Source organism: Ovis aries, chromosome 12, assembly GCF_016772045.2.
Source record: "Ovis aries strain OAR_USU_Benz2616 breed Rambouillet chromosome 12, ARS-UI_Ramb_v3.0, whole genome shotgun sequence".
In the NCBI taxonomy this organism is placed as follows: domain Eukaryota; kingdom Metazoa; phylum Chordata; class Mammalia; order Artiodactyla; family Bovidae; genus Ovis; species Ovis aries.
Window position 1 is genome coordinate 1,128,521 of NC_056065.1, and position 276,435 is coordinate 1,404,955.

Here is a 276,435-nt window from a genome sequence, read left to right on the forward strand (position 1 = left end):
ATACTACAGTGTTAATCATATCTATCATGTTGTACATTGTATCACTATTATGTATTTATCTCTCTTTTTTAATTAATTTATTTTTTAATTGAAGGATAATTGCTTTACAAAATTTTGTTGTTTTCTGTCAAACCTCAACATGAATCAGCCATAGGTATTCATATGTCCCCTCCCTTTTGAAACTCCCTCCCATCTCCTTCCCATTCCACCCCTCTAGGTTGATACAGAGCCCCTGTTTGAGTTTCCTGAGACAAACAGCAAATTCTGATTGGCTATCTATCTTTTATCTATATGGTAAGTGAAAGAGGAGAGTGAAAAAGTTGGCTTAAAAAAAAACTAAGTTCATAGCATCCAGTCCCATCACTTCAAGACAAATAGATGGAGAAACAGTGGAAACAGTGGCAGACTTTATTCTTTTGGGCTCCAAAATCACTGCAGATGGTCACTATAGCCCGGAAATTAAAAGACACTTACTCCTTAGAAGGAAAGTTATGACCAACCTAGACAGCATATTAAAAAGCAGAGACATTACTTTGCCAACAAAGGTCCATCTAGTCAAGGCTATGGTTTTCCAGTAGTCATCTATGGATGTGAGAGTTGGGCTATAAAGCAAGCTGAGTGCCAAAGAATTGATTCTTTTGAACTGTTGTGTTGGCGTCCCTTGGACTGCAAGGAGATCCAACCAGTCCATCCTAAAGGAAATCAGTTCTGAATTTTCATTGGAAGGGCTGATGTTGAAGCTGAAACTCCAATACTTTGGCCACCTGATGCAAAGAACTGACTCACTGGAAAAGACCCTGATGCTGGGAAAGATTGAAAGCGGGAGGAGAAGAGAACAACAGAGGATGAGATGGTTGAATGGCATCACCTACTCAGTGGACATGAGTTTGAGCAGACTCCAGGAGCTGGTGATGGACAGGGAGGCAGGGTGTGCTGCGGTCCATGAGGTCACAGAGTCAGATACGACTGAGCTACTAAACTAAACTAAACTGAATATATGTTTCCCTGTTACTCCCTCCATGCATCTCACCCTCTCCTCCCCTCTCCCCCTGTCCATAAGTCTATTCTCTATGTCTGCTTCTCCACTGCTGCCCTGCAAATGAATTCTTCAGCTCCATTTTTCCAGATTCCGTACATATGCGTTAGTATACCATATTTGTCTTTCTCTTTCTGACTCACTTCACTCTGTATAATAGGCTCTAGATTCATCCACCTTGTTATAACTGACTCAAATGGGCTCCTTTTGAGTCACTAGCTGAGTGATACCCCATTGTGAGTATGTACCACAGCTTCTTTATCCATTCATCTGTCGATGGACATCCGGGTTGCTTCCATGTTCTGGCTATTGTAAATAGTGCTGCAGTGAACAGTGGGATACATGTGTCTTTTTCAATTTTGGTTTCCTCAGGGCATATGCCTAGGAGTGGGATTGCTGGGTCACATGGTGGTTTTATTCCTAGTTTTTTAAGGAATCTCCATACCATCTTCCAGAGTGGCTGTATCAGTTTACACCCCACCAACGGTGCAAGAGTGTTCCCTTTTCTCCACAGCCTCTCCAGCATTTATTGTTTGTAGACTTTTGGTGAGGGCCAGTCTGACCGGTGTGAGGTGATATCTCATTGTGGTTTTGATTTGCATTTCTCTAATAATGAGCGATGTTTAGCATCTTTTCATGTGTTTGTTAGCCATCTGTATGTCTTCTTTGGAGAAATGTCTGTTTGGGTCTTTGGCCCACTTTTTGATTGGGTTGTTTGTTTTTCTGGTATTGAGTTTTATGAGCTGCTTGTATATTTTGGAAATTAGTCCTTTGTCAGTCGTTTCATTTGCTGTTATTTTCCTCCATTCTGAGGGCTGCCTTTTCACCTTGCTTATAGTTTCCTTTGTTGCGCAAAATCTTTTAAGTTTACTTTTGTTTTTATTTCCATTACTCTAGGAGGTGGGTCACAGAGGATCTTGCTTTGATTTAGTTCATCGAGTATTCTGCATATATTTTCCTCTAAGAGTTTTAAAGTTTCTGGTCTTACCTTTAGGTCTTTAATAATCCATTTTGAGTTTATCTTTGTGTATGGTGTTAGTAAGTGTTCTAATTTCATTCTTTTACGGGTAGCTGTCCAGTTTTCCCAGCACCATTCACTGAAGAGGCTGTTTTTGCCCCATTGTATATTCCTGCCTCCTTTGTCAAAAATAAGGTACCCATAAGTGCATGGGTTTCTTTCTGGGTTTTCTATCTTGTTCCATCTATATTTCTGTTTCTGTGCCAGTATCATACTGTCTTGATGACTGTTGCTTTGTAGTATAACCTGAAGTCAGGAAGGTTGATTCCTCCAGCTTGATTCTTCTTTCTCAAGATTACTTTGGCTATTCGGGGTCTTTTGTGTTTCCATATGAATTATGAAACTTTTTGTTCTAGTTCTGTGAAAAATGCCACTGGTAATTTGATAGGGATCGCATTGAATCTGTAGATAGCATTTAGTAGCATAGTCATTTTCACAATATTGATTCTTCCTACCCCGGAACATGGAATAACTCTTCATCTGTTAATGTCATCTTTGATTTCTTTCATCAGTGTCTTATAATTTTCTGTGCACAGTTCTTTTGTCTCCTCAGGTAAATTTATTTCTAGATATTTTATTCTTTTTGTTGCTATGGTGAAAGGGATTGATTCCTTAATTTCTCTTTCTGACTTTTCATTGTTAGTATATAGGAATGCAAGTGATTTCTGTGTATCAATTTTGTATCCTGTGACTTTGCTAAATTCACTGATTAGCTCTAGTGATTTTCTGATACTATCTTTAGGGTTTTCTATATATGATATCATGTCATCTGCAAACAGTGAAAGCTTTGCTTCTTTTCTGATCTGGATTCCTTTTATTTCTTTTTCTTCTCTGATTGCTGTAGCAAGGACTTCGAAAGCTACATTGAGTAATAGCGGTGAAAATGGACACCCTTGTCTTGTTCCTGATCTTAAGGGGAATGCTTTCAGTTTTTCCCCATTGAAAATAATGTTTGCTGTTAGTCTTATCATATATGGCCTTTACTGTGTTGAGGTAAGTTCCTTCTATGCCCATTTTTTGAGGAGTTTTAATCATAAATGGGTGTCAATCTTTGTCAAAGGCTTTTTCTACATCTGTTGAGATTATCATGTCATTTATATCCTTCAATTTTTTTAATATGGTGTATCACATTGATTGATTTGTGTACAGTGAAGAATCCTTGCATCCCTGGAATAAACCCAACTTGATCATGGTGTATGAGCTTTTTAGCTGTTTGCTAAAATTTTGTGAAGGATTTTTGTACCCACGTTCAATAGTGATATTGGACTATAGCTTTCTTTTTGTATGTTGTCTTTGTCTGGTTTTGGTATCAGGGTGATGGTGACCTCATAGAATGAGTTCAGAAGTGTTCCTTCCTCTGCAATTTTTTGGAAAGCATTTTAGAAGGATGGGCATTAGATCTTCTCTACATGTTTGATAGAATTCTCCTGTGAAGCCATGTAGTTCTGGGCTTTTGTTTTTGGGGAAATTTTTTTTATCACAGCTTCAATTTCAGTGCTTGTAATTGGATTGTTCAAATTTCTACTTCTTGCTTCAGTCTTGGAATATTGAACTTTTCTAAGAATCTGTCCATTTCTTCCAGGTTATCCATTTTCTTGTCATATAGTTGTTCATAATAGTCTCATAATCTTTTGTATTTCTGCGTTGTCTGTTGTAACCCCTCCTTTTTCATTTCTAATTTTGTTGATTTGATTCTTCTCTCTTTTTTTTCTAGATGAGTCTGGCTAAAGGCTTGTCAATTTTGTTTATCTTCCCAAGGAACCAGCTTTTTTTTTTTTTATTAATCTTTGCTATTGTTTCTTTCATTTCTTTTTCATTTGTTTCTGCTCAGATGTTTATCATTTCTTTCCTTCTGCTAATTTTTGCGGGGTTTTTGGTTCTTCTTTTTCCAGTTGTTTCAGGTGTAAAGTTAGGTTGTCTATTCTATATTTTTCTGAATTCTTGAGGTAGGGTTGTATTGCTATAAACTTCCATCTTAGAATTGCTTTTGCTGCATCCCATAGGTTTTGAGTTGTCATATTTTCATTGTCATTTGTTTCTAGAAGTTTTTTGATTTCCCTTTTGATTTCTTCAGTGACCTGTTGGTTATTTAGAAATGTACTGTTTAATCTCCATGTTTTTGTGTTTTTTACAGTTTATTTTCTTGTAATTGATATTTAGTCTCATAGCATTGTGGTTGGGAAACATGCTTGATATGATTTCAGTTCTCTTAAATTTACGGAGGTTTGATTTGTGACCCAAGATGTCATCTTTCCTGAAGAATGTTCCTCGTGCACTTGAGAAGAAGGTGGATTCTTCTGCATTTGGATAGAATGTCCTGAAGATATCAGGGAGATCCATCTCATCTAACATATCATTTAAGATTATGTTTCCTTATCAATTTTCTGGGTTGATGATCTGTCCGTTGGTGTGAGTGGGGAGTTAAAGTCTCCTACTCTTACTGTGTTACTGTCAATTTCTCCTTTTATGTCTGTTAGTGTTTGCCTTGTGTATTGAGGTGCTCTCATGTTGGGTGCATAGATATTTACAATTGTTATTTCTTCCTCTTGGATTGATCCCTTGGTCGTTATGCAGTGTCCTCCCTTACCTCCTGTAATCTTCTTTATTTTAAGGTCTATTTTGTCTGATATGAGGATTGCTACTCCAGCTTTCTTTTGCTTCCCATTTGCATGGAATATATTTTTCCATCCTCTCACTTTCAGTCTATCTGTGTCTTGAGGTCTGACAGCATACATACGGGTCTTGTTTTTGTATCCACTCAGCCAGTCTGTGTCTTTTGGTTGGAGCATTTAATCCATTTACATTTAAAGTAATTATTGATGTATATGTTCCTATTGCCACTTTCTTAATTGTTTGGGGTTTGATTTTGTAGATCTTTTTCTTCTCTTGTACTTCTTGACTATGTAAGTCCCTTCAACATCTGTCATAAAGCTGGTTTGGTGGTACTGAATTCTCTGAACTTCTTTTGTCTGAAAAGCTTTTGATTTCTCCATCAATTTTGAATGAGATCCTTGCCAGGTACAGTAATCTTGGTTGTAGATTTTTCCCTTTCAGTACTTTAAATATATCCTGCCATTCCCTTCTGGCCTGCAGAGTTTCTGCTGGAAGATCAGCTGTATGGTGTTTCCCTTGTATGTTACTTTTGCTTTTCCCTTGCTGCTTTTAATATTCTTCTTTGTGTTTAGTCTTTGTTAGTTTGATTACTGTGTGTCCTGGCATGTTTCTCCTCGGGATAAACCCAAGGGTTTATCCTGTATGGGACTCTCTGCATCTCTTGGACTTGACTGACTATTTCCTTTCCCATGTTGGAGAAATTTTCAACTATAATCTCTTCAAATTTTTTCTCATTCCCTTTCTTTTTCTCTTCTTCTTCTGGGATCCCTATAATTCAAATGGTGGTGCATTTGATATTGTCCCCGAGGTCTCTGAGGCTATCCTCAGTTCTTGGCATTCTTTTTACTTTATTCTGCTCTTCAGAAGTTATTTCCACCATTTCGTCTTCCAGCTCACTGATTCATTCTTCTGCTTCAGATATTCTGCTGTTGATTCCTTCTAGAGTATTTTTCATTTCAGTAGTTATTTTGTTTGTCTCTGTATGTTTATTCTTTAATTCTTCTAGGTCTCTGTTAATTGACTCTTGCATTTTCTCCATTCTGTTTTCAAGGATTTTTTTTTATCATCTTTATTATCCTTATTCTGAATTCATTTTCAGGTAGTTTGTCTATTTCTTCTTCATTTATTTCGACTTCTGTATTTCTAGCTTATTCCTTCATTTGTGCAGTATTTCTCTGCCTTTTCATTGTGGGGTTTTTTTTTTCCCAACTTACTGTGTTTGAGGTATCCTTTTCCCAGGCTTCAAGGTTGAATTTTTTCTTTCTTTTGGTTTCTGCCCTCATAAAGTTGGTGCAGTGGATTGTGTAAGCTTTATATAAGGTGAGATTTGTGCTGAGTTATTTTTTTGTTTTTTGTTTTTTTTTCCTCTAATGGGCAAGGCTGCGTGAGGTGGTGCTCCTGTCTGCTGATGACCGGGTTTGTATTTTTGTCTTGTTTGTTGTTTAGATGGGGCGTGCTGCACAGGGTGCTACTGGTGGTTGGGTGATGCTGGGTCTTATATTCCAGTGGTTTCCTTTGTGTGAGTTCTCATATCTGATCCTCCCAAGGGTTAGTTCTCTGGTATCTAAGGTCTTGGAGTCAGTGCTCCCACTCCAAAGGCTCAGGGTTTGATCTCTGGTCAGGAACAAAGATTCCACAAGTGGTTATGGCATTAAGTGAGATTAAAACAAATACCCAAAGACAAGAAACCAAAGATGAACCCCAGACAAATGGCAGTTACAAAATCAGGCAAATAATAATTAAAATAATGGAATATACACACATACATATACACACTAAAATCAAAACAGTCCAACAAAATAAAGTACAATAGATTGACCAGGTGAACAAAGGAAACCAAAGATTACATCTACCAGTTAAGAACGAAACTAACTAAAGCACAAAGTTGGAAACAAAACTAAAGCAAGGTGCCAAGTGGGGAATAAAGCATGAAAACAAAACTAATAAATATGTTGAGAGAAAAGAAAAGAAAGAATAGATATGCAAAGTTAAGTAGAGTTAGATGAAGAAGACTTACATACGTTAAAGATTAACTGCAAGGACACAAGAACAGTAGGAAAAACAAAGGAATAAATGCAGAAAAAATAATCATAGGTCTTTTAGAAAATAAAATTTAAAAAAGAGAAAAGAAAAAAAGGAAAGAGAGAGAGAGAGGGAAAAAAAAGGAAAACTCCATAGAACTGCAAAAGCCCAATGGAGAGGTTTATAACAACACTAAAAAGTGTGATTGGAAAAAGAAAAAACAACAACAACTCCAAACCTGAATTAGATTTCATGGCGCCAATAAAATCGACAACTACAGCAGAGAGGGATAAAAAGAAAAGAAAAATCCAAAAGAAACTACAGGACAAGTCAAAACATAAGAATAATAAATGTTTCTCGGAGTCACTGCTATTAGGGTCCTTTCCCTCACTGGAAGTCACAGTCCACTTCACCTCCCTAGGATACCCTCCAACACTGTGCTGGTCTCTGGACCTGCTGTGGGGGGCAGCAAAGATTTTAAGCTGGCCTAATCCTGTGTATTCTTGCCTCCAGTGCCCACAACTATCAGAACTAGTGCGTCTTCTTTTGTGAGAGCTCTCAATGGCCTTTTATATATTCCATAGATACAGAGTCTGCCTAGTTGATTGTGTGGATTTAATGTGCAGCTTGTACAGCTGGTGGGAAGGTGTTGGATCTTCTTCCTCAACCACACCATCCCTGGGTTTCAACTGTGGGTTTATTTCCACCTCTGTTTTGTGGGTCCTCCACTGGGGTTTGCTCCTGAGGCTGCCCTGGAGCACTTGGGTCTGCCCCAGTGAAGGCCAGGTGTGGAGGTGGTGCAGCTGCTTGGGTCGCAGGGGCTCTAGCAGCACCAGGTACTCAGGGGAGTTGGCGGCTAGGACAGCAGGAAATATAGTGCTCTAGGAGGGCATGGCAACCAGTAGGGGCCAATACACTCAAGTGTTCTTGCCTGGAGAACCCCCCTCCCTGACAGAGATGCCTGGCAGGGCACAGTCTACAGGGTCATAAAGGGTCGGACACAACCGAAGCGATCCTGTGCACATAGACGCAAGACTTTTTGCCTGCGGCAGCTCTGCCCCAGTGAGAGGTGAGCGTGAAGGTGGTGCAGCTGCTTGGCTTGTGGGGACCCTGGCAGTGCCAAGTGTGCAGGGACACAGACTGCCTCAGCTGCAGGAGTTATGCCTTATCAGAGTCTTTTTTCAAGCCTCTTGTAGCTGGAGGTCAGAAGGCCTCTTTGGCCAGTCTTTCTCCATAGCTCCACCCATTCAGACACTTAGAGGGCTCCCTTGCCTGGGGTCCTTCTCTGTTGTTGGTGCATCAGGCACATAGAGGGGCCCCCTTGGCTGAGGTCCTTCTCTGTAGATCAGCACATCAGGCACTTAAAGGAGCACCCTGGGTGGGGTCCTGCTCTGTAGTTCAGTGTGTCAGCGTCTGATGGGCCAGCCTCTCTACGGTTCAGCTGCTCGTGCTGGTGTGTGGAGAGAGAGAGAGGCTATGGGGATGGCTCCACACCCCTGGGTGACTCAGCAGTATCACCTTGCTTCCGTGGCTGCCTGACTTTCCTTCACAGGCATTTCCCACCACGATCTCCTCCCTCACATCCCTTCAGTCCACCTCTCTACAGACAACAGTAGCCCTCGCCCTGGGATTGCTCAACAATCCCCAGTCTCCAGCTCCCAGCCCCTGGACTTTCCAGGGGACCAGCATTCCTGTCCAGCGTACGTCAAGGGCTGTCTGATTCTCGTTCCATGTAGGCTGCCACAGATCAGCTGTTTCACTCTCAGCCTTAAATGTTTCTCCTCTGACCCAAACAATTGCCCCACGCGGGGATGGGACCCCTGCCTCAGTTCCCCCACCCGCCGAGGGCAGGTCCAGTCTTACTAACACTCCTGCTTTTCCCCCTGGTTCCTTCATCCTCCCGAGTTTTGTGTGGGTCTATGTATTCTTTTCTGCTGGTCAGGTCCTCCTGTCTACTTTCAGCCGGTGTTCTGCGTGCACGTCTGTGTCTGAAGGTGTATTCCTGATGTATCTGTGGAGAGAGATGTACTCCATGTCCACCTACTCCTCCACCGTCTTGTTCTCCTCCCTCTCTCTTTTTTTTTTTTTAACCACACTGCAAAGTTTGTGGGATCTTAGGTCCCAACCAGGGATTGAAGCTGGGCCCTGACTGTAAAAGTGTGGAGTCCTAACCACGGGGAATTCCCTGAATTTATCTTATATCTGGGAGTTTATACCTTTTGACTGCCTTCAATCAATTTTCCTCTCCCTACCCCTGGCAACCACAAATCTGATCTCTTTTTCTATAAGTTTGCTCATTTTTGAAATGTAATTGACCTACAGTTACACTTTGTTCCTGGTACATGACATAATAAGTCAGTATTTCTATACATTTCAAAATGATTACCATGTAAATCTCCTCTTTCTTTTCCCACACTGGGTGTGCCCAGTCCCACCATACTGCTAGAGAATCCAGGAGTCCGAAATGGCAACCCAGATACTCCAAAGGTAATACTGCAATCGCCCCTTGGGAAGAGACCGTTTCCTCAGTTAATGAGACATGAAAACTGGAATCCCCAGCAGCTAGCCCCAGAGGATCCCCCAGAGACACAGCGCCCTCCTCATCACGGTCACACACACTTCCTTCCTCTTACCCGGAATGAAGGAAGACAGAAGGAGGGAGCATTGAGCTGGGCCCCCACACGTTTTGAGAGACAGCTGGCCTTACATAGAGCAAGTCACTCCCTTTTAGCCTTCCCTCCTGGCCCAGGACAGCGACCACTTTATCATACACATTTCCCTTCCACAGTCACCCCCTCCCGATACCTCGGCACCAGCTAATAAAGTCTTCCTTGCCCCTAGCAAGCCTTCTCCCTGCTGAAGTATACCCCACCTTCCTGGCTGGAGCCAGCCAGGGCTGAGTGACCCTTCTTCCCAAGCCATGCCTTCTTAATATCCCTCTGAAAGAAGAAAGCTAACACCCCTTGTTCTGCTTTGGTGAGCTGGCCCTGCTTTTTCCAGTCACAAGGGCAGTCTGAGACTACATTTTCCATCCAGGGAGAAAGGCGGGAGTCACGGCGAGCTAGGGAGAAGGGAGGGAGCAAGGGGTGGCCACAAGGCTAGTCCCACCTCCTGCTTTCTTTGGTTTGAATTAGTAGGTGCCTTAAGCAACGAAAGATGCAGCCTAGTTCTGAGAGGCCAGGCACAGCCTGGGGAGAAAGGCAGAAAGAGAACACATTTCTATTTAATGGAAAACAGGTTTGAGAGGTGGGAAATGAGAATTACAGAGGAATGAAACCCCAGAAATCCCAGCAGAGCACCTGGCAGCCTGCCCAGCAGGACCTCCCACGACGGCCTGCCCGCCATCCCACCCAGTTCCTCGGCCGCAGGGTTGCATCTTTGGATGCACAGCCCTCTCACTGTGCATTTTCCATCCAGTTCTCTCCAGGGCCCTGTGAGGCAGGCTGATGGGAATCACCAGCCTGCTAGGTCAAGGAGAATCCTATGATTCTGACAAATTATATGGTTGTTCAAGGTCACAGCGAAAGGGAGAAAGAGCATTGGGGGGTTGACATGTATCTACAATAATGGCATTATCCGGTCCCTCCAGCCTGCAAGGGATTTGCAGTATTTTCTTAAGTTATAAATCAGTACAAAGTCTTTGCCTATATTTCAGTTCAGTTACTCAGTTGTGTACAACTCTGCAACCCCATGGACTGCAGCACGCCAGGCTTCCCTGTCCATCACCAGCTCCCGGAGCTTGCTCAAACTCATCTCCATTGAGTCGGTGATGCCTTCGAACCATCTCATCCTCTGTCATCCCATCTCCTCCTGCCTTCAATCTTTCCAGCATCAGGGTCTTTTCCAGTGAGTCAGCTCTTCACATCAGGTAGCAAAAGTATTGGAGTTTCAGCTTCAGCATCAGTTCTTCCAATGAATATTCAGGACTGATTTCCTTTAGGATTGACTGGTTGGATGTCTTTGCTGTCCAAGGGACTCTCAAGAGTCTTCTCCAACACCACAGTTCAAAGGCATCAATTCTTCAGTGCTCAGCTTTCCTTATAGTCCAACTGTCACATCCATACATGACCACGGGAAAAACCATAGCTTTGACTAGAGGGACCTTTGTTGGTAAAGTAATGTCTCTGCTTTTTAATATGCTGTCCAGGTTGGTCACAGCTTTTCTTCCAAGGAGCAAGCATCTTTTAATTTCATGGCTGCAGTCACCCTCTGCTGTGATTTTGGAACCCCCCAAAATAAAGTCTGTCGCTGTTTCCATTGTTTCCCCATCTATTTGCCATGAAGTGATGGGACCAGATGCCATGATCTTAGTTTTCTGAATGTTGAATTTTAAGCCAACTTTTTCACTCTCCTCTTTCACTTTCATCAAGAAGCTCTTTAGTTCTTCTTTGCTTTCTGCCATAAGGGTGGTGTCATCTGCATATCTGAAGTTATTGATATTTCTCCCAGCAATTTCGCATAATGTACTCTGCATGTAAGTTAAATAAGCAGGGTGACAATGTACCGCCTTGATGTATTCCTTTCCCCATTTGGAACCAGTATGTTGTTCCATGTCCAGTTCTAACTGTTGCTTCTTGACCTGCATAAAGATTTCTCAGGAGGAAGGTCAGGTGCAAACACCCTCTTCCAACAACACAAGAGAAGACTCTACACATGGACATCACCAGGTGGTCAATACCGAAATCAGATTGATTACATTCTTTGAAGCCAAAGATGGAGAAGCTCTATACAGTCAGCAAAAACAAGACTGGGAGCTGACTGTGGCTCAGATCATGAACACCTTATTGCTAAATTCAGACTTAAATTGAAGAAAGTAGGGGAAACCACTAGATCATTCAGATATGACCTAAATCAAATCCCTTATGATTATACAATGTAAGTGAGAAATAGATTCAAGGGATTATATCTGATAGATAGAGTGCCTGAAGAACTATGGATGGAGGTTCGAGACACTGTACAGGAGGCAGTGATCAAGACCATCCCCAAGAAAAACAAATACAAAAAGGCAAAATGGTTGTCTGAGGAGGTCTTACAAATAGCTGAGAAAAGAAGAGAAGCTAAAGGCAAAGGAGAAAAGGAAAGATATACCCATCTGAATGCAGAGTTCCAAAGAATAGCAAAGAGAGTTAAGAAAGCCTTCCTCAGTGATTAATTCAAAGAAATAGAGGAAAACAATAGAATGGGAAAGATTAGAGATCTCTTCAAGAAAATTAAAGATAACAGGGAACATTTCATGCAAAGATGAGCACAATAAAGGACAGAAATGGTATGGACCTAAGAGAAGCAGAAGATATTAAGAAGAGGTGGCAAGAATATACAGAAGAATTGTACAAAAAAGATCTTTATGACCCAGATAACCATGATGGTGTGATCAGTCACCTAGAGCCAGACATCCTGGAATGCAAAGTCAAGTGGGCCTTAAGAGGCATCACTACAAAGAAAGGTCATGGAGGTGATGGAATTCCAGTTAAGCTATTTCAAATCCTGAAAGATGATGCTGTGAAAGTGCTGCACTCAATATACCAGCAAATTCGGAAAACTCAGCAGTGGCCACAGGACTGGAAAAGGTCAGTTTTCAATCCAATCCCAAAGAAGGCGATTTCAAAGGATTTTCAAACTACTGCACAATTGCACTCATCTCACATGCTAGCAAAGTAATGCTCAAAATTCTCCAAGCCAGGATTCAACAGTACATGAACCATGAACTTCCAGATGTTCAAACTGGGTTTAGAAAAGGCAGAGGAATCAGAGATCAAATTGCCAACCTCTTTTGGATCATTGAAAAAGCAAGAGAGTTCCAGAAAAACATCTACTTTTGCTTTGTTGCCTATATTTAGATGTAATGAAATAACTTTGTCTTTTTTAAAACTGAGATGGGCTGTTTTTTTTTTAAGGTAGCTGAAGGTCACCTATTCATGCATCATGCATTTAAAGCTGGATGGAGAATTACACAATTACACAAACTATCCCGCAACTACACAGGAGCCCAGAGAAAATTCATCTTTCTCTTTTTAACCACTAGTGGAGAGAGTGTCCCTTCCTCAGTTTAGAAGACGAGCAAACCTCTCCCTCTTCCCCGATTATACTCTGTGCGTGGTATTTGCTATTAGGAGAAGCATTGGTGGGCTTCCCTGATGGTACAGTGGATACGTACCCACCTGCCAGTGCAGGGGACATCGGTTCAATCTGTGGCCCAGGAAAATTCCACAAACCATGGAGCAACTAAGCCACTGAGCTTCTGTGCTGCAACTCCTGAAGCCCGCAGACCTAGAGGCTGTGCGCCCTGATGAGAGAAGCCACACAGGAGAAGCCTGCACCGAAGAGCAGCCCTGCGCACCACAACTAGAGAAGGCCTGTGCGCAGCAGCAAAGACCTGGTGCTGCCAAAAATAAACACATAAACATTTCCTTAAAAAAAGAGAGAAGCACTGGTCCTAATATAGCAGTCAAAGAAATCAACCAGACATATTAAGAAAATGCAAACCAGGATTTTCATCTGCAAGACATGTAAGAGCTCCTGTTCTTTTTAGCCCCTTTGCATTTGCTTTCAGTGTCTGCATGTGGGGGCCAACTAGGAGGCAGGCACTGTGCTGGGTGCAAGGGCTGAAAACTTTAATAAGACCTTTCTCCTGACCACAAAGAGATGAGATGGAGAACGTGATCATATCTGTATAAAATAGCAGAATTATGTACCAATGATGTGGGAACCCAGAGGAGAGGCACTTGGCCCAGGAGCTGGACTGGGAGTTCATGGAAGATTTCCAGGAGAAAACAACAACAACAACTGAGCAGGGTCCTAAAGGATGAGTGAGAACTTGGGGAGGGGATTGCAGGAGGTGGGGTGCAGAGTCCGCCAGAATCAGGAACAGCATGAAGATGGCATGGAGGCGTGACCTAGCAGGCAGGAGATGAGCCTGGAGATTTGGGTAGGGATGAAGTTGAGGAGGGACTGCTAAGAGTTTGCCTGTTATCCTGCAGGCAATGGTGTTTTTAAGATGAAGAGTGGTTTGGTCACCTTGAACATGGCTGTTCCTGGTTGCACCCAGGGCCTGGCAGGCTGGAGGGAGGGAGGCTGTGAGGAGCTTGAGGGAAAGAGATGGAGGGCGCTGTCAATTGGAGTAAAAGTGAGAGAGCAGGTCTGAGAAACATCTGCGTGCGTGTGTGTGTGTGCGTGTGTATGCGTGTATGTGTGTGTGCATGCGTGTGCGTGTGTATGTGTGTATGCATGTGTGTGTGTGCGTGTGTGTGTGTTCACACGCGCACGCACTCAGTCACTCAGTCATGTCCATCTCTGCAACCTCATGGACTGTAGCCTGCCAGGCTCCTCTGTCCTCGAGGTTAATCAATCAATATCATATGGATTGGAGGGCAACTGTAAGGAGAAGGAAAAGTGTCGCCTGCAAACAGGGTTCAACGGACTTCCCTGGTGGTCCAGTGGCTTAGACTCCAGTCTCACAATGCGGGGGACCCAGGTTTGACCCCTGGTCAAGGAACAGCTCCCACATGCTTCGACTTAGAATTCGAGTGCTGAAACTAAAATATTCTGCGCGCTGCAACTAAAGATCCTACGTGCCACAGCTCCAGACTCCTCATGCCTCACATGACTAGACCTGCTACAGCCAGACAAATGGCGAAAAAACTAAAGCCGGGTTGGCCTCTTGGTTGAACCAAAAAATACAACCGAGCCAAAGACTGGGAGAAGGAAGGATGTATCACTTGCAGCAAGTAAGGGGAACACTGGGGATCTTTCCCAGAGTAATGTCTCCCAGAACTGCAAAACGAGGGAAGTTTTAAGCAAAGAGTACTTGCGTATTCATGAAGGGGCTTCAGCAGAGAACTGAATATGTTGACAGAAACCAAGCTTTAGCTGACTGAAGTCAGAAAAGGTCAACATCATCATTCCTCCCCTCACCTGGGTGGGGCATTAGTCCCTGCCGAGCTCAAACTTGCATACCTGCTTGTTAGGTACTTCCCTTGAGGAGGAAGTAAGACTAGGTTTATCCCTGAACTATTGTTTCTTTTTTTAAAACTTTTTAAGTCAGATGATCTACTTATATATTCTGTTTCTTTCGTTCTTAATTGAAGAGGAAAAGTTAAAATTTTACATCACCTCCTTCTCCTTCTGCCTCTAACTCAGCTTGCCCCTTGCAAAGTCTAGATCACGTAGGTCACGTAGTCTCAGAAAATGGGGACTTGCAATACTAGGAACTGGAGTTTATCTCACTCACCCTTGTCCTGCTCTTTGCAGTCTCCCAGCCCCTGCAAGCCTGCTTAATCATGCCTGTCCAGGCCAGGCATCCCCCTCACCATCTTGACTGCTGTTCCCGCGCGCGTGAAACCCCTTAGTTTAAAGCAGCCTATTAACAGCTAGTGTTGCCCACGACAGTCTGTCTATATAAACTCTGTGATCCCTTTGTACGGGGCTCAGAACTTGGAGCATTAACTCCGCTGGTCCCGCTGGCGTAATAAACCTGAGTTCTCCGACTCTCCAGAGTGTGGTGCTCGGTTTCTCCAGGACTGGTTTCTGCGGCAGAAGTACAGCTGATTTATAATCCTCTGCTAGTTTCTCGTGTGCAGCAAAGTGATTCGGTTATATGTGTATGCGTGTATGTATTCTTTTTCATATTCTTTTTAAAGTTATTACACGATATTAAATATAGTTCCTATGCTACGTGGTAGGAACTTGCTGTTTATCTGAACTATTGTTTCTTGCCTGCTTTTCCTTTGTTTCTGCACCCCCTTACTTCCCTTAGCAGTAGTGCTATCCTGAGGGACCCCATGGACTAGCCCTCCAGGCTCCCCTATCCATGGAATTCTCCAGGCAAGAACACCGGAGTGGGTAGCCATGCCCTTCTCCAGAGGATCTTCCTGGCCCAGGCGTCGAAGCCGGGTCTCCTGCATTGCAGGCAGATTCTTTACCATCTGAGCCACCAGGGAAACCTATTAAGATCATTAATTACTAAGACCTGTTCAAAGACAAGCATTGTGGCCAGGCTTAGATTACAGAATGGCTTAGGCCAAAAATGGCTTCTGTTTCGTTAAGAAAGCCATGTCTGGTTCCCTTTCTCAAAGGACCACCCCCCTATCTGCTTACAAAAGAGGACACAGAGGGGCCAGGGCACCTCTGAAGTTACTGTAGATGTTCTCTGTGGGCTGGAATGATCTGCAAGCAGAGAGGATAAGACTGAGATGGAGACCAAAGAGGGCAGAATCCTGCTCCTCGTCCTCCTCCTCCCCCTGCTCCTCATTTCCCACTCCCTCCTCCTCCTTCCCACCTCCTCCTCCTCCTTCTTTTGAATGGCTAAATAGAGTTGTTAGGGGGCCCCTCAGGCTGAGGAGCTTCCTCTGATTAGAAACTCTGGAACTCCAGCTGCATTCAAGCTCAGGAAACATCCTGCAGTCTCTTAAGGATTTAATTCAATTCAACAAAGGCTTATTGAACTCCTCATAAGGGAAAGGGGAAGAAAGGAGATCTAACAATTATCGAGTACTTATATTGTGTTAGGAGAGTGTTAAGTGTATTTACAAGTAATCAAATCTTCAGTCACAGTCCCCTCAGCCCTGAGAGTCTGGGTCATTTAGCTCGAGGGCCCTGAGAGGTCAAGCAATTTGTCCAAGTGTTGAGGGGTAGTGCCTGGATGCAAACCCGGAAGTACTGCTCTAAGATATTTTCCCCTGTGAACCCGGGAGATTGCAAGTGACTGATACATAAACTATTTTAAGCAGAAAGGGAATGCACTGGCTTATTTAACTAAAAAGCACATGAGTCAGCTGGCTCCAGGCACAAACGATGCTGTCAGCTCTCCTTTGCACTTGCTCATAAATGAATAAATCTGTCTCCCATTTCTGTTTGTCCTGGCTCATATGTAATGGCATAGCATGATAGTTTAGGGGTCCCACAGACTGGTTCAAATCCTGGCCCCACTATCTAACTAGCTGGTAGACTGAAAACAAGTTGCTTAACTTCTCACTACCCTCGTTTCCTCGTCTGTAAAATGGATGTAATAATAGTATCTGCCTCATGGTTCTTGTGAAAAGCAAATGAGATCATCCACACAAATGTGCTTGGAATAGTGTCTGGTGTAAATTCAGCTCCAAACACGCCAGCTATTATCGTTTCTGTCTCTGCTTCTTTTGAGGCAGGCATCATTTGCTCCTGTAGTTTCCTCCATGTAGGCCAGAGAGATGGCCACAGAAGAACCAATCTACAGCTTCCCCACAGCTTCTGGTCTTAGAAGAAAGGCCTTTCTCCACACATGCTGCTGCTAAGTCGCTTCAGTCGTGTCCGACTCTGCGTGACCCCATAGACGGCAGCCCACCAGGCTCCCCGTCCCTGGGATTCTCCAGGCAAGAACACTGGAGTGGGTTGCCATTGCCTTCTCCAATGCATGAAAGTGAAAAGTGAAAGTGAAGTCGCTCAGTCGTGTCCTACTCTGTGCGACCCCATGGACTGCAGCCTACCAGGCTCCTCCGTCCACGGGATTCTCCAGGCAAGAGTACTGGAGTGGGGTGCCATCGCCTTCTCCACACATCCATGTAGCAAATCTCAAGGCAGGCTCTTCGGTTCTTAGGTCACCTGCCATCTCTAATGCTGGAAATGTAGTTTTTTCATTGGTTAGCCTGTATCTTCTGCCCAACTTTGTGGAGCACCATAATTAACAGTCCCGCTTTGATCATATAGACACAGAGGGAGGATTCCTTAAAAGATGACTGTGAAGACCAAATAACATCTGTCTCCTGTTCTTTGCTGGGTGCTGTTATGAAGGGGCGTGACAAGAAGATGGGTGAGGCACAGCCTCCTCTCCATGAAAACTTACATCAAACTAGGGAAGATGAGGCAAAGACATGCATAACAATACTAGAAGGCCAGAGGTTATGGACCAGATGAGATTAGTGCCCTCATAGAAGAGACCCAAGAAAGCTCCCACGCCGCCTTCTGTTATGTGAGGTTTACAGCTAAATAGCTCCACCTGTGAATCAGGAAGTAGACTCAGCACACGCAAAATATACCAACACCGTGATTTTGGACTTCCCAGTCTCCAGACCTGGGAGAAATAAATTTAGTTATTTAAGTCATCCACACTATGGAATTTCTGTTGTAGCAACCTGAATGGACTAAAATAGCAGGCTGCGAGAAACTCCACAAGAGAAGGGCAACCGAGACTCTCTGCAAGTTTCAGGGAAGAGGAGATCACATCTGGCTGGGTGAATCAGCACAAGTCCTATCAAGGAGACAGTGTTTAAGCTTGCCTGTGAAGAATGGGTGGAATGCTGCTACATGGGAATGGTGCCCATTCAACATGGCCAGTCTTTTGTGGGGGCATGGCCGCCTAGGCTGATAGTATAAGGTGTAAAAAGTAATCTTGAAAGGTAAGGCTGGAAAGCTGAGCTGGCAACCGAAACAAAAAAGTGGACCGATGTCAAGAATTATTAGACCAGAGGGCTAGAAAAGAAACAGCTCTATACAGACATGAATTGCTGAGATTGAGAGCAGAGGGCGTGTAGTGTGGAAGAGGACTGTGAGTCAGATACTAAGGTCATTTGGAAAGTCCTGGAGCCACGATCATCATCAGTCAAGATGGGGAGAAGCCAGGATAAGCAGATGGCCAGATGGCAAAAAATTTTAAGGAAGAGTCTTAATTCTTGATCCTCCAGAGACTTCTACACGACTCATGTGAGTTCCAGTTAATCCAAGAGAGACTGGCTTTCTAGAGGTAATGTTATATCCATAAGCATGAAATGATTCACTTGCTAATTCACGTATTCATGAATGCACTTGTATTTGGTGGGCACTGAGTTGGGATCCAAGGCATGAATAAACGAGACTGGATCCCTGACCTCAAGGAGCTTACCTCCCCTTTGTTTATACCCACTGGTCACACACTGTAAGCTGATTATCCACTAAATTGTTGGTTCCCCACTGGACTGGGCATTCCAGTCTGTAAATGTTTTGGACTGATTAATGGTATCTGTATCCTCAGCCTCCACTTGGACTGAGAGACTTCAACGAGATAATTTCATTTCCATTATGCACTGTCTTGTGCAGAGTCTGGAAGTCATGATAGGAGGCAAGGGACCTGAGCCCTCTTCATGAGAGAAACAGCAGCTGTCATTGAAAACTGCCTGTCAAGATTTGGTTCTGTCTGAGGAAAAGTTCAATCTCATGTGGGAAGAGGAAGGGAAAGGATTACCCAAGGTGAAGTTCCCAGCAGAAGAGGATCCAGATGGCCCTGTGAAAGAGTTAGCAGCGAAGCTGAGACGGGAGACGGGGAAAGGGGAGTGGCCCTGGAGGGTGGTAACTACCCTGAAGAGACAGAGGCCGGAGGGAACGGTCTGCGCTTAACGCAGGTGAGAGGAATTCAGGAGGCAACAGGTTAGGAGCAGGCAGGAGAGGAGAGGGAGAGAGAGGGGCTGAGCGGGAGGAACATGCAGGAGAGCAAAAACGACCAAGAGCGTTTTGGACTTTCCACCCAGGAGGAAGCGGATTTACTTCTATTCCAGTTCCATCTGGGCTGGCCTGGGAATGTGTTGCACGTCTGAGCTGCAGAAGTGATGCCATGCCACTGCCAGGCTTAGATCTTAAGGAGGCTGGGATCTTCCTCCATGGTCTCCTAGAGCCCTGAAAAGATCTCCCTTTAACCCTGATCGTCCATGGTCCTAACCAGCCTGTCACCATGGAGATCTCACCATCTGTCAGTGCTGAGCCAAATAGGCGATCATAGGCCCCCAAACTGGTATACTCTTCTCCCACTTTCCCCTCGCCCCCAGTTACCCAGAACTGTTGACCTTTCCTGAGAGTAATTTTTAAATACTTTGGAAACACCTCGCAGAAGTTTTTCTTGCGTCCTAGTTGGAAACCCATTCACTTCTGCACTTGCTCCTAGTGTCCCACTGAATTTTCTCAGTGTAGCCTGAATCCACTTGGCTTTCCTCCCTTAGACCTTCAGTTCAGTTCAGTCGCTCAGTCGTGTCCGACTCTTTGTGACCCCATGAATCGCAGCATGCCAGGCCTCCCTGTCCATCACCAACTCCCAGAGTTCACTCAGACTCACGTCCATCGAGTCAGTGATGCCATCCAGCCATCTCATCCTCTGTCGTCCCCTTCTCCTCCTGCCCCCAATCCCTCCCAGCATCAGAGTCTTTTCCAATGAGTCAAATCTTCGCATGAGGTGGCCAAAGTACTGGCATTTCAGCCTTAGCATCATTCCTTCCAAAGAAATCCCAGGGCTGATCTCCTTCAGAATGGACTGGTTGGATCTCCTGGCAGTCCAAGGGACTCTCAAGAGTCTTCTCCAACACCACAGTTCAAAAGCATCAATTTTTCGGCGCTCAGCCTTCTTCACAGTCCAACTCTCACATCCATACATGACCACAGAAAAAACCATAGCCTTGACTAGACGGACCTTAGTCAGCAAAGTAATGTCTCTGCTTTTCAATATACTATCTAGGTTGGTCATAATTTTTCTTCCAAGGAGTGAGCGTCTTTTAATTTCATGGCTGCAGTCACCATCTGCAGTGATTTTGGAGCCCCAAAAAATAAAGTCTGACACTGTTTCTACTGTTTCCCCATCTATTTCCCATGAAGTGATGGGACCGGATGCCATGATCTTCGTTTTCTGAATGTTGAGCTTTAAGCCAACTTTTTCAATCTCCTCTTTCACTTTCATCAAGAGGCTTTTGAGTTCCTCTTCACTTTCTGCCATAAGGGTGGTGTCACCTGCATATCTGAGGTTATTGATATTTCTCCCGGCAATCTTGATTCCAGCTTGTGTTTCTTCCAGTCCAGCATTTCTCATGATGTACTCTGCATATAAGTTAAATAAGCAGAGTGACAATATACAGCCTTGACGTACTCCTTTTCCTATTTGCAACCAGTCTGTTGTTCCATGTCCAGTTCTAACTGTTGCTTCCTGACCTGCATACAGATTTCTCAAGAGGCAGGTTAGGTGGTCTGGTATTCCCATCTCTTTCAGAATTTTCCACAGTTTATTGTGATCCACACAGTCAAAGGCTTTGGCATAGTCAATAAAGCAGAAATAGATGTTTTTCTGGAACTCTCTTGCTTTTCCATGATCCAGCAGATGTTGGCAATTTGATCTCTGGTTTCTCTGCCTTTTCTAAAACCAGCCTGAACATCTGGAAGTTCACAGTTCACGTATTGCTGAAGCCTGGCTTGGAGAATTTTGAGCATTACTTTACTAGCATGTGAGATGAGTGCAATTGTGTGGTAGTTTGAGCATTCTTTGGCATTGCCTTTCTTTGGGATTGGAATGAAAACTGACCTTCCCAGTCCTGTGGCCACTGCTGAGTTTTCCAAATGTGTAGGCATATTGAGTGCAGCACTTTCACAGCATCATCTTTCAGGATTTGAAACAGCTCAACTGGAATTCCATCACCTCCACTAGCTTTGTTCATAGTGATGCTTTCTAAGGCCCACTTGACTTCACATTCCAAGATGTCTGGCTCTAGATGAGTGATCACACCATCGTGATTATCCGGGTCGTGAAGATCTTTTTTGTACAGTTCTTCTGTGTATTCTTGCCACCTCTTCTTAGTATCTTCTGCTTCTGTTAGGTCCATACCATTTCTGTCCTTTATCAAGCCCATCTTTGCATGAAATGTTCCCTTGGTATCTCTAATTTTCTTGAAGAGATCTCTAGTCTTTCCCATCCTGTTCTTTTCCTCTATTTCTTTGCATTGATCACTGAAGAAGGCTTTCTTATCTCTTCTTGCTATTCTCTGGAACTCTGCATTCAGATGCTTATATCTTTCCTTTTCTCCTTTGCTTTGCGCCTCTCTTCTTTTCACAGCTATTTGTAAGGCCTCCCCAGACAGCCATTTTGCTTTTTTGCATTTCTTTTCCATGGGGATGGCCTTGATCCCTGTCTCCTGTACAATGTCATGAACCTCATTCCATAGTTCATCAGGCACTCTATCTATCAGATCTAGGCCCTTAAATCTATTTCTCGCTTCCCCCGTGTAATCATAAAGGATTTGATTTAGGTCATACCTGAGTGGTCTAGCGGTTTTCCCTTAGACCTTAACCCATCCTTAAACAGGTATCTGCATGGTAGGATCCCCCGATCAGTCCTGGTGCCCACATTTCAGAGGTGACTGACCATGGGCTACACTTTTCTCCTATTTATTCTGTGCTCCAGCCTGGTTGCCATGAATGCTGCCTCCCGTAAATTCCAGTTGGTGCCCAATCACCATTGTAGGCCTTTAGTCTTCGTTTATCTCTTCTCTTCTCTTTCTCGGTTCATTCGCGGTCTGGATCTTCCCAAGGGAGCCCTAATCCCTCTCGGGGACCCTATGTCTTCAGTGACAAGTATTCTAGAAATGGGTAAATTGAAATTGCATGGGGGGACGGGGAATAGAGGAGGGACCAAAGGGGACAGGTATGCCCCAGCCTCGCCTTCCCCGTCTCTCCTCCGCGCTAGCAGCTTCCTCAAATGGGAGGTGGAGAGGTAACATCACCAGCAACACGGCTCATCATCGCAGACCCACGACTGAGAGAACGACGCCACTAAGCCCCTCCCAATATGCAGGGGAACAGAGGCTCAGAGGAGAAATGTATCTATTCAAGGTCAAAAAACTCATCAAATGGCACTCAAGTCTCCTAATTCCTAACTCAATTCACTCCTAACTGTGTGATTTCTTCCACATTCAAAATGTCATGCATCAGATCTAAGACAGCTTACAAAGAGACAGATACTGACCTTGGTTGAGATGAGTGGAACACTGTTAACCTTGCTCTCAAGAAAGCGAGGCCCCAGTGGGAAAGATGTTGTTCATTCAGTCTATTTTAATGTTTTTAACTTAATGTTTTAAATGTTTTATTAAGTACCAGCTATACATAAAATGTATCTTGCTATGCTTAGTTGCTCAGTTGTGGCTGACTTTTTGCAAACCCATGGGCTGTAACCTGCCAGGCTCCTCTGTCCATGGGGATTCTCCAGGCCAGAATACTGGAGTGGGTAGCCTATCCCTTCTCCAGGGGCTCTTCCCAACCCAGAAATCAAACCAGGGTCCCCTGCATTGTAGGCAGCTTCTTTACCAGCTGAACCACCAAGGGAGAATACAAAAATGAAAATGAAATGCAAAATGAAAAGAATACAAAAATGAAACGTGATCTCTAACCTCAAGAAACGATTTCGCTAAAGAAACAAGACATGTACAAGTGAGGATGCAACTAGCAATTGACAAACAGAACATAATGAAGAATATGGGTTACAGGGAGGTGGTGCAGGAAGAGATTGTGGGGGCTGCGGATCTATTCACCCTGTGGCCCAGCCTCCCCATTGCCACTGTGGGGAGAAACACCGCCCCAAACTGACAGAGATGCGCAGAGATCGCAGCCCTGCTGCTAGAGCTTGGGAGCTGGATAGCAACCGTGGTATGTACATGCGACGGACTGTTACGCCATACAAAGTACACACGACAACATGCATAGCTTTTAAATCACTACCATTGAGTGAACAAAGCAATGCGAGATTATAGCACAAAATAACGGTGCAAATTAAGAACACACACAGTAATATCATGAATCTTTTTTGCAAGAACACATATATCTCTATCAGCATATGAAAGGCAGACTGGAAAGAGACATACACACTGAGGTGAATGTCTATGGTAAAGAAGTTAACGGCAGCGAGGGTGGAAAATAATAAAATAGAATAAAGTGCAGGCTTAGAACAGGCCAGTGACTTAAGGGACATAATTAACTGTGCTTCTCAAGGGTAAAAATAAAGTGATTTAAGAAAAGTAAAAAGTCCTGTCTGGGGAGTTTGGGCAGAGAGTTCCATGAATGAGACAGACCCCGAGCCAGTCCATCACCACCTGTTATTTTCTTGATAAAAGCTACATTTCTCGTATCTGCCAGCTTCTAATTCTGGTGACTTCGCCAGCCTCTCACACTTGGCACCCAGGACCAGTCGCTGGGAGCTGCCTCTTCTGCATCAGCAGATGGAACCACTGCCCTATTGCAGTGACTCTTGTGTGTCACTTGGACAGTCTCCTCTCTTTCTCCCTCACAGCTCCAGGGTTCCTCAGCTTGCTCCTTAAACAGAGAAAAAGAGGCTAGACTGCAAGGCGCTGGTGAGGACTTTAGAGGTGAGACAAACATGAGCTCAAATTCAGACTCTAGGAGCTTCATTTCTCCAATCAGTAAAATATTCATCCCTACAGTTACCTCTCGGTGGGGTTTAGGGATTGACTCAGATAGTGTATGAAGCATAAAACAATGGTAGTTTCTTTGCTTATTTATAGGTAAAATTCGTAGTTCTGGAAAGGGCAGCAGGGTGCTAGGTCCTCGCTCGGCCTGCACACTGGTCTGTCCGTGGCCCCTCACCCTCCCTTTTCCCAGGCCCTGCTCCCATCTCTCTGTTTTCACCCTCCCTGGGCTCTGCCTGAGCAGGGTCTGCTCTTATCACCAGACTCCCAAACTCTCTGGAGTTTGTAAGATTAATAAGAAGACTGCAGTGAGAGCTGCTCAGTGCCCGGGCTACAGTTTACCCTTCCCCTGACCTCAATAGAAGGCGCCCTCGTGCCATAGAAGAAAGCCTAACACTCTGATGCTGGCCTTTTTCGCTCCTTAAAATGCTGAACGGAGATGAACGCATCGGGGCCTCATGTCTAGATATGGATTTCCCTTTGTGCAGCACTAGCCGTGATGGGAATTCCAAAGCAATTTATCACAGTCATGACTGCAGATTCCAGAGCATCAGGGTGACTGATGGCCGTTCTACCTCACACTTGTCTTCCCAGCTTCCTCGTTCACTAGAGAGCAGTTGTGTGGAGTGGTGGTGGGTGGGGGTGGCTAATTGGTTTGAAGCAAATAGATAGTCACAGCTCAGCTTGTTGCCAAGGTTTGGTTACCAACCCTGGGATGGGAGGGACAAAAGGAAGCATGCAAAAATAACAGTCAGCTGAGATGGCTCACAGAGAAAACTCAAAATCTGTGAGTTTAGGTGGGTTGTTTCATCTGAATGCCTCTGATGTATCCTCTCCAGGTGAAAATATCCTCCACCAAAACAGGGAAAGACGTGATACATGGTACCTGAGCGTGAGCAGAGTTGTGTTCTCCACCAACCTCAAGGACAAACCAAGGGGAAACATGGCTAAGCTCCTGCAAGACAGATTGAGGAAGGCTTGAGAAAGATGCTAGTCTAGTTAACAAGAGGCAGTTCAAGGCACAATTTTATTTTCCAAGGAAATATTCTGGACATTTGTCTTTCTTTTGGATGTAGGAAGAATATTCCTGCCCAAGATGGGGATGGGGTTCAACTGCTTTTACTTTGCAACTTTCTGGGAGGCTCAGGATGGCAAGGAGGTGGGGAAGGTGTGTCTCAGCTTCAGGCCCCAGGGTCCTCTGACCAGCCTGACCTGGGACACCCCGACAAGCAGGTGGTGAACAAACCTGTGGACGTCCTCTCGGGTCCTCCCGGGCTCCGGTGTAAGGGTGCAAATAAGGCATGCTGCGGGTTGAAGAGTGTCTCCCCAACATTCATGACCACTCGGAAATCTTAGACTGTGACTTTATTTGGAAATAAGGTCTCTGCAGGTATAATTAGGTAAGAATCTCAAGGTGAAGTCATCTTGGATTCAGGGTAGGCTCTGCATCCAGTGATAGATATCTTTATGAGATGGAGAGAAGACACTCCGAGAGCACCACACGGAGATGGAGACAGAGACTCGGCTGGAGCATCTACAAGCCCCGAAATGCCAGAGGTTGCCAGCAGCAACTAGAAGGCAGGAGAGAGGCACAGAGCAGGGCTCCTTCAGCCTCCAGAAGGAGCCCACCCTGCAGACACCCTGATGTCTGACTTTTGTCCCCCAGAACTGGGGAAGAGTAAGCCTGTTCTTTTAAGCTTCAAGTGTGCGGTCAGCCAGCCCTGGGAAACCGATACAGGGGAGCTGGGCGGGAGGGCTCCAAGGTGCCCCAAGAGAGACAAAGTACCCTGGAGAATCACCTGGAACGGCCTAAACTTTAGTGTCTGCAGTATCTCTCAGTAGGGCGTCTTCAGAAATTAGAGATTCTGTTAACAGTCCCCCAGTTCCTCCTCCCCCAGCCACTCTGGGCACACACATGAAGCCCGCCTTGAACTGCCTCTGCGCCACTTGGTATGGGCTTCAGGCCGAGCCTGAGGACTCCATCTGCTCACAGCTTCTGACCTCAGTTTGCTCAGCCTTCCCCCAGACAGACTCTGCAGAGGCTCCGAACGGAAGAGGAGGCTAGACTGTCCACCATGCTCTTCTACCTGCCTGGTCTCTGAGCAGCTCACTTCCTGCTCTCAGTCAAGACTGTCAGTCACAAAGGCCTCTCTGGCCTGAGGGAAGCAGGGAATTCACGTGTATAAAATAAGGGAGGTCAAATCCAGCAGAAACCAAGATCCCAGCATCCAAAGCAGAAACTTCAAAGAGCCCCTAAAAGAAGGCACGCTTTTATCCATTGTTCCCAGGTCCTGCCATAGAGACCCCTGAGAATGAGCCTTTCCTCTACGGATGTGGAGGGGCATATATGATGTTTGGGAAGAACATACAGCAACCTGCCTGATCACACTACTGCTTAGGATTGAGCCTGGTCTCCTGAGTCATCTCCCCCTCTCATGCTGTGCTTCTTCTTGTGAGACACTGCCCTCCTCATAAGCAGCTCTCAGCCTCCTACTGGAGTGTCCTAAAATTATCCCAGTTGCAAAGCTGCCTTGCTAAGCTATGGGGGGTGGCACCTCCCAAGACAGTCTTCTCTGTTTTCCTGGGTGGGCTTCCAGCTCTGCTGTCGCCTAAGAGCCAGAAGGAAGAGGTGGGCGCTGTCTTCTCTTCCCGGGGGCCTAGCCCGGGGTGGGGAGGTGGAGGGCCTGGGCCCTGATGCCTCGCTGAGGGCCAAGACACCGAGAGGGAAGGGGCTGCCGACAGGAAGGGGGCGGAGGGGTCGAGCCCTGGAACCCTGGACTCCCTGGAGGCAGAAAGCCAGGCAGATCTTGACAAACACGTCCTGGGAGTGATGGGCCCTGCAAGCATGGAGAGACACCAAAAGTCCAGACTCAGAGGGTGGAGGGATCATGGTTGTGGCAACCATCTGTTCATTGCCAGCCTTATGTTTCATTGCCCTTACCCACCTCCATGTGTGTCAGCCTCTGTCCCAGGGTGTTGTTCGGAATTGTGACCCCCAGGAGTGTGGCTGCCTTCCTCTCACCAGAGCTGATGGGCCTGGGCCAGTCTGGAGCTCTGACCCCATCACCCCCACCCAGCGCCCCTGCCCCACTCACGCCCCAGCCCCGCCCAGCAGGGGAGGCCGTGAGTGGATAGCCCAGGGGCTGGCTGTGGGGCACTCTTCTGCTGCCTTCTGCCTGCTTGCTCAGTATCAATACACTGACATCTCCACAGGGCAGGGCTACTTTGAGTACCCAGAGGAGTCCCTGTGCCTGAAATCTGGGCCACGGGGGGCGGCCAGCACTAAAGCTTAACTGCAGGATGAGGGTGCCGTCAGGCTTGCTGGATTTTAACATTTTATGCAAAAATGCCTTCAGAGCCTCCACAATTCTCAAGGAACTACAGTGCCTAAGACAAGGGACCAGGGGTCAAGAACAGGGCTAGCTCCTCCAGAAGCCCCCATGTTGGGGAGACAGGAGGGCTGTCAAGAATTGCCAGGCGCAGGGCTTCCTGGTGAACCCCAGAGGACCACCTCTGCAGAGATGCCACGACCACGTTCACTTGGGAGGGGCCAGAGCAGGAGGGGAGGCGGCTTCAGTAGCCCCTAATAAATGCCTTCTGTTCCTAGTGAGCAATCTCAGCTCTCCACCTCCTGCTTCCTAAACGCAGTGGCCCTGGGTTTCGGTGGGTGGGGTCCTCCGTGCCTCCCTCACCGCCCACCCCTTTCCTCTCAGGTAGAGGGAGTCTGGGGTTCTGGTGTCCCTGGGTCAGCCTGTGGAGGCAGGGGGCTCTTAGAGCTGCCAGGATACCAGGGGGAGGGACGTGGATGGAGGAGGGAGAGCAGGCACCCCTGTGAGACAGGAGAGCCTCAGGTGCCAGGTTCCTGGTGAAGGTGGTCCTGGAGCCCGGCGCTGCTGCCCGTCTCTGGGGGGCACCTCTGCTCCCTCTCTGCTGTCTGTCTCCCCTCCCAGTTTCCCAGGAGAACATGGGACCAGCTTAACATCTTATCCTGAGCTATTTTGAGGGGGGCGGGTGTTGAAGCCGGTGATGGAGCCAACTCACTCTCTTCCCTCGGGCTCCCACCGTCCCCTCTCCCATCCGTGTTTTGGGGTTGCTAAGGAAACCGCACAGCCTATCTGCAGCTCCTGTTCCTGTCAAAACCAGGAAAGTTTCTAAGGCCAATTCAGTGGGAACACTGTCAGAGCCTGAGTCGGTTGGCAAGGAGAGGCCTCTCCCTCTTGAAGCCTCCTGCATGGATGTCCTCCCACACAACTGTGTGTGTGTGTGTGTGTGTGCACACACACACAGGCTTGTGCTGCCCACACACACACCCGCAGCTCCAATCACCCAGCCGAAGCTAATGGGAGGAGAGAAAATGAAAAACAAACAGGAAAAATATCGCCCTGCCCGGCTCCTGGTGGAGCTGCATGCCCCAGCTGCCTCCACCCCTCCCCTCTGAGACTGAGGAGCTGGCAAGGTCTGGGGGCTCCAGGCAGCCCACCCACCCCAACATCCCCCTGACCTCAGGCTGATCAGTCCAGAGAAAGCTCCCAAGTTTGGATCGCTGAGGGGCTGAGTCCTTAGGAATAAGAAGAGGCACCAAGCAGGAAAGGGGTGTGTAGGAATGGCCCAGAAGCTCCGCAGTGGGAGTCGGAGTGGAGTGAGACCTTGAGAAGGTCACCCAAATACATTACTGACAGCCTCTCTGGATGCTCCGAAAGTGAACTGAGATTCTGCAAGGCTAGGAGATTGGCTGAAAAGCATGGTAAAAGGCAACTGGTTGTAAAGCAGACCATGTTTAGCATCTTTCTGCTGCTGCAGCTGCTAAGTCGCTTCAGTTGTGTCCAACTCTGTGTGACCCCATAGACAGCAGCCCACCAGGCTCCCCCGTCCCTGGGATTCTCAAGCAAGAACACTGGAGTGGGTTGCCATTTCCTTCTCCAATGCATGAAAGTAAGAAGTGAAAGTGAAGTCGCTCAGTCGTGTCCGACTCTCAGCAACCCCATGGACTGCAGACCACTAGGCTCCTCTGTCCGTGGGACTCTCCAGGCAAGAGGACTGGATGGGGTGCCATTGCCTTCTCTGTTAGCATCTTTCTACAGCTCCTGAATTCCAGAACTCAGAGCAAGGTCACTATCAAAGAAGAATCTTTCCTCCAGAGATGTAAGCTGTCCAGACAGGATATAAGCTTCCACACTGAACACTGAGCTTTTCATCACAGGAGCTATGCAAGCAGAAGGTGGGTTCCCATTGGCGAGGCTGCTATAAAGAAGACTCCGACTCTGCGTGGCAGTTCTGTGGCAGGAAGAGTCCAGCGCCCACGGTTCAGAGTCTCTGCAGGCAGCAAGCCCTCTCAGTGCATGGGGGCTGAGGGCAGCAGCCAACCCTTGCTTCCAAGCCCTGGCATTCACAGTGCAGCTGACCTTCCCCCTGATCAGCCAAGTGGCCCGTTCACTGTTGTTTCTCTGGACTTGAGAGAGACGGAAGGAAAGATGCCTAAGGAAGCACCTAGGAAAGATTTCTGGCTGTAGGAGTTAGAGTGCCACAACCGCACGGAGCAGAAGCCTTGACTATGAAGGCCTTTTCTGCTTGAAATGAAGGGTTGTGCCTTCACAGCCAGCTAGGAAGGTGGCTTAGCTTTGGGGGGATTTTGTTGGTTGTTTGTTTTTTTAATTTTCTTTTCTTTTCTTCTTTTTAAATCTTGGCCATGCCAATGGCTGGCAGGATCTCCGTTCCCTGACCAGAGACTGAACCTGGGCCGTGGCAGTGAAAGCATGAAATCCTAACTGCTAGCCAACTAGGGAATATTTGCACAATGGAATACTGGCCGTTAAAAATGAAGTCGTTTGCGACTGTGTGAATAGACCTAGAGACTGTCAAAGTGAGTGAAGTAAGTCAGACAGAGAAAGACCACTATCATATGGTATCGCTTACATATGAAGTTTCAGAAAATGGTACAAATGAACCTATTTACAAAATAGAAATAGACTCACATGTAGAACACAATCTTATAGTCAGCGGGGAAGGGATAAATTGAGAGACTGGGGTTGACATGCACACGGAGCTTGGTGGGCTACAGTCCACGGGTCGCAGAGTGGGACACGACTGAGCGACGTCACTTCCCTTCCCTTCCCTTCCCTTCACTACTATATGTAAAAGATGACTGATAAGGATCTACTGTTCAGCACACAGGACTCTAAATGCTCTGTAAGGATCGATTCGGGAAAAGAATCTAGAAAAGAGTGAATGTGCATATAAGTGATTCACTTTACTGTACGGCAGAAATAATACAATATTGTAAATCAACTATACTCCAATAAAAAAAATTAAGTGGCTTTGTTTCCTCAAAAATCAGGGACAGAAAGGAAGTCCCTCTGGTGAAAATGGAAGGAGGTTTGTGTCAGAAGAAAGCAAAGTCGAGGTGATACTGTAAGCTCCTCAGGGTCAGGGATGGTGTCAGGGCCGCAATTCCAGGCTGTTGAGAACTACTGTACCACCTGGGCTCTGCACAACAGAGAAGTGAGCTGGGGTTGAAGTCCAGCCCCATTTTGCTAGCCAAGCAATACAACACACAGGATGGAGACTCTCCCCCGGAGGCAGCAGCTGGGGAGAGCAGAGCGGGCAGCAGCTCCAGGCCAGCCCTGGCTGATCTCCTGGGGTCCTCCCAAAGTCCAGTTTTCACCACGGCGCCCCTCATCACCCTCTTCGTGGCTGCTCCCCCGCTATGCGGAGAAAGGCAGACATTAGGCTGGTGGGGAAGGCCCTTCCCCGTGAGCCTCGGCCCCTCCTCCCAGCCTTGTGAGCCATTTTTCTTTCCAGTCCCCGGCACTCCAGCGATGTCGCCCTGCCTGTCTGTCTCTGAACACTGCGCTCTGTACTTCTTAGCCTTCTCAAGGCTCTTCCCAGCCCGAACCAGACAGGAAACTTGGCTGCAAATGATGAAAGCCAACTCTCATTAGATTAAGCAGACAAGAAATATTCTGAAGAGAGACAGTCTAGTACCTCAGGAGCTGATGGGTGGGCTGGAGCTGCAGCTCCCACCAAGCAAGGACAAAGAAAGGCTCGGTGGCCGAGAACACCCCAAGGTCAAGGACAAGGGCGTCTGACCAGGGCGTCTGACAAGGGCATGCTGGTTCTGCCCCTCTCCCATCTACCTTCAGCTGATAAACCCCTCCCCCAGGCTTATGTGTGCGTTAGTCGCTCCGTCGTGCCCAACTCTTTGAGACCCCACAGACTATAGCCCACCAGGCTCCTCTGTCCATGGGATTCTCCAGGCAAGAGTACTGCAGTAGATAGCCATTCCCTTCTCCAGAAGATCTTCCTGACCCAGAGATCAAACCCCTGGTCTCCTGCATTGCAGGGAGATTCTTTACTGTTGAGCTACAGGGACGTCATCTGCTGCTAAGACTCTTTGCTGGGATGATTCCCAACTGTTCCTGCTCTTCCTGTCAAAGTCACAAAGACTCTGTAGGGGCAGCAGATTGGCTGAGCTCAGGTTCTAGGGCTCACCCTCCCTCTCCGCTGACTCTGCCCACATCCATGCTGTGAGGGAAGCAGGGAGGGGAAAAATCTGCACACTCCCCCTGCCCCTACCACCATGTGGAACAGAAGGTGAAATCCTGCCTGCAATGAAACTCGTGTGATAGCGAATTCCCTCTGAAATAGGAAGGGTGCTCAGACACCGGGCAGCCCCATGACAAATGTCCGCTTCACTGACTCCCATTCACTCCTCAAACGTCATTTCTCTAAAACCTTCCTCCAGCCCAGCTGTGCTCAAGTGTTCCTTCCACGTTCCCATAGCACCTGGTGCCTTCACATCCTTCTTGTTTTATTAAAGCTGTTCGCAGATTTGTCTTTTTCTCTAGACCATGAGTTCCTTTGATTTTTGAGCAGGGCATCTTCATCCATGACCCCTTGTCTGGATCCAGTGGGTGGCATAAAAGTTTACAAGTAGGTGATGGACTGAACGTGTGCCCCCGAGACAACTCACACGGTAGCAGATCAGCTCGCAACACTTTAAATGCCTGGGTGCTTGTGATGAACCCTTACTACAGAGACGGGGTGCCGAGGAGAGCTCAGGAGCAAAGCTAGGTTCTTAAGCTTACGAATATTAGCAAGAAAAGCCTGTAAGTTACCCTCTTCCCTAAAGGGCTGTGAAGGTATCTTTTCCAAAATATGCTCCAGAGGGGGGCCTAGTAGGATGTGTGTTCCACTGTAAGCATGAAATCTTGGTTGCTGTAAATCTGAAATTGTGTGGGTTGAGATAAAAATGCTTTACAGTCATTAAGCAACACTGTGAAGGTAATTATATAAAGTCCTACACCAGACACCTGGGCCAGGAGTGGGATGAAACTGCCCTGAGTGGCCCCCACAGGGGAGAACAGTGGGAGAGAAGCATCTGGAAAGATATGAGAGGTTAGCAAGAGCCACTGAAAATACAGGGAAGAAACAGAAGAGAAGATGAGGGAGGAGAGCAGCAGGTGAAGGAACGCAGGAGCAAAGCCCAGCCACGGGGCAGAGGGGAGGGCGGGGCAGGGCTGAGCCAAGGACCAGAAGACACACTGACGCAGAAAGAGGTGGCCCGTGGTCAAGCGTGCGCAGCCAGGAGAAGCAGTGAGGGACACGGGAAAGACCAAAGCTAACGCCCACCTCCGGAGAAGGCGATGGCACCCCACTGCAGTACTCTAGCCTGGAAAATCCCATGGATGGAGGAGCCTGGTAGGCTGCAGTCCATGGAGTAGCTAGGAGTCGGACACGACTGAGCGACTTCACTTTCACTTTTCACTTTCATGCACTGGAGAAGGAAATGGCAACCCACTCCAGTGTTCTTGCCTGGAGAATCCCAGGGATGGGGGAGCCTGGTGGGCTGCCGTCTATGGGGTCACACAGAGTCAGACACGACTGGAGTGACTTAGCAGCAGCAGCAACACCCACCCCAGTTGAACAAATACTTATTAGTGCCTACTACCCACCAGGCACTGTGCTAAGGCACTAAGGAATACAAAGGTATATAGCTATATATAAAGATACACAAACCCCTTACCTTCCAGGGTTTTCAGAGCAGTGGGGAAAGACAAACAGAAAAATTGAGCTTCTTTACCTTGTCCAGGGGACTATGAAAAAAGGAAAGGCTCTGGAGGCACATTTTAGAAGAATTAAATGTCTTATCAGTAACACTATCACTTCTGTGATAATAAGGGTTAGGTTACTGGGGAAGGTGATGCTTCTCAGGTGGCTTGGTGGTAAAGAATCTGTCTGTCAAGGACAGACTCTACAGGAGATGCGGGAGACATGGGTTCGATCCCTGGGTCAGAAGGATCCCCTAGAGAAGTAAGTGGCAACCCACTCCAGTGTTCTTGCCTGGAAAATTGCATGGGCAGAGGAGCCTGGCAGGCTACAGTTCATGGGGTCGCAAAGAGTTGGACACGACTGAACACAAACACTGAGGAAGGCGACAGAGGTAAAAAAAAATGACTGAATCTCACCGAGCGGACGTGGGATCCTTTCTCCCGTGTTGGGCGCCACGCACAGATTCCCTCTGGTTATGCCGCTGTCAGCAGCCAGCCCTGACTGGGCGGGGAAGGTGCTGCACCCGGGCCTGGGGTGGCCAGGGTCTTCTCTTCCAGTTCTAATTCTGTTACCTTCAATGTCTGAACCTCAAACAAATATTTAGATATTAATCGCGTGTGTCATTTGCCCAGAGCAAAGAGATCATTTGGTAGATGGATAGATGCAAGAAGGAAAAGGATTGCAATCACAGAGTAAAGAGACACTTTTCCTAGCCTATAGGAGACGCCTTTGAGCTCAGTGTTGAAGGATGGGTTAGCCAAGGAAAGAAAGGGGGGAGGAGGCCCCTGCCAGGAAAACAAAGTGAGCAGAGCAGACGCACGGAGGCTCACGGTGCAGGCAGGAATATAAGATGTGCTGGAGACGCTGGGCGGAGTCACGCGGGCTAGGGTTAAGGGGCTTGAACCTACCAGCGGTGAAAACCATTGACAAGCTTTCTCAGGGCAAGACACAGAAAGATTTGTATTTAAGGATCGTCACTTTGACAAGGGGGGTTATCTGGAGGAAGACTGTAGTCTGGGAGACCAATTAGGAGTTGATTACACTTGTCAAAGTGAAAGATGGTGGTGCTATTACCTGAGACAGAGGACACACAGAGGAGAATGTTGCGTTTGGAGTCTTGTGTTCAGAATGTTTGCAGACCATCTAAGGGTATATATGTGTAACAGGTATTTGAATATGGGCCTCTGAACCTAAACGGAGAGATGACAGTTGCAGATATGGGGTGGGCTTCATCAGATTAGAGACCATCATTTCAGTAAATAAATGTGGGTGAGTTCTCCCAAAGAGAAAATACACTCAGCACGTTGTGGGTCTAGGTTGGAACTTGGAGAAACTCGAGTGTTTAAGGGGTGTTGGAAAGGAGGGCCCTAAGAAGGAAAACACAAGAGGAAAAGCGGAGAACGAGGAGGAGCAGAGGAGATTAGGCCGAGGGGCCGCAGGCCTGGCAGAAAGGGATGGGGACACAGCCTCAGAAGCAGGAGAGAGGGCTAGACGGTTAGGGCCGAAAAGGAGCCGTCGGGAAAAAATGTAGCCGTTGGAGTTTGCAAAATGGAAGCAATCTTTCCACAGATATGTGTTGTGTGCGGCAAGATGGAAGCCAGCAACGAGTCTGGGCAAGAAGTAGAATGAATTCCTCACCATTCTTTTTTTTTTAACTGAAGTGTAGTTGAATTCCTTTACTATTCTGTGTGTGTGTGTGTGTGTGTGTGTGTGTGTGTGTGTGTGTGTATGTGTGCGCGCACGCACGCAGCAGAGTTTTATGAAACTGTGAAAAGGGACAGAGAACTCTTCTCACACAGATGTCAGAAGGGGCCCAGAGAGGGCCCCCCTCGCTAGTCTAAGCAAGGGAGTTATATACTTTTTTAATTGGTTATCACAATAAATCAAAAGAATGTCTGAAGGTTGTAAAATTTTCCAGGCCCACTCCCACAATTTACAATTTAAGATAACAGGATGAGTCAGAAGGTTTTCAAGAAGGAGAAACTGTTCTCAAGCAGGATACATTGTTGTCATATAATCTCTAGTAAAGAGTTTAAACTGAGTTGTCTGTTGTGTAATCATCAGTTCCAGGCTTAAAGAAAAAATACGTTCTATGTGACTAAGACTAAGGAATGCAGAGGGGAAAAAAAAGGCGTCTGTCCTTTCCTCCTCCTCGATCCTTCGCTATTCTTGCCACTTGTCTCTGGGTTTGAAATTGCATCAAAATAAAAAGGTAGCAATTTGAAAAGGAGGTTTTTGTTTGAAAATAATGCAGTCTCACAGTAAAGAGCAAGCGACGCTAAAAGGCATAAAACAGGAAACGAAAATCCTGTATCCAAATCCCACTCCTCACAGGTGACATCACCACTGTTTAGAGTTTGATCGCTTCCTTCTGGATCCACTTTGTTTATTCATTTATTTCTTGCTGTAGTTCTTACAAAAATAGAGTCAGGGAATTCCCTGGTGGTCTAGCGGTTAAGACTCCAGCTCTCATTCCTGTAAGCGTGGGTTTGCTCCCTGGTCATGGAACTAAGATCCCACAGGCCATGTGGCGAAAAAAAAAGAAAAGAAAAAAGTGTTTACATTAACTAAAACAACTTCATTTTTAAAAAATGAGATCACACTATTCGCATCCTGATTTGCAGCTTAAAAGCATCTCATATTCCGTCATGACGGCACGCGTACTTCCCTTTCCCTCTTCAGTGCTGCACAGCGTTCCGTCGCGTGCTGTGCGGTGCTTGCTCACCTAGTCCTGTCTGTCTCTTTGGGACCCCGTGGACTGTATGTAGCCCCCTAGGCTCCTCTGTCCCTGGGAATGCTCCAAGCAAGAACACTGGAGCGGGTTGCCATGCTCTCCTCCAGGGGGTCTTTCCCAACCATGGGATGGAACCCATGTCTCCCGCATTGCAGGCCAGTGCTATAGCAGGGAAGCCCAAGAATACTGGAGTGGGTGGCCTATCCCTTCTCCAGGGGATCTTCCTGACCCAGGAATCAAACCAGGGTCTCCTTCACTGTAGGTGGATTCTTCACCAGCTGAGCTACCAGGGAAGCCCATCCTGTCATAAGAATACACAAAAATTCATGATTAATTTTGAAAATGTTAAATTCAAAGAAGGGACTTCCTTGGTGGTCCAGTTACGAATCCATCTTCCAATGCAGGGGATTTGGGTTCGATCCCTGGTTGGAGAACAAGATCCCACATCCCACATGCCACAGAGCAGCTAAACGTAACTAGAGATGCCCACACAGCAACGGAGACCCCATCTGGTCAGAAAAACCCTCAAAGAAAAGTACAGAAAACAAAATACCATACACTCACGCACCCACTGCCCTTTCCAATCAGTGCTCACACATGTTTGACACGTGTGTTAGTCTGACATATGTGTTTCAGAGTCTTTCTTTAGAACATAACAGGCTTGGATGAGAAAAGATTGAAAAAACCCAGGGTGGCTGGCAGTCACCTAAAAGTGCAAACCTGACCTCAGCACATACCTGATTGAACCCGTTCCGTGACTCAGGCCAGCCCAGGCTCCACGGTGCGGCCTTCCCAGACTCAAGCCCAGGCTCCCCACCTCCCCACACCGTGCCCTGGTTAGAACGTTCACATTCCAGCACTTTTCAAACAGGCTTTTAGACATGGACCTTCCTGAAGCTCATCTCTCTAGCTAGATTAATTCCTCACTCCATCTTGCTGTCTACACCACACACCCCCACGTGGCAGTCCACCTGGAGAACACTCAGCCATCTTCAGGATACAGCTAGAGTCACCTGGTGCCTCTCCTGACTTTACCCACCCCACCAGATAAGACTGGCATCTCCCTGCTTCGGGCCCCATGACGTCTTCCATTTGTCTCCGTCACAGTGCTTTTCTCTGTCGACCTGCTGAACGCCTGCCCGCCCCTGGACTATAAATTCCTTGAGGACAAGATCCATGCCTTATTAATCTCCAGCTCTTCAAAGCCTGGCACACTCAACAAAGGCTCTTTAAATAGCCTTGTGGGTTCCTGAAGCACTGATGATGAAGCAGAGGGTTAGGTGGCCCCAGCCTGACCGTTTCCAGAGGTCTCCAATAATCACGCTGCCCAGGACCTCTAGACCCTCCCAGGCCCCCACAGAGGCACTGCCCACTCTGCCCTGTGCCCTGGCTTAGCTGTGCAACCTCAGGCCGGCCCTGCTCAGTCTTGGGCTCCCCGCCTGCCCTGCCAGCCAGACCCCCTCTGCACCGAATCCTCAGGGAACACTCAGTGGAGCGCATTACTTAACGGTCAATGGCTCAGACTCCCATCTCTCCTCAGGGCCCTCAGAGTCTGTTTGGAGCCCAGCCCCAATTCCAGTAAATGGAACGCGAATGGCACTTATTCCCAAGATGAATCATTTTGTTTTAATCACTCGGCCTTTTGCGGCATGGCCGCCTGCTCTGCCTGTCACCGTCTGCTGGCAGGATGGCCTTCCAGGCCCTGCTGATCACCGAGAAGAGGAGGAGTGGGGAGGGAGCCCCAAAAAGGAGCAGTGTGCAGCAATGAGCCAAAACTAATAAAAATGACACCATCGTCCTTCTGGAACCCAAGGAAAGATTCCAAAGAGGCAGAGAGCGGCTCCCAACGTGCAGCACCCTTGGGGGCTACTCCAACGGCTAACATGGTGGAAGCACCCAGCCCTCACCTCCAGCTTCTAAGAAGAGCCTCCAGACCTGGAATTCCTCTGAGCTGGATGAGCTGGGGGACCTGGGAGATCACGGGCGGAGGAGGCTAACAGGGAAATTGTAAGACCCAGAATTAGTTCCCCAAACTCTGGTGTGAAATGGGTAACATGTTGGGAGAAGCAAATCTACACTTATTTTCCTTCCTAGGCGACAATGCCAACAGATCGTGTAGAATGGCAGCCACGTTTTTCTTCCCACCTACGGGAGGGCTCGATCTAGATCTGTCGGGGAAGAGGAGAGCTTGCCATCATTGAGAAGCTGCCAGGGTTCCAGCCTCTGCCATGGTGTGGGCCCTGGGCAACAAGGGCTGTTGGCGCTGCCGCCTGGGGGCCAGACCGCAGGTCCTCCCCTCGGAGTGAGGAGCCTGTGGCCGCCTGGAGCTGTAGGGCATGCTCACCCCTCCACGGTGGGATGGGCCTGCAAGCTTGCTCAAGTGCTGAGCTGGCTGGAAAGGGGCGATGTGGGGAGAGGAAGTGTTTGCAAGGGGAGCAGAAAGATTCAATGACCCAGGGGACACTGATCTCCCTTTCTGACCACCTGGCCAGTCAGGAGGCACCCATGGTGTCTGCAGCAGACGGATGACTTAGATGACCTCTGGAGGACTCTTCCTGCCCACGGTGCTCACAAAGCACTTCGCAAAGATGACCTGGGCAGGAAACAATGGTCGCTCTCCAACTGGTAACTGAGCCTCTGGGAGAGGTTTCCTCCACCCCAGCCCAGCCGTCTCTGAAGTGTTGGTGGGGTTAGGGGCAGCACCTGTTGGTCACAACTTGAAACTCCCACTCAGTGTGCCAGGCCTCCTTCGGTCCCTTTCAGCCTTCTCTCTCACCTCCCTGCTTCCTCAGCCAGGCCGCCTGCTGCCCCCTCCCCACACCTTAGCCTCCTGTGACTATGGTGTACTCTGCAGGGCAAAGCCACGAGTGGCCACGAGCAGAGTTTGCCAAGAGGCACCCGCTCCTTCCCTGCGCTCTTCGCTAGGCACCAGCTGCTGTTTCCCCGGCAGGTTACTGAGCCCGGGAGGCCCGCACGCCAGGATGCTGTGCAAGACCAGCCGGACCCCCACCTCTGCGTGTGCTCCCCCAGGACCAGCCCAAGGGCCTCCTGGGAAAGGAAGGATAGGAGGCTTAGGCGCAACCATTTTTTGAGTGTCTGCTATGCAGTAGCTCTGAGACAACTGTTTACGAGGCCAGTAGAGTCCCTGCCTCGTGGATCTCACATTCTACTGCAAAGTCAACTCTGGAAGCGTTGTTAGAGACCTTGAGAAATAGCTCCTGAGCGCCCACCAAGGAGGAACTGAAGCCTGAAGAGGGAAGGCGGGTGAGGACTCAGCCCGAACCAGCCCCGGGCCCCCGACTCCGATCAGCAGCGGGAGAGGAGAGAGTGCGCACCAGCTGTGCCTCTAGCCCGGGCCCGCCCCAGAGGGCCTGCCAGGGGCAAAGGTCACCGTGCTGCTGGGAGAAGGTGAAGAGGAGCAGCCGGTTCCCCGCCCTCCCCTCTCCCCTTCCAAGCCTGTTCCACGAGTCTCCAGGGGACAGCGGGCTCCCCTGGCCTGCAGTGCTGAGGTGATGATGGTCCACTGTTCCCTTGATACAGCAGCTCCAAGACAGCCCCTGGGGACGGGGATGGAAGCTCAGAGGGAACGTGGACCTGAGACAGGAGAAAGCTGTGGACGGCGAGGAGTTAACTTTACACTGCAGCCGTGTGTGTGTGTGTGTGTGTGTGTGTGTGTGTGTGTGTGTGTCTGTGTGTGTGTGTGAGTCTTTGTGACCCCATGAACTGTAGCCCACCAGGCTCCTCTGTCCATGGGACTCTCCAGGCAAGAATACTGGAGTGGGTTGCCGTTTATCCCTTCTCCAGGGGCTCTTCCCCACCCAGGGATTGAACCCACGTCTCCTGCATTGCAGGCAGATTCCTTACCGTCTGAACTACCAGGGACTGCAGCTGCCTAGGTTAAACTACAGAGATAAGGTGTGAGGAAGCTCCAAGCAGAGCGCCTGGCACACCAGCACTCAATAAACATTCATCTTTTCCCTCCCTCCCTTCCTCATCTCCACTGAACAATGCCTCCAATTCAAATGCCTTATTAATCATTCACAATATCACTGATAGTAATAAGATTCATAAAAACTCAAACTGTAGGCGCTTTGCCCCTCCCTTCTAGCTTCAGAGCATGAAACTGCGCATCCCACTCCGTAGGGAGACAAGGAGCACTACCCCTTGGAATTCTCCCATCCGCACTGAGGCTTTCCATGCAGATTGTCTCACTCTGCTGGGAGACGTCTTCAGGAAACACACGTGTCTCGTCCGCCCAGATGTGGCTGAGATGCGAATGAGCAAGGGGACCACACCAGCCCCCCGACGCTCTCCCTCTGGCTGCACGTCCAAAGCCCCACTTGGCAGGCGTCAGACAAGACACCTCTCTCTGGGCCCATCTGAGTCCCAGCACTGATCTCGGGCCCTGACCTCCTCTCTGCCCTTATCTGCTCTCCAGGCCCTGCTAATGGGCCTCTCTCACATGAATTCTTAGCACCCAAAGACATATCTGCTAATTTGGATGAAGCTTTTATGTACTACCATCAATTTTAAAGATATCAATAGCAGCAAGCTTAAACTCTTTTTTTTTTAATGTGATATAACAATAAGTTCAGCTCACAAAACACACCAGCCTCCCAGAGGAATTATGAGCACTTAACAAGTTCTCTGTCGCCTCCAGTCCCAGGAAAGTAAAACAAAGTGAAGCCAACTTTTGTTGTAGGAAGTGGGGTGACAAGGGGATGGGGTGCCCTGTGCTTATCTGAGAGGGTTGGAGAGAGGAGGTAACAGCTGGAGGTGATCAGCTGGCGCATCTTTTCCCCTTTTCCTCCTGGGCAGGCAGGCACACCGCGAGGAGAGGAAAGCAGGGCTGCCCCCCCACCCCAGGGGAGCCTTGGCTGCATCAGACCTGGGGGGTGCCCAGGAGAGGGGGGCGTACACCTCTTGCAGCTGCCCTGCACCGCCAGGCATCCCGGCTCTCCTCCCTGCCTCTGTCTCTCCCCACCACCTGGGCCCATTCTCCTCAGTAACAATTTACTTCTCCCCTTCTCAGCGACACTCATAAAAGCTTCCCTCTCAGAAGCTGGAGGCAGGGTGACCAAGGACAACTTGGCCCCTTCCCTCCCAGCCCTCCGTGCCCTCCTCAGCCAGCCCTGGCTTCCACCCTAGGTTGGCCCCTCTGTCTCGCCACCCTGGGCCCCCCCTGTCAGCCTGCTGCTCTGGCTGGCCAGCCTGCCGCATGATCCGACACTTGGGCTCAGCAGACGTGATCTGTCCCTGCTTTGGCCCAGGAGCCTTCCCCCTGCAGCCCACCCTTCGCCCTTGCAGACAGGCCCTTGCACAGCATTTCTTGACTGCCACTCACCCCCCTCTGCTTTCACCCTATTTCTTTATTTCCCTTTGCAGTGTTTGGTAACTTGCTTTCAGTCAGACCAGAGGCCTCTTCTGTATGCATGAAGCCCCGTGTCTGGCGTGTCTCCCTATACAGCCAGACAGAATGATCCATTAGCAACAGCAAGCGAGTGAACTGACTGCAGAAAACCACCAAGGGCTGGTAAGCTGTTTCAGTAGCTCTTACTGATGCCAACGAGCTACTTTTTTGACCTGTTAAAATCCCACCTAATAGGAGCAACGAGGTCAAGCTGAGGATTGGAGACAAAAGGGTTCTGCATTTGAACTCTGATTTTGTTACTTCCAGATGTACGTGTCTGGCTAACATGCTTGGTTTCTTTAAGGGTTTCCTACTCTGATAGAGGAAAAGAGTGATTTTGCCCTCTGGTTTCCCAGACATCACAGGAGGACAGAGAGATCTTCTTCATAACATGTTTTGGAGGTTTCCTTGGAGGTTTTTGGAGGAAGAAGCTGATGAATTGGCTCCAGGCTCTCTCCATCTTCCTGTCAGCCCAGGATTCCCAGCAGGAGGCAAATTTCCTAATCAGTCAAAGCCACGCTCAACCCCCATCCCCACCCGCACCCTCCATGCCCATTAGGCGGGATACAGGGGAAAAGTAAGGAGCCCTCAGCGGGCTCCAAACTGAGGACAAGTGGCCCATGCCCCGGGACTCCCCAGTCTGAGAAGGCGGGAGAGCACAAAGGAGGCCACATTCTCCAAGCACTAACGACACGAAGACCCAGAAGCAAAAAGTAAACTATAGCAACACGTCTTCTTCCAGGGAGAAGGCACAGGGCGGTGATGGAGACAAACGCGAGGTGGGGCGGCTGGGAGTGCCCAGCCCCGCCTCCTCGCACGGCTCCGGGCGCCAGCCCCAGCCTGTCTGGTTTAGATAAGAGCCCACAGATAGCATTGCCCTGGGCCACACCGTCACCTCTCCCAAGGGGACACTGAAAAATCCAGGACAACAGCCTCAGATCTCTGATCCCTGCTTTCTGAGACTGCAACCTAAAGAAAACCAAGGGCTGCCTGAGGGCAAAGGGCCAGAAGCTTGTCCAGACTACTCTGCTCATCGGGCAACCAAGGCTTCTGATGTCAGTGGCGAAGACCTGGATGGATGCTGCTGGTTGCTGGCCCAGCTTGCTGCAGGCTGGCCCCTCTGCGCCCACTCCCAAGGGCTTCAAGGGGCCGAGGACCACTCCGCCTGCCCTGCCCTGCGGGGTGCCACAGGAGGAGCGGGGAGAGAAGCATAGAGAAGAACGGCAAGACAGGGGGCAGGTGCCAACTGGTGGGGCCAGTCTCCCTGGAAGAGGAGAAATTCAGGAGGAAACCAGGGAAAGTCTGGTTGTAAGGAACCCTCTGCTCTGTAATAAGTCTCCCCACAGCACACAGCATCTCTAATGAGAACCTTATTAAAATGCAGGCCAGGCGAGCTTCGGTGAGTCGGTTCCTAAACATCCTTCTGTCCCGCCTGCAGACGGTAAGGCAGGGTTCCCCTCCCCTCTACCCCCCCTGCCCCCCACCCCGCCCCGATTCCACTGGGGCCGGGGCCTCTCCGCAGCCCAATCTGAGGCATCAGGGGGCAAAACGATGCAACTGGGCTTGGCCAGTGCCGAGGCCCCAGATCTTGGAGGGGTGGATGGGGCCTCAGGTCTCAAAAGAGAAAATGTCAGTAGGACCAAAAGGGGCCATCAGTAAGAACAGCAGGAGTATGGCCCTGGGTCTCATGTAGACACATACACAGATGCTCCCATTTACACAGATTTTTTTTTAATGTCTTTTTCCGATATACACATAGACTCACAAAGCAGAGATGTTCACTTATCCTGAGGTACCTTTCCTCCTTCCCTCACCCACATACTAGAAAGTCAAATGAACTCACTGACCTTCTAACCCCCGGCCCCCCCACTCCCCCCTCCTACAGGGTGGGCTTCTCCCAAACAGCAGTCTTGGGGGCCTGGGGCTAGGGGAGGAGCTGGACCGTCCGAAGTTTTTTGCAGAGGGGGTGGCACCAGCCGTCCGAGCACCTGCGCGTCCCGCAGACTGACAGCCTGATTTGGCCCAGCTGGACCTGACCCAGCTGCTCTGGGAAGCCCTGTCTTCCCACTGTTCCCTCCCTGCCAATCTAATTTCATTATGACGGCTCTTGGCTCCAACCTGTAAAACTGAACGCGCAGCCCTGGAACACAACTCAACCTGGGCACCCTCACCTACCCTCAGGAGCACCCCTTCTGGGTGAGAGGACCCAGGCCACTATTCTCTATCTGGGTGTCCCCCCAGCCCAGTACCTATTTTCAGTCCCTGCACTCATACTCACCTCCTCCAAGAAGTCTTCTCTGATTACATTTGTTTTGTTCTAAACGGCACAGCTTCTCAGCGCTCAGGAAGAAAATTGCTTTCTATTTATCGCTTGTTGTCTGAGCTTGCATCAGGCCTGACTCATGAGAGTGCTGACTCTTCCATTAGATGAGAGCTTCTGATCCTGCAAACAATCCTTGTCCACTCCCTCCAGAGCCCTGCAGAATCCTCACCTGGGAGGAGTCCATTGCCTGGACAACGCAATTTTCAAGGCCTGGCTGTTGGTTTGCCGAAGACCCTACTGGATAGCGAGGCCCTTGGAAAGCAGGGGCGATAACAAGGGGTTGGAGCCATTCGGGTTCCAAGAGTTAAGAGGTTTCCCCAGGAGTGACTAAGTATCCGGTGCGGCCTTTGTGGAGAGCGGCTCCCTGTTTGCTTTGTGAACCGAGAGATGTGTCTCACCCACTTACTGAATGCCCTGAGGAGAGTCATCCTATTCCTTGAATAGAGGAACGTGGAGCAGCAAGGCAAGAAGTACAGCCCTGGAGGGTCGGAATCAGAAAGGGGAAAGGAGGAGGTAAAGGAGGATGGGAGGGGGTGGACTGGAAGATAGTAAGAATAAAGTGGTTTGGGGGGAAGGAAAGGAGCAGAGACACAGAAAGGGGAGAAAGAAAACCTGACCCAAAAGGTGGAAAAGGGAGTCATGAAGGAAGCAAAAGCAAGGCAACACAGAAACACAGGCTAAGACACAGATACAGAAATCTCTCCACCAGGAGCTTCAGGAAGGTTCTCAAGCACTGAAACATTCCAAGTCAACTGTACTTCAATGAAATATATATATTAAAAAGAGAGAGAGAAGGTTCTCAGGAACTGAAGTGTTCAAGGTGGGGGCTGGGGATTTTAGGATTTTAGCCTCTATTATGGACCAGCTACATTCTGTGCATTAGACTGTGTAACACCCCATGAGGTGAGCACTCTCACTGCCTGTTTACAGCTCAGGGGACCCCGGAGTAAAGAAGTGAAGCAACACCCCTGGTCACACAGCTGATACACAGCACGGTTCAGGTTCAAGTCCAGGTCTGACTCCAAAGCTTGTGACTTTTGTGCCATCCTTCCCCGGCTCTGAAAGCACTCTCCCTGGGCTGACTTTCTCCCAGCATTTCAGCAAGCCCTAATGAAGTGCCTTCTGAGTGCCCGGCACCATCATAGGAGGGGTCTCTGCCCCCACAGAGTCTACAGTCTGACGGGATTCCTCTGATGTTTGATGGCTTGTTCCTGTATATCCAGGTTGACAGGACCCCCCACTAAAGTGCAAATGACTGTCCCACTGCTCCAAGGTCATGCCCGTGACTGACAGGACAGGAAGGAGTTTCAACCTCTTTCTTAGTCACCAAATTTGGATCCATCAACTCTAGATAGGGGGATTTTCTTACAAAAACTCTGAGACTTCTCCAAGTCCCTGGTCCTTCATAAGGGCATTTGTCTTGGGAAGGTGGGAATAAAAGGAAAAGAGGGCAGTTGAACAACTGTCTGGTCTCTGCTTCTTTGCCAGATCCACTTTCCCCCAAAGTCTCTTCCCCCTGACTGCTCAGAGAGTGGGGCCCCTGGGGGCAGGGGCACCGGGGATGATGCCAGCAGAGAGGAAGGATCGGGGAGGGACTTACAAAGCACTGCAGCGCTGCTGCCCGGGGCCCAGAGGCAGGCTCTCCCACCCCACAGAGGCAGGGCTTTCAGAGAAGAAGCAGCTTCGTCTGACCAACTGGAGGAAGGGCAGGAAGCAGGATGCACCTGGGTTATGCTGGGGGCTTGCGAATTCCTTCTCTAGAGCTGTAAACTTAGACAGAAACACCACCAGTGTCCAGCGCATTGCTGAAGTTTCGCCTGGAGGCTGGAGGAAGAGTTCCGTGCACTCTCGAGGTCACTAAACAAAACTGTGTTCCAAGCTATTCAGACACAGAGAAAGACACAAAGAGCAAGATCCGGAATGGCACTAAGAATGCCCCAACAGGTCCCCTTGCTCTCTCTGCTGACATGCTCCTCGCTCACCCGGGGTGAGCACTCCTCTGAGTTCCGTGTGTACCACCCTGCAAGGTGTCCCCCTATGAGTCCTGCCTCTCCTACAGGGAGAAGGCCAAGAGGGCCTCGGCCAGCCTTCAGCCCGGGCGCCCTGTCCTCCAGGGCTGACTGATGGGGCTCCCCCGCCTGGCCTCACTTTCCCCTTCCCAGATGGCTGAGCAGACAATCAATATTGATGTGAATCTCCCAGGCAGGCCTGCCGGACAGAGGCCCAGCAGACAGAGGCAGAGCTGCCCTCCCCAGCCCGGGCGGGCTTTAACTCAGACACAAAGCAGGTGACCCAGGTGCCTGGTGGCTCTGGCTGGACTGAGGTCATCGTGAGCCAGGAGCCAACCAGGCCCCGCTGCTCCACTGGCCAGATCTGACGTGTGCCTCTGCCAGACGTTTACCGCTCCCGCTCACTCTGCTGCTTGGCAGCGTGAGGTGCCCGGGTGAGGCTGAGGGGAGAATAATAAGCAGTTTACTCCTCCCTGCAGAGCGAGGAGGCAGCACAGCTGCAGGGCTGACAGTTTGGGAGAGGGACCCGTGTTGCCCCAGGGCCCCAGTCCACCCCCAGCAGCCTGCTCCTCTCCAGCTCACTGCACATCACTCTCCTGAAGGGACACGCCGCGCCACAGGGTCCTGCACGGCTCACCCTGCCTCCTCTCGCCATGGCCTCCTGGTGCTGGTCCAGCTGACCAGGCTCCCGCCTGCTCAGGAAGCCCTTTCTTAGCTGACGCCCCCTGGCCTTGAGCACTTTTGCCCCATGTCCATCCAGTTCTTGCACAATCAGTTGGCACAATGGTAAAAATTTCTCTTATGAAAATGCAGCCTTATGTGCCTTGAATGATCTTCCCTGCCATACTATAAGCATCTAGAAAACAGGGGCCAGGGCTGACCCATCCTGGGCACCCTTCATAGCCATTTTCATAAGTGGCTCGGTAAGTGTTTGTTGAATGACCGAATGATCTCTGCCCCACATCTGCCTGAGTGTTTCTCAAGGATGGGACTACCTGGGTCTCAGAACCTCCCAGGAGAACCAGTAAAGGGATACCCACTCCTGATTGTTGAGTGAGTGGAGAAAAGCCCCAGAACAGTCTCTTCAGCCAGTCCACTCACCCCCTCTTCTCTACCCAGCGCTCACCTGCCCACACACAAGCCCCTCCCCAGCAGCAGGAGCAGAACTGGCACGGCCTCATCGTGCTCCTTTGAAACCCTTGCTGATACTGTTTAGGTCTGACCTGACTTGAGGCCCATTCCCCAGCCTCCGCAGCTGTCTATATCACAACCATCCTGAGAAAAAGCCAGCACGCTTCAGGCAGCTTTCCTGCTTCTACACTAACACAGTGCTCTCACCACGTATTTGACAGGACGCAGTGGTTTTGCCACATATTTGATCATCACAGGACACATCCCCATTCTACAGAGAAGGAAACTGAGGCTTAGGGAGTTGCACTGAAGGACCTGTAGCTCAGTTTAGACTGAGACCCTCTGACTCCAGCCTGCCACATCTCCTGACAGCCTTCGGCCTCGCCTCGCCTCATATGGACTCAACAAAGTACAGCCTCCCGAGAAGCGTAGCCTTTGGGCTGGAGAGGAAATCTTTGAGGACAACTGAACGCTCCTTGCAAAAAAGAAGACAGAGAGAACCTTCAGGTCAGAGCAGCAGGGCTGGGATTGCCCTCAGGGTTTCTGGCCAAGCAGAGTTTCTTTGTGGGGCCCAGCAGTTTCAGGCAAGAGGGCACATGGATTTGCCAGGGATGCCCTGAGTCAGAAAGGCATCAAGAATCAGTGAGTGTTCCTGACCAGCCGTGAGCAGCGCCCGGGTGCCCCTTCTCTTGGCTTCCCCAGGGCCCACGGTGGGCACGGCTGCAGCTGTCTGAGCACTCAGCACAGACGAGGACCGTCCTCCACGTGCGGAGGGAGAGTCCCTGGTTACACACGTGTCCACTGGGGTTCAACAAGGTGGCGTGACTTGTCTGACGACTTGGACCTTAAAAGTGTCAGCATGCAGATTTAAAATCCAGGTTTTTCTAAAGCCAGTATCAACGACCTCTCCAAAAGTACTATCATTTCTTCCAGAAACTGTCATCTCCACTTTCCTGTTCAGTAAGACGCGCATCACCTAGACCAGGACATTTATTTTTATTTCTTTATTTGTAGCAGGGAATACATTGAAAAAGTCCAAAACACACATGTTACAAAAGAATATACCGTGAAAAATATACCATCCACTGTTGATCCCCAAACATGTTACTCTTCCTAGAAGCAACCAGTTACTGTTTTCTATATCTCCTTCCATGTACATATTGTGCAAAACATTAATTTTGTATAAATATTCTCCCCCCATCCTTTTTAAACAATGGCAGTATATTAAATACATTGCTCTGTGCTTGTATTTTTTTTCCACTAAACAGTGTGTCCTTGAAATTATTCCATATCTATACATAAAGTGTTCTCCACTTCTCTTGATGGTTGCAGAATATTCCATTGTCTGCAAATCCGTTTAACCAGTCCCCTGTGATGGACACTAGGTCATTTCTAATCCTTTGCTATGAAAAAGGGTGCTACCGTGAACAACTCTGTATACAAGGTCACTGTGCTCACGCGCAAGGACATCTGTAAGAAAAATTCCTAGACATGAAATTGCTGAGTAAGCAAGCTCTGAAATTAAACATTACCGATGGGAAGCAAAACAGAAAGAGCAGGAGGAGACTGAGATCTTTCAACCTGGCTCCGTGGCTTACCAGCTGTGCGTCCTCCAGCAAGCTATGAGACCTTACTAATCCTTGGTTTCCAAGTCTGTTAAAACATTTGCCTCCTTATGGTGTACCCTGTGAGGTGCCAAGTAGAAGGCAATGGACGTGAAGTGCCTGGCACAAAGCCTGACTCACAGAGGTGAGGAGGCGATGGAGCAATGACCGTCCCCGCTCCACAGCGGGAATGGCCCCAGGCCCCTTCCTGGGAAAGAGCTTCTTCCAGTGCCCTGCCCTGTCGCCTTCTCTTTCCCTCCCCCCTCCGGATTCCTGGTGCTCCCATTGCCTCTGGGCACCACCTGCCTGGCATGGCAACTCTTCGTTTCGTTCACTGTGCCTCTTGCCCACCAGATGATCAGCTCCTAGAGAACAGGGAGCCTCTTGCTCTTTCTCAAACACCCCCTCCACCTGTCAGAAGTCCTGGCACACAACAGAAGCTCAGTGAAGGTCCACTGAACTGAAATCAGCTCTAGAAAACACTCCTCACGGTGTTCTAAGCTCCTAGGTTCTTGGTACTTTAGCAAAGAGAGGGAGGTGTCACCCTCGGCCACCAGGCTGAAGAGGCAGCCAGCCTCCCTCTACCATCCGCTGAGGACTGGTCATCAGGAAAGGTTTTACCGAATGTGCCATCTTTAAAACCCCCTGCTTCTACACCTCCCATCTCCCACAACACCCCCCCACCCAGACCCTGGTATAAAGCATTCAGACAGCCCCCCTCTGGGGAGGAGTGGAGGATCCTCCCTGGCCCCTGTCCGTCCCTTCCCAGGCATGTCCTGGGTTGGACCGTATGCCACTGGGGATCTCAGCGCTAGGGCCCGTTGCCCAGGGAGCACAGGGAGGCGGGAGGAAATGATTTCAGCTTCTCTCTGGAGCATAAAGGCTTTGTTAATTGCTGTCAGGGCAGCTCCTTGGGAATGGATTATTGATAGCAATTGAAATGAAAGAGTGGGGAAGAAAAAAAAAAAACAGCAGGCCCTCCTTTGCTGGCTCCTGCCCTCCCGAGTGGGTCATCCCCCTGCCCCTTCCCTGAGGCGGACACCCCGCTCCACAGCCCTCCGGCCCCTTCTCCAGCCGCCCCCCACCTGCCCCCTGCCCGCCTTTCCCTCCTGCTGCTCCTGACTTTCCGCCTGTCTCCCTGCCTCACAGCAGCCGGGGGCCCTGTCTCTTCCCTCAGCCTGTCTCCAGGCCCTGCACCCGCACCTCTTGCTGCTTTCCACGCTGTGGACCCCTGGCCCGCGCTTTTTCCTAAGTGCCTGCCGCTCGGTTGCTGCTTTCGTCTCGTCTCTCCCTCCCTTCCCCTCTCCAGCCCTCCAACCTCCGCATCCACGCCTCCGTTAGCTCCCCAGCCTCCTCCTTAGCTGCTCGGGCTCCCTTTGTTGGAGTCTTGCACCCCCAGTCATTCTCTCCAACAAGGAGAAAGACGGAGTAATAGCGCGGTGTCTCCTGGCCCCCAAACCTTAGAAAAACGTGACTTCCATCCTCCTGTTGTGCCGAGGCCTCTACCCGCTGCCCAGACTCCCAACCTTTAGCCTTTGGTTTGCGCCCGCTGGTCCAGTGAACGTCCGTCCATCCCGCAGGCTGTGTTTGGGCCAACACTAGCAGAGCCCGATGAGCTCTTCGCCTCGGGGTGCCGAGGTGGAAACCCCAGTGCCCCTTCCGTTACTCACTTGAGTGTTTTTTACCCTCTGCCCATGGCGGGGTCTCCGTGCACCAGGGCTCAATAGCAGCTCTCTGCTTTAACTGGAAGCTGCCCCACTTCCGGTCTGGGCTGGACCCTGGCTTCCAGCGAGGGTCTCCTGTGCCTTTAAGAAGGCAGATGCCGGTGGGCCCCCCAGCTCCTCCCCCCACCCAGCTTGGAGCAAGGATGGATATTCCCATGGTGCCCCCTTCAAAGGGGCTCATAAATAATGGCTGATCTTCCCACAGGGGACGGGAACTGTTCTGCTCTTGTAGAGCCTGGGGAAAGCGTGACAAGGCTAATTTATCTCTCTCCTCCTGTGCTCACACAGCAGTGGGGGACAGGCCACTTTTCCTCTCTCTCCTTGCCCAGTCTCTCCTCCCAGGATCTGTACAGGAAAGGGCAGGGATGAGAAAGGAGAGCTCTGGGCTTCTGGGTCCCTGAGGTGGATGCCCGCCCTCCACCATCGCCCCAAACAAACCACAGAGCAGCTTCAGAGCCAACAGCCGCCCTTCCCAGACCCCACCCATGTCTCACCCCACAGAGCCCCGGCCCACCCCACAGCCCACGGGCGGGAGCACTCGTGAAAGCAGCATGGTTGCACGTGACGTTCACACGGTGCAGCTTTTACAGCCAAGAGCAGTGGATTCGCCAGACCTCTGAGACCATCCCCTCTCCGTGCTTCAGCAGCCCCTCTAGCCCTGCAGGACTCCCCAGGCGGGGCCGTCCTCATCCCACCAGCCTAGCCGCTCACAGGCAGCCTCAGCCCAGCTGGCCTGCCCCCGACTCACTCCGCATCGGGCCTTCCAGGCTGCTGCTTCGACCCACATCTTACGTCCATGGCCTTGGCCGGTGAGGGGCCTGAAGCTATGGAAGCAGATTTCTCCTCTGTGTCTTTGAAACTGCTCTCTTTCACTGTGTTATACCACAGTCCCACCCGTTTAGAAGGGCACACACTGCCACCATCACCAAGAAGCACTGCCCTACCCCCAGCCAAGGCCGAAGGCAGGCTGGCTGGGACGCTAGTGCTGCCTTGGGGTTAGGGTAACACCAGGCCTGGCTCCCAGTGAAGATGTGGGGAGGGAGTCTGTGGTCTGGAGTGGTTGCTCGCTGTGTTGGTCATCACTGCAGCAGGTAATCAATTAGCAAGGGCTTTTAGGAGGTGGCCAGACCCCACACTGGGCCTCATCCCAGCCTATCTGCACTCCAGGCAACCTCTGTCGTCCCCCAGCGCTGCCTCCACCAAGCCGGCACACTTTCCCAGCATCGGAACGCTGCTGAGGTTTCTTCCATTCCCAGAGACTGAGGGATCTGTCTCTCCAGCTCTCCCCTTCTCACCTCTCTCCCTGCAGCTCTTTTCTGCGTCTCTTCATATTACCCGCATCTCTCCATTTCCTTTCTGCCCCTCCCTCTCTGTCTCTCAGACTCTGCTGCCTCTTTTCTTCCTCCTCCCTTCCTTCCCTCCTCCCATTCTCCTCCAGGCTTCATCCCTCCCGCTCCTTAGCTCCCCCCACCCCAAATCTCTGCCGCCTTCCCTCTAGCGACTATGTTCAGCTCAAAGGTCGGGATCTCCTAAAGGCGCCTTCAGCGCTGGTGGTTAGTCTTGAAGTCTCTGCCAGTGTCTCCGAAAGAGGCTCGGCTGGGGTGAGTTTATAAGTGAGCTGTTTCCTCTCCTTCCCACACTAGGTCCTGTACCAAGAGGGCAGCGAAAAGGCCTCCCAGCACACTGAAGCATCTTCCCAGAGGCAGAACCTCTAAAGGTAAGCTCTTTAGGGGAGAAGGAAACTGCAGGTTAATTCAGAGAGACTCTGCCGTGGGTCAGGTCTTCCAGGAGCCTGAGGATAGAGCTGCTTCCAACCACCAAGCCAGCAGTAACATGACCTGAGGTGGGGAGGCTCACACATCAATCACGGATGCGCAGCCAGACCCTACTGGGCATGAACATCATCCGCCCGTCCGCTTCCCGAGCTTCAGGGGATGACTTGGAGTGAGAGGCAGTGACAGCATTATCATGCCCCCTCTGCAGATGTGGAAATCAAGGTCACAGCTAATTGCTTCGTTCGTTCCTCGCTCCATCAGTTCTTTACTGAGTGCCTACTACCTACAGATGCTGTGTTAAATACTAGGCATCATCAACGATAGCTAGAACTGGAACCCAGGGTCAGGAGACACAGGCCCGGGACTTCTCTGTGACCACAGGGCAGCCTTCAGGCCAGAGTTACTGGTTCAGCTTGGGAAGTGGCGGTTGAGCCTGAGCAGTGAGCAAAGGCCCAGCCCTCTATGGACCATCTGCAGCCCTTTGGCCTTTCCCCTGGCTGGCCTGAGAGGGGCCCACTGCAGTGTTTCTCTGACAGAAACACAGAGAACAAGATCCTGCACCAGCGGAGCTCTTGGCTTCTCGGACCCTTGCAGGCTCCTCACCTCTCTGAGCCCAACCACAAACGCCAGATGGATCACCTCACGGGAAACCGGGCAGGAAGCAATCGTAATTTAGTCCAGAGCAGGGCGTCAGCAAATGAGAGGAGGTGGGGAGATTCCATTCCATCTATTCTTCCACTCTTCTGGACAAAGCACATCACTTCTCAGCTTCTCCCTTAATGCTGCCCCTATTTTTCCTCCTTGGCTGGAAGAGTTGCTGTCATTTATAGCATGATATTACGTAGATGGGTGAAAGGACAGAGGAGCAGGGAGAGCTGTTCAGAACTTGTGAGGAGGACCGCGTGGTGTGTGGCTCAGTAGATGTACCGTTTTCCGAAGTCTCATCCGCCCATCCATCCACTCAGCCTAATTCACTGGGAACCTAACAGAAAAATGCTGACTTGTCCATTTTTGCTCTTTCTCTGGCTTCTTTCTCTTCACAAGATCTGTGGATAGGAAGGGGGAGACTTTTCAGAGGTCATTTCTTCCAATCATCAGCCTCTAGGAAGAGTCAGGCTCACTCCCCAAGCGGATAGACTGATTTCCCCTGGTACTCACACCTACAATGAACAGTCTTTTCTGCCCAGAAGCATTTTATTATGTTGAACCTGAAGGCCTCCAGAACCATCTACACTGTGTTCACTGCCCTGCCTCCTCTGAGTCTTCTGTTTGTCCTCTTTGATGCCCTGTTTTTCTTTCTTTTCTTCCCCCCCCCCCTTATTCTCATGGCTCTGGGACAGAGCTGCGGACTTCAAGTCAGAAAACCTCATTTTGAACTCCAGCTCTGTCATTCACAGTGGAATGAGCAAAGCCCTCGATTCTCTGAGCTTCGGTTTCTTCCTCTGTGAAATGAGTATAATAATACCTTGTTGCTGTGAGGATCAAATGAGATAATGAATGGCAAGCAGGTTTGCAAACCATAAACCGCCATACCGGAAGGCTTACCATTAATTTCACCCGTTTGTTCAACACCACGGAGAGAGGAGGTGGGGAGCCAGCAAGACTTCAGGTCAAAGCTGAGTACCACACACCTGAATCATAACTCTGCCTCTGGCTCCACAGGTGACCGTGGGAAAGTCACATAAGCTCTGAGCCTTGGCTTCCCCGACAGTAAAGGAGCAGTCACTGGACCCATTCGCCTCCTCCAGCTGAGGAGGTGAGTTGCTCATAAACAGTGTTGTTCATTGTCTATGTCAGAGACACTTCTGAGCTCACCACTCCAATTGTGATTTACTGAGCATACATGGTGCCGTCTCCTGGGCTAGATAATAGAAGTTGCAAAGGTCTAGGCCTTGCCCAGGAAGAGCAGCCAGCCCGGCCCAGCCCTGCCAAGGAGCAGACCAAGGCGCCTTCTCAGCTCACACATGCCTCTGCCCCTGGATGAACCGACCTGAGCAGAAGTGACCACCGAGTCTCACCCCTGGCACCGGCCACCAAGAGCCAGCGAGACCCTAGCTGATCAGAAAGAAGGAAAGGTTTCCCCATCATGTCGGGGTCCTCAGCTCTTCAGAGCTGCTCCTCTCCTTCTCAGTATCCCGTCTGCTTCTGCTGTCCCTCTGGAGGTATCTCACAGCGACTCCGTGGCAGAAGCCTCCTAACCTGTCCTCACAGCTTTGGCCTCACTTCTCTCCCACCCATCCCACTCACTGCTGTCGGATTAACCTTCCTAAAATGCTCCTGTAGCCTCTTGGTTTCCTGCTGGGCACCCTCAGTGATTCCCCATTGCCTACAGGATAAAACTCAAGCTGGACGAGGTCTGACACGAAGGATAAATAGCTTCAGAATCAAGAGAAACCTGGTTCGACCTTTGGTGGACTTCTCTGCAGCTTCCTTGAACGTCAGTTTTCTCAACTGCAAAATGAAGCCAATAGTGCCAATAATCTACCACTATAATTCAGCTTTAAAATACATGGAAGGCACAGCGCCTAGCCAGCGGAATTCACTTAGCTTGCATTAGCCCCCTCTGACTGCCTCCCTATTACTTCCCTCCACATCCCGCTACAAGAAGCACCTTCCCTGGGGGCTCAGATGGTAAAGAATCCGCCTGCAGTGCAGGAGACCTGGGCTCCATCCCTAGGTTGGGAAGATCTCCCGGAGGAGGGCATGGCAACCCACTCCAGTGTTCTTGCCTGGAAAACCCCCATGGACAGAGGAGCCTGGCGGGCTACAGTCTGTGGGGTCACAAAGAGTCGGACACAACTGAGCGACTAAGCACAGAACACCCTGGGCGTCCTGCGAGATAGACACTGACAACCAATATATCACGTTTACAAGGGCCAGGAGGGGAGCCCTGGGAACGTAAAGGCTTTGGCGTGATGAGCAGGCTTCTGGCGCATCGGGCTCAAGTCTTCAAGTGAAAAGAAGGACAGAGTCTGCTCCAAGGGCTCTCAGCCTGGGGAGCTCACCTGAGATGAGAACGCCTGTGCTTGATTAAAAAAAAAAAGCTTCTTTACGTAACTGAGCGTATTACTTAAATGGCTTTGGCTCAGCCCTTGGGAAACCTGGTCCTCGTTCTTTCAAAGAAGAAACTTATACCAAAAACCAAAACAAACAAACAAACAAACAAAAAAAAAAACCAGGCAGCGTTAGCTGCAGAGTTCCTGCTCCAGCGACCAGGAGGCCTGAGGAGCGCACTGAAGTGGGGCCACGAGGTGTGGCCCCATCAGGATGACTTCACTCACTGAGTTATCAAAAACCACAGGGTCTGCCAAGAAAGAGGGTGAGTCACCAGGACCCACAGGAAGGAGGACCAGGGGTGGGGTGGGCAGCAGGATATGGTGAGACAAGTTAAGAATTCTGAGGACACACAGCTTCATTTCCTGACATAGCTTTGGGGTCTTCAACTCTCTGAGCATCAGCTTCCTCATCTTTAAAACTCAGGGGTAATCTAGATGCTGATTGCACAGCATTGTTTTAGGGATTAAATGAGTTGATGCATATAAGAGACTTTATCAATAAATGTTACTTACTTTGACAAATGAGTTCTTAATTTTCCCCAAAGTTAGAGAAAGTGTCACATTCTCTCATCTTCCACTGCCCCTGATAAGAACCTCTGGCTTCAATTAGGCCGACCTCAACTTAGTATCGGAGAAAGTGATGGCACTCCACTCCAGTACTCTTGCCTGGAAAAATCCCATGGACGGAGGAGCCTGGTGGGCTGCAGTCCAGGGGGTCACACAGAGTCAGACACGACTGAGTGACTTCACTTTCACTTTTCACTTTCATGCATTGGAGAAGGACATTGCAACCCACTCCAGTGTTCTTGCCTGGAGAATCCCAGGGACGGGGGAGCCTGGTGGGCTGCCGTCTGTGGGGTCGTGCAGAGTCGGACACGACTGAAGTGACTTAGCAGCAGCAACTTCAATATTCTTCAGGAGGATGATTTCCCCAAAGTTCAGGCCTCCCTGAGTTCCAGCTACTTGCTGTAATTTCAGACCCACTGGGTTCATATCCTCCAAAGCTTCAAGACCTGCATCAACCCAGACAGATGTCCTCTAACAGTCAGAGCGTCAGGCATCGCACCATCCTCGGAATACCCTCAGCACTTCCCTTCTGATTCAAGCAACAACAAATCACAGACCATTCCAGACACTCTGTGTCATTCACATCTCATTTTATTATGTGTGCGTGCATGCTCAGTAACTCAGTCATGTTCTGTTCTGTGTGACCCCGTGGATTGCAGCCCACCAGGCTCCTCTGTCCATGGAATCTTATTATGCTGTTGGGTAACTTTCATAGGTTTTTCCAGTAGTCATGTATGGATGTGAGAGTTGGACTATAAAGAAAGCTGAGTGCCGAAGAACTGATGCTTTTGAACTGTGGTGTTGGAGAAGACTCTTGAGAGTCCCTTGGACTACAGGGAGATCCAACCAGTGCATTCTGAAGGAAATCAGTCCTGAATATTCATTGGAAGGACTAATGCTGAAGCTGAAACTCCAACACTTTGGCCACCTGATGCAAAGAACTGACTCATTTGAAAAGACCCTGATGCTGGGAAAGATTGAAGGCAGGAAGAGAAGGGGGTGACAGAGGATGAGATGGTTGGATGGCATCACCAACTTGATGGACATGAGTTTGGGTGGACTCTGGGAGTTGGTGATGGACAGGGAAGCCTGGCATGCTGCAGTCGCAAAGAGTCAGACATGTCTGAGCAACTGAACTGAACTGAACTGACTGAATTTTCATAGGCATAAGTTTTTATAGTCAACTACACCATAGACTTTCTGTAACTCCTCATGCAGCTATAACAAAATTAGGCACAGACTTTATGCTAAAGCTGCTTTGAATGAGCAAATGAGCTGAGCTTAGCTGGAGCATTAGGCTAATGAGATCAGGGCTTAGGGTCCAGGCTATAGATGGCTGAGTCCAGGCCACCCCGGCTGACCGTGCTGCTGGTCAAGCAAAGATGGGACAAATGAGTGTGGGCGCAGCAGCCACTAGCACAAGCAGAACAAAGGTGCCTGCCCTGCAGAGGGGCTCAGAGCCCGCTTCTCCTTACTGCTTTCCGTCTTGCTGATCTAGTTCAAGGTGACTGGGACCGTGAGAGAGAGGAAATAACCAGATGGAACCAGGCTGAGATGGAAATGCAGATGCTGCTGCACAAACTGGGCCTGGAGAAAACCTCAGGCAGCCTGGGACCAAAAGAACAGGGGCCCGTGTGAAAACAGATGGCGCTGGGTGTCCAGTCAGCCTAATAGGGAACAGCAGTGGGCAGTGAGGGGGGACCTTTACCTGGAGTGCTGGCCAGTGAGGGTGCTGGCCATTGGGAGATCAGCTCAAATACAGAAAGAACCCGGCCAAGGTAGCACCCAAGCTTGGGGCAGTACCTGTGGACTAAGCCACAGCCAAGCTGGAGACAGAAAGACACTGGTTCCCTGTCGGATTGGAAAGAGCTCCCGGGAGCCTGTTGGGCATGGCTCCCTCATTAGTCCTTGGCTGGAAGTTTCTTCAGCTTCCCTCCCTCAGGCATTTCTAGCTAGGATGCTCTTCCTTTTATCTCAGCACAAGCCAGAGGGGACGAATATTGTGCAGATAATTAATACAAGCCCTACTTCTCTCAATGGTAATTCAGAAACTGAATCTAGCCGGGAACAGGAGCCAGGGGGACAGAGGAGGGGAGCAGACAGAGGCGCGCCTGACAAGTCCATCTGCAGCACCCCAAGGAGAGCTGTTGGTCTGATGTGCTAGAGCAGTATTTTGTACATAGAGAAATCCCCTAATAGGCTGATGTGTCCAAAATGTGAGCTTTAGATTTGATACCCGATGCTTACTCCTTGGAAGAAAAGTTATGAGCAACCTAGATAGTATATTCAAAAGCAGAGACATTACTTTGCCAACTAAGGTCCATCTAGTCAAGGCTATGATTTTTCCTGTGGTCATGCATGGATGTGAGAGTTGGAATGTGAAGAAGGCTGAGCGCCGAAGAATTGATGCTTTTGAACTGTGGTGTTGGAGAAGACTCTTGAGGGTCCCTTGGACTGCAAGGAGATCCAACCAGTCCATTCTGAAGGAGGTCAACCCTGGGATTTCTTTGGAAGGAATGATGCTAAAGCTGAAGCTCCAGTACTTTGGGCACCTCATGTGAAGAGATGACTCATTGGAAAAGACTCTGATGCTGGGAGGGATTGGGGACAGGAGGAGAAGGGGACGACAGAGGATGAGATGGCTGGATGGCATCACTGACTCGATGGACGTGAGTCTGAGTGAACTCCGGGAGATGGTGATGGACAGGGAGGCCTGGCATGCTGCGATTCATGGGGTCGCAGAGTCGGACATGACTGAGCGACTGAACTGAACCACAAATTTTCAGGTCCCTTTGCTCTGGTGGGTAAAATCACCCCCAGCTGACTCTCTCAACAGCAGGGTCTTGGACAGAAAAGGATAGAAACAAGACCTCTGGGTATTGTGGAGTTTTGAAGCGAAGAGGACAGTGATCTCAGTATCAGGAGTTAGAAGGTGCAGGGTGGACATCTCAGGAGGCTGTGTAATTGCCCACCAAGGGCCCTCTGCTCCTCGCCCGAGCTTAGTGGCCTGCCATCCTGAGGGCTGTTTCTGCAACTCCGCGCAGCAGGAGCCAGCCTGAACTGAGGGCTCTCCTTCTGTGTCCCCCATGGCCTCACCTGCCCCACCAGGACAATGCTGTCTGGAAATTTGCTCGTTCCTCCATCATCTACACACACTAACATGCTTATCCTGATGAAATCCGGTTAGACCAAACTCTGTGGTAACCCAAAAGGGGAAAGGAAGTAAGAAAAGGCCAATGTATAGCAGGAGATGTTGGAGGGAGAAGAATTTGCTCCTGTTCCCTCAGGCCAGGAGAAAAAGGCAACTTTTTTTTTTTTTGTAAATGATATGGGCCTCAATCCAACATTAGTCTGGATTGTGTCCACTGCAATGAAAAGAAACCTAACTAAACCTGGCCTGAGCAAAATCCATGAGTATATCAGGCTTGGCTGCCTACAGAAATCTCACGGTCAGGACTGGTTCCTCTGCCACTTGCAGCTGGACTTTCAACGCTGGCTTTCCAGGAGGCATTGCCAAGATGGCCCCACATATCAAGGTGTTAACACTACTTGCGTGAATTCTACTGGAAGGGATTTTGACCAAAGTTCCAGAATTGAGTTTCATCCCCTGGTTTGAAGTCAGGAGTAGGGCCAATTCTTCCCAAACTGCAAGATTTTAGCAAGAGGAAGCAGTAACTTTTTTTTAAATTCTATTTTATTTTTAATTGGAGGATAATTGCACTACAGTATTGTGACGGTTCCTTCCGCAGTGAGTTTTCAAAGAAAAAATAAAAAAATCCAAGTGCCACCACTCAGGGAATCAGCTGGGGGTTGATTTTACCCACCAGAGCAAAGGGACCTGAAATTTTGCAGGTGTACGTATCAAATCTGAAGCTCACATTTTGGACACATCACCCTATTAGGGGATTTCTCTACACACAAGGGCCCTAGATCCTGGAGTAAACAGCTGCTGTTAACAGAAGCAGACAAAGATGCAAATGACCACTACAGACCCTATCTTCAATCAGTGGGTCAAGTTTCTTAATATGAAGACATCCAATGTAACTACTAAAGCGTTTGTCAGGGCTGTGGGGGTGCTCCGCAGAAAGAGAGAGGCAGCGGAACTTCCCTCAGCAAAGCCGAGGGGTCCCGAGGAGAGGTGAGCCTGCTGTCCGCCAACCCAGCCCCTCAGAGAGCAAGAAACAATCACAGACAACAGGAGTTCCGTCTAAGCAGTTCCACTTTATTGCCGCAAACTCTTGGTTTATATAGGCAAGCAAGGGGGTTTTTGCGAGGGTTGCACCAATCACCTTAAAGGTCAAATTGTAATATGCCACAGTTGCACCAATCACATTAAAGGTCAAATCTTAATATACCATAGTTGCACCAATCACATTAAAGGTCAAGTCATCATGCGCTTCATTGTAACAGGAGTCTATGGCGATCACGCGCTGTCCACCTGCACGGAAATCAAGAGAGCCAATCAAAAGTTTTAACAACTTAGGCCGCGCCCTCATCTCTTCCACCAGGCGCCATCTTAGTTTCCATTTCACAAAGCTAACCCATCTCTAAGGTTTCCCATTTAGGGCCCCACAAGGGCTAGGTGGAGCGTTGACACAAGTAGGTGCCATGAGGAACTGTTGACAAACTCCTGGCCCCTCAAGAGCCAGAGTCAGTCTTATCCACCTTTGTTTCTTCAATCTGAAACCAGAACATTTGACTGCCTCCAGGGCATTTTAAAAGACTGTGAGTTTAAGAAAAGTGAATATTTAGCAAAACTTTCATTGCTCATAGGCATCCAGAAGAGGCAGAAACCTCTGGCAAAATTCCAGTTTTCACAATGCAGGGGATGCGATGACTTTGAATTGAGAGAGCTGTTATGAAAATCAGGGTACCTTTTTTGCCCAGACAGAGGAGGTTTTGTTCCTGTGTGACAGGAGAAGTTAAGAGAAATATCCCTGGCCATGGTCTGGGATGGAAGGAATGGGAATCCAGGAGAGGGAGCTGGAAACGTGGCTGTGCTAGCTAGTGTGTGGCAGTGTGTGATGGCTAGCCCTTGCCAGCCCACCCTGGACGGCAGAGACTGCATCAGTTACCTCATTCAGATTGTGTTTATCCACCAAGATGCCAGACCCAGAAATAAACTGTTTTGAGAGCTCTATACTTAGAGAGAGCACGTAGAGGCAGAGGGATGGGGGTGGGACAGTCACAAGTCCAAGAGCCACGGGCCCCAGGCTTTGGAAGAGAAAATATGGGCATTGCTTCCTAGTAAGGAAACTAGGTTTGAAACTGAGTGCTGCTTCTTCCCAGCTATGTGCCACTGGATAAGTTAACAACCCTCTCTGACCTTCACTTTCCTTTTCAATAAAATGAGGATAATGATACTAGCCCGTCAAGGTTTCATAGACCCAAATACAGTAGCCTAACTAAAACCTTTATCACAGCGGGAACTCAGAAGTGTATGATCAATGGTGGGTGTAGACCCCACCCAAGACTCCCTATGTCAAAGGATTTTGAGCATTTCAACTTTATTCTGCAACAAGCAGCCTCAGAAACAGATGAGGGAGCAGAGGGTGAGTTCCCAAAGGAAGAACTTTGACCCTACTCTACCTCCCTTGTTTCACATCTGTGGTTTGCAAGGTCAGAGACTTACATCCCTGGCCTGGCAAAACCAAAATTAGCCCAGACCAGGCAGATGGCAGGGCTTCCCTGATGGCTCAGTGGGGAAAGAATCCACCTGCAATGCAGGATACACAGGAGACATCGGTTTGATTCCTGGGTTGGGAAGATCCCCTGGAGAAAGGCATGGCAACGCGCTCCAGTATTCTTGCCTGGAGAATCCCATGGACAAAGGAGACTGGCAGGCTAGAGTTCAAAGGATCGCAAAGAGTTGGACACGACTGAGTGACCACCCACGCACGCACGCACGCACGCACGCATGCACGCACGCAGACAGCATTGTGCTCCTTCTTAAAGACCTCCAGGTGGCAGACTTCTTGGCCTGCCTGCCTCTGGAATCTGATGGGATGCTCTTGTGACTAACTCCAAACCTTTAGCACCAACCACAGTTTATACTCATTCATATATTTAGTCAGCTGTGTTGATTCATTTTTGCCATAATAAATTGTCAGGCACCTATTGTGCCAGGCACTGTATCAACTACTGGATATATAAAATTGAGTAGGAGCTGGAGTCTAATGCGAAGGAGACCCAGCAATAGGCCATCATTGTGGTACACAATAAGTGCCTTAATAAAAGTCACCTCTGAACACTTTTGGGAGAAGGCAATGGCACCCGACTCCAGTACTCTCGCCTGGAAAATCCCATGGATGGAGGAGCCTGGTGGGCTGCAGTCCAGGGGGTCGCGGAGAGTCAGACACGACTGAGTGACTTCACTTTCCCTTTTCACTTTCCTGCATTGGAGAAGGAAATGGCAGCCCACTCCAGTGTTCTTGCCTGGAGAATCCCAGGGATGGGGGAGCCTGGTGGGCTGCCGTCTCTGGGGTCGCACAGAGTCGGACACAACTGAAGCGACGCAGCAGCAGCAGCAGCAGCAGCAGCAGCAGCAGCAGCAGCAGCTGAACACTTTTGAAGCCTTGAGGGGCACCTACCTTGTGTTTGGGAGAGGGGACTCAGGGAAGGCATCTCAGAGGAGGGGACACATGAGCTGAGTTTTAAGGGATGGCTGAGCAAGCAGATCTGAGCAACAGTTATTTTTAGAACTGTTTCTCAGCCTTTATCATACAAGAAGCCTAACAAGTTGGTTATTGCCAGGCTGGTTATCTCATGGAGATGATATCAAGCTGATGGCACTGGGGTAATTAGCAAGCAGAAGTTATACCCCAATGCCTATGATTCTAGGGTGATGACAACGTGGGCACCAAGGACTCCTATGGTGAATGAAGCCCTAAGGCCCCAGAAGCAGGCGGTCCCATTGGAATGCACCCATAGGTTGCTGCATCCACCATGGTCGACGAAAAGTGCAGGAAGAGAGGCCAGTCCTCACAGAGACTGGGAGTGGTGGGGAAGGGTATGGAACAACTTTCTCTTCATATAGAGCCAGCTACATTGGATGGTGACAAGAAACTTCCAGCCTGGAATGTGGAAGGGAAGAACCAGATGACCTCTGGAGGCTCCTCTGATAAGAAGAGTTTCAGAATTTGACTCTATTTCTAACTGATCCCAAGGATCTTGGCTCAGAGTGCTGCCATTGTCTCTGCTTCAAACCAGTTAACCAGGTTTCACAACCAAGAGGGACATGCACGAATCCCACTTCCAGGGTCCCAAGCCACAGGTGTGGGGAGCCCACCGAGGCCTATAGAAGCGGAACACTTTGCAAAAGGTCACTCGAGGAACCAAAAATAGAACATTGTCTGCATCGGCTTGAGTTGGTCAGATAAGCCACACCCCTCCACACGACGCAAAGAAAAATAGCTTTTCCTACCGACATACTTTCTCTCCACTCCACAACCACTGAATCCCAGAAGAAACTAAGATTAAGGGAGCCAGCCTGGGGCCACCAGCTGCGGCAGCCCCTCTTTGTCTGTCCTCGACCCTGGTGGATGCACTCTTTCTGGTACCCTCATTTCCAGCTCCAGCAGACGAGAGTGCCTTTAAGGCAGAGCTCCAGACTCCAAATACCAGTGTGGAGTCGGGTGTCAGGGAAGACAGCTGAGCAAAAGTCTTAAAATGTGCTCTATCTCACTTATCCTCCTCTTTCTCTTTCTGGTGAGTGCCGACCAGGATCTGAATAAGAAGGATTCAGGTTAGCCCTTCTGAAGAATTTACTTATTTCTAATGGATCAAAAAAGGAATGTGTAATGTAAGCAGGCAGCAGAATCTCCTTCTTCAGGGCGATTTTCAGAAAGAGGGCTCTCTACCTGGTGAGCCTTAGCAGGACTGCCTGGAGGCAGGGGTGTGGACTGAGTGACTTCTTAGAAGCACAGGGTGCAACACATCCAGAGGTCAGGCTGAGACCCCAAGAGCTCTGCAGTAGGTGGTCACTGGGGAGAGAGAGCACCCCAACCCTCAGAACCCTCCCTTCACCTTGGGGTCTGCCCTGCATCTGCTTACTCCCCCCAGCCCCACACACACACCCAGGTTAAATACACAGAGTTCTTGTCCCTCTTCCTTCTCTCTTGACTGAAAGCCTGTACACCAGTCACAGAGATGTTCACCATCCTCAGTCCTTGCTTTCTGGAGGCTGTTAAACTGAGATGGACACACAGACAAGCCAAACACTTAAAATCTCTTTTTCCTCCCTGAACTGGCCACTCTGGCTTTGTTGCAGGAAGGGGGACCCCTTCCAGGGCCTGAAAGGGGGCTCTTGTCTAACACTGAGAAATGAATTGCCCAAGGAAACACAGCTGACAAAGCAAGGGACTTTATTGGTAGGACTTTATTGGGCGGAGAGCAGGAGGGTGAGGGAACCTAGGAGGACCGCTCAGCCATGTGGCTCACAGTTTTATGGCGATGGGATTCATTTCCGGGTTGTTTCTGGCCAATCATTCTGACTCAGGGTCCTTCCTGGTGGTGCACGCATTGCTCAGTCAAGATGGCTGCCAGCAAGGAGGATTCTGGGAGGTGGCAGGACACGTTGCATCTCCTTATGACCTTTCCTGAACTCTTCCCGTTGGTGGTGGCTTGTTAGTACTGTGTTCCTTACCAGGACCTCCTATCACAAAATAATTCACACAAATGGTTACTATGGTGCCTGTCCAGAGTGGGTGGTTTCAGTTAGTGTGGACACCACACTCACATGTCCATCGTTTCAAGTAAAACAGAAGTACGTGGGCACAAGAGGCTTGGTCAGAATGTCTAGCGGGGGAACCAGCTCTATGACTTACTGGTTACAAGCCCTCTCTGAGCTTCATTTCCTATGAAATTAGTGTAACGACACTTACTTCATAGGACCACCAGAGTGAAAGGAGATAAGGCAAGTGAGTTGGCTTGCCCATTGTAAATATTCGTTGGAGAAATGACTGGAAGGTAAGTGCTCAGCCTAAGCATTTACCCAGGTTCCTGTGGGAACCCTTCAGCTTACTCTGTGTTTGGAAGGAAATGAAGATGGGAGCTAAGGAGCTGCCTAAATAACAGAAGGGACTGAAGGGCCCTAGGTCCTGGAGTACACAGCCTAAGCCTTCCCTGCTGAGCAAATTCGACTCTGGGGTTCTGCGAGGGCCCACCTCCTGTGGTCTTCCCCAGACGAAAACATGAAGGAAGGAGGATTTCTGGAATCTAGGACCCAGTGTCAGTTTGAGAACAAACGGGAGGGGCTAGAATTCAGTTCCTGGGATGGAGGCAGAACCATTGCTGCTTCCTCTTTCCTGCAGCCCTTCCCAGCCAGGGCTGTTCTCCCCAGCTCTCCACAGCACCCCCTGAGCCTAGAGGGTCTGAAGTCTGAAGAACTGACCCAAGGTATGCAGGGTGAGAAAGCCTGTCAACTCAAGACAGGGGACAAGCACGTTGGCTGAGCAGGCAGAGGACCTGCCACACAAACTATGTGATATCATGCAATCCTGTTCCAAGCGACAGTTCCCCACCTGGAAAACGGGAATAGTAGCTCATACCCTCTTCTCCCTACCATATACAGCTACTGCAAGGATCCAATTATTCTATGCAGAAAAAGCATGTAAACTGCAAGTACTGGGCAAACATGGAAGAGCTACTAAAGACTCTGGAACAGAGGGCCTGTGAGATGGGACAGATTATAAACTCTTCCTGTCTGGCGTGGAGGACAGAAAGGATCCTTCCAGTTGGCTTTTCTTTGATCTTCGTTTGAAACTTAATGAGCACTTAAGGTACTGCTGACCCTCTAATTAGGTTTAAAAATTAAATTTAAAAGTCATCACTTGTTCCCTTCTTTCTACATTTACTTTCTCAGCTCTACTGAACACAGACATTAACCAAAAATTATTTTTAAATGACCCTGATTTGATGTAGACTGAAACAAATGCAAGACAAATATTTTGTTAGAAAAACAAATCACAAACCAAACTTGAGTTTAAAAAAAAAAACCAAAAACTAGTTAATGAGTTCAAAGTGAAATTAAAACCAAACCACTGAAGTTTCCAAAACAACTGAACAAGAGTAAAATTGAAACAGTAAAACATGCTCCCAAGTAAACCAAACCAATTTTACACATCATCAGAAGCGCTGGATCCTGAAAGTGCTGCGGGCCCTCGCCTCTGCTGGTCCAGGCTTTCCCACGGTAGACCCTGCACTCCATTCACAGGATGCCCCGGACACCTCAGGTGTGCTTAGTCACCAGGGAGGCAGAGACGAGGAAGAGAGAATCCCTTCACTCCAGGAGGGGCTCAACACACACGTTTTTCCCATCAAACACTCTCCCACTGCCCATCTCAACTCTTTCCCCACTATACACCCTCTTCTGCCTGCGATCACAGAAGGAGGTGGAGTTCTCGGCACCCCTACTAAGCCTCACTGTTGCCAGAATCAGAGCATTGAAGCAGCAACACAACAAAACACCCAAAATCCAGCGAATAAAAGTTGAGTCCCAAAGGCCTCTGTGGTGCCAGAGACTGGTGATCCTGAGACCAGCTCCTTCCAGTTAGCAGAGAAAGCATCCTTTGATTTAATCCTGCATCACACCCTTTACAGCTGACATGCTTTCTAATGATCTCAGTAAAGGTTGTCCCACCCAGTCCTGTCCACAAAAATCCCAGGAAGTGGAAAAAATGAAATTGTTGCTTGTCTAGGGTAGATGACCACCCACACTCAGCAAGGGGTGAGCTGGAAGCCTGACCTCCTGTGGAGGGCCCAGCAAGTTTCCTGCAGTGGAAAAATAGCCCCAGCTTGTTGCTGCTATTGCTGCTGAGACAGCTGCTGTGATTTGCGTCTCTCTCATATTACCACCCTCCCAGCTGAAATCACTATTGCCTTCCTGGATAGAGTGCTCCCTTTCTGGTTCCTGGAACAAAGCTCACCACAGAGTCGAGAGTTCTTGTTCGAGCAGATGAGCTTGTCTTGGCTATCCATGTTCTTATCTACCTGCAGTCTTCTTTTATTACCTGTCATCTTGACCCAGGCTCATTCTGTAGGCTTCTGTTTTGATATCTCTGCCTAGCACACTGACTCCCAGTTGCTAGCAGGCATTCTTGTCCCCCAGTTTTGGGGACCAATCTGCAACCAAATTGCTTTCCTAAGCTCTGTCTTCCAGTTTCCTTTCCATCAGCAGCCTTGTCTTGGGTTATGTATAAGGACACACGAAGGGCATGGGGGCAGATGTTGCTTGGATAAGTGTCTGTCTATCCTACCTTCAGCCATCACCAGAACTGCTCTGCAGGGGAATGAGAAGAGAGACCTTGGATAGAATTTTGAAGTCCAGCAGGAGTCCCACCAACTCTAAAGAGCCTTCCCCAAAGGCTCCAGCCCATCAGCAGCTTTCCTTTCACTAGACCTTCATTGGGTTTTTCATCTGGATCCAAGCTTTGGACTTAATCACACACTTTGTTTTGTGATCTGTTTTATGGGTCTCTACAACTAGATCAGAGGCTTCCAGAGGACAGGACTACGTTATATATAACTACACTACATAAAATTGCCCAGTGTTGCACTGGGTGTGGGTTATCCCTGCCTGACACCTAGATTTCCAAGCTATCTACACGCTGCTGCCACAGCCAGCTTGCTAAACATAGACTTGAAGAGGCCACTCAGGGCTCTGGAGAGTCCATACCAAGCCTGCCTCCCAGCCTCCACTCTCTGCTCTTCCTACCTCTGGACTTTTCCTCACTGCTCCAGCCTGTCCCGCGCCCCTCCCCACTCCCCCAGTCCAAAACAGGCTAAAGCGTACTCTTCAAGATTTTTCAGGAACCTCCAAATACCATCTATTTTCTAGTGCCTTCTAATGTTTTTGTCAAAAGTTATCACTCCCTGGAATTTCCAGAGAAGTATTTTCATACTTCAAATTTCACCATATACTATCCAGCGCATAGTAAGCCCTAAATAAACATTTAAAAGAAGAATAACTTCTTAAAAAGAATAACTATAACACCTTCTATTGTGGTTTTTATGCTGTGAACATCTTTATTCCTCCACTAAATGATAAGCTGTATTATCTCTCTATGCCTCATCTAGGCCCAGTGGATGTTAAAACGGTAGCCATTCAATAAATGTATACTGAATTGAATAGTAGGTATTCAGTAATGAATAAAATGAATGAATAAAATTCACTGAAATGAGTGTATCTTCACTGGAAAAGACCCTGCTGCTGGGAGGGATTGGGGGCAGGAGGAGAAGGGGGCGACAGAGGAGGAGATGGCTGGATGGCGTCACCGACTCGATGCACATGAGCCTGGGTAAACTCCGGAGCTGGTGATGGACAGGGAGGCCTGGCGTGCTGGGATTCACGGGGTCACAAAGAGTCGGACACGACTGAGGGACTGAACTGAACTGAACTGAAATGGTATGTATCGACTTACAAGGTTTCTATATTACTGTATTACTTAGTACAAGTGATCAAAAAACCCAATTTAGTCTAGATGATGCATTGATAATGAGTCGTGTAACTAACTCATTTGTGGGAAAAGCAAGGGTATAGCAGGATATGAGGTCGAGTTGATTCAAATGCTGCCAGAACTCGCTCCTCAGCTTTCTGCTCTGCCTCGCTCTGCGCGTAAGCTTTACTCTTTACGATGGCAGGCTTCTTTCATGTGGCAGGGAACGTAGTGCCTCATACTTCCAGAGCTTCATTCCTCTGAGTGTCCTTGCTGGAGGGAATCAAGCCTCACTTTCACTTTGGCCTTTTAGTCAAAACTCTCAGAAAGGAATGTAATTGGCGCACTTTGGGTCAGGTAGGGATGGGCCTCTAATAAAAGGAGTTCCCATATCAGCAGTGAGGAGAAAGACTGTCCTAAAGAAGAACTGGGTCTTGGTGTCAGCGGGGAGGTTTGCTGTTCTAGACAGATGAAGCGGTAGACACGCACAGTAAGGCAGGGTAGAGTCTGCATTCAGGAAAGCTGCGGAGAACTGGCACAGGTGATTTGGGGAACTCAAGGCGGGGGGCTCAAGAGGCCAGAGGAATATGCTTTGTTAAACACCTAAGGGAGAGACAAGGCTGACTGCATTTTCTTCAAGTAAGAGCCAGCGTGGGGACAGGCTCGACAGTGACGGAAGCCCACTGGCCTGGCCGGCTCTGGAGAGGCCGTGACACGTGGCTGAGGAGAGCCAGGCTGCAGCTCAAGGATCGGAGAACACGTGAAGGCAGGGGCACGGCAGGGAGAAGGAAAAGGGTCTAGTCAGGGGCTAGTCAACCAGCCATCCACAACAGCCCGACCAGGAACTTCCAGTGCGAGAGACGACACCCTCCCCTCTCCATGGTGGGAGAAGGGGCACGCCTCTGCTCTCCCACGCTGGGCAGTTATTCTTATGGTAGATTTATTTTTATCCTTTCTAGACCTCAAGCCCCCTGCTAGAAGAAAGAAGGCATGGAGGCTTCTGGGCGTCCAGCAAACACTGGCTTCAGGACTGGTTCAGTTACAGAGACGAAGCTGCAGCCACTCCACACTCCCTCCTGGTTTCAAGGCGCTGGAGCTGGGCTGTGCTGGGGGGCTCTCCCCTCATCCCACAAGCCCCACGAGTGACGGGGACTCGGGGAAGATCCTACCTGACACGGCCTAGGGATCCCAGCCAGCCACTGGGGCCTCCCAATGCACCACCCCTGCACAGCCTGCCTCCTTTGAACCAGGGAGTCTGAGGAGACCCTCTAGCCTTTCCATACTAACCAGGCATCATTTCCCAGCCCCTACATGCCAGGCCGCCAAAGGAGATCCTTCCTCAAATGGGACCACACGTCTCATCTAAATTGTTACTCCTCCAAGGCAAACTCAAAGAACAGTCAGGCAAGGCCTCCACACAACCACTGCAGACAAGCTTAAAATACACTTTAATCCATATAAAGCACCATTTCAGAGACTGGCTTTTTCATGAATGATGAAGATGCAGCTGACACTCACTGGGGACTAAAATGTCAAGTTGCTGCAACCAGGCAGGGAGCCTGACGGCCGTTAAATATGAAGTTCAGTTTCACTGACTCCGTTCCTTTCATTTCCCTGTCTTCCTCAACAATTGATCTGGGCTCCTGAAGCTGACATTTTGGTGGGACCTTAGAAACTCTAACATCTCTATCCCTGCCACCAGTTCTTCCACCGAAACACTCTGGAGATTGGAGTGGGATGGACCAGAGGAGCTGGAAGAGGGGTGGGGGCTGAAGGAGCCCACACCTCACCTTCGGGTTCCTCTAATGCCAAGGGGGGAGACTTTAACTCCCGAGGAAGAAAGGGCTTCTTGAAAAACAATCCACGATGGCTTCCAGAGAGTGCGAGCCTAAACACCCCTCCACACCCCTGGAATCCTCCACCTACTGGACTGGGAAAGACAGGCACAAGGGTGGGCATGGGCCTTGTTTTGGATTCAGTTCCCAGGACAGACGGGGGCAGGCGATCTAGCACTGCACTAGGGAACTCTGAGCCCAGCCAACCACTCGACAACAGTTTCTTTACTTTTGTCTGTTTAACTTTCCCTGGCTCAGAAATAGGACATAGATGAGTTATTGAGAACTATTAGAATAGAAAAAAAGAGGAAAGAAAGGACCCAAATGGTAGGACACTGGCAAGGGTGCAAATAGGCAGAGGAAAACCAGACCACAAGGCTGTAACTCATAACTCTGCTTTTCCACCAAGCACGTGGCTTTTCATGCTTGGGCCTGCAGGGTGGATGGCAAAGGAAGACAGGGGTGTGTGTGTGAGGAGCTGGGTTAACCTGGGAAGATCAAAGAGGCCTCTTCCCAAACCCTGAAGCTGTGGCCAGTCACCTTCTCTACATCATAGTTTACGGCTTTAACCTGTGAGTTGTGTTTTGATCAGCCTTCCATTAGTATATGAGTGTGTGTCTGCCTGTGTTTACACGCCTGCTGAGGGAGGTGTGGGAATATGTCAGCCCATGTAGATGTGCACCCGTTGATGGTGCATGTTTACACCTGAAAGCCAGAAGGTTTCAGGCAACATCTGGGGGAGGCACTGTTACACAGTGCTAGTGAGTGTGTGGCTGCTGGGTGTGGTTAACAGCTTATAGTCTGTGTGTAAGTGTGCATGAATATCTGTGTGCAAGTTAAAATGGAAATATGTGCTGGAACATGATCCAAGTGCAGGGAAGCGCATGGGCTTTGGACTCAGTCTGACTCAGCCTCACATCCTCGCTCTGTTATTAACCAGACGTGCAACCTTGGACGAGTCACTGATCCTCAATTTCCTCAACTTAAACGAAGATAATAAGTACCTCTCAAGTTTGCCATGAGATTACCTCACACCGGTTAGAATGGCCATCATCGAAAAATCTAGAAACAATAAATGCTGGAGAGGGTGTGGAGAAAAGAGAACCCTCTTGCATTATTGGGCGCTTGCCTAGGAATCCCATGGACAGAGGAGCCTGGTGGGCTACAGTCCATGGGGTCACAAAGAGTCGGACACAACTGAAGTGACTTAGCTAGCTTGCACTACTGGTGAGAATGTAAACTGATACCGCCATTATGGAGAACAGTGTGGAGATTCCTTACAAAATCTAGGAATAAAACCACCATGTGACCCAACAATCCCACTACTGGGCATATACCCTGAGAAAACCGTAATTCAAAAAGGCACATGTAGCCCAATGTTCATCGCAGCGCTATTTCAATGGCTAGGATATGGAAACAACCTAGATGTCCATCAACACATGAATGGATCAAGAGTCTGTGGTGCACACACACAATGGAATTTTACTCAGCCATAAAAAGGAATGCATTTGAGTCAGTTCTAATGAGGTGGGTGAACCTAGCGCCTATTCTAGAGTGAAAGAAGTCAGAAAGAGAAAAAACGAGCACCATCTACTGACATACATATAGAATCCAGAAAGATGGGACTGACGAGCTGATTTGCAGGGCAGCAGTGGAGACACAGGCACAGGGGACAGGCCTGTGGGCAGGAGGGGCGGAGGAAGGAGAGGGCTGGATGGTGGAGAGAGGTGCACGGAGACACACACACCACTGGAAAAGAGCCAGTGCAAACTTGTTGTGTGATTCAGGGAGCTCACATCGGTGCTCTGTGACAACCTGGGGGGGTGGGAGGGCAGGGTGGGAAGTGGGAGGAAGGTTCAAGAGGGAGGGGACCTATGTACACTGATGGCTGATTCATGCTGATGTATGGCAGAAACCAATACAATATTGGAAAGCAAGAATTCTTCAATTAAAAATAAATAAATTGTTAAAAAAAGATTGTCATGAACATTAGAAATTATGTGTACAAAGCTTTTGGCACCATAGCCCACACATAGTAGAATTCAAATTAGGCAGCTAGTATCACGCACTGGGGATGTTCCTGAGGCGGCTACTGAGGTGGTTAACCAGGCAGCGGGTCTGTGAGATCTGGGTGAGGATTGTGCACTAAGCTGTGTGTGTAAGCAAAGCTGTGTCTAGGTGTATTGGACCAAAGCAATTCCTTCTCCTCCAGCAGGCTCCCTACGCAGGGGAAGGAGGGTCAGGGGCTGGGCCAAGTTCGCAGACACCTAGACATCTGGGTTAGCTGAAGAACTGATGCTTTTGAACTGTGGAATAGGAGAAGACTCTTGAGAGTCCCTTGGACTACAAGGAAATCCAACCAGTCCATTCTAAAGGAGATCAGTCCTGGGTGTTCTTTGGAAGGAATGATACTAAAGCTGAAACTCCAGCACTTTGGCCACCTCATGCCAAGAGTTGACTCATTGGAAAAGACTCTGATTCTGGGAGGGATTGGGGGCAGGAGGAGAAGGGGACAACAGAGGATGAGAGGGCTGGATGGCATCACTGACTCGATGGACATGAGTTTGGGTGAACTCGGGGAGTTGGTGATGGACAGAGACGACTGGCATGCTGCGATTCATGGGGTCGCAAAGAGCTGGACACGACTAAGCTACTGAACTGAACTGAACTGAGACATCTGGATCCCGGGTCTAAGGCAGTAAGAGGTTGAGAGGAGCTGCAGGAAGCCAGCGACCTGCAGAAGCTTCCTTTTTCCCTCCACCCAGCAACCGTTGAACACCGCCACCCACACCCACTCTACGCTCCACCCCCAGCCTGCGTTGCTTTCGACGAGGGAGAGCAGGGCGGAGAGGAAACCCCACCGGAAAGAGGATTCCTCCCTCCTTTCCCCACACCACCTTAAGACAAACCAGGAAGCCGCCGCAGCTTGCAACAGGGCCGCCTTAACAGGGAGGAATGGCCTGGCTCCCTGCCAAGCCCCACCCGGCCCGGCCTCGCTCCGCCCCTTCTCCTGCTTGGGCGGGGCTGGTGAGCCAGAGTCTAGCCCCAATTGGCTGGAGCTGTTGCCATGACGAGCATTTTCTTAAGAAAGCTCTGCCGTTGAAACCGTTTAAATCCGGGCGTGGAAAGGGGGCGCGAAGTTCTCCTCCCTCCGAGAAAAGCAAGACCAGGGACACCCGCCCAGCTCCCCGGCTCCCCTTTCCTTCCAGGAACCTGAGAGGTCCTTCCCTTGGGAGGGCCGGTGGAGACCCAGCCCACTCTCTGGTTTCCGCGGGGAAGGCAGAAGAGACCAGCTAACAACTCCGGCGTGGTTGCCACACTGTGGGGACCGGTGAGTAGACACCCCCCACCCTACCCCTGTCCATGGAAGGCTGGAGGGGGAGTCCCGCGTGCAGAAGCCTGGATCTTTGCCAAGAAAGAGAGGTAGGCTTGCAGAGAATGAATTGAATCGTTCGTGATTTGCAAACTTAGTTTCTTTCTCTCCTCTCAACGACTTCTTTAACTCCCTGAATTTCTTCCTAGCGTATTAGTTGCGACTGGCTTTAGGGCGTGTGTATGTGTAGATATGTGCACAGATTTGTCAAATACTGTATTTCCTTCCTAGATTCAGTTCTTAGAAACCATATAATCAAACAAGTGATTTCTCCTCCCCGCCCCCCAGTTGTCATTCTTAGGCTGTGGGGGTAGGGAAGTGGAGGGTCTGTATTTTTCATACCTAAATTGAGCTTCTGGCAAAAGCATCTGTTTTCCCCCATTCGTTCCTGCCCTCCCTGCCCCCTCCTCTCCCTTGGCTTGGGAATGAGACACAGAATGGAAAACTGTTGCAGAAATATTTTCCGTGTCTGTTGCCTTTCTTGAAAGCCCGAAAGAGAGATGGAAAAAAAAAAAAAAAAACTGAGTATGAAATCTTCAACAGGAAGGAGGGGCAGCTCTGGGGGCTGAGAAAGGGCTCACTGAGGGGTGAGTGGCGGTTTGAGCTAGGAGAAGTTGGGGGCGGGGAAGGGGAATGCATACATTTTCTTTGGCTTTGTAGAGAAACCTCAGCAGTTTCTCTCTACCGCTTGCAAAACATCCTCAGACTTTCACGTCTATAATTAGTCGTGGAAAAAGCTGGGAGTTCCCTCATACCGTTGTTGTTTGAGTGTATGCAGAGCGTCAAGAACCAACTGTATGAGTGTCTCTGAGGGCACCGCCCCATATATAGCTGTTCCCAAAGAGGAGAAAGGCAAAGGGGTGAAGTTGGAAAGTCTGCAGTTTCACCGGGCTGGCGAGTGTTTGGTGGTTAGGGTGGGCCACAGGCAGCATTAGGAGGGTCCCAGCATCCTGGGCCACTGTGCTGTCTTGATGAAGAGCTAGAAATTCATGCTGGGATTGTCCCTCCTTTTGGTTCACAAACACACTCAAATACTTGGCTCGCCCCTGGGGTGGAGGAGGCAAGCTGGCATCCTCTGCAGGCGAGTCCAGCCTCACATACGCCTCCGTCATCTCTCTGAAGGATCCACCGCGCTCCTGCCGGGTGTGGAGGGTGCGGGAGTGGCTGGCCACAATCCTGGTAGAGAGTGGGCACTCTGTTGGCCAGGATCACGGCCCTCCCGGGCATACCTGCCAGACTCACAGTAACTTGAAGTTAGTGCCCGCCAGCCTGGTAGGGGGGATCTCAGCTGACGCAGTAGGCCCCCGCGGCGGTGAGGGCGCCAAAGGGACCGGAAACCCCCACCGCACCCACCTCGCCTGGGTGGAGTGCCTGGCCGGGAGAGACGGTCTCTCTCCCTCCCGGAGCCTCCCCCCAGAGCCGCCCCTTCTAGTCCTTACCGCTTGGAGCTCCCTGCCCCTACTGTCCCCTCAGCTCAAGGCCCTCTTTACAAGGAAGGGCCGAGACCAAGGTCATCCTAGGCTGCGGCAGGCCCTGGGGAGAGGGGCCTCCGGGGCAGGGTCCCGGGGAGAAAGTGTAGGAGGCGGGTTCCCTCGGTGGCCGGCCAGGGCTGGCGGCCCACGGAGCACGCTCTGGGGCTGGTGAAGGGTGTTGGGGAGCCGATCCTGCCCCCGAGGCTGGGGAGTGCAGGTGTGTGGAACCGAGCGCCCGCCCTCGCCCTCTCAGCCAGTTTGGTCGGAAGAGTCTTAAAGGCGAGGTTAGAACCTGGAAAGAAGGACGCAGAAGATTTGGGGGAGAGCAGACACAGAGGCCGGGAAGCAACAGGAACCCGTTTCCACTCTGGGGTTCTGGATGACCGGGCTGCCTGCACTCCTGCAAGGTCAGACCGCGCCTCTCCCTAGACTCTGCGGGAGGAGCGAGGGGGTCCTTACCCCGCGGGCAGGGGGCCCACGGCAGGACCCCGCCTGGGTCCGGAGGAAAGCCAGGGAGAGGAGCTCATCTCTTGGCCCGGGAGCCCCGTCCTCCGCGCCACCATCTTGCAGAAGCACAACCCCGAAACCACCCTCTCCTCCGCGCCCGGCGCCGTCTCCCACTCGGGCTGCCCGTAACCCCCGCGTCCGCGCGGCGGCCCCCCACGCAGGGCCCTGACCGGGGTCAACCCCGGCGGGCTCGCGGAGGCGTCTCCCGGACGCGCGGGGCGCGCCCGCCGCTTTGAGCCGCGGGCGGGGGCCGAGGGGCTCCCCGCTCCCCACGCCCGCCCCGCGGGCCCGGGGCGTGTCCGCGCTGCGCCCCCTCCGTCGCGGCCACGCCCGGCCGCCGCCCCGCCCCGGGCCTGCGGGGGCTGAGCACACCGGGCACCCCGGGCTCTGGGCCGAGCGCGGTTCCCTGCCCCCGGGGTGCCGGGAGCCTTCTCCCGGTTACCCTCTCCGCGGCCCTGGCTGGGTTCAGAACCCAGCAGGACGAGCACAGTTCGCTTCCGCACACTGGCTTCTCAGCACCGAGGGCGCAGTCAGTGTCTGCGGGCGGGAGAAGGTGGCGTCTGGGGGCCTGGGAGCCGGGCTGACTCCTGGCTTCCCTGCGGTCTCCGGCGGGAGACCTCCTCTCGGGACGGGAACGTCCCCTCCCCGGTGATGGTGGGAGGGAGTGCTGAGTCAGGTTTGTCAGGGGTCGATGGCCTTGGGTGTTCAAGAAAGTCAGAACCGGAGGGCCCAGGGGGGCAGAAGTAGCAGGTGCTGCGGGCGGGGACCCTGAGCAGGCGCGGAGGACCGGGACTCTGCCTCTCTCGCCGCGGCCCCTTGAGAAGAAGACGGGTCCTGGGCCACTCAACCCAGCCCTGACCCGCTGCCACCTGCCAGCGTTTCAGATATTACAGAGGAAACTGTCTCTTATTCGAGAATAATTCGGCTTCTCTCAGCAACCCCCGTGGGCCCTTTTCGTCTCTTTTCTATTCCCCTGGCCTTTGACCTAGAAGGCCTGCCCGATGAGGCCATTCCAGGCCCACCAGGCCTTGGAGGGAGAAAGCGAGGGTGTTGCTTCTTGGTCCCAGCACCTTAAGAGTCCTGTCTGGCTTAGGTCGGCCCCAGTGTTGGGTTCAGCTTGCTAGAGGAATGCCCCTCCTAGGCCCCACTGCCTTCCCTGGAGGACTTCCTGCCTCCGACCTTCTCTACCAGCCCCCCGGGATAGGGCTCCCTTCCCTGCCGGCTCCCGCTCCGCAGACCCGCACTGACTCCTGTCATCTCTGATGGGTATTTGCTGGGTTGGGGTAAGAAGGAGGGAGGGATGAGCAAGGCAGGGGTCCCAGGGAAGCAGTCAGCTGGGATGCAGTCCCTTCCCACTCATTTCCCCCTGCTGCAGAGCGGGTTAGAGGACAGCAGGCTGCGGTCCAGAAGGCTGGTGCGGAATGCTTTGTGCTCCACTTCCTCTCCCGGCCATTTCTCTGTCTCCTCTTTCCTCTTTCCCTGCATGAGCCATTGTTGTCCCACTGACTTATTTCCTCTGCACGTGGTGAAGTAGAAATGACCAGCGCTGCAGCCCCTCCACCATAAGCCAGTCCTCTGTGTTCCGCCCACAGAGACAGGGCTGAGGAGGGAACCGACAGGACCAACTTAGAGCCAGGGACGACTGCCAGCCAGGGGAGGAGCTGGCGCAGGCAATTTGTGCTGGAACAGGGGCGGAGCAGACAGGCCAAAGGAGAAAAAGGGGGTGAGCACACAGGTGTTGGGGGCAACAGTTCCCCCACCCCTGTTTGGACTCGCTTCACTCTTAATTCTTCTCTGGCTATAGTCTTCAGCCTCATCATTTCTCTCTGCTCTGGTTTCCCAAGTTAAGTACAAAAATCTTTGGGATAATTCAGGGAGACGGACTGGGATGAAATCAGTGAGACTGCTTTGCTTTGGCCTCCTTGAGCTGCATCACTCAGGGCAGAGGGAGCTTAGGGTAATGTGTTAATTGTCGAGGAGGTTAAAGACTCTCGGATAAGCGGATAAGCGCAGGGAAACTCTCAGCTTAGAACACTTCATAGCATCCTGCTGTGATCTTCCACCTGCAAAATCAGTGTCAGGGGTGCTGCTGCTGCTGAGTTGCTTCAGTTGTGTCTGACTCTGTGTGACCCCACAGACGGCAGCCCACCAGGCTCCCCCGTCCCTGGGATTCTCCAGGCAAGAACACTGGAGTGGGTTGCCATTTCCTTCTCCAATGCATGAAAGTGAAAAGTGAAAGTGAAGTCGCTCAGTTGTGTCCAACTCTTCGCGACCCCATGGACTGCAGCCTACCAGGCTCCTCCATCCATGGGATTTTCCAGGCAAGAGTCCTGGAGTGGGGTGCCATTGCCTTCTCCAGTCAGGGGTGCAACCTAGTACAACTCCTGTGGAGAGCAAGTAAGCAATATCTAAAAAACAACATACGCATTTACCCGGCAGTCCTGTTTCTAGAAATTTATCCAGGAAATGCACATTCACAGATAGAGAAAGACAGGTGCACAAGGTAATTATTCAAGGCGTATTTGTAATAAGGAAATCATTGGAATTCTCAGCGTCTCTGTGTGTGTGCACTCAGTTGTGACTCTTTGCGACCCCAAGGACTGCAGCCAGGCTTCTCTGTCTGTGGGGTTTTCCAGGCAAGAATAGTGGAGCAGGTTGCCATTTCCTACTGCAGGGGATCTTCGTGACCCAGGGACCTAAATCGTGTCTTCCATGTCTCCTGCATTGCAGGTGGATTCTTTACCACTGTGCCACCTAGGAAGTCTGGAAACTATCAATGTCCATCTTTAATAGACACATGGAGTACTATGCAGCCAAAAAAAATGAGCAGGAGCTCTGTGATCTAATACATGATACCTAGGATGTGCTATTAAGTGAAAACAGCAAGATGCGAAAGAGTGTGCAGAGTATGCCATCTCTGGGTTGAGGAAGTGGGAGAAATGTGGCTTTTTTTTTTTTTTCCGCAAACTGATACATACATACACACAGGAAGGATAAACCAGAAATTAATTAAAATGGTTACCTATAGAGGGTAGGTAGAAACTAATTAGAGAGGCTAGAGCTTGGCATGAAACTCTAATGATGCCTTTTTAGACTGTTTTGAATTTTGAACCAGGTAAATATTTTATGTATTCACAAAATTAGATCAAAAAGAAAGAAAAGAGCAGACTCTAAAGCTGACTGCAACAGAAATAAAGATCCTAACTGAATATCAATTTGATTACAAATAAGAGAGTTAATTCTAGTAGTTTTTTAGTTTGGTGCCCTGACCCTATATCCATACTGAAATGTATATTCTAAGGATAAAAAGAACTGCAAAGAAATCTCAGAGAACTTTGTGGTATTGGTCAATAAAATGGAAGCTTTATCTGATTATTGTAGGCTAGCTCAAAGAAGTAACTATTGTGGGGCCCTACATGGGAAACCTTAAAAAAGAAGGGCTAGCTTTGTGGTTGAGAGCTAAGATGGCGCCTGGCGGACGAGATGAGGTAGTAGCGTAAGTTGTTTGTTAAAACTTTTGATTGGCTGTCTTGATTTCCGTGCACGTGGACAGCGTGTGATCACCATAGACTCTTGTTAGGATGAAGCACATGACAACTTGACCTTTAATGTGATTGGTGCAACCCTCGAAAACCACCCCCCCTCCCACCTTGCTCGCCTATATAAACCAAGAGTTTGCATTAATAAAGCGGAACTGCTTCGACGGAACGCCTGTGCCCTCTGATGTCTCTTGCTTGCAGAGGGGCTGGGTTGGAGGACAGCAGGCTCACCTCTCCTCGGGACCCCTCAGCTTTGCTGAGGGAAGTTCCACTGCCTCTCTCTTTCTGCGGAGTGCCCCTCTCAACTATGTTGATGTTTCTGGAAATCAGAGTCTCACTTTGGAAAAAGACAAAAATGGGGGAAGGTGAGGCAAAGCCCTATGGTTTTTTTATGAATCTCCTAGGTCTGTTCCCTGGAAGGGTCTAGAAGCAGTGCTGTGCAGTAGCACTGAACACACGTAGCGCTTGGAGTTTTATTTCTAAGTACCACTTTCCATTAAAAGAAAGCAATGCTCCTTGGACATATGGCTGATTCCAAGTGTGGGAATGGGAATGTAATAGAGTGTAAGACACTGAATAAAAGGTTCCCTGAGTCCATTCTGAAAGTTAAAAAGCAGCAGGGAGGAGTGGGGAGAGAAAACTCTGTAAAGATAAATGCCAATGAAGTGTGGAAGTGAGGACAGAACTTTAAACTTACCCGTTTGCAGCCCTAAAGTAATAGCTGATTTGGGCTAGACTTAATGGATGCCAAGACAACTGGGTGAAAGGCTGGTCTTAGTGTGTTGCCTCGTAATTACCCCCTAGAAAAGGGAACACCTGTCTTTACAATAGGGCAAGTCCGCACTGACCACCTTAACCTCATAACCAGACGTCAGCAGTAGCGGAAACACCTGGCGCTAATTCCTCCTGAAGTTCTATCATATCATCTATGTTCTTGTCAATGTTTATCCTGATTCTAATCATGAGATGAAAGACAAGTCTAGAATGAGAGCCCTTCTTTTTTATTTCTTTACATGCCCATCTAATAAATTTATTCACTTTTTAACTGTTCCTGTGTGATAGAAGTCACACTTTTTGGTGTGCAGTCCTGTGAGTCTGGACAAAAGTGATCATCCTGTAATCACCGCCACCATGAGATTGTTGTTCAGTTGCTCAACTCTTTGCAACCCCATGGACTGCAGCACGCCAGGCTTCCCTGTCCTTCACCATCTCTCAGCTTGCTCAGTCCCATGTCCGCTGAGTCAGTGATGCCATCCAGCCATCCTCTGTCATCCCCCTCTTCTGTCTTCAATCCTTCCCAGCATCAGGGTCTATTATCTTACGAAAGACCCTGATGTGCCATGACATACTGAACCACAATATTTGCCTTTCCCACACATCCTACTGATGGAATTGCGCAGGATGTGATCTTTCGTGTCTGACTTTCACTAAGCATGACGCAGTTCAGATCCTCCTGTGTTCTTTTGTGTCGCAAGAGCGTGTATTACAGAGTAGATGCCCATTGTTTCAGTTTGTTTTTATCTGTTCACTAGTTTAAGGAGATTTTGTTTGTTTCCAAGTTTTTGGAGATTGAATAAATTCACTCTAAATATTGGACTCAGGTTTTTGTGGGAAAATTCTTCACTTCTTTAGAGTTATAATTTATAAGAAACTGTTAGAATGTTTTCCAAAGTGGCTCTACTATTTTGAACCAACACTGCATGATAATTCCATTGGCTCTGCATCCTTACCAGCACTTAGTATGGTCACCTTTTTGAAGCTAATCTATCATATGTTTAGAGGTATGAAATTAGTTGGTAGTTGGACTATTATTTGATGTCATCAGCCTGAAATGTTGAAAAACCTAGTAAGAAATAAGGCAGGCATCTCTGGATGTTAGCAACCAAAAAAAAATCTGCTGGGGTAGAATGAGAGTTATTCTCCGTAACAACTGAAACTTCAAAAAAGTTATTAAATTATTAAAAAAAAACATTAAAATTGTGTGTTTGGAGAGAAGGGTAGGGAGGCTGAAACCTCTTTAGATTTAAAGAGGTATTTTAGTCAAATGCAATGCATAAACCTAATTGGATCTTGGGTCAGAAAAAAAAAAATAAAAAGACCATAAAAGACATTCTGGGACAACTGGGAAATATTTAATATAGATATTAGATGACATGTAATTTTTGTTAATCTTTGAAGGTGTGTTAATGGCCATGATAATGATTTTATAAGAGAATATATTTATGCAAGCGTATTCAAGGGCACAGTGTCTGCAAGTGGTTTTCAAATGGTTCAGCAAACAAAAGTGTGTGTGTGTGTATTTATGTACATCAAGAGGGCGCACAAGATGCTAACAACTGGCGAATCTAAGTGGCGGGTCTGGAGTTGTTTATTGCACTGTTTTTCTCAACATTTCAGATTTGGAATGTTTCCTGACAAGGTAGGGAGAGAAGTGCATGCCAGGGGGACCCTTGGATTCCTGGATTCCCTCACTCACCCGTGGCTGAACCAACAGCGCGTCCGCTCTCAGCTCCCTCGCCAGCACACTGCACCCTCTGGGAAGTTCTGTTTTCCCCTCCCCGCCTTAGCATCAGGCTCTTCTCTCTGGGTGGGAGCAGCTTGGACAGCCCGGAGTAGCCGGTGGACGCAGGCGCTTGCCTGTGGGGCCATGGCCAGCCGGGGAGGCCGGGGGGCGGAGGCTTCCAGAATCACCGCGTGCCCTCTGAGAATGGTCCTCCGTGTAAGAGGAGGGACCCACCACGGTTCAGAAGTCGCTTCTGCCAACCTTTCCCCTCCCTTCTGAACTGTACAATGAGGTGCCTCTGAGGGAACCCAGCTGTGCCTGCCCTGAGCCTTCTAGGTGGGCTAAGCAAGGGCGCCTGGACAGTCCCCTGCTGGAGACGGCACAGGGGCTGCACGGTCACTAACCCGAATCACCATGCTGTCCACCGCTGCCTTCAGCCTGGCTCTGACTCCGGAGAGAGAGCAGGTTTCCAGAACTGCCTGCATTCTCCTCTCTCCTCTCTTTTCTCCCTGGGCACCCTGGGGCTTAGGTCCTGTGTGCTGACTCGCGGCCCTTCTCAGGTAGGAGAGGACTCTGGGTCCTTTGGTCAGTTCCCCTCTCTCTTGCTTGAGGAGCCTGAAAGAGCAGCAGCCAAGAAGCTGGAAGGGGGCAGATAGGGACCAGTTTGTTCTGTGTTGCCAGACCTGCCGGAAGAACTCGGGACTAGGAGTCAGAAAACTGGTGATCTGGGCTTACGACTACTGCGTGACCTTGACTGAAGCAGGTGACGTCTCTGGGCCTTAATCGCTCCCACTATAAAATGAAACCAAGGTTAGACAAACAGGCATTTCTGATTCAAGGCCCCTTTTCTACAAAGAGGCAAAACTCAACACCCAAACCAAGCTGTTTTCTCATAGAGTCTAGCACAATGTAACATCCTGTAGCTAAGTTCCATCTTTCTTCCCAGAATGACCAGTTGTAAGGAGAGCTAAAAACATCTGCCTGGTGGACAGCCACACCCTCCAAGTCTGGGAGTAGAACAAAGTTCTTAGATTCCCCATCCCCACTGGCCTGAAAGTTAATTGAGTACATACTCAGCACCTCCAAGGCCAGAGTTCTGTTATGTCCTAAACCAGAAATTAAGAAAGATTGGCTGGAGATACAGAAATCCAAGACTTCAAGGAGTTTACTTATTTCCTAAGAAATGTGATTCCCCCAGAGAGTTATTAGGTCGAACCATATAAAATTGCCAGTTTGTAACCTCTTTTGACCTATAAAAGGCAACATACTATGATTCAAATTAACGTTAATATTATTAAACACTGGAAGTCAGAAACTACAGTCAGTGCTGTGGAATGGAGAGATGAGATTTCCATCTGAACGATGGATTGGGTTTAGAGAAATTTGGGGAGAGTCACCTGCTAGGCCGGTTTGTCCTCTCTCTCAATCCAGGCTTTTAGCCCTGGAGGTAGACACATTAGCCAGGTCCTTGTCCAGACTCTAGCTGAGATTTCAGCATTAGTCTTTCTGGTAACTGGCCAGGGCAGTTGCCTGTGAGTAGAGAGGAGAGTGCTGTCCGTCTGTAGTTGACTATTCCTGTGCCCTGCTTCATATCTGCAGAGTTAAGAATGGAGGAAACTGAGAAAGGAAGAAATAGGAAAGGCCGATCTAATTCTCCCCCTCTGGTGGTGGACCGCAGTGGGACGCACCCCTGAAGCCTCATCTGGCACAGGATCCTGGGAGCTGAAGGAATTAGTGGGAATGTGGAGGCCAGAATTTGACAGGTCTGGAGACCTGGAGAATCCCAGGGACGGGGGAGCGTAGTGGGCTGCCGTCTGTGAGGTCGCACAGAGTCGAACACGACTGAAGCGACTTAGCAGCAGCAGCACAGCACCCCATCCTTAGAGGAGGTAATTGCCAAACAGGATTGGGACGAGGAGAGAAACAGCTTTGATGGAGGAGAGGATGGGGGAGGATGGGTGGATTGGGAGGAAGCACTGTCTGCACGTGGCCGAGGACTCTCAGCATCGTGGAGAGTCAGGCGCTCTGGCAGCTGACGGGAAGCTGTCTGCTGTCCTGTCCTTTGTCTGAGCCAGTGCCCAGGTCTCAGGGAGGCGGCATCTGGCCTCAGCTGCAGCCTGCTGCCTGCCTGCTCTCCTGGTACCGTGGACCTTTCGGATTTTTTTTGATGTTCCCTCCCCGCTGTCTACACTACAGCCTTGTTTGTGGGAAGCATTTGTAGGACATCTGTTGGATTTCTAGGATGGGCACAGCTGGCATCCAAACTTCCAGGGGCTTTCTGACTTTGGTACAAGGGAGGTTGGTCACCAGGCTTTGGGCTGGGGAGGTTTTATTTTATTGAGCCAGAGCATTTGAGATGGATCGACCTGGAGAAATGGTCCAGTTTCCCTTTATCCCAAGTGAGAAAACTGAAACGTAGAGACTTGTCCAAGAACACCAGAGTAGTTGGAGGCCAAGCCCAGTTCGCCCCACTCCACACCTGTGATTAGGCCCCTGAGCCCCTCCATGCATTTCTGCGTGAGCCAGATGGATGTCAAATCGCCTTGGTACCCACTTTCTCTACCCATGTAATTGGGGCGATTATTCTAGCCTCTCTTGGGATGATGTGCAGCATGATGAGATCGTGTGCTAGAAGCTTTTTCGAAGAAAGATGCCAGAAACCATGGGGTTGCTGTGCCATGCTTATTACTGTTGGTGCTGCTATTAGCAGTTAAGGTTATTAGGACTAGAGAAAATGCAAAGGAGAAGCGCTTTGGTACCCCCTTGTCACTGTAGCTTATCATGGGCCTGAGTTTTTCTCCTGGTCCTTTCCACATCCCTTCTCAGGCACCTGGGCCTTGAGCTGGGAAAGGCAGAATAACGCAGAGCAGAAGCAGAGTCCTGGAAAAGGGTAGGCAGAACCCTCCTCCTGCCTGGGTATCCCCAGCTCTACCCTTTTTTCAGAACGTGGACTTTGGGAAGGAGTGTGGAGGGAAAACACGCTGACCTTCACTTCTTCCTTGGCAGCTGACTAACCTGGGTTGGCTGGGAGCTCTGATTTAGGGGCTAAGAACCAGCAGAGTTGAGCCACTTGTAATAGGACAGAACAGATTGATTTTATCGCCAGAGCCAATCGGTCGTTCATTTGCTTGTTCATTTGTTCATTCAGCAAACACAAAATGAGCACGAACTGTGTGTCTGGAGCAGTGTTAGAATTTGGGAGGAAGTGGTGTCCAGAAGGCAGGGAAGGACTAAGAATCACCTACTTTCAGCTCAAGGACAAGTGAGCTGAGCCTGGGCACCCACAGCAAGCCCTGATTGTGGCAGTGTTCCCAAGAACTTGCATTTGTGTCCTTGAAGTATACCTTTAACCCCTGAGCTCAGGAAGATCAGGCTTAGATTCCATGATGGACTGAGCTGGGAGGGGTACCCCTGTGTCACTGATAAGACTGGCCTGATGAAGGACTTACCCTTGTCCTTTGTCTTCTGGGCCAGGGTCTGGTGCTGGAGCTGGGAGTTTGTCCAGCCGGCTATACCCAGTCCTTGGGCTGGCATCCCAGTGTTGTCTGACTCTGCAGTCCCCTCCTTATGTTCTCAGAATCTGATGGGAGATATTCTGTTGCTAGGATTTGCAGAAGGATCTGAATGGAACCTTGGAAAGAAAAAATAAACATCCAGAGAAGCCCTTCAGTTTCTTTTCCAATCCTTATCTCTCATTTCAGCCCTTCCACCCTACTTGGCAGTGTGATATTGAAGGATAGTTCAGCTCAGCTCAGTCACTCAGTTGTGTCCAACTCTTTGCGACCCCATGAACTGCAGCACACCAGGCCTCCCTGTCCATCACCAACTCTCAGAGTCCACCCAAACCCATGTCCATTGAGTTGGTGATGCCATCCAACCATCTCATCCTGTCATCCCCCCTCCTCCTGTCCTCAGACTTTCCCAGCATCAGGGTCTTTTCAAATGAGTCAGCTCTTAGCATCAGGTGGCCAAAGTATTGGAGTTTCAGCTTCAACATCAGTCCTTCCAATGAACACCAAGGACTAATCTCCTCTAGGATGGACAGGCTGGATCTCCTTGCAGTCCAAGGGACTCTCAAGGGTCTTCTCCAACAGCACAGTTCAAAAGCATCAATTCTTTCGTGCTCAGCTTTGTTTGTAGTCCAACTCTCACATCTATATACAACTGCTGGAAAAACCATAGCCTTGACTAGACGGACCTTTGTTGGCAAAATAATGTCTCTGCTTTTAAATATGCTGTCTAAGTTGGTCATAACTTGCCTTCCAAGGAGTAAGCGTCTTTTAGTGTCATGGCTGCAATCACCGTCTGCAGTGATTTTGGAGCCCAGGAAAATAAAGTCAGCCACTGTTTGCCCATGTATTTGCCATGAAGTGATGGGACTGGATGCCATGATCTTAGTTTTCTGAACGTTGAGCTTAAAGGATAAGACAGTGGATTTAGATGCGATTGACGCATGTTATACACACCTTTATTGAACCTCAGCTTTCCCATCTTTTTTTTTTTTTCATTTTTTGAATGTTGAGTTTTGTTTTGTTGCGTTAATTTTATTTTTACTTTATTTTACTTTACAATACTGTATTGGTTTTGCCATGCATTGACATGAATCCACCATGGGTGTATACAGGCTCCGAATCCTGAATCCCCCTCCCACCTCCCACCCCATATCATCTCTCTGGATCATCCCCATGCACCAGCCCCAAGCATCTTGTATCCTGTATCGAACATAGACTGGCACTTCATTTCTTACATGATAGTATACATGTTTCAATGCCATTCTCCCGAATCATCCCACCCTCTCCCTCTCCGTCAGAGTCCAAAAGTCCGTTCTATACATCTGTGTCTCTTTTGCTGTCTCGCATCCAGGGTCATCATTACCATCTTTCTAAATTCCGTATATATGTCTCAGTACACTGTATTGGTGTTTTTCTTTCTGGTCTACTTCACTCTGTATAATCGGCTCCAGTTTCATCCATCTCATTAGAACTGATTCAAATGAATTCGTTTTAATGGCTGAGTAATATCCATGGTGTATATGTACCACAGCTTTCTTATCCATTCATCTGCTGATGGACATCTAGGTTGTTTCCATGTCCTGGCTATTATAAACAGTGCTGCGATGAACATTGGGGTACATGTGTCTCTTTCAATTCTGGTTTCCTCGGTGTGTATGCCCAGCAGTGGGATTGCTGGGTCATAAGGCAGCTCTATTTGCAATTTTTAAGGAATCTCCACACTGTTTTCCATAGCAGCTGTACTAGTTTGCATTCCCACCAGCGGTGTAAGAGGGTTCCCTTTTGTCCACATCCTTTCCAGCATTTATTGCTTGTAGACTTTTGGATCGCAGCCATTCTGACTGGTGTGAAATGGTACCTCATTGTGGTCTTGATTTGCATTTCTCTGATAATGAGTGATGTTGAGCATCTTTTCATGTGTTTGTTAGCCATCCGTATGTCTTCTTTGGAGAACTGCCTATTTAGTTCTTTGGCCCATTTTTTGATTGGGTCGTTTATTTTTCTGGAATTGAGCTGCATAAGTTGCTTGTATATTTTTGAGATTAGTTGTTTGTCAGTTGCTTCATTTGCTATTGTTTTCTCCCATTCAGAAGGCTGTCTTTTCACCTTACTTATAGTTTCCTTTGCTGTGCAGGAGCTTTTAATTTTAATTAGATCCCATTTGTTTATTTTTGCTTTTATTTCCAGTATTCTGGGAAGTGGATCATAGAGGATCCTGCTGTGATTTATGTCAGAGTGTGTTTGGCCTATGTTCTCCTTTAGGAGTTTTATAGTTTCTGGTCTTACATTTAGATCTTTAATCCATTTTGAGTTTATTTTTGTGTGTGGTGTTAGAAAGTGATCTAGTTTCATTCTTTCACAAGTGGTTGACCAGTTTTCCCAGCACCACTTGTGAAAGAGATTTTCTTTACTCCATTGTATATTCTTGCCTCCTTTGTCGAAGATAAGGTGTCCATATGTGTATGGATTTATCTCTGGGCTTTCTATTTTGTTCCATTGATCTATATTTCTGTCTTTGTGCCAGTACCGTACTGTCTTGATGACTGTGGCTTTGTAGTAGAGCCTGAAGTCAGGCAAGTTGATTCCTCCAGTTCCATTCTTCTTTCTCAAGATAGCTTTGGCTATTCGAGGTTTTTTGTATTTCCATACAAATCTTGAAATTATTTGTTCTAGTTCTGTGAAAAATACCGCTGGTAGCTTGATAGGGATTGCATTGAATTTGTAAATTGCTTTGGGTAGTATACTCATTTTCACTATATTGATTCTTCCAATCCATGAACATGGTATATTTCTCCATCTATTAGTGTCCTCTTTGATTTCTTTCCTCAGTGTTTTATAGTTTTCGATATATAGGTCTTTAGTTTCTTTAGGTAGGTATATTCCTAAGTATTGTATTCTTTTCATTGCAGTGGTGAATGGAATTGTTTCCTTAATTTCTTTTTCTACTTTCTCATTATTAGTGTATAGGAATGCAAGGGATTTCTGAGTGTTGATTTTATATCCTGCAACTTTACTATATTCATTGATGAGCTCTAGTAATTTTCTGGTGGAGTCTTTAGGGTTTTCTATGTAGAGGATCATGTGATCTGCAAACAGTGAAAGTTTTACTTCTTCTTTTCCAATTTGGATTCCTTTTATTTCTTTTTCTGCTCTGATTGCTGTGGCCAAAACTTCCAGAACTATGTTGAATAGTAGTGGTGAGAGTGGGCACCCTTGTCTTGTTCCTGACTTTAGGGGAAATGCTTTCAATTTTTCACCATTGAGGATAATGTTTGCTGTGGGTTTGTCATATATAGCTTTGATTATGTTGAAGTATGTTCCTTCTATTCCTGCTTTCTGGAGAGTTTTTATCATAAATGGATGTTGAATTTTGTCAAAGGCCTTCTCTTCATCTATTGAGATAATCATATGGCTTTTATTTTTCAATTTGTTAATGTGGTGAATTACATTGATTGATTTGCGGATATTGAAGAATCCTTGCATCCCTGGGATAAAGCCCACTTGGTCATGGTGTATGATCTTTTTAATGTGTTGTTGGATTCTGATTGCTAGAATTTTGTTGAGGATTTTTGCATCTATGTTCATCAGTGATATTGGCCTGTAGTTTTCTTTTTTTGTGACATCTTTGTCAGGTTTTGGTATTAGGGTGATGGTGGCCTCATAGAATGAGTTTGGAAGTTTACCCTCTTCTGCAATTTTCTGGAAGAGTTTGAGTAGGATAGGTGTTAGCTCTTCTCGAAATTTTTGGTAGAATTCAGCTGTGAAGCCGTCTGGACCTGGGCTTTTGTTTGCTGGGAGATTTCTGATTACAGTTTCAATTTCCATGCTTGTGATGGATCTGTTAAGATTTTCTATTTCTTCCTGGTTCAGTTTTGGAAAGTTGTACTTTTCTAAGAATTTGTCCATTTCTTCCACGTTGTCCATTTTATTGGCATACAACTGCTGATAGTAGTCTCTTATGATCCTTTGCATTTCTGTGTTGTCTGTTGTGATCTCTCCATTTTCATTTCTAATTTTATTGATTTGATTTTTCTCTCTTTGCTTCTTGATGAGTCTGGCTAATGGTTTGTCAATTTTATTTATCCTTTCAAAGAACCAGCTTTTGGCTTTGTTGATTTTTGCTATGGTCTCTGTTTCTTTTGCATTTATTTCTGCCCTAATTTTTAAGATTTCTTTCCTTCTACTAACTCTGGGGTTCTCCATTTCTTCCTTTTCTAGTTGCTTTAGGGGTAGAGTTAGGTTATTTATTTGGCTTTTTTCTTGTTTCTTGAGGTATGCCTGTATTGCTATGAACTTTCCTCTAAGCACTGCTTTTATAGTGTCCCACAGGTTTTGGGTTGTTGTGTTTTCATTTTCATTCATTTCTATGCATAATTTGATTTCTTTTTTGATTTCTTCTGTGATTTGTTGGTTATTCAGAAGCGTGTTGTTCAGCCTCCGTATGTTGGGGTTTTTAATATTTTTTTCTCCTGTAATTGAGATCTAATCTTAATGCATTATGGTCAGAAAAGATGCTTGGGATGATTTCGATTCTTTTTGAATTTATCAAGGTTAGATTTATGGCCCAGGATGTGATCTATCCTGGAAAAGGTTCCGTGAGCACTTGAGAAAAAGGTGAAATTAATTGTTTTGGGGTGAAATGTCCTATAGATATCAATTAGGTCTAACTGGTCTAATGTATCATTTAAAGTTTGCGTTTCTTTGTTGATTTTCTGTTTAGTTGTGAGTGGGGTATTAAAGTCTCCCACTATTATTATGTTACTGTTAATTTCCCCTTTCATGCTTGTTAGCATTTGTCTTACATAGTGCGGTGCTCCTATGTTGGGTGCATATATATTTATAATTGTTATAGCTTCTTGGATTGATCCTTTGATCATTATGTAGTGGCCTTTGTCTCTCTTCACAGCCTTTGTTTTAAAGTGTATTTCATCTGATATGAGTATTGCTACTCCTGCTTTCTTTTGGTCTCTATTTGCGTGGAAAATCTTTTTCCAGCCCTTCACTTTCAGTCTGTATGTGTCCGTTTTTTGAGGTGGGTCTCTTGTAGGCAGCATATATAGGGATCTTGTTTTGTATCCATTCAGCCAGTCTTTGCCTTTTGGTTGGGGCATTCAACCCATTTACGTTTAAGGTAATTATTGATAAGTGTGATCCCGTTGCCATTTACTTTATTGTTTGGGTTCGGGTTTATACGCCCTTTTTGTGTTTCCTGTCTAGAGAATATCCTTTAGTATTTGTTCGAGAGCTGGTTTGGTGGTGCTGAAATCTCTCAGCTTTTGCTTGTCTGTAAAGGTTTTGATTTCTCCTTCGTATTTGAATGAGATCCTTGCTGGGTACAGTAATCTGGGCTGTAGGTTATTTTCTTTCATCACTTTAAATATGTCTTGCCATTCCCTCCTGGCCTGAAGAGTTTCTATTGAAAGATCAGCTGTTATCCTTATGGGAATCCCCTTGTGTGCTATTTGTTGTGTTTCCCTTGCTGCTTTTAATATTTGTTCTTTGTGTTTGATCTTTGTTAATTTGATTAATATGTGTCTTGGGGTGTTTCGCCTTGGGTTTATCCTATTTGGAACTCTGTGTTTCTTGGACTTGGGTGATTATTTCCTTCCCCATTTTAGGGAAGTTTTCAACTATTATCTCCTCAAGAATTTTCTCATGGTCTTTCTTTTGTCTTCTTCTTCTGGGACTCCTATAATTCGAATGTTGGAGCGTTTCATATTGTCCTGGAGGTCTCTGAGGTTGTCCTCATTTCTTTTAATTCGTTTTTCTTTTTTCCTCTCTGATTCATTTTTTCTACCATTCTATCTTCTATTTCACTAATCCTGTCTTCTGCTTCTGTTATTCTACTATTTGTTGCCTCCAGAGTGTTTCTGATCTCATTTATTGCATTATTCATTATATTTTGACTCTTTTTTATTTCTTCTAGGTCCTTGTTAAACCTTTCTTGCATCTTCTCAATCCTTGTCTCCAGGCTATTTATCTGTGATTCCATTCTGATTTCAAGATTTTGGATCATTTTCACTATCAATATTTGGAATTCTTTCTCAGGTAGATTCCCTATCTCCTCCTCTTTGGTTTGGTTTGGTGGGCAACTCTCCTGTTCCTTTACCTGCTGAGTATTCCTCTGTCTCTTCATCTTGGTTATATTGCTGCATTTGGGGTGGCCTTTCTATATTCTGTGAATTTGTGGAGTTCTCTTTATTATGGAGTTTCCTCACTGTGGGTGGGGTTGTATCAGTGGCTTGTCAAGGTTTCTTGGTTAGGGAGGCTTGTGTTAGAGTTCTGGTGGGTGGAGCTGGATTTCTTCTCTCTGGAGTGGTATGAATTGTCCAGTAATGGGTTGTGAGACGTCAGTGGTTTTGGAGTAGCTTTAAGCTGCCTGTATATTGAAGCTCAGGGGTGTGTTCCTGTGTTGCTGGAGAATTTGCGTGGTATGTCTTGCTCTGGAACTTGTTGGCCCTTGGGTGGTGCTTGGTTTCACTGTAGGTATGGAGGCATTTGATGAGCTCCTATTGATTAATGTTTCCTGGATTCAGGATTTCTCTGATGTTCTTAGGATTTGGACTTAAGCCTCTTATTTCTGGTTTTCAGTTTTATTTTTACCCTAGCCTCAGGACTTCTCTATCAATACAGCACTGATGATAAAGCATCTAGGTTAAAGATGAAAGGTTTCTCCACATTGAGGGTCACCCATAGAGGTTTGCTGTTTTTGAAGCCAATGATCTGCTTTGCTGGGTGCCTGATGTCCTCTGCCAGCATTCAGAAGTTGTTTTGTGGAATTTATTCAGCGTTGAAATGTTCTTTTGATGAATTTTTGAGGGAGAAAGTGGTCTCCCCGTCCTATTCCTCTGCCATCTTAGCACCGCCCCAGCTTTCCCATCTTTGAAGTGTACATAAGATCATCCTTCCTTATCTACCCTGTAAAGTGTTGTGATGGACAAATGAGATATGGTGGATGACAGCATTGGGTAAACGCCGAAGTGCTGGATGTACATAAGGCTTATTACTCCAGTGCCCCCTCCTCATCTTCCAGTTCGCATTTCAGTCCTTTCTGCTGCCCAGTCCTCTGATCCCCCTCGCCAGTGCGTCCTCCTCTGATCTCACTTCCACTCCAGATGCTGCTCTTACCCTGTCTTCTCTCCTTGCCGAGATCAAGATCTAAAACACCACTTGTTGCATCTTAAATGATAACAGTAAAAAGTAATAGTCTAATTATGTGCTAGATATTAAATGTGGATTATCTCATTTAGTATTCTTAGTTGACGATGAAGTCAGTACTAGTATTATCTTCATTTTACAGATTAGTAAAGATGTTCATAAAACACATGCTGAGGTCCAGCCCTAGTTTAGCCTCTTTCTGAATTTACTCTTTCTACTGCTGAATGACTGACTGGCTGACAAGAACAGGGAGAGATTTGACAGCATTTATTGAATGTCGACTAAATACGCTGCTTTCAAATTATGTCACAACAGCCACCATCTGAGACAGTTACTGGATTTGTCTTAGAGATTCTCTGGTTGCAGAATAGAAACCAGTCCAAAAAAGCAAAAGTGCACTCGTAGCCACAGAGAAATATCACAGAATTAGCAGCAAGAAGTGCGGCTTCCGTGTGGACAGCGTCTCTCCTCTGCCCCCAGTCCACACGCACAGCTCTCATCGTGGTTCACCAAGCAGCAGTTTCAGTGTCCAGACTGATGGCCTTCCTGCTTAGCTTTGCAAAGTAAATTAACTCAAGTTTCTCAGCCCAGATATCAAGAGATGTTGATTTCCAGATCAGATCTGATGTCCATCCCTGCTAATTATCTCTGATCTGTGTGGCCTGCTTGAGGAGAGTGTGGACTAATCAAATCATGAACACCCAGGCCTGTCCCTCCAATAGTGGCTGTGGGTGGGAGCAGATGTTTCTCGAGGGGAAGTCCTTGACCTTAGACGGATGCAAACCCACCATGCGGTTTATCACAGAAGACTGTCCCTACGGATGTCATAGAGGTGACGCCCTGCCGCAGCCCCTAAAGAGATGAGTCATTTGTATTAGAATGTGCATGTTCAGGTGGGCCCGGAAAGATAAGAATACCTTTTTTGAACCCTGCTATATGCCAGGCATTTTGTATTCTCTTTCAACCTTAGAACATGTCATTGTTTTCATTTTATAAGTTAGAAAGCTAATACTCAGCAAGCCAAGCGTCTTGCCTAGAGGTCCTCTGGTTGGTTTGGGCTGGGCCAACGTTTGACCCAAGCCTGTCTGACGGTAAGACCCTTCCTATTAACCAAAATTCACCAAAGAAGACTATTTGATGTTGATTCTGCTGTGAGGTATGCTCCATGAGGGCAAAGATCTTAGTCTTTTTGTTCACTGACATATACCACGTAAAACAGTATGTGGCTCATAGTAAATGCTCAATTAAAACATCATCAAATGGATTTTGTTTTAGTATCTTCTGTACCCCGGGCTTCCCCTGGTCAGAGGGAAAAGGGTAACATTCTAACTGTTGAGAATGGGCCACTGAAATAACTAGGATAGCCCTCTGGGTGTGCCTCTGATCCCTAACTCAACTCTCCTTTGACAGGGGACTTTAGGAAGAGTCCCTCAACATGGCGGACTCTAAAGGATGGTATAGCTCTATCTCCATCTGTGTTTCCTGTCCTGTACACCTGATCCCAGACACTTAGCCCTGTCAAGAGGTCAGGTGAAAGGTTTCCCTAACACTAGAAAATTCACTTACTGAAACAGGACATAGAATGCCAGGCAAAATAATGCTAATTTCCATTGGGTTTTCGGCCCCAAGGTTCAGTTTAGCAAATCCTGGATTTCTTCCCATGCCTTTCTGCATAGCAGTGCCCTCTGCCCCAAGTCACCCAGACAGTGTTCCCAATCTCAGGTTTGGGAGAGTCAGATGGAACTGGGCTCAAGTCTGCCTTCCCATCCTGTGACCATGGACGAATTTTTCATGTGACTGGACTCGATTTTCTCTGGAAAAGAGGATTATTTATTAATAAAGAGTGATCCATGTTCTAAGGGCCTGGCCCAGAGTAGGTCCTCATTGCCTTTTGATTTTACCCCTTCATCCCTCCAGTTCTCCCTTCCTTCATGGATCCTGGCTCAAGCCTGCCCACCTGCTCCCTGCTAACCTTTGGGCTCAGAGCCCATAGTCCCCAAGTCACCAAAAGGCCCGGAGGCCCCCACTTCCTACAGCTAGCTCTCCACCAAATGGCTTCACGGGCTGACCAAGGACTCTCTTGTTTCCACGTGGCCGCAGTTCCAAAATCGTGCTTGACCCTCGTACAGCAAGAGTCCTGGCAAAATGAGGAGCGGCAGGCGGAGAGCTACAGTCCCCTCTTGTCTGCTCCTGCCCTGCGTTCCTCCCCCGGCAGGAAGATGCTGGGAGCGCCGCTGTGCTGGGACCTCTCCTGTAGGAGCCAGAACAGGCTACAGTGCTCTCTGCTCGCTTGTAGCAGCTGCGGCCTGAGGATGCCATCGCTCTTTGGTCAGACAGATATTTGCCAGCTGCCCCTGGAATTGAGCAGGCTGCCTAATAAACAGGCAGGACAGTCCCAGTCTGGGATCGCCTCCTCTCTCTCCAGCACGCACCCGCACAGAGACTTTAGCTGTTGTGAAGTGCCAGCCTGGCCAAGGTAAGGCACGAACCAGATTTGCTCTCCTGAGCTGGAAGGGGCGTGGCAGTGGATTACTTAAGTGCTCCAGGCTCTCTTGGAATGGAGGAGATAGATTCTCCAGCCGCCTCCTAGTTTCTCAGCGATGGCATCCTGTGATAGGAGATGCTTTCAGCAGAAGTGAGCATGTGAGTCATAACCGAGTTCATGTGAGCGGGCCTATGGCAGCGTGGTTGCTGGGGCAGATCAACTTGTCAGCTCTGGCTGCAGCATCTGCTTAGCCCACGCACAGCCTGTGAGCCAGGACTGGTGCTCTGCCTCTGTTTAGCCAGTGTTTAGCACAGTTCTTGGGCTTCCCAGGTAGCTCAGCTGGTAAAAAAAATCTGCCTGCAATGCAGGAGACCTCGGTTCAATTCCTGGGCCAAGAAAATCCCCTGGAGAAGGGGTAGGGTACGCACTCCAGTATTCTTGGGTTTCCCAGCTGGCTCAGACAGCAAAGAATCCACCTGCAGTGTGGGAGACCTGGGTTTGATCCCTGGATTGGGAAGATCCCCTGGAGGAGGGCATGGCAACCTACTCCAGTATTCTTGCCTAGAGAATCCCCATGGACCGAGGAGCCTGGCAGGTTACAGTTCACGGGGTCACAAAGAGTTGGATATGACTGAGCGACTAAGCACAGCGCAGTCAAGTCCTTGGTTCTTTACTGGATGAAGAGAGCCTTTACTGGATGAAGAGAACCTTTACTGGATGAAGAGAGCCTTTACTGGATGAAGAGAGCCTTTACTGGATGAAGAGAGCCTTGGTTCTTTACTGGATGATCATCAGTAAATGTTGGGTGGGTGAGTAACTGAATAAGCAAATAGAAAATTTTTCTTTAGAGTCAAGATCACAGCAGAGTTTACCTTTTTTCTTCTCAGGGTCATCATCCCTGTTCAGCATCTCATCATGTCATGCTGAATAATTGCAAAGGAGTCCTAATGATGGACAGGGTAGTCTAGAAGGGCAAATTACAGATTAGAAGTCGGGAGACCTGGGATTTCAACTATTTAAGTTGCTCTATCACTTTAAGGATAAATCTGGGCTTCCATTTGTTCATGTGTAAAATGAATAGTTTGGCCTAAACATACTTCGAGGAGATTTTAACTCCCAATTCTCTGCCTCCTCCTGCCCAAACAACCGTGCAGATTAATTATAGTTGGTTACCAAATTGTAAAAATAAGATTCACCATAGAAATCCAAATTTCTTGCTTCTCAAAAAGTGGAAGCTCTCACAAAAGTTCCACCTTTTTTCCATGGCAACAGTTAGCAGGATCTAAGTAACCGCTGCCCTGTTCAGACAGCGTCTGCGTTCCCGTTTGCCACAGACGCCTCCTCTCCCTGCTGCCTAATGCTCAGGCCGCTTCACTCGTTTTTGTGGCTGCCTGGCCCATGCAGGCATGTTGATTTGCAGACCTCGAATGAGGAAAACAAAACCTCGAAGGGTGGAGGGAGAGGCAGCTAGGATGGGGCGGCAGCTCAGCTGAGCTTAGGTGCAGAGACGAGGACGGGATCCTCCTGGGAGGCAGTGGCAGGGATGCGAGTGGGAGCAGTGGCCGGTGCCCAGGAGACTGCGTAGGGACTTGTCCTCCAAGAATTGTTAAGGCCCTGCCTGAGGAAGCCTTCCCTCTTCACCAGTTTCTTTTTTCCTTGGACGCCTGCCGGGAGTTTGGAAGGCTCCTTGGGGCCTCCTTGGTATAACTGTATCTGCCACTACACGGTAGGGAGCTCAGGGCTCCATCTAAGACCCTCGCAAGGCTGGTAATTCCCTTTGCACTTATTTCTGTTGTCCACCCTCTGTTAGTATTTTGGTCACAAAACAGTTCACACTGTTGGAGTAAACATAACATGAGGCAACCTAGGATCCCAGCTATATCTTATCGGTGAAGTGCCTGTTCCCCTGTTAACTTACTCCACTCATCTCATGCACTGCTGCTATCAACAGCAGTACCTCAGGCCTCCCCAGGGCTGGCTGATCCCAGAGTCCTTTGTCTGACTGGGAGCTGACTTGTGCCCCATTTCTCACTCAGCTCCTTAATCATCCTGTCTGAGCCCTAGGCGACTCTGCCTCTCTGTTACCCTAAGCAGGCAGAACCTTCTTTGCATACCCATTCATAGAATTTGTTTTTCCTACTTTCTGGTTTGCATGCTTTTTTTAAAATTAATTTCTTTTTGGCTGTGCTGAGTCTTTGTTGCTGCGTGCAGGCTTTCTCTAGTTGCAGTGAGTGGGGGCTTCTCATTGTGGTGGCTTCTCTCGTTGCAAGGCACAAGCTCTAGGGTGTGTGGGGTTCTGTAGTTGTGGCTCACAGGCTCAGTAGTTGGGGCTCAGGGCTCTAGAGTGCTGGCTCAGGAGTTGTGGCCCATGGGCTTAGTTGCCCTGCAGCATGTGGAATCCTCCCAGACCAGGGATCAAACAGTGTCCCTTGCACTGGACACACTAGGGAAATCCTGCATGCTTTCCTTAAGGGAGAAGTAAGATTTCTGTAAGTCTAAACATAATTGTTAACATTCTGGTATGTTTATTCTTTTATATATGTAGGTGACTACACATTTTTTAAATAAAACTGGGAATAGTTTGAATATCAAGTTTCTGATTCAGATGTTTTCCAGCTCAATACTATATGATGAGCATTTTCTTACAGCCTCAGGAACTGGCCACAAGTCAGTCACAAATATGGTTCTTGGAATCTGATAGTAGTAGGCAACCTGAGGTGAAAGAGTGATGTGATTTTGGAAGGAAAATTAAAATACTGATGCTTGCACCCTTTGCCTTGAAAGTTGGCAGTCTGGAGCCAACCTGGGCTGGGCACAGGGGTCTGAACCTGGGATGGAAAGATCAGGAGAGGGAGAAAGCCTGGAACCCTTGAATTGCCTTTGAAAATTCCTTCTCTCTGTGTGTTTGGATCCCACATGAAGATTCAGGCCCACTTGTGTTTGAAGTAAGAGTTAAAAATGTAAAGTGGCTTTTACACAGACTCAGCTAGGGATAGGGCTTTCTGGAAGAAGATGTGGAATACCCCTATAAAGCTGTGAGTGGAGTTACTCTTAGTGGCAGAACAGCTGACTCCTCCTGCTGAGTTTGGGCCCTTACACTAGCCCCCTGGTTTGAAAGAACGGTAATGGCCTTTCCTGTCTTCTTTCTCTGAGTTTATCTTGGGGTATATGTTTAAAGGAAAGAAACTGTTTTGTTTTGTTTGATTTTAAATAATCATCCGAGCCTGGGTCAGAGAGGGACAGAGAAAAAGGAGTTAGGAAGAGCAAGAGGCTGTCACCACCACCAAAATTAGCAAATCCAGCGCTGGGGACAAAGACGGGGTCTAGTGCCTCTGATGGAGACAGAGTCCCTGTGCTTTTGGTAGGCAGCTCAGCACCCCTCAATAGTTGGGATGCTTTGAAATGACAGCCTGAGATGTCAGCCTCTTAAAAGTTGTACCAACCAGCAATTATACATTTAAGAGTGACAGAGAGCCTTGATGACCATCATGATGAGTGTAGGCTTATCCGAATAATATTGGTACGTGTTCAGTGTAGGCTCAAGGGCTGGGCCATGAAGTCTTAGGTTCACCCATGAGTCGGTGCCATCTCCCCGTGTGACTTGGGAAGCCTTCCACTATTGTCCCCTGGCCCATAGGGAGGTTTCTCCCTTGCACTTTCCTCTTTCCTAAGGAGGTTTCATCCCTTACCTTCCTCCTTCCTCCCATCTAGGGAGATAGATGAGGGAAATGGAGGGAGATGCTGTGGTTTCCATTACAAAATAGGGGGATCTTTGTTATTGTTTTTATTCTGGTTACTCCAGAACCTCTTGCCCTAACAGAGGAAGATAACAGACTGGGTGTTCTCATCACAGTGTCACCCAGCTTCTGAACTTCATCTTTTTCATCCTCCTTAAAATATTAGATAATAGAATTTTGAATACCTTCCAAGGTCATTACAAGAATCACATGAGATACTTGTACTTTGTACAAGGTAGAGGGCCTACAAATATATAATTATTTACAAAGATTCTTGAATGAGGAAGCCCCTCCTCACCTGACTCCTCTGAGGTTAGGAAGGCCTTTTTCCAGCTCATCTAAAATTTGAACCCTCTTCCTAGGGTAGGTGCTGTACCTATGCTGTGGGTGGAAGGTGAGATGCAGCAAGTGTGAAAGATTTGTTCAAAGTGGGAGAAAAAGCTGGAACTCTAGAGCGATTAAAAAGAGCTCCTTAATTGAGTTCCTCTCTTGACCGTGCCACTAGCTAACAGCATGACTTTGAGCAAGCCCCTTAACCTTTGAACCTCATTTGTCATCTGTTTCTAACCATAAAGATTGTTAATAATCTAGGAGGACAGTGTAGACTCTAAACAGAAGTGTTCTGAGAAATTAAAAGCACTATACACGTGTGATAGTCCACTATTAGAGCTCAGATGTGTTCCTGAAGATGTCAAGAGGAACCAGTGTTTGATTAAGATTACACACCCTGCTGCTTGCCATTTCCTTCTCCAGTGCATGAAAGTGAAAAGTGAAAGTGAAGTCGCTCAGTCGTGTCCGACTCTTAGCGACCCCTAGAATCCTATTATATCAGAATCTGCCTGCAATGCAGGAGACCTGGGTTCAATCCCTGGGTCTGGAAGATCCCCTGGAGAAGGGAAAGGCTACTCACTCCAGTATTCGCCTTGAAGAATTCCATGGACAGAGGAGACTGGTGGGCTGCAGTCCATGGATTGCAGAGTCGGATGTGACTGAGCAGCTAACACACAACAGTACATTATATCAGCACTGGAAGGGGCTATCACTCAACTCCCTCAATTTTAAAGGCCATAAAAAGCTGAGTCCAAGCAATCCCCCTTGGACCCTGACCAGGCTGCACTGCACTCTACGACTCTGGTTCCCCACATGTGTGGCCCTTCTGTTTCAGGTCTCCCACATCCCAGTACTGGAGAAGGCAATGGCAACCCACTCCAGTATTCTTGCCTAGAGAATCCTGTGGACAGAGGAGCCTGGTGAGCTGCTGTCCATAGGGTTGCACAGAGTCAGACACGACTGAAGCAACTTAGCAGCAGCAACAGCATCCCAAGACAGATGGAAAGTCATTGACTGTACCCTCGTGTTCTGGGTACCTTAGTGTCCTGTGTTAAAGCCTCTCCAATTTGCCACGCCCTTCCCTTCCACTGGGATGGGAGGTGCCTTTCATGCTAACATCTCAGAGTTGCCCCGATATTTGTCCTTCCTGTCTGCGTTCATGCCCTGGGCATGCCGGGCAGAGCGGGGAGCCGGCGGTCCGGGCAGCTCCGGATCAGGGCTGGAAGGAACGGGGCTGAGCTCGCAGTGTCGCGGAGGCCGGGGATGGTGGGCGGGGGCCTGGGGGGCGCCGGAGGGGAGGTGGAGAGCAGGTCCTGGGCGGGCCGCGGTGAGTCACGGCTCCGCTGGCCACGGAGGGTGGGGCCGCCCGCCTGCTCCGGGCTTGGAGCGCCAGGCATCCGCTGCCCCGGACGCCCCCGGGCACGGGGCCTCCCCGGGGCTCCTCCCGAGACAGGCAAGCGGGCTGGGGCCTGCTCGGGCTGGGGCGCTGCGGCTCCTCGCCCCCACCCCGGGGCCCGCCCTGCGGAGCCTCCTGCCTGGGTGAGGGTGTGGCGGCGGAGGACCCGGAGTCTCAGTGGGGCTCCCCTGAGCCAGTTCGCTCTGCGCCCCAGAGAACACTGGCGCTTCGCTTCCTCTGTCCCCGGTTGCTATCTCCCTGCACTGTGAGATGAAATGCCTCTCTTCACCCGTCCCCGGCTGGTCCCTGCTGAGCTCTCCCTCCCGCCTTCTTTCGGAGCCCCGCTTTCTGGCTCTCAGGTCTCTAGAGGAATAATGCAGATCCGACCTTCTGCCCTGCTTGCCTACCACCCCACCCCCGAAAATCAGAATTGCTGCGTTGGTTGATAATGTTATTAGCTAGCATGGTCAAATGCAGTGTATTCACTGTGGTGGTAAATGGCAGTTGTAGACTGTGAAATCGGTAACAGAAGGGCGCACCTAAGAGCTGCTGACTTTTGGTGGACCCATGACTGTCTTTGATCATGCAGATTAAAAACGTTGCAGGCAGAAATAGTGGAAACACTCCTCTCTCAGATCTCTGCCTCAGTTTTTTTCTTCCTTTTGTTTCTCTGAGGCACAAAAATGAATGGTTCATAATACATTTTCTTCACTGGTTTATGCATGCCTCTCTCTTACTATTTATGTTAATGTGTTAATGTGTCTGTTGAAGACACCACCCAGTCCAAAAATTTTGAACTTGTCACCCAGTCCAGAAACGAGATCCCACCCATATTTTGCATCCATCTATGCGCCCTTTCTCGGAGAAGGCTAAGGGGCCCCACTCCAGTACTCTTGCCTGGAAAATCCCATGGGCGGAGGAGCCTGGTGGGCTGCAGTCCGTGGGGTCGCTAAGAGTCAGACATGACTGAGCGACTTCACTTTCACTTTTCACTTTCATGCATTGGAGAAGGAAATGGCAACCCACTCCAGTGTTCTTGCCTGGAGAATCCCAGGGACGAGGGAGCCTGGTGGGCTGCCGTCTATGGGGTCACAGAGTCAGACATGACTGAAGTGACTTAGCGGTAGCAGCAGCATGCGCCCTTTCTATGCTAGCCCCTTACTTTATCACCTATCTCAACCACTATCCAGAATTTTGTGTTTACCATTCTTTTCATAAACCTATGTATGCCTAACCAAATATATTATTTAATCTTCATATTCTTTATTAAAAAAGTACTGTGTACAGTCTTCTGGAGCTTACTTTCACTCAATATTGTAATACTAAGTTTGTCCCTGTCGAGTGTAGCTGCAGTTCCTCCATTTTTACCGTTACGAACTATTCTATTGGTGGAGACTATCACCCTTCTTCACCATAAAGAACAGGATTACCACAGACTTTCTTGTTCATTTTTCCTGTGCAAGTCTCAGAAGGGAATTGCTAGGTCTTGGTATGTGAATATTCAGCTTTACAAGAGAATGAGAGATTGTTTCCCAGTATGTTTGTAGTGGTTTTGCTTCTAGCAGTAAGTGTAAGAGTTGCTCTTGGTCCATGTCCTTAGAGTACCTGGTATCATCAGACTTTTAAATTTTTGCCAACTGAATGGTATAAATAGTGTCTCTTTGTTGTTGCTGTTAAGTTGCTAAGTCGCGTCCAACTCTTTGTGGCCTCATAGATTGCAGCATGCCAGGCTCCCCTGTCCTCCACTATCTCCTGGAGTTTGTTCAGATTCATGTCCGTTGAGTCAGTGATGCTGTCTATGTATATCTCTTAGTGGCCTTGATTTGCATTTCTCTGATTAAGTAAGGTTGAAGAGCAAAAATAATACTTCACAGATCAGACCCACAAAAATTGCAAACATCGGCTTTATTGGATATAGAAAATTATAGAATATATTTAATATGTTGAAAGAAATAGAGTATTGAAATAATACAGGGATAGGAAACTCAATTGAGGCACATATTCAAAGAGAACATCTAAAAATGAAAAAAATACAATAAAATAAATTAATGTTTATGAATTGCTTGAAATAGTATTTTGCAGCCAAAGATAAAATTAATGAGTTGTAAAATATTTCTGAGTAATTACATAGACAATGGAAGATGGGAGAAATGAAGATGGAAAATGCTGAAGGACTATAGAAGTATAGAATACAGAACAGAGATTGGCCAAATAGTAAATGTGTTAGGCTTTGTGGTCCATACGGTCTCTGTTATAACGACTCAACTCTGCTGTTGTAAAGCAGTCACAGACAATATATAAATGAATGGCTGTGGCTGTGTGCCAGGAAAACTATTTACAAAGAGAGATAGCAGGTCAGATTTGGCCCAGGTTGTATAGTTTGCCTACGCTGGGAACAGAGTAAAAAGACTCCAATATACACTTACGACAATGTTTAAAGAAGCAATGGTTTAAGAATTGATGACACACAATGGCTTAAGAATTATTAACACACTTGTGAGGCCTAAAGAATCCCAAGAAGGATATGTAAAATTCCTTAGACACACAATAATAAAACTACAAAATACCAGAGATAAATAATTTTTGAAGTAACTAAAAAGATAAATTACTTTAAGGGAAAGACAATTAGACTGACAATAGATTCTCCAACTTCAACAATAAAAGCAAGAGGATGGTGAAATAGTATCTTCAAAGTTCTGAAGCAAAAAACTGCTGACACAGTATTTTGTCATCAGTGGGAGTCTGTGAAGAATGAAGGTGAAATGGTGCCCTTTGTAGACAAACAAAACCAGGGTTCTACCAGTGAGATTCCCACGAAGGCAACTTCTAGGGGAAATAGTTCAAGAAGAAGAGAAATTACCCAAAAGGAAGGTTCAAGGAGGAATGATGAGCAAAGGAAATTGTAAGCATGGTGCTAAGTCTAAATATTACAACAAAAATAAGGATAACAGAGTCTTAATTTCTAACGATAAAATGAAGCTACACGCTAACATTGCCAGTAACAATAGCATATAAATTGGAAGATGGAGTCCAAGTGTTCTAAGCTCCTAGTGTAGTTTGGGAAGAGGTTCAAGATATTATCAGAAGTTTCTAAGTTAAACGTACATTCTAGGATTCTTAAGATTTCTAAACTAACACAAAAACTAGGAATAATGTAACTTCCAAACTAGTAGGGGGGATGAAAATGGAAAGAAAGAAAAGAATGAAGATAATAGGAAATGTGGCAGTTAAAAAAAGTTCAGACTGTGACACAGAAGAAAGTAATAGCTATTACCATTTATTGAGTAGATGCTGTTAGTCATTTTGAATTATTAATCTTCATAATTTCATGTAAAATACAAAGTAGACATTAAAATTTTCAGTTTCTCTTATTACTACATGCCTATGCTTAAAACAAGATCTGGAACTTAGTAGTCACTCATTTATTGAAGAAAATTAAATGGGAATGAATATTGATTCCTATCTAAAGATGAGCAAACTGAGGCGCTGAGAAACAGGAGGAAAAGAAAAGCAACAGACAGTATGAAAGTGAAACTCGCCTCTTAAGGGGGTGGAGCACAAGTGCCCCTCTGTTTTCCCATCTGTGAAAGTAAGTCAGCAGTGCATGACACCCAGCAGTCTTCACTGGATGCTCCGCGCTCGCCAGATGATGAGCGCCATTGCTGGAGGACATGTGCAGAGCCAACCCAGGCGTGTGGACTTCAGCCACACCTGCTCTCCCCTCTACCGTGTGCAGACTTTCCCGCTCTTCTCTGATGCAGAAGTGTCCACGTAAGAGCTGAGAGCAGGAGCTGTGGAGGCAGGCAGACCTGGGTTCATGGCCTGGCTTGATGGCTCTAGGACTTTAGTTTGCTGTAGGACTTGAGGCCTCCACTTCTTCAGCTGTTTAAAGGGGATGAAAACAGCTATTAAGAAAGGTGAGCTTCCCAGGTGGTGCAGTGGTAAAGAATCCACCTGCCGATGCAGGAGATTGGGTTCGATCCCTGGGTCGGGAAGAACCTCTGGATTAGGAAGTGGCAACCTGGTCGAGTATCCTTGCCTATAAAACCTCATGGACAAAACACCAATACAGTACTAACACATATATATGGAATTTAGAAAGATGGCAATGACGACCCTGCATGCAAGACAGGAAAAAAGACACAGATGTGTATAACGGACTTTTGGACTCAGAGGGAGAGGGAGAGGGTGGGATGATTTGGGAGAATGGCATTCTAACATGTATACTATCATGTAAGAATCGAATCGCCAGTCTATGTCTGACGCAGGATACAGCATGCTTGGGGCTGGTGCATGGGGATGACCCAGAGAGATGTTATGGGGAGGGAGGTGGGAGGGGGGTTCATGTTTGGGAACGCATGTAAGAATTAAAGATTTTAAAGTTAAAAAAATAAAAAACTAAAAAAAAAGGAAAAAAACCTCATGGACAGAGGAGCCTGGTGGGTGACAGTCCATGGGGTTGCAAAGGGTGGGGCGTGACGGAGCGACTGAGCAAACGCACGTTAAAACAGGTGATTGGGCTTCTGGGGTGGTCTAGTGGCTAAGACTCCGTCTGCCAGTGCAGAGAGCATGGTGTGACCCCCGGTCTGGGACGATCCCACCTGCAGAACAGCTAGACCCACACGCCCACCGTAACCGCTGAAGCCGTCGCACCCTGGAGCTTATGCTGCACTGCGGGAGAAGCCAGCCTGAGGAGAAGCCTGTGTCCCACAGCCCGGGAGGAACTCCTGCTCGCGACAACTAGAGAAAGACGACACGCGGCAGAGAAGACCCAGCACAGCCACAATTAAATAGTCTTTTGTTTTTTTAAAGGTGTTTGTAAGATTGTGAGACCGCATGCCAATCACTTTGATGGTGGAGGTCACAAATTAGGTCCCAGTTTCATATAAGAGAGAGTAGGCGCTTTAGGGAACAGCAAGAAGAGAATCCTTTCTAACCCTGGAGTAGAGATTAATCTGGGTGACCTTAGGGTGTTCACTTCTTCCTTAAGCGGAAGCAAGGGAAATACTTGAGTGCATCGCCGCTCACTCTCTGACTGGTGAGCAGGCCTCTAGTGACTCCAGACCCAGCGGTTGAGGGCTGATTGGCAGTATTAACTAATGGCCGTACTGATATGTCTGAGTGCTTACCATGTGGCAGCGCTGTGCTTTTACAGAGGCTATTTAAGTATCCTAAAGTCTTGTCAAGCATTTTAAGTGGGGTCACCATTATTATCCCCATTTTATCAATGCTAAGATGGAAGTAGAGAGACAGTAACTTTCCCAGGGTCAAGCAGGTAGCGATGGTGGATCCGGGATTGATTGCACTGTATCCTGAAAGGTGACTGAGCAAAAGAGCCCTCGTGTCTGGAAAGCACCTTCAAGGCAACATTGTGGGAAAAGCGTGGCCCTTGTCACATTCTGGTTTGGATTCTGGCCCTGCTTTACTACGTGGCCAATGAAGTGTCCGACTCTTTGCGACCCCATGGACTCTAGCCCACCAGGCTCCTCCATCCGTGAAATTTTCCAGGCAAGAGTACTGGAGTGGGTTGCCATTTCCTTCTCCAGGGGTTCTTCCTGAACCAGGGATCGAAGCCGGGTCTCCCACGTTGCAGGCAGACGCTTTGACCATCGGAGCCACCAGGGGAAGCCCTGTGGCCAGAGACAAGATATTTAACCAGTTTTCTTCTTTGTAAAATAAGGGTGGTGGTATCTGCTTCCCATGTTTGTTGGGAGGATCAAGGGAGGTCATACAAGATGTACTCAGAAAGACTGGGGACCCTGTATTTTCATCGTGAGTCAGGAAGCTGTGCCTGTTCTAAGCAGAAACTGAGGTGCTCTGAGCTGATAATGGGGTGACTTTGGGAGAATGAGTGGATGAAGACTGACTCTTTTATCTGCTGCTTTAAAGGATGCATTGAGCATTGCCCTGATCACCCTTCTATGCCATCGGCCGCCCCAACACACAGAGCATGGTGTTCAGAAAGCCCGGTTTCCCCTCCCCTTGGCCTGTCCACGCCTCCGTGTCAGGATGGTGAGTTGTCTGATGTGCTAGACCTTCCGTGGGCTCTCAGCTCTGTGCGAGTCTGGGGTAGCTGCCCTCTGGGCCACTGGGCCTCTGCCTTCGCTGCCAAGATGGGGCTGAGCTCTTGGTGGCCGCAGCAAGTGGGTTCCACAGTTCTGAGCTAGACTGTTTCTTCCCTTCTCACCTCTTTGTACCACCACTATTCTGTTTGCTTTCTCATCTTTTAAAAAATTTATTATGGTAAAATACACATAAAATGTACCCTTGTAACCATTTTTTAAATGCACAGTTCAGTGGTATTTATTACACTCAGATTGTTTTGCTACCATCACCACTATCCATTTCCAGAACTTTTCATCATCCCAAAGAAAAACTGTACCATTAAACAGTAATCTGTGTACATCACTCAACCCCCACCCGCAACTGAGCCTAGGCAGCCCCCATGCTGCTTCCTGTCTCTCTGAATTTGTCTGGAATAGGCACTTGGCATAAGTGAACTCATCCAGTGCTCATCCTTTGCTTCTAGCGTCTGTACTTTGCATAACTTTTCCAAGTTTTATTCATGTTGTGGCATGTATCAGAATTTCATTCCTTTTTAAGGCTGAATGATGTTTCATCGCATCGATCGATACAGTGTTCGATATGCAACATTTTGTTTATCCGTTCATCTGTTGATGAACGCTCCCTTTTCTTTAATCTTTGGACTTTAATCTTTTCTTTCGGTGCATCATAATTTGCAGTAATATGGAGAGAGCAGCTTTTTTCCCTGCAGTAGAACACGGAGGGGGTCACTGTCCCAGAAGGTGAGGGCAGGTGCAGCCAAGTGTGCTGTTTGTAAACTCTGCTCTGAAGCCTCTACTGGGTTTCACCCTTCCAGAAGTCTCTTCCCAACAGGTACTTAATGTGCTGACATCAGCAGACCCAGAAGTGCTCGTGGGAACAGAGAGCAGGGTTACCTGGGCATCGAGCCTGCCTTTGGCGCCTTCCTGGGGACAGAGCCGGCCTCGCCCCAGAGGCGCTCCATTGTCAGAGCTGCAGGCACAGGGTATAGAGATTCTAGAGCAGCTTTGGATTTTGTGTTTATATCTTTGAGCTTTTGTATGCTTTGTTTTGTATATTCCTTCTTACCAGTCTGTGTCCTTTCTGTCTTCTGCTTGGCAGGTCAGTATTTCTGCGTGTACTATACTATAATCTCAGGGTTTCTGAACAGACAACATGTCCGGTCTTCTTTAGACTTTTGTACCTGGGAGTTCCCTTAGAAGGCTCTCTTCCTCTCTCTGACTCTTCCCTCCTCCTGTTTTTGTTCTCCCTTCTCTGCTTTCCCTCCTACAGCCCCGCGATGCACCAGAGCTTTGGAGCCCTTATCTGGACCACAGTCTGCGCCCAAGGTAGCCCTGACTCCAACGGTGACGTATCTTCAGGGTGTCTCACAGCTCCCTCTCAAGGGGAGTGGAGCACCTATGCTAACCCTCTGAGCTCATCAGGGTAGGGATCTCCCAGCTCCAGTGTCCTGGGCGGGGCTAAAATTACCTGATTGCTCACATAGGCGGCTCTCCTCGCTTACTTTGGCTTCTGTCCACCTTTCAAATAGGAGCTAGTAGCGCGTAGTGTGTCTCGGGTTCCGGGCGCGCTCTGCCTGTGTGCCGTAGCCGAGTTACGTCACCTTTAAGACCCTGTGTGATGAAATGTGTGCCGTAGCCGAGTTACGTCACCTTTAAGACCCTGTGTGATGAAATCTGGAGGAGCAGGATCATCAGTCCCGTTTATCTTTTTACTTTTATTTTTTAGATTTTGAACTTTTGTTGGGACATAGCCAATTAACAATGTTGTGATGGTTTCAGAGGAAGAGCAAAGGGGTTCAGCCCAAGATATGGGTGTACCCATTCTCCCCCAAACGCCCCTCACATGCAGGCTGCCACATAGCATTGAACAGAGCTCCTTGTGCTATTCTGTAGGTCCTTGTTGTTTATCCATTTTAAATATATTGATAGCAGTGTGTACTTGTCTATTCCAAACTCTCTAACTGTCCCTTCCCACCATAGTCCTGCTTATCCTTAAAGACTGTTTCAGATCACGTCAAAGTGCTCTGAAACTATAAAGCAGTATGCAGACATGAGTTCTTGCCACAGTCTTCTTTGACTCTCATGAACTTTTCTGCCTTCCTCCTTGGTTTTCCTGACACCAGTTAACAGAAAACCTCAGGCGAACTCCCCAGATATGGCTGAAAAAGTTGGAGATTCTGGAGAGATCCGTGAAGGGGGAGTATCAGTATCCTCCTGGTACATAGAGCCAGGATCCAGAACAGGTGCTAAGAAGGGTAAGAGCAAGGTAGCCAGAGGTACCGGGAGCCTCTGACAAAGGGGCGGCCTTGATTGCCTCCATTCTGCTAAAGCTTTTTAATGCACCTGATCTCCATCCAAAGGCAAAGAGCCTTTGGATACGAAAGAAGTAATCACCTCCCAGCCTAATATGAGGTCAGTTGCTTACTTTCACTATCTCCTTTTCCCAGATGGGAAAATTAAGGCCTAGGAAGGACGGACTTGGATGAGAGTGGCTGAGGGGAGGCGAGTCCAGTGCTGCTCAGGAAGACCCGCGGGGCAGAGCCTGGGGCCGCGGCAGGTCTGCGCCCAGCCTAGCCCACGCTGGGCTTGCTTCCGCTTTTCTTCCTTAGGCATTTCTTAGAATCCAGTGACCCAAGGCAGTGTGTCGGGCTGACCGCAAAGTGTCACTGCCAGCCTGTACGGCACCTCTCTAACGATGTTAGCAAGGTGCTGCCTTCAGATGAACCCAGCCCGTGGATGCATCACCCAGCTGGCAGAACTTGGCGTGTCTCATCTCCCAGTGCCCGCTCACTGTCGGCTCACCATTCTCGGGGCATGCTGTGCACACCCGTGTGCTGTATGGAGCAGCTCTGGAAAGTTCCCCTTTGCATGTGGGGCCCAGAGTTGGGGGGCAGGGGTTCTGTGAGTGATCTTGTCCCGGCTGCCAGCTGGCCTGTGGGGCAGACCTTGGAGGTGCTGGATACACACGGGCGGGTGGGTAAGGGAGGCATTTCCACCCTTTGGTTGACACCTAATGCAGATTCCTTTGCGTTATTGGCCCCGTTTTCCCACATAGACTGCAGTCTCTTTGTCCCAGTGCCTGGCACAGTGTTTGATAGAAGCTTCAGTGTGAAATGAGGGGATTTCCATCAGGCTTTCCCCAAAGGGGAAGGACTGGGGTTCTGGGAGATGTTTGCTTTAGTTGGTAGGAAATGCAGAGGATTTGCTCCCTGAAAAGGCAAGGAATTTAACTCTGGAGTGCACTCACTGATAAACCTGCCTCCTAGCTTGTGGCCAGTCAACCCCCGGCCCTACCCTGCTTTGAGAAGCTAGCAGGGCATACATGGTACTTAACCTACAAAGGTCCTACACTCGCCACTTCTGGGTGTAGAGAATCCTGGTCAGCTCTGTCCTTTCCACCTCTCCAGTGTGAGTCAAGCTGGCAGGAACTCTGGAGGAGGCATCCAGGGGGTTCTTGTACAATGCAGAGAGCTGTCACGCGCATGAAAGGGAATTCCTAGACCAGGTGGCCCCGTTCAGCTGAGCACCCCTGCTGGAAAGACGTGGTGGCATTCGCACTCGACACTTTTCTGCCCCGTCTGGTCCTTTGGAGTGAGAGTCAGGAGTCCCGACCGGGGCCTGGGGAGACAGTGCACCGATGCTGGTGTAGGAAGTGACGAGAGGGGTAGGCCTCAGTTCTGGGGATACAGCGCCTCTATATATCACTTCCGGGCGAAACTCAGGGGCCTAGCCTTTCCCGGAGCAGCTCGGTTACAGCCTGTGTTCTCCCTGCCTCCTAGGTTAGGTTGGCTGGGCATTTGATATAGAAGAGGGGTTGCTCATCTTCCTACGTAATTCCTGAGTTTAACTCTTCCCCCACATGGTGCCTTATCATCCTAAAAGCAGGGCCTTCACCCTCGCCTCCCCAGGAAGAATGGGAACTAAGAATGAAGACTGACCATTGTCCTTCCCCTGTAAACATCACTTCGTTTTGCCATACCCCCTCCTGTCTTGGCTCTTGAAACGACTCCAATCAGGAGAAAAAGGCGGTTCACCCTCCTACCCCTCTTTAGGGCCGTATTCTGTTTGTTCTCCTGGAAACCATGGCAACCTGGCTTAGGAGGCCACTTCTACCATCTTGGGAGTTAATGTTCCAAAGCCTTGTACTCACAGCTCTGGACTCTAACGTGTTTTTCCAAAGTGGGACAGGAGCCTCTGAATGTTCAGTTCTGCTCAAAGAAGAAAGTTTCAAACGAACCAACCCCTTGGGTTAGGAATGGAAGCAACATTTCCTGCAGGATCTGGAATATAAATGTAGACATTAGCTGGGAATCCTGAAGCTGTGGTCCACGCATTTTTCATTTGCCTCTTTCTTCTTTCACTTTTCATAACTACTCAGTTACTTAGAAGACTGTTGAAGCTGGTTATCTTTTAGCTTGCCTCAACTTTTTTTTCTTTTCTCTCTTGACATGTTTGTACTTCTTGCTCTGGTGCTACCTTTTAAAGTCCCAAGCTGGGCATCCAGGGAGCTGTGATGATTAACTGCAGGCGCCCGGTAGAAGAATTCCACAGCCTTAGACGGCAAAGTTTCCATGGCTTCGCTGCTGTGGGACGTCCCCGAGAAGGAATCCTCTTGCGCCGGCTGTTGGAGGAGGGAGGGCGGGACTCGGGGTAGCCTGTCCTTGGCCTCTTTTTGGACTTGGCAGCTTGCAGAGGGAGGGCTTGAGCTGAAGCCCTGAAGGGCGGGGCGCTGACCTCCCCCCTACACTGGAAAGGATTGTTCTCTGCTGATACGGGTCTTAACTGATTTGGAACAGCTGGCCAGGACGTGTGAGACTGGAGAAGCTGGGAAGAGTGCTCCAGCAAATTTTTGCCGAAGCGAATGTTAGGCGAACAGTGTGAGATGCCTGTGGCGCTCTGGCCCCGCTGGGCTGGGATGCCTTTTGCTGCTCCCCCACTGGACCCCTCTGCGAAGCCCTGAATGCTTGCTTGCCTAGTGGTGGGGAGAGCTAGGAGAAGGTGGCCGTGTCACCAGGGAGCTGAATGCTCGCCTCCATCTGTCTGTTCCCAGCCCCAATTTGATAGACTTACAGTGCAGTTCAAGTGGAACAGTGGAGCCACTTAGCAGCTTATGGTTGGGTAGGACTAGCTTATCATGTTCAGTTGTGAATTTTCAGCTTCTGTGGCAGCACAGAGAGGAGCCGGAGTCCAGTTGTGGCCCCAGATGTGTTTTATCTGTCTAATCTCCCAGCCTCTTCCTCCATCAGGTCACTTCCTATCTATACTGGATTGGGAACTTGGCTGAGCATACGAGATCCTGACTTCAGTTTATTACCCGTAGGAATAGTCTCCCATCCTTCCTTTCCCACCGCTTCTGTTAGGGGTCTTCACTTCTGAGTCCTCAGTGTTTGCCTCTGCTTCAAGCATGATTGGATGCTGCATATTTGACTTAGCCGGGCTTCCCCTGTAGCTCAGCTGGTAAAGAATCCGCCTGCAATGTGGGGAGACCTGGGTTCGATCCCTGGGTTCGAAAGATTCCCCTGGAGAAGGGAAAGGCTACCACTCCAGTATTCTGGCCTGGAGTTGGACACGACTGAGCGACTTTGACTTACTTACTTACTTACTTACTTATTCGACTTAGCCAGGCAAGCTCCAGGTAGGTCTGGGAGAATGCAGGTTGGTTCAGAGTTTAGCCTGCCTGTCTCCGGGCCATTCTCTGAGGGACACGGGTAGACCTGGCCCTGTGCGGGGACTAGCCATGGCAGCCCCACGAGTGCCCTGCTCGCCTCTGTGCGTTCCCAGCCTCCTTTGCTGTTTGAGCCGATGTGGACTTGACAAGGCTGATTGGTTTCAGAAATTACCCAGGTAAGGAGGATGGAATTCTGCCCAATTAGATTGCCCCTGGAAATGTGGAAAAGAGAGAAGGAGAGAGATTTTGAGACTGAGATAGACAGATAGGCAGACTGATAGATAGATAGGTTGTGAGGGTGAGAGGCAGAGAGAAAGAGAAGGAAGCAGGCAGGAAGTGAGGGAGAGATGTGGGAAGTGATGTGCAGAAATATGAAAAAATAAGGCTTAGAATTGAGATAGAGAGAGAAAAATGAGGCAAAAGAGACTGGTACTGGCTGTTTTCCCCATGATTTCTGGCAGTGCAGTGCTTCAGAAATAATCCAGAAAACATGCTTTTCTGCCACTTCCTACAGACCTCTCCCCAAGAAACAATCACCATGGTTCTCCCAGGTTGTTCCTTGGAGGTATGGCAGTGATGTTTAAAATGCAGTGCGTGGGAGTTTAGAATTGAATGGGTATCAGGAGAACCTGAGTTCTGTATAGTTGGTCTTTGCTTCTGCCTAGAGGGCAGGTGCTTCCTGCAGTGATTCCTGTAGCTGGTTTCCCTTCCATCCGCAGCAGAAAAGCCCTGTGGCTGTGTCCTGGAGACTGTGGCTGTGTTTTGGAGAGCGAGGGTAATGGGCCTCCAGAATGCCAGCCCCACAGCCCCCGAGGGGCCGCGGGGCCGGGCCTGTGCTGAGGGTGGGCCCCTGGAACTGAACAGTGGCTTCTCTGTGCAGGTTGGGTCCCCTTCCCGGCCTTCCATCTTTCTCTTTCCCCTGGGAACAGAAGCGCATGGGAGCAGAGAAGGGTCGCTCATTCGTGACCTCCACATTTTAGGTCAGGCACTGAGGCAGGAGCTGGGGGAAAGAGGTGAGACACCCTTTCCACTCGCCCAGAATACACAGTACCTTGCACTTTCTCTTGAGACGCATAAACCACCGCCAGCTGGGGCTGACTCACCTCTCTGCCTGCCCGTTGTCTCTTTCAACAATGGGCCCTATGTCCATCTGAGCCCTTTTGAATAAATGCTCTTTATAACCGAGATTTTTGGAAGCTTAGTCTGCCATGGGGGTTCCAGGGCATGTCCGCTTCTTTGTCTTTAGTGTATTCCTAAGGAATGACCGCTCAGCCTGAGTAAATGCCCCGAGACTTACCAACAGGAGCCCTGGCGTCTGGGGCGGCCTCAGTCAGCTCCCCGCAGCCCAAGACGGCGCCCGTGTTGGGCCCTCCCTTCCTGCCCTGCAGGGACAGTGGCGTGCTGGCGACAGCTGGTTTGACAAGCCTAGAGACCATGCCCGCTCTGCTCCTTTGACCTCAAGGTGCTGCCAAGACTGATTTCTGTCCCAGGTTGCTGATTTTCCCAGCAAGATTGTATCTGCTAACCCAGGCTGTCAGTTAGGACTTTGACCTCTCCTGGGGCAGCAGGGGGTGCTTCTCTTGTGGAATCAGCAGCAACTTCCCCCTCTGCCTCTCTCTTCCCCTTAGGGACTGTTCTCATTGATAGCCTTTCTGAGCCATAGTGGCATCTGGGAGGCATTCTGTTGCAGTCTGAGATGGAAAGAATTGAACCATCTGTGTGATTTGCTCTTGTTAGAACTGCCCCTAACTTTATTTTTAATCTGATTAATATGCCCTTCGGCAGGTGGGGTTTTTTCCTCCTACTAAGGAAGTAACCATCTGAAAGGAACTAGAATAAGGTGGAGAAAGAGGAACGGTAAATCCTTCAGCATCTTTTGCATTCCAACCAGCTGTTTCTGCAAGGTGGCTCTCTGTCCCTTAGATGTCGTCTGGTACCTGGCGTATTTATCGGTCAGCACACACTCTCAGCTCAGTTGTGTCTGTGCGTGGGTGTGGGTGTGAGATCCCGCACGGTAATCTTCCACTCTCTCCCTCTGGGGATGCTGATGCCTGATGGCGCATTTCGTTGTGCGTATTTATTACTTCGCATTTGCCTGGGCAAGTGGAGAAGGTAGGAGGCTGTGTTGCCCCATCCAGTAGCCGGAAAATACTCCCTACTTCTACGAAAAGCTTTTCCCACGTGCCTAGTGTCCTGGTGTCCAAGGATAAATCAACCTTGCTTCCGATGATCCTCCAGCATCTGAACCTTTAATGCTGGCTCCTTGGTGCTGGTGAGAGGACCTTACCATCCTGACTTGGACCTTAAACCTTGTTCTACAGGAGTATCCTTTCCCCCGAGAGCTCCCTGAGAAGAGAGAATTGAATGAAAGTTCTCTGTACAAGTGGCAGAAACAAGTGTCCCTGCAGAGGTACCTCAGAGGTCATTTCCTACAGCCCTCTAGCCAGGAGTGTCTGGGATCCACGCGGAATGGCTCTGCACCCATAGCTGGGCTGGGAGCGGAGGGTGATCGTCTTGAGACTGTCTTCCCACGACCCCGTGTCCTGGTCCTGACAAAACCTGCATCTGGTGGGGACTGGTGGGGACTGGTGGGGACACGGAGCCTAAGGAATGCTGCTGGCTGGGGCCAGCTTTGACAGAAGACATAGGACAAAGCGTCTTTGTCTCTTCTCAGAGCCAGTGGTTCAGAGGTGAGAAAACCCAGAGTTGGGGCTTCCCCTTGCTGAGCCAAGGCAGAGGCAGGTAGGGGCAAGAAGCCATGCGTTTCCCTCTTTAAAGGAGCTGACTGCACTCCTTTAGTCTTCCCCTTGCTGGTTCAAATCCCAGACTCTGTAATACAGCCTTTCTCTTCCTGAGGAAAGATGCCATAGCTTTTTTTTTTTTTTTTTTTTAAGTTTTGGGGGTTGGGAAAGGAAAACTTTGAAAGTAAAATAATAAAACTGGCCGCTCTGCCATTACACGCACATAAATAGCTGCACCATCGTGGGGCTGCACTCTCACTTTGCCATAGCAACCTCAGCAAGTGTTTATAGCAGCCTGTCGCCCCGGCTGGAAAACAGCAGCTGCTGCGGCTCACCCGCCACACCCGTGCCTCCTGGGCCTCAGAGCAGCGGGCACCCCCCACCCCAGCCCGAGGTGTGGTGGGGCCGTGGGAAATGGCAGAGCCGAGGCAGCATGGGATCCAGATGTGCAGCCGTGTCCGACGCTGCGACGCGTGGACTGTAGCCCTCCAGACTCCTCTGTCCGTGGAATCTTCCAGGCAAGAACACTGGAGTGTGTTGCCATTTCATTCTCCAGGGGACCTTCCTGACCCAGGGATCGAACCCGAGACTCCCACGTCTCCTGCACTGGCAGGAACCCACTATGCCACCTAGGAAGCCCTCAGATGTGCCGAGGAGCGGTAACATCCCAAGAACCTGAAGTGAGGGGTGGGTGTCTTTCCTGCCTGCTGCTTCTCTTTCCCCTGGGCATCACCCCATCTCTCATCTGCAAAGTCAGAACCAAAGTGCAGGGGGTGCTTAGCTGCACATGAACCCAAAAGGGGTCCGGGTTCTGAACCTCACGAGGCAGCTTGTTTTAACTTTCTAAATAAATCCTGGCTTCTGTTGCAGCCTCTTCAGGGAGCTTCTCTCAAGTCTGTTTTCTCAAGGACTCACAGGACAGGGGCTTCCCTTGGGAAGATCATGGGTCTCCCTGGGAACGAGGCTGCACGGAGATGAACAGAAGCAGAGATCAACATTCTGGAAAGACTAAAGGAGGGGGAGATGGGACAAGACCCTGGTGTAAATCCCCTGTCAGCCTGGGTCCGAGGACAATGTTGGGCCTGGGCCTCTGCTGGGAGCCTCGGTTGCTTTATCTTGGTGTCGCTGGAGATTCTCACGAGGTTGTAAACTCTGCATCCTTCTCAAGTGTGGTACCCAGACCAGCAGCAGTATCCCCTTGTCAGGGAGCTTGTTTCAATGCATGTCCTCAGACTTCCTGAACCAGCAACTCTGGGAACCCTCCCGGAAGTTGTGTTTTTTTTTTTTTTTTTTTGCAGGGAAGCAATTCAGTTTTCATTCCAATCCCAAAGAAAGGCAATGCCAAAGAATGCTCAAACTACCGCACAATTGCACTCATCTCACATGCTGGTAAAGTAATGCTCAAAATTCTCCAAGCCAGGCTTCAGCAATATGTGAACCATGAACTTTCTGATGTTCAAGCTGGTTTTAGAAAAGGCAGAGGAACAAGAGATCAAATTGCCAACATCTGCTGGATCATAGAAAAAGCAAGAGAATTCCAGAAAAACATCTATTTCTGCTTTATTGACTATGCCAAAGCCTTTGACTGTGTGGATCACAATAAATTGTGGAAAATTCTGAAAGAGATGGGAATACCAGACCACCTGACCTGCCTCTTGAGAAATCTGTATGCAGGTCAGGAAGCAACAGTTAGAACTGGACATGGACCAACAGACTGGTTGCAAATAGGAAAAGGAGTACGTCAAGGCTGTATATTGTCACCCTGCTTATTTAACTTACATGCAGAGTACATCATGAGAAATGCTGGACTGGAAGAAACACAAGCTGGAATCAAGATTGCCGGGAGAAATATCAATAACCTCAGATGTGCTGATGACACCACCCTTATGGCAGAAAGTGAAGAGGAACTAAAAAGCCTCTTGATGAAAGTGAAAGAGGAGAGTGAAAAAATTGGCTTAAAGCTCAACATTCAGAAAACGAAGATCATGGCATCCGGTCCCATCATCATGGGAAATAGATGGGAAACAGTGGAAACAGTGTCAGACTTTATTTTTCGGGGCTCCAAAATCACTGCAGATGGTGACTGCAGCCATGAAATTAAAAGACGCTCACTCCTTGGAAGAAAAGTTATGACCAACCTAGATAGCATATTGAAAAGCAGAGACATTACTTTGCCGACTAAGGTCGTCTAGTCAAGGCTATGGTTTTTCCAGTGGTCATGTATGGATGTGAGAGTTGGACTGTGAAGAAGGCTGAGCGCCGAAGAAGATGCTTTTGAACTGTGGTGTTGGAGAAGACTCTTGAGAGTCCCTTGGACTGCAAGGAGATCCAACCAGTCCATTCTGAAGGAGATCAGCCCTGGGATTTCTTTGGAAGGAATGATGCTAAAGCTGAAACTCCAGTACTTTGGCCACCTCATGTGAAGAGTTGACTCATTGGAAAAGACTCTGATGCTGGGAGGGATTGGGGGCAGGAGGAGAAGGGGACGACAGAGGATGAGATGGCTGGATGGCATCACGGACTCGATGGACGTGAGTCTGCGTGAACTCCGGGAGTTGGTGATGGACAGGGAGGCCTGGCGTGCTGCGATTCATGGGGTCGCAAAGAGTCAGACATGACTGAGCGACTGAACTGAACTGAATGGAAACACAGACATAGAGAACAGAGCTCTAGCCACGGGGTCAAGGAGAAGGGAGAGGGTGGAATGTACGGAGAGAGTAACATGAAAACCTACACCGCTGCTGCTGCTGCTAAGTTGCTTCAGTCTGTCTGACTCTGTGCGACCCCATAGAGGGCAGCTACCATATGCAAAAGAGACAGCCAACAGCAATTTGCTCTTAGACCCAGGGAACTCAAAGCGGGGCTTGCAACTTCCCGGGAGTCTTGACGCTCACGCAGGTTTCGGAACCGCTGCTCCAAGTGCAGGAAAGTGTGACCTGCCCAATTTCAGAGGACCCACGCCGACTCAGCGTCTCCTGCCTGCACAGTGTATGAACAGAGGAGAGTGGGATGCTCCCGGATCTCTGTCCTGATGAGTGCCATCTTCTTGGCATGGAGCCTTTGCCCGTTTGTCTGGAGCTCCCAGGAACTAGCTGGGCTGAGAGGTCTGGATTAGACAGGGCCAGGGGTGGCTGTCTATACTGACAAGACTGTCATGAAGCGGACAGAGGCAACGGGAGTGCCAGCCAGGCCGTGTGGTACTCCGGGGCACACAGGAATGTTATTTTGCGTCCTCCTCAGCCCCTGGGACAGCTGCCCGCAGCACACCCTTTTGGTGGATCATGTGACCTCCCTCGTACCCTGAGGCTTCCACCAGAGCCTGAGGTCTGGGAGCAACGAGATGCTGAGCAACTCCAGTAGCCAAGGGAAACGGGCCCTTCTCCCTCTCTGTGAGCGTGGCATGGCGCTCCCGAAATTTGTTCCTAAAAATAACACAGGATATAGTCCAGCTGCTAAAGAGCGCCCCCTCTTTTTCCCATGGGGCCAACCACCTCAGCACCAAGAAGGGCAGTCTGTTGCCCATGAGTGTATGTGTCCTGGGTCTGCGAAAGCTGCTGCCCAAGGGTCTGCCTCCTGTCTGCTGACCTAGTGGCTAACTGTCCCGGTTTCAAGCAGCTGCTCCTCACTTAGTGTAAGAGGAAGGTGCCCTTCTAACCCGTGTCCAGCGCATTTCCCACCATCTGGCCAGCACTCCTTGCCTCAGACAACAGGCCTTCCGGAATGGACGGTTACTCCTGCCTGAAGTCAGCTCTTGTCCTCCTTCGTCCACTGTTCCACCCTCTACATTTTTCTCTTTTTCTCCTGAGCCCCAGCTTCCTGTGAACACTCCCTTAACACCCCCTGAGTCACAGGCAGCCATAGGGGTGACCCAGGCCAGTATGACTCAGATTATTTGGAAATAGGGTATATTCCCTATGGCTCTAGGCCCAAGGGACTGCACATTTTCATTTTGATCTATTGGTGCTATTTTTAGGATGAATCCAGGAGGGTAACAGTGCCCTGTTAGGAACCTTTCAGCTTCAGTTTCCCAACCCATGTCATGAAACTTCCTGTCTTCACCTTGATGGTTCTGGGGTCTCTGACAGGGGCTGGATCAATAGATATCAGGAACAGAGTATCATCAGCCTTGGGCCAATTCTTGGCATCACTGTGTAGAGAGAGCTTGTGCTCTCTGTGGGCCCGACCTTCTCCCTGCCATCTGAAGGCATCTGGCCACAACTGGTAAGTTTTGTCCTCGTTGTCATAGCATATCTTAGACAGTACAGTCCCTCCAGGTCTGAAAGGCTTCGGTAGCATAGTCTGTTTTATCTTTTTCCAGTTTCAGGTGCAGACTGTTGAGTCAATCGTACTGTGGATTCATGGTCCAGTATTAACCGTGATCCATGCAAGACCCTTCCTGTGCTCACTGTTACCCATATTCCACGTATTTTCCCTTCCCTCCCTGTGAGCAGCAGCCTAATGTGTGTCTTTGTTTAAATATATCCCTGAAAATGTATAGTTTTGCTTCAGATGCATATGTTTTAATTTTTGTTGAAGTACCTTTTATCACTTGCACTAAGCACTGTTTTTAAGATCGGCAATATTGTGTGTACATCTGGTCTGTATTTTTGTTGCATGGTACTCTCTGTTATCTAGCTTATGTATTTTTTCTGCCCATCAGTGGGAGAGGGGATCCCAGGTTGCCTTCAACTCTGTCACCACAGACATAGACTTAGTTTGGTCAAGTGCAAGGTGGCTCCAAGGAGGAGGGGGACATTCTGAATCCCTGAGACCCAGGGCTTGAGGGCTCCACATCTTCTCTGCACAGATGCTTTGATTCTGGCACTGCATTTCTGCTACTGAATTGAAGAAGACCTTCTCAGGGTAGCTTACCTGGTGGTTCAAATGGTAAAGAATCTGCCTGCAATGCAGGAGACCTGGGTTCAATCCCTGGGTCAGGAAGATTCCCCGAGAGAAGGAAATGACAACCCACTCCAGTTTTCTTGCCTAGGAAATCCCATGGACAGAGGAGCCTGGCGGGCTACAGTCCATGGGGTCGCAAAGAGTCAGACACTCACTTTCTCTGGGTAGCGGGCTTGTGGGGAGGAAGCAGTAGGCCAGGAGGCCACATGTAAGCCACCTGCTCACCAGCAAGTGATGTCTTCGCTTTAGGGAGGGAGTACCCACCAGAACCCAGGCCCAGGGGCTAGCAGAGAATTAGCATCGGGTTCCAGCACCGCAGGCTGCAGTGTGTCATGCTGTGGTCAGTACAGAGGCCTAGTTTTGGTGCCTCAGCACTCCCTTGGCTTCCTGGCACCAACCTGGCTGTTGCTGGCGATGAGAGGGAGTGCCACCCACCGCCTGAACTCGCGCCAGCATCCTCTGCCCCAGCCTTCCGCCCATATGCCTCCACAGGGCCTCGGAGACTGGAGGAGGGCGTGCTCGCAGGTCTCCTTGGCAAGCCAGCAGGCACTAGAGCAGGGGGAGGGAGGAGCGCCCAGAACCACAGGCAGGGCGGCTGCGCGGCCCAAGCGGTGAGAACCGGCGCTGGTGGGCCTGCCTCTGGTCATGGGAATGAGAGGCCTGTCATGTCATGAGGATGGAGCAAAGCAGCCTCCGCGTGGTGTTTAGACCTTCAGAGGAGGGCCAGCCAAGGATGTCTCATGCAGGGCAGCCTGCCATGTGCAGGTGCTTGCCAGCTTTCATGAAAGGCCTCTTAGAGGCATGCCAGCAACGAGACAAAGTGAAGCTGAAGACACTGCGGGGAACTGCCTCTGCGGGAGTAAGGAGAGGAGAGGTGTCTCTGCGCCTCTCCCCATCCCAGGGCTGATGCCCCGAGTGTGAGGGGATGGAGTGCAGGGAGCCCTCAGCCCCCTCCTTCAGCCTCTGAGTGGGAACTGGATATACCTGGAGTCATGCCATCCGAAGCCAAGGGCATTCTGGCCGGGGCATATGTATGTGGGGGCGGGGCTGGAGTGGAGGGTGTCAGCCCCTCATAAGCTGTGACCTACTGCTGTGGTTGCCCAGGAAGCTGAAAGAGGTAAGGAGGTGTTTCCCTGATGTGTGGGAAACAGCCCCCTTTAGGGGCTCTGGGCCGGACAGGTTTACAGGGGCTTCTTGTCAAGCTTTAGGAAGTGAATCTGTAGCTTTGTTTCCGTTTTCGTAGAGGGTTGACCTTGCACTTGAGGGTTTGGAGTCAGGCTAGGACACAAATCCTCGTTCTCAAAATCTGTATTCCCTCCTATAAAAAGGCGTGCCCTCCTTATAAGGCTGTTAAAGAAGATTCAGACAAACAATATGTGGAATAACGACTGTGTATGGACCAACCACTACTTAACAGCTGCGACCCTAGGCTGCTGTTTATCAGTAATAACACGTGTGTATTTCCATGACACTCTCTCTCTGAATGGGAAAGGGTGGGCCTGAGGCAGGGTTCGTGCTCAGTTTGGCGCATTATAAGGTGTCAGGATCCTGTTCCTGTGCCACCCCCACCCTAGTGGCTGCCGGCAGCCCAGAGGCTGGAGCTGAGCTCCTTACAATTCCCGGCAGGTCTCGCTGCGGCCACCAGCCTGCAGCCTGGGCCCGCGGCCCCCTGCCATTTCCTTTCTCCTGTTTCCAGTCATACTTCATTTCCCATGCATCACGCCAGAGTCATTAGCAGCCTTTGGCAGCGGAGATTCAGGGGTGGGTTCCTTTCAGATCCTCAAAATACCCTACTCTGTCCCCTACATAGGAAGTTAACTTTTTCCCTCGTATTCTGAGAGCACCCCAGGAAGGTTTCGACGAGTAAGAGATTTCTTGGCAAAATTGGAGGAAACAGCATCTGACTATTGTTTATGGCTTAAGACATGAGGTTTTTATCTCTGGCAGCTCCTCACTTTGGAACTTGGTAGGGAGGTTAGCTGCAGATTGAGTCATCAGGAGGTGTAGGGTGCTCTGCCTCTCAGGTATGTGTAGGAGCTGGAGGGGATCTCTGATCCTGTGTGGAATGTGAGGGAACTCGCTCTGAAAGAGGAAGAGCAAGTGCAGAGTCGGTACTTCCTCTAAGTGGTGACAAAGAACCTGTTAGATGTTTATCAGAACATGAAGAGGCCCAGATTGGAGGGGAGGAGTAAGGCACAGAGGACCGCACAGCAAAGGCCACTGACTTGCCAAAGAACAAGGCATTTTTCATGGCTTTGAATCTCAGCGTCTTCACCTGTAGGGTGGGAGTCACAGCCGTCCTACCTAAAATCGGTATGCCAAATCCTGTCACGTGTCACTACAAGTTGTACAACAGCTGTTACAGAACTTTAGGAGGAAAAAAATTAAAATGATTTAATGGTCATGTAAGTAGTAGGATTTCTTGACCCCGCAGGAAGGGGTGAAAATTCCCTCTTCCATCCTGTCATCATTAGGCTGGCAAAATGCTGGAAACAGGGAGTGAGAGCATGCCTTACCCAGAAAGCCCCGAGCGGCGTGACTGATCCCGACCTGACGGGAGGCGGCGGCCTCCCGGGCAGCAGAGCGTTGCGCCCGGGGCTGAGGCTGCCTGAGCACTCAGCGGTCCTGCTTTGCCAGCTGCCTAATAAGGTTAGGGGCTAGGCAAGCTCGGCCGCAGAGGGAGGGCAGCATTGGCTCTGGCTCCTGCTATGCCTCCGAATTCCAGAGGCACTTTTTGCAGAGAGCCCGGCTCAAAAGGGGGTCCCAGGCGGGCAGCACCCCTTGACTTTGTGTCAGCAGCGTCGTGCCTGGCCTGTGTGTGTCTCAAGGGCGGCCAGAAGCAGAGCAGCTTCACTGTGTTCTGCCTGCCCCAAGAGTTGTGACCCTCTCTGGCCTTTGCGCGTTGGTTATCTGTGGAAGTGGAAGACGCTGGGCTCTTCAGGCTGCCCCCGCTCCTCCGGAGGCCCGAGGCTGCCCTGCGGTAGTTGCTCCATTGCCGAGTCACGGCCGCCTCCCGCCTCCAGTGGACTGCAGCACGCCAGGCTCCTCTGTCCTCCAGCATCTCCCAGAGTTTGCTCAAACTCACGGCTCTGAGTCAGTGATGCTATCTAACCAGCTCATCCTCTGCCACACCCTTCTCCTTTTGCCTTCAATCTTTCCCAGCATCAGGGTCTTTACCGATGACTCAGCTCTTCACATCCATGGCCAAGGTATTATAGCTTCAGCATTAGTCCTTCCAATGAATATTCAGGGTTGATTCCTTTAGGATTGACTGGCTTGATCTCGTTTCAGTCCAACGGGCTCTCAAGAGTCTTTCCAATGTCACATCGGCTCCAATGAAGCATCGGCTCTTCAGCACTCAAGTCTTCGTTACGGTCCATCTCTCACACCAACATGCCTACTGGAAAGATCATACCTTTGCCTTTACATACAGACCTTTGTCGGCAAAGTGACATCTCCACTTTTATATGCTAATTTCACGGCTGCAGTCACCATCCGCCGCTGTGATTTTGGAGCCCAAGAAAGGAAAACCTGTCACTGCTTCCGCGTTTTTTCCCCTTCCCTTCTATTCACCATGGAGTGATGGAACTGGATGCCATGATCTTAGTTTTTTGGATGTTGTTTCAAGCCACGTTTTTCACCCTCATCAAAAGGCTCGTTAGTTCCTCCTCACTTTCTGCTATTAGAGTGGTGTCATCTGCATATCTTGAGTTTATCGATATTTCTCCTGGCAATCTTGATTCCAACTTGTGATTCATCCAGCCTGATACTTCGCATGATGTATTCTGCTGCTGCTGCTAAGTCACGTTAGTTGTATCCAACTTTGTGACCCCATAGACAGCAACCCACCAGGTTCTCCCGTCCCTGGGATTCTCCAGGCAAGAACACTGGAGTGGGTTGCCATTTCTCTCCAATGCATGAAAGTGAAAAGTGAAAGTGAAGTCGCTCAGTTGTGTCCAATCTTTAGCGACCCCAAGGACTGCAGCCTACCGGGCTCCTCCGTCCATGGGAGTTTCCAGGCAAGAGTACTGGAGTGGGTCGCCAGTGCCTTCTCCATGATGTACTCTACAGATAAGTTAAATAAGCAGGGTGGCCACAGGACTGGAAAATGTCAGTTTTTCATTCCAATCCCAAAGAAAGGCAATGTCAAGAATGTTCCAACTACCACACAATTGCACTCATTTCACACGCTAGCAAAGTAACGCTCACAATTCTCCAGGCTAGGCTTCAACAGTACATGAACTGAGCTGAATTTAGAAAAGGCAGAGGAACCAGAGATCAAATTGCCAACATCCGTTGGATGATAGAAAAAGCAAGAGAATTCTAGAAAAGTATCTACTTCTGCTTCACTGACCATGCTAAAGCCTTTGACTCTGTGGATCACAACAAACTGTGGAAAATTCTGAAAGAGATGGGAACACCAGACCAGCTTATGTGTCTTCTGAGAAACCTGTATGTGAGCCAAGAAGCAAGAACCAGACACGGAACAGCAGACTGGCTCCAAATAGGGAAAGGAGTACGTCAAGGATGTATATTGTCACCCTGCTTATTTAAGTTCTGTGTAGATTACATCATGCAAAATGACAGGCTGGATGAAGCACAAGCTCAGTTAAAATTGCCAGGAGAAATATCAATAACCTCAGATATGCAGATGACACCACCCTTACTGCAGAAAACAAAGAGGAGCTAAAGAGCCCCTTGATGAGTGAAAGAGCTGACTTAAAACTCAACATTCAAAAAACGAAGATCATGGCACCCAGTCCCATCACTTCATGGCAAATAGATGGAGTAACAATGGAAACAGTGACAGATTTTATTTTCTTGGACTCCAAAATCACTGTAGATGGTGACTGCAGCCATGAAATGAAAAGACACTTGCTCCTTGGAAGAAAAGCTGTGACAAACCTAGACAGCATACTAAAAAGCAGAGACATCACTTTGCCAACAAACGTCCATCTGGTCAAAGCTACGGTTTTTCCAATTGTTACGTATGGATGTGAGAGTTGGACCATAAAGAAGACTGAATGCCAAAGAATTGATGCTTTTGAACTATGGTGTTGCAGAAGACTCTTGAGAGTTCTTTGAACAGCGAGGAGATCAAACCAGTCAATCCCAAAGGAAATCAATCCTGAATATTCATTGGAAGGATTGATGCTGAAGCTGAAGCTCCAATACTTTGGCCACCTGATGCAAAGAGCTGACTCATTGGAAAAGACCCTGATGCCGGGAAAGATTGAAGGCAGGAGGAGAAGGGGATGACTGAGGATGAAATGGTTGGGTGGCATCACCGACTCAATGGACATGACTTTGAGCAAGCTCCAGGAGATGGCTCAGGACAGGGAAGCCTGGCGTGCTGCAGTCCGTGGGGTCGCAAAGAGTTAGACACGACTGAGCAGCTGAACATAACAACAAAGCAAGGTGGCACTTTACAGCCCTCTCATACTCCCTTCCCAGTTTTGAAACTGTCAATTTTTCCATGCGTGGTTCTAACTGTTGCTTCTTGACCCACATACAAGTTTCTCAGGAGACAAGTAAGATGGTCTGGTGCGCCCATCTCTTCAAGAATTTTGCACATTTGTTGTGGTCCCCACAGTCAAAGGCTTTAGTGTAGTCAATGAAGCACAAGCAGATGCTTTTCTGGAATTCCCTTGCTTTCTCCACGATCCAGTGAATGTTGGCAACTTGATGTCTGGTTCCTCTGCCTTTTCTAAATCCAGATTGTACATCTGGAAGTTCACCGTTCACATACTGCTGAAGCCCAGCTTGAGGGATTTGGGGCATAACCTTTCTAACGTATGAAGTGAGCGCAATAGGCAGGAGTTTGAAGGTTCTTTGGCATTGCCCTTCATTGGGGTTGGAATGAAAACTGACCTTTTCTGGTCCTGTGGCCACTGTTTTCCAAATTTGCTGGCATATTGAGGGCAGCACTTTGACAGCATCATCTTTTAGGATTTTCAGTAGGTCAGCTGGTATTCTGTTGCCTCCACTAGCTTTGTTCATAGTAATGCTTCCTAAGGCCCACTTGACTTCACACTGCAGGGTGTCTGGCTCTGGGTAAGCGACCTCACCATCATGGGTATCATTAAGACCTTTTTTATATAGTGTATGCTTGCTACTTTTTAATCTGTTTAGCTTCTGTTAGGTTCTTAACTGTTTCTGTTCTTTATCATGCTTCTCCTTGCATGATGTTGCTGATGTTCTTGCGATCTCTAGTCTTCCCCATTCTATTGCCTTTTCTCTATTTCTTGGTGCTGTTCATTTAAAAAGGCCCTTTTATCTCTCCTTGCTCTCCTTTGGAACTCTGTATTCTGTTTGGTGTATCTTTCTCTTTCTCTTTCGCTTTTCTCTTCCCTACTTTTCTCAGCTATTTGTAAGGCCTCTCAGACAACCATTTTGCCTTCTTGCACTTCTTTTTCTTGGGGACAGTTTTGGTCACTGCCTCCTGTACAGTGTTACCGACCTCTGTCCATAGTTCTTCAGGCACTCTGTCTACCAGTTCTAATCCCTTGAATTGGTTTGTCACCTCCACTGTATAAGAGATTTGATTTAGGTCATATATGAATGGCCTAGTAGTTTTCCGTGTTTTCATTAATTTAAGCCTGGAATTTGCAATAAGGAGCTCATGATTGGAGCCACAGTCAGCTCCAGGTCTTGTTTTATAGAGCTTCTCCATCTTTGGCTGCAAAGAACATGATCAGTCTGATTGCGGTATTGACCATCCTGTGACATCCATGTGTAGAGTCATCTGTTGTATTGTTGAAAAAGGGTGTTTGCTATGACCAGTGTATTCTCTTGACAAAACTCTGTTAGCCTTTGCTGTGATTCATATTGTACTCTAAGGCCAAACTTGCCTGTTACTCTGGGTATCTCTTGACTTCCTACTTTTGGATTCCAATCCCCTGTGATGAAAAGGACATCTTTTTTTGGTGTTAGTTCTAGAAGATAGTGTAGGTCTTCATAGAACCAGTCAACTTCAGCTTCTTCAGCATCAGTGGTTGGGGCATAGACTTGGATTACTCTGATGTTGAATGGTGTGCCTTGAAAATGAACCAAGATCATTCTGTTGTTTCTGAGGCTGCACCTAAGTACTGCATTTCAGACTCTTTCGTTGACTATGAGGGCTACTCCATTTCTTCTAAGGGATTCTTGCCCACAGTAGGAGATAAAATGGTCATCGAAATTAAATTTGCCCATTCCCATCCATTTTAGTTCACTGATTTCTAAGATGTTAATGTTCAACCTTACCATCTCCTGTTTGACCATGTTCAAACTTGATTCATGGGTGTAACATTCCAGGTTCCTATGCAGTATTGTTCTTCACAGCATCGGACTTCACTTTCACCTCCGGACACATCCCCAGCTGAGCATCATTTCTCCTTTGGCCTAGCTGCTTCATTCTTCCTGAAGCTATGAAGAACTGCCCTCCACTCTTCCCCAGCAGCATATTGGACTTCTCTGACATGGAGGGCCTTATCTTCCCGTGTTATATCTTTTTGCCTTTTCATACTGTTCATAGGGTTTTTGCGGCAGGAATGCTAGAATAGGTTGCCGTTTCCTCCTCCAGTGGACCAGGTTTTGTCAGAACTCTTCACTGTGGCCTGTCTGTCTTGGGTGGCCCTTTCAGCTTCATTCAGTTATGGAGGCCCCTTTACCACGACAAGGCTGTGATCCATGAAGTGGTTGTTGCTAATGGTTATAACCTAGCTAATGGTTATTGCTAATAATGCTGTGTGGAATTTTCCATTCATTTGGGGGGTGAGGGAGTTCACTCTCACAAGAAAAGATGGAGGGGGACATGGGGATTATTGCTCTTCTGCTTAAAGGACTAGATAACAGAAGTTCATTACGATCAAATTAACCTTTTCACATCACTCAGGTGTCCTATACAGGACACTGGTCATCTTTCATCTAAGATTTCCAGGTACTATTTCTGTTTATAATGCCATTCATTTATTAATTTCTTCTCCCAGATAAAGGTGGGAGGAAAAGTCTGCAAGCAATAAATGCTGGAGAGGGTGTGGAGAAAAGGGAACCCTCCTACACTGTTGGTGGGAATGCAAACTAGTACAGCCACTATGGAGAACAGTGTGGAGATTGCTTAAAAATTGCAAATAGAACTGCCTTATGACCCAGCAATCCCACTGCTGGGCATACACACCGAGGAAACCAGAATTGAAAGAGACACGTGTACCCCAGTGTTCATTGCAGCACTGTTTATAATAGCCAGGACATAGAAACAACCTAGATGCCCATCAGCAGATGAATGGATAAGAAAGCTGTGGTACATATACACAATGGAGTGTTACTCAGCCATTAAAAAGAATACATTTGAATCAGTTCTGATGAGATGGATGAAACTGGAGCCGATTATACAGAGTGAAGTAAGCCAGAAAGAAAAACACCAATACAGTATACTAACACATATATACGGAATTTAGAAAGATGGCAATGATGACCCTCTATGCAAGACAGCAAAAGAGACACAGATGTGTAGAACGGACTTTTGGATTCTGAGGGAGAGAGAGAGGGTGGGATGATGTGGGGGAATGGCATTGAAACATGCATACTATTATGTAAGAAACGAATTGCCAGTCTATGTTCGATACAGGATACAGGGTGCTTGGGGCTGGTGCACAGGGATGATCCAGAGAGATGATATGGGGTGGGAGGTGGGAGGGGGGTTCAGGATTGGGAACTCATGTACACCCGTGGCAGATTCATGTCAATGTATGGCAAAACCAATACAGTATTGTAAAGTAAAATAAAAATAAAAAATTTAAAAAATAATATTAAAAAAAAAAGGTGGGAGGAACTGAGCCCTTAAAAAACTGAGCTCTAGGAAAGCTAAGTGACTTGCTCAAAAGGGTCTTGGGAAGATGGTAAATCTGGTTCTGACTCTACTATGAGTTAGTAGTAAAAAATTAGCTGAATGCCTGCTTTGTGTAGGTCATTGTCTGGGTACTGGGGAGAAAGCACTGAGCAAGACACATGAAAAATCTCTGCCTTCATGAAACAAACGTGGCAGTAGGTGGTAGAAATTTAAAAAAAAAAAAAGGTTATAATTTCCAGTTAAGCTGTCAATCAGCACTGCCCTCAACATCCTCTTCAAAGGTTAGGGAGTTCCACTTAAGGGTCAAATGGCCTTCTTGCTGCTGTAGCCCTTCCCACTGCTTCCAGGCTTGGAGAAGAAACTGAAGTGGAGAGAAATGTCCATGGTATTGCCTGTCCTGGCGCCAGGAGGATAGAAAGGAGTGTGATACACTGCCTCAGCTTCTCTTCTTGTTCCCTAGGAATGACACCTAAAAAGGGAGCATGATATTTGAAAAACAATCGCAATAACAACAAAACGCTGCTTGTATAACCCTTTATAAGTCAGGATAGCACTAAAAATTCACAGTAGAAGAAGTAAGCTGCGGGCATCCTGGGAGAGGGAGGGGTGTAACCTCCTCCAGCCCTGCGGAATCTACCGATAACAGGATGGATTAGAATTATCAATCTAATAACTTCGGCCACATGTGATTTTTGGAAAAGTAATAAAGTAGTCAAGCCCTTATCTGATGACCCTTGTACTTGCTGTTCGTTGTCTAGAAGCAAGGATGTCATCCATGTATAAAGAGGGGCTGACCGGGGCTGGGCCCTCAATGCTCTGGTGCCGCGCTCAGAAAAATCCCCTTGGCATTTAAGTAGCTGGTGTGCGGTGGTCCTCTAGCCTGAAGCTGAGAACAGGGCTTAGGAGAAGCCTTTTTCTCTCCTTCATCCTCCCTGTTCCCACCCGTCCCTCTCTCCCTAGTCAGCACGTGTGAGGTGACACGTGGCTTCCCGAGAGGAGAACTGCTGAGCCGAGACCCTCCGTTGTCACTCACACGCAAGCTGACTTTGCCCCCCTACTGACCTTGCTGTGGCCCTAGGCTCTAGCTGAATTGATAGCTGTCATATTCCTGCAATCCCAGAGAAACTTGAATACTCACAGGCTTCAAACTTATCTTTCTTCCTCAGAGGTCCTTCTGTTCCCGTTATGTATCCACCCTGCATCGCCCACTGCTGGAGCGTTTTACTCACCCTTTTCTCCCCAGAGCTTTCTAGACTCCAAGATCTGAACGTCATACCTGGTCTATTGACAGCTGCGTCAGGCTGCAGGATTTCTATACAGTGTCAGGCCAAGTGTTCGCAGGGGCGGCAGGGGATGTGGCCATCTTCTCCCGGGTTGCCCTCCTGGTTTGTACATGTGTGTGTTAGGAGTGTGGCAGGGTGAAGGGTGTGGAGGAGGGTGGCAGACTGGCAGGCTACCCTCCAGATCACTCTGGTCTGGACTCCTTTCCTGATCTCTTCTCACCTCTTAGAGGTAAGACGAAAACATTCTAAGATTAAAACAGACTAACACATTCTGTTGCAGATCCCCCAAATAGACAGGGAGAGCCATTAGAGGTCACATAACCTGTTATTTCCAAGCTTCTCAAGCTGTAGGGTTTGTGTTGCTTGGTTTAGCAGAGGTGAGCTGTGAAGGCTGGAGTGTAGCTGAAGTTGCTTCTCTACACTGGAGTTTACAGGCTGCTGGGGGGCCCCCAGGGAAGAAGGGGCCTCTCCCAAGTCAGGGCACTCAGCTTAGGCCTGAGCTATCCGTTCAGCTCAGATACCAACTGTCACCTAAACCCTTGTGCTGGGATGAGTACCTCTTGTCCTTGCAGGTGCTGGACCCCATGCGCTTCTAATTGTTTCTTCATGTCTGCCTTTGAATCTTTATTGCAGAGACCGAGTTGTGACCGGTTTCCAGGGAGCCCTGCTCGTTCTCCTCTCCTGCCACCTCTCTGCCACTGCAGTTGCTGGTTGTTGCTAAGGTTGCCTCCGTGGTAACATGCGCATCCTGTTTATACCACCATCCGGGAAAGGTCTAAACTAGGAACCTGCCTACCCTGGTCCATCACCACCTGGGGACACCAGTCATCGTAACACGTGGTCCGGCTCACACTCAGTTCCCCCCTCCTCTTCCTCCTCAGGCTTACAAGCTTCATACACACGAAAGGACCTGGACCACAGGCTGCTGCTCTGAAGCTTCCTGCACAAGATATAGTCGGTCTTATTCGCATCTGGACTCTGAGAGAAGAAAGAAAGAAGAAGTGAGGAAGAGAAACGAGAGACTCTGAATCAGTGGAAGGGAGAGTCCACATATTTTGTGTTGAGGGGCTTGGTAACAGCAGGCAAAATGACGAACCCAACAGAACACACCTTGCCAGCCAACTCGATACTTGAGAGCCGTGAAGGGGAGTTTGGCTGCACAGTGATGGACCTGAGGAAGCTGATGGAGCTGCGTTCAAGTGATGCAATAGACCACATCAACATCCACTACGGAGGAGTGACGAGTCTCTGCAGTAGGCTGAAAACCAACCCTGTGGAAGGTAAAGGCCACGCCAGGGGTGGGGGATTGGAGGAAGGCAGCCCGTGTTAAGATACATTGTTCTGTCGGCTTCTAGAAAAGCAATGTTTCTGGAGACCTTGCTGCTGTATCTGTGCCTGGTGGGCAAAGTACAGTCTCCAAAGCACGGAAAAGATGTCAGGCTGTGGAGAGAAACATTCTTTCTCTCCCAGAAATGAGGTTTAGTGACTGCGGTATTCTCTGAAGATCATTCTTTCCTTCTCTTTCTATATCACTGTACAGAAGGGGGAATGTCTCTTATAAATGTTTATGTTAGAGGTGTGTTTATCAGTAACTAATCAAGTCCCTAACTCAGTATCAGTCTTTGATTGCAAAGGGTTGAAGATATGATTCTTCCCTACCCTGATCTTACAGTATAATAGGAAGAAGCGTGGATGAGTCTGTCTACCTAATGCAGTACTTCTCTATGGTACACTGTTAGAAACGGGATGGTGAATCAAAATGGAGAGAGTTTAGCCACCATATCTTTGGGCTACTCAGTTTTCTTTCCGGAAGTTATTGATGACTTTTTCAACCCTGTCTGATGCACTTTTAGTATAGTTCTTCTTAATCTATTCTCTAAAGAAAATGAAAAATCCAGCTTCATGCTTACCTGGCTCAGCCCAGTTGCCCAGTGAGCCATGGTAATTTTATTTCGTTGAAATGGAGATAGTACTAGAGAAATCCTATTTGCTCCTTTTTGCCTAGTTTCAGCGTCTCTGTTACGGGTCCTTGCTTGGCCCTATCAGTCAGGCAGGCCTTGACTGAGTAGCTTGAGATAGAGCAAAGATCTTGTCCTTTAGATGCCATCAGCCTCTTGAGGTGTACCATTTCTGACCCTTTCTTGGAAGCCGTATTTTTTGCCAGTTCTAAGAAGTTTTGATCCCTAGCCAGTGTTATAAATTAGTGACTTGGAGTCCAGACTCTATGATTAAAAGAAAAAAGGGAGAAATTTTTATCTAGATATATCTGTACATTGCCCATGTTTTATTTTCTTTACCAGCAGGGAGAGCTGCCTTACATGTTCTCTGTACTTCTAGAGTTCACTTTCTTATCTCATAGGCTTTGAGTTCAGTACTACCATTTACTAGCTGAATAACATTGAATAGTTTACTCCTTCTCCGTAAGTAGAAACCATTTTCGTTTTTGAAAATGATATTAATACTTAGTCTGTACAGTTATTGGGATTAAATAATGTATGTACAATGCTTGTTCTCATAATGGGTGTTCAATAAATTAGTTGTCTCACATTAAAACAGAGCCCACATTTGCCAGAATATGAGAGCCATGGAGTGCAGCGTGTTATTCTGTCTGTCAGGCTGCTGCAGGCTGCCTGCCGCCGCTGTCCATTCTCCACCTTCGCCACTGATGTCAGAAGAAGCCTGCTTAGGGCGGCGGTGCTGAGCTGCTTCCATGCGGCTCAGCCGTTGCCGTCTGGTCAGTCTCTGAAGACTGCGCTCTGGATAATGCCTGCTTCTTGTCAGCTAGATCGCTTTATCTCGCCACTTCCACAGTGGCTGCTCCTATGTTCCCACTGAGATGATGCAGCACTTCAGCAACACTCGTCAGAGTTTGAGCAGGATCTCCTTTTCCCTCTTCCTGTACCGTTCTTTCCCTTGGCTCAGTTGCTTGTCTGACACGGTGAAACTCCGAATAAACTGGAACCTGAGGAACTTCCAAGAGCAGAATCAGACTTCCCTCCCAATTTTCCAAACGCTTTCTCATAGCTGCTGCTGTTTGCTTCTAGTGCCCAGAGAGCTCCCATTCCCAGAGGCCAACGTACATATTCTTTCATGTCAGAATCAGATGTCAAATGCTTAGATTCTTTCCAATCCCAGATTTAGACCTGTGGTTGGAAGTCGCCTTCTGATGTCAGGTGCTTCTGCTGCTGCAGACCCTGGCCACGCCAGGACCCCTGCCGCCGGCGCAGCTGTCCACTGCCATCCCCTGCTTCCTTGGATCACAAACCTGTATCCTGATGTGTTTCAGTATTACAGCTTTCTATTGGGCTGTCCTGGAGCTGGGAAGCAGGCTCTCAGGAACAACTTTCCCATGAGTGTTTCAGCCCTCAGTGCCTCACGTGTGAGAAGAGTAAAGGAAAAGAAGGAAAAGAAAAAGGAAAAGAAAAAAAAGGAAAGAGAAGGAAAAGAAGCCGCAGAAGAGCTATGACGTGGGACTCTCCCCAGACAGAGGTTTATTTGGACAGGCTGAGAAAAGAGCGTCAGTATCTAGGTGCCAGAAAAAGCCAGCCAATGCACAGCAGACCACGCTAGCATGCCTGACAGCCTAGCATAGCTTTCTCACCTGTGGTAGGCCCCTGCAGGCTAACAATAAGAACATAAAGAGATTTTCCCAGCGCTTGAATTCTGCTGATTGGAAAGTAAAGTGACGTAAGATTGGGAAGATCGTTTCCTAGAATATGGCCCTTCCCCTCTATTTTCTGTTGGATTGATAGTATCTTTAGGATAGATTGTTTTAAACTATAGCTACTAAGGGACCTTATGGAACTTGCAGTTTATAACTTTTCCGACACTAACATAGTTTAACTTCTCTCTCTCTGTCTGTCTCGTTGAGTGATCTCAACAGACCAAAACAATTAAATGACTTGCCTAAAGTCTTACCACAGGGTAGAACTTGAGGAATAATTCGTGTTTTCTGACTCACAGACCATTGATGCTCTGCTGCCTCCTCAGCTAGAGCAGCAACACAGAGAATCTCAGAAGCACAGAGAGTTTTGCAGTTTGTTTTATATTCTGGTGCCTGATAGAATGCCTAGCTGTGACCCGATACTAACATGCATTTAATATTGGCTTGTGTTCCTTGAGTCCAATGACTAGTTGGAACAAGAGGCGATGCCCCAGTGGCTGAGAGCTGGTTACATTTGAGACGACATGGAGGTGCTCAGCCCCCACAGCACTCATCAGTGAGCAGACAAGGCTCAGCAGAGAGGCAGAGGTGATTGTGTTGGTTGGGTAAGCGGTTGCTTTGTGTGTGTGTGTGTTCAGTCGTGTCTGACTCCCATGGACTGTAGCGCACCAGGCTCCCCTGTCTGTGGAATTTTTCAGGCAAGAATACTGGAGTGAGTTGCCATTTCCTCCTCCAGAGAATCTTCCCGACCCAGGGGTCAAACGCACACCTGCTGCACTGCAGGCAGATTCTTCACTGCCAAGCCGTCGGGGAAGCCCTAAGAGGTTGTGTTGCCTGAGGTTTATCAGTAAGAAAAACCTGAGCGTTTTGCACTGATAGGATCTTTTCAGTTTGCTCCTTTCCTCATTTCAGTTTCTCTCTCTCTTTTCACTGCCGCTTGCTTCCCGATTCCATCCCCACCCCCAGATTTTTCCAGTCCTCAAAGAGCCGGATGATACCCACTGGAAGGTAGCCTTTTATCTTCTGATTAATTTTCCATGCTATCTCCTGGCTTCCAAGAGCAAGAAAAACCTGTGTGAGTCTGAACTGAGAAAGCTGAGCGCCGAAGAATTGATGCTTTTGAACTGTGGTGTTGGAGAAGACTCTTGAGAGTCCCTTGGACTGCAAGGAGATCCAACCAGTCCATTCTAAAGGAGATCAGTCCTGGGTGTTCTTTGGAAGTAGTGATGCTAAAGCTGAAACTCCAGTACTTTGGCCACCTCATGCCAAGAGTTGACTCATTGGAAAAGACTCTAATTCTGGGAGGGATTGGGGGCAGGAGGAGAAGGGCATGACAGAGGATGAGATGGCTGGATGGCATCACTGATTCAATGGACATGAGTCTGAGTGAACTCCGGGAGTTGGTGATGGACAGGGAGGCCTGGCGTGCTGCGATTCATGGGGTCGCCAAGAGTGGGAGACGACTGAGCGACTGAACTGAACTGAGGGAGAGAAAGAAGTCTTTTCCTTAGTCTGCCTTGGTGTGCAGGAAGAAGAGAAGGTCTGGATGAGAGATTCTTTGGTGCAGATAGAAAGTTGTATGAATTCTCCTTCCCCACAGAACCTTTCCACGTGGGTCCTCAGCTGTGTTACCCTTCTTCAGAGAAAGCATGCTGTTTTCTGAGGAGGCGCTATGCCAACAGTTACGGGGGTTGGGGGACCTGGGCCCAGACCAGAAAGGACAGAGAAGGGGAGTCTTGACTAAACATTGAATAATTACCTGTGGGCTTCTTGCAGAAAGCTAAAGGCTATTTATATTGAATTTGGATCACTAAGAACATTGGTGGGAATTTCTGTTTCATCTTTCCTCTACATCCTGCTGTTTCTTTTCTCCTCTGCAGAGCTGAGGTCTGGCCGTAGGACACAGGGATTCTAATTTCCTTTTAATGACAGTGAACAAATAGTGTCCAGCAGGTAGTGGGGACACAGTGGTGAACACAACAGGGACAGGTCTTCCTTCCACAGTGCTTGACAGGCACTAAGAGAATACACAAAGATTAAGTCGATTTCAGCAATAGTGTCATAGTGCTATGATGGTGTTATGGGGACCTGGAAGGGAGGACAGGTGGGCCTAGGAGTTGGAGATAGGACTCCTCAGTCATGTGTCTGTCTAGGGAAGCTCTGGCCTGGCTGTGCTCTAGGGTAATTGCTACCACTTACTAAACGTTCCTGGCATAAGAGGCAAGCATCTCTGCCTTGCATAATTGTTGAGCAGCTACTAGGTTTTGGGAGTTGGGGTTCTTTGGGGAGTAAATGTCAGGAAGGGGAAAGAAACTGCTTTGAGACAGCCCAGATTTTGACTTTGGGTTCATTGCCTGTAGGGTTTAAGTTACTATCTCCTGCCTCCCTACGGCTTCCGGGGCTCAGCGGCGTCTCTGCTGTGCTTCTGTTGCCGCACCTTTTGAGGCCAGCGGTATGTCCCACCACGAACTGTCTCTCCAAAAGCTGGGACGTGCTGGGGTTGGGCTCTTCCTCAGTGCGGCAGATTGAAGTTTCTAGTAGCATTGTCAGTCTGGGAGAAAATTGCACACGTAGCCCCAGGAAACGTTCAACTACATGCTGCTGTGTTACTGTTAGTACTTCTAACACTAATATCGTTTACATAGTAGACTCTGCAAGAAATAGGAATGGGTGAAGTAATCCAAAAAGTTCTAGTACCTTTCCCACGCTGCAACAGATGAACGCATGCCTCCTGTTTAGAGACCACTGCCTCGGAGAATGTTAATGTTGCCAGGGGGTGTATAAAGAAATTGGCAAGTGGAGATGGGATAGAATGGATGTGAGAGGAAAACGGGTGACTGGCTTCTCTGAGATTTTCCTCCCTATCACTAGTCTGTTTATTAGTCTGTTACAGAAAATTAGTCTGTTTCAGAAAATCCACTTTTCAGTTAGTCCAGTTCAGTCGCTCAGTCGTGTCCGACTCTGCGACCCCATGGATTGCAGCCCACCAGGCCTCCCTGTCCATCACCAGTTCCCAGAGCTTGCTCAGACTCTTGAGCAGTCCGGTTTTAGGAGTCCATCCAGCTCAGCTTAGAAGCACGGCCAAGCTGCCTCTCTCCTTATGCCCTCTGCCCCGTAGCCATCACCTTGAAGATGTCAAGTGAATTACCCTAGAAACCAGTCACATGGGCATGCCTGCCAAGATGAACAGTCTGTGGTCCTCTCTGCCCATCACACTTTGGGTGGATATATTAAGTTTAAGGTATGAGAGAGACTCATAGCAGAAGACTCTCTGTTTTTCTTTTTTTTTTTTTTCTTTATTTTAATTGGAGGTTAATTACTTTATAATAGTGTCTTGGTTTTGCCATACATCAACATGAATCCGCCACAGGTGTACACGTGTTCCCCATCCTGAACCCCCCGCCCTCCTTCCTCCCCGTACCATCCCTCTGGGTCATCCCAGTGCACCAGCCCCAAGCATCCAGTATCATGCATCAAACCTGGACTGGCGTTTCGTTTCATATGTGATGTTATACATGTTTCAATGCCATTCTCCCAAATCATCCCACCCTTTCCCTCTCCCAGAGTCCAAAAGACTGTTCTATACATCTGTGTCTCTTTTGCTGTCTCACATACAGGGTTATCATTGCCATCTTTCTAAATCCCATATATATGCGTTAGTATACTGTACTGGTGTTTTTCTTTCTGGCTTACTTCACTCTGTATAATAGGCTCCAGTTTCATCCACCTCATTATCTTTGAGGGAGGAGAAGGGAGCAAACCAGCTCAAACAGCCCGAGAGCAGCTACACTGCTATGAGGATAGCTGAGGCAAGTCCAGGAGCTTCAAGAAAGAAACACTTAGTACGTGGTAGAGGGGTGGAGGTTTCCCAAAACCTACAGGAAGCAGCACCAACAGCTGGATGGTAGATGGTTGAGAAAGACAGGAGAGAAAGAGTGCCCTTGCTGAGCCCCGCCCACCCTGCAGGGGATTCCATGTTGCTCCTGGGAGTTCCTTGTCTGCTTTGAATTATGCGCCTAGGGCTGAATTAGGCCAAGGGTGCATGGCAGCCTCAGGCCTGCGCTTTCCCAGGCCAACTCCAGGCTGTCGGAATTCTTTCCTAGCCAGCTCCTCCTTGCCTGGAGCGGGGATTCTGGCTTAGCTGGCATAATGCTGCCAAGCAGGGGATAGGGAATCCTGGAGGCAGGGAGAGTCGCTGCGTCTTCTGAACCCGAGAACCCTCCCCGCTTCTCCCCTTCCACCAGGCCTAGGACCTTTGGTGCTCCGTTCGTTTGGCAGCTCAGCTGAGTCTCTTGCAAGTTTTGTTTTGCTTTCAACCTTGCGGTTGCCTTGCTCTGAATGTCAGCTGGGGGTGGGAAAAAAGATGGCCGGCCTTCTTCAGCCAAGGCAGATGTTGCGTCTGCCCTTGGAAGTGGGGCTTTCACTCTTCTTATTTAGCTCCAAGGTGTGAGCACTGGGGGTGTGATACCAGAGGGGCGGATGAACACACAGCCGGGGAGAAGGCAACTGAGCAGAGGGTAAGGAGGGCACTCTGGGCAGCTCTCTCTTCTCTGTGCCAGAGTCGGAGAGTTCACAAAAGGTGCATAGCGGAGGACCAGACAGAAAGACACACCCCCGGACAAAGCTGTCCACCAAGGGCAGGCTTTGGGATCGAGAGTGAGGAAAGGGCCATTCTCTTCTCAGTCCGTCACCTCTTGCTGTGACTTTAGGGGAGCTGCCTTCCCTCTAGGGGCAGGAAGGCCACAGGCACAGAGCGCGTCTCCAAGCTGCGGGTGTGAGAAGTGGGAGATGCAGAAGCAGGAAATGCTCCGACCCCTGAGAGCAGTGGCAGCGGCTTGGCACAGGAGCTGGCTGAAGCCTTTCAGTCCTCGTGTTGACTTTCAGCTGCTCTTCCCTCTTGGTTTTCTTTGTGGCTCAGACAGTAAAGCATCTGCCTGCCATGGAGGAGACCTGGGTTCAGTCCCTGGGTCGGGAAGATCCCCTGGAGGAGGGCATGGCAACCCACTCCAGTGTCCTTGCCTGGAGAATCCCATGGACAGAGGAGCCTGGTGGGCTACAGTCCATGGGGGTCACAAAGAGTCCAACACGACTGGGTGCCCAACACTTTCACTTCTCTTTTACCCCCTAATCCAGGGTTTGAAGGTAGGACTTGAAAGATATTCTGATGTCTGTTCTCATGAACCAAATAGGATTGGCTTCTAAGCAACCCAGAGAAACCTCTCCCTGGTACTGTCTGTGCAGCAGAAGATTCTGCTCTCCCCTGGGCAAGGTGTCATCGCCCACACAGCTGGGAAGTCCCTCCTGATGTGGGACCTGGCCGCACCCTCTCTGCGCTGGCTCTGATAAGGGGTGCTTCTGCCGACAGTCCTCGGCCTCCGTGGGGAATCCGGCCCGGCCCTTCCCTCCTTCCCGCTGGAGCCAGGCCACGAGGGGCTGGGCTACTGCTCCTCCTCCCAAGCCCCGGCCCCGCACGGCTCAGAGCAGACACAGATTTTCCACCGCCGCCCATTCTGTCTCCTCCAGCCGGGCAGGGGCCCTGTGAGTCCCCAGCCTGGGGTGCGGGCGGTGACTTCCCAGGCCGACATTCTTGTCCCCTTTCCCAGCTCATGTGCTAAATCTGGCTGAGGACCAGAGGTACTCCCAGTTTGGGCGAGACTTTTTGTCGGACACGGTTTCTGCTCATTTTCTTGATGTATTTCTAGGGGAAACCCCTTTCCAGTTTCCCGCATTCTCTTGCTGCCAAGTCCTCCTTCCCCACTTTGGGAAGCAGTGTACCTGAGAAGCAGCTGTGAAGATGAGGAACTAAAACCCCCTTCTGGCCTGGGCAAGTATTTATGTGAAATCACAGCTGCTGAGATCAAGGCCTGAGAGCCTCTCGGGGGCTGGAAGAATTGGAATGGAAAGCCCCACATTGGGGGTTGGCGGAGCTCCCAGTCCCACCTGGCTCCCCTAGCGATGCTGCCTCTCAGAGAGGATTCCCAAGGCCATCCGCTAGCAGCCCCACACTGCCCCTCCCTGCCAGAGGGTGTGCGGGATCCTGGGGCCATTTGATTTCTTAGGGGGACTTTTATTTAAGAGCTGACGGTGACTTAAGGTGGAGCAGAGAGGTGAGAGAAAATGCAAAGAGGGAGTAAATGTGTGACTTTGAGAGCATCTAGGTAAGAGCAAGGCCTGACCTCTTTTGTTTTCCATAATGTGTCTTGTCTTGTTTGCTTGGGTCCAAAATAAGGCCAATAATGAAACTTTTATTGAATATAAAATTCATAGGTTGGACTCTGACAGACCTGGTGTCGCCATCCCTGAGGACAGGAAACAGACAGGACTAATTGACGCCAATTGTAAATCAAGAGTAGGAACAAGGCTGATTTGTCTAGAGGTGCAGAGAAAAGCGGCGAGAGGGCCCGCCCTGAGGTAACTGAAGAAGGCTGACCCACCATTCCTGTTTGCCTGGAGCTGAGGGGTTGTCCCAGGAGACGGGCGCTTCAGTGATGAAATCTGGAAAGTCCTAGGCCGAGTAGGAAAGGTTAGTCACAGCAAAATGAGCCTCAGCTGAGCACAGCTGCCTCCATGCCCCAGCCCCTCTGTGTGTGAGCTGGAATCCAGCTGCTGCTTGTGGAGCAGCTACAGACTGCCACATACTTACTTGAGTAGGTACCAAACCTGTCTAGGCCTCAGTTGGCTTGTATGTGACACGGGGTTAATAGCCGCTGCCGCACAGGGCCTTGCGGCTTCGGTGAGAAGACACAAATGTGCCTGGCACAACTGCCATCACTTAAATGTTCACAGTAATACCTATACTCATGCAGTTCATTCAACGAATTTGTGTACATGTCCGGCACGGCTTTAGACCTAAGGAACAAAGACAAAAACCCTGGCCTTGTAGAGGGAGATAAACAAACATAGAACAAATGTATCCAATAACTTGTTCCAGGAGAAGACCTGAGGAGGGAAACAGCTGAGCAGGCCAAGGGGATCCCGTGTGCTGGGACAGAGACTCCACGTGAAATACGTTGGTCAGGGTTAGGGCCTTTGTCCACAGACCTGAAGGAAGTGAAAGGACAAGCCCTAACTAGGGAAGGGAAATCTGAGAAAGAAAACAGCATGTGCAGGGACCCTGCAATGGAAACGTGTCTGGTGCACACAGAGAATCGCAGGAAGGCTAGCTTGGCGGGATCTCGGTGAACAAGGCGGAAATGGTAGCACTCCGCAGGTGGGGAACTGGATGCTCACGATGGGGGCCTACGTAAAAGGGCAGATGAGTGCCATGGGGGGTTGGAAGAGGCCATTCTGGACCGAGAGGACACCGAGGGCAGAAAGCTAAGGCTGGAAGCAGCAGGCCTGTGGGACGGTCGCCGTGTCCAGCTGAGAGACGGCCAGGGCTTAAAGCAGCACGCGAGCAGTGGGAGATGAGAAGTGAGGGCGACCTGGATGTATCTTGAAGGTAGAGATGATGAATTTTCTGACTAAATGGGTATTGTAGACGAGAGAGCGAGAGCGAGAGCGAGAGAGAGAGAGCGCGAGAGCAAGAGGAGTCAAGGATGATTGCGAGGCATTAACATGAGACCAGAGTCGGGCAGGGTTACCTCGGTGGAAGTGAAAGTGTTAGTCGCTCAGTCGTGTCCAGCTCTTTGCGACCTCATGGACTGTAGCCCACCAGGCTCTGCTGTCCATGGGATTCTCCAGGCAGGAAGACTGAAGTGGGTTGCCATTCTCTTCTCTAGGGATCTTCCCAACCCAGGGATCGAACCCAGGTCTCCTGCATTGCAGACAGATTCTTTAGCATCTGAGCCACCAGGGAAGCTCTTTTAGCTAGACTGGTGTTGAGTCTTTTGCCCTTTTGGCCTCCGTTGAACTATTGGCATGTGATAACCTTCTGATTCTGATGTGTTGGTTTGCCCTCATAGTCGTCTGCTCACCCTTCTTATGGAGGGAGTAGCATGTCCTCCCTTTACGTCATGAATCCTGTTTTCTTAAGAAACATCGCAGCTAGATTAACAAGCTATCAGGACTCCTGTTTCTCAAGGGCAGGCCTAGCCGTCCAGCAGTTCCAAGTTGGCACACACGTGTTATCTCAGGTCCCTGGGAGAAACACCCCGCACGGCCCTGTTCCCTAGCAACTCTGCCTCTGCCCGCCTGGGGATCAAGATGCCCTGCCCAGGGACACTCCTTTCCCAGGCTCTGGCGTTTCTTGCCTGCTGAGAACCGACCACTCAGAGTGGTGGGGGCAGGGAGCCTCTGGCAAGCAGCCCGTGTTGCTTCCAGTGCTTTGGCCAACCCCGCCGCCCACCCGTTCCCCTCCAGAGTTCTGCTGTGCCTCTCAGCTCTTGCTCTTGGCCCCAAGGAGGCAGGAGGCCCTGGTTAAGAGCATCAGGCTCTACTTCCTGAGCCAGCTTCCTGCTTCTCTCTGCTGAGCGCTAGCAGGTGGAAGGAAGCGGTCTCCAGTCCCCACTCCGCGATCGTGGGTGCCAGTTCACACCCCTGCTTTACCTCCAGGCAGGGTGCCCAGGTAGATCTCGATACCTCTCCTGATGGTTTTTGTCTTTAGGGTGGAGGAATGGACCCTGCCAACAGTACTCCCTTGGGTACAGATTTTCCCATTTTCAAAATCCCTGTCTGAATGTCTTCCTTTGTTCTAACCCACCTCTCTTTCTTTGCCGTTTAAAGTCAGGCCCTTGGGTCGTATTCAGTGGAGATAGAAGTCTGCCGGCCGCTGTGTCCCCCTCCCCTCCAGCGGACCAGCCCTTCAGTGTGAAGAGGTGTGAGGTCCTCGGCATCAGTAGCCCGTCCTTTCCTTGCAGCTTCTAGGCATCTCCTCGTCCCGTGCCTCTGGGTAAAGCCTTGTTAAGTGTTTCCATCCTCTGATTCTAACCCTCCTCACTGCTGATCTTTTTTCAAGACAAATGTTGCCTCACCCTACCTTTGGGGAACCCATTAAGCAGTTCAGCCAACGACCAGTGCCAAACCGAGGCTGTTCGCTAATCAAGTTGCATAAGCAACTTGATAGATGCCCCCTGGCGTTAATTTAAATTGTATGCGTTCTCCTCTTTCCTTAAAGTGTGACCCCTCTTGGGCCCCTGAGAAGAGCCTAGGACTCTGGGAATGATTCTGCCTCTTATTCCCTCTGGGGACGTGGCTGGACTCTGTGTGCACACTCACACAGGTATGTAAGCACACGTGTGGTCGTGGAGGGCGCGCCGATGCTCACGGACTGACTCAGCGCTTTCACCTCCACTGTTCTCTCTCTGTTCACTCTGAACGAAGCAGTACTCGTAGCACTTAGTACATCTCCAAGTACGTAGTTCTTAGTAGAACAGTACTCCTAAAGACGTGTATGTGTGCCTCTGTGTATGACGGAATGGGATGGCTCTGTGTGCCTACAGGGGATGCCCGAAGCTGGAGTCTCATGAAGTCTGTATCCTCTTGATGTCCTGAAACCTCTGGAACTTGGAATCAGGGCAATTGGTTGGGCTCTGTCTCCTAGCCTCCTAGCATGACCTTGAGCAAATAGCTTATTCTTTACGGCCTTTTTGTGTGAGCCAGTAGGTAGAAGCCACCTCTGCTTTTAAATCATGACCAGCATTTACATGTTAATATAAGAGGAAAATTCTGTGTCTCAGGAAACATTTTAATGTACTCTTAGGGCTGAAGCCTGGTGCAAACTCAGTGAGGAAGAGATGAAGTTGTAGGTCTGGGTTAGCTTACCCTGGAGACCAAGAGGCGTGAGCGGCCCCCGTGACCAGCTTGTCTTGGTTTGCCCCCATTTCACACCTGCTGAGTCTGGGGAAAATGAGGGGGGTTGGTCACCCTAATTGGATCTCATATTTGGGCAGATTGGGAAGCAAGGGATCCTCTTTAAAGGGCTCTTTTAACTGCCCTCCTCTGTCATTCAGCTCTTCCACTCTTTTGTTGCTCACTCCCTCCACTCCTGCCTCTCTTTCAGGCCTGTCTGGGAACCCTGCAGATCTGGAGAAACGTAAACAAGTGTTTGGACAGAACTTGATTCCCCCGAAAAAGCCCAAGACCTTCTTGGAGTTAGTGTGGGAAGCCCTTCAGGACGTCACGCTCATCATCCTGGAGATCGCAGCCATCATCTCCCTGGTCCTGTCCTTTTACCGCCCCCCGGGGGGAGAAAATGAACGTGAGTACCTTGAACAGACAAGCGTGACTCTCTCCTGGGTTCTTTCCACTGTCACTGAAAAGCACGCAGTATTTGTTGACAAACTTTATTAGGTTGGTGCAAATATAATTGCAGTTTCAGACCACGAATTTTAAAACATAACTAGTTTTATTAGGAACCATGACAATGAACACATTTTTGCCAAAGAGAAACGTTTGTTTATTCCTGTAGTGTAAAAATCCGTGTTTCAGGATCCGACACACTCTGGGAAAGCATTTTTCTGCATCCTTAGGGTTGTGGAAGTATGTTCCCTGCAAAATGTTGTCGAGATGCTTGAAAAAGTAGTCAGTTGGCGAGAGGTCAGGTGAATATGGCCTTCCCTGGTGGCTCAGATGGTAAAGAGTCTTCCTGCAACGCAGGAGACTGGGGTTCGATCCCTGGGTCAGGAAGATGCCCTGGAGAAGGCAATGGCAACCCGCTCCAGTATTCTTGCCTGGAGAATCCCATGGACAGAAGAGCCTGGAGAGCTACGGTCCTTGGGGTCACTAAGAGTCGGGCAGGACTGAGCTTTGAACAGGTGAATATGGTGGATGAGGCAAAACTGTGGCCCAGTTCGTTCAGCTTTTGAAGTGTTGATGGTGTGGCCTGCCGTCGGGTACTGCTGTGGAGAAGCATTGGGCCCTTTCTGTTGACCAGTGCCAGCTGCGGGCGTAGGAGTTCCTGGTGCATTGCGTTGATTTGCTGAGCATACTTCTCAGATGTAATGGTTTCTCTGGGATTCAGAAAAGTTCAGTGGATCAGGCCGGCAGCAGACCACCAGACAGTGACCAGGGCCTTTTTTGGATGGAAATTTGACTTTGGGAAGTGCTTTGGAACTTGTCAGTCCAGTCACTGAGCTGGTCATCGCCAGTTGTCGTGTAAAATCTGCTTTTTGCCGCACATCCCAATCCAATTGAGAAATGGTTTGCTGTTGTTTTGTAGGATGAGAGAAGATGACACTTCAGGATGACGATTTTTTTGCTTTCGGTCAGCTCACGAGGCTCCCGCTTACCGAGCTTTTTCACCTTTCCAGTTTGCTTCACGTGCCAAACGACCGTAGAATGGTCAACGGAAGTTCCTCAGCAACTTCTTGTTTAGGTTAAGAGGATCGGCTTCAGTGACGGCTCTCAGTCGGTCGTTGGCAGCTTCCGGTGGCCGGCCGCTCCATTCCTCGTCCTCAAGGCTCTCGTTTCCCTGTTGAACCACCACTGCCCTGCAGGTTCATTAGCAGTTCCTGTACCAGCTGTTACTGATGTTGCAAGTCGTCTCCACTGCTTTACCACCCATTTTGAACTCAAATAAGAAAATCACTCGCATTTCCTTCTTGTCTAACATCATTCCCAGAGTCTTAGTATAAAATAAACAGCAAGAAATGTCTTTAGCAAAAAAATAAATACAGCAAGACATGCACATTAAAATGATGTATAACATAACCACATTTATTAAGGACGTATTCCAGTAGCAAATGGCCAATTTCAACAATGCCAAAGCTGCAATTACTTCTGCACCAACCTCATAGCTTAAGTGTTGTGTGTGTGCCCGCCCCCACCCCGTTACCTGAGTGGGTTCTCCAAAGGAAACTGAAACATAACGAGTAAGCTATTCTTCCAACGCATCCTGATTCCAGGGTCTTCCCTGCCTTTCCCAGTAAATCCTATTCAGAATGTTATGAATCCTCTGCCCTCACTAAACCAACAAGGCTGTGTACCCCAAAGTTCCCCCGTCCCCACGCTGGGCGTCACGGGAAATAGCAGTGGGAGCTGCCGTGCTGGGGGTCGTAAGGCCTCTATATGCGTCTTGCCTGTAGTTTTCACTGACATGGTCCATGCTGTTTAGTCATATGCCTTTTTTGGGTAAACATAAGTAGTTATATTGGTGACGAGATGATGCCCGATCCTGCCGTCCTCTGCTGTCCTCAGGATAGCTATTTTTCCCGAGTTTTCTGTTCTTCTCTTCCCCTGGCTTTCTGTTCTGCGGAGTTACGGGAGCACAACCCCCATTTTTAATGTCAGCAAAGGCCCCTCGGTGACCCTTTCTCTCCTTTCCCTGGGCTAGAGTGTGGTCTAGCCGTCAGTAGCCCAGAGGACGAAGGGGAGGCGGAAGCTGGCTGGATTGAGGGCGCAGCCATCTTATTCTCGGTGATCATCGTCGTGCTCGTGACTGCCTTCAATGACTGGAGCAAGGAGAAGCAATTCCGGGGGCTGCAGAACCGCATCGAGAAGGAGCAGAAGTTCTCCGTTATCCGGAATGGGCACATCATTCAGCTCCCTGTGGCTGAGATTGTGGTGGGTGACATTGCCCAAATCAAATACGGTGAGAGCTCTGTGGTTCTTTTCTCTTTTAGCTCTGTTTCTTACACCTGTGCCACCCTCCCTATCAGAGGGCTAGTCCTTTGGCATAAGGGGGCTGGGGATTGCTGAGGACCCAAAAAGGTAAGACCCCAAATTGTGTTAGCTTCTAGGTTAGAGTTTAAGGAGGTTATGGAAAAGAAATTCAAAGAAAGCAGTAACTGACCCTGCCAAAGATGTCAGACTGTACCCTGTGTGTCTTAGACTACAAGCAGGTAATATTCAGGCCATGGGAAGGTGTTTGGGGATCAGGAACCGTTTGAATTTACAATACCCAGAGCAGAGTTTTATCGCAGGTACTGAAGCTGTCTTTCAGAGGTTCTCCAGGCTCTCCCGGGCTGTTGCCTACAGGTAGGGCCCCAGGAGCAGCCCTGAGACGAGGCCAGACGGTCCTCACCTGCCCTCTCCCTGTCGCCCCTTCACCGCCGTGTGCTAGGTGACCTGCTGCCTGCAGACGGGATCCTGATCCAGGGCAACGACCTCAAGATTGACGAGAGCTCTCTGACGGGGGAATCGGACCATGTCAAGAAGTCCTTGGAGAGGGACCCCATGCTGCTCTCCGGTGAGGCCCTGACGACACCAGCCCCCAGCCCCCTCCCCGCAGACACAGCCACAGAGACCGGTCCAGACCTTGCCCTGTCGGTCCAGACCTTGCCCTGTCTTCCGACCGTGCCCCGACTCCTGCCCCAAGGCTGAGCGGGGGCTGTAGCGTGTCAGTGGGTTGAATACAAGGATACTGAGCAACCTAACGGAGGTTGTCCATGGAGCAGATGCTACAGGAGCCTTCGAAGGGCTCTGCTGGCTGGAGCGGGTGGTGGGAAAGGAGCCTTACCCCAAAGCCGCTACACACATTGTTCTCCTCCCCCGCTGGGTCACTTGCTCTTGATCTTTGCCTACTCTCTGCCACGTATAACGCCATGCATAGGAGGGGAAGGAAGAGGGATTGCTCTCTTCCAAGTTTGTGTCCACACCAAAGGATGGCCAGGTATTTAAATAAAAAAAAGGAAAAACTCTTCTCCCATCTTCTTTCCCATATAGGGACCCATGTAATGGAAGGTTCTGGACGAATGGTAGTGACTGCTGTGGGTATCAACTCTCAGACTGGAATAATTTTTACCCTCTTGGGAGCCAGTGAGGGGGAAGAGGAAGAGAAGAAGAAGAAAGGTAAGGGGCTTTCAGGAGAGCCTCACCCCTCCCATCCCCACGGACAGACTAGGAGAGGGAGCTGGTCTGCAGTGGAACACCTGGTTGGCAGACTCTGCAGGATGACGAGGACAGATCTCCAAACCCCTTCTTTAGCTGACGGTTTCCTCCCTGACTGCCCACGGTGCCGTAATGGAGACCAGATCCGGCTCTGCTCTGCGGTCAGGTTGCACTGGTTCCTGCGTTTACTGGTGGCTGTAAGACAATGAGGTGGAAGGCCTGTGCAAACGGGCCGGCGGTGTGCTCTGGCTCCAGCCCTCGCCACTTTCTTCCTCAGACACGGGGGGTTATACGAACCAACAAGGCTAAGGGAAAACTATCCAGGAGAAGAAACTGGTTTCCTGCTGAAACTGTGAGCAGGAAGAGAGATACAGCCAGAAGGGTGGGAACAGAGAGGGAATGTCTGCCTCAAAGTTAGCCCTGTCTTTGCCATTCACTTGTTCCTGAAAGCGAGAACAAAAGAGAAGTGGAAAGCAAAGGAGAAGAGGAAAGATATGCCCATTTGAATGCAGAGTTCCAAAGAATAGCGAGGAGAGATAAGAAAGCCTTCCTCAGCAGTCAATGCAAAGAAATGGAGGAAAACAATAGAATGGGAAAGACTAGAGATCTCTTCAAGAAAATTAGAGATACCAAAGGAACATTTCATGCAAAGATGGGCTCGAAAAGGACGGAAATGTTATGGACCTAACAGAAGCAGAAGATATTAAGAAGAGGTGGCAAGAATACACAGAAGAACTATACAAACAAGATCTTCACGACCCAGATAATCATGATGGTGTGATCACTCACCTAGAGCCAGACATCCTGGGATGCGAAGTGGGCCTTAGGAAGCATCACTACGAACAAAGCTAGTGGAGGTGATAGAATTCCAGTTGAGCTCTTTCAAATCCTGAAAGATGATGCTGTGAAAGTGCTGCACTCAATATGCCAGCAAATTTGGAAAACTAAGCAGTGGTCAAAGGACTGGAAAAGGTCAGTTTTCATTCCAATCCCAAAGAAAGGCAATGCCAAAGAATGCTCAAACTACCACACAGTTGCACTCATCTCACACGCTAGTAAAGTAATGCTCAAAATTCTCCAAGCCAGACTTCAGCAATATGTGAACCATGAACTTCCAGATGTTCAAGCTGGTTTTAGAAAAGGTAGAGGAACCAGAAATCAAATTGCCAGCATCCGCTGGATCATCAAAAAAGCAAGAGAATTCCAGAAAAACATCTCTTTCTGCTTTATTGATTATGCCAAAGTCTTTGACTATGTGGATCACAATAAACTGTGGAAAATTCTGAAAGAGATGGCAATACCAGACCACCTGACCTGCCTCTTGAGAAATCTGTATGCAGGTCAGGAAGCAACAGTTAGAACTGGACATGGAACAACAGACTGGTTCCAAATAGGAAAAGGAGTACATCAAGGCTGTGTATTGTCACCCTGCTTATTTAACTTATATGCAGAGTACATCATGTGAAACGCTGGGCCGGAAGAAGTACAAGCTGGAATCAAGATTGCTGGGAGAAATATCAATAACCTCAGATATGCAGATGACATCACCCTTATGGCAGAAAGTGAAGAAGAACTAAAGGGCCTCTTGATGAAAGTGAAAGAGGAGAGTGAAAAGTTGGCTTAAAGCTCAACACTCAGAAAACGAAGATCATGGCATCTGGTCCCATCGCTTCATGGCAAATACATGGGGAAACAGTGGAAATAATGGCTGACTTTATTTTTCTGGGCTCCAAAATCACTGCAGATGGTAATTGCAGCAATGAAATTAAAAGATGCTTACTCCTTGGAAGGAAAGTTATGACCAACCTAGACAGCATATTCAAAAGCAGAGACATCACTGCCACCAAAGGTCCGTCTAGTCAAGGCTATGGTTTTTCTAGTAGTCATGTATGGATGTGAGAGTTGGACTATAAAGAAAGCTGAGCACCAAAGAATTGATGCTTTTGAACTGTGGTGTTGGAGAAGACTCTTGAGAGTCCCTTGGAGATCCAACCAGTCCATCCTAAAAGAGATCAGTCCTGGGTGTTCATTGGAAGGACTGATGTTGAAGCTGAAACTCCAATACTTTGGCCACCTGATGCGAAGAGCTGACTCACTGGAAAGGACCCTGATGCTGGGAAAGATTGAGGGTGGGAGGAGAAGGGGACAACAGAGGATGAGATGGTTGGATGGCATCACCGACTCAATGGACATGAGTTAAGGTGGACTCCGGGAGTTGGTGATGGACGGGAAGGCCTGGTTTGCTGCGGTTCATGGGGTTGCAAAGAGTTGTACACGACTGAGCAACTGAACTGAACTGAACTGTTCCTGAAAGAAGGAAAAACAGAAGGCAGAAAGATAACAAACCAAATGTGCACCTTTCCCTAAGCGTTCCTTGTCTTGGAGAAGAAAAGGATTTGTACCATTTGGCTGGAGGTGCATCTTGGGCTGTTTAGGGAAGGGCAGTTAATGAAAAGGCAACAAAGCTCATTCAGTTAGGAACCAGCCTGTTTCTGCAGCTGCCTTCAGAGTGAGTAAGGAGGAGGCTTGCCTGGTGCTGGTGAGCTGACACGGAGGCACCTTGCGCGGCCTTTGCTACCAGGCAGAAACAGTTCAGACCTCTCACTCCCTAAGCCCCACCCCATTTCTCCAAGTGGTTTGACTCAAGCCAGAAGCACCTCCCAACAGCAGCCGTGCTCCAGGAGAAAGCAGCTCAGGAGGGAGTGTGCACTCCCCTCCATGAGTGGCCTGGTCCATACCCCAGGGATTTGTGAGAGCCTCTAATAAAAATGGGGATAAACAGAGGTGTGAGCTTCCTTTACATCCCCTTGGCTGCAACTCCGACCCTTTGCTGTCACCCTTTTAGGCTCTGACCAGGACCGGCAAATTGGATATCTGATCTCTGAATAGTCATTTTGGGTCCCCACCCCATTTTTTTCTTTCTTGTTCAAACAGGTAAAAAACAAGGAGTCCCTGAAAATCGCAACAAAGGTAACCTTTCCACTCACTCATTTACCATCTCTACCTGCCCACACTCAAACCAGACCTTTCCAGGCCATCTGCCTTCCCCCTGTTCCTCTCCATAAGTCTGTTAGCTGCTCCTGTGGCCCAGATGCCTCATGCTGAGGACGGTGCAGAGATCTGGGGGTGGTCCCAAGCTGCCAAACCCAATCTAAGGTGGGATGCAGCACCCTCTGCTGTTAGCTCAAGGGGCCTCCTGTCAAGATTTCTCTCGGGAAGCCTGTGTGGTGATCTGCTCTTCCCAGGGTGCTGACCTTGCTTCATTGCCCTTGGTCAGAGTTAAAGAGCAAGGACCCTTAGTCTCTGGGTTGGAAGTGTGCAGGGTCCTTATGGGGGAAGGGGTTGGGATGGGCAGTCCCTGCACCCTCTTCTTCCTCTTTTGGTGCCGTCTTCCCATCTAGATGCCTTCTCAGCTAGTCTTCTCTGGGGTGCAGAGAGCCCTTTCTCTGTAACCTCTGTCCCCACTTCTTTCTTCTCTCCAGTCTGTTTTCTTCTTCCTAATCTGATGTGTGTTTCTTTTTTGGTGGCTGTGTTTACATCCTGTCTCTGTCTTATTTGTGAGTCTGACAGCAGAGACAATCTCTCAGGAAGGGCACCTAAGCAAAGGAGCAGAGCTCTGCAGGGTGAAGCTGGAGGGGTGCTGGGGGCCAGCAGGAACTGCTCTCTTGAGACAGCTCCTGGAGCCTTTTTTCCTTTCATAACCCACATCATAGTGGATTTTAGAAATAAAGACATCACGTTGGAAAACCAGGACTCAACAAAAAGTAATTCTTAAATTTCAGATCTCTTTAACTCTTCTTTTTAAAGTAAAATGGATTTCTATGTCTGTCTTTATCTCTGCCTTCTCTTGTTCCAGAGAGTCCCTGATACCAACTTCTTCCCTTAGGGAAAGGTACTCTGTACCTCCCTACCTTCATCAGACAGGGGAGAAAGGCGATTTCCTTCCCCTATGGCTCAACTAATATAAGAGGGCACTGGAAAATACCCTGTGTCTGGGGTCTGGGTTTCTTCCATGAAAATCTATATCTATGTAGAGAGAGAGGGGAACCTTTCAAAGAGCCAGCTAAGACCCTAATGCGTTTCCCATGTGGCTCAGAGGTAAAGAAACTGCCTGCCAATGCAGGAGATGCAGGTTTGATCCCTGGGTCGGGAAGATCTCCTGGAAAGGGAAACGGCAACCCACTCCAGCATTCTTGCCTGGGAAATCCCATGGACAGAGGATCCTGGTGGGCTGCAGTCCATGGGGTCACAAAAGAGTTGGACACGACTTAGCAGCTAAACAAGACCCTTATGCTCTAGGAACATTTACCAACCTTCCCCTTCAGCCCCTTTCTGCAGTAAAGACTCACTGTTTTAAGCACTGAATTCCAGGAAGGATGGCTGTTGGTAATAGCACCGAGTGGCAGGACAAATCCTCTTGCGAGAAGAAACCTGGCTCAGGGCTCTGAGACAGTGCCAGGAAGCTGCCACTGAAGAGGAGAGCCATCCATTTCACCTCCAGTTGTTAAGATACCCTTCCCAAGGCCCTAAGAGAAGGTCAAGCTCCCTGTCTGGCAAGGGGTGAGGGAGGTCCGATCTGATGCCAGAGGTCCAAGGTGTGTTCCAGAAAGAGACAAAGGGGCGTGTTAGTTTCCCCTTGCTACTACTCAGGGCTGCTGCCTTGCCTGCTGACCTGTCCTCTTTGTGTGTGCACCCTAGCAAAGACCCAAGATGGAGTGGCCTTGGAAATCCAGCCACTCAACAGCCAGGAGGGGATCGACAGTGAGGAAAAGGAGAAGAAGGCCGCCAAGCTGCCCAGAAAGGAGAAGTCCGTGCTGCAGGGCAAGCTGACCCGCCTGGCCGTCCAGATTGGGAAAGCTGGTGAGTAGGTGGGGCCTTCTCAGTGTGTCCGTCAGTCTTCCTCTGGGTCCTTGCCACTTTGATTACCTCCTGTCTGTACCAACCAGGTCTGGCAGGAAGGAGCTGAAAATTCCAAGTGGCTGGTGCAGTTCAAGAATCTGTGTCCTTCCCTGTGACTGTTGGACCCTTGGCTTTAGCAGAGAGACATGTCTTTCTATTTAGAGTTAAAGGCCCAAAACAAGTGGGAGATTAACATTAGCAAGAAGGAAGACTTTAATAACTACTCACCTGCTCAAGCATTGGCTTGAAAATTCCTGGAGGGTAGAGAAGGCTGCTGTTGGCTGGGAGCAATTCTCTAGCATAAGAATGGCCAGGCACAGAGCCATGAGTTCAAAATGAGGACTGGAAGGCAAAGGAAGACAACGATTAAAGAGGGGCTTTGCAGAGCAGAGGTCACTAAAGGTACTCCTGTGCATCAGGAGAGGAAACAGCTTCTCCATGCCTGACTCTGGAGACGGTGATGGGGAGGGTGAGGGGAGGGACGGAGCTGGAAGAAGCAGTGAAAGGAAAATTGCTCCCTCAGTGGGTATCCCTCCAAGCAGTCTGCTCCTGCTGTTTACTTCCTGACAGCCCCCTGTGTTCACTACAGAGTCTAGCCCAATGCATCTCTCCGTGTGCTGTTCACCTGGGACCTTGTTACGGTGCAGATTCTGACTCAAGCAGTCTGGGTGGGACCTGTGTTCCTAACAAGCCCCTGGGTGGGGCCCGCGCTGCTGCTCTGCTGAGCACAGTGAGAAGCAGGAACCTGCGGCGATCCACTTGAGCATTCAGCTCCTCGGTCACATCAGCCTGTTTCAAGTGGTTGGTCACCACATGTGGCCAGTGGCTCCCTATTGGACAGTGCAAACAAACAGAGAACATTTTGAGCATCACAGAGTTTACAGAGCGTCAGCCTGGCCTGGTCATTCAGCTCCAGTACCCAGCTAATTTTGACACCATGACACCCCTTGCAAAGAGACAATAGATGAACAAGAGAAACTGAAGTATGAAATCAAATCATTGAGCCTGGCACACAGGTTTGAAGCATTAAACACTTCCTGCCTCAGGCCTCCTGCTGTGCTCCTAATCCCCACCTTATTCTTTAGGGAGAACAGGCCACTGAGGGCTGTCACTGGTCTCTGTGTACTTCCCACATCAAGCGAGACCAAGGACCAGAAGGAAGCAAGGGAATGCACTACCCTGAGAGTGAAGGCCTTCCTAAAGTGTGCACCCTCGCTCGATGCCTTGCTTGTCCTGACCATGAATATGCCTTCACTGAAATAATCACCTCTAGCCTTGCTCTGATTCCCCTGACTCACTGGGCCCTCGGGAAAAGCAAAGATACGAATCAGAAAGCAGCACTCTTCCCAGATATTGTGCCACAGGTAGACACAGGTGCCCAAGTATTGATCCCCCAGCTCTCAGAGTAGCCAGGCAGTACGTACGGCAGCTGGAGCCCCCAGGCCAGTTGTTTGCTGACCCAGACAGAGCTTGTTCTATTGTAGGATGTACAGGGTGAGCAGCTGTCGCAGTTTGCTGGAGACCTTCTCAGTTCTGGCACTGAAAGTCCCACAGCCCAGGAAACTGCTCAGTCTCAGACAGGCCAGGGTGGTTGGTCCCCCTCTGGTGTGCCGTACCAACACCTGCCTGTGCCTTTGTCTCCTCGTGAAAGAGGATGATAGTAGTAACTTATCTCGCAGGGTTGTTGTGAGGATTCATGAGTTACTCCCTGGAAGTGCTTGCCTGGCCCATGGTGAGCACTGCCCGAACAGTTGCCATTGCTGTTGTCTTCTCTCTGTGCCAAGTCAGGAGACAGGCTGGGAGGCGCTCTTCTGAGGGTTAGTTATGTAGGTGTTGTGCTAACACCACAGGGTGTCGCTGTGAACACATTGTGAATTGCCTGGCGTTCTCAGTCTACTAGAGGAAAAGTCAGTAAACTGCTAGGAAAGAGGTAACGGTAGTCACTACATCACGATTTGTCGGAAGATAGTAGCTCTGAGATAGAATCTTAAAATGCTGCTTTTGGAAAACTGTACCAACCCCCTTATTTATAAATGAGGAAATAGGCCCAGAGAGGGGTCAAGACCAGTCCAAAGCCACGAGTCAAGTTGGTATAGCACCAAAACTAATACCCATGTCTTTAGAATGCAAAATCAGGTCTTTCGCCTACACGGTAATGAACAAGTACCAGAGACTAGCTAGGGCCTCGGGGTATGACCAGATAGATATCCGTCTGCAGTTAGGGCCCTAGGAATGCCCTCAAGCCTGGGTTCACGTGATTTGTTTCCTGGACAGGTCTGATCATGTCTGCAATCACAGTTCTCATCCTGATTCTGTACTTTGTGATCGACAACTTTGCGATCCAGCGCAGACCGTGGCTGGCCGAGTGTACCCCCATCTACGTCCAGTACTTTGTCAAGTTCTTCATCATCGGCGTCACGGTGCTGGTGGTGGCTGTGCCTGAGGGGCTGCCCCTGGCCGTCACCATCTCACTAGCCTATTCTGTAAAGGTGAGGCTGGGGTGAGGCTCTGCTCTTTGAGAACACATACCAGAGGGAGGGGCGCCAAGCAGCTCTGCTGAAAGGACGGCCACTTTGTCTTCATAAACTCTGGGTGATGCCTTCCGGGGGCACAAGCCGCTGGCACTTCGGAAGGACCACCTGGATCAGTTGCATCAACGTTTACCTAACCCATAGCATCTTAAGAGGGTTTACAAAAATGGTATCTTGCGTTTTTGTATGGGAGCAGGAAATGAAATGCAGAGAGTTGCTGGCTAGAAAATGGCCTTTGACCTGTGTTTTGGAGAGCGCAGCTGGCCCTCTGCAGTCTCATCTATTCTCCTTTGTAGAAAATGATGAAAGACAATAATCTGGTGCGGCACTTGGACGCTTGTGAGACCATGGGCAACGCCACAGCCATCTGCTCGGACAAGACGGGCACGCTGACCATGAACCGCATGAGTGTGGTGCAGGCTTACATTGGAGACACGCATTACCACCAGATCCCAAGCCCTGATGACCTTGTGCCCAAGGTCCTGGACCTCATTGTCAATGGCATTTCCATCAACAGTGCCTACACCTCTAAGATTCTGGTAAGCTCTTCTTTTGCCAGGACACTTAAAATGGGTAGTTGGAAGGAACCATTGATTTTTCTCCCGTTTATTCTGCCTGAGTTGCCATCCCAGTTCCCATTTCCCACTCCCCAGTGAACGTGTTTGGGGTGAGACTAGGGAATAATCCGTGGAAGGAGATTGGGAGATGGGGTGGGGGAGTGAGGCAGGTAGGAATCTGCGGCTGTGCAATCACCATGGAAAGGCAGTATCTCTAAAAAGAGGCCTCATGCTGGTAGCAGAATTGAGCTTATCACGAGTAAATCACTTAGTTTCTGGAAGCTGAGAGTGTTAGAGGTACCAGCACCAGCCCCACGGTTTCTAAAAAGACCCCAGGCCCCGGGTGGCTCCGGGGCCAGGTCACCACAGCCCGTGGCCCCCTGGGCCTGGGCACATGTGCGAAAGCCCCTGAGGGAGCCCTCCCCTGGCCGGCCCCTCGCCCAGCCAGCCCACCGGTGCCTTTCTTTCCAGCCTCCAGAGAAGGAGGGCGGCCTACCCCGGCAGGTGGGCAACAAGACCGAGTGCGCCCTGCTGGGCTTCGTCTCGGACCTGAAGCAGGATTACCACGCCGTGCGCAGCGAGGTGCCCGAGGAGAAGCTCTACAAGGTGTACACCTTCAACTCGGTGCGCAAGTCCATGAGCACAGTCATCGCGAAGCCGGGCGGCGGCTACCGCATGTACAGCAAGGGCGCCTCCGAGATCATCCTGCGCAAGTGAGCCCCCCAGCTTCTTCCCCCACGGTCCCCCCCTCGGGGAGGTCTGGGTGTCGGCCCCATGCTGAGCCACCCAGATAATAGCGGACCCTCCTTCCGGGTGGTAACATCATGACAAAATCTGAGCTTGGCTCTGGCCAAGCCGTACGATTATGTACTTTGGATACTATACTTACACTTCACAGCTCGAGGCAGATGCTGTCACTGTCCCTGTTTTACAGATGAGGAAACAGAGGTGTAGTGAAGTTCAGTAACTTGCTAGAGGTGATGCAACTGACAGTGGTCCAGGCAGGGTTCAGACCTGGGCAATCCATGCTTCCATTTCCTATTCTGAAGCGATGATACCCACTTATCTCACAGGGTTACTCTGATTAAATGATTCAGTGTATGAAAAACGCCTTGCACACAGTAAGCACTAGAAATATTAGTTCTGTGTTCCTTTTCCTTTTCATTCTCAGTTCTGATCACAGGAAGTTGCATAATCAAATTAGCTAGACGATCCATAGGGCGTTAAAGGTTGACCTATGTAGATTCAGGGCCAGTAGCTGAAACCCAGTGCCCCAGCATGGGTTCAGCGCCACCATGGGTGACACACTGTCATTGCCCACACCCTCTGGCCTGAGTCCTCTAGAGACTGGGGATTGAGAATGTCTCTCTACCACTGAGAAGCTCAAAAGAGTAGGCGACCCACGAATGGCTCTCGGTGTTGCGTTCCCAGAGGAGCAGGAGCAGGTGACAGGGGAGAGCGACGCGCTCTGTCCACCTACCAGCCACCCCACCCTGGGTACAGGGGCTCAGCTCTGGGTGACGCGTGGAGATGTACAGCCACGTGGCAGTGTCTTTAGGAGGCATGCCGAGTGGTCGGTGTCTGTAACGTGTGGAAGCACACTGGGCGGGAGGCGGGGTGCTGTGTTCTGACTGTGCGCCTTCCCAGGTGCAATCGAATCCTGGACAAAAATGGGGAGGCCATGCCATTCAAGAATAAGGACCGAGATGAGATGGTCCGCACCGTCATCGAGCCCATGGCCTGTGAGGGGCTGCGGACTCTGTGCATCGCTTACCGGGATTTCAGTGATGGAGAGCCCCCGTGGGACAATGAGAGCGAGATCCTCACTGAGCTGACCTGTATCGCAGTGGTGGGCATCGAGGACCCTGTGCGCCCGGAGGTGAGGCTCTGACTTGGGAACAGGGCTGGGAAGCATGAAGGGGAGCCTTCCAGCGGCCACGGCCCCTGCACTGGCCCGCTGTGACCTAATGAGCAACCATGCAGGAGTCACGGGAACTGCGGGACCAGCTCCGTTTCCAGCTGTAGGAAACTTGGGCAAGTCACCTAACTGCTTCTCATTTGCCGGGATTCTGTTTCTGTGCTTCCTGCTTCACAGAACTCCTGTAGCTTACTGAACTAATACACAGTGGCAATCCCACTTCCTGTGGTTCATGCCGTCTATGGGGTGAGAAGCATAGGTTTTACTGGGCTAATAACAGTTTGGCACTTAAGAATAGTGAGGAGATGGAATTAACTGAGACACCAACTTGGGCTCTAGTCACGTCCCTTCAGTCAGCACGTCTTGTCAGGCACCCGTAGAGTAGCTCCACACTACTCTCAACTTTTGGAGGCATGACGGGGTGTCATGCAATTGGGAAACTTAAAAGAACTGATGTGGTTGGAGTATGTGCCAGGGGTGGAAGGTAGTTAAAACTTCTGCTGGAAAGGAAGGCAGTGGTAAAATCTCAAAAGGTCCAGCGTGCCCTGCTGAGAGATCTAGACTGTGAGTGAGAGAAGGAGCTTTTACACCTGGCTCCCGAGACAGAGCTCCCCTTCTGCTCGTGGTGCGTGCATTCATGCCAAGTCGCTCAGTCGTGTCTGAGTGCGCCCCCGTGGACTATAGCCCGCCAGGCTCCTCTGTCCATGGGATTCTCCAGGCAAGAATCCTGGAGTGGGCTGCCATGCCCTCCTCCAGGGAACCTTCCCGACCCAGGGATCAAACCTATGCCTCCTGCATTGGCAGGCGGGTTCTTTACCACTGGCGCCACCTGGGAAGCCCTCAACTCATGGTGCAATAAGGCAAATTCAAATGTGAGTTTCATGGGTAGGAGAGAAGTAAGGTGGCACCAAGCAATACAAAGCTGACCAGACTCGGCCTTCGTCGCGTGGTTCTACTTCCAGGGTGCCTCTCCTGTCCGCAGTGAGGGACAGCTGAGCAGAAGCCGACGGCCAGGCCTCGCCGCCCCCAGCTCTCCTCTCCGCTTGCTTCACTCTCCGCAGGTGCCAGACGCCATTGCCAAGTGCAAGCGAGCGGGCATCACTGTCAGGATGGTGACAGGGGACAACATCAACACAGCCCGTGCCATCGCCACCAAGTGCGGCATCGTGACACCGGGGGACGACTTCCTGTGCTTAGAAGGCAAAGAATTCAATCGCCTCATCCGCAACGAGAAGGGCGAGGTGAGCTTTAGGTGGTGGGAATCAGAGCCCCCTCCTTCATTAGGGGAAGGCTGGTGCATGTGTAAGGCATCCAGGACAGGCGGGAGAAAGTAGATGGTTTTTAAATTAAAATCTATTCATAGTGAGACGTGCCTTTTGCCAAAGCTGCCCAGACGGTAAAATTGGGAACTTTTTCTTCTCACTGTATTCATTCACAAGCTGCCTTGGAGACTCACGTTTCACATCTCCCCATTTTCTCCAGTCGTGGGATGATTTTCCCGGATTTTCCTCTACCCCGCCCCTCCTGTGCCACTGCCCTGTGACTGGCAGGGGCTCAGGCTGGGGACAGGGTATGATCTGGGTGTGGGAAGGCCACAGCTTCTGGTCTAAGTAGAGATCGAAGCGAAGACCTCAGAGGCACTACTTCAGCCAGCAGCGGAGGGTCCCACCTTCCGTCTCGGGTCTCAAAACTAGGGGGTTGGCTCCCAGGGAGGGAATCGGGAGGAAAAGGAGACAAGCAGGGCCTGAATGGTCAGCGTCCGTGAACCCGCCCTCGGAGCCGAGCTGGCTGCTTCGCCTCCGCTGGAGGCCAGGGTCACGCTCCTGGGGGGCCCTGGGACACGAGCTGCCCGGGAGCTTGGCGCGTGTGGAGACGTTCCTGGCAGCTGCTCTGAGCTGGACGGACGCGGGTGTGTCTGCTGCTGCAGGTGGAGCAGGAGAAGCTGGACGAGATCTGGCCTAAGCTCCGAGTGCTGGCGCGGTCTTCCCCCACTGACAAGCACACGCTGGTGAAAGGTGAGGTCGGCTCCTGAGCAGGTGCCTGGGATAGAGGAAGGCAGACCAGGGCGAGCACAGATACAGAACCAAAGCCAAGGCAACTCTCCATCCTGAATAGGGAGGCCTAGGAGAGCTTCCCAGCTCATGGGAAGAGCATGCAGGTTAGCAAACATCTGAGCACCTGGTGAGTATAAGCTATATGATGAAGTCGTTTTTAAACATTATCATATCTTGTTTGTCGATAGTACTGGGAATTAGGCAATACAGGTTAAGCTCTTCCCATTCTGCAAAAAAGAAGGTTTGAGGCTGAGACGACACGTAACTTATCCGGATTGCCCAGCTGGTAAGTGGAAGTGTTATCGTTCAACCTCTGGGCCTCTGCATAATAGCTGTCTTGATGTACCAGACAGGATATCTGATGAGATCAGGCTTTCTTGGCTTAGATTGCTACCCGTGAAACAATTTACTGCCCTTTGGTGACGCTATAAAACCTCCAGCATAGGGAAAAAGAAGGACAGAGCGTAAAAAGGGAGGTAGTGACAGGGATTAGAGAGGAAGACCAGAAAAGCATCTTTTGTGGGAAAGCGGCCCCGCCCTCACTGTGGCGCGCCTGTCTCCCCAGGCATCATCGACAGCACTGTCGGGGACCAGCGACAGGTGGTGGCTGTCACCGGTGACGGCACCAATGACGGGCCGGCTCTGAAGAAAGCAGACGTCGGTTTTGCCATGGTAAGCAGCTCAGCGTAGCATCTCTCTCTGCCTGCAAGCTGCCTGCGCCAGAAGGAAGCCCAGACAGGCTCTGGTACCCTGCTGCTTCCTGGACCTTCATAGCCCGCTTTGTGCTCTTTTCTCTAACTCCATCTCACCTGCCTGCCTGGCCAATAATAATAGATCTAATGAGGGACTCATGAAGTATGAAGACAGGGAAATCATGAGGTTTCATTACCCAGGAAAATAAGACAAACTGAGACTTACCCATGAATATGATCATATTGTCTGCCTAGGCACACTATAGAAAATTCACGTTCCATATGGAAAGTGTTTATTCTGTAGTTAGCACTGTTCATCACTCTGTGAGGCCAGGAGCATCAGAGTCACTTAGAAAGTTCATTTAAAATCACATAGGTCAGGGTTCGACAGTCAGCTATCTTGATTGAGTAGCATCTGGGCCAGGTCCCAGAATGTATGTTGTTGTTCAGTTGCTAAATTACGTACGACTCTGTGACCCCGTGGAGTTTGCTCAAACTCTTGTCCATCGAATCGGTGATGCCATCCGACCATCTCATCCTCTGTCGTCCCCTTCTCCTCCTGCCCTCAGTCTTTGCCAGCATCACGGTCTTTTCCAGTGAGTCAGCTCTTCACATCAGGTAGCCAAAGTATTGAAGCTTCACCTTCAGCATCAGCCCTTCCGATGAATATTCAGGGTTGATTTCCTTTAGGATGGATTTGTTTGATCTCCTTGCTGTCCAAGGGACTCTCAAGAGTCTTCTCCAACACCGCAATTTGAAAGCATTAATTCTTTGGAACTCAGCCTTCTTTATGGTCCAGTCTCACATCCATACATGACCACTGGAAAAACCATAGCCTCGACTAGATGGACCTTTGTTGGCCAGGTAATGTCTGCATTTTAATATGCTGTCTAGGTTGGTCATAGCTTTTCTTTCAAGGAGCACGGGTCTTTTAATTTCGTGGCTACAGTCACCATCCGCAATGATTTTGGAGCCCAAACAGAAATCTTTAGTAGGTGTTTCTAAATAGGTACACTTGTTGATTCTAATGCTTAGGGACACTTAGAAGCCCTCAGATAGCAAAGTAGATTCTCACATTCAAGTAGGTAATGATTGTAAGCTTCCCATACATTTTGAACTGTTGGTGATTTTTAAGCAGTAGGTGGTGACTCAAGAAGAAATCTATCTTTAGGGTGCTCTCTTTACCCAGAAAATAAGATTTAAAAGTTTTTATCCAAGGGAATTTCAAGAACATACAAAAATAGAATAGTTTATTGAATCCCCGTGTACCTGTTACCCAGAATAAGTCTTGCTGGGTGGGCCAGTGTTGGCCCGCACATACACATTTCCCCTTCTCCAGCTGGATTACTCCCAAACATCTCCAAGATGCTATACCATTTCATCCAGTATGTGTCTCTGGAAGAGAACTATGTATCGATAAAACATACTTAAAAGAACCGTATGCCGTTGTCTCACAGCAATATTGATTCCTTGCTGCTGCTGCCAAGTCGCTTCAGTCGTGTCCGACTCTGTGCGACCCCATAGACGGCAGCCCACCAGGCTCCCCCGTCCCTGGGATTCTCCAGGCAAGAACACTGGAGGGGTTGCCATTTCCTTCTCCAGATTCCTTGCTATCATTAGCTATCTAGTCTGTGTTCACATTTCTCTTGATAAGATTTTTGTTTTTCTAAATTATTTGTCCAAATGGGAATCCAAACAAGATCCATACACTGTGGTTGGATATATCTCTTAAATGTAAGAATCTATAATAGCAGTTCCTGAAGTGTGCTCTTCCGCCTCCGCCTGGAAACCTACAGAAATGCAGATTTTTCAGGCCTCGCCCCAGATCTACCTAGTGAGAAACTTTGCAGTGGGGCCCAGCACTCCGTGTTTGAACAGGCCCTCTGGGTGATCCTTACGCACCCTAAAGTTTGAGAACCACTGACCCCACAGGACCTATGTGTCAGGGACTCCCAAGACCACCCTTCACATTTGTGGATTCACTGGAAGGGCGCGGGGGACCCAGCCTCCAGCTGTACTCATGGCTAAGATTTAACCCACTGGTATACTAAGAATCTAGTAAAACAGAGTCACAGACAGGGTCTGGAATCCACATGCAGGCTTGCTATGATTGCTCCCTGCTGTGAGGGGGTCAAAAAGAGCACCTGCTTTCCCTAGCAACAAAAATGTAGTGATGCAGGTGATGTTTCTGCCCAGAGAGATGCATCAGAGACTTGGCACCCTAGAGTTCTATTAAGGTTGGCCATAGAAGCACCATCAACCCTGCATATGCTAAGATTCCAGACTCCTAGAAGGAAGCAGGTTTTCAATGGAAAATAAGAAAAATTAGTGAATCGCTAACTGATTTTCAGTTAATGTTGACTGAGCACATTCTGAGAGCCAAGTTACCAGATGCTAACCAAGTGCCAGCCTTGCAAACAGACCTTTCACAAGATAGTCTCAACCATGCTGTGTTAATTCTTTTCTGCCCAAGCCCTTGCATCTTTTTTCCTAGCTATTTAATCTTGAAGGAAACGGTTTGTTTTCCTATGTAGGATATACCACGTCATGGATTTTGTTGATTATATCCCTATGTCCTTTAAAGTGCCCTTGTATTTCCTATAAAGTAGTATTTAGTTCTATGAGCAGTCAGATTCTACACCCCATCTTTCACTAAGGGCTGCAATATGACAGTGTTCTGATTTTCTTTCTTTATTAACTTGAATACTTCTATAAAAAGAAAATTACCTTCATCAACTCTTTGGCTCAGCTCCTATGTGAAAGATAAGTTAAATGCTTGATTTTTCTCCACTATTTACCAGTTCCCAAAGTAATGAGTTGATTTTGGGGGGATCCTCCAAAGTTGTCCAATGTACCTCATGTGAAGAGTTGACTCATTGGAAAAGACCCTGATGCTGGGAGGGATTGGGGGCAGGAGGAGAAGGGGATGACAGAGGATGAGATGGGTGGATGGCATCACCGACTCGATGGACGTGAGTTTGAGTGCACTCTGGGAGGTGGTGATGGACAGCGAGGCCTGGTGTGCTACAATTCATGGGGTCGCAGAGTTGGACACGACTGAGCTCCTGAACTGAACTGAGCTGAAACTACTAAAAGTTAATTGTTTTTTAAAATATCATTATGAGCTCATATTCTTTTGAATATATGTGGCATGTCTCCACCCATTGCCCATATTACCATCTTGATGCTCACACTGGCCCACCATTAGCCTCTCCCGCTCTGCTGAGCACTGTGAGTGTGACCTCAGCTCTCTGGAGTAGCCCTCTCGGCGTCTTGCACGGTGAGACATGCCACACCCGTCATGCATGTTTCTTGTCCTAGATCTAGAATCATCCACTTTGCAGAGGAGTTCTGCGTTGCTTTAGTGAGAAATGGCATTTAGAGAACACAATCTGAATGTCAGGGTGTTCTTCACTTCTGAGTAAATTCTTGTTTCTAGAACTTTTCAGTGGACAAAGCTAGGAAATACATCTTTTATATCGTATTTATTTGGTTTTGTGTTTCTTTGTTTTAAAGGTAGAATGCTTCATGAATTCATATTGCCATTTCCAATTCAAATTTAGAATTCTAGAACTAACTTCCTAATTTTACTTGCCTGATTTACATTGATCTAAGGGTATTAACATAATTATTATTGGCTTTATCCTAATATATATGGAATAGTCTCAAGAGAGCAATAATAATACAATTACTGTACTAAAAACAGGTAAAGATTTTTCTTACAGTTCTTTTTATCCTGTAGGTGTGTCCTACTGCAGACGTAGGATCAAAGTGCTGTGGATTTCAGAAAGTCATGCAGAACTTTGCATTTTGTGTGGTTTGCTATCAGCTGGTTATACCACTTCATGATATCATGTGTTGGGCTGGCTTCTTTTTTTCCATTTTTGAGATTGCTTATCTTACACTTAGTGTTGTTTTACGCCTATACGAAGTAGTTACATGATTCTCAACTAAAATATATGGAACAAGGTCTGTTTATAGGAGTCTAGCTTCCATCCCTGTCACCTCCAGCCTGTTGCCTCCTTCTCAATCCCTCAGATAGCATCTTTGATTTTTGGTTTATCCTTCTGTTTGCTCCTTTAAAAATACAATCAAATGTGTAGTATCTTTATATCCCGTTCTCTTAAATAAGGGACACTTAGCTATATTTATCTGTATACACACTATATACTCTCTTTTTTTCCCCACCTTGCTGTTTTTCATTTAACAACCTAACTTGGAGATTATTCCATAGTAGTACAATATAAAGACATCCTTTCTTTCTTTCTTCTTTCTCTTCTTTCTTTTCACAGTGCATAGTACAGAATTGTGTGGATATATTAGAGAATCTTTTGAAAGGGAAATTGAATTATATAGTATATCTAACAGATATTCATTTGTTGCAGTCTGGATAGGAAAATAATACTACCAGGTAAACAGAACAAATAATCTAATGGTACAGGTCAGATTCACAAACAAGCTTCTCTGTAGGTTTTAGGGGTTGTGAGACATGGCATAGAAGTACGGTCTGGGGATGTTAGGAACAGTTTTGTTTAGCAAGCAGGGCTTAAATAATTTACGGGGCGTTTAGGATAGATACCAGACACGACTGAGCAACTTTCACTTCATTAAGGATAGATAGGATTTAAATGGAAGGGGAAAGAGGATGTTCCAGGCTTGGACAAAGGGTGTAAGTGGAAGACTGATCTCTCGAAGTGAATGAGAGAATTCAGGGAGTCGTGAATAAATCAGTAGGCTTTGAGCAGAAAGCTTATATAAGAGCAGTTTGGAAAATGAACCACAGTTCACTTGTTGAAGGCTTTGACGACCAGCTTAGAAAGTTTAGTGTTTCTCAAGCACTGCTTTCAACCACTGGTATGTCTATTTACAAACCTTGAGTGGCAAAGAGTCGGACACGACTGAGCGTCTGAACTGAACTGAACTGAGTGGTTACCCCGAAATAGGATTTTGAATAAGGACAGAATACCTGAACCATGCTGCTGGACTGCTCCTTCTAGGAAAGAACGTAGAGTGACTTCAAGGTGTGGGGGACATGAGGATTTAAAGTGGATATTTAATTTGAAGGTAGAACAGAAAGGACTTTTCCCCTATCTTCTAATTGCTCTCTAAGATGGAGAAGTAGACGGGACAGGAGACCGGCATATCAAAGGCGACTGTGATTTCCAGCCTTAGTTAGGAGTGCGGTGCTGACACCATCGAATATGAAAGGCGACTGTGATTTCCGGCCTCAGTTCAGGAGTGCGGTGCTGGCCTCAGTGGTGCTGCTGGCGTGACAGCGGCACATTCCCCTTCCTTTCCTCTGGGGGAGAAGACCAGAACACGCTGGTTTAGTCTGTGGAGCTCGTGTGGCTGCTGTGCCCTCTGGTGTTTGTGCCGAGTTCTGAAGCTTCTTGGAGTTGAGGAATGGGTTCCGAGTACAGATGAGCTCCTTTTCCAGTTCCTCACTGTTTCCCTCCCCCCTCTTACCTAAGGGTATTGCAGGCACAGACGTGGCAAAGGAGGCCTCCGACATCATCCTAACAGACGACAACTTCACCAGCATCGTGAAGGCGGTGATGTGGGGGCGGAACGTCTACGACAGCATCTCCAAGTTCCTGCAGTTCCAGCTCACCGTCAACGTGGTGGCCGTGATCGTGGCCTTCACTGGAGCCTGCATCACCCAGGTGGGAGGAGCTGAGATGGGAGGGATGGGGCTGGGGCCAAGAAACAAGGGGTGTGCCGTTACAGTGCGTCGCTGAGGAGCAAGGCCCAGCGTTTGTGCAGGGGTGTTGGGGCAGGAGTTCGCTCTCCCGAGTCCATCTGCTCCTATGGGAGCATGATCATGTATCCACCATTGATGCAGCACTTACCTGTTAGCCAGCATGATAAGCACTAATTTGGGGTTTCTGATCTTCATAAACAGCCTTGTAGAATAGGCATTATCCCCGTTTACAAAGAGGTTAAATAAGTTTCCAAGTGTGACTCAGCTGGATAGCAGGAGGTAGGCCCTTTCAGGGGCAAAGGTGAGGCTGACGGGTGAGGTGAGGGGTCGTCTGCAAGGAAAGCTAAAAGAGCGGTGGTTCTTCCTGCCAGGACTCCCCACTGAAGGCCGTGCAGATGTTGTGGGTGAATCTCATCATGGACACCTTTGCCTCGCTGGCCCTGGCCACAGAGCCTCCTACAGACTCTCTGCTGAAGCGCCGGCCCTACGGGCGCAATAAGCCTCTGATCTCGCGCACCATGATGAAGAACATCCTGGGTCACGCCGTCTATCAGCTCACCGTCATCTTTTTCCTTGTCTTTGCGGGTGAGCCACGGGGAGGTTGGGCAGGGTGGGGTGGGGGCCAGCGTGTGGAGTGCGAGAAGGAGATGGGCAGAGAGGGGCCCGAGAGGAGGAGGGCGCAGGGCGCAGGCTGAGTCAGCGGGGCAGGAGCCTCTTCGCGCACTGGGTGCACCTCTGTTCCCACACCGTGGTGCGTTATGGCATTCTCTGACTCCTCTTAAGAATCTCTCAGGGGTAACTTTATGATACCTTTCTTGAGATCATGAAACTGAAGCTTAGGTCACATATTGAGTGAATAGCGGCACTGTTTTTCAAACCTATGTCTGCCAGACTCTAGCACGTGTAGTTTTACCACCATGCGTTGCCACAAGAAGGCAAACATTGATGGAACAAACTGAGAGAGAAGGTCAGAAATGCTGAGACCAGGGCTAACACTGAAAACGCCTGGTGACCGTGTGGCTCGGACACTGACCGGTTAGGGTGGACACCAACCCTAAGCAACAGTGAGGCCCCACTCATCTGTCTTGACTCAACCTCAGCCCTCCCTGAGAGTGTGCTCAATCTTGCGGTGCACCCCTCTCCCAACTAGGTGAGAAGTTCTTTGACATTGACAGCGGAAGGAGAGCGCCTCTGCATTCTCCGCCCAGCCAGCACTACACTATTATTTTCAACACCTTCGTGCTCATGCAGCTCTTCAACGAAATCAACTCCCGCAAGATCCACGGGGAGAGGAATGTCTTCTCGGGCATCTTCCACAATCTCATCTTCTGCTCAGTGGTGCTGGGCACATTCATCGGCCAGGTGAGATTCCAGCAGGATTGGGGTACAAGGTCTGGGAAGATAAAGGCCAGACGCTGGAAGCCAGGATTGCCTGGGTGCCCCAGAAGAGGGCTAGGGACTTAGGCTGCGGGCTGCACCCTTTGGGTCTCCCGGCTGGCGCCCATTTGCTCATTTCTCTAGAATTGGATCCCTGTACGTCGAGTGCTCCAGTGCACGGCAGCATGTTGGTAGTGAATAAAATAAAATCTGTAGAATTCTTTCCTTAACTTTCTAGAACACAGAAGTGTAACACAGTGACCGGGAGGAAGGTCTCTGTCTTGTAACCCCTTTCATGCCTCGTACCGGCGCACTTGAAATGTGCATGCAGGTGCCGAGTAGGCGTCTCTCTGTCCCTGCCGCTTTGTTCTGGAAGGGCTCATGGTGCAAAACGCTACACGATTCAAGAGTAAAGGAGAAGAAATGGCATGATGCCATGTGCAGCTGCAGATAAGCCTGATGTGGATCCCTTCTGCGGGGCTGGAGTCAAGGGCATGACTGCCCTGCTGGGGAAAGGATCGAGCGCCTTTCCTCTTGCCACCGTCAGAGATATCCCAAGACAGGTGCCATGCAAGAGATGACGAGCACAAGAGTGTCTGCCTCTTCCTCACTCGCACGCTTCCTCAGTTTCCCTTCTCTATCACTGTTGGCTTCCGTCACAGGAAGCCCTTAGCTCCCTTTGATCCCCTCGCCTTTGCATTAATAGTGTTCACAGTGACTGGAAACTCCCCACCAGAAGGCTCTGCAAAGACTGTTGGTGTCTCTCTCCCCTTCCCCCCATCTGGGTCTCTTCTTTCTCCTTCCCCAACAAGCAGACCAGGGTTTGCACCGCAGGGATCCTGGGGCAGGGAGCTGACGTGGCTTTGGTGGCCTTGACTAGAGGGCTGGCTACCTGTTACTTGCCTCCCAGTCACAGGCTGCCTCTTTGTCTGTTCTAGATCATCATCGTGGAATTTGGGGGCAAACCATTCAGTTGTACAAAACTCACCCTGTCCCAGTGGTTCTGGTGCCTCTTCATTGGTTTTGGAGAGCTGTTGTGGGGCCAGGTGAGTACAGACACAGCCTTCCCACAGTCACACAGCCGGCAGACCTCCCCTCCCCTAGATGAGATGGAGCAAGCAGCTTTGGAGACCCCCCAGCTCCAGACCTTTGTGTTCTGCTTCCCCGTTCCCTCTGCCACCAGGCTTTCAGGTTCTTTCCATCCTGAAGGATTCCAAGCCGAATGATTAGTGCCTGGCACTTCAGAGGCTTCTGATCTCTTCTCTAATCATGCCTGGAGACAGACAAATCCCTTAGCTTCTCTGAGATGGAAGTGGAAATTTTCAGTGCTGATTTTGCTAAAAAGGAAAAAGTAAGGGTCTTAGAAGCAGAAGCGTTTGCAAAGCCCATGTCTGCAGTGAAGCTGCAGTCTGGCTGTGCGTGCTCTGCCTCATGCAGCAGGACCCCCTTGCCGCTGCCGTTTGTCACCATCACCTTATCCAGGATGAATGCCTGACCATCACCTAAGATAAATTCAGACTCACGTGGTCTCTAGAGAAGCATTATAGCGCATGGTTCAAAGCCCAGACTTTGCAACCGACTACCTTGGTTTGAATCCTGGTTGTTTTTTACAAACTGCATCATAGTGAGTACATTTCTTAGCAGCTCTGCCTCAGTTTCCTCAACTCAGGATAGCAAGGCCATTGTGAATCATTCTTAATCAGCAACCCAGTTTCCATATAGAAATGACTTAGACAAATGTCTAATACCTTGTAAATACTCAATAAATGTTAGCTATTAACATTATAATAATATAAGCAGATTTGATGAGAGTTTGATTCCTTCCCTAGTACCACTTTACAGCTTCCCCTCATCATTAATTCTGCCCTGGGCTCCGCTTCTGCTTTGTAGACCCCGGGTCTCCACTGATCGGTGCCCAGCCACCTGAGTAATGGAGGCTTTGCTCTAACTGGCCCCAAAGTTTCCTCCTAGGACTGCAGGCTTTCCCCCATAGACCTGCTGGTTATTTCTTCCATACCTCCTAGTTGCCTCCCTGATGAACCCCTATCCCAGTTCCTAACACACGTCCCTCCAACCTGCTCTGTTTGCTGTTTGTTTACCAGTGGGTCCCTAAAGCTTTCTTGTTTCATGCACTGTTTGAAACACTCCCCTGGATCGAGTTTCACATGTGGCCACGTGGCCTTGAAGCCTTCCTTCTGTATCACAACAGCTCCTTCCAGCATCCGAAAGCAGCATGTGGACGTTCTGTTTCAAACGTTTTGACTCCATGTAGGACTGCTCACGCGGCCCCCCTTTCGCAGCTGAGCCCTGTCTGCTCCTCTTCTTGTTTGTAAAGGAGAGCTGACCGGCAGGCACTGAGCTTACTGAGTGGTTCACTTTGAATCGCAAGCCCGAGCTTCTGCTCCATGTCCTCTGAGAATATGCATATGTCCCTTCTTCTTTGGGCTGCCCCATCCACTTTCTCACCTGAAGCCCAGGAAGACCTCCAGGGTCCTCTCACTGTAGTTTTATAAAGGAGGATTCACTTAGCATGTGGAAACTGAGAAGAGGACCCCTCCCCTCCGACAGCCTTCCGTCCCCCTTGTGCACACACACACGTTGTGACCGTCTTGTCCCCAGCCATGTTTTGCCCCAGATTCTTGTCTGTGTCCCCTCCCACCATGTACCACGCATTCCCACCGTGTACCCCGTATTCCCACCGTGTAGCACGCTTTCCCACCCTATACCACGCATTCCCACCCTATACCGCGCATTCCCACCCTATACCACGCATTCCCACCGTGTACTGCGCATTCCCACCCTATACCACGCATTCCCACCCTATACCATGCATTCCCACCGTGTACCCTGCATTCCCACCCTATACCACGCATTCCCACCCTATACCGCGCATTCCCACCGTGTACTGCGCATTCCCACCCTATACCACGCATTCCCACCGTATACCACACATTCCCACCCTATACCACACATTCCCACCGTGTACCCCACATTCCCACCCTATACCACGCATTCCCACCCTGTACCGCGCATTCCCACCCTGTACCGCGCATTCCCACCCTATACCACGCATTCCCACCGTGTAGCACGCATTCCCACCGTGTACCACACATTCCCACCCTATACCGCGCATTCCCACCCTATACCACGCATTCCCACCGTGTAGCACGCATTCCCACCGTGTAGCACGCATTCCCACCGTGTACTGCGCATTCCCACCCTGTACCACGCATTCCCACCGTGTACCCTGCATTCCCACCGTGTACCGCGCATTCCCACTGTGTACCGCGCATTCCCACCCTTTAGCACGCATTCCCGCCGTGTAGCACGCATTCCCTTAAGAGACAGGAGGAGGAGAATAAAGTGTGTCACAAGGCAGATGCTGGTCAGACACTAGAATGTAAGTTCTCCTTCGAGCGTCCGCAAGCGCAGACAGCTGGTCGGGCCCTGGGAGAGGCTGGCCCAGGCGGGCTGGTGCTTCTCTCTCTGCTCTCCCTCCCAGGGAGAGGGGTGCTGGGGCCCAGCGTGACTTGCCCAGAGCCTGGCGCATGCAGCCGAGTGACAGCTCTTCTCGCCCTGATCCTGGCGTCTCCCCTTCTGCTGCCCCTGCTCTCAGGTCATTTCCACGATACCTACCCAATCCCTGAAGTTCCTGAAGGAGGCTGGGCACGGCACCACCAAAGAGGAGATCACCAAGGATGCTGAGGGGCTGGACGAGATCGACCACGCAGAGATGGAGCTGCGCCGAGGCCAGATCCTCTGGTTCCGGGGCCTGAACCGTATCCAGACTCAGGTATGGGGATGGTGGCCTGTGCTTGCCCTGGAGGAGGAATCCCGTCTATCTTTATTGGGAGGTGTTGGGAGGGCAGTAGTTCTTGGTGGCCAGTGTCTCTACCCTTCTTAAGGCCCTCTCACCGGTGGGTAGCCCAAGCTCCCTTGCTTCAAGTTAGACAGAGGCAGAGGCGGCCGTTCGGGCTCCTCTGAGAGGAGAGTGATCGTGGAGAGCCGAGAGCCCAGGACCCCAGCTGCTAGCATGGTCCTCTAGCTTTGGGTTTGTCTGAAGGCCGCTTCCCACCCTTCACAGGTAGGCATCTTCCTGCTTACAGTCTCTTGTAAGCGCTAGGCCTAACCTCCGGTGGGAAATGTTCAGAGTCTTTCCTGACCCTGCAGAAGAAAGGGTTCAGACAGTATCTCTGCACCATCATCCCCAGCAGACATTTACTGTACATCCTCAGGCGGCTGTTAAGGGGATGTAGATGTTATCTGGGGGATCTTTGTGAAAGAAACTCACTCTTCTATGTCTTCCCCACTCAAAACGTAAGACCGTGATGGGGAGCCTTATTGCTAAGTGCATATAAATAACAGTAGTCTCTGAGTGCCTGAGTGTCTTTTACAGGTTCAGATTTTCTCCCCAGAAGAGAAGAGGCTATAATTTCTTCACACCATTTCCCTTCCCGCGATCTCTGAAATGGGCTAGAAGCTGCTCCTGCTGCTCAGAAGTGCCATGGCCCTAGCCCTGCAGTAGCTTCTTCTCCCCACCTTTCATGCAGCAGCTGTAGCTCCCTGTTCCAGGGTAAAGGGCCTGGTCTAGGCACTTCCCTATTCTTACCTCACATACCTCTGTTGTGTTAGTCCTAAAATTTCCTGTCTCAGGGAACTGGAAATCCCCAAGTTCTCAAAGGTGTTCTCCAGAGAACAGGCCTATGCCTCTCTGCAGATTGGCTAGAGATCCCAGAAGTAAATTTCACCCTCTAAATAGCACTGCAGGTGGTTTCAAAAGTTCCTTCGTCAAGCCCACCACTTTCTAGGGAAGAAAGGTGAAATGAATATTCTAAGGTAGAGACAGTGATCGCCCCTTATCCATGACTTTGCTTTCCTTGGGTTCAGTTACCTGTGGTCACCCACAATCTGAAAATATTAAGTGAAAAATACCACAAATAAATAACTCGTAAGTTTTCCCTTTTATGCCATTCTGAGTAGCTGATGAATCTCATACTGCCCCACTCTATCCTGCCCTGGACGTAAATCGTTCCACTGCCTATCATATCCTCATTATACCAGCTACCTGCCCATCAGTCTAGGAAAAAGCATAGTGTATACAGGATTTCACACTATCTGCGATTTCAAGCACCCACTGGGGGTCTTGGGATTTACCCCTGCAGGTGAGGGAGGACTCCTGTAGCAGCTGGGAACTGGTCTCCAGTAGACAGGACAGCAGATGGAGATGGGGAGCCAGGGCTCGGGAGGGAGGTCCTGGGCCCCTTTCCCGTCTGGAGCTCCTCCTTGCAGAGGGAAATCCCAGGGTCTGCAAAAGCCCCCTGAGCACGTGCAGAGTTTCCACAGCAGCCCCTGCTCCAGGCTGCACATAGTGCACCCCCTTCCGTGTGGCTGACCCCTTCCCACACGCAGACCCCGAGAGCTCAGTTCCTGTGGCTCCTGTCTCTGAGGCCTCGGAGCTTCCCTGCAGGTCTGCTCTTTTCAGAATAACCTGTCGTCTTTTCTTCCCTTCAGGATCATCTGCCTCCTCTTCTACTATGTACATTTTTTCCTAGCCAGGATCCCCTCGTTCCAGTGTCTCGTGGCTCCTTCCCAGGCTTCTCTCCTGGGGCTGAGACTCATGGATCTTCCCTTCCCTCCACTACCAGTGTCCACCCCCTCGACTCTATACCCCTCTGGTTTTGCTGCCTGCATAGCTTTAGGTATACCACCTTTCTCTGTTGGAGCAAGAGGCACTTGGACCAGAATGACATTAAAGCCCGAACCTGGGCAACATAGGCGACCTGTTAGAGATGCTGTGATGAGCAGTCTGTGCCATCACCCCTGATTCCACAGCAGCTGCGGCTGACTGTGCTAATAACCTTCACCCTGGATCCTAAAGCCCTCTCGTGGCATAAGCCCTTCACTCAGCAGAGCTGGTCCTTGTCATTCTCCTTGCAACACCTGAGATGGGAAGTGCCAGGCTCTGTCCCGTCCTGGTCCCTGTAACTTTGGGAGACCTAAAAGCACTAGAGAGGGGAAGTTTGGGAAACTCGAGGGCTTGAATCTTGGTAAACTTCCATCTTCATTGTTTGGGGCCTTGTGGCCTTAACAAGCCCGAGGAGTAACTCTCCAGCCCCTTCTGCCCTGTGGCTGACCCCTTCCCACATGCAGACCTTTCTCTCCCACAGTGTCAGGCTCCTCCATCCCTTGGAAGTGAGGACTGTATCATGTGATAAGAGTGGTATTTTAGCTCAAACCTGGTCTGAAACCAGAAACTAGCCCTAAACATTTCATGGCTTCTCAGGAAGCTTTACAAATAAGAGCCGCTGTCTGATTCACAAGGTCCCTGCCCTCCCACCTTCTCACCTGGGGAAGTGAGGTTAGATGAGTGGAGTCAGCACCTCTCCCACCTCCCTGGTAGACTGACCCGTGGTGTTAGGCATTTGGGCATTTTTAAGGTGATTCTACCAGATCCTGAAGGGTAAGGGAATTCTTTTTGATTTGTTCCTTGTCATTCAGAAGTCAGGGATGAGGGTGGTAGGTTACCGAGGCCTCAGATCAAGGCCACTGTCAGAAGACAAATGGCCTTCATTGCCTCTGTCTCCGAGGAGTCGGACCCTGAAAATCAGAGGCAGTGTGTGCAGGGCTAGACCCGCAGCTGGTGAGCACCGCCGCCACTCTCAGCCAGCTCCTCCTCCTGGGCCCGTCTGCCTTCTGAGCTCATGACTGACTTGGGCCAGTGCTTCCAGGACCCCAGCGCATGACTGCTGTTGGAGGCCTTCTCTCTAAGGGCCTGACCCCTGTGTTCCTGAGCTCCGCCTTCAGAGGCCTTGTCCACTCCCACCCAAGGAAGGGGTATCTCAGCGAATAACCCAGAAGAGGGTGAGCCCAGCAATTATGTGGTCCAGGAGCCTTTTCCCCAAGGCCACTTGTGTATGGGCTACTATATTGCCTCTGTTTAAACACATAAGTTGTTTTCCTGGAAAATCTGCAAGAGTAGGTAATCAATTTAATTGGTTTAGAGTTCCTGAGCCTCAGAACTCAGGAATATATACTTTGCCTACTATTTTAAATTGCATGCTTTATTTTTTCAAGAGTATGGGTCAAAACTGTGAATAAGCTGTCATTCTCTGTCAGGAGTCAGGAGTGGGAAAAGCCCCTTTAATTTTAGATGTGTCTGGACACCGGCACACCTCGAATGTCCATCACAGGCTAAAAGGGAAGGGAATGCAAGGCTAGATTCTGGCTGGGTATGTAGACTCCACGACAAACTGTTCCTTAAATGAAGTGTGATGTGCAATTAACGTTTTTTCCCCCTTCTCCTGACTGTTGTTTTGTGTGTGAGGGATTCTCTCTGGCTTCCCGTCTCCTGTCCCCTTTCCCCAGCTCTTTCCATCCCCTCCCCTAACCCTCTTGGACCTTCCCTTCCTCTTTTCTCACTTCTCTCTGACTGTGGAGCAAAGCTGTCTCACTTTCTGATTCTTTGCAGATCGACGTAATTAACACATTCCAGACGGGAGCCTCTTTTAAGGGAGTCCTAAGGCGCCAGACCATGGGTCAACACCTTGATGTAAAACATGTTCCTAGCTCGTCCTATGTAACAGTTGCGCCAGTTAAATCTCCCCCCACCACTTCTGTGGCTGCTGCTGTCTCATCTCCTACTCTGGGCAGTGAGTGATAGTCTATTTTGATGCATGATTTGCTAAAATGACCACAAGAGAGCATGTGGCAGTCACTTTAACCAGTCGTGGTTATCTTTTCCTTTTGGTTTTTCCCTTTGGTCTTTGAGTTGGGCAAAAAGTTGGGGCAAAATCCCCACTTCAAAACTAGCTGTGTGCCCTTTAATTGGATATTTTTTTAATGTTGAAAAGCTATTAAACCGTAACCATTTTAAAGACAGTACTCTTGTTTTCTGACTGTTCCCCTGCATTGCCTGTTCCTTCCTCGAGTTCTCTTTGTTTTACTTCACTTTGCTTGTTGCTTTGTTTGAAGATGTTGTTGTTGCTTTCCTCTCCTTCGGCTCCTTTGACTGTCAACTCTGTCTCCTAAGGTTAGGCGTAAGGTTAAGCCAAATGAAGACTCGAGAACTCTCTTCATCTGGGGGCAAAGTTGAGATCTCCTGAAAAAAGGCATAACAGGGCTATTAGTCCCATTTTTTTTAAGCAGTAGATCTGTCATAGTTGAATCAGTGTTGAGTTTGGCCAATACTAATAGTGTCTTTTTGGCCACCACTCCACTGTTAGCTGGCAGTATTGGCATAAAAGTGGTAACTGAATGTGAAGGAAAGATGTTCAGTTCACATGCACAGGCCTGAGCATCCCCGTTGTTTTACTTTTCAGGGATCTTCAGCCAAACTCTGGCTTAAGAATCTGTTCATTCACATCTCGTAGGAGAAATATATAAAAAGACCAAAATAACGTATTTTTCACCTGTTAAAAAAATTTTTTTTCCTTATAGGAATTTCTGAAGAGCAACCTTTTTTCGTTTTCCTCCTTTCCTCTAATCTGATTGTTTTACTTATAACCAACACTTCACATTTTATTTTGGCTGTAAAATTTTAGGACCCCTTTCTCAGTCATCTGGTCAACCAGAATGCCATCAGGGCTCACCCTAAGATCTGGTAGACTATAGGTAGATTATTGGATTATTGCTAATGCTTATGCCTTCCTATTCCTGATCTTTTTACCTTCCCCAAGTGGGACCCAGAGAGGAAACAGAAGTCTCTTTGCTGATAGTGCTGTTAAGGTATTTGGTGGGGAAGGCGTCTCTCTGTGTTAAGTATGTTGTGGGCTTCAAATACCTGAGTGTTTAGTCTGTTTCTTTCTCCCCAACTCCTGGATACCACCACTCCAACCCTGGGATGGGGGTAAAGAAAGCGCAGTTGCCTTCTCTGTGGTTCACTTGATTGTGAGTGTGTAGGGTGGCCAGACCTAGATTGCCCATTGTCTTTCTATCTAAGTGTTCTCATGTGAGGTGTGAGGAGCAGCGGGAGAGGAGGTCTATGTGGATGCGTGTTCTTCAGGCCCAAAGGCAGCCAAGATCTGTGTCTTACCCTCCAGCACGCAAGGCTCTCCTGCTCTAGTCCTCCCGTATTCCTCCTGTTCCCTGCTTTCTTCTGGCTTTACCATGTCCTTCTAACTAGTCTCTGTTCTATTTTAAACCCTGCCTCTCTGTTGGGAAGGGTTAGTGTCAACTGTCCTGGTGATTTGAAGGTGGGAGGACACGAAGCAAAAAACAGTGACCACTGGGCTCATGTAGAGTTGCTGGTGGAGGATATGGTGCAACCCCTCAAAGGTAGAAAACCCGGAGAGTCAGGCCATCCCTGCTCTTCCTCCAGCTGTGCCTTCTTACTGGAGGGCCTAGAAGTTATAGTCAGGCATTTTAAAACCCATTTCCCATTCCAGATTTCCAAACAAATTCAATTATTTATCTAATGTTTGGCAGACAGATCTCTAAGATTTCCCTCTCTGTATGCTAAGTTGCTTCAGTCATGTCCGACTCTTTGTGACCCTGTGGTCTGTAGCCTGCCAGGCTCCATGGGATTCTCCAGGCAAGAATGCTGGAGTGGGCTGCCATGCCCTCCTCCCCGGGATCTTCCTGACCTAGGAATCGAACCTGTGTCTCTCATGTCTTCTGAATTGGCAGGCAGGTTCTTTACCACTACCACCGCCTGGGAAGCCCAAGATTTCCCTCTCTAGGAAGGCCCTAATTCCTTCTCTTCCCTTAATTTCTGCAAAGGCAAACTGCAGAATACCAGCTGAAGAAAAGGGAATCTTCATCTTCCCATTTGCTGAACTCCAGAGAGTGGCCCTTAGCACTCATGCCTCATCTAAGGGCCAGCCTGGTTCAGGCCTCCGAGCCGTGAGAAACAGTTGCTCTTCAATCAGCCACTTTCATCTGTAGGATAAGCGCCCCAGAAGGGACGTTTCCCAGAGACTCTGAGCGACGGTGATTGGGGAAGGAAAGGTTGATTGGCCAAGTGGAGAGGGCCTGAAGCTTGCCCAGCAGCCGCCTCTATCTGTGTCTTTTCCCCCACACACTGCTCGGGCACCAGGCACTGTGCGTCAGGAGGGGAGGCTACCACCGCCTGGGGTGGGCTGGTGATGAGGTAGCTGTGTGGTGGGCATCCGTGCGTGTCACAGGGTCTCCAAGGTCAGCACTGGGATTGAGAGGCCTTTTGGCACAACCCACACCCTCTGCCCACCACCCTCCTTTCCGCCTGCCAGGCCACAGATGGTGCTTCCTAGCTCTCTGACTCCTCTTCTCGAGCTTCGCTTACAGGTGGCTGCTTTCTCTTTAGAGTCCAGAGCCCTGCTATCTAGCTGGATGACTGTTCCTTGCTCCCCTAAAGAAGAAACTGTCCCTATCTTTTCCACCCCCCATCCCCACGTCACCTTCATCTCCCTTATTGTTGCCTGTAACAGTGACTCATCCCCCCAACAGGTGAGAGGAAAAGCCACCAAACAGGGCTCCAGAACCTCATTGCGACCCCTGTTTTTAAACATCTGTTTTCTAGATTGGACTTAACATATAATTGTTTTAACAAAGTTTTCAGTCACTTTAAAAAAAAATAGAAGCAGGAAGTTTGAAAATCATTCATACTGAAGATGACCAGCTCGTGATACAGAGGTGCCTGTCGCCTGTAGCACGTGTTAGAAATGTGGAGATCGGAAGAGTGAAAAGAGTGGGCTGTGCTAGCACTCCTGCAGGGGGAGTGTGGCTTTGAGGGCATTGGATTCGGTCTCGCTTCATCCAGGTGCTTTGCTCTTAAGATTTGGTGTAGACCCATTATAACTTGGGACTTCCTGAAACCCAGATGTAACCTGGATTCCATCTGATCTTACCAAAGGGATAGAAGGATAGATCCTCACTTTGTGTGCAGCAAGGTGAATGTGTGCCCAGGTTCCTCGATTCTTCTTGGCTGAAGCACTGAGCGGATGTCACTGAGTGACAGCGTCCTCTGCCTTCTGAGCTCTGAGTGCCCTCTGTCCTGTGGGTCTGCCGGGGTGCTGTGGAGTGAGGCAAGATAAAGCCTTAGCCGGCAGAGATGCAGCTTCCGTGAACCTGCCCTGTGCGTTACTTTTGAAGGTTCTGCACAGTGACGGGAAGCGTTGAGACAAGCTGCATAATTCATTTGCCTCTCTGTGTGCTCGCTGGGTCCATATTCTTCAGGAAGGTGTTCTTTGCTGGAAGAGGTGCCCTGCCCCAGCCCGCATCACTTCTCTCTCCTCTCCCACCTCAACAGTCTCTCCTGCATTATTTCCATTTCTTTTCTGATGAAAGAACTTTGGGATCAGTCTAGGATCAGCCACCTCCTAGAACTGAAACTGTCCTACAACCGCTTTCTTTTCCCCTCTCTCTCCAGCCTCTCAGGATCCCACCTTGCCCCTACTCTAGTACTACCAACCCAAGTTCTAACGCATACCTCAGAGAGGTTTCCAGTTTGGAAAAACAGCTGCCAGAGAGCTGGTGCCTATGGATAAAGTGAAGGCTGGGCAGAGGGATCAGTGCTTGTCAGGTGTTTCTTTTTCTCCTCTAAACGGAACCCCTTCCTCTGTTGTGCAGTAGAGCAAAGCCTGTGACACTCACAGGAGTGTATCCCCTTTGAGAAACCGCAGGGGGCTCCCTTTCCTCCATCCTCGTGATCCATCCCAGCAGGAAAGCCTCCTGGCCTGAGTAGCTTCTGTTCTGAGCCCGCGCTCTCCCTCCCCTACCTGAGATCATGTTCCTCTTCGTAATTTACAGACAGCTGGAGAAAGCTCTGTGACTCGGCACAGCCGCTGTGCATCAGAGTCATGGCCGCATGCGTCCAGCCGCATCTGAACTGAGAGAGCAGGCCTCTGTCAGCCTCGGAGGGGGCAACTGTGATGCCTGTATTTATCCACCTCTTCAAGGGGAGGGGCTGAAGGAGTGGAGTTCTGCTTTGTTTGGGGGAAGAGGACACAGTGGAGATTGTGGGATATAAACATATGCATGTTTCCTGACCGAAAGAGCAATTATTAAATTGGAGAGTATAAGAATTTTGATTTCTTGCATGCTGCTCACACAGCTGCACGGTATTGTCTGCCTTGCCGCACAGTATTAATGGTCGCTTATCACCCAACGTGTATTGTGCGCAAATTGATATGTGTTTGGCTTATTGAGGGTTTTCAACAGATAACTAAACTTCAGTGTGTAATCTTCCATTCCACACTCAGAAAATATTTGGCCCCAACACAGAAGTCCACATGTCTGGATCATCTTTTAAGTTTGACTATTAAACTGCATCTATTTCCAATGTTCTTGCCTTCCATCCAAAAGAACTAATGAATCTTTTTGTTTCCTATTTAATTTCGAGAGTAGATTGTTTGGAAATGCTAACTTTGCTTTGGGTTTTCTACTTTTTCTTATGCAGCTTTGAAATATTCTGGTTGTTTGTCTTTGTTCACTTTCCCCACCCCACCTCAGTGCTTGAAATTTAAGTCACGTGATGTTCTGGTGTTTCATGATCTCTTCTCATGCTTTTGGTTTGGGTTGTGGGGCAGTAGTGTTCTGTAGCTGGGCTTTGTTTCTGACATCAAACCACCCAGTCCCCTGTTCTGCTGACCAGTTCTCACCGCTGCGTTTTCTCACCCTCCTTTTCCTTCCCCTGGTGTAGATCAAAGTGGTCAAAGCGTTCCATAGTTCCCTCCACGAAAGCATTCAGAAACCCAAGAACCAAAACTCCATCCACAACTTCATGACCCACCCTGAATTCACCATAGATGAGGAGGGGCCACGAACACCACTCCTGGATGAGCAAGAAGAGGAAATTTTTGAAAAGGTGTCTAAGCCTGGGACTAAGATGTCCTCGCCGGGTGGTGAGGACACTCCAGAAACCAACGAAAACAACAGCTCGGTGGATTGCTCCCGAGCACAAATTGTTGCTTCCCACTCGGACAGCCCTCTGCACAGCCTGGAGACGTCAGTTTGAACTTCGTTCTCTGCTTCCCGTTCCTGCCTTCCCTGTCCCCCTCTTCATCTGTCCCGTCGTTAAGGCGATGATGGGCCTTCTCACTGTCGTGCCAGCTGCTCCCAAGTGTGAAGAGCCACAAGCACAGACCTACGAGGATTTTAGCTGAAACTCAAGTTGGGGTTTGCAGCAGGACCCAGCTAAGCCCCAGGCAAGTGATGCGGGGTGGATCTATCCCTTGGACGTGTCAGTAGTCATTTTGAAAGAAATGGCGACAATCATCTTGGCGTCTGCCCCACCTCCAATCCTCCCCAACATTCGTATCTATGTCACCAGTCTCCTTACTTCTGGATTTTTACCCTATGAGTCTATGCTGTTTATGAGCTCAGTTCAAAATTCAGAGCTACAAACATTATCAAATGTGTTGAGGTAAGAATGGAAGGTACAGAATCAGATTGTTTTAAAACAATTTTTCCATTTTGAAAACTTATACCCAAGGCCCTTAACTTCTTTCTGCCCTTCCAGTCAAACCTCCCACAATCTCTTGGTCCTTTGCGACCATTGTCTTCCTTGCCTTCACTCTTAAGTTGTGATGATTAAAAAAATAGAAAGAATATGGGTGAGTTGAGTCAACTTTGACCTTTCTCCCTTCCGGCCCCAGTGGGACTCTCGGTTTATTTCCAGAGACACATACATTTCTTTGCTAACGGCCCTTTGGAAGCAGTTGAGAGCAGGTAATACTATATTCCTGTTGTTGCCAGGTTATCTTCTAAACTGCCATCTTGCCTGGGGTGTGTGGTTTCTAAGCGCCAGGAAGATTAGCCTTGACCATGAAGCTCACACACATGTGGTCTCTAGTTTTTACCTGAAGCCTGAGCTTCCTCCTAACTGGGCTTGGATATTAAGGAACAGAAGCTGGCAGATCTAGGGCAAGATAGACCATCAGAGCCAACTAGGAGTCCTCCTCGGGGTAACCACTGCTGCTCTCAAAGCCGTCTGCTAAGGCTGTTCTCGGGTAGGGCCTGATCGTTGGGGGCGGGACGATTGCGAAGGCGTGGGAGAGGCCACAGTGCCCTTGCAGCAGGACCTGAGAAACCCTTCCTCAGAGCAGTCAGAACGCTGGAGCTCGGGTGACGGGCCAGCTTGGACACTGCCTTCAGTCTTCTAGTTCTCTGCTGTGTCCCCTAGCTCAGCTAGTCGCTGAAAGGGCCCCAGCCTTTTGAAACTATATGGCTCCAGTGACACTGCTGACTTAAAGGAGGGAAAGGAGGCTCCCCTCCTCGGTCCCGCGCCCTACACCCTGCTCAAGCCCCTCCTAGAACGCTCATTGTGGCACAGTTAGGCCTGTGCCTTCTCTCCCTGAGCACTGCCCAGAGCATCCCCTTCCCTGCCTGGCTCTCAGGGGCCAGGGAACTGGCTAGGAGAGTTTTAAGTGCCCCTCAGTGGGACACGATGGAGCCGCATTTGCAGTTCCTCCATTTCTCTCCCTGCTGCGCTGATGTAAGCTCTTCTGTGCAGGAGTCGGCTCATGTCGGCCAAGTCCCATCTCCATCGGGTAAATGAAGCCTCTCCCCTCTTTCTCGACTGATGGGGACGGGGAGAAGGGCCTTGAGGCTGCTGGGGACTGCCCCATTTCCATCTGGGGGTCCGCTGACCTGAGCTGTCCTCTCCAGCCTTTTCCTGCGGCTCCCTCCCCGCTCCCCCTCTCACCAGAGCTGCCCTAGGAAGGAAAAATAAAGGCATTGTACCCCCTGCACATTCCCATTAGTACATCAGCCCCCAAATTGGTTTTGTAAAAGTTACATGTTCCAGTGATCTTTTTTTCTCTGTCTTCAGTACTGATGGGGGAAAAAATAGCTCACCCAAGGTGTTCGAGGTTCACATATATATTTATTAATTGGAAGATTTAGTTCTGTCGAGTCTTTTATTACCTCAGATCAGTTTTTAAAACAAACTTTGGAGGCTATTTTATCATTCCTGCTCCTGAAAGACTCTCATGGTGCCTGACAAGTTTACCCTTGAGGGCTTGTGTCTACTTGTTTAAAGTCAGTGGGATTTTTTCTGTGTATTCTAGTTTCCGTAGTAAGAGAGAAACTATAGAAATATTATGCAAACAATATATAGTTTTCTTTAGATCATGAACTGATATTTTTTGAGTCCGCCATATGTATTTTGTTTAAAGGATTTAAAATAAAGTGCTGTCCTGTAACCCTGTGGAAGGGGGCGCAAAAGCAGCTGTTGGACATGACAGGTGACTCACAGTGTATTTGCAATTGGTTTTTAAGCCAATGCACCATACTACCTTGCTCCAAACAGCCATCTTCATGCTTACGGGGAAGAATTTTGTTGGATCTAGAACTTTTTAATATAAATTTTTCCTATTCAGTTTCAGTGATCCCACTGGCAGTGGATAAATATGGCATAAGTTAATAAACCTTTCCCCAAAAAATGGTGCTTTGGATTTGAAAAGAGCCTGATGGGGAAAAGGGGGAAATATTATCCTAGATTCCTCTCTTGATAAAACTAGAAAAATGGGCAGTTGATTACCAATGGGAAGGAAGGCATCCAGGAAGAAGGAACAGCTGGCAGGAAATAAGTGCACATCCCCATGGAAACGGGTATCAGGAACTAGTGATCAGGATCAGGGACCTCAGGTAGATTTGTATTTCTTGAAGAACAGCTAGCAGAGTGGTACCCAAGACACTTGGGCTGCACGGGTACTCTGATTTGGGGGTTGCATTTTTTACGGTTCTTTCACTTCCTGTTGCCCCTGGAGTTTTCCATTAGTGATTTTTTTGTGCAAGGATTTGATTTGAGACTTCTCCCCCTCCCCTAGAAAAGTTTCATGCAATATATCGGATGGGAGATAATAGCTCTACATGGAAAATAAAGGCTGGTTCTAGCCCTAGGTGACAGTCTTGACTAGATCCTTCCCATAGGTGTCCTCTGCTTCTAAAATGACTCTCCATCTCTAAGTGTGGTAGAGAGACCAAGAAATCCCGCAGGCACTTGTGAGTTCTTCAGGGTTTGCATTTCTTCTTCCCTTGAGCTTCAGAGGGGAGAATCGCACACTTATATCTGAGTGATTACCTCATTGCCAAAACCCAGGGGCATGGCAAGCTCACATGTGTCCTGAAACCTCTCAGCTCATCCATCACTTTTTCTCTCTCCTGTCTTCCCTGCCCAGTGGCTGAAGCAGCCTGTGATGCCATCCCAAAGTGCACACTTCCTCTTCCTCCCTCTGCACAGCTGGGGGCCCCCTCGCTGCAGTGGGTGGGGTGGGACCCTCTGTAAATGTCTGCTCTCTTAAGCCTTTCCAGGCTCTTCCTCAGAACAGACCCGACAGGCCTCCGTTTAGCTCAGTGCTGCCCTTGCCTCCCCAGCCTGCTGTTAGACCTGCTGTCCCCTTTCCTCCTGACTAGGAGAGGTGGGGGGAGGTGAGCTCCCCACGGCTGAATCGGCCTTTCGTTCATGTGTCCCCCTGTGTGTGTATATGCTGTGTGTGGGTATGCCATATACACGTGCCAACAAACCTATCTACATTGTTTCAGGTTAGCACACACACAGGGATTTTGAGGGTTTTTTTTTTCTTTTCAGTAACTAGTACAACAGGCACTGGTATTTTGTATAAAAGAAAAAAAACAAAACAGAAGATTGATTATTGTGATCTGCATGACATACACAAACGGTGATATCAAAGCAATGTGTACCCCAGTGTGTGGTTATAATCTACAGTTCAGCTAAACAGTACACCCAATCTGTATTTGCATTTTAATATTATTTAAGCTCTCTGTACAATGTTTTGCATGTATTTATATGGTTCTTAGGGGGAAAAATGGTATAAATGGCAATTCTGAAATTCAAATATGTTGTTCCATTGAGACAGGAAGAACGGAAGGGGAGTTTTAAAAGAAGGGAAAAAAGATCTTTTTTTAGAACAATGAAGCTGTTGCTGATGAGCAAAAACCAAACTATTGTGCACTGAGAATAAAAATCAATGCCCGCTTGTGACTGTGCTATCCTCTGTATGGATCCACTTTGGGGAAAGGTCACCGGTTGTTGAAATCGAGAAGGGCCCTGCCACGGCCACGTTGAGCGCCTAACTGTGCAAGCCCAGGACTCGGCCTGTTACTGGGTCCTGAAGTGCCTCTCTGCCAACACTTCCCTTTGGTGATTCACAGCCCCGGTTGCCAGTTTCATTCCCTCAGGAAACGAGCTTTGCTCTGCCCACCTTGGTTAGAGTCTGCAATCAGAGAACCATGAAGCTGGGGCTTTTGAAAAAGGATGAATCTGGAAGGATGAAAAAGAGTCAGGTTTGGCAGTCCTTTCTTTCTTTGTTTTAATTTTTAACAAAATGCCTATCAGGAAAATGTTTCCTTTATGTTAGCAGCTAGACTTCCCTCGGAGCTCAGTCGGTAAAGAATCTGCCTGAAACACAGGAGACCCAGGTTTGATCCCTGGGTGGGAAAGATCCCCTGGAGGGGGAAATTGCACCCCACTCCAGTATTCTTGCCTGGAGAATCCCATGGACAGAGGAGCCTGGTGGGCTGCCGTCCACGGGGTCACAAGAGTCGGACACGACTTAGCAACCAAACCACCACGTGTTAGCAGCTATTCCCTGCCTTCCTTCCTGAGTTCTTCAGTTCCCACCTTCCCAGAGGTTTCTGGGGGGTTGAGAGTCTGTTGTTTGTTTTAGCTGTTCCATTCACTGGGTCTCTAACATGACTAATATTAGGCCTTAGTTTCAGGTCAAAGCAGCCTCCTGGCAAGTCATTTAGGTTCTGAGCTTTCACATCTCAGAATTCAGAACTCCTCCCAGCAACTCTAATCCAGAGGCACCTACTCTCCTTTAAAACAGCAAGTAAGGGAAGGAGTTGTTGGCTCCCCAAGGTATTTTAGGGAAAGTATGATGTTGAAGAAGAGCCCAGCTCTCCTGGCTGTTTGAAGAGGTCGATTCTGAAGGAGGAACCAGCCACGGTTGACAAGTCTTCGGTAATGGGAAGTGTTACCCACCTTTCCTGCCTGTCCCAGGTTGCTCTCCACGGGCACGGACCCACTGCCCACCTAGGTTCTTTCAAACGTGCTGGTGAGAAAATAACTAATAACCAACCAACCAAACAGGGTCTGGGACTTATTTGAAAACAGAAATCATTCACAAAACAGGACTAAAGTCTTTTTCTTTACTTTGTAGCTTCCATCCCAAATACCCTTACTTAAAAGGGATGCAGAATACACACACACACAGCTCGAGTCCTTTCTAAAGTCTGGCCAGATGTTTCCCCCCTGCCTCTCACCTTGTCTTTGCTGGGCCCCACATCTGTGCGTCTGCCACATCAAACAGGATCCCAAGGAGCCGCACCTCCCAACCCCAGTGTGTAGTGAGGCATAAAGCAGAGCTTCAGAGCAGCTTTCTGGCAGAGACCAGTGTTTCCTAAGACATTGGTTTAATGGGGTATATAGCCAGCTCAGCTCCTTAGGCTTGAGTTACCACATGGAAAAAACACTGTTCTTTTCTTCCATCTTTTCCTACCCCTGTTTCTTAAAAAAAAAAAAAAAGAAAAGCAGTTTCTTTGCCCTCCGTCTTTAATAATGGTTTGTGAGTCTCCCCTTCTCAACAACTGCATCCTCTCCCAGCAGTCACTGGGTTTGTTTGAAACTCCACCAGGACTGACTGACCCTGCCCCCAGCCCCACACCCCCACCCGAGTGTATACACACAGCCAGACAACTCCCTAACTTATTCTGGGAAAATCCAAGGATGACTCACTAGGTGCCAGGAAGCTGGTTACCAATCCTTGACCTGGGTCTATTAGGGCATGGCCTCCATGCCACTGCAAGCAGGATAAAAATGGCATGTCCTTTACCAGCAGATTTGGAAACCTGCTATAAATAAAACATGTGAACCTGTTACTATCTGTGTAACCATTCACATCCAGTTGTCCCCCAAATGAACCTGAGCTCTCAGGAGTAATAGTCAACTAGATTCATAGACCAGGATACTTTTAGCCTTGCCTTTTAGCCTTTTAGGCAGTGACTTCTGGGTTCTGGGCTTGCCCGTATCATGATGGAACTAATCATACATCTCTGAAATCTGTTTCAAAGCACACCTCCCAGCTCTCAGAAGACACAGTGCTTGAGCTGAGCGGCCAGTGCCATGACACTCAGAGCTGGCCGCAGCGTCTCCGCTCAGGCCTGGCCCCTGGGTTCAGGCCTGGGCACTACGTGGCTTCTCTGGTGTCCCCTGGACTAATGGCCATGAAGACCACCCTCCAAACAGCACAACTGATTAGGTTAGGGTTCTTGTTTTAACTCCCGATCTTCATATCTAGGTAGGCCTTATTTAAAGCAAATATAGGGGATTTCTTGGAAGTCCCCCTGGAGAAGGAAATGGCAACCCACTCCAACATTCTTGCCTGGAGAATCCCATGGACAGGAGCCTGGTGGGCTGCAGTCCATGGAGTCACAAAGAGACACGACTGAGCAACATTGACCAGAAGTCCAGAGGTTAGGACTCTGCTTTCACTGCCAATGGTGCAGGTTCAATCCCTGGTCAGGGAACTAAGATCTCGCAAGCTGCACAACATGGCCAAAAAATAATAACAAAATTTTTAAAAGAAGCAAATATATATGAAAACTTAAAAGAGGATGTGAAGGTGGGGAGAGGAGGACTGGAAACTACTGATTGCCTTCAGACGTGGTTACACAAACTCTTCATCTGAGTTAAGCATTTCTCCATCTTTCCCATTAAACCCTCGAGCTGAAACTGCTGCTGATCAGGTAGGAAAGAAAGGAGTTTGAATGTTTTTCTGCTCACCCTATGGTGGAGGAGCTTAAACAGAGTAATTAGATGGAGTAAAATCCTGATATAAACTCTGCTTCTTGACTGGCCTCATTTTCCATCTCTACAAGGAAAAAGTGGAACTACATCAATGATTTTCAAGCTACATTTTAAAGACCTGAAAGGGATTCCTTAGTGTTGATTCAGAGCCCACAGGTATTCAACAAAAGGAGCACTTTTTAAATATATATAATTAATTGACTTCTGGGTCAGCTGTAGGTTTAAAAAATGACTTAAAAGCCTTATGAACTAGCCATCTCTAAGGGCCCCCAGCTCTGAAATGCTGAGGTTCTAGTGAACAAATCAAATCATCAGTGCTGAAATGATCCAAACGTGGGTGACAATGTCACAACAAGTTGTGTGAATAAATGCACAAGCCAGCCTAACTGGGATCCTGTCTTTATTGTCTCCTACTATAGTTATTAATGTAACATAAATAATGTAGAGTAAAACTTTGTGATTATAGATCCTTCAGCTGAGATTGTTATCTGGCTGTTCTGGTTGGAATTTGTTGGGAAAGAGCAGTAGTTTGGGAATCCAGAGACCTAATCCAGTGGAATGGCATGAAATTAGAGAAGCGAGAGGGTTCATCTGAGCTTTGGTAGAAAGAGCTAGCCAGGGAATTAGAAGGCCTGTGTTACAATCCCAACCCTGGGACGTCCCTGGTAGACCAGTGGCTAAGGCTCTGAACTTCCCAACGCAGGCAGCCAGTTTTTGAAAGGTTGTTGTTGAATTACGACGCCGGGATTCTTGGCCCCCGGAGGAGAAGAATTCAATCCGGGGCCAGAGACGAGGCTTGATCACTCAGAGCTTTTGTGTAACAAAGTTTTATTAAAGTATAAAGGAGATAGAGAAAGCTTCTGACATAGGCATCAGAAGGGGGCAGAAAGAGTACCCCCCTGCTAGTCTTTAGCTGGATGTTATATAGTCACCAGCAGTCTGTTAATGAAAGACAGGACTATCTCAAAACTTAGAATGGCACCAGGCCCCTCACCCATAAGATGTATTTTGGGATAATCTTGGCTCCAAACGGTTTATCTTGGGCCATAAAATGATTAACTTGAATCTTGAAGAAGGGCAGATCACCATACAAATAGTTTCATTTACATAGATTAGAGGAACAATATAACATACTGGTTTATATAACATACTGGTTTATCAAGTAGGTTCTGAGCCCAAAAGGGGGAACCGACTTGAAGACAGAGTTTGGGGTAAATGCATAGTACATTAGCATAGCTTAAGAGAAACATTTCCATAAGAAAAAGGCATTGGTTAACTTCAGGTGAAACCAGGTGTCACTATGGCAACACAGAATTTTGAGAGAAACCTCCTTTTAAATTTGTATAGAGAAGGAGAAAACATCGCTAGTTTGTTTCCTCCTGCCGCTTAAGAGAGAGAAAATGTCTGACGCTTGCAGGCTATTTCCTCCGTTTGGAGACCCCTGGCCTTCCCGCCTGTTACCCTCTCATTTTGATCCCTGATCAGGGAACTAGATCCCACATTCCGCAACTAAGAATTCCCATGTCACAATGAAGGCCTGGCACGGCTAAAGAAATAATTGTTCTTAAAACAATCACCAATCCTGCTGCTCATTTGCTGTGACCTAAGAGTCTCTCCAACTCTGACGCACTTTCCAAGCTTGCTCTGGCACCTAAAATTGCTATTAATAACCATGAGAGAATATCTAGACGGCCTTTCTCCATTGCTTTATCGCCTCTAGAACGCAGCGCTGTGTGTGCGCTGAGCACTACCGCATACTGGTACCTGCAGGCTTCACCTGGGGCTCTGACACTTATACCTGCAACGAAGACAAATTGTTCCCTGGCCCTTGAAGTACAAGAAATCAATTTCTTTTCTAAATCAAGTCAACTCTAGCACCAAAATAGCACTGGCCAAGATCTGCGAGAGGCCTCTGCTAGTCCTTTGTTTACGGTCTCATCTCCTCCCCTTGGATATTGGTCCACTCCTCCATTCATCAAGCACTTATTATGCCAGGCACCAACGAATGCGTTCAGGATACAATAGCGAACAAAACAAAGACTCTGACACTTTTAAATTAGTCTTGTGGAGAGAGACAAAACAAATAAATAAATACAGAGCATGTCAAATGGTGACAAGGACCAAGGGGAATGGTGAAGTGCTGTGAGAAAAACAGGGAGCACAGGCCATGAGGACTGGTCTTCTGTAGAGTGAGTGATCGGGGAAGGCGTCTCTGGAGAGGAAGGCTGTAAAGAGAGGGTCTGGAGTAAAAGCCTGAGCTAGTAAATATGCAGAGGAAAGAGATTTCAGGCAAAGGATACAGCAAGTGCGAAGGACCTGAGGCAGGCACTGCTCTGAGGCCATGCAAAGGCGGCAGGAATCAGCACTGAGTGACTAAGTGGGAAACTGGAGGAGTAAGTTCAGAGATGGAGGGATGGGAACCCGGACGCCAGCATAAGCTTGGCTTTCTTGAGACAGGACTTCATGAGAGGGCGTTAGCTGAGGGTTCCGATGACCTATCTTACAGTTTAAGGGGGTAACTTTGGCTGTTACGTGGCTGCAGTCTAGGGAAAATGGAAGGAACACACGTGCAACACACGCCTCACATGGGCCTAGCCCAGTACTAAGGGATACAGGTAAACTCAGCCTCCCTGTCTGGCTGTGGTCCTATGACACACAAAAAGAAAATGCCTGTTCAAAACAGAACTGAACTGCTTGCCGCCCCAGCTTGTTCAGGCCCTGGTTCATGAAACAGTTGAAATGATACTTTGTTCACGCCCAGGAGAAGGGAACAGGGAACCGTCCTGACGTCCGCCTCGCTCGCTCCGTGGGGTCTTGCTGCCGCGGCGCCTCCCCGGACGTGCTCTGCGCTCTTGCCGGTTCCTGCCGCGATGCCCCGTCTTCCCGCCCGCGTGGGCCGGGCGAGGGAGCAGAGGCCGGCGGCCAGCCTCCCCGGCGTCAGCGCGTGGCTCCGCAGCTGCCGGCGCTCTCAGCCGACCCCAGGCAGGGGAGCGTGCCCTCAGACCGAGGCCTCGGAAAGGCCTGCTCGGCAGCGGCGCCCGCATCCTCCCCTGGGCCTCAGCCTAGCAGACAGAGGCTCTCACTTCTTGCTTCCAAATTCTCCACAACTCTTCCTGCGGACCTTAGGTTGAATGAGAGCAGGGAGCAGAGAAGTGAAAGAAATATTTATGCACTTTCCAAGTTTCTCTATCCGAACTCTGCTCTCTCACAGTGTTAACTTAAAAGGAGGGCATCTGCTGCCTTTGTTCTGCTTCAGACAGGTCTGGACTGGAGAAGGCCTCTCCATGAGCAAACGCGCAAGGAAGGACCCGGCTATCAACCAGCGGTCCTCCTGCTCCATCGTCTCAGCTCCTAGACCTTCAAAAACGAAGCCTGGCTGCAGCTATCTTTCCCACAGGGCAATTTTGGCATGTTGGATGAGTCCAGAAATACAAGAGCCACTGATAACCCCTTCCTAGGGCAAAAGTGAAAGTGAAAGTGAAGTCGCTCAGTCGTGTCTGACTCTTTATGACCCCATGGACTGTAGCCTACCAGGCTCCTCCATCCATGGGATTCTCCAGGCAAGAGTACTGGAGTGGGTTGCCATTTCCTTCTCCAGGAGATCTCCCCAACCCAGGGATCGAACCCGGGTCTCCCACATTGCAGGCAGATGCTTTACCATCTGAGCCACCAGGGAAGACTCGAACGAGAGCCAACACAGGCCCTGGGTTGCCCTTCCTGGGAGGAACAGCGAGGGCAGTGCTGAGATGGCTTTGTCCTCAGCCCATTGGTGCACAGCAGGAAAAGAAGACTAGGACGCTCATTTCTTTCTCAATATCTCCTCCTGTCACATACTTAGGTCATATCACAACAGCAATAAGCACCAAGAGAACGTCTCAGAGGACCCAGTTAGCTCTTAAGAGTCAGGCACTGCGTCAAATGCCAGAGATGTAATAAATTAAGGCACAGTCTGCCTGAGAAGGTTCAAAGTCTACATGGGGTAACAAACATTTAAACAACTCATCCCAACAACTGGGAGGTGCTATTACACACAGGGCCATGAAGATACAGAAGAGCAAGAATCCAGCTCCAGATGCAAAGGGCTTTACAGAAGTGGTGATGCTTACGGCAAATTTTTTAAAAGAACAATTTTGGTTTTTTATAAAAATGACACTGCAAACAATGGGTCCAAAAAGGAAAATAACCAAATATCTCAAGTCACACACCCAGAAATAAACTCATAAATGTGATTTTGCTGGAATTCTACCAAAGAAAAGGACACTGTTAAAATGAAGGAACTAGTGCAAAAGCCCAGACTATGAAAGGACAATGAGCTGGGTCAGCTTAGAAGGCAAAGGGGTCTGGAGCTGACCACAGCAGGAGGGCCGGGACCACATCTGGTTCTTGTGCAAACCGGTACTCTGTGGTGGAAGACATCCCAGAGACGTGTGCTTAAAGAATAAAGGAACGGAGGCCCAAGCCCGGCCAGTGCGCATGCGTGAGGCTTTTAGTTTTTGAGCGTCTGCTTTGCACTTGGCTGCACGATTTTCGCCACTCGGAGAACTTTCTCTTCCAACTTCGTCTCGCAGACTTCCGCTTCCCCTGCAGGAAGTGTCGGTGCCTTCCCCAGGGCTTTGTAGCTCCCCAGGCACCAAGGCCCAGGTACTAATGAAGATGAGTCAGCATTGATTTCCCAGCTGGGCTGTCATGAAAGTAGACATAATTCTTCAGAAGGTGGACATTGACCAATGTTCAAGTGACGGCTGGTTTTCAGGAATTCACAAATGTCACCTTAATAATTCAGAGTGAACCTCTCTGAGTGTCCCTCAATGTGGAGTAACTTTTCATCTTTAACCTAGATGTTTTATCATCTGTGCTGTATAGATGGAGAAGTCTAAAGGCTACTGTAAAAATAAAACTGAAAACCAGAAGCAGGAGGCTTAAATCCAAAGCCTGAAAACATTACAGAACTCTTGAATTCAGGGAACATTAAGCAACAGGAGCTCATCAAATGCCTTCATACCTACACTGAAACCAAGCTCCACCCAAGGGCCAACAAGTTCCAGAGCAAGACATACCACGCAAATTCTCCAGCAACACAGGAACACACTCCTGAGCTTCAATATACAGGCAGCTCAAAGTTACTCCAAAACCTTTGATGTCTCATAACCCATTACTGGTCACTCCACTGCACTCCAGAGAGAAGAAACCCAGCTCCACCCACCAGAACTCCAACACAAGCCTCCCTAACCAGGAAACCTTGACAAGCCACTGATAGAACCCCACCCACAGTGAGGAAGCTCCATAATAAAGAGAACTCCACAAATTACCAGAATATAAAAAGGCCACCCCAAATGCAGCAATATAACCAAGATGAAGAGACAGAGGAATACTCAGCAGGTAAAGGAACAGGAGAGTTGCCCACCAAACCAAACAAAAGAGGAAGAAGTAGGGAATCTACCTGAGAAGGAATTCCGAATATTGATAGTGAAAATGATCCAAAATCTTGAAATCAAAATGGAAACACAGATAAATAGCCTAGAGACAAGGATTGAGAAGATGCAAGAAAGGTTTAACAAGGACCTAGAAGAAATAAAAAAGAGTCAAAATATAATGAATAATGCAATAAATGAGATCAGAAACACTCTGGAGGCAACAAATAGTAGAATAACGGAGGCAGAAGATAGGATTAGTGAAATAGAAGATAGAATGGTAGAAATAAATGAATCAGAGAGGAAACAAGAAAAACAAATTAAAAGAAACGAGGACAACCTCAGAGACCTCCAGGACAATATGAAACGCTCCAACATTCGAATTATAGGAGTCCCAGAAGAAGAAGACAGAAAGAAAGATCATGAGAAAATCCTTGAGGAGATAATAGTTGAAAACTTCCCTAAAATGGGAAAGGAAATAATCACCCAAGTCCAAGAAACACAGAGAGTTCCAAATAGGATAAACCCAAGGCAAAACACCCCAAGACACATATTAATCAAATTAACAAAGATCAAACACAAAGAACAAATATTAAAAGCAGCAAGGGAAAAACAACAAATAACACATAAGGGGATTCCCATAAGGATAACAGCTGATCTTTCAACAGAAACTCTTCAGGCTAGGAGGGAATGGCAAGACATACTTAAAGTGATGAAAGATAATAACCTACAGCCCAGATTACTGTACCCAGCAAGGATCTCATTCAAATACAAAGGAGAAATCAAAAGCTTTACAGACAAGCAAAAGCTGAGAGAATTCAGCACCACCAAACCAGCTCTCCAACAAATTCTAAAAGATATTCTCTAGACAGGAAACATGAAAACGGTGTATAAACCCGAACCCAAAACAATAAAGTAAATGGTAACGGGATCACACTTATCAATAATTACCTTAAACGTAAATGGGTTGAATGCCCCAACCAAAAGGCAAAGACTGGCCGAATGGATACAAAAACAAGACCCCTCTATATGCTGCTTACAAGAGACCCACCTCAAAACAAGGGACACATACAGACTGAAAGTGAAGGGCTGGAAAAAGATATATCATGCAAACAGAGACCAAAAGAAAGCAGGAGTGGCAATACTCATATCCGATAAACTAGACTTTAAAACAAAGGCTGTGAAAAGAGACAAAGAAGGCCACTACATAATGATCAAAGGATCAATCCAAGAAGAAGATATAACAATTATAAATATAAATGCACCCAATATAGGAGCACCGCAATATGTAAGACAAATGCTAACAAGTATGAAAGGGGAAATCAACAATAACACAATAATAGTGGGAGACTTTAATACCCCACTCACACCTATGGACAGATCAACTAAACAGAAAATTAACAAAGAAACGCAAACTTTAAATGATACATTAGATCAGATAGACCTAATTGATATCTATAGGACATTTCACCCCAAAACAATTAATTTCACCTGTTTTTCAAGTGCTCATGGAACCTTCTCCAGGATAGATCACATCCTGGGCCATAAATCTAAACTTGATAAATTCAAAAAAATCGAAATCATTCCAAGCATCTTTTCTGACCATAATGCATTAAGATTCGATCTCAATTACAGGAGAAAAACTATTAAAAATTCCAACATATGGAGGTTGAACAACACACTTCTGAATAACCAACAAATCACAGAAGAAATAAAAAAAGAAATCAAAATACGCATAGAAACTAATGAAAATGAAAACACAACAACCCAAAACCTGTGGGACACTATAAAAGCAGTGCTAAGAGGAAAGTTCATAGCAATACAGGCATACCTCAAGAAACAAGAAAAAAGTCAAATAAATAACCTAACTCTACACCTAAAGCAACTAGAAAAGGAAGAAATGGAGAACCCCAGAGTCAGTAGAAGGAAAGAAATCTTAAAAATTAGGGCAGAAATAAATGCAAAAGAAACAAAAGAGACCATAGCAAAAATCAACAAAGCCAAAAGCTGGTTCTTTGAAAGGATAAATAAAATTGACAAACCATTAGCCAGACTCATCAAGAAACAAAGGGAGAAAAATCAAATCAATAAAATTAGAAATGAAAATGGAGAGATCACAACAGACAACACAGAAATGCAAAGGATCATAAGAGACTACTATCAGCAGTTGTATGCCAATAAAATGGACAACGTGGAAGAAATGGACAAATTCTTAGAAAAGTACAATTTTCCAAAACTGAACCAGGAAGAAACAGAAAATCTTAACGGACCCATCACAAGCACGGAAATTGAAACTGTAATCAGAAATCTTCCAGCAAACAAAAGCCCAGGTCCAGACGGCTTCACAGCTGAATTCTACCAAAAATTTTGAGAAGAGCTAACACCTATCCTACTCAAACTCTTCCAGAAAATTGCAGAAGAGGGTAAACTTCCAAACTCATTCTATGAGGCCACCATCACCCTAATACCAAAACCTGACAAAGATGCCACAAAAAAAGAAAACTACAGGCCAATATCACTGATGAACATAGATGCAAAAATCCTCAACAAAATTCTAGCAATCAGAATCCAGCAACACATTAAAAGATCATACACCATGACCAAGTGGGCTTTATCCCAGGGATGCAAGGATTCTTCAATATCCGCAAATCAATCAATGTAATTCACCACATTAACAAATTGAAAAATAAAAGCCATATGATTATCTCAATAGATGAAGAGAAGGCCTTTGACAAAATTCAACATCCATTTATGATAAAAACTCTCCAGAAAGCAGGAATAGAAGGAACATACCTCAACATAATCAAAGCTATATATGACAAACCCACAGCAAACATTATCCTTAATGGTGAAAAATTGAAAGCATTTCCCCTAAAGTCAGGAACAAGACAAGGGTGCCCACTTTCACCGCTACTATTCAACATAGTTCTGGAAGTTTTGGCCACAGCAGTCAGAGCAGAAAAAGAAATAAAAGGAATCCAAATTGGAAAAGAAGAAGTAAAATTTTCACTGTTTGCAGATGACATGATCCTCTACATAGAAAACCCTAAAGACTCCACCAGAAAATTACTAGAGCTCATCAATGAATATAGTAAAGTTACAGGATATAAAATCAACACACAGAAATCCCTTGCATTCCTATACACTAATAATGAGAAAGTAGAAAAAGAAATTAAGGAAACAATTCCATTCACCATTGCAACGAAAAGAATAAAATACTTAGGAATATATCTACCTAAAGAAACTAAAGACCTATATATTGTAAACTATAAAACACTGATGAAAGAAATCAAAGAGGACACTAATAGATGGAGAAATATACCTTGTTCATGGATCGGAAGAATCAATATAGTGAAAATGAGTATACTACCCAAAGCAATTTACAAATTCAATGCAATCCCTATCAAGCTACCAGCCGTATTTTTCACAGAACTAGAACAAATAATTTCAAGATTTGTATGGAAATACAAAAAACCTCAAAGAGCCAAAGCTATCTTGAGAAAGAAGAATGGAACTGGAGGAATCAACTTGTCTGACTTCAGGCTCTACTACAAAGCCACAGTCATCAAGACAGTACGGTACTGGCACAAAGACAGACATATAGATCAATGGAACAAAATAGAAAGCCCAGAGATAAATCCACACACATATGGACACCTTATCTTTGACAAAGGAGGCAAGAATATACAGTGGAGTAAAGACAATCTCTTTAACAAGTGGTGCTGGGAAAACTGGTCAACCACTTGTAAAAGAATGAAACTAGATCACTTTCTAACACCGCACACAAAAATAAACTCAAAATGGATTAAAGATCTAAATGTAAGACCAGAAACTATAAAACTCCTAGAGGAGAACATAGGCAAAACACTCTCAGACATAAATCACAGCAGGATCCTCTATGATCCACCTCCCAGAATTCTGGAAATAAAAGCAAAAATAAACAAATGGGATCTAATTAAAATTAAAAGCTTCTGCACAACAAAGGAAAATATAAGCAAGGTGAAAAGACAGCCTTCTGAATGGGAGAAAATAATAGCAAATGAAGCAACTGACAAACAACTAATCTCAAAAATATACAAGCAACTTATGCAGCTCAATTCCAGAAAATAAACGACCCAATCAAAAAATGGGCCAAAGAACTAAATAGACATTTCTCCAAAGAAGACATATGGATGGCTAACAAACACATGAGAAGATGCTCAACATCACTCATTATTAGAGAAATGCAAATCAAAACCACAATGAGGTACCACTTCACACCAGTCAGATTGGCTGGGATCCAAAAATCTGCAAGCAATAAATGCTGGAGAGGGTGTGGAGAAAAGGGAACCCTCCTACACTGTTGGTGGGAATGCAAACTAGTACAGCCACTATGGAGAACAGTGTGGAGATTCCTTAAAAAATTACAAATAGAACTACCTTATGACCCAGCAATCCCACTGCTGGGCATACACACCGAAGAAACCAGAATTGAAAGAGACACATGTACCCCAGTGTTCATCGCAGCACTGTTTATAATAGCCAGGACATGGAAACAACCTAGATGTCCATCAGCAGATGAATGGATAAGAAAGCTGTGGTACATATACACAATGGAGTATTACTCAGCAGTTAAAAAGAATACATTTGAATCAGTTCTGATGAGATGGATGAAACTGGAGCCGATTATACAGAGTGAAGTAAGTCAGAAAGAAAAACACCAATACAGTATACTAGCACATATATATGGAATTTAGAAAGATGGCAATGATGACCCTGTATGCAAGACAGCAAAAAAGACATAGATGTGTATAACGGACTTTTGGACTCAGAGGGAGAGGGAGAGGGTGGGATGATTTGGGAGAATGGCATTCTAACATGTATACTATCATGTAAGAATCGAATCGCCAGTCTATGTCTGACGCAGGATACAGCATGCTTGGGGCTGGTGCATGGGGATGACCCACAGAGATGTTATGGGGAGGGAGGCGGGAGGGGGGTTCATGTTTGGGAACGCATGTAAGAATTAAAGATTTTAAAATTAAAAAATTTAAAAAAAAAAAAGAATAAAGGAACACACAAAAGGTAGGCAGGCTAAGCATCCAGAGAGGAAGAGAGAAAAGCCTGAGGGAGTGGTCCATTAAGTGTAAAGAAATGAGCCTCAGGCATTAGGAGATGATACTGTAACAGCAGCCCCATTTAATGAACCGGTGCACATGCCAAGTCCTAAGCCAGGCATTTTTCATGGTTCAACCAATTAATTCTCACAACAACATTACTTAAATATCATTATGATTGTCATTTTACATCCAAAGACACACCCCAAAAGATTAGAGGACTTGTTCAAGATCACCCAGGTAGTAATTTAAGATCTGATACTCTTAACCCAGTGCTTCTGTTTTTCCAAAGAGGATGTTTAGCATGTTGCCCCTCCACCACAAAGGGCTTTGGTTGCTCAGATGCTTACGTCCTGTCCATCGAAAACCAATCCTAGAATCTTTAGAATCATATGTCACATTCAACTCTTCAAGTCACTCAGTTCAGTCAGTTTAGTCACTCAGTCGTGTCCAGCTCTTTGCGACCCCATGGACTGCAGCACTCCGGGCTTCCATGTCCATCACCAACTCCCGGAGCTTGCTCAAACTCATCTCCATTGAGTCGGTGATGCCTTCGAACAATCTCATCCTCTGTCATCCCATCTCCTCCTGCCTTCAATCTTTCCAGCATCAGGGTCTTTTCCAATAAGTCAGTTCTTCACATCAGGTGGCCAAAGTATTGGAGTTTCAGCTTCAGCATCAGTCGTTCCAATGAATATTCAGGACTGATTTCCTTTAGGATGGACTGGTTTGATCTCCTTGCAGTCCAAGGGACTCTCAAGTGTCTTCTCCAGCACCACAGTTCAAAAGCATCAATTCTTCAGCACTCAGCTTTCTTTATAGTCCAACTCTCACATCCACACATGACTACTGGAAAAACATACCTTTGACTATACGGACCTTTGTCAGCAGAGTAATTCTGCTTTTGAATGTGCTGTCTAGGTTGGTCATAGCTTCTCTTCCAAGGAGCAAGAGTCTTTTTAATTTCATGGCTGTAGTCACTGTCCACAGTGAGTCTGAAGCCCAAGAAAATAAAGTCTCTCACTTTTTTCCACTGTTTCCCCATCTATTTGCCATGAAATGATAGGACCATATGCCATGATCTTAGTTTTTTGAATGTTGAGTTTTAAGCCAGCTTTTTCACTCTCCTCTTTCACTTTCATTAAGAGGCTCTTTAGTTCTTCTTCACTTTCTGCCATAAGGGTGGTGTATTTGAGGTTATTGACATTTCTCCCAGCAATCTTGATTCCAGCTTGTGCTTCATCCAGCCCGGCATTTCACATGATGTACTCTGCATAGAAGTTAAATAAGCAGGGTGACAATATACAGCCTTGATACATTCCTTTCCCAATTTGGAACCAGTCCATTGTTCCATGTCCTGTTCTAATTGTTGCTTCTTGACTTGCATACAGATTTCTCAGGAGGCAGGTAAGGTGATCTGGTATTCCTATCTAAGAATTTTCCACAGTTCATTGTGATCCACACAGTCAAAGGCTTTGGCATAGTCAATAAAGCAGAAGTAGATATTTTTCTAGAACTGTCTTGCTTTTTCTATGATCCAGCAGATGTTGGCAATTTGATCTCTGGTTCCTCTGCCTTTTCTAAATCCAGCTTGAACATCTGGGGGTTCACGGTTCACGTATTGTTGAAGTCTGGCTTGGAGAATTTTGACTATTACTTCGTTAGCGTGTGAGATGAGTGCAATGGTGCGGTAGTTTGAGCATTCTTTGGCATTGCCTTCCTTTGGGCTTGGAATGAAAACTGATCTTTTCCAGTCCTGTGGCCACTACTGGGTTTTCCAAATTTGCTGGCATATTGAGTATAGAACTTTCATAGCATTATCTTTTAGGATTTGAAATAGTTCAACTGGAATGCCATCACCTCCACTATTTTGTTCATAGTGATGATTTCACACTCCAGGATGTCTGGCTCTAGGTGAGTGATCACACCATCATGATTATCTGGGTCATGAAGATCTTTTTTGTACAGTTCTTCTGTGTATGCTTGCCACCTCTTCTTAATGTCTTCTGCTTCTGTTAGGTCCCTACCATTTCTGTCCTTTATTGAGCCCGTCTTTGCATGAAATGTTCCCTTGGTATGTCTAATTTTCTTGAAGAGATCTCTGGTCTTTCGCATTCTGTTGTTTTCCTCTATATCTTTGCACTGATCAAGTGGTTAAAGGCAACACCAGAGCAGTTAGGTTTAAAACACATATGCGGTCACCAGGAGTGAATGGTTTTCTTCTACTATCAGGACGAATTGCTTCAGACACCTGGTTTCTGTTTTGAGTGGTTGGTTTAATTGGTTTACTGTGGCGAGGGCAGGGGTGCAGCCAGAGCCGGAAGACCCAGAGCTCAGTCTGAGGCCTGGGAGCCTCCTGTGAGGAGGCTGTTTCCCTCAAGCATGGGGGCAGGAGAAAATAAGAGGGGATGGAAGACTTGGCTGACTCAAACACGCTGTGTAGATGATAAGATCACACAAGGGAAAACCTTGAGATGGTCGCAGGCAGGGGGACGTTCTTCAAAATTTTGTTAAAGCAGCTGTCGAGGTTCTGAGGTTTGGCTCTGTCTGCTTCCCCATCTGCCGTCTTCCAGACTGCCCGTGCGCATGCCGTCTGCTCTTGGCACCAGGTTTGGGAAACCCTGCACCCACGGAGCCAGCCACAGGCACCCAAAATCTGTATTTGTTTCTAAAAAGCACCTTCCAGTGCTCCTCAGACGCTGAAACAAACACTGTCAATCCGGAGGCCGATAAAACTCAGTATCACAGAAACCCAGGGGGAGCAATCACACACACCCTATCACCTTGACCCCTCTTGAATCACGCTCCCCGCAGACCACAGCGCATCAGCCAGCCCAGGCAACAGGGTGCAGGCGCCCTTGCTTCTATCATATTGAGAGCTGAGCAGCACTTCCTGGGCCCCAGGCTTCATCAGCACGTCGGTGGTACTGCTTCCTGTGGCTGACTATCTGTTTCCATTCTGGCAAAGTGTTTGCTCTCTTCTCTCTGCTTTGGGGGTTTGGGGGAGGATGAACTTCTCAAGGAGCCCGTCTCTGCCCTCTTGGCCGTCTCCCCCTCGGAGCCCCGCACGTCCCCGCCACAAGGCAGAGCGTCTGGCGTCCCCCTGAGCCGAGCTGGGGAGCTCCACACCCAGAAGCGCTCTCCCCTCTTGCAGTCAGCATCGCAGCCACAACCAGGTAGAGCCAAACTTGCTGTTTTGTATTTTGGGTCAAGTCAGCCTGACATTTCAGGGATAGACGCAAGGTAGAGTTGGTTGTGGGAGAGAAAGTTCTAGAAAGAAAGACTGGAAGCTTTAGAAAGGGAGAAGTAAAAACCAATAGACTTTTTGTGATGGATTTTGATAAAGATTTAAGAAGATGAAAATTTGAGAGTCGAGTTGTATGTCAAGGAAGGTTCAGAAAATGGAGACCAGGAGGATTTCTGTCATTCTTCTTTACTAAAAAAAAATGCTTATACTAGATGGGATTATATGTAAAAGACAAACCAATTCTGCCTTTTCTCTTGAGAGTCAGCAGTTTAGGAAGAGACAGGAAAAGTGGCAAGCTGACTGGCAAGCTGATGACGACTAAGAGAAGGCCTAGGAGGAGAAGCTGAAGCCAGAGAGGGTCGCAGAATAATGGATGCCACCACGTCAGCACAGTCGGAGCCCGCAGGGAGAACCTCAGAGCCCAGCACTCTGCGGGGAACCCTCGGCAGCCTGAACAAGTGAGTGCCAGGGGCGGTGAGCGCTCCCCTCCCCTGATTTAGAAAGAGGGTCCTGGTCTATCCTGGGGAGCTTCTACCCCAGCAGCCTTGCCACCCCTCACCAGGCTCTCGTTTCCTAAGACCGCTAAACTCTTGGCTCAGAGAGGTTTGCTCAGAACTGCTGGGAGGAAAGGAATAGGTATTGCGAACAGAAAGGAGTTGTTGGGAAGAGAGGAAATATGATAACACACCACTTCCTTAGAGCTGGCTTCCTGGCATGGCTGGGTTTCTCATGCTCAGAGGCCCGCATGGCGGTCCTTGAGCTTTCCTTTTTCAAGTCCCACGGATCACTCCTCAAAGAAACAGAAGCAAAAACCAGTTTCTACTCTGATGGAAACAAACGGCCCACTTTTTACACAGATGTGCTTTTACGTCCTAAACACTTGCCATGAATGAAAATGGAATCACAGATATGATAAAGACACAGCCTTGGATCATAAAACCCCACAGCATTAATCATAGATGTAAATCTTACAGTTAAAACCTTCAATATTATATTAACAAAAAGTCCATCAATACTTGAAACTTTGACACTGAGAGGTATTGATTTCAGTGCAGTGATAAAAGCACAGCTCAACAGCAATAAATTAAAAATCACTGTAGTTTGGGGAGGTAAATGTCATTACCATGATAAACAAATACCTGTCCCCTGCAGGTGGACAAGGTCGTTGATGGGGAAGGAATTCATAAAGTGTCAGAATCCTGCAGCACTCCTCCAATACTATTTCTACATCCATTCATTTGATAATTTATTCATTCATTCATTTAACAAATATCCATCAGGTTCCTACTGAGTGCCAAGCACGGTGGCAGGCACAAGGTGAATAGGACAGACAAGGACAGCCTCCTGGAGGTTACAGTTAAGTGGGAGGGTCAGATACAAACAGATGAACAAAAGCATGGCTAGCATAACATCAGTCAGTCGTAAGCTATGAAGAAAAACCAGGGCAGAGTAAGGGGACTGGAGGACCCAGGAGGGTGTGACTAGGGAGGACCTATCTGAGGAGGTGACATTTCAGAAGAGTCCTAAATTAAATGAGGGGATTGAACTGCGGGAGAGGGAGCAGCGAGACTGAGACAAGACTGTGCTTTGCTGGAAGCAGCATGGAGTCCTGGTCATCAAGGTCAGAGGAAAATAGTAGGAAAGGAGGTCAGAGGCAGGCAAAGGCAGAAGAGAAGAGGCCGTCACATTCTCACCTGTTAGGGACAATGGATGCTATCCCACGTGTGATGAGAAGTCATGGGGGGTTGCAGAGGGGGCACGTGATCTGATTTAACCGTTCAGAGGATCACTCTAGCTCCTGTGTGAACATAGTATGTTGGGGCCAAGAGTGAAAGCAAGGAGCTCATTAGAGAGGTTCTGGCAAAGGTCTGTGTGGAACTAGTGGTGGCTCAGACCGAGGTGGTGGCAATGGAGGAGCAAGAGGTGATGCTTTGGGGTACATGTCCCGGTTGAGCAGATAGAAACTGCTGGTTAACTAGCAGTGGGGTGTGAAAAAGAAAACATTCAAGAATGGCTCCAAGGGTTTTGACCAAGCCATCAGATGACAGGAAACACCAGAGGAACAGGCTTATGGGGGGTGGGGGAGAACAGGAGTTCTGTTTTAAACATTTTTGGTTTGAGATGTCTATTAGGTTACTACATGGAAATGTCCGGTATGAAACTGGGTGAACAAGTCTAGAACTCATAAGGACAAAAACCTTCCCTGATGGATGACCTGGTTTCTAGCATTTGGAGGGGCAAGTCTGCTAGTGATGCACTCTGTAACCTCAACTGGCTGCTTCCTATAGCCAAAACAGAGCTAGCCTGGCCCTGCCCAGGAATTGCGAACAGCCCGGTCCTTACCCAGCGCATCTGCATGGTCAAATTCCACAGCAGAGCAGAGTGTTGCTTGAAGACCAGCCCCACAAGCTGATGCTACAGGGATTATTAAATGCAAGCAACCTGGACTCTTGTCCCAGAGCTGCTGCTTAATTGTAAGTGGATAATCTCTTCCAAGCAAGACAGAAAGCTGAGGGGCAGGGAACAGGGTAAGCAGGAGCAAATGGATTTGACAAGTTTGGAAGACAGTGTGAAGCCATAGAAAGAACAGTCTTTGGGCCCAAACAGACCTAGATTTCACATTCCATCATGCTCCTTCCTACCTATGTGATCTTCCCTATGTTACTCTACCTTAGTGAGTCTAACTCTCAGGTTCCTTGGTCACAAAGAGAGATGGGATCGTTATACAGATTAAATAAGCTTTAATGCAAACCACTGGCATCCAGTGAGCATTCAGAAAGGATAGCTCCCTTCTCCCACAACCTCATTCCCTCTCTCCATGAGGAGGTAACACGCTTTTCTACCACCCAGCCCATCTCACCTCAGTTTTCCTTCCCTCGGCTCCCACCCCAAACCCTCAAGTCCTGCCTCTGGAGGAAGCATCTCCCCCCACGCCCCACCCCCGGCCCATGGCTGGATCGTGGCCCTTGGTTTTCCTCACAGGACTGGAGACCACAGCAGCAGCATCTTTTCTGGGTTTGCGGCTCTCCTTGCCATCCTCCTGGTTGTGGCAGTTTTCTGCGTCCTGTGGAACTGCGGTAAACGGAAGAAGCGTGAGTCCCTTGTTTGTCCAGAGTTGAGACACACTATGATCAGTTGTCTAGTCTGGAATTTAAAGCCCAGTTCTCAGATGGCACAGTGGTAAAGAATCGGCCTGCCAATGCAGGATATGCAGGAGACGTAGATTCGCTCCCTGGGTCAGGAAGATCCCCTTGAGGAGGAAATGGCAACCCACTCCAATATTCTTGTCTGGAAAAATCCCATGGACAGGGGCCTGGCAGGTAACAGTCCATGGGATCACATGGAGTCAGACATGATGGAGCACAGACACGCACATCGCCCTCCCGAGATAAACCGTTGCACCGAGGAGTCCTCTGTTCTTACCTGTGTGTAAACACAGGTCATTGTCTCCGTCGGGATCACAAGCCATGGCTCTGAAAGCTCCGTGCTGAGTCGAGCTTCATTCTGAAAGCCATGCCCTGGTGCCCTGTGCCCATTTCTTCTTCCTGCTTCTGTCTCCTGAGTCCCTTGTTCTTCTAGCTCAAAGGCATTGGTCAAGTCTGGAAACAAGTTTTTCATAATACATGGTGAGGGTGGGGAATATTTTCAGGCGCAGTCTCTTCCCCAATTCTGTGTGGCTAAGCCCAGCCATGACCTCTGTGTCTCTCACTGTCTTGCAGGGCAAGTTCCCTACCTCCGAGTTACCATCACGCCCTTATTGACTCTGCCTCGACCCAGACAGCGAGCCAAAAATATTTATGACCTCTTGCCCCGAAGACAAGAAGAGCTGGGTAGGTTTTTCTTTCTCATCCATGGAATCCAGGCCTACAGAACTTCTGCCCCCAGAATATAGGGTCTCACCTGCAAAAGCGGCTTTTTCTAAGCATGCTACCGTCCTGCTCTTCAGGGAGCCGGCAAGGGGACGGGACAGACAGGTGGCAAGGTTCACCTCCAGTGGGGCCTGGGGGCTTGAAGAGGGAGCAGGGAGCCATCGGGGTCAGGGATCTGGTTTGGGGTTTTCTCCAGCTTCATTGAGAAATGACTGGCCTATGTCACTGTATGAGTTTACAGAGTACAGCATGATAATTTGATTACCTAGGCTACAGTTTTGGTTTTTCTTGATGTAGTTAGCTGGGTATGTCTAAGGTTGGGAAAGACACACAGGAGGAGAACATGGCCTCCAGCCTCAAGTCAGGGAGGGCTCACCCGAGAAGACTCCTCCCAGCCAGCCTCCTCGAGTCCTGTGTTAGTGTCCATTTGTCCTCAGCGAGCTGAGGAGTGTTCCTGGTCTCCCAGCTCATCATCCTTGAAGCCCTGATCCTCTCCCCACAGAACACTGGCCCCCAAATACCAGATATCAGACAGGTCCACTTCACCCAGAATGTGAGGACTGAACAGGCTGAAGCACTTGGAGGACTGGCTGACTGCGCTCAGGGTTTGCTCTCTGTCCTTTCAGGAAGACATCCCTCAAGAAGCATCCGTATTGTCAGCACCGAAAGCCTCCTCTCCAGGAATTCTGACAGCCCTCCTTCTGAGCATGTGGTAAGAGTGAGGCTAAACGACAGTCCCTTTGGGAGAAATGACGTGTCTCTGGCAGAAGAGCTGAAGTGCAAGAGTTCTAGGTTTTGCTTCTTATTTCACTATAAACAGCACCCCAGGCCCTATTAGAAAATGGGAAGACTAGCCTCAGGACCGCCCTACCACCCAAGGCAAAACATTTCGAAAGAGAGGAGCAAGTGCTTGAGATTTTAAGAAAGGCACCAAGGCACATGTGTTCATGGATACTTGTTGGAACCGAAATGTACTGCTTTAACAAAGACACGATAATGCGTTTTTCCAAATAAGTGTTGTCTCCTGTACCGTAATTACCTTGGGAGGGTGCATAAATTTTCCTACAGGGCTGTTGGTGCTCAAAGCACCCTTAAAGTTCTGCTTTGGGAATTACTTCCAAGCCTATGTCAAATTGTTTCCATCTTCCTCCATAGCAGAAATACTCATAAGTCACTCAGCACTGCGACTGGTGTCAAAAGTGTTGAGCGTGTTGGGGATACCTTTGCCTCTGGCTCTGAAGTCCTTCTCCCAAGAAGGAGACGCACAGCAGTGTGGGGCAGAGGGACTGTCCTGAAGATCAGGGCGCTCGTTTCTGTAGATAAGTCCTTGTTAGCTTGTTAAAGAATTTTTTTCTTCGGTTTTACCGCACCCCTGGGTGAGTACGGTCATGGTGCCGCTGCTGCCGATTTGCTCGTTACCCAGCCGCTCTTTACCCAGGGCTGCTGATTGGCTCGTTACCCGGCCTTTCGTTACCCAGGGCTGCTGATTGGCTCGTTACCCAGCCTTTCCCCAGCCTTTCCTTACCCAGGGCCGCTGATTGGCTTGTTACCCAGCCTTTCGTTACCCAGGGCTGCTGATTGGCTCGTTACCCGGCCTTTCTTTACTCAGGGCTGCTGATTGGCTTGTTACCCAGCCTTTCTTTACCCAGGGGCGCAGGTTTGATGACCACGTGGCCGCCTCCAAGTCGCCACGTTTGCTTCCTCCTCCTCTCCCATGTCCCATTCTTAGGCTCTGGTCCTGCTTCTAAGACTTCCTTCCTAGGGCAGCAGGTCCACGTGGCTATAAATGGAAGAGTGGAGGAAATCCACTGCTTAAGCTAGTTCTCGGATTCAGTTGAGCCCTGAGGGGATTTTGCACCTAGAGTTTAGATCTCAAGCTGACTTAAACCTACAAACATGTTTGGATTGTACTCTGTACTGTTTGAAGGACGTTTTGAACCAGTTGCCAACATTTAAAAACCTAAGAGATTTCACACTGAAGTCCAGATATTCAGCCTTTTTTGAGAAAGTCAGACGTCCTGGAAACATCAGACCAGCATTCCTAAATGGCCGTAGCTGATCTGTGTGTCAGCTGCGCCCATACTAATAACAGCAAGCATTTCGTAGTGTCCCCTCTGTGCCAGGAGCTAAACAATTCACAGGTAGTAATTCATTTTTTCTTCACAAAAATCACATGGTATTGATATTATTATGATTAGCCCCATTGTATAAGTCAGGAAGCTGAGGCACAGTGAGATTAGGTAACTGTGTAAACTCAGCACAGAGTGGTAAGGTTAGGGCTTGCACTGTTAGTCTGAACTTAAGCCTCTATCTTTAGCCACTATGCTGGGCCTAGCAATATGTTCTGGGGTGGCAGGCTCTCTCTAGTTCATAATACTTCCCCCACTGAACCCCCACAGTGCGGCCAGTAACTAGTTACAACTTATTGTCACATTTACACTACTGCTTTCCTTAAACCCAGAGCACTTCACTCATCCCAACCTGGCGTCGGAAGCCTTGTGATCTGAGACCCCTGCTGCAGAGGTTTTCTCTGCAGTGAAGAGCTGAGTGAAGGAGCCATTAGATACAGCAGTACCGGGTAGGGAGAAGAAAGGGCTTGTCCTTATTCCTGCTCCTGCCCTGTCACTCGCCTTCTCTTCTTACTTACAGCCCTCCCAAGCAGGCGACGCCCTCCACGTGCACAGAGCCCATACTCACGCCATGGGGCATGCAGTGGGCATCTATGACAATGCCACGTGGCCCCAGACGTGTGGAAACCTTGCTCCCTCGCCTCACTATGTCAATGTCAGAGCTTCAAGAGGTTCCCCGAGCACTTCTTCAGAGGATTCGAGAGACTATGTCAATATCCCCACAGCCAAGGAGCTTGCTGAGACTTTGGGTTCTGCCAGTAACCCTCCTGGGAACCTCTTCATCCTCCCAAGCACCCAGGAGCTGGCACTGTCTGAAGAAATAGATGAGGGTTGTGGGGATGCCAGTGACTGCGCCAGTTTGGGGTCTCCAGGAACTGATAACAGTGACCCACTCAGCGATGGGGAAGGGTCTTCTCAGACCTCGAATGACTATGTCAACGTGGCAGAGTTGGACCTCGGGACCCCCGGAGGGAAGCAGCTCCGGGGGACGTTTCAGTGCCGCAGGGATTATGAAAATGTACCACCAGGTCCCAGTAGCAGCAAGCAGCAGGAGGAGGAAGTGACATCCTCAAACACACACCATGTAGAGGGCAGGACAGACGGTCCAGAGACCCACATCCTACCTGCCGTGCAGTCAGGGAGCTTCCTGGCTTTAAAGGATTACGTGGCCTGTCAGTCGCCTGCCCACAGTGAGACCGGGCCGTGGAAACATGCAGAAGAGACAGAGACGTCAAGTGAGGACTCTCATGACTATGAGAATGTGTGAGCTGCCGAGGCAGGCGCAGGGGCTGAGCAGCGGCCTGACCCACGGCTCTTTCCTGACAAACTGAGACCCAGCCACCCAACCGGCAAGCTACATGACGTGGTCGCTGCTGCCAGAGTCACCCTTGACCACCCTGTATTTCAGTGGTTTCATTTGGTTAGGCTAAGGAGATGAAATGAGCAAGGAGCTAAGGGGCTCTCAAAAGCAGAGTTTTGAGAAAGCCAGAAAGTATTTTTTCTCAGCAAGGTTCTGTTACCTCTCGTACCAACTTAAGAATGTTTGCTGAAACTACCTTACAGAATTGTTAGGAGGTTAAAAACGGAAGAGTCCTTTAGTGTGCAGTGGAAACACGATGTAGCCTAAAATCATTGGCTTTGCTAATACCAGTAGGCTGCAAAGCTAGAACAGATTATTTGGTAATCCAGGCAGAGGCCAAAAGGAATGAAGCAATTGGAGCAGGGTGGGGAGGGAGAGTTTCCACTCTAGAATGAGTGTGGACCACCAAACGCTGGAGAAAATGCGGAATAATAATTCTCATCATTGCTAAGGGGATTGCAAGCCATAAGCTTCACTCTGGAAAATTGTGCATCAGTTTCTTATTAACATACACTTATTATATAACCCAGTCATTCCAGTATTAGGTATTTATCCAAGTGTAAAGGTTGTGTTCACAAGAGAAAAAAAAAAACCTCATACATGACTGTTTATAGCAGCTTTATTCATGATTGTGAAAACTTGGAAATAAGTCTTTCAACAGGTGAGTGGATAAACAAGCTGTCCTATAGTCACACAATGAATTTATCCACACTCAACGGTAAAAATGAGTGAAGTGTATAGGTTCATGCAACAACATGGACAAATATTAAACACATTTTGCTAAGTGAAAGAAGCTCTACGTAAAAGTCTACATATTGTATGGTTCTACTTATACGACATTTCTGAAAAAAGCAAACCTGTAGAGGCAGAAAACAGATCAGTGGTTGAGAGGCTTGGGAAGCGGGAACACAGGAGCTGTACAAGGAAATTTTTAGGACAATATTTCTATAAGGTGATTGATACTTGACTGTATGCGTTTGTCAAAACACACACAAAAAAGCCCGTACAGCACAAAGGATGACTTTATTACATGCAAATTTTAAAACCTCACCAGGCTGTTGGGGGGGCCCACAATATAATGCAGAGTGTAAAAATTTTATGAAATTTTGTAAAAATTGAATTGGTTTTACAAATGTATGACATAATGTCACTGAAGGGAGTGGGGGAAAATTGAGCTGGCCCAAGTAACTTTGGAAAACAATATTTTGCTTGAAAATGTAAGATGAAGACACAAAGAGCTGAATACAAACACTTGCAGTGTTAATTGATAAATTTGTGTCTCATGGGAGTATAGTTTAGCAATTTTGAAACTAAGTATATCCTCCAGTTGAACAAGTAAGTAAATATGATACAGGTAAGGAGAGGCAGTGGCACCCCACTCCAGTACTCTTGCCTGGAAAATCCCATGGACGGAGGAGCCTGGTGGGCTGCAGTCCATGGGGTCTCTGAGGGTCGGACATGACTGAGCGACTTCACTTTCACTTTTCCCTTTCATACATTGGAGAAGGAAATGGCAACCCACTCCAGTGTTCTTGCCTGGAGAATCCCAGGCACAGGGGAGCTTGGTGGGCTGCCGTCTATGGGGTCGCACAGAGTCGGACACGACTGAAGCGACTTAGCAGCAGCAACTTGAATATTCTTCAGGAGGATGATTTCCCCAAAGTTCAGGCCTCCCTGAGTTCCAGCTACTTGCTATAACTTCAGACCCACTTGGTCCATATCCTTCAAAGCTTCAAGACCTGCATCAACCCAGACAGATGTCCTCTAACAGTCAGAGCGCCAGGCATCGCACCGTCCTCGGAATACCTTCAGCACTTCCCTTCTGATTCAAGCAACAACAAATCACAGGCCATTCCGGACACTCTGTGTCATTCACATCTCATTTTATTATGTGTGCGTGCATGCTCAGTAGCTCAGTCATGTTCTGTTCTGTGTGACCCCATGGATTGCAGCCCACCAGGCTCCTCTGTCCATGGAATCTTATTATGCTGTTGGGTAATTTTCATGGGTTTTTCCAGTAGTCATGTATGGATGTGAGAGTTGGACTATAAAGAAAGCTGAATGCCAAAGAATTGATGCTTTTGAACTGTGGTGTTGGAGAAGACTCTTGAGAGTCCCTTGGACTGCAAGGACATCCAACCAGTCCATCCTAAAGGAAATCAGTCCTGAATATTCATTGGAAGGACTAATGCTAAAGCTGAAACTCCAATACTTTGGCCACCTGATGCAAAGAACTGACTCATTTGAAAAGACCCTGATGCTGGGAAAGACTGAAGGCAGGAGCAGAAGAGGACGACAGAGGATGAGATGGTTTGATGGCATCACCAGCTCGATGGACATGAGTTTGGGTGGACTGTGGGGGTTGGTGATGGACAGGGAAGCCTGGCATGCTGTAGTCCATGGGGTCGCAAAGAGTCGGACATGACTGAGCGACTGAACTGAACTGAACTGAACTGACTGAATTTTCATAGGTGTAAGTTTTTATAGTCAACTACACCGTAGACTTTCTGTAACTCCTCATGCAGCTATAACAAAATTAGGCGCAGACTTTATGCTAAAGCTGCTTTGAATGAGCAAATGAGCTGAGCTTAGCTGGAGCATTAGGCTAACGAGATCAGGGCTTAGGGTCCAGGCTATAGATGGCTCAGAGTCCAGGCCACCCCGGCTGACCGTGCTGCTGGTCAAGCAAAGATGGGACAAATGAGTGTGGGCGCAGCAGCCACTAGCACAAGCAGAACAAAGGTGCCTGCCCTGCAGAGGGGCTCAGAGCCCGCTTCTCCTTACTGCTTTCTGTCTTGCTGATCTAGTTCAAGGTGACTGGGACCGTGAGAGAGAGGAAATAACCAGATGGAGCCAGGCTGAGACGGAAATGCAGATGCTGCTGCACAAACTGGGCCTGGAGAAAACCTCATGCAGCCTGGGACCAAAAGAACAGGGGCCCATGTGAAAACAGATGGCGCTGGGTGTCCAGTCAGCCTAATAGGGAACAGCAGTGGGCAGTGAGGGGGGACCTTTACCTGGAGTGCTGGCCAGTGAGGGTGCTGGCCATTGGGAGATCAGCTCAAATACAGAAAGAACCCGGCCAAGGTAGCACCCAAGCTTGGGGCAGTACCTGCGGACTAAGCCACAGCCAAGCTGGAGACAGAAAGACACTGGTTCCCTGTCGGATTGGAAAGAGCTCCCGGGAGCCTCTTGGGCATGGCTCCCTCATTAGTCCTTGGCTGGAACTTTCTTCAGCTTCCCTCCCTCAGGCATTTCTAGCTAGGATGCTCTTCCTTTCATCTCAGCACAGGCCAGAGGGGACGAATATTGTGCAGATAATTAATACAAGTCCTACTCCTCTCGATGGTAATTCAGAAACTGAATCTAGCCGGGAACAGGAGCCAGGGAGACAGAGGAGTGGAGCAGACAGAGGCGCGCCTGACAAGTCCATCTGCAGCACCCCAAGGAGAGCTGTTGGTCTGATGCGCTAGAGCAGTATTTTGTACATAGAGAAATCCCCTAATAGGCTGATGTGTCCAAAATGTGAGCTTTAGATTTGATACCCATCGCCACAGGTTTTCAGGTCCCTTTGCTCTGGTGGGTAAAATCACCCCCAGCTGACTCTCTCAACAGCAGGGTCTTGGACAGAAAAGGATAGAAACAAGACCTCTGGGTATTGTGGAGTTTTGAAGCGAAGAGGACAGTGATCTCAGTATCAGGAGTTAGAAGGTGCAGGGTGGACATCTCAGGAGGCTGCGGAATTGCCCACTGAGGACCCGCTTCTCCCTCGCCCGAGCTTAGTGGCCTGCCATCCTGAGGGCTGTTTCTGCGACTCCGTGCAGCGGGAGCCAGCCTGAACCGAGGGCTCTCCTTCTGTGTCCCCCATGGCCTCACCTGCCCCACCAGGACAACGCTGTCTGGAGATTTGCTCGTTCCTCCATCATCTACACACACTAACACGCTTATCCTGATGAAATCCGGTTAGACCAAACTCTGGGGTAACCCAAAAGGGGAAAGGAAGTAAGAAAAGGCCAATGTATAGCAGGAGATGTAGGAGGGAGAAGAGTTTGCTCCTGTTCCCTCAGGCCAGGAGAAAAAGGCAACTTTTTTTTTTTTTTTTAATGATATGGGCCTCAATCCAACATTAGTCTGGATTGTTTCCATTGCAATGAAAAGAAACCTAACTAAACCTGGCCTGAGCAAAATCCATGAGTATACAGGCCTGGCTGCCTACAGAAATCTCACTGTCAGGACTGGTTCCTCTGTCACTTGCAGCTGGACTTTCAACGCTGGCTCTCCAGGAGGCATTGCCAAGATGGCCCCACATATCCAGGTATTAACACTACTGGAAGAGATTTTGACCAAAGTTCCAGAATTGAGTTTCATCCCCTGGTTTGAAGTCAGGAGTAGGGCCAGTTCTTCCCAAACTGCAAGACTTTAGCAAGAGGAAGCAGTAATTTTTCTTTTTTTTTTTAATTGCATTTTAATTGGAGGATAATTGCACTACAGTATTGTGACGGTTCCTTCCGCAGTGAGTTTTCAAAGAAAAAATAAAAAAATCCAAGTGCCACCACTCAGGGAATCAGCTGGGGGTGATTTTACCCACCAGAGCAAAGGGACCTGAAATTTTGCAGGTGTACGTATCAAATCTGAAGCTCACATTTTGGACACGTCACCCTATTAGGGGATTTCTCTACACACAAGGGCCCTAGATCCTGGAGTAAACAGCTGCTGCTATCAGCAGCAGACAAAGATGCAAATGACCACTACAGACCCTATCTTCAATCAGTGGGTCAAGTTTCTTAACATGAAGACATCCAATGTAACTACTAAAGCATTTGTTGGGGCTAGGTGAAGCATTTACACAAATGGATGCCATGAGGAACTTTTGACAAACTCCTAGCCCCTCAGAGCCAGAGTCAGTCTTATCCACCTTTGTTTCTTCAATCTGAAACCAGAACATTTGACTTGACTACCTCCAGGGCATTTTAAAAGACTGTGAGTTTAAGAAAAATGGATATTTAGTCAAACTTTCGTTGCTCATAGGCACCCTGAAGAGGCAGAAACCTCTTGCAAAATTCCAGTTTTCACAATGCAGGGGATGCGATGACTTTGAATTGAGAGAGCTGTTATGAAAATCAGGGTACCTTTCTTGCCCAGACAGAGGAGGTTTTGTTCCTGTGTGACAGGAGAAGTTAAGAGAAATATCCCTGGCCATGGTCTGGGATGGAAGGAATGGGAATCCAGGAGAGGGAGCTGGAAACGTGGCTGTGCTAGCTAGTGTGTGGCAGTGTGTGATGGCTAGCCCATGCCAGCCCACCCTGGACGGCAGAGACTGCATCAGTTACCTCATTCAGATTGTGTTTATCCACCAAGATGCCAGACCCAGAAATAAACTGTTTTGAGAGCTCTATACTTAGAGAGAGCACGTAAAGGCAGAGGGATGGGGGTGGGACAGTCACAAGTCCAAGAGCCACGGGCCCCAGGCTTCCAAAGAGAAAATATGGGCCTTCCTTCCTAGTAAGGAAAGTAGGTTTGAAACCGAGTGCTGCTTCTTCCCAGCTATGTGCCACTGGATAAGTTAACAACCCTCTCTGACCTTCACTTTCCTCTTCAATAAAATGAGGATAATGATACTAGCCCCTCAAGGTTTCATAGACCCAAATACAGTAGTCTAACTAAAACCTTTATCACAGCGGGAACTCAGAAGTGTATGATCAATGGTGGGTGTAGACCCCACCCAGGACATCCTATGTCAAAGGATTTTGAGCATTTCAACTTTATTCTGCAACAAGCAGCCTCAGAAACAGATGAGGGAGCAGAGGGTGAGTTCCCAAAGGGAGAACTTTGACCCTACTCTTTACCTCCCTTGTTTCACATCTGTGGTTTGCAAGGTCAGAGACTTACATCCCTGGCCTGGCAAAACCAAAACTGGCCCAGACCAGGCAGATGGCAGGGCTTCCCTGATGGCTCCATGGGGAAAGAATCCACCTGCAGTGCAGGATACACAGGAGACATGGGTTTGATTCCTGGGTTGGGAAGATCCCCTGGAGAAAGGCATGGCAACGCGCTCCAGTATTCTTGCCTGGAGAATCCCATGGACAGAGGAGACTGGCAGGCTAGAGTTCAAAGGATCGCAAAGAGCTGGACACGACTGAGTGACCACGCACGCACACACACACACAGAGAGGCAGACAGCATGGTGCTCCTTCTTAAAGACCTCCAGGTGGCAGACTTCTTGGCCTGCCTGCCTCTGGAATCTGATGGGATGCTCTTGTGACTAACTCCAAACCTTTAGCACCAACCACAGTTTATACTCATTCATGTATTCAGTCAGCTGTTGATTCATTTTTGCCATAATAAATTGTCAGGCACCTGTTGTGCCAGGCCCTGTATCAACTACTGGAAATATAAAATTGAGTAAGATGCTTTGCCCTCAAGGAGCCTGGAGTCTAATGCGAAGGAGACCCAGCAATAGGCCATCATTGCGGTACACAATAAGTGCCTTAATAAGGGCCACCTGTGAACACTTTTGAAGCCTTGAGGGGCACCTACCTTGTGTTTGGGAGACGGGACTCAGGGAAGGCATCTCAGAGGAGGGGACACATGAGCTGAGTTTTAAGGGACGGCTGAGCAAGCAGATCTGAGCAACAGTTATTTTGAGAACTATTTCCCAGCCTTTATCATACAAGAAGCCTAACAAGTTGGTTATTGCCAGGCTGGTTATCTCATGGAGATGATATCAAGCTGACGGCACTGGGGTAATTAGCAAGCAGAAGTTATACCCCAATGCCTATGATTCTAGGGTGATGACAACGTGGGCACCAAGGACTCCTATGGTGAGTGAAGCCCTAAGGCCCCAGAAGCAGGCGGTCCCATTGGAATGCACCCATAGGTTGCTGCATCCACCATGGTCGACGAAAAGTGCAGGAAGAGAGGCCAGTCCTCACAGAGACTGGGTGTGGTGGGGAAGGGTATGGAACAACTTTCTCTTCATATAGAACCAGCTAGATTGGATGGTGACAAGAACCTTCCAGCCTGGAATGTGGAAGGGAAGAACCAGATGACCTCTGGAGGCTCCTCTGATAAGAAGAGTTTCAGAATTTGACTTTATTTCTAACTTATCCCAAGGATCTTGGCTCAGAGTGCTGCCATTGTCTCTGCTTCAAACCAGTTAACCAGGTTTCACAACCAAGAGGGACATGCACGCATCCCACTTCCAGGCTCCCAAGCCACAGGTGTGGGGAGCCCACCGAGGCCTATAGAAGCGGAACACTTTGCAAAAGGTCACTCGAGGAACCAAAAATAGAACATTGTCTGTATCGGCTTGAATTGGTCAGATAAGCCACACCCCTCCACACAATGCAAAGAAAAATAGCTTTTCCTACCGACGTACTTTCTCTCCACTCCACAACCACTGAATCCCAGAAGAAACTAAGATTAAGGGAGCCAGCCTGGGGCCACCAGCTGCGGCAGCCCCTCTTTGTCTGTCCTCGACCCTGGTGGATGCACTCTTTCTGGTACCCTCATTTCCAGCTCCAGCAGACGAGAGTGCCTTTAAGGCAGAGCTCCAGACTCCAAATACCAGTGTGGAGTCGGGTGTCAGGGAAGACAGCTGAGCAAAAGTCTTAAAATGTGCTCTATCTCACTTTTCCTCCTCTTTCTCTTTCTGGTGAGTGCCGACCAGGATCTGAATAAGAAGGATTCAGGTTAGCCCTTCTGAAGAATTTACTTATTTCTAGTGGATCAAAAAAGGAATGTGTAATGCAAGCAGGCAGCAGAATCTCCTTCTTCAGGGCGATTTTCAGAAAGAGGGCTCTCTACTTGGTGAGCCTTAGCAGGACTGCCTGGAGGCAGGGGTGTGGACTGAGTGACTTCTTAGAAGCACAGGGTGCAACACATCCAGAGGTCAGGCTGAGACCCCAAGAGCTCTGCAGTAGGTGGTCACTGGGGAGAGAGAGCACCCCAACCCTCAGAACCCTCCCTTCACCTTGGGGTCTGCCCTGCATCTGCTTACTCCCCCAGCCCCCCACACACACCCAGGTTAAATACACAGAGTTCTTGTCCCTCTTCCTTCTCTCTTGACCAAAAGCCTGTACACCGGTCACAGAGATGTTCACCATCCTCAGTCCTTGCTTTCTGGAGGCTGTTAAACTGAGATGGACACAGAGACGAGCCAAACACTTAAAATCTCTTTTTCCTCCCTGAACTGGCCACTCTGGCTTTGTTGCAGGAAGGGGGACCCCTTCCAGGGCCTGAAAGGGGGCTCTTGTCTAACACTGAGAAATGAATTGCCCAAGGAAACACAGCTGACAAAGCAAGGGACTTTGTTGGGTAGGACTTTATTGGGCGGAGAGCAGGAGGGTGAGGGAACCCAGGAGGACCGCTCAGCCATGTGGCTCACAGTTTTATGGTGATGGGATTCGTTTCCGGGTTGTTTCTGGCCAATCATTCTGACTCAGGGTCCTTCCTGGTGGTGCACGCATTGCTCAGTCAAGATGGCTGCCAGCAAGGAGGATTCCGGGAGGTGGCAGGACACGTTGCATCTCCTTATGACCTTTCCTGAACTCTTCCAGTTGGTGGTGGCTTGTTAGTACTGTGTTCCTTACCAGGACCTCCTATCACAAAATAATTCACACAAATGGTTGCTATGGTGCCTGTCCAGAGTGGGTGGTTTCAGTTAGTGTGGACACCACACTCACATGTCCATCGTTTCAAGTAAAACTGAAGTACGTGGGCACAAGAGGCTTGGTCAGAATGTCTAGCGGGGGAACCAGCTCTATGACTTACTGGTTACAAGCCCTCTCTGAGCTTCATTTCCTATGAAATTAGTGTAACGACACTTACTTCATAGGACCACCAGAGTGAAAGGAGATAAGGCAAGTGAGTTGGCTTGCCCATTGTAGATATTCGTTGGAGAAATGACTGGAAGGTAAGTGCTCAGCCTAAGCATTTACCCAGGTCCCTGTGGGAACCCTTCAGCTTACTCTGTGTTTGGAAGGAAATGAAGATGGGAGCTAAGGAGCTGCCTAAATAACAGGAGGGACTGAAGGGCCCTAGGTCCTGGAGTACACAGCCTAAGCCTTCCCTGCTGAGCAAATTCGACTCTGGGGTTCTGCGAGGGCCCACCTCCTATGGTCTTCTCCAGACGAAAACATGAAGGAAGGAGGATTTCTGGAATCTAGGACCCAGTGTCAGTTTGAGAACAAACGGGAGGGGCTAGAATTCAGTTCCTGGGATGGAGGCAGAACCATTGCTGCTTCCTCTTTCCTGCAGCCCTTCCCAGCCAGGGCTGTTCTCCCCAGCTCTCCACAGCACCCCCTGAGCCTAGAGGGTCTGAAGTCTGAAGAACTGACCCAAGGTATGCAGGGTGAGAAAGCCTGTCAACTCAAGACAGGGGACAAGCACCTTGGCTGAGCAGGCAGAGGACGTGCCACACAAACTATGTGATATCATGCAATCCTGTTCCAAGCGACAGTTCCCCACCTGGAAAACGGGAATAGTAGCTCATACCCTCTTCTCCCTACCATACACAGCTACTACAAGGATCCAATTATTCTATGCAGAAAAAGCACGTAAACTGCAAGTACTGGGCAAACATGGAAGAGCTACTAAAGACTCTGGAACAGAGGGCCTGTGAGATGGGACAGATTATAAACTCTTCCTGTCTGGCGTGGAGGACAGAAAGGATCCTTCCAGTTGGCTTTTCTTTGATGTTTGTTTGAAACTTGCTGCTGCTGCTGCTGCTGCTAAGTCGCTTCATCGTGTCCGACTCTGTGCGACCCCACAGACGGCAGCCCACCAGGCTCCCCCGTCCCTGGGATTCTCCAGGCAAGAACACAGGAGTGGGTTGCCATTTCCTTCTCCAATGCATGAAGGTGAAGAGAAAGTGAAGTTGCTCAGTCATGTCTGACTCTTTGTGACCCCATGGACTGCAGCCTACCTGGCTCCTCCACCCATGGGATTTTCCAGGCATGAGTACTGGAGTGGGGTGCCATTGCCTTCTTCTCCGTTGTTTGAAACTTAATGAGCACTTAAGGCACTGCTGACACTCTAATTAGGTTTAAAAATTAAATTTAAAAGTCATCACTTGTTCCCTTCTTTCTACATTTACTTTCTCAGCTCTACTGAACACAGACATTAACCAAAAATTATTTTTAAATGACCCTGATTTGATGTAGACTGAAACAAATGCAAGACAAATATTTTGTTAGAAAAACAAATCACAAACCAAACTTGAGTTTAAAAAAAAAAAAAAACACAAAAACTAGTTAATGAGTTCAAAGTGAAATTAAAACCAAACCACTGAAGTTTCCAAAACAACTGAACAAGAGTAAAATTGAAACAGTAAAACATGCTCCCAAGTAAACCAAACCAATTTTACACATCATCAGAAGCGCTGGATCCCGAAAGTGCTGCGGGCCCTCGCCTCTGCTGGTCCAGGCTTTCCCACGGTAGACCCTGCACTCCATTCACAGGATGCCCCGGACACCTCAGGTGTGCTTAGTCACCAGGGAGGCAGAGACGAGGAAGAGAGAATCCCTTCACTCCAGGAGGGGCTCAACACACACGTTTTTCCCATCAAACACTCTCCCACTGCCCATCTCAACTCTTTCCCCACTATACACCCTCTTCTGCCTGCGATCACAGAAGGAGGTGGAGTTCTCGGCACCCCTACTAAGCCTCACTGTTGCCAGAATCAGAGCATTGAAGCAGCAACACAACAAAACACCCAAAATCCAGCGAATAAAAGTTGAGTCCCAAAGGCCTCTGTGGTGCCAGAGACTGGTGATCCTGAGACCAGCTCCTTCCAGTTAGCAGAGAAAGCATCCTTTGATTTAATCCTGCATCACACCCTTTACAGCTGACATGCTTTCTAATGATCTCAGTAAAGGTTGTCCCACCCAGTCCTCTCCACAAAAATCCCAGGAAGTGGAAAAAATGAAATTGTTGCTTGTCTAGGGTAGATGACCACTCACACTCAGCAAGGGGTGAGCTGGAAGCCTGACCTCCCATGGAGGGCCCAGCAAGTTTCCTGCAGTGGAAAAATAGCCCCAGCTTGTTGCTGCTATTGCTGCTGAGACAGCTGCTGTGATTTGCGTCTCTCTCATATTACCACCCTCCCAGCTGAAATCACTATTGCCTTCCTGGATAGAGTGTTCCCTTTCTGGTTCCTGGAACAAAGCTCACCACAGAGTCGAGAGTTCCTTGTTCGAGCAGATGAGCTTGTCTTGGCTATCTGTGTTCTTATCTACCTGCAGTCTTCTTTCATTACCTGTCATCTTGACCCAGGCTCATTCTGTAGGCTTCTGTTTTGATATCTCTGCCTAGCACACTGACTCCCAGTTGCTAGCAGGCATTCTTGTCCCCCAGTTTGGGGGACCAATCTGCAACCAAATTGCTTTCCTAAGCTCTGTCTTCCAGTTTCCTTTCCATCAGCAGCCTTGTCTTGGGTTATGTATAAGGACACACGAAGGGCATGGGGGCAGATGTTGCTTGGATAAGTGTCTGTCTATCCTACCTTCAGCCATCACCAGAACTGCTCTGCAGGGGAATGAGAAGAGAGACCTTGGATAGAATTTTGAAGTCCAGCAGGAGTCCCACCAACTCTAAAGAGCCTTCCCCAAAGGCTCCAGCCCATCAGCAGCTTTCCTTTCACTAGACCTTCATTGGATTTGTCATCTGGATCCAAGCTTTGGACTTAATCACACACTTTGTTTTGTGATCTGTTTTATGGGTCTCTACAACTAGATCAGAGGCTTCCAGAGGACAGGACTACGTTATATATAACTACACTACATAAAATTGCCCAGTGTTGCACTGGGTGTGGGTTACCCCTGCCTGCCACCTAGGTTTCCAAGCTATCTACACGCTGCTGCCACAGCCAGCTTGCTAAACATAGACTTGAAGAGGCCACTCAGGGCTCTGGAGCGTCCATACCAAGCCTGCCTCCCAGTCTCCACTCTCTGCTCTTCCTACCTCTGGACTTTTGCTCTCCGCTCCAGCCTGCCCCGCGCCCCTCCCCACTCCCCCAGTCCAAAACAGGCTAAAGCGTACTCTTCAAGATTTTTCAGGAACCTCCAAATAGCATCTATTTTCTAGTGCCTTCTAATGTTTTTGTCAAAAGTTATCACTCCCTGGAATTTCCAGAGAAGTATTTTCATACTTCAAATTTCACCATATACTATCCAGCGCATAGTAAGCCCTAAATAAACATTTAAAAGAAGAATAGCTTCTTAAAAAGAATAACTATAACACCTTCTATTGTGGTTTTTATGCTGTGAACATCTTTATTCCTCCACTAAATGATAAGCTTTATTATCTCTCTATGCCTCGTCTAGGCCCAGTGGATGTTAAAACGGTAGCCACTCAATAAATGTATACTGAATTGAATAGTAGGTATTCAGTAATGAATAAAATGAATGAATAAAATTCACTGAAATGAGTGTATCTTCACTGGAAAAGACCCTGCTGCTGGGAGGGATTGGGGGCAGGAGGAGAAGGGTGCGACAGAGGAGGAGATGGCTGGATGGCATCACTGACTCAATGCACATGAGCCTGGGTAAACTCCGGGAGCTGGTGATGGACAGGGAGGCCTGGCGTGCTGGGATTCACGGGGTCGCAAAGAGTCGGACACGACTGAGCGACTGAACTGAACTGAACTGAAATGGTATGTATCGACTTACAAGGTTTCTATATTACTATATTACTTAGTACAAGTGATCAAAAAACCCAATTTAGTCTAGATTATGCATTGATAATGAGTCATGTAACTAACTCATTTGTGGGAAAAGCAAGGGTATAGCAGGATATGAGGTCGAGTTGATTCAAATGCTGCCAGAACTCGCTCCTCAGCTTTCTGCTCTGCCTCGCTCTGCGCGTAAGCTTTACTCTTTACGATGGCAGGCTTCTTTCATGTGGCAGGGAACGTAGTACCTCATACTTCCAGAGCTTCATTCCTCTGAGTGTCCTTGCTGGAGGGAATCAAGCCTCACTTTCACTTTGGCCTTTTAGTCAAAACTCTCAGAAAGGAATGTAATTGGCGCACTTTGGGTCAGGTAGGGATGGGCCTCTAATAAAAGGAGTTCCCATATTAGCAGTAAGGAGAAAGACTGTCTTAAAGAAGAACTGGGTCTGGGTGTCAGCGGGGAGGTTTGGTGTTCTAGACAGATGAAACGGTAGACACGCACAGCAAGGCAGGGTAGAGTCTGCATTCAAGAAAGCTGCGGAGAACTGGCACAGGTGATTTGGCGAACTCAAGGCAGGGGGCTCAAGAGGCCAGAGGAATATGCTTTGTTAAACACCTAAGGGAGAGACAAGGCTGACTGCATTTTCTTCAAGTAAGAGCCAGCGTGGGGACAGGCTCGACAGTGACGGAAGCCCACTGGCCTGGCCTGCTCTGGAGAGGCCGTGACACGTGGCTGAGGAGAGCCAGGCTGCAGCTCGAGGATCAGAGAACACGTGAAGGCAGGGGCATGGCAGGGAGAAGGAAAAGGGTGTAGTCAGAGGCTAGTCAACCAGCCATCCACAACAGCCCGACCAGGAACTTCCAGTGCGAGAGACGACACCCTCCCCTCTCCATGGTGGGAGAAGGGGCACGCCTCTGCTCTCCCACGCTGGGCAGTTATTCTTATGGTAGATTTATTTTTATCCTTTCTAGACCTCAAGCCCCCTGCTAGAAGAAAGAAGGCACGGAGGCTTCCAGGCATCCAGCAAACACTGGCTTCAGGACTGGTTCAGTTACAGAGACGAAGCTGCAGCCACTCCACACTCCCTCCTAGTTTCAAGGGGCTGGAGCTGGGCTGTGCTGGGGGGCTCTCCCCTCATCCCACAAGCCCCACGAGTGACGGGGACACGGGGAAGATCCTACCTGACACGGCCTAGGGATCCCAGCCAGCCACTGGGGCCTCCCAATGCACCACGCCTGCACAGCCTGCCTCCTTTGAACCAGGGAGTCTGAGGAGACTCTCTAGCCTTTCCATACTAACCAGGCATCATTTCCCAGCCCCTACATGCCAGGCCGCCAAAGGAGATCCTTCCTCAAATGGGACCACACGTCTCGTCTAAATTGTTACTCCTTCAAGGCAAACTCAAAGAACAGTCAGGCAAGGCCTCCACACAACCACTGCAGACAAGCGTAAAATACACTTTAATCCATATAAAGCACCATTTCAGAGACTGGCTTTTTCATGAATGATGAAGATGCAGCTGACACTCACTGGGGACTAAAATGTCAAGTTGCTGCAATCAGGCAGGGAGCCTGACGGCCGTTAACGGTGAAGTTCAGTTTCACTGACTCCGTTCCTTTCATTTCCCTGTCTTCCTCAACAATTGATCTGGGCTCCTGAAGCTGACATTTTGGTGGGACCTTAGAAACTCTAACATCTCTATCCCTGCCACCAGTTCTTCCACCGAAACACTCTGGAGATTGGAGTGGGATGGACCAGAGGAGCTGGAAGAGGGGTGGGGGCTGAAGGAGCGCACACCTCACCTTCGGGTTCCTCTAATGCCAAGGGGGGAGACTTTAACTCCCGAGGAAGAAAGGGCTTCTTGAAAAACAATCCACGATGGCTTCCAGAGAGTGTGAGCCTAAACGCCCCTCCACACCCCTGGAATCCTCCACCTACTGGACCGGGAAAGACAGGCACGAGGGTGGGCATGGGCCTTGTTTTGGATTCAGTTCCCAGGACAGACGGGGGCAGGCGATCTAGCACCGCACTAGGGAACTCTGAGTTCTGAGCCCAGCCAACCACTCGACACAGTTTCTTTACTTTTGTCTGTTTAACTTTCCCTGGCTCAGAAATAAGACATAAATGAGTTATTGAGAACTATTAGAATAGAAAAATAGAGGAAAGAAAGGGCCCAAATGGTAGGGCACTGGCAAGGGTGCAAATAGGCAGAGGAAAACCAGACCACAAGGCTGTAACTCATAACTCTGCTTTTCCACGTGCACGTGGCTTTTCGTGCTTGGGCCTGCAGGGTGGATGGCAAAGGAGGACAGGGGTGTGTGTGTGAGGAGCTGGGTTAACCTGGGAAGATCAAAGAGGCCTCTTCCCAAACCCTGAAGCTGTGGCCAGTCACCTTCTCTACATCATAGTTTATGGCTTTAACCTGTGAGTTGTGTTTTGATGAGCCTCCCATTAGTATACGAGTGTGTGTGTCTGCCTGTGTTTACACGCCTGCTGAGGGAGGTGTGGGAATATGTCAGCCCATGTAGATGTGCACCCGTTGATGGTGCATGTTTACACCTGAAAGCCAGAAGGTTTCAAGCAACATCTGGGGGAGGCACTGTTACACAGTGCTAGTGAGTGTGTGGCTGCTGGGTGTGATTAACAGCTTATAGTCTGTGTGTAAGTGTGCATGAATATCTGTGTGCAAGTTAAAACGGAAATATGTGCTGGAACATGATCCAAGTGCAGGGAAGCACATGGGCTTTGGACTCAGTCTGACTCAGCCTCACATCCTCGCTATGTTATTAACCAGATGTGCAACCTTGGACGAGTCACTGATCCTCAATTTCCTCAACTTAAACGAAGATAATAAGTACCTCTCAAGTTTGCCATGAGATTACCTCACACCGGTTAGAATGGCCATCATCGAAAAATCTAGAAACAATAAATGCTGGAGAGGGTGTGGAGAAAAGAGAACCCTCTTGCACTATTGGGCGCTTGCCTAGGAATCCCACGGACAGAGGAGCCTGGTGGGCTACAGTCCATGGGGTCACAAAGAGTCGGACACAACTGAAGTGACTTAGCTAGCTTGCACTACTGGTGAGAATGTAAACTGATACCACCATTATGGAGAACAGTGTGGAGATTCCTTAAAAAATCTAGGAATAAAGCCACCATATGACCCAACAATCCCACTACTGGGCATATACCCTGAGAAAACCGTAATTCAAAAAGGCACATGTAGCCCAATGTTCATCGCAGCGCTATTTCAATAGCTAGGATATGGAAACAACCTAGATGTCCATCAACACATGAATGGATCGAGGATCTGTGGTGCACACACACAATGGAATTTTACTCAGCCATAAAAAGGAATGCATTTGAGTCAGTTCTAATGAGGTGGATGAACCTAGAGTCTATTATAGAGTGAAAGAAGTCAGAAAGAGAAAAAACAAGCATCATCTACTGACATACACATAGAATCCAGAAAGATGGGACCGACGAGCTGATTTGCAGGGCAGCGGTGGAGACACAGGCACAGGGGACAGGCCTGTGGACAGGAGGGGCGGGGGAAGGAGAGGGTTGGACGGTGGAGAGAGGGGCATGGAGACACACACACCACTGGAAAAGAGCCAGTGCAAACTTATTGTGTGATTCAGGGAGCTCACATCGGTGCTCTGTGACAACCTGGGGGGGGGGGGGAGGGGAAGGGGTGGGAGGGTAGGGTGGGAAGTGGGAGGAAGGTTCAAGAGGAGGGGACCTATGTACACTGATGGCTGATTCATGCTGATATATGGCAGAAACCAATACAATATTGGAAAGCAACTATTCTTCAATTAAAAATAAATAAATTGTTAAAAAAGATTGTCATGAATGTTATACTCCGAGCCCGTATCTCCAAACCGACCAAGAGAACAAGTCCACCACAGTAATGCAAAGGCAAGAAGGGAGTTTATTTCTAGCGCACTAGGGCCCAAGTCTCATCCAGCACAGTGGAATCCGACAAGAGCCCCGAACAAAGGATTATGGTGGCTTATATACAGGCAGCGCTTTGTCTCAGTTACAGGGGTATCTGGCGTTACATGATTGGCTAGGTAGGAAGAGCTCACGTCCTGCCTTCTTTAGGTCGGTGCGTATATGAATTTCTCCTAATTTGGTCAAGGAATGTTCTGTTAAGGAAACATGACTCAGGTCCTAGGCTTAGTATACCTCACTGAGCCATGCACCAATACTCCGAGCCCTAACATTCCCCCCTGTCCTTAGATCATATAGAGGAATCTTCCCCTTGGTCCTGAGACACAGTTTTGATATTGTTGCCGAAGCACAAATAGCTGTACTGTGTTTATACGTTTTTTTTTACAAAGGCTATAAGTCTATTGATAATACAGGGACCGAAAGTAAGCATCAGTAGAAGCACTAGCAGGGGCCCCAGCAACGTGGAGATTAGAGTGGTCAACCAAGGGGACTGCTGAAACCAGGACTCGAACCATCCTTGTTGAGCCTCGCATTCTCGTTTACATTGGGCTAGTCCCTCTCTCACCTTGGCCATAGACTCTCTGACTATTCCTGTGTGATCGGCATAAAAACAACATTCTTTTCCTACGGCTGCACAGAGTCCCCCCCTTGTTGCAGAAAAAGCAGATCTAATCCTCTTCTGTTTTGCAGAACTACTTCAGATAGGGAAGTCAAAGACGATTCTAAATGACTGATGGATTTCTCTACACGGGTGATGTCCTCATCTATGGCCGCTCTCAGGGAGTTAAATCCTTGGCTTTGCAGGGACAGGGCTGTTATTCCTGTTCCAGCCCCAGCTATTCCAAGGCCGAACATAGTTGCTATAGTTATGGCAATAATAGGCTCTCTCTTAACTCTGTCAGTCCTTTCTTGAGAACTTAAGGTCAACCTCTGGGCCCAGCAATCATATATAGTTTCTTCTGGTCGGTATAGTATTTTTGGCACAACTGTTAACATAACACAGAATTCTTTTTTGGGGTCAAAGATTGAGCTGTGTATGCATGGAGTCAGCCCCGTGTGTGAACAGACCCACCATCCTCCCATCTGTGGTATTAGCCACCTGGCTATGGGCAAGTCCATAAGCTCAACGACATGCGCACACAGTGGAGATTTTTCTGATGATACCTTGCCCATACATAATCCTTTTCCCCATACCTCTCTCATTGTGAGGCCTACTTTCCGTTCTCCCCATCAACATTGGGGAGGATCAGTGCCATTGGCCAAGTCGTAAGAGGCATTGAGGCCTATTGCCTCGTAGTAAGGAGGAATTAAGTTGTAACACAACCAACAAGATTTAGTTGCCTCAGGATGGGTCTGATTTAAGGTGGTATAAGCTGCTTTTACCAATTTCCATAGTGGATCCGTATGTCCGAGTTTAACAAGGGGGCCTGCCTCTGGGTCCCTTGTTGGTCTCTGTGATATAGGTAGGGAGGTTGTCGGGTAAGGAGTTACATCAATTTTTTCCATTGGGTTGGAACCTATACTGTGTATCTGCGTTGGCTCTAGAATCTGGCTTATAATTACAATTCCCCCGTCAATGTATGTGCCTCCCACTTCCCTTGTTTGTATTCCCCAGGATAGGCCAGAAATCCAAGCCCCCCCTTTTTTTTTCTTTTTCCTGATTGAACCTTACCCTAACCTGTGCATAGTTACAACTCTCTTCACATTTAAAAGTTGGGTCCCCAAGGCTCTAGGGGTGGGTTTTGCAAATGAGAAGTTAAGCAGGTCCCAATTTCCCACCTCCCAGTGCCGAGGCCCATCATTAGAAGTAACACAATCCCATGATTTACAAAAATAATCTTGTGCCCCCGCACAAGTCTTCCAGTTGGTCCTCTGGTGGCCCGGGCATGCCCAGAACCCCTGCATCTGGAGGTAACCCCTAGCCCAAGGCACATTTACCACCGGCTTAAGGTCAAAGTATAAATCTGGCCACCACGTGTTTGGCGGATGCATGGCGGTGGTTGAGTTGAGCGTCTCACGTGTTAGTCCATTTTGCAGTTTCCAGGTGATTCTGACGGGTTGATGCGGGTTTACACTGGCAGCTTCGGAGCAGAATAACATGGTTATCCACAAGGTGGTCCAGATGATTTGTCTTGGTCCTGTCGACGACGGAGCTTCAGCCTCAGGGGGTTGGACAGGTGTAGAGATGCTCCCCATTCTTTTTTGGCGTTCTCTTGCTCTGCTGAGGTGGCTCGGCGTACGTGGTTGCAGTGCCCCCACGGCCCGATACCGTCGACCTTTAGGGCAGTTGGGGTGGTAAGAAGAACAACATAAGGACCCTTCCATCTGGGATCTAGTGCCTTGGTTTGGTGCCTTCTGACCCATACCCAATCTCCTGGGTCAATGTCATGTGAGGGGACAGTTCCCTTATTCTGACCCACATGTATTTCCTGGAGCAGTTTCCAAACACGGAATGCACCTTACTTAAGGCCATCAAGGCCTCTTGGAATTGTCCCAGTGTGGGAGGTGGTAGTTTCTTCCCTTCAAAGATTGGACATATAGGGGGAGGTCTCCCATACAGAATTTCGAATGGGGTCAGATTGAGATGATAAGGAGTATGACATGCACGGAAGAGGGCGAAGGGAAGGAGGGTCACCCAGTCCCCACCAGTCTCTATAGCCAATTTAGTTAAAGTTTCCTTTAGGGTCCGATTCATTTTTTCAACTTGCCCTGAGCTCTGTGGACTGTATTCACAATGTAATTTTCATTTGGTCCCCAGGGCTAGGGCAAGGCTCTGAACTATTTGACTCACGAAAGCAGGTCTGTTATCAGAGCCAATGGTCACCGGCAAGCCAAACCTGGGAACTATTTTTTCTAAAATCTTTTTTGCCACTATCATCACGGTTTCTCCCTTTGTAGGAAAAGCCTCTACCCACCCTGAGAAGGTATCTACCAAGACTAACAAGTACCGGTAACCATACTTGCCTGGCCTTACCTTGGTGAAATCTATTTCCCAGTGTTGCCCTGGTCCTTCTCCCCATACCTCAGTCCTGCATGTTGTCCTTTTCCTGGTCTCATCTGTTGACATGCCTTACAAGCATGTACTATGTTCTTTACAGTTGTTTGGTGCTGGGGGACCAAACAATCGCAGGCGCACAGTTTGAAAGAGCATCAGGGTCTTTTTCTCTCCCAGATGAGTAGACAAGTGTAGATGTTTACATAGTTGCCGTCCCAACTGAGCAGGGAGTTATCAAGTAGCCGTCTGAGTCTCGGTACCATCCATCTTCACCTTTTTGAAGGTTGGTGTGTTTTTGGATCCAAGCAAGATCTGAGGATGAATACTCAGGGGTCGGGGGCAGAGTTCCCATACCTGGAGGTGGAAGTCCGATCGCCAACACAGGGGTGATGAAATCTTCATCAGCTACTTTTCAAGCTGCCAGGTCTGCGGCACGATTCCCTCGTGCCGTGGGGCTGTCACCCTTCTGGTGTCCAGGTACGTGTACTATTGACACAGCCCGAGGCATCTGTACAGCTTTCAAAAGTCTACGGATTTCAGGCAAATTTTTAATTTCTTTTCCTTCAGCTGTCACAAACCCCCGTTCCCGATATATTGGGCCCTGGATGTGTACCGTGCCAAAGGCATAGCGACTGTCAGTGAAAATGGTTATTCTCTTTCCTTCAGCTCTCTCTAGTGCTTGAATTAAGGCAATTAATTCTGCCTTTTGTGCGGAGGTATCTGGGGGAAGGGCCTCAGCCCATATGGTCTGTCCAGCGTCATCTACTACTGTGGCTCCCGCCCGTCTCTGTCCATCTTTTACATAACTGCTGCCATCTGTAAACCATATTAGCTCACTGTTATCCAGTGGCGTATCTGTTAAGTCTTTTCGTATTGCCGTTACCCCGGCCAGTATCTCATCACAGTCATGGAGGGGGCTATCTCCCTCCGGATTGGGCAAAAGAGTAGCCGGATTTAGAGCACAGGGCGTTTGGAAATGTATCCATGGGGTGTCAAGCAGCAAGGCCTGATAGTGCGTCAAGCGGGCATAAGAAATCCATTTACCTGGGGGTTGCTTTAAAACTCTCTCTATGGCATGAGGAGTGTAGACCAAGAGTCTCTGTCCATAAGTCAGTTTGTCAGCATTGTGGACTAAGAGAGCGGTGGCCGCGATGATACGGAGACAAGGTGGCCATCCGGCTGCCACTGGGTCCAGCCTCTTGGAAAGGTAAGCTACAGGTCGCTTCCATGGTCCCCATTTCTGTGTTAGTACCCCTTTTCCTATCCCCCGCTTTTCATCTACAAATAATTCAAAAGGCTTAGATGGGTCAGGGAGGGCAAGGGCAGGAGCTTCCAGCAAGGCTTGCCTGAGCTCTTGGAAGGCCTTCTTCATTGGCTCAGTCCATTTCCAGTCCTTGTTTTCTTTGCTCCCTTCATATAGGGGCCTAGCCTTTTCTGCAAACCCCAAGACCCATAACCGGCAATATCCCACAGTTCCCAGAAATTTTCTCACTTGCCTAGGGTTAGCCAGCTCAGGGATCTGGAGGATGGTTTTTTTCATGGCCTGTGTTAGCCACCTCTGGCCCTGTTTTATCTTATAACCAAGGTATGTGACCTCTTGTTTGGCAATCTGGGCCTTTTCGGCACTGGCCCTGTAACCCAAAGTCCCCAAAGTTTGGAGGAGGTCACGTGTTGCCTCTTGGCAATCTTTTTCTGTAACGGCTGCCAGCATGAGGTCATCAACATACTGTCATAAAACAATGGTAGGGTGTTTAACCCGATACTCACGGAGGTCTTCGTCCAGGGAGGGCCTCATTAAATAACGTGGGCGAGTTTTTGAAACCCTGTGGTAAGCGAGTCCATGTCAGCTGCACAGGGGTCTGATCACCGTCTTCCTGCCATTCGAAGGCAAAGATCTCTTGGCTTGCGGGGGCAAGAGGTAAACTGAAAAAGGCATCTTTTAAATCTAAAACAGTATACCAAATGTAGTTTGGAGGCAAGTTGCTTAGCAGTGTATAAGGGTTAGGAACCGTAGGATGAATATCACTCACCCGTTTGTTGACTTCTCGTAGATCTTGAGCCGGCCTAAAATCAGTCCCCCCAGGCTTTTTCACAGGCAACAGAGGAGTGTTCCATGGGGACCGGCACCTTTTCAGGACCCCAGCGTCTATGAGGTGTTGTATATGAGGAATAATTCCTTGTCGAGCCTCCTGACTCATGGGATACTGCCATACTCTCACCGGGAAAGCACTGGCCTTTAGTTCCACAATGATAGGAGGCCTCTGGCCAGTCCCATTCCTGCTGTTTCAGCCCAGGCCTGAGGGTATCTTTGAACCCATGGTTGTACTTCGGGGCTTATTGTCGCTGGGGCCTCTGGCAAATATAGTCTGTATTTATCTTTCAATGCCAGAGACAGGACCTGAAGAGGATGTCCGGTCCCATCTAAGACTGACACTTGTCCATGGTCAAAATGAATTTGGGCATTCACTTTAGACAGTAAATCTCTTCCCAGCAAGGGTGCTGGACACTTGGGTATCACCAAAAAAGAGTGGGTTACCTGGTGGGCTCCCAAGTTCACATGCCATTTTGTAGTCCATCCATATCGTTTAGCCCCGGTTGCTCCCTGTACCCAGCTACTTTTTTTAGACATAGGTCCATCTTTTTGGTTTAAGACTGAGTATTGGCCTCCCATGTCTACCATGAAGCCAACCGGTTTCCCCTCCACGTTTATGGTTACCCAGGACTCGGGGAGGGGCATCGAGCCCTGACCCCTCCAGTCGCTATCCTCTCCCGTGTAGAGGATTTGACTTTCGGGAGAAGGGGTCTCGTTCTTGGGTGTTCTGGGTCTCTCTTTTTGGTCTTTTTTATCTTTCCAATGTCCAAACTCTTTACAAAACGCACATTGGTTTTTCTCAAGCTTACGCCTTGTTTCTTCTTCAGTTTTCAAGTCAAATTTTTTTCCTCTTTGGAAACTGTTTTTGTTTTCAACCCCAGCAAAAAATATCTGGGCCAGCTCTTTTTGATTTTTATATTTTTTTTCAGCTCTAAATTATCTTTCTTCTCGTCTAATGTGGTCCTCTCTCTCTTCTGGGGTCTCTCTATGATTAAAAACCCTCTCGGCTGCCCTCACTAGATCTTGCAAGGATTGTTCACTTAACCTCTCTATCATTTGCAACTTTCTTCTAATATCGGGGGCTGCTTGATTTACAAATGCTAACATGACTGCCGCTCGTGACTCATCTGCCTGTGGGTCAATAGGGGTATACTGTCTAAAAGCTTCCATTATCCTTTCAAGGAAGGCTTCTGGGCTCTCATTTGGCTCCTGCCTCACTGAATTTATTTTGGCCAAATTAGCTGGCTTCCTGGCGGCCGCGCTAAGGCCGGCCATAAGAGTCTGACGGTATACCCGGAGACGCTCCCTACCTTCAGCGCGTTCGAAGTCCCAGGTGGGTCGCACCAAGGGGAATCCCTCCTCAATGAGGTTAGGCTGTATTGTGGGCCTCCCATCCACCCCTGGCACATTCTTCCGAGCTTCTGACAGGATCCGTTCGCATTCCTCTGTAGTAAAAAGCACCTGTAACAGTTGCTGACAATCATCCCAAGTGGGATTGTGAGTGAAAAGGATAGACTCTAAAAGATCAATAAGACCCTGCGGTTTTTCAGAAAATGAGGGAGTCTGGGTTTTCCAATTGTACAGATCACTAGTGGAGAAGGGCCAATACTGATATGTCCGCTCCCCACCCTCTCTAGCTGGCCCCGCCCGGACCGGAAACGCGTGAACGGTGGAGGAGGGGACTTCTGGGTCTTCTTCCGCTACGCTGGCCATTCCCCTTGTTCTTCCCCGAGTTCCCTGGGCGGGGCCCCCCTCTCTGGGAGCAGCTGAAGGTTCGGTTCCCCTCCGGGCTTCTCCCGATGAAACCTGTGGAACCTGTGGAAGCAAGGGCGGATGTGGATCCGCATATGGGGGTGGGGACAATTTGGTCTCCAGGTCTATCAGATTAGGATACAGAGAAGATTCCTGGAAGACCGGCTTCGGTCAATTTTTGTCCTTTTTTCCTTCCTTCTCTTCGGAAGCCTTCATGACTAGCACCTGTGGGCTTGGCGAGGTTAGAATTGGGGAAGAGGGACGGGGAGGTTTAGGGGGCCTAGGAGGAGTGAGAACAAAAGGTTTAAGCCTTTCCGGTGGGTTTTTCACTAGATCTTGCCAGGCCAGAATATAAGGAGTCTGATCTGGGTGCCCGGCAGGACCAGGAGTGAGCACCCTCTCTTTAACTGCCTGGATAATTTGGGGATTGAAGGTTCCCTCTCGTGGCCATCCGACATCAAAGGTGGGCCACTCGGCGGAACAGAAAGTCACCAGTTGGCTCCTTTTCACCAGTAATGACAGGTTCTGAGCCCTAGACTTGAAATCAGAGAAGTGGTCAGTCATCAAAGACAGCGGAGTAGAAGTAGTCTGCCTCATGGGTACAAAGAACACAAATAACAATGAGACTCACGACGACAGTGCCGGCACACAGAGACATAGGAACGGCACAACAAACAGGTACCCAATCCCAGGATGCTTTGGTCCTCTTTATACAGCTAGAAACCCCTTCTCTACTTGCAAGTGTCTTACCGTCAGGACGTTCTCAGTGCCAGCTGCCCTCTGCACCTATACCCAGATGCCTCCCCAGTACGATAATGGGCCCCGGACTTAGTCTGGGCCTTTACAGCATTAACACCGGTGCTCAGAGCTCATACCTCCTAACGAGGTTACCCCCTTCTACCAGGAGAGTTGTTCTCCCCAGTTGGATGGAGATCCCAGACGAGCCCCCAGATGTTATACTCCGAGCCCGTATCTCTGAACCGACCAAGAGAACAAGTCCACCACAGTAATGCAAAGGCAAGAAGGGAGTTTATTTCTAGCGCGCTAGGGCCCAAGTCTCATCCAGCACAGTGGAATCCAACAAGAGCCCCGAACAAAGGATTATGGTGGCTTATATACAGGCAGCTTTTTGTCTCAGGTACAGGGGTATCTGGCGTTACATGATTGGCTAGGTAGGATGAGCTCACGTCCAGCCTTCTTTAGGTTGGTGCGTATAGGAATTTCTCCTAATTTCATCAAGGAATGTTCTGTTAAGGAAACATGACTCAGGTCCTAGGCTTAGTATACCTCACTGAGCTATGCACCGATACTCCGAGCCCTAACAATGAACATTCGAAATTATGTGTACAAAGCTTTTGGCACCATAGCCCATATATAGTAAGATTCAATATAGGCAGCTAGTATCACGCACTGGGGATGTTCCTGAGGCGCCTACTGAGGTGGTTAACCAGGCAGCGGGTCTGTGAGATCTGGGTGAGGATTGTGCACTAAGCTGTGTGTACAAGCAAAGCTGTGTCCAGGTGTATTGGACCAAAGCAATTCCTTCTCCTCCAGCAGGCTCCCTACGCAGGGGGAGGGTGCAGGGGCTGGGCCAAGTTCGCAGACACCTAGACATCTGGGTTAGCTGAAGAACTGATGCTTTTGAACTGTGGAGTTGGAGAAGACTCTTGAGAGTCCCTTGGACTGCAAGGAGATCCAACCAGTCCATTCTAAAGGAGATCAGTCCTGGGTGCTCTTTGAAAGGACTCATGCTAAAGCTGAAACTCCAGTACTTTGGCCACCTCATGCGAAGAGTTGCTCGCTGGAAAAGACTGATTCTGGGAGGGATTGGGGGCAGGAGGAGAAGGGGACAACAGAGGATGAGAGGGCTGGATGGCATCACTGACTCGATGGACATGAGTTTGGGTGAACTCCGGGAGTTGGTGATGGACAGAGAGGCCTGGCATGCTGCAGTTCATGAGGTGGCAAAGAGTTGGACACGACTGAGGGACTGAATGACTAAGCCACTGAACTGAGACATCTGGGTCGGGGGTCTAAGGCAGTAAGAGGTTGAGAGGAGCTGCAGGAAGCCAGCGACCTGCAGAAGCTTCCTTTTTCCCTCCACCCAGCAACCATTGAACACCGCCACCCACACCCACTCTTCGCTCCTCCCCTAGCCTGCGTTGCTTTCGACGAGGGAGAGCAGGGCGGAGAGGAAACCCCACCGGAAAGAGGATTCCTCCCTCCTTTCCCCACACCACCTTAAGACAAACCAGGAAGCCGCCGCAGCTTGCAACAGGCCCACCTTAACAGGGAGGAATGGCCTGGCTCCCCGCCAAGCCCCACCCTGCCCGGCCTCGCTCCGCCCCTTCTCCCGCTGGGGCGGGGCTGGTGAGCCAGAGTGTGGCCCCAATTGGCTGGAGCTGTTGCCATGACAAGCGTTTTCTTAAGAAAGCTCTGCCGTTGAAACCGTTTAAATCCCGGCGTTGAAAGGAGGAACAAAGTTCTCCTCCCTCCGAGAAAAGTAAGACCAGGGACACCCGCCCAGCTCCCCGGCGCCCCTTTCCTTCCAGGAACCTGAGAGGTCCTTCCCTTGGGAGGGCCGGTGGAGACCCAGCCCACTCTCTGGTTTCCGCGGGGAAGGCAGAAGAGACCAGCTAACAACTCCGGCCTGGTTGCCACACTGTGGGGACCGGTGAGTAGACACCCCCCACCCTACCCCTGTCCATGGAAGGCTGGAGGGGGATTCCGCGTGCAGAAGGGCCCTGACCGGGGTCAACCCCGGCGGGCTCGCGGAGGCGTCTCCCGGACGCGCGGGGCGCGCCCGCCGCTTTGAGCCGCGGGCGGGGGCCGAGGGGCTCCCCGCTCCCCGCGGCCGCCCCGCGGGCCCGGGGCGTGTCCGCGCTGCGCCCCCTCCGTCGCGGCCACGCCCGGCCGCCGCCCCGCCCCGGGCCTGCGGGGGCTGAGCACACCGGGCACCCCGGGCTCTGGGCCGAGCGCGGTTCCCTGCCCCCGGGGTGCCGGGAGCCTTCTCCCGGTTACCCTCTCCGCGGCCCTGGCTGGGTTCAGAACCCAGCAGGACGAGCACAGTTCGCTTCCGCACACTGGCTTCTCAGCACCGAGGGCGCAGTCAGTGTCTGCGGGCGGGAGAAGGTGGCGTCTGGGGGCCTGGGAGCCGGGCTGACTCCTGGCTTCCCTGCGGTCTCCGGCGGGAGACCTCCTCTCGGGACGGGAACGTCCCCTCCCCGGTGATGGTGGGAGGGAGTGCTGAGTCAGGTTTGTCAGGGGTCGATGGCCTTGGGTGTTCAAGAAAGTCAGAACCGGAGGGCCCAGGGGGGCAGAAGTAGCAGGTGCTGCGGGCGGGGACCCTGAGCAGGCGCGGAGGACCGGGACTCTGCCTCTCTCGCCGCGGCCCCTTGAGAAGAAGAGGGGTCCTGGGCCACTCAACCCAGCCCTGACCCGCTGCCACCTGCCAGCGTTTCAGATATTACAGAGGAAACTGTCTCTTATTCGAGAATAATTCGGCATCTCTCAGCAACACCCGTGGGCCCTTTTCGTTTTTTCTCTCTCTCCCTGGCCTTTGACCCAGAAGGCCTGCCTGCTGAGGGGATTCCAGACCCACCAGGCCTTGGAGGGAGAAAGAGAGGGTGTTCCTTCTTGGTCCCAGCACCTTAAGAGTCCTGTCTGGCTTAGGTCGGCCCCAGTGTTGGGTTCAGCTTGTTAGAGGCATGCCCCTCCTAGGCCTTGACTTGTCTCTCTTGAGACAGCTCCTGGAGCCTTTTTTCCTTTCATAACCCACATCATAGTGGATTTTAGAAGTAAAGAAGACATCACGTTGGAAAACCAGGACTCAACAAAAGTAATTCTTAAATTTCAGATCTCTTTAACTCTTCTTTTTAAAGCAAAATGGATTTCTATGTCTGTGTTTATCCCTCCTCCTCAGCAATTCCCAGCCCCATATGCCATAAAGTTACCCCTGAGAGATTTTTAAGAGGAGTCAGAGAATGCCATAACGCACCACGGTGTGGGAACAGAGGTGCACCCGGTGCGCGAAGAGGCTCCTGCCCCGCTGACTCAGCCTGCGCCCTGCGCCTTCCTCCTCTCGGGCCCCTCTCTGCCCATCTCCTTCTCGCACTCCACACGCTGGCCCCCACCCCACCCTGCCCAACCTCCCCGTGGCTCACCCGCAAAGACGAGGAAAAAGATGACGGTGAGCTGATAGACGGCGTGACCCAGGATGTTCTTCATCATGGTGCGCGAGATCAGAGGCTTATTGCGCCCGTAGGGCCGGCGCTTCAGCAGAGAGTCTGTAGGAGGCTCTGTGACCAGGGCCAGCGAGGCAAAGATGTCCATGATGAGATTCACCCACAACATCTGCACGGCCTTCAGTGGGGAGTCCTGGCAGGAAGAGCCACCACTCCTTTCAGCTCTCCTTGCAGACGACCCCTCACCTCACTCGTCAGCCTCACCTTTGCCCCTGAAAGGGCCTACCTCCTGCTATCCAGCTGAGTCACAATGGAAACTTATTTAACCTCTTTGTAAACGGGGATAATGCCTATTCTACAAGGCTGTTTATGAAGATCAGAGAACCCCAAATTAGTGCTTAGCATGCTGGCTAACAGGTAAGTGCTGCATCAATGGTGAATACATGATCATGCTCCCACAGGAACAGATGGACTCGGGAGAGCGAACTCCTGCCCCAACACCCCTGCACAAACGCTGGGCCTTGCTCCTCAGCCGACGCACTGTAACGGCACCCCCATTGTTTCTTGGCCCCAGCCCCATCCCTCCCATCTCAGCTCCTCCCACCTGGGTGATGCAGGCTCCAGTGAAGGCCACGATCACAGCCACCACGTTGACGGTGAGCTGGAACTGCAGGAACTTGGAGATGCTGTCGTAGACGTTCCGCCCCCACATCACCGCCTTCACGATGCTGGTGAAGTTGTCGTCTGTTAGGATGATGTCAGAGGCCTCCTTTGCCACGTCTGTGCCTGCAATACCCTTAGGTAAGAGGGGGGAGGGAAACAGTGAGGAACTGGAAAAGGAGCTCATCTGTACTCGGAACCCATTCCTCAACTCCAAGAAGCTTCAGAACTCGGCACAAACACCAGAGGGCACAGCAGCCACACGAGCTCCACAGACTAAACCAGCGTGTTCTGGTCTTCTCCCTCAGAGGAAAGGAAGGGGAATGTGCCGCTGTCACGCGTGCAAAAGGGCACCGGGCCACGGTGCCAGCACCGCAGCCTGAACTGAGGCCGGAAATCACAGTCGCCTTTGATATTCCCCGGTGCCAGCACCGCACTCCTGAACTGAGGCCGGAAATCACAGTCGCCTTTCATATTCGATGGTGTCAGCACCGCACTCCTAACTAAGGCTGGAAATCACAGTCGCCTTTGATATGCCGGTCTCCTGTCCTGTCTACTTCTCCATCTTAGAGAGCAATTAGAAGATAGGGGAAAAGTCCTTTCTGTTCTACCTTCAAATTAAATATCCACTTTAAATCCTCATGTCCCCCACACCTTGAAGTCACTCTATGTTCTTTCCTAGAAGGAGCAGTCCAGCAGCATGGTTCAGATATTCTGTCCTTATTCAAAATCCTATTTCGGGGTAACCACTCAGTTCAGTTCAGTTCAGATGCACAGTCTTGTCCGACTCTTTGCCACTCAAGGTTTGTAAATAGACATACCAGTGGTTGAAAAGCAGTGCTTGAGAAACACTAAACTTTCTAAGCTGGTCGTCAAAGCCTTCAACAAGTGAACTGTGGTTCATTTTCCAAACTGCTCTTATATAAGCTTTCTGCTCAAAGCCTACTGATTTATTCACGACTCCCTGAATTCTCTCATTCACTTCGAGAGATCAGTCTTCCACTTACACCCTTTGTCCAAGCCTGGAGCATCCTCTTTCCCCTTCCATTTAAATCCTATCTATCCTTAATGAAGTGAAAGTTGCTCAGTCGTGTCTGATATCTATCCTAAACGCCCCGTAAATTAATTAAGCCCTGCTTGCTAAACAAAACTGTCCCTAATATCCCCAGACCGTACTTCTATGCCATGTCTCACAACCCCTAAAACCTACAGAGTACCATTAGATTATATGTTCTGTTTACCTGGTAGTATTATTTTCCTATCCAGACTGCAACAAATGAATATCTGTTAGATATACTATATAATTCAATTTCCCTTTCAAAAGATTCTCTAATATATCCACACAATTCTGTACTATGCACTGTTAAAAGAAAGAAGAGAAAGAAAGAAGAAAGAAAGAAAGGATGTCTTTATATTGTACTACTATGGAATAATCTCCAAGTTAGGTTGTTAAATGAAAAACAGCAAGGTGGGGAAAAAAAGAGTATATAGTGTGTATACAGGTGAATATAGCTAAGTGTCCCTTATTTAAGAGAACGGGATATAAAGATACTACACATTTGATTGTATTTTTAAAGGAGCAAACAGAAGGATAAACCAAAAATCAAAGATGCTATCTGCGGGATTGAGAAGGAGGCAACAGGCTGGAGGTGACAGGGATGGAAGCTAAACTTCTATAAACAGACCTTGTTCCATATATTTTAGCTGAGAATCATGTAACTACTTCGTATAGGCGTAAAACAAGACTAAGTGTAAAATAAGCAATCTCAAAAATGGAAAAAAAGAAGCCAGCCCAACACATGATATCATGAAGTGGTATAACCAGCTGATAGCAAACCACACAAAATGCAAAGTTCTGCATGACTTTCTGAAAACCACAGCACTTTGATCCTACATCTGTAGTAGGACATACCTACAGGATAAAAAGAACTGTAAGAAAAATCTTTACCTGTTTTTAGTACAGTAATTGTATTATTATTGCTCTCTTGAGACTATTCCATATATATTAGGATAAAGCCAATAATAATTATGTTAATACCCTTAGATCAATGTAAAATCAGGCAAGTAAAATTAGGAAGTTCTAGAATTCTAAATTTGAATTGGAAATGGCAATATGAATTCATGAAGCATTCTACCTTTAAAACAAAGAAACACAAAACCAAATAAATACGATATAAAAGATGTATTTCCTAGCTTTGTCCACTGAAAAGTTCTAGAAACAAGAATTTACTCAGAAGTGAAGAACACCCTGACATTCAGATTGTGTTCTCTAAATGCCATTTCTCACTAAAGCAACGCAGAACTCCTCTGAAAAGTGGATGATTCTAGATCTAGGACAAGAAACATGCATGACGGGTGTGGCACGTCTCACCGTGCAAGAGGCTGAGAGCGCTACTCCAGAGAGCTGAGGTCACACTCACAGTGCTCAGCAGAGCGGGAGAGGCTAATGGTGGGCCAGTGTGAGCATCAAGATGGTAATATGGGCAATGGGTGGAGACATGCCACATATATTCAAAAGAATATGAGCTCATAATGATATTTAAAAAACAAACAATTAACTTTTAGTAGTTTCAGTTCAGTTCAGTTCAGGAGCTCAGTCGTGTCCGACTCTGCGACCCCATGAATTGCAGCACACTAGGCCTCCCTGTCCATCACCACCTTCCAGAGTGCACTCAAACTCACGTCCATCGAGTCGGTGATGCCATCCATCCATCTCATCCTGTCATCCCCTTCTCCTCCTGCCCCCAATCCCTCCCAGCATCAGGGTCTTTTCCAATGAGTCAACTCTTCACATGAGGTTCATTGGACAACTTTGGATGATCCCCCCCAAAATCAACTCATTACTTTGGGAACTGGTAAATAGTGGAGAAAAATCAAGCATTTAACTTATCTTTCACATAGGAACTGAACCAAAGAGTTGAAGAGGGTAATTTTCTTTTTATAGAAGTATTCAAGTTAATAAAGAAAGAAAATCAGAACATTGTCATATTGCAGCCCTTAGTGAAAGATGGGATGTAGAATCTGACTGCTCATAGAACTAAATGCTACTTTGTAGGAAATACAAGGGCACTTTAAAGGACACAGGGATATAATCAACAAAATCCATGACGTGGTATATCCTACATAGGAAAACAAACCGTTTCCTTCAAGATTAAATAGCTCGGGAAAAAGACGCAAGGGCATGTGCAGAAAAGAATTAACACAGCATGACTGAGACTGCTATCTTGTGAAAGGTCTGTTTGCAAGGCTGGCACTTGGTTAGCATCTGGTAACTTGGCTCTCAGAATGTGCTCAGTCAACATTAACTGAAAATCAGTTAGCGATTCACTAATTTTTCTTATTTTCCATTGAAAACCTGCTTCCTTCTAGGAGTCTGGAATCTTAGCATATGCAGGGTTGATGGTGCTTATATGGCCAACCTTAATAGACCTCTAGGGTGCCAAGTCTCTGATGCATCTCTCTGGGCAGAAACATCACCTGCATCACTACATTTTTGTTGCTAGGGAAAGCAGGTGCTCTTTTTGACCCCCTCACAGCAGGGAGTAATCACAGCACGCCTGCATGTGGATTCCAGACCCTGTCTGTGACTCTGTCTTACTAGATTCTTAGTACACCAGTGGATTAAATCTTAGCCATGAGTACAGTTAGAGGCCACGTCCCCTGTGCCCTTCCAGTGAATCCACAAATGTGAAGGGTGGTCTTGGGAACCCCTAACACATAGGTCCTGTGGGGTCAGTGGTTCTCAAACTTTAGGGTGCGTAAGGATCACCCAGAGGGCCTGTTCAAACACGGAGTGCTGGGCCCCACTGCAAGGTTTCTCACTAGGTAGATCTGGGGCGAGGCCTGAAAAATCTGCATTTCTGTAGGTTTCCAGGTGGAGGCGGTAGAGCACACTTCAAGAACTGCTATTATAGATTCTTACATTTAAGAGATATATCAACCAACCACAGTGTATGGATCTTGTTTGGATTCCCATTTGGACAAATAATTTAGAAAAACAAAAATCTTATCAAGAGAAATGTGAACACGGACTAGATAGCTAATGATAGCAAGGAATCTGGAGAAGGAAATGGCAACCCCTCCAGTGTTCTTGCCTGGAGAATCCCAGGGACGGGGGAGCCTGGTGGGCTGCCGTCTATGGGGTCGCACAGAGTCGGACACGACTGAAGCGACTTGGCAGCAGCAGCAAGGAATCAATATTGCTGTGAGACAACGGCATACGGTTCTTTTAAGTATGTTTTATCGATACATAGTTCTCTTCCAGAGACACATACTGGATGAAATGGTATAGCATCCTGGAGATGTTTGGGAGTAATCCAGCTGGAGAAGGGGAAATGTGTATGTGCGGGCCAACACTGGCCCACCCAGCAAGACTTATTCTGGGTAACAGGTACACGGGGATTCAATAAACTATTCTATTTTTGTATGTTCTTGAAATTCCCTTGGATAAAAACTTTTAAATTTTATTTTCTGGGTAAAGAGAGCACCCTAAAGATAGATTTCTTCTTGAGTCACCACCTACTGCTTAAAAATCACCAACAGTTCAAAATGTATGGGAAGCTTACAATCATTACCTACTTGAATAGGAGAACGTACTTTGCTATCTGAGGGCTTCTAAGTGTCCCTGAGCATTAGAATCAACAAGTGTACCTATTTAGAAACACCTAAAGATTTCTGTTTGGGCTTCAAAGTCACTGTGGACAGTGACCGTAGCCACGAAATTAAAAGACCCGTGCTCCTTGAAAGAAAAGCTATGACCAACCTAGACAGCATATTAAAATGCAGAGACATTACTTGGCCAACAAAGGTCCGTCTAGTCAAGGCTATGGTTTTTCCAGTGGTCATGTATGGATGTGAGACTGGACCATAAAGAAGGCTGAGTTCCGAAGAATTAATGCTTTTAAATTGCGGTGTTGGAGAAGACTCTTGAGAGTCCCTTGGACAGCAAGGAGATCAAACAAATCCATCCTAAAGGAAATCAGCCCTGAATATTCATTGGAAGGGCTGATGCTGAAGGTGAAGCTTCAATACTTTGGCCACCTGATGTGAAGAGCTGACTCATTGGAAAAGACCGTGATGCTGGCAAAGACTGAGGGCAGGAGGAGAAGGGGACGACAGAGGATGAGATGGTCGGATGGCATCACCGATTCGATGGACAAGAGTTTGAGCAAACTCCACGGGGTCACAGAGTCGTACGTAATTTAGCAACTGAACAACAACATACATTCTGGGACCTGGCCCAGATGCTACTCAATCAAGATAGCTGACTGTCGAACCCTGACCTATGTGATTTTAAATGAACTTTCTAAGTGACTCTGATGCTCCTGGCCTCACAGAGTGATGAACAGTGCTAACTACAGAATAAACACTTTCCATATGGAACGTGAATTTTCTACAGTGTGCCCAGGCAGACAATATGATCATATTCATGGGTAAGTCTCAGTTTGTCTTATTTTCCTGGGTAATGAAACCTCATGATTTCCCTGTCTTCATACTTCATGAGTCCCTCATTAGATCTATTATTATTGGCCAGGCAGGCAGGTGAGATGGAGTTAGAGAAAAGAGCACAAAGCGGGCTATGAAGGTCCAGGAAGCAGCAGGGTACCAGAGCCTGTCTGGGCTTCCTTCTGGCGCAGGCAGCTTGCAGGCAGAGAGAGATGCTACGCTGAGCTGCTTACCATGGCAAAACCGACGTCTGCTTTCTTCAGAGCCGGCCCGTCATTGGTGCCGTCACCGGTGACAGCCACCACCTGTCGCTGGTCCCCGACAGTGCTGTCGATGATGCCTGGGGAGACAGGTGCGCCAGGGTGAGGGCAGGGCCGCTTTCCCACAAAAGATGCTTTTTTGGTCTTCCTCTCTAATCCCTGTCACTACCTCCCTTTTTACGCTCTGTCCTTCTTTTTCCCTGTGCTGGAGGTTTCATAGTGTCACCAAAGGGCAGTAAATTGTTTCACAGGTAGCAATCTAAGCCAAGAAAGCCTGACCTCATCAGATATCCTATCTGGTACATCAAGACAGGTATTATGCAGTCGAAAAAGCACTGCACGATTTGAAGGCAGAGACCCAGAGGCTGAACGATAACACTTCCATTTACCAGCTGGGCAATCCGGATCAGTTACGTGTCGTCTCGGCCTCAGACCCTCTTTTTTTGCAGAATGGGAAGAGCTTAACCTGTATTGCCTAATTCCCAGTACTGTCGACAAACAAGATATGATAATGTTTAAAAACGACTTCATCATATAGCTTATACCCACTAGGTGCTCAGATGTTTGCTAACCTGCATGTTCTTCCCCTGAGCTGGAAGCTCTCCTAGGCCTCCCTATTCAGGATGGAGAGTTGCTTTGGCTTTTGTTTGCACTGTCCAATAGGGAGCCACTGGCCACACGTGGTGACCAACCACTTGAAACAGGCTGATGTGACCGAGCAGCTGAATGCTCAAGTGGATCGCCGCAGGTTCCTGCTTCTCACTATGCTCAGCAGAGCAGCAGCGCGGGCCCCACCCAGGGGCTTGTTAGGAACACAGGTCCCACCCAGACTGCTTGAGTCAGAATCTGCACCGTAACAAGGTCCCAGAACAGCACACGGAGAGATGCATTGGGCTAGACTCTGTAGTGAACACGGGGCTGTCAGGAAGTAAACAGCAGGAGCAGACTGCTTGGAGGGATACCCGCTGAGGGAGCAATCTTCCTTTCACTGCCTCTTCCAGCTTCGTCCCTCCCCGCACCCTCCCTATCACCCTCTCCAGAGTCAGGCATGGAGAAGCTGTTTCCTCTCCTGATGCACAGGAGTACCTTTAGTGACCTCTGCTCTGCAAAGCCCCTCTTTAATCGTTGTCTTCCTTTGCCTTCCAGTCCTCATTTTGAACTCATTGCTCTGTGCCTGGCCATTCTTATGCTAGAGAATTGCTCCCAGCCAACAGCAGCCTTCTCTACTCTTCAGGAATTTTCAAGCCAATGCTTGAGCAGGTGAGTAGTTATTAAAGTCTTCCTTCTTGCTAATGTTAATCTCCCATTTGTTTTGGGCCTTTAACTCTAAATAGAAAGACACGTCTCTCTGCTAAAGCCAAGGGTCCAACAGTCACAGGGAAGGACACAGATTCTTGAACTGCACCAGCCACTTGGAATTTTCAGCTCCTTCCTGCCAGACCTGGTTGGTACAGACAGGAGGTAATCAAAGTGGCGAGGACCCAGAGGAAGACTGACGGACACACTGAGAAGGCCCTACCTACTCACCAGCTTTCCCAATCTGGACGGCCAGGCGGGTCAGCTTGCCCTGCAGCACGGACTTCTCCTTTTTGGGCAGCTTGGCGGCCTTCTTCTCCTTTTCCTCACTGTCGATCCCCTCCTGGCTGTTGAGTGGCTGGATTTCCAAGGCCACTCCATCTTGGGTCTTTGCTAGGGTGCACACACAAAGAGGACAGGTCAGCAGGCAAGGCAGCAGCCCTGAGTAGTAGCAAGGGGAAACTAACACGCCCCTTTGTCTCTTTCTGGAACACACCTTGGACCTCTGGCATCAGATCTGACCTCCCTCACCCCATGCCAGACAGGGAGCTTGACCTTCTCTTAGGGCCTTGGGAAGGGTATCTTAACAACTGGAGGTGAAATGGATGGCTCTCCTCTTCAGTGGCAGCTTCCTGGCACTGTCTCAGAGCCCTGAGCCAGGTTTCTTCTCGCAAGAGGATTTGTCCTGCCACTCGGTGCTATTACCAACAGCCATCCTTCCTGGAATTCAGTGCTTAAAACAGTGACTCTTTACTGCAGAAAGGGGCTGAAGGGGAAGGTTGGTAAATGTTCCTAGAGCATAAGGGTCTTGTTTAGCTGCTAAGTCGTGTCCAACTCTTTTGTGACCCCATGGACTGTAGCCCACCAGGATCCTCTGTCCATGGGATTTCCCAGGCAAGAATGCTGGAGTGGGTTGCCGTTTCCCTTTCCAGGAGATCTTCCCGACCCAGGGATCAAACCTGCATCTCCTGCATTGGCAGGCAGTTTCTTTACCTCTGAGCCACATGGGAAACACATTAGGGTCTTAGCTGGCTCTTTGAAAGGTTCCCCTCTCTCTCTACATAGATATAGATTTTCATGGAAGAAACCCAGACCCCAGACACAGGGTATTTTCCAGTTCCCTCTTATATTAGTTGAGCCACAGGGGAAGGAAATCGCCTTTCTCCCCTGTCTGATGAAGGTAGGGAGGTACAGAGTACCTTTCCCTAAGGAAAGAAGTTGGTACAGGGACTCTCTGGAACAAGACAAGGCAGGGATACAGACAGACATAGAAATCCATTTTACTTTAAAAAGAAGAGTTAAAGAGATCTGAAATTTAAGAATTACTTTTTGTTGAGTCCTGGTTTTCCAACGTGATGTCTTTATTTCTAAAATCCACTATGATGCAGGTTATGAAAGGAAAAAAGGCTCCAGGAGCTGTCTCAAGAGAGCAGTTCCTGCTGGCCCCCAGCACCCCTCCAGCTTCACCCTGCAGAGCTCTGCTCCTTTGCTTAGGTGCCCTTCCTGAGAGATTGTCTCTGCTGTCAGACTCACAAATAAGACAGAGACAGGATGTAAACACAACCACCAAAAAAGAAACACACATCAGATTAGGAAGAAGAAAACAGACTGGAGAGAAGAAAGAAGTGGGGACAGAGGTTACAGAGAAAGGGCTCTCTGCACCCCAGAGAAGACTAGCTGAGAAGGCATCTAGATGGGAAGACGGCACCAAAAGAGGAAGAAGAGGGTGCAGGGACTGCCCATCCCAACTCCTTCCCCCATAAGGACCCTGCAGACTTCCAACCCAGAGACTAAGGGTCCTTGCTCTTTAACTCTGGCCAAGGGCAATGAAAAAGGAGGTCAGCACCCTGGGAAGAGCAGATCACCACACAGGCTTCCCGAGAGAAATCTTGACAGGAGGCCCCTTGAGCTAACAGCAGAGGGTGCTGCATCCCACCTTAGATTGGGTTTGGCAGCTTGGGACCACCCCCAGATCTCTGCACCATCCTCAGGATGAGGCATCTGGGCCACAGAAGCAGCTAACAGACTTATGGAGAGGAACAGGGGGAAGGCAGATGGCCTGGAAAGGTCTGGTTTGAGTGTGGGCAGGTAGAGACGGTAAATGAGTGAGTGGAAAGGTTACCTTTGTTGCGATTTTCAGGGACTCCTTGTTTTTTACCTGTTTGAACAAGAAAGAAAAAAATGGGGTGGGGACCCAAAATGACTATTCAGAGATCAGATATCCAATTTGCCGGTCCTGGTCAGAGCCTAAAAGGGACAGCAAAGGGTTTGAGTTGCAGCCAAGGGGGTGTAAAGGAAGCTCACACCTCTGTTTATCCCCATTTTTATTAGAGGCTCTCACAAATCCCTGGGGTTTGGACCAGGCCACTCATGGAGGGGAGTGCACACTCCCTCCTGAGCTGCTTTCTCCTGGAGCACGGCTGCTGTTGGGAGGTGCTTCTGGCTTGAGTCAAACCACTTGGAGAAATGGGGTGGGGCTTAGGGAGTGAGAGGTCTGAACTGTTTCTGCCTGGTAGCAAAGGCCGCGCAAGGTGCCTCCGTGTCAGCTCACCAGCACCAGGCAAGCCTCCTCCTTACTCACTCTGAAGGCAGCTGCAGAAACAGGCTGGTTCCTAACTGAATGAGCTTTGTTGCCTTTTCATTAACTGCCCTTCCCTAAACAGCCCAAGATGCACCTCCAGCCAAATGGTACAAATCCTTTTCTTCTCCAAGACAAGGAACGCTTAGGGAAAGGTGCACATTTGGTTTGTTATCTTTTCTGCCTTCTGTTTTTCCTTCTTTCAGGAACAGTTCAGTTCAGTTCAGTTGCTCAGTCGTGTGCAACTCTTTGCAACCCCATGAACCGCAGCACACCAGGCCTTCCCGTCCATCACCAACTCCCGGAGTCCACCTTAACCCATGTCCATTGAGTCGGTGATGCCATCCAACCATCTCATCCTCTGTTGTCCCCTTCTCCTCCCACCCTCAATCTTTCCCAGCATCAGGGTCCTTTCCAATGAGTCAGCTCTTCGCATCAGGTGGCCAAAGTATTGGAGTTTCAGCTTCAACATCAGTCCTTCCAATGAACACCCAGGACTGATCTCTTCTAGGATGGACTGGTTGGATCTCCTTGCAGTCCAAGGGACTCTCAAGAGTCTTCTCCAACACTACAGTTCAAAGCATCAATTCTTCGGCACTCAGCTTGCTTTATAGTCCAACTCTTACATCTATACATGACTACTGGAAAAACCATAGCCTTGACTAGACAGACCTTTGTTGGCAAAGTGATGTCTCTGCTTTTGAATATGCTGTCTAGGTTGGTCCTAACTTTCCTTCCAAGGAGTAAGCGTCTTTTAATTTCATTACTGCAATCACCGTCTGCAGTGATTTTGGAGCCCAGAAAAATAAAGTCAGTCATTATTTCCACTGTTTCCCCATCTATTTGCCATGAAGTGATGGGACCAGATGCCATGATCTTCGTTTTCTGAATGTTGAGCTTTAAGCCAACTTTTAACTCTCCTCTTTCACTTTCATCAAGAGGCCCTCTTTAGTTCTTCTTCACTTTCTGCCTTAAGGGTGATGTCATCTGCATATCTGACGTTACTGATATTTCTCCCTGCAATCTTGATTCCAGCTTGTGCTTGTTCAAGCCCAGCGTTTCACCTGATGTACTCTGCATATAAGCTAAATAAGCAGGGTGACAGTATATAGCCTTGATTACTCCTTTTCCTATTTGGAACCAGTCTATTGTTCCATGTCCAGTACTAACTGTTGCTTCCTGGCCTGCATATAGGTTTCTCTACAGGCAGGTCAGGTGGTCTGGTATTCCCATCTCTTTCAGAATTTTCCACAGTTTATTGTGATCCACAAAGTCAAAGGCTTTGGCATAGTCAATAAAGCAGAAATAAATTTTTTCTGGAACGCTCTTGCTTTTTCCATGATCCAGTGGATGCTGGCAATTTGATCTCTGGTTCCTCTACCTTTTCTAAAACCAGCTTGAACATCAGGAAGTTCACAGTTCATGTATTGCTGAATCCTGGCTTGGAGAATTTTGAGCATTACTTTACTAGCATGTGAGATGAGTGCAACTGTGTGGTAGTTTGAGCATTCTTTGGCATTGTCTGTCTTTGAGATTGGAATGAAAACTGACCTTTTCCACTCCTGTGGCCACTGCTGAGTTTTCCAAATTTGCTGGCATATTGAGTGCAGCACTTTCACAGCATTGTCTTTCAGGATTTGAAAGAACTCAACTAGAATTCTATCACCTCCACTAGCTTTGTTTATAGTGATGCTTCCTAAGGCCCACTTGACCTCACATCCCAAGATGTCTGGCTCTAGGTGACTGATCACACCATCGTGATTATCTGGGTCGTGAATATCCTTTTTGTACAGTTCTTCTGTGTATTCTAACCACCTCTTCTTAATATTTTCTGCTTCTGTTAGGTCCATACCGTTTTTGTCCTTTATCGAGCCCATCTTTGCATGAAATGTTCCCTTGGTATGTCTAATTTTCTTGAAGAGATCTCTAGTCTTTCCCATTCTATTGTTTTCCTCTATTTCTTTGTATTGATTGCTGAGGAAGGCTTTCTTATCTCTCCTCGCTATTCTTTGGAACTCTGCATTCAAATGGGCATATCTTTCCTCTTCTCCTTTGCTTTCCACTTCTCTTTTGTTCTCGCTTTCAGGAACAAGTGAATGGCAAAGACAGGGCTAACTTTGAGGCAGACATTCCCTCTCTGTTCCCACCCTTCTGGCTGTATCTCTCTTCCTGCTCACAGTTTCAGCAGGAAACCAGTTTCTTCTCCTGGATAGTTTTCCCTTAGCCTTGATGGTTCGTATAACCCCCCGTGTCCGAGGAAGAAAGTGGCGAGGGCTGGAGCCAGAGCACACTGCCGGCCCGTTTGCACAGGCCTTCCACCTCATTGTCTTACAGCCACCAGTAAACGCAGGAACCAGTGCAACCTGACCGCTGAGCAGAGCTGGATCTGGTCTCCATTACAGCACCGTGGGCAGTCAGGGAGGAAACCGTCAGCTAAAGAAGGGGTTTGAAGATCTGTCCTCGTCATCCTGCAGTCTGCCAACCAGGTGTTCCACTGCAGACCAGCTCCCTCTCCTAGTCTGTCCGTGGGGATGGGAGGGGTGAGGCTCTTCTGAAAGCCCCTTACCTTTCTTCTTCTTCTCTTCCTCTTCCCCCTCACTGGCTCCCAAGAGGGTAAAAATTATTCCAGTCTGAGAGTTGATACCCACAGCAGTCACTACCATTCGTCCAGAACCTTCCATTACATGGGTCCCTATATGGGAAAGAAGATGGGAGAAGAGTTTTTCCTTTTTTTTTTTAAATACCTGGCCATCCTTTGGTGTGGACACAAACTTGGAAGAGAGCAATCCCTCTTCCTTTCCCTCCTCTGCATGGTGTTATACTTGGCAGATAGTAGGCAAAGATCAAGAGCAAGCAACCTGGGGGGGAAGGAGAACAATGTGTGTAGCGGCTTTGGGGTCAGGCTCCTTTCCTACCACCCACTCCAGCCAGCAGAGCCCTTCAAGGCTCCTGTAGCATCTGCTCCATGGACAACCTCCGTTAGGTTGCTCAGTATCCTTGTATTCAACCCACTGACACGCTACAGCCCCCGCTGAGCCTTGGGGCAGGAGTCGGGGCACAGTCGGAAGACAGGGCAAGGTCTGGACCGGTCTCTGCGGCTGTGTCTGCGGGGAGGGGGCGGGGGGCTGGTGTCATCAGGGCCTCACCGGAGAGCACCATGGGGTTCCTCTCCAAGGACTTCTTGACATGGTCCGATTCCCCCGTCAGAGAGCTCTCGTCAATCTTGAGGTTGTTGCCCTGGATCAGGATCCCGTCTGCAGGCAGCAGGTCACCTAGCACACGGCGGTGAAGGGGCGACACGGAGAGGGCAGGTGAGGACCGTCTGGCCTCGTCTCAGGGCTGCTCCCGGGCCTCCATCTGTAGGCAACAGCCCGGGAGAGCCTGGAGAACCTCTGAAAGACAGCTTCAGATCTGACAACCTGCGATAAAACTCTGCTCTGGGTATTATAAATTCAAACGGTTCCTGATCCCCAAACACCTTCCCATGGCCTGAATATTACCTGCTTGTAGTCTAAGACATACAGGGTACAGTCTGACATCTTTGGCAGGGTCAGTTACTGCTTTCTTTGAATTATTTTTCCATAACCTCCTTAAACTCTAACCTAGAAGCTAACACAATTTGGGGTCTTATCTTTTTGGATCCTCAGCAATTCCCAGCCCCCTTATGCCAAAGGACCTAGCCCTCTGTTAGGGAGGGTGGCACAGGTGTAAGAAACAGAGCTAAAAGAGAAAAGAACCACAGAGCTCTCACCGTATTTGATTTGGGCAATGTCACCCACCACAATCTCAGCCACAGGGAGCTGAATGATGTGCCCATTCCGGATAACGGAGAACTTCTGCTCCTTCTCGATGCGGTTCTGCAGCCCCCGGAATTGCTTCTCCTTGCTCCAGTCATTGAAGGCAGTCACGAGCACGACGATGATCACCGAGAATAAGATGGCTGCGCCCTCAATTCAGCCAGCTTCCGCCTCCCCTTCGTCCTCTGGGCTACTGACGGCTAGACCACACTCTAGCCCAGAGAAAGGAGAGAAAGGGTCACCGAGGGGCCTTTGTTGACATTAAAAATGGGGGTTGTACTCCCGTAACTCCCCAGAACAGAAAGCCAGGGGAAGAGAAGAACAGAAAACTCGGGAAAAATAGCTATCCTGAGGATAGCAGAAGACGGCAGGATTGGGCATCATCTCGTCACCAATATAACTACTTATGTTTACCCGAAAAAAGCATATGACTAAACAGCATGGACCATGTCAGTGAAAACTACAGGCAAGACGCATATAGAGGCCTTACGACCCCCGGCACGGCAGCTCCCACTGCTATTTCCCGTGACGCCCAGCGTGGGGACGGGGGAACTTTGGGGTGCATGGCCTTGTTGGTTTAGTGAGGGCAGAGGATTCATAACATTCTGAATAGGATTTATTGGGAAAGGCAGGGAAGACCCTGGAATCAGGATGCGTTGGAAGAATAGCTTACTCGTTATTTTTCAGTTTCCTTTGGAGAACCCACTCAGATAACGGGGTGGGGGCGGGCACACACACAACACTTAAGCTATGAGGTTGGTGCAAAAGTAATTGCAGCTTTTGCACTGTTGAAATTGGCCATTTGCTACTGGAATATGTTCTTAATAAATGTGGTTATGTTATACATCATTTTAATGTGCATGTCTTGCTTTATTTATTTATTTTTTTGCTAAAGACATTTCTTGCTGTTTATTTTATACTAAGATTCTGGGAATGATGTTAGACAAGAAGGAAATGTGAGTGATTTTCTTATTTGAGTTCAAAATGGGTCGTGAAGCAGTGGAGACGACTTGCAACATCAGTAACAGCTGGCACAAGAACTGCTAATGAACGTGCAGGGCAGTGGTGGTTCAACAGGGAAACGAGAGCCTTGAGGACGAGGAATGGAGCGGCCGGCCACCGGAAGCTGCCAACGACCGACTGAGAGCCGTCGCTGGAGCCGATCCTCTTAACCTAAACAAGAAGTTGCTGAGGAACTTCCGTTGACCATTCTACGGTCATTTGGCACGTGAAGCAAACTGGAAAGGTGAAAAAGCTCGGTAAGCGGGAGCCTCGTGAGCTGACCGAAAGCAAAAGAATCATCATTCTGAAGTGTCATCTTCTCTCATCCTACAAAACAACAGCGAACCATTTCTCAATTGGATTGGGATGTGTGGCAAAAAACGGATTTTACACGACAACTGGCGATGACCAGCTCAGTGACTGGACTGACAAGTTCCAAAGCACTTCCCAAAGTCAAATTTCCATCCAAAAAAGGCTCTGGTCACTGTCTGGTGGTCTGCTGCCGGTCTGATCCACTGAACTTTTCTGAATCCCAGAGAAACCATTACATCTGAGAAGTATGCTCAGCAAATCAACGCAATGCACCGGAACTCCTACGCCCGCAGCTGGCACTGGTCAACAGAAAGGGCCCAATGCTTCTCCACAGCAGTACCCAACGGCAGGCCACACAATCAACACTTCAAAAGCTGAACGAATTGGGCCACAGAGTTTTGCTTCATCCACCATATTCACCTGTTCAAAGCTCAGTCCTGTCCGACCCTTAGTGACCCCAAGGACCGTAGCTCTCCAGGCTCTTCTGTCCATGGGATTCTCCAGGCAAGAATACTGGAGTGGGTTGCCATTTCCTTCTCCAGGGCATCTTCCTGACCCAGGGATTGAACCCCAGTCTCCTGCGTTGCAGGAAGACTCTTAACCATCTGAGCCACCAGGGAAGGCCATATTCACCTGACCTCTCATCAACTGACTACTTTTTCAAGCATCTCGACAACATTTTGCAGGGAACATGCTTCCACAACCCTAAGGATGCAGAAAAATGCTTTCCCAGAGTTTGTCGGATCCTGAAACACGGATTTTTACACCACAGGAATAAACAAACGTTTCTCTTTGGCAAAAATGTGTTCATTGTAATGGTTCCTATTAAAACTAGTTATGTTTTAAAATTCACGGTCTGAAACTGCAATTATATTTGCACCAACCTAATAAAGTTTGTCAACAAATACTGCGTGCTTTTCAGTGACAGTGGAAAGAACCCAGGAGAGAGTCACGCTTGTCTGTTCAAGGTACTCACGTTCATTTTCTCCCCCCGGGGGGCGGTAAAAGGACAGGACCAGGGAGATGATGGCTGCGATCTCCAGGATGATGAGCGTGACGTCCTGAAGGGCTTCCCACACTAACTCCAAGAAGGTCTTGGGCTTTTTGGGGGGAATCTGGTTCTCTCCAAACACTTGTTTACGTTTCTCCAGATCTGCAGGGTTCCCAGACAGGCCTGAAAGAGAGGCAGGAGTGGAGGGAGTGAGCAAGAAAAGAGTGGGAGAGCTGAATGACAGAGGAGGGCAGTTAGAAGAGCCCTTTAAAGAGGATCCCTTGCTTCCCAATCTGCCCAAATATGAGATCCAATTAGGGTGACCAACCCCCCTCATTTTCCTCAGACTCAGCAGGTGTGAAATGGGGGCAAACCAAGACAAGCTGGTCACGGGGGCCGCTCACGCCTCTTGGTCTCCAGGGTAAGCTAACCCAGACCTACAACTTCATCTCTTCCTCACTGAGTTTGCACCAGGCTTCAGCTCTAAGAGTACCTTAAAATGTTTCCTGAGACACAGAATTTTCCTCTTATATTAACATGTAAATGCTGGTCATGACTTAAAAGCAGAGGTGGCTTCTACCTACTGGCTCACACAAAAAGGCCATAAAGAATAAGCTATTTGCTCAAGGTCATGCTAGGAGGCTAGGAGACAGAGCCCAACCAATTGCCCTGATTCCAAGTTCCAGAGGTTTCAGGACATGAAGAGGATACAGACTTCATGAGACTCCAGCTTCGGGCATCCCCTGTAGGCACACAGAGCCATCCCATTCCGTCATACACAGAGGCACACACACACACACACACACACACACACACACACACACACACACACACCCATCTTTAGGAGGTACTACTGTTCTACAGAGAACTACGCACTTGGAGATGTACTAAGTGCTACGAGTACTGCTTAGACAAAGCGCTACCAGAAGCACTGTCGTTTGGAGTGAATAGAGAGAGAACAGTGGAGGTGAAAGCGCTGAGTCAGACGGTGAGCATCGGCGCGCCCTCCACGACCACACGTGTGCTTACATACCTGTGTGAGTGTGCACACAGAGTCCGGGCACATCCCCAGAGGGAGTAAGAGGCAGAATCATCCCCAGAGTCCTAGGCTCTTCTCATGGGCCCAAGAGGGGCTACACTTTAAGGAAAGAGGAGAACGCATACAATTTAATGCCAGGTGGCATTTATCAAGTTGTTTACACAACTTGATTAGTGAATAGCCTTGGTTTGGCACTGGTTGTTGCCTATACTGCTTGACGGGTTCCCCACAGGCAGGGTGAGGCAACCTTGTTCTTGAGAAAAGATCAGCAGTGAGGAGGGTTAGAATCAGAGGATGGAAGCACTTAACACAGCTTTACCCAGAGGCACGGGACGAGGAGATGCCTAGAAGCTGCAAGGCAAGGACGGGCTACTGATGCCGAGGACCTCACACCTCTTCACACTGAAGGGCTGGTCCGCTGGAGGGGAGGGGGACACAGCGGCCGGCAGACTTCTATCTCCACTGAATACGACCCAAGGGCCTGACTTTAAACGGCAAAGAAAGAGAGGTGGGTTAGAACTAAGGAAGACATTCAGACAGGGATTTTGAAAATGGGAAAATCTGTACCCAAGGGGGTACTGTTTGCAGGGTCCATTCCTCCACCCTAAAGACAAAAACCATCAGGAGAGGTATCGAAATCTACCTGGGCACCCTGCCTGGAGGTAAAGCAGGGGTGTGAACACGATCGCGGAGTGGGGACTGGAGACCACTTCCTTCCACCTGCTAGCGCTCAGCAGAGAGAAGCAGGAAGCTGGTTCAGGAAGTAGAGCCTGATGTTCTTATCCAGGGCCTCCTGCCTCCTTGGGGCCAAGAGCAAGAGCTGAGAGGCACAGCAGAACTCTGCAGGGGAACGGGTGGGCGGCGGGGTTGGCCGAAGCACTGGAAGCAACACGGGCTGCTTGCCAGAGGCTCCCTGCCCCCACCACTCTGAGTGGTCGGTTCTCAGCAGGCAAGAAACGCCAGAGCCTGGGAAAGGAGTGTCCCTGGGCAGGGCATCTTGATCCCCAGGCGGGCAGAGGCAGAGTTGCTAGGGAACAGGGCCGTGCGGGGTGTTTCTCCCAGGGACCTGAGATAACACGTGTGTGCCAACTTGGAACTGCTGGACGGCTAGGCCTGCCCTTGAGAAACAGGAGTCCTGATAGCTTGTTAATCTAGCTGTGATGTTTCTTAAGAAAACAGGATTCATGACGTAAAGGGAGGACATGCTACTCCCTCCATAAGAAGGGTGAGCAGACAACTATGAGGGCAAATCAACACATCAGAATCAGAAGGTTATCACATGCCAATAGTTCAACGGAGGCCAAAAGGGCAAAAGACTCAACACCAGTCTAGCTAAAAGAGCTTCCCTGGTGGCTCAGATGCTAAAGAATCTGTCTGCAATGCAGGAGACCTGGGTTCGATCCCTGGGTTAGGAAGATCCCTGGAGAAGAGAATGGCAACCCACTTCAGTCTTCCTGCCTGGAGAATCCCATGGACAGCAGAGCCTGGTGGGCTACAGTCCATGAGGTCGCAAAGAGCTGGACACGACTGAGCGACTAACACTTTCACTTCCACCGAGGTAACCCTGCCCGACTCTGGTCTCATGTTAATGCCTCGCAATCATCCTTGACTCCTCTCGCTCTCGCTCTCGCGCTCTCTCTCTCGCTCTCTCGTCTACAATACCCATTTAGTCAGAAAACTCATCATCTCTACCTTCAAAATGCATCCAGGTCGCCCTCACTTCTCATCTCCCACTGCTCGCGTGCTGCTTTAAGCCCTGGCCGTCTCTCAGCTGGACACGGCGACCGTCCCACAGGCCTGCTGCTTCCAGCCTTAGCTTTCTGCCCTCGGTGTCCTCTCGGTCCAGAATGGCCTCTTCCAACCCCCCATGGCACTCATCTGCCCTTTTACGTAGGCCCCCATCGTGAGCATCCAGTTCCCCACCTATGGAGTGCTACCATTTCCGCCTTGTTCACCGAGATCCCACCAAGCTAGCCTTCCTGCGATTCTCTGTGTGCACCAGACACGTTTCCATTGCAGGGTCCCTGCACATGCTGTTTTCTTTCTCAGATTTCCCTTCCCTAGTTAGGGCTTGTCCTTTCACTTCCTTCAGGTCTGTGGACAAAGGCCCTAACCCTGACCAACGTATTTCACGTGGAGTCTCTGCCCCAGCACATGGGATCCCCTTGGCCTGCTCAGCTGTTTCCCTCCTCAGGTCTTCTCCTGGAACAGGTGATTTTGATACATTTGTTCTACGTTTGTTTATCTCCCTCTACAAGGCCAGGGTTTTTGTCTTTGTTCCTTAGGTCTAAAGCCGTGCCGGACATGTACACAAATTCGTTGAATGAACTGCATGAGTAACAGGTATTACTGTGAACATTTAAGTGATGGCACTTGTGCCAGGCACATTTGTGTCTTCTCACCGAAGCCGCAAGGCCCTGTGCGGCAGCGGCTATTAACCCCGTGTCACATACAAGCAAACTGAGGCCTAGACAGGTTTGGTACCTACTCAAGTAAGTATGTGGCAGTCTGTAGCTGCTCCACAAGCAGCAGCTGGATTCCAGCTCACACACAGAGGGGCTGGGGCATGGAGGCAGCTGTGCTCAGCTGAGGCTCATTTTGCTGTGACTAACCTTTCCTACTCGGCCTAGGACTTTCCAGATTTCATCACTGAAGCGCCCGTCTCCTGGGACAAGCCCTCAGCTCCAGGCAAACAGGAATGGTGGGTCAGCCTTCTTCAGTTACCTCAGGGCGGGCCCTCTCGCCGCTTTTCTCTGCACCTCTAGACAAATCAGCCTTGTTCCTACTCTTGATTTACAATTGGCGTCAATTAGTCCTGTCTGTTTCCTGTCCTCAGGGATGGCGACACCAGGTCTGTCAGAGTCTAACCTATGAATTTTATATTCAATAAAAGTTTCATTATTGGCCTTATTTTGGACCCAAGCAAACAAGACAAGACACATTATGGAAAACAAAAGAGGTCAGGCCTTGCTCTTACCTAGATGCTCTCAAAGTCACACATTTACTCCCTCATCTTCACATCTGCTTCTCAAGTACACTGCTTCCCAAAGTGGGGAAGGAGGACTTGGCAGCAAGAGAATGCGGGAAACTGGAAAGGGGTTTCCCCTAGAACTACATCAAGAAAATGAGCAGAAACCGTGTCCTACAAAAAGTCTCACCCAAACCGGGAGTACCTCTGGTCCTCAGCCAGATTTAGCACATGAGCTGGGAAAGGGGAAAAGAATGTTGGCCTGGGAAGTCACCGCCCGCACCCCAGGCTGGGGACTCACAGGGCCCCTGCCCGGCTGGAGGAGACAGAATGGGCAGCGGTGGAAAATCTGTGTCTGCTCTGAGCCGTGTGGGCCTCGACTCAGGAGGAGGAGCGGCAGCCCAGCCCCTTGTGGCCTGACTCCAGCGGGAAGGAGGGAAGGGCCGGGCCGGCTTACCCATGGAGGGCGAGGACTGTGGGCAGAGGCACCCCTTATTAGAGCCAGCGCAGAGAGGGTGCGGCCAGGTCCCACATCAGGAGGGACTTCCCAGCTGTGTGGGCGATGACACCTTGCCCAGGGGAGAGCAGAATCTTCTGCTGCACAGACAGTACCAGGGAGAGGTTTCTCTGGGTTGCTTAGAAGCCAATCCTATTTGGTTCATGAGAACAGACATCAGAATATCTTTCAAGTCCTACCTTCAAACCCTGGATTAGGGGGTAAAAGAGAAGTGAAAGTGTTCGTCACCCAGTCGTGTTTGACTCTTTGTGACCCCATGGACTGTAGCCCACCAGGCTCCTCTGTCCATGGGATTCTCCAGGCAACTGACTTACTAGAAAAAACCCTGATGCTGGGAAAGATTGAAGGGTTCCTGCCTTCCCTGTCTCCCTTTTTATCTGTCCCGTCATTAAGGCGATGATGGGAGTTCTCACTGTCCTATCAGCTGCTCCCAAGCATGAAGAGCCAAGAGCACAGACCTACGAGGTATATTTTAGCTGAAACTCAAGTTGGGGTTTGCAGCAGGACTCTCTTGCTTTTTCTATCATCCAGCAGATGTTGGCAATTTGATCTCTGGTTCCTCTGCCTTTTCTAAATCCAGCTTGAACATCTGGAGGTTCACGGTTCACGTACTGTTGAAGCCTGGCTTGGAGAATTTTGACTATTACTTCGTTAGCGTGTGACATGAGTGCAATGGTGCGGTGGTTTGAGCATTCTTTGGCGTTGCCTTCCTTTGGGATTGGAATAAAACTGATCTTTTCCAGTCCTGTGGCCACTGCTGGGTTTTCCAAATTTGCTGGCATATTGAGTATAGAACTTTCATAGCATTATCTTTTAGGATTCGAAATAGCTCAACTGGAATTCCATCACCTCCACTATATTGTTCATAGAGATGACTTCACACTCCAGGATGTCTGGCTCTAGGTGAGTGATCACACCATCGTGATTATCTGGGTCGTGAATATCTTTTTTGTACAGTTCTTCTGTGTATGCTTGCCACCTCTTCTTAATATCTTCTGCTTCTGTTAGGTCCCTACCATTTCTGTCCTTTATTGAGCCCGTCTTTGCATGAAATGTTCCCTTGGTATGTCTAATTTTCTTGAAGAGATCTCTGGTCTTTCGCATTCTGTTGTTTTCCTCTATATCTTTGCACTGATCAAGTGGTTAAAGGCAACACCAGAGCAATTAGGTTTAAAACACATATGTGGTCACCAGGAGTGAATGGTTTTCTTCTACTATCAGGATGAATTGCTTCAGATACTTGTTTTCTGTTTTGAGCAGTTGGTTTAATTGGTTTACCGTGGGGAGGGCAGGAGTGCAGCCAGAGTCGGGAAACCCAGGGCTCAGTCTGAGGCCTGGGAGCCTCCTGTGAGGAGGCTGTTTCCCTCAAGCATGGGGGCATGTGGCCACCCATTTAGAAAAGGCAGAGGAACCAGAGATCAAATTGCCAACATCTGCTGGATGATAGAAAAAGCAAGAGAGTCCTGCTGCAAACCCCAACTTGAGTTTCAGCTAAAATCCTCATAGGTCTGCGCTCTTGGCTCTTCATCGCCTTAATGACGGGACAGATAAAAAGGGAGACAGGGAAGGCAGGAACTCTTCAATCTTTCCCAGCATCAGGGTTTTTTCTAGTAAGTCAGTTCTTCACATCAGGTGGACAAAGAATTGGAGTTTCAGCTTCAGCATCAGCACTTCCAGTGAATTTTCAGAACTGATCTCCTTTAGCATTGACTGGTTGGATCTCCTTGCAGTCAAGGGACTCTCAAGAGTCTTCTCCAACACCACAGTTCAAAAGCATCAATTCTTTGGCACTCAGTTTTCTTTATAGTCCAACTCTTACATCCATACATGACCACTGCAAAAACCATAGCCTTGACTAGACAGACCTTTGTTGGCAAAGTAATGTCTCTGCTTTTAATATGGTGTCTAGTTTGGTCATAGCTTTTCTTCCAAACAGCCAGCGTCTTTTAATTTCATGGTTACATTCACCATCTGCAGTGATTTTGGAGCCCAAAAAATACGGTCTCTCACTGTTTCCTTTGTTTCTCCAACTATTTGCCATGAAGTGATGGGACGATCTTCATGTGATCTTCAAGTGATGCCATGATCTTCGTTTTCTGAAAGTTGAACTTTAAGCCAACTTTTTCACTCTCCTCTTTCACTTTCATCAAGAGGCTCTTTAGTTCTTCTTCACTTTCTACCACAAGTGTGGTGTCATCTGCATATCTGAGGTTATTGATATTTCTCCTGCAATCTTGATCCAGCTTGTGTTTCATCCAGCCCGGCATTTCGCATGATGTACTCTGCGTAGAAGTCAAAGAAGCAGGGTGACAATATACAGTCTTGATGTACTCCCTTCCCGATTTGGAACCAGTCTGTTGTTCCATGTCCAGGTCTATGTGTTGCTTCTTGATCTGCATACAGATTTCTCAGGAGGCAAGTCAGATGGTCTGGTATTCCTTAAGAATTTTCCAGTTTGCTGTGATCCACACAGTCAAAGACTTCACCACAGTCAATAAAGCAGAAGTAGATGGAACTCTCTTGCTTTTTCAAGAGCCAACGGATGTTGGTAATTTGATCTCTGGCTCTTCTGCCTTTTCCAAATCCAGCTTGAACATCTGGAAGTTCACGGTTCAGGTACTGTTGAAGCCTAGCTTGGAGAATTTTGAGTATTTGTTAGCGTGTGAGATGAATGAAATTGTGCAGTATTTTGAGCATTCTTTGGCATTGTTTTTCTTTGGGATTGGAATGAATTCTGACATTTCCAGTCCTGTGGCCACTGCTGAGTTTTCCAAATTTGCTGGCATATTCAGTGCAGCACTTTCACAGCATTATCTGTTAGGATTTGAAATAGCGGAATTCCATCACCTCCACTAGCTTTGTTCATAGTGATGCTTCTGAAGCCCTTGACTTCGCATTCCAGGATGTCTGGCTCTAGGTGAGTGATTATTTGGGTTGTGAAAATCTTTTTGTATAGTTCTGTGTATTCTTGCCACCTCTTCTTAATATCTTCCACTTTTGTTAGGTCCATACCATTTCTGTCTTTTATTGAATCCATCTTTGCACGAAAATTCCCTTGGTATCTCTAATTTTCTTGAAGAGATCTCTAGTCTTTCCCACTATTGTTTTCCTCTATTTCTTTGCACTGATCACTCTGCATTCAAATCGGTATATCTTTTCCTTTTCTCCTTTGCCTTTAGCTTCTCTTCTTTTGCATTTCTTTTTCTTGGGGATTGTTTTGATCACTGGAGCTGTACAATGTCATGAGCCTCTGTCCATAGCTCTTCAGGCACTCTGTCTGTCAGATCTGATCCCTTGAATCTATTTGTCACTTCCACTGTATAGTGTAAGGGATTTGGTTTAGGTTAGTCTGAGCCACAGTCAGTTCCCAGTCTTGTTTTGCTGACTGTATAGAGCTTCTCCATCTTTGGCTGCAAAGAATATAATCAATCTGATTTCAGTGTTGACCATCTGGTGATGTCCATGTGTAATACTAGTCAGCCATAAAAAGCAACTAATTTAAACTAAATCAACTGTGTTGCTTTTTATGGCTGACTAGTATTACACATGGACATCACCAGATAGTCAACACTGAAATCAGATTGATTATATTCTTTGCAGCCAAAGATGGAGAAGCTCTATACAGTCAGCAAAACAAGACTGGGAACTGACTGTGGCTCAGATCACGAACTCCTTATTGCCGAATTCAGACTTAAACTGAAAAAGTGGGAAACACCACTAGGCCATTCAGGTATAACCTAAACCAAATCCCTTACACTATACAGTGGAAGTGACAAATAGATTCAAGGGATCAGATCTGACAGACAGAGTGCCTGAAGAGCTATGGACAGAGGCTCATGACATTGTACAGCTCCAGTGATCAAAACAATCCCCAAGAAAAAGAAATGCAAAAAGGCAAAATGATTATCTGAGGAGGCCTTACAAATAGCTCTGAAAAGAAGAGAAGCTAAAGGCAAAGGAGAAAAGGAAAGATATACCGATTTGAATGCAGAGTTCCAAAGAATAGCAAGGAGAAGTAAGAAAGTCTTCTTCAGTGATCAGTGCAAAGAAATAGAGGAAAACAATAGTGGGAAAGACTAGAGATCTCTTCAAGAAAATTAGAGATACCAAGGGAATTTTCGTGCAAAGATGGATTCAATAAAAGACAGAAATGGTATGGACCTAACAAAAGTGGAAGATATTAAGAAGAGGTGGCAAGAATACACAGAACTATACAAAAAGATTTTCACAACCCAAATAATCACTCACCTAGAGCCAGACATCCTGGAATGCGAAGTCAAGTGGGCTTCAGGAAGCATCACTATGAACAAAGCTAGTGGAGGTGATGGAATTCCAAGCTATTTCAAATCCTAACAGATAATGCTGTGAAAGTGCTGCACTGAATATGCCAGCAAATTTGGAAAACTCAGCAGTGGCCACAGGACTGGAAATGTCAGAATTCATTCCAATCCCAAAGAAAAACAATGCCAAAGAATGCTCAAAATACTGCACAATTTCATTCATCTCACACGCTAACAAATACTCAAAATTCTCCAAGCTAGGCTTCAACAGTACCTGAACCGTGAACTTCCAGATGTTCAAGCTGGATTTGGAAAAGGCAGAAGAGCCAGAGATCAAATTACCAACATCCGTTGGCTCTTGAAAAAGCAAGAGAGTTCCATCTACTTCTGCTTTATTGACTGTGGTGAAGTCTTTGACTGTGTGGATCACAGCAAACTGGAAAATTCTTAAGGAATACCAGACCATCTGACTTGCCTCCTGAGAAATCTGTATGCAGATCAAGAAGCAACACATAGACCTGGACATGGAACAACAGACTGGTTCCAAATCGGGAAGGGAGTACATCAAGACTGTATATTGTCACCCTGCTTCTTTGACTTCTACGCAGAGTACATCATGCGAAATGCCGGGCTGGATGAAACACAAGCTGGATCAAGATTGCAGGAGAAATATCAATAACCTCAGATATGCAGATGACACCACACTTGTGGTAGAAAGTGAAGAAGAACTAAAGAGCCTCTTGATGAAAGTGAAAGAGGAGAGTGAAAAAGTTGGCTTAAAGTTCAACTTTCAGAAAATGAAGATCATGGCATCTGGTCCTATCACTTCATGGCAAATAGTTGGAGAAACAAAGGAAACAGTGAGAGACTGTATTTTTTGGGCTCCAAAATCACTGCAGATGGTGACTGTAACCATGAAATTAAAAGACGCTGGCTGTTTGGAAGAAAAGCTATGACCAAACTAGACACCATATTAAAAGCAGAGACATTACTTTGCCAACAAAGGTCTGTCTAGTCAAGGCTATGGTTTTGCAGTGGTCATGTATGGATGTAAGAGTTGGACTATAAAGAAAACTGAGTGCCAAAGAATTGATGCTTTTGAACTGTGGTGTTGGAGTCCCTTGGACTGCAAGGAGATCCAACCAGTCAATGCTAAAGGAGATCAGTCCTGAAAATTCATTGGAAGTACTGATGCTGAAGCTGAAACTCCAATTCTTTGTCCACCTGATGTGAAGAACTGACTTACTAGAAAAAACCCTGATGCTGGGAAAGATTGAAGAGTTCCTGCCTTCCCTGTCTCCCTTTTTATCTGTCCTGTCATTAAGGCGATGATGGGAGTTCTCACTGTGGTGTCAGCTGCTCCCAAGTATGAAGAGCCAAGAGCACAGACCTATGAGGATTTTAGCTGAAACTCAAGTTGGGGTTTGCAGCAGGACCCTCTTAATTCCATGGGGAAGTAAGAGCTCTATTTTGGATATATTACATTTGATATACTTATAGACAGCCAAGTAGAGACGTGAAGTAGGTAATTAGATGAAAGTTTGGAGTCGAGGGTGTCACAAGCCCACAAACAGAATTTAAAGTCGTGGATGGGGAAGCGGTCCCCTGGGGAGAGGATCAGGATAGAAGAAAGAAGGAGATGCAAGCCCCAGTCCTGGAGCTCTATCATTGGAAAGTTGGAGCCATGGGCAGGGAAAGAGACTAAATTGCCTGATGTTATAGGGGGAAGACTGTGAGAATGTGTTGTTACAGAGGCCGTGCAAAGAGAGTGCTCCCAAGAAAGAATGGTCTTCCATAGTCAGTGATGCTGAGAGGTTGAGTGAGAAGGGGCATGGAGATGTTCTTTGGATTTGTCAGCACAGAGCACATAGTGACTTGAGTTTCTCTGTCAGTTAAGTGGGCTATTTTGAGGATTATAGATTATAGAGAGTCTGTATCTAAGACGTCATTAGCTTGAGTTCAAATGATTTTACTTTTTAAAAATTGAAGTATAGGTGATGTACAATACTATAGAGGTGTATAACAGTGATTTACAATTTTTAAAAGTTATATTCCATTTATAGCTATTATAAAGTATTGGCTCTGTTTCATGAGTTGTACTGTTTATTATTGCAGCTTATTTATTTTGCTCATGGTGGTTTCTGCCTTAGTCCCCTTTCCCTGCCTTGCTCTTCTCCCCCTTTCGATCTCCCTACTGGTTTTTCCTCTGTATCTGTGAGTCTGTTTCTTTTTGTTATAATCAAGTTTGTTTTGTTTTTTGAATTTCACACATAAATGATATCACACAGTGTGGACAAAGAATGTCATTTGCATTTCAGTAAACAAAGGATATTGCAGAGATAAGGACATCAGCTACTGCAACAGCCCCTGATGGTGCAACCAGAAGGGAATTCAGGATAGAGAAAAACAAGATGCTGGCCCTAGATAGTTAAAATGCATATCAAAGGAATATCGGCAATGAGCCAGATTCTTGCATCTTCCCATTAATAGAAAAGTACTAAAATCATTATTCAGTAACCTTTTATGAATAGGTCAGTAACCTTTTGATGTTTGAATACATGGCTTTCTTATTTTCCAGCAAAAACTCCTACATGTCCTGGCTCCTCCCTTTCCTCTTTGGAACAGTCTCTCAGAGCTGTTTCCCAGATTTAAGTCCTCAGTACGTCTGCCAAATAAAACATAATTCTCAGACTTCTCTGGTGGTCCAGTGCTTGGGAATCTACCTTGCAATGCAGGGAACACAGGTTCATTCCCTGGTTGGGGAAGATTCCACACATCAAGGGGCAACTAGGCCATGTGCCACAGCTGCTAAGCCTGTGCTCTAGAGCCCATGAGCCGCAACTGCTGATGCCCGCATGCCTAGGACCTGTGCTCGGCAACAAGAGAAGCCACCACAAGAAGTGCATGTACCGCAACTAGAGAGTGGCCCTGTTTCATCGCAACTAGAGACAGCCTGCATGCAGCAATGAAGACCCAGCACAGCCAAAAATAAATAAGATAAAATAAATGTGTTGATGTGAAAAAGCAGACCATTACAAATATTTTTTTTAAAAACATAATACTTTTAGGTTGTACAATTTTTTTCAGTCAAAACTGTGTTTGTCATTCTCAGTATAAATTATTTTACTTTGCAATGATATTCCCAAACTTCAATATTTAGTTGAATCATCTGGAAGATTTACTAAAGTACGGGTTTTTCTGACTCAGTAGGCCTGAGAATTGTATTTCTAACAACGCTCCAGGTATTGCTGAGTCTCTGCCTGTCTGACTAATAGGAAGCTACAGCCTTTTCCAGGGGTTACTTTCTGCTCCTGCTTTTGATAATCCCCATGATGCTAACATGGCCATGAAGAAGCCTTGATACTGCTTGGTACTTCAGCCCATTGGTGAAAAGGAAACAAAAGTACACTCTGAGCTGGGCCCAAGTTCTGGTTCCCTAACAGCCCCTCAGAGATACCACTTTGACCAAGTTACTCATGCCTGCTGGCCTGTGCTCCAGAGTGGGCAGCCAGGCACCTGCTGCTGCTGCTAATAATGGAACCACTCAGTAAAGCTAGAAATCCATCCACAGCACTGGTGTCAGTTTTCTTGGCTTCAACCCCAGCTTTGCAGAAGGAATAAAACCCTAGTCGACTGCTACTGGCCTTAGTTTAGACCTCTCTAGGTTTCCCCCAACAGTACAACTTTAATGAAATGGGAGAGAACACACTCCATCTCCACTAAACCCATGGAGAAGCTGCCTGACTCTCCAAGTGGGGTGTGTGTGTATGTATGTGCATACTCAGTTGGGTCCAACTCTGCAGCCTCATGAACTGTAGCCCAAGAGGCTCCTCTGGCCATGGGATTTTCCAGGCAAGAATACAGAGTGGGTTGCCATTTCCTACTCCAGGGGATCTTCCCAACCCAGGGATCAAACCCACGTTTCCTGCCTGGCAGGGCAGATTCTTTACTACTGAGCCACTTAGGAAGCTCCTCCAAGTAGGGTAAGTTCATTCAACTTGCATGCGTATAACTCCTCTAGAGTCACCTCCACTCAATACACTGTCAAAGAGGCTCCCTTTTTGGTCTTTGAATTGACGTCACTCACCCCAAGTCCATTTTACATTGTAGGGATTTTAGGAACCTGATTATCCTTTCCTGAAACCTTACTTTGGTTGGGCCTTCCCCATACATCAATCATGTTTTTGTAACCTTAAATTTCAGTGGGCTCAGAGTTCCTGCTCCCTCTGTTTTGTGGATTAGTTCCTAAATAAATTCTTGGCTGCAGAAAGATAAAAGTGTTTACACCAGAATCCACCAACCACGACAATCAAACCCCAAAAGCAAACAGATGCACTGGGGCAGGAACCTTGAACTCTCAACAAGAGCTCAAGGTCCGCTCAGGCCTGTAACATGCTTGCATGTACATGGCATAGATGTTCAACAAATGCTAACTACTATCATACTATTATTGCTTGCTTCTGCCTATAAACTCATCCTTCTTCCCAAACCAGCTTCTCCTTAGACTTTCCCTACCCATCCCAGGGCCAAAGCCCTAATCTTAGTACTCATTTCTTTATACCAGTGCTGTGCCCAACATTTGCCTGTCTAATCTTTCTTCCTCCAGAGTCTCTCTCCCCAATTCCATTCTATCACAAGAAACAGTGATATTTTTATTTGTAATTATCCAAATTCCTCTCCCTGGTTTTCAAACTCTATTCCCCTATCTACACAGTTTAGCATTTACTCCCCCAATTTCATTCAAACACATATTGAATGCCTTCAGGCACTGGGGCTATGAAGATGAGCAAGATGTTACTGTTCCCAGTGAGTTTACAGTGTATGGAAAGAAGGAAATGAGCAATATGCCAATTCCTAAACCATGGGGCAAAGCAGAAGCTGCTGGAACTCAGAGGTTCAGTAGGTTGTTTGAGGGTGGAGAAAGGATATTTGGGGGCAGAAGAAACTGTGTGTGCCAAAGTACAAGGACTTGAGAAGTAGAACACATGCAGGTTACTGCTGGTTATTCAACAAGACAAAGCGAAGAACTAGAGGAGGAGAGTGGGCTAATACGTTTTTGAGATAAATAGATAGGCAGGAGTAAGATTTTTAATAATAACTGATATTGTTATTAGAAGCTTATATTAGAAGCTTTGAATTTATCCTAAAAGCAGCAAGTAAAGTTTAAATATGTGTGCTTTCTAAGTTGCTTCAGTTGTGTCTGACTCTCTGCCAACCCTATGGACTGTAGCCTGCCAAGTCAGTGATGCCATGCAACTATCTCATCCTCTGTCATCCCCTTCTCCCACCTTTAACTTTGCCCAGCATCAGGATCTTTTCCAATGAGTCAGTTCTTCTCAACAGGTGGCCAAAGTATTGGAGTTTCAGCTTCAGCATCAGTCCTTCCAATGAATATTCGGGACTGATTTCCTTTTGGACTGACTGGTTTGATCTCCTTGCAGTCCAAGGGACTCTCAAGAGTCTTCTCCAGCACCACAGTCTCAAAAACATCCATTCTTCAGCACTCCGCTTGCTTTATACTCCAACTCTCACACCCATACACGACTACTGGAAAAATCATAGCTTTGACTAGATGGACCTTTCTCAGCAAAGTAATGTCTCTGCTTTTTAATATGCTGTCTATGTTGGTCATAGCTTTTCTTCCAAGCAATATCTCTGCTTTATGATATGCTGTAATGATCTTTTGCACGTTCGTGTACATTAATACACAGAGGTACAGAGTACAAAGCACATCATTCTTCTTCATGACAGCATAGAACTTCATCATATAGTTATACTATTTTTGTATGTGGCCATTTGGAAACAGTGAGAGACTTTATCTTCTTGGGCTCCAGAATCATTGCAGATGGTAACTGCAGCCATGAAAGTAAAAGATGCTTGCTCCTTGGAAGAAAAGCTATGACAAACCTAGACAGCATATTAAAAAGCAGAGACATTACTTTGCTGACAAAGGTCCATCTAGTCAAAGCTATGGTTTCTCCAGTAGTCATGTATGGATGTGAGAGTTGGACCATAAAGAGAACTGAGTGTCAGAGAATGGATGCTTTTGAACTGTGGCGTTAGAAAAGACTCTTGAGAGTCCCTTGGACCGCAAGAAGATCAAACCAGTCCATCCTAAAGGAAATCAACCCTGAATATTCATCGGAAGGACTGGTGCTGAAGCTGAAACTCCGATACTTTGGCCACCTGATGGGAAGAGCTGACTCTTTGGAAGAGACCCCGATGCTGAAAGAGACTGAAAGCAAGAGGAAAAGGGGAAGACAGAGGATGAGATGGTTGGATGGCATCACCTACCTGATAGACATGAGTTTGAACAAGCTCTGGGAGTTGATGATGGGCAGGGAAGACTGGGGTGCTGCAGTCCATGGGGTTGCAAAGGGGCATGACTGAATGACTGACTTGAACTGATCATAGTATTTATAGGCAGTTACGCTGCATCACGGGGGCTTCCCAGGTGGCACAGGGGTAAAACATTCACCTGTCAATGCAGGAGGTGCAGGGGACACGGGCTTGGTCCCTGGGCTGGGAAGATGCCCTGAAGGAGGGAATGGCAACCCACTCCAGTATTCTTGCCTGGAAAGTCCCATGGACAGAAGCGCCTGGCAGGCTACAGCCCACGGGGTCGCAGAGAGTCAGCTGGACACGGCTGAGTGGCCGACCTCATGTGCAGGTTATACTGCGTCTATGCGCACGTCGCCTTGGCTCACATGCGAGTGCAGGATAAACTAGATGTGGAATTTCTGGGTCGAAGTATAGAGAAGTCATTTTTCAAAAACAGTTTTTGTATAATAAAAGGGATACATATGTATAGTAAAATAACATTTGAATCAGTACACAAAAATACAAAACATGTCTCCATTCCATCTCAGGACATCCAGCTCCTTTCTCTTCAATTAACCACCATGAATACCCTCCTCCAGAGAATTTTCTGTGCATAAGAAAGCGTGTATGTGTGTGTTATTTAGATTATAGTTGCAGTTTGGAAGGAGAAGTTCTGTGGTGAGGAGAGATTCTGTTTGGAAGGGAGAGTAAAGAGAGGGAAAGATGGGGAGGCAGTAAAAGCAACAAAGAGGCTGTGGCAGCAATCTGGAAAATGAGCAGTAAGTGACAAAGGCTCAAACTAAGCAGAAGCTATGGGAATGGAAAAGAAAAGGGAAGATTCAAGAGCTATTTAGGGGGAACTTCTCTGGTGGCCCAGTGTTTAAGAATCCACCTTCTAACGCAGGGGATGTGGGTTCGATCCCAGGTTGAGGTACTAAGATTCCATGTGTTATGGAGAAAGCCCATGGGCCAAAACTAAGACCCAACATAGCTAAATAAATAAAATTTTTTTAAAAAGAGATATTTAAGAGCTTTCCTTGGTGGTCCAGTGGTTAAGAATCCACCTTCCAATGGAGAGGAGGCAGATTCTATCCCTGGTTGGGGAACTAAGACCCCACGTGCCACAGGCAGTTACTGAGCCTGCGTTCCATAACTAAAGAGAAGTCCACACATGGAAACAGAGAGCCTGTGCCCAGCGATAAGAGCCGCCACAGCCAGACTTCAAGAGAGAGAGAGAGTTAGGAGGTTAAGTTGGTAGGATTTCCTAAGTATTTGAATATGGGAGGTGAGAAAAGAGAAAAGTCTTCATTGACTTCCAGATTTCTGGCTTCAGTAACTAGGTGGATGGTGAGTGGCACCGTCCACTAAGACAAAGACTTCAAGAGGAAGAATAGATGTTGGAGACATGAGGATGATTTCAGTTTTTGTTTGGAGTTTAAAGCGCCTCTGTAACATCTAATCAAAGATTCCTAAAGCCAATTAGAGAGAGATCTGGGTCAGAGATACAGATCTCGGAGTCACCACATCGAATCAATTCATAGTCAAAGCCAAGGAAATGAATGAAATAACCCATGGAGACAATGCAGAGTGAGGAAAGATGGGAGCTGAGGACTGAATCCTACGGAATATCCACAACTGAACGAGAGAGAGCAAAGAAACCTGCAAAGGAACTAGAAACCAGGCAGCCAGAGAATTTGGAAAGAAACTGAGGTAAGATTTGGTCCTTTAAACCAAGGCAGGAGGAGTTTAAAGAAAGAGAAAATGGTGAGTGAGGCCAAATGATTGCATAATGATTAGGAGTTGGACAGACCCAGGTGTAAATCCCAGCTTTGCCAATTACCAGCAATGACACCTTGGACACACACCAAACTTTATAAGCATTTGCGAAAAAAAGATGAATAATATTACTTACCTAATAGAGTCATTTGCTTTTGTTATTCAGGTGCTTATTCGTGTCTGATTCTTTGCGACCCCATGGACTGCAGCACGCTAGGTTTCCCTGTCCTTCACCATCACCCGGAGTTTGTTCAAACTCATGTTCATTGAGTTTGTGGTTCCATCCAACCACTTCATCTCCTGTCATCCCCTTCTCCTCCTGCCGTCAATCTTTCCCAGCATCAGGGTCATATCCAGTGAGTCAGTTCTTCCCATCAGGTGGCCAAAGTATTGGAGTTTCAGCTTCAGCATCAGTCCTTCCAATGAATATTCGGGGTTGATTTCCTTTAGGATTGAGTGGTTTGATCTCCTTGCAGTCCAAGGGACTCTGAAGGGTCTTCTCCAACAATACAGTTTGAAAGAATCAATTCTTCAGTGCTCAGCCTTCTTGATGGTCCAACTCTCACATCTATACTTGACCACTGGAAAAACCATAGCGTTGACTAAGATGTATCTTTGTTGGCAAAGTAAAGTCTCTGCTTTTTAATATGCCGTCTAGGTTTGTCATAGCTTTTCTTCCAAGGAGCAAGTGTTTTTTTTTAATTTCATGGCTGCAGTCACTGTCCACAGTGATTTTGGAGCCCAAGAAAATAAAGTCTGTCACTGTTTTCATTGTTTCCCCATCTATTTGCTATGAAGTGATGGAACTGGATGCCATGATCTTAGTTTTCTGAATGTTGAATTTTAAGCTAGCTTTTTCATTCTCCTCTTTCACCTTCATCAAGAGGCTAGTTTCTTTTCACTTTCTGCCATTAGGGTGGAGTCATCTGCATTTCTGAAGTTATTGATATTTCTCCCTGCAATCTCGATTCCAGCTTGTGCTTCATCCAACCAGACATTTCACATGATGTACTCTGCATATGAGTTAAATAAGCAGGATGACAATATACAGCCTTGATGTACTCCTTTTCCAATTTTGAACCAGTCCATTGTTCCATGTCTGGTTCTAACTGTTGCTTCTTGACCTGCATGCAGGTTTCTCAGGAGGCAGGTCAGGTGGTCTGGTATTCCCATATCTTTAAGAATTTTCCAAAGTTTGTCATGATCCACATAGTCAACGGCTTTGGTCAATGAAATTGAAGTAGATGTTTTTCTGGAATTCTCTTGCTTTTTCTATAATCAAATCTTGCTTTTTCTAGAATATAAGTCTTGCTTTTTCTATAAACAAATGTTGGCAATTTGATCTCTGGATCCTCTGCCTCTTCTAAATCCAGCTTGTGCATCTGGAAGTTCTTAGTTCCCATACTGCTGAAGCCTATGTTTGAGTATTTTGAGTATGACTTTTCTAGCGTGTGAAATGAGTGCAATTGTGCAATAGTTTGAAATTCTTTGGCATTGCCCTTCTTTGGGACTGGAATGAAAACTGACTTTTTCCAGTACTGTGGCCACTGCTGAGTTTTCCAGATTTGCTGACATAATGAGTGCAGTGCTTTAATAGCATCAATTTTTAGGATTTCCAATAGCTCAGCTGGAATTCCATCACCCCCACTAGCTTTGTAGTGATTCGTCCTAAGGCCCACTTGACTTCGTATTCCAGGATGTCTCATTCTGTACAACAACTATTGTGGCTATCCAAGTCATTAATATCTTTTGTACAGTTCTTCTGTGTATTCTTGCCACTTCTTAATATCTTCTGCTTCTGTTAGGTCCCTACCATTTCTGTCCTTTATTGTGCCCATCTTTGCATGAAATGTTCCCTTGGTATTCTAATTTTCTTGAAGAGATCTCTAGTCTTTCCCATTCTATTGTTTTCCTCTATTTCTTTGCATTGATCATTGAGGAAGGCTTTCTTGTCTCTCCTTGGTATTCTTTGGAATTCTGCATTCAAATGGGTATATCTTTCCTCTTTTCCTTCGCCTTTCACTTCTCTTCTTTTCTCAGCTATTTGTAAAGCCTCCTCAGTTAACTTTTTGGGTTTTTTTTTTGGGGGGGGTTTGCATTTCTTTTTCTTGGGGATGGTCTTGATCACTGCCTCCTGTACAATGTCACAAATCTCCATCCATAGTTCTTCAGGCACTCTATCAGATCTAATCCCTTGAATCCCTTGTCACTTCCACTGTATAATCTTAAGGAATTTGACTTAAGTCATACCTGAATGGCTTAATGGTTTTCCCTATTTTCTTCAATTTAAGTCTGAATTTTGCAATAAGGAGTTCATGATCTGAGCCATAGTCAGCTCCTAGTCTTGTTTTTGCTGACTGTATAGAACTTCTCTATGTTTGGCTGCAAAAAATATAATCAATCTGATTTCAGTGTTGACCATCTGGTGATGTCCATGTGTAGAGCTGTCTCTTGTGTTGCTAGAAGTGGGTGTTTGCTATGACCAGTGTGTTCTTTTGGCAAAACTTTGTGATTAAATTGGATAATGTATATAAAACTGTTAGTACAGTGCCTGATATATAATAAACTCATTACATGCTGATTTCTAATAAGAAGGAAAATAAACACTGAAAGTAATTCATTCAATTTAAAACTAATGACCCTGTCACAGTAATTTCAGAGAAGCCATGCAGATATCAATCCAGATTAAGCATATTGAAGAGTATATGAGAGGAGAAAAAGGAGTCAAGGAATTCGGTATTGAAAATTAAATGATAAAACAAGTGTGCCAGAGGGAAGCAAGGAATTGAGCATAATATTCCCTTACACCCCCACCCCAGCCTTTTCAGAATATAGAACATGTATATTATTAGGCTTTGGGGGACAACTTGCTCTTGTTCTTTAGTTGCCAACTCTTTTGCAACCCAATGACTGCCTATAGCCCACCAAGGTCCTCTATCCATGGGAGTTTCCAGGCAAGAGTACTGGAGGGGAACAACTTAGAGAGGGACAAATTAAAAATATAAGATATAACTTGGATTGGAAAAATTAATATTGTTAAATGGCCATTCTGCTGAAGGCAATCTACAGATTAAGTGATATCCCTGTCAAATTATCCTTGACATTTTTGACAGAACTAGAACCAATAATCCTAAAATTTATATGGAACCAAGAAACACCCAGAAGTGCCAAAGCAATCCTGAAGAAGAAGAACAAAACTGGAGGCAGAAACTTCACAGACCTCAGACAATACTGCAGAGCTCAGTAATCAAAGCAGTGTGGTATTGACACAGAAACAGACATATGGATTAAAGGAACAGGATGAGAGCCCAGAAACAAAGCCACACACCTACAGTCAAGTAATCTTCTACAGAGGAGGCAAGGGTATACAGTGGAGAGAAGACAGTCTCTTCAGCAAGCGATGTTTGCAAAGTTGGACAGTTGCATGGGAATGAATGAAGTGGGAACACACCCTCACACCATACACAAAAATAAACCCAAAATGGCTTAAAGACATTATACCATAAAACTCCTAGAAGAGAGCATAGGCAAAACATTCTGACATAAATCATATCAATGTTTTCTTAGGTCAGTCTCCCAAGGAAAGAAATAAAAGCAAAAGTAAAGAACTAATCAAACTTGCAAGTTTTTGCACAGCAAGGGAAACCATAAACAAATCAAAAAGACAACATACAGACTGGGAGAAAATATTTGCGAATGATGCCAGTGACAACGGCTTAATTCCCAAACATACAAACAATTCATACAACTCAATAACAAAAAAGCAAATGCCCAATTGAAAAGTGTTCAGAAGACCAAAACAGACACTTACCCAAAGAAGACATACAAACGACCAGTAGGCCCATTACTAAGTGCTGCGTCAGTTTAGTCATGTCTGACTCCTTGCAACCCTAGGGACTGTAGCCCGCCAGGCTCCTCTGTCCATGGGATTCTCCAGGCAAGAATACCGGAGTGAGCTGCCACGCCCTTCTCCAGGGGACCCTCCCAACCCAGGGACTGAACCCGTATCTCCTATGTCTCTGGCATTGGCAGGCGGGTTCTTTACCACTAGCACCACTTTACCACTAGGAAGCAATAGGCACATTAGGAGATGCTTAACATCTCTAATTATTGGAGAAATGCAAATCAAAACTACAGTGAGTCAGAAATTACACTCAGACCATATCACACTGGTCAGAATGGCTATCATTAAAAAGTCCAGAAATCACCAAATCTGGTGAAGGTGTGGAGAAAAGGGAACTCTTCTACACTGTTGTTGGGAATTTAAGTCGCAGCCACTATGGAAAACAGCATGCAGGGTCATTAAAAAACTCAAAATAGAATAGCCATATGATCCAGCAATCCCACTGCTGGGCATATATCTGGAGAAAACTATAATTTGAAAAAATACATGGACCCCAATGTTCATAGCAGTACTATTTACAATAGCCAAGACATGAAAACATCTTAAATGTCTACTGACAGATGAGTGGATCAAAAAGATTGTATGTGTGTGTGTGTGTGTTGGAATACTACTCAACCGCAAAAAAAGAACGAAATAATACCATTTGCAGCAACATGGATGAAACTAGAGATTAACGTACGGAAGTGAAACAAGTTACAAAAAGAAAGACGAATACCGTATGATATCACTCATATACGGAATCTAAAATACGACACAAATGAAATTATTTATGAAATAGAAACAAACTCACAGACACAAAAAACGAACTTACAGTTACCAAAGAGAAAAGACGGTAGAGGAGGGGTAAATTAGCAATTTCAGATTAGCAGGTACAGACTACTACATATAAAATGGGTAAACAGCAAGGTCCTGCTGCACGGCGCAGGGAACTATGTCCCTCTCCTCCAATAAACGGCAATGGAGAAGAACATGAAAAAGAGTACGTATGTATATGGATAAGCGAACACTTTGCTGTACTCTAGAAATGAAAACGACATTGTAAATCAACTATAGTTAAATAATTTTTTTTTTTTGATACAACAGACAAGAGGTGGTCATGGGTAAGATCGATACGGGACCACTGCTTGATGCTCCCATTGACTCTCACTGCCATCGCTCCTGCTGAACATTACCACTAGCTTAGGCTTTATGAAACCTAAGTCTGCAAATGTCACGTCCTCCGCTTTGTTGTCCCTCTTTCAAAGCTATCAAGGAATTCCCGTGGTCCAAGGAATAGTATTGAAATGTCTTCCCAACATTCAAGGCCCTCCATAATCTTGCTATGTTTACAATGCTGTCTTTCCCTATAATCTGTAGACTTCCCCCGCTGAATTTCTCTCCTAGCTCCTTCAGGGATCCCCCTAACAATGTCTTCACTTACCTCTTGTTCTGTCCTAATTAAAGTTCAGCTTATACCTCCAGAAAGTATTTCCTGGAACACTACGCTTTTCAATGATCCCCGCTTCCTTTCTAACTCTCCTAGAACTAGAGTGACAAGCCAGGCCATGAAGTGATCTTTTCTGTCTGTTTCATTTTAAGTAGTGTAATCAGAAGTTTTCACATAAAAAGTCTGAATTTCTGGCTTTTTTTGAAAAAATCAGGCCTTCTCTCCTGGCACGTCTGGCCTGGAGTTGAATGTAAAGTGGGCCCTTCAGCTAGGGTGTGCATTCTCAAGTTTTATTTTTATACCTGGCTCATCATTCTCATACACACTTGTGCCTGACTCATGCAAACATTTGAGTTTATAAACCCAAGTCTCAACTGTAGCTGGACACGTGGCGTACACTACAAGGCAATTATTTATCTTTACATTTCTCATGTTTCCTGGAAAAGTTCCACATAGAACTTTTATGCCTACTTGGGATTCCCCACAATGCCTAGCATAGCAACCTAAACATAGAATATTTAGTATAAGATAAATGGGCTCCCATCACTTCATGGGAAATAGATGGGGAAACAGTGGAAAGAGTGTCAGACTTTATTTTGGGGGGCTCCAAAATCACTGCAGATGGTGATTGCAGCCATGAAATTAAAAGACGCTTACCCCTTGGAAGGAAAGTTATGACTAACCTAGACAGCATATTCAAAAGCAGAGACATTACTTTGCCAACAAAGGTCTGTCTAGTCAAGGCTATGGTTTTTCCAGTGGTCATGAATGGATGTGAGAGTTGGACTGTGAAGAAAGCTGAGCGCTGAAGAATTGATGCTTTTGAACTGTGGTGTTAGAGAAGATTCTTGAGGGTAACTTAGACTGCAAGGAGATCCAACCAGTCCATTCTGAAGGATATCAGCCCTGGGATTTCTTTTGGAAGGAATGATGCTAAAGTTGAAACTCCAATACTTTGGCCACCTGATGCGAAGAGTTGACTCATTGGAAAAGACTCTGATGCTGGGAGGGATTGGGGGCAGGAGGAGAAGGGGACGACCGAGGATGAGATGGCTGGATGGCATCACGGACTCGATGGACGTGAGTTTAAGTAAACTCTGGGAGTTGGTGGTGGACAGGGAGGCCTGGCGTGCTGCTATTCATGGGGTCGCAAAGAGTCGGACACGACTGAGCGACTGAACTGAACTGAACTGACTGAAATGGGAATGAGAACCTAATCTGCCTTTTCTTAACTAACCCATCACCCAACAAAACTACAGTTATCCCATTCCAAAAATAAATTCCAAGGAAAAAATTCTGTACTTGGAAACAAGAAAGCCCTGGGAGTGAACAGGGGAAGGCAGTCCTAGAAAGGTTGATTTCAGTGATACCAGCTCTGGTCTTGCAGCTAGAGCAAGAGGTTTGAAATTTATCCATTGCAGTTAGCAGATATTTGTGGCTCTTATCAAGGCTTCAGGCTAGGAGGCTCTGTTGATTCTTATTTCCTCACTCAGGTCAGATGGTTGAGACTCAAAGGCAAGAAGAAAAAGAGCAAGGATGATGGCTAGTGGTGATCAGAACCGCTTATATGGTAGTTTCTCTCCCACTTTATTCTCTAATGTGGGAAGTACAAACAGAGGGCTATTGCCAACTTGTAGAGTCTACAGAGTTGATTAGAGATTCAGGGGAGGGACAGGCCAGGATTTGAATCCTGATTGTATGACACCACAGTCAACACATCCTAACACTATGCCAAGAAAGGAGGATTTACCATGAAGTTAGCCAACTTTAAATTCAGGACCACTTCCTTGCACAACCCCTTTTCAAGGCTCTGGGCAAGGCCTTAGCAATGTGCTCATACAGTCATTATAAAATTCTATAAGTAAAGTATTCTCATAGCAATGATTAAGATCCCTGTATCCTTTCACTCAGACTCTCTCTCCAATACCTTCCCCCTGTTAGCCATTTCTGGGATCTGCTAAGAGGAAGTTGAGTTGGGATACAAATATTTTGAGCTGTATTTATGTGGTATACAGTCATTTTCACTTAGAGTCATTGCCACACATGTAAATGTAGAAATGGCTTTCAAGAATATCTCTATTACCTGCTATGTAGACTCATTTGGTGTTATGGCCCATAACAGTGGCATGTAGATTGTGGAGGAGAGACAGGTTTGAAAGTTATGTAATCAGAAGTTAGTTTTTAGAAAAATCTTCCAATCACCATATGTGAAAAATTTCTAACGGAGGATCATTAACACATGATACAATAGCAAGCATTCAAGATAATAAGCTCTGTCTCCTGTTATTCACACCCTACTCCCCTCCCACCTTATGTCAGTGTTGGTCAATAGAATACAGAAGAGGTGGTGGCATGTCACTTCCAAGGCTAGGTCGGGAAACCCATTGCAGCTTACACCTCCTGTCTCAGTCTCCCTCTTTCTCGCCTTCTTTCTCTCCCCCTCAGGAAGAAGCCAGAAGCCCATAAGATAAGCTGCCTGGTAGAGAGGTCCATATGCTAAGATTGAGGTCCCCTGTTAACAGTTACATGAGAGAATTTTGAAATGGATCTTCTAGCCTCAGTCAAGTCTTCAGATGCTGACAAACCGATCACCACTTTATGAGAAAACCTGAGCCAGAACCACCCAGCTAAACTGCTTCTGAATTCTTGACCCACAGAAGCCATGGGGTGATAAATATTTGTTGTTTTAAGTCAGTAAATTTAGGGATAACATATATAGCAATAGATAACTAATATATCTACCAAAAATGATTGTTCTCTCTTGGCCAAGAGTATATTAAGTAATTCAACATAAAGTCTACAAAGTTTTAGTGCTTATATATGTAAGAAACTTGATAGAAGTTTCCCTAAATTTGACAGCAATCTAAAATTGTCACCAATTTTACCAGTAAGTTGTGAAATAGACTTTTCTAAACTATCATGGATAAAACTACTTTTATTGAAAATGCCAGAGTGAGGGCCCCCTGGTGGCGCAGTAGATGAGTCCACCTGCCAATGCAGGGAACAGGTCGATTTCCGGTCCAGGAAGATTCTACATGCTGTGGAGCAACGGAGTCCGAGTGTCACAAATACTGAGCCCACGCTCCAGAGCCCGCGAGCCGCAACTCCTGAGCCTGCGTGCTGCACCCACTGCAGCCCAGGCGCCTCGAACCTGTGCTCCGCAACGGGAGGAGCCACCACAGCGAGAAGCCCGCGCGCTGCAACAGAGAGCAGCCCCCACTCGCGGCAACCAGAGAAAGCCC

General features: G+C 48.2%; 3 protein-coding genes and 2 long non-coding RNA genes across 45 annotated transcripts; 3 read left to right on the forward strand and 2 right to left on the reverse strand.

Moving 5' to 3' along the window:
• The first annotated feature begins 72,621 nt into the window (after positions 1 to 72,621).
• On the forward strand, positions 72,622 to 183,032 carry ATP2B4 (ATPase plasma membrane Ca2+ transporting 4). 38 transcript variants are annotated; one of them, XM_060396259.1, is made up of 24 exons: positions 72,622 to 72,841; positions 129,645 to 132,278; positions 133,146 to 141,181; positions 141,340 to 141,505; positions 141,731 to 141,835; positions 142,616 to 142,813; positions 144,887 to 145,144; positions 145,616 to 145,741; positions 146,218 to 146,343; positions 149,317 to 149,352; positions 151,081 to 151,242; positions 153,556 to 153,770; positions 154,109 to 154,351; positions 154,841 to 155,082; positions 156,017 to 156,248; positions 157,349 to 157,528; positions 158,215 to 158,302; positions 158,907 to 159,013; positions 164,505 to 164,696; positions 165,106 to 165,319; positions 165,885 to 166,096; positions 167,050 to 167,157; positions 169,728 to 169,904; positions 178,728 to 183,032. In XM_060396259.1, exons 5-24 carry the CDS (start codon positions 141,775 to 141,777, stop codon positions 179,040 to 179,042), a joined length of 3,492 nt encoding a protein of 1,163 aa, XP_060252242.1. In that variant the 5' UTR covers positions 72,622 to 72,841; positions 129,645 to 132,278; positions 133,146 to 141,181; positions 141,340 to 141,505; positions 141,731 to 141,774; the 3' UTR covers positions 179,043 to 183,032. The 38 variants fall into 38 exon arrangements, with proteins under 38 accessions (XP_060252242.1, XP_060252252.1, XP_060252243.1 ...); XM_060396269.1 differs by adding an exon at positions 173,580 to 173,760 and having other exon boundaries at positions 129,893 to 141,181; XM_060396260.1 differs by having other exon boundaries at positions 72,622 to 72,933; positions 129,645 to 141,181.
• On the reverse strand, positions 142,885 to 151,068 carry LOC121820749 (uncharacterized). The gene is made up of 2 exons (XR_006061423.2): positions 150,732 to 151,068; positions 142,885 to 146,577 (listed from the first exon to the last, which is right to left on the reverse strand). It is a non-coding gene; the product is annotated as an uncharacterized LOC121820749 (long non-coding RNA).
• Positions 183,033 to 194,107: 11,075 nt separating the features above from the next.
• Positions 194,108 to 212,591, forward strand: LAX1 (lymphocyte transmembrane adaptor 1). 4 transcript variants are annotated; one of them, XM_042256896.2, is made up of 6 exons: positions 199,302 to 199,541; positions 199,872 to 200,070; positions 202,595 to 202,704; positions 203,332 to 203,442; positions 204,108 to 204,193; positions 206,131 to 212,591. In XM_042256896.2, the coding sequence occupies exons 2-6, from the start codon at positions 199,982 to 199,984 to the stop codon at positions 206,875 to 206,877; spliced, it is 1,143 nt and encodes a 380-aa protein (XP_042112830.1). In that variant the 5' UTR covers positions 199,302 to 199,541; positions 199,872 to 199,981; the 3' UTR covers positions 206,878 to 212,591. The 4 variants fall into 4 exon arrangements, 2 of the variants coding, with proteins under 2 accessions (XP_042112830.1, XP_042112831.1); XM_042256897.2 differs by having other exon boundaries at positions 199,878 to 200,070; XR_009595657.1 differs by lacking the exons at positions 202,595 to 202,704; positions 206,131 to 212,591 and adding an exon at positions 205,943 to 206,124 and having other exon boundaries at positions 194,108 to 199,541.
• Positions 212,592 to 234,490: 21,899 nt separating this feature from the next.
• LOC114117316 (plasma membrane calcium-transporting ATPase 4-like) lies at positions 234,491 to 252,056 on the reverse strand. The gene is given in 10 exon segments (XM_060396690.1): positions 234,491 to 234,814; positions 235,226 to 235,417; positions 240,960 to 241,134; positions 242,510 to 242,675; positions 244,405 to 244,440; positions 247,427 to 247,552; positions 248,007 to 248,132; positions 248,612 to 248,869; positions 250,948 to 251,145; positions 251,996 to 252,056. Coding segments are annotated over 10 exon segments (1,662 nt in total).
• Positions 252,057 to 253,194: 1,138 nt separating this feature from the next.
• On the forward strand, positions 253,195 to 262,788 carry LOC132657488 (uncharacterized). The gene is made up of 2 exons (XR_009595778.1): positions 253,195 to 256,389; positions 262,345 to 262,788. It is a non-coding gene; the product is annotated as an uncharacterized LOC132657488 (long non-coding RNA).
• The last annotated feature ends 13,647 nt before the right edge of the window (positions 262,789 to 276,435 follow it).

What these genes read in the sequence shown, in the direction of transcription:
- ATP2B4 (XM_060396243.1), top strand. Translation starts at nt 130,099, where the DNA reads ATGACGAACCCAACAGAACACACCTTGCCAGCCAACTCGATACTTGAG. An exon ending in CAGACGTCGGTTTTGCCATG is followed by an intron (nt 159,014 to 164,504) that starts GTAAGCAGCTCA and finishes CTCTTACCTAAG; the next exon opens with GGTATTGCAGGCACAGACGT. An exon ending in TGGGCACATTCATCGGCCAG is followed by an intron (nt 166,097 to 167,049) that starts GTGAGATTCCAG and finishes TGTCTGTTCTAG; the next exon opens with ATCATCATCGTGGAATTTGG.
- LAX1 (XM_042256896.2), top strand. Translation starts at nt 199,982, where the DNA reads ATGGATGCCACCACGTCAGCACAGTCGGAGCCCGCAGGGAGAACCTCA. An exon ending in ACCCTCGGCAGCCTGAACAA is followed by an intron (nt 200,071 to 202,594) that starts GTGAGTGCCAGG and finishes TTTTCCTCACAG; the next exon opens with GACTGGAGACCACAGCAGCA. An exon ending in CCGAAGACAAGAAGAGCTGG is followed by an intron (nt 203,443 to 204,107) that starts GTAGGTTTTTCT and finishes CTGTCCTTTCAG; the next exon opens with GAAGACATCCCTCAAGAAGC.